The following is a 288,358-nucleotide window of genomic DNA, read 5'->3' as shown; positions in this document are numbered from 1 at the left end:
TAGCCAGTCCGGCCCTGCCTCAGCCCCATGTTTCCTGTGACATCTATGCCTCAGCTCCATGTTTCCTATAACTTCTACACCTCAGCTCCTGCATATCCTGTGAAGGTTATACCCCAGCATCTCTTGTGATGTCTATACCACAGCCCTAGACTCGCCTATTACTTCTATTCCGCACCCCCAGCATCTCCTGTGAAGTCTATGCCGCATCCCCATGTCTCCTGTGAGGTCTACGCCGAAACTCAATATCTACTGTGAAGTCTATGCTGCAGCTTCATGTCTCATGTGAGGTCTGTGCTGCAGCTTCATGTCTCTTATGATGTACAGTGCCTTGCAAAAGTATTCGGCCCCCTGGAACTTTTCAACCTTTTCCCACATATCATGCTTCAATCATAAAGATACCAAATGTAAATTTTTGGTGAAGAATCAACAACAAGTGGGACACAGTTGTGAAGTTGAAAGAAATTTATTGGTTATTTTAAATTTTTGTGGAAATTCAAAAACTGAAAAATGGGACGTGCAATATTATTCGGCCCCTTTTACTTTCTGTGCAGCAAACTCACTCAAGAAGTTCTTTGTGGAACTCTGAATGATCCAATGTTGTCCTAAATGACAAGTGATGATAAATATAATCCACCTGTGTGTAATCAAACCTCCATATAAATGCACCTGCTCTGTGATAGTCTCAGGGTTGTGATTGAAGCACAGAGAGCATCAAGAAGGAACACAACAGGCAGGTCCGTGATACTGTTGTGACGTTTAAAGCCGGATTTGGATGCAAAATAATTTCCAAAACTTTAAACATCCCAAGGAGCACTGTGCAAACGATCATATTGAAATGGAAGGAGTATCAATCCACTGCAAATCTACCAAGACCCGGCCGTCCCTCTAAACTTTCATCTCAAACAAGGAGAAGACTGATCAGAGATGCAGCCAAGAGGCCCATGATCACTCTGGATGAACTGCAGAGATCTACAGCTCAGGTGGGACAGTCTGTCCATAGGACAACAATCAGTCGTACACTGCACAAATCTGGCCTTTTTGGAAGAGTGTCAAGAAGAAAGCCTTTTCTCAAAGATATCCATAAAAAGTGTTGTTTAAAGTTTGCAACAAGCCACCTGGGAGACACAACAAACATGTGGAAGAAGGTGCTCTGGTCAGATGAAACCAAAATCGAACTTTTTGGCAACAATGCCAAACGATATGTATGGCGTAAAGGCAACACAGCTCATCACCCTGAACACACCATCTCCACTGTCAAACATGGTGGTGGCAGCATCTTTGTTTGGGCCTGCTTTTCTTCAGCAGTGACAGGGAAGATGGTTAAAATTGATGGGAAGATGGATAGAGCCAAATACAGGACCATTCTTGAAGAAAACCTGTTGGAGTCTGCAAAAGACCAGAGACTGGTACGGAGATTTGTCTTCCAACAAGACAATGATCCCAAACATAAAGCAAAATCTACAATGGAATGGTTTTACAAATAAACGTATCCAGGTGTTAGAATGGCTAAGTCAAAGTCCAGACCTGAATCCATTCGAGAATCTGTGGAAAGAGCTGAAAATTGCTGTTCACAAACGATCTCCATCAAACCTCACTGAGTTCGAGCTGTTTGCCAAGGAAGAATGGGCAAGAATTTCAGTCTCTCGATGTACAAAGCTGAGAGGCATACCCCAAGTGACTTGCAGCTGTAATCGCAGCAAAAGGTGGCGCAACAAAGTATTAAGTTAAAGGGGCCGAATAATATTGCACGCCCCACTTTTCAGTTTTTGAATTTCCACAAAAATTTAAAATAACTTCACAACTGTGTCCCACTTGTTGATTCTTCACCAAAAAATTACATTTGGTATCTTTATGTTTGAAGCATGATATATGGGAAAAGGTTGAAAAGTTCCAGGGGGCCGAATACTTTCGCAAGGCACTATATATGCCGCATCCCCATGTCTCCGGTGATGTATATGCCGCAGCCACCTGTCTCCTGTGATGTATATGCCGCAGCCAAATGTCTCCTGTCGCGTATATGCCGCAGCCTCATGTTTCCTGTGGTGTATGTGTTGCAGCCTCATGTCTCCTGTGATAAATATGCTGCATCTCCCATGTCTCCTGTGCTGTATGTACTCCTGCCACAGTGTTTTGCTTTATTTCTAATAAAGGCCTTTATTCTTGCTGTGTCTTTATTTACCATGTAACTACAGGATTAATAATGGATAAGTGTCTTATAGACGCCTCTCCATTAGAAATGCGTGGGCTTGATGTGTACCTAACAATACAAAGGTGACATCAACCCCAGAAATATTAACCTCATTTGCCACTGCAACATGGTGTGGGAAGAGCTGGGCAAAGCACCAGAATTGGCACATTTAATAGATGTGCCTTTTCTGGGCAGCTGAGGGTTGCTATTTTTAGGCTGAGGGGCCAATATCCATGGCCCCTTACCAGCCTGAGAATACCAGCCCCCAGCTGTCTGCTTTAGCAAGGCTGGTTGTCAAAAATGGGGGGATCCCACGCCTTTTTTTAGTGATTTATTTAATTAATGAAAAACAGTGTGGGGACCTCTCTATTCTTGATAACCAGCCCTGTTAAAGCTGACAGATGAAGGTTGCAGCCCTCAGCTGTGAGTTTTGTCTGGCTGGTTATCAAAAATACAGGGGAACCCACACCATTTTTTAAACTAATTATTTACTCCACAGGAGCGGCTGATGAATACTCTCATCAGCCACTCCTGTTCAGTGTCCGTGCCCGAACAGTAGGTGTTCAGTATTGACACCAATCTTTACTGTTGGGGTTCGTCCATCTCTACGCCATATACTGTTCTTACACAGGTGCCCCTTTTGGCCTGTGTCTGCCAGTGGGATACACCAAAGGTTCTCAATAAGGTTGAGGTCAGTGGAGGATGGTTGCCTCAACATGAGTTTCTCTCCTTTTAAGCCCAGAGGTATTCTTTGCAACATGAGATTATGCATTGTCATGCATGAAGATGATTTTGCTACAGATGGCACGGTTCTTCTTTTTGTACCATGGAAGAATGTTGTCAGTCAGGAACGCTAAATAGTTTGCAGAGGTCATTTTCACGCCCCCAGGGACCTTAAGGGTATGAGCACACGTTGCGGATTCTGCTGCGGATCCGCAGCGGATTTGGCCCTGCGGGTCCGCAGCAGAATCTCCTGCATTTACAGTTCCATTCATGTCAACCTATTTTCAAAAACGCAGTGCACATGCTGCAGATTTTTCCTCGCGGATTAGCTGCGAGTTCAAATCCGCAGCATGTCAATTCATGGTGTAAAAACGTAGGTGAAAACCGCACAAAATCTGCACAAAATCTGCAGGTAAAACACAGGTCATTTGACCTGCAGATTTACCTGCGGATTTAGCCAAATCTGTGTGGAAAAATCCGCAGAGTAATCCGCAGCGTGTGCCCATACCCTAAAGGGGACAATCAGCTCACACCACATGATTCCGGCTCAAAACATGACTCTTCCACCTACTAGCTGACATCCCAGCCCTGTTGGGACATGGTGGCCATCCTTCAACCATCAACTACTCCATATGGGTCGCTCTCGCACACCCAGGGCAGTGGGGGGTACTCGGTACTGGGCCGGTGTCAAGGCGGGAAAGTGTCACAGCAGCGGTGACCCGGTCCGTGGCCCTGGGCGCCCAATATCAATGGCGGTGATGTTAATAGTGTTAAAGTTTATTAGGTAGTTTGTGACGCCACCCGTGTTGTTTGGCAAGTAAGATGGTAAGCCAACGCTGCATACAGATCCGCTGGGACTGATGGTGTGGTGCAGCAGAGATGGTATAGCTCCCCACAGGTGGAGCTGTAGTCCCAGGGCAGTGTAGGTGCAATGGATGAGGAGAGGCTCAGAATGGTATGGAGGCTGGTGCCCAGGTGTAGTGGTGCTGGAATAACTGGAGGACACCAGAGTATGCGCTTCCAAAGCTTTACTCACTGTTTGCAGTTCACACAACTGCCTGCCTCCGTACTGTGTTCTCCAGGTCAGGGCTCCAGCCAACCTCCATTCAAGATAGGATTCTCCCCTCCACACTCCGCCAACATTGTTGTGAGTTCATTTTCCCCTTCACTACTGAGGCCCGAGGAACTCCCTCTTCTGGTGAAGAAAGGTAGTGAGCCTGATTGTCAAACACCTGGGGCTGATGATGATGACTGGCTGAGTGGAGTTAGTGACTGGATATAAGGCTGCCGACGCCCTTCTGGCCTGCGGGTGATTTCTCTGTGGACTTCTAGGAAACCAGTCTGATTCCTGCTCATCTAAAGCTAAGATTTCTGCTTTGCCTTTTTGCATTGTGTTTTGTTTTCCTTGCTTTTCTGGATTCTGCCATTCCCTGCTGGGGTGAGCTGAATCTCCTTTTGCCTGTTGCTCTGTCTTCAGAATATTCCTGAGTACTGACATAGCCTTTTTTGAAGCCTAGCGTCTTCAGGGCCTTTTTTACTGTCAGTTTGTTGGCTCTTATTTTCATAGGGTTTTTTCACGGATTGCAGACAGCAGCCTTCCTGTCCTTTCCTATCCAAGCTAGCTTGGGCCCCATCTTTGCTCAGTCTATCTTTCTGTCTGTGTTTTGTTCTTTCTTCTTGCTTCACCGTCATTATATGTGGGGGGCTGCCTTTTGCTTTGGGGTCTGCTCTGGGGCAGTTTAGATTTCCATTTCTGTCTTTAGGCTATGTAGTCCTCCGGCTGTGATCGAGGGGCCTAGGGCATCGTAGGAGCCCCCCACGGCTACTGCTAGTTGTGTTGATAGGTTCAGGGGTCTGCAATCCGATAGCTGCCAACTTCTCTGGTTTTCTGGACTTAGCTAGCATTTCTATTTTTGCCTCCTACGGTGACTCAATCATAACATAACTTGTACCTTCCTGAACGACTCCTCCAATGCGCCTTTAGGTGCGAAGCACTCCAGTACTTAGTTACCCTGGAATGCCTCTCTCTAGGTGTTCCTAGTCTTTACTTGTATGACAGACAGCTGTAGCCTGCTGGGGGACTCCTCACTGAGTCCCGGCTCTCTATTCAGTTGCTGTTGTGTCCCAAGTCTATGATGGGAGCAAGGCGTTAGTGGCTCACTACTCCTCCGATGTCTGTTGCCAGACATAAAGTTCCAATCAACCTCGGGGACCGGGCCCCGACCTTTGCGCTCTCTGGACTGGAAGGGTTCTCTCTCTTTCTCAACCTGCTTCCCACCGTCCTTCTATTCTCCTTCGTTCCGCTCTGTTCTATCTCTCTTATGGAATCTGTAGTCTTCAGTCTACGTCTCTTTCTCCTTCTCTTCCTTCCCTGAGGAGTTCGTTCCACTAAGACCAGTCCTAAGCCTCTCCTGACTGACTGCCTTCCTCCGCCTTGAGCTCCTCTCAGGCTGACCTGCTGTCAGCCTGCTCTCTCTCTGGGACTCACCCCAGACTGACCTTCTGTCAGACGGACCAGAAATCCTACACCTTCCCTCTCTTTTATATCTAACTCCACCCGCCTCCCCAGCACCTCTCGTGTTATGAAGCCAGGGACCACAAAAGGCACCCTATGACCTTTCCAGCATAAAGCATGGATGGGTCTCTGCTGAACTATTCTGTGTGTGGGGTGCAGGTGTTGGAATGCGGAAAGGAGTTTCCAGCCTACCTGGATGGTGGGGCACTACACCTTAGGAGAAGGTGCAGTACCTCTGTGGCGACTGAAGCCTCAGGGGCGCCACATACCCCCCCGTTAAACACAGCACGTCCGCGGGCTGTAAGACAACAAAAGGTACAATACAGGAACACACAAAAAATTTTAAATGCTATTCAACAATACTTATCTAATCTTCCTAATGTAGGAGGTACATTTCTTAAGCGTTACAAAGAGGTTAACTTCCTATCTTAATATCAAAAATTTACTTAAGTGCAATTCTTAACTCAAAGTGCTATACTCAACACATTTTCTTTATTACATTTTCTATCAATTATTCTCTTTTTCTTCCTTTCTTCTACTGGACGCAAGACACTGACCATCTACGCTTGGCCAGTCACCTGTCACTTTCAATTCTGTATTCTTTATTCAATTCTCACATTCTATCTCAAAACTTTTCTAATTCTCTGTATCATATATTCTATAAAAGACATTTACTTTTCATAAGACATAACATTATCAAATACGTTATCATTAAACATTCAAAAATTCTTGTAAGGTGCTCAACACATTGCTCCCAGCCGGGATTTCTTGCAGTGTCCCCTGAGGTAGACATCATTCTTTGAAAAGTGTCCATGCAAAAACATTATCTTCGCAAAGAGTCTCTTTATGTAAAACCAAGAAAGGGCACCTAAAGAGGTGCAAACTATTTACAAGAAAGTTTTGGATCACACAGCGTTCATGATCTCCACAGTTCCATTTGTAGAAAAACACTGCCAATCAAAAGCAGGCAACAAAAGTGCTACCAGAAAAACAAAACATGATAGCAAAAACAACAAAGCACAACTGGTGCAAACAAACCCTCCTGGGTAACGAGATTTTAAAAGTGTTTACTTGTGTTCCCCTCCTGGAGTTCTGGAAGCCGAACTGGAACTGTTCTCTGAGGTGGTATCATCGTGATTCTGGCTTCTTGCTAAAGGGTCTTGAAGCTGTGGCAAATGGAACCCATGATGTATCTCAATTCCCGTCAACTGTTCTTCCTCAATAGGGCGTTCCACTGTTCTGGTACGAGGTCTAGCTCCTCGGGCCTCTGCAGCTTGCCGACTCTGACAGGCCACTACCTGGGGACTCGGCAGTGAAGGAATCCCAAAATCAACGTCCCAAAACGATCCAAACCCCCTTGTGGCCTGTAGATGTCGAATTGGGCATGCCGGCTCCAACCGTACCCCCACCAGCATGGTCCTCCTCCAACCTCATCAACCCATTAGGAAGGCCGGTATATATATCACGGAAGTTCCCGGGGGTGCGGCCTCTGCTCCGGTGCAGGCGTGGTTTAGCAGGTGCTGCCCGGTGAGATGTCAGGGATGGTGGTGGAGCAGATGGCAGCTCCGGTCACGCGGGGGTTGCTGGCAGGACCTGCGCAGCCGTGCCAGGTCCGGACAGGGGCCTCTCTTCTTCCACTTCAGCTCCCTGGACTGCGTACCGCTCCTCCTGTATTAGCGGCAAAGAGGGGACAGAGTACGCTGCTGGTGGCATGGCAGCGGCTCCAAGTTCCGCAAGGTCAGCCAGGAAAAGATCCGGTGCAGCGGCGGCGGGTACCGGTGTCGTGGGTACCGCAGGTGTAGGCCCCTCCTGGGCGCATTGCCGGCTCAGTCTCTCTAAGGCCTCCTGGCCCAGCCGCAGCCGGGTGGTCAGCGTGACTATCTCTTCTTCCAAATGCCGGCGGTTCATCTCGTAGATCGGGTTGGAGCCTTTAGCCATGGCGCCAGGGAGATCCATTTCCCCGCACTCCGCAGGCCTCCTTCCCTCACTCCCCAAGATGGCGTTCTGGCATTCTTCTTCTTGCTCCGCCCTTCTGCTCGCCACTGGCTTTCTCTGCCCCTCCTTCCGGGGGCAGCGTCTTCCCGCGCCTCCATACCAAGCCAGTATACGAACCCCTCGGGGGGTGGGCCATGCATCGGTCACATAGTAATTCTGGCAGGGACGGCCCAAGACTCTTCGCGGTCTTTTCTTAGGACCTCCCATCTCTTCACGCCCTTCTTCTCCGCGCCAGCGGCCATTTCTAATGTCCATTTTGCAGTCTATTAAATTTGGTCTTCTGCACATTTTCAAAAGTTGCAAATCCAAGGCACACAGAACCCGATGGCATCGGGTCTCGTCATCCTGTTCGTGATGCCAAAATTGAGTCGCCCTCACACACCCAGGGCAGCGGGGGGTACTTGGTACTGGGCCGGTGTCAAGGCGGGAAAGTGTCACAGCAGCGGTGACCCGGTCTGTGGCCCTGGGCGTTCCAAAATATCAATGGCGGTCATGTTAATGGTGTTAAAGTTTATTAGGTAGTTCGTGACGCCACCCGTGGTGTTTGGCAAGTAAGATGGTAAGCCAACGCTGCATACAGATCCGCTGGGACTGATGGTGTGGTGCAGCAGAGATGGTATAGCTCCCCACAGGTGGAGCTGTAGTCCCAGGGCAGTGTAGGTGCAATGGATGAGGAGAGGCGCAGAATGGTATGGAGGTGTAGTGGTGCTGGAATAACTGGAGGAAACCAGAGTTTGCGGTTCCAAAGCTTTACTCATTGTTTGCAGTTCACATAACTGCCTGCCTCTGTACTGTGTTCTCCAGGTCAGGGCTCCAGCCAACCTCCAAGCAGGATAGGATTCTCCCCTCCACACTCCGCCAACATGTACCTTCCTGAACGACTCCTCCAATGCGCCTTTAGGTGCGAAGCACTCCAGTACTTAGTTACCCTGGAATGCCTCTCTCTAGGTCTTCCTAGTCTTTACTTGCATGACAGACAGCTGTAGCCTGCTCAGGGACTCCTCACTGCGTCTCGGTTCTCTATTCAGTTGCTGTTGTGTCCCAAGTCTATGATGGGAGCAAGGCGTTAGCGGCTCACTACTCCTCCGTTGTCTGTTGCCGGACATAAAGTTCCAATCAACCTCGGGGACCGGGCCCCGGCCTTTGCACTCTCTGGACTGGAAGGGTTCTCTCTCTTTCTCAACCTGCTTCCCACCGTCCTTCTATTCTCCTTTGTTCTGTTCTGTTCTATCTCTGTTATGGAATCTGTAGTCTTCAGTCTACGTCTCTTTCTCCTTCTCTTCCTTCCCTGAGGAGCTCGTTCCACTAAGACCAGTCCTAAGCCTCTCCTGACTGACTGCCTTCCTCCGCCTTGAGCTCCTCTCAGGCTGACCTGCTGTCAGCCTGCTCTCTCTCTGGGACTCACCCTAGACTGACCTTCTGTCAGACGGGCCTGAAATCCTACACCTCCCCTCTCTTTTATATCTAACTCCACCCGCCTCCCCAGCACCTCTCGTGTTACGAAGCCAGGGACCACAAAAGGCACCCTTTGACCTTTCCAGCATAAAGCATGGATGGGTCCCTGCTGATCTATCCTGTGTGTGGGGTGCAGGTGTTGGAATGCGGAAAGGAGTTCCCAGCCTACCTGGATGGTGGGGCACTACACCTTAGGAGAAGGTGCAGTACCTCTGTGGCGACTAGAGTTGAGGGAAACGGGTCGAAAAATTTCAAAAGACCCTAGGATGAGGTCGGCCACGAGGTCGGCGACTTAAGCGCCAAAGTCGCGTTTCAAAAGTTTGTTTTGCGCTCTTTTTCAGCCAATCAGGATCCACGGACACTGTGGGCAACGTGATGACATAGGCAGGGGTCATCACCATCTTTCAGAAGGGCATGCAAGTGATTGGCTTGCTTTGGTGGGTGTCACAGGGGGTATAAAAGGGCGTGCACGCCGACCGCCATGTCACTCATGCTGATCTCAGAATAGGGAGAGCTGCTGCTGCTGATTTTGTAAGGAGAGCGTTAGGCAGGGAAGAAGACACCAAAAACTGCTTCTGCTGCTAGCGATTTTGCCTGTACAACACACCAGTCACTGTGTGTGCAGTGCAAGTGGAGGCTATATTTTGCTGGATCAGCGGTGTTGGTTGTTAGGCTGCCTTCTAAGGCTTCCTGACGGCTGCATTGCTGTTTACCCACTGCTCTGCAAACTGCTTTTTTAAAAGCAATCCCAATTTTCTTTTTGTCCTGGTGAGGTACTGAGCGTGCATTTTTTCACACCATACAGCGGTGCACACTCCTCACACAGTACCGTGTAACGGCTGTTATCACAGCCACAGTGAAGCTATCTGTGTGTCACTTTGTAAGGATAAGTCGAGGACATGTTCCGTTCTTACAGACCTACACCTTCTAGTTTTGTCTAGCTTTCAAACAGTTAAATATATTTGCTGTTTGATCACATTCAAAACTATAGAGAGACAGCGTGTGTCAGTCCGTATACTTAAAAAACACGGAGCTTGACAATTTTACGTACACCGGACAGCTGTGTACGTGCACGCTCCTCTCTCAGTACCGTGTAACGGCTGTTATCACGGCCACAGTGAAGCTATCTGTGTGTCGCTCTGTAAGGATAAGTCGAGGACATGTTCCGTTCTTACAGACCTGCACCTTCTAGTTTTGTCTAGTTTTCAAACAGTTAAATATATTTGCTGTTTGATCACATTCAAAACTATAGAGAGACAGCGTTTGTCAATCCGTATACTTAAAAAACACGGAGCTTGACAATATTACGTACACCGGACAGCCGTGTACGTGCACGCTCCTCTCTCAGTACCGTGTAACGGCTGTTATCACGGCCACAGTGAAGCTCTCTGTGTGTCGCTATGTAAGGATAAGTCGAGGACTTGTTCCGTTCTTACAGACCTACACTCTAGGGAGATTCCTATTCTGCCCAATTCTATATACACCTTGTAGTTTGTCATACACTAGCCAATTTCTGCCTGTGACATAGCGCTGTGATATTCAGTGGGCCTCACACAATCCAAAAGTGTCCAGTGTCCACAAGTGTGTGCAGAAATTCTAAATCTCCGTTATCCTCTAGTGACATTTTTCACACCTGCGACATCGAGCCTGTGACATAGCACTGTGATATTCAGTGGGCCTCACACAATCCAAAAGTGTCCAGTGTCCACAAGTGTGTGCAGAAATTCAAAATCTCCGTTATCCTCTAGTGACATTTTTCACACCTGCGACATCGAGCCTGTGACATAGCGCTGTGATATTCAGTGGGCCTCACACAATCCAAAAGTGTCCAGTGTCCACAAGTGTGTGCAGAAATTTAAAATCTCCCCTGTCCTATAGACACCTTGTACCTTGTTTTACATTACTATCGCCTCCTCTTCTGAAGTAGTAAAAAATAAAAGCACTGAGTCGTCTTTGGAGGCTCATGTTCATGAACCACACCTTTCCTTGTGTCCTTCACCCCAACCAAGATTGAAGGATGATGCAGGCCATAATAATGATTACTCCATGGAGCTGTTTTCACATACCATGCCTGGATTATCAAGTGAAATGGTGAATTACCCAGGCCAAGATGAATCTGACATGGAGTGCACTGATGCACAGCCACTGATAGATGATTCTGCTGGTACATTCACTCAGAGCACTACATTGTCCTCGCAGTGTACAGAGCCAGATTCTGACCCTGATGAGACTCAGGTGCCCCTTCCCGCACACTATACCACCATACACGGTGACACAGAGGAAGGTGCACATGACATTGAAGAGGAGGTGATGGATGACCCAGTTGTTGACTCAGATTGGCATCCATTGGGGGAAGAGGGTGCTGCTTCCAATAGCTCAGATGAGGAGGAGGAGCATCCACAGCAGACATCGACTTCGCAACAGCTGTTATCTGGCAGGCCCGGAGCACTCCAAAGACAGGTTCCAAAAATCAAAAGAGTTGCTGGACAGCTTGTCCAGACGGTCAAAATATCACAGCGTGCTAGGCCGCAAAATGTCTGCCAAAGTAGGAAGACTGCAGTGTGGCACTTTTTTGAACAAAATCCTCATGATCAGGCCAAGGTTATCTGTAAGAAGTGCGCAAAGACCTTTAGCTGAGGGAAAAATCTGAAAAATTTGAATACCAGTTGCATGCTAAGGCCGGGGTCACACTAACCGACGCAAAATACGGTCAGTATTTTACATGCGTAATACGGATGAATGGCCCCTAAACAGTGCTCTGTATGTCATCCGTAATCAAGGTGTGGTCGCGTATTTTGCGCATCTAAGCATCCGTATGCAATCCGTATGGCGTCCGTATGGCGAGATTTTCTCGCCGCCTTGCAAAGTGGGCATATAATGGAGCCCTATGACAGGGTTTCTAACAGAAACCAAAGAATAGATATAGACACATAGAATGCATATATATATATATATATATATATATATATATATATATATATGTATTCTATGTGTCTATATCTATTCTTTCGTTTCTTTATTAAACCTGTCAGTGTGAGTTTACTGTATAGCGCACTGAATTGCCGGCTTTGCTAAAAGACACCGGGTGCGTATTTCTAGCAAGTCACATGTGTGGTCCGTGTGTAATCCGTATTTTTTGTGCACCCATAGACTTGCATTGGCGTACTACGGCCGTAGTACACTGACAATCGCAGCATGCTGCGATTGGCACAGAGCGTAGAATACGGATGAGAAATATACGGCTGGTGCGAGGGACCCCATAGAGAATCATTTGTCCGTGTCTAATGCGTGCTTTTAGCGCCTCTCACTCGGCTGTATTCCTCGCCAGTGTGACCCCAGCCTAAGACATTTAACCAGCATGCACTTGCAAGCGTGGACACAACACCAAACCTCAAGTACCACATGTGCAACTGGTCACAAAGAAGGTAGTCAGCAACGCTACATTGTTTCCCCCACTGTAAGCCCACCGGTTAGCACAGCAGCAAATGTTGAGGTGTCGTTGCAAGGCCACAGCAGTCAGGGAATCCCACTGTTATATCAACGAAAGACTGAATCTAGGCCATCAGAAATAACACCAACTCCATCACCATCATCAACCCTCTCTCAGTCCACCCTGTCCACCGCTACTTCCACCATATGCAGCTCTCAAGTCCAGCTCACCCTCCCAGACACTATGAGTAGGTCAAGAAAGTACTCAGTCTCTCATCCGCGTACACTGGGTTTGAACGCCCACATTGCCAAACTAATCTCGTTAGAGATGATGCCCTATCGGTTGGTGGAAAGCGCAGCTTTCCGTGAACTCATGGCCTATGCAGTACCACGCTATGACCTACCCAGTCGCCACTTCTTCTCTCGCAAAGCCATCCCAGCCCTCCACCATCATGTGAAAGACCGCATTGTCCATGCACTCAAGCAGTCAGTGAGTGGAAAGGTGCACCTCACAACTGATGCATGGTCCAGTCGGCATAGCCAGGGCTGTTACGTGTCCATCACTGCGCACTGGGTTAATGTGGTGGATGCAGGGTCCACAGGGGACAGCGGTGGTGGGACAGTGCTGCCTAGCCCACGGTATAGGAAACAGTTGGCTGTAGGCGTTCGACCCTCCTCCTCCTCCTCCTCCAGAAGCGAAAGCTCGTCCACAGAGCGCAGTCGTACGAGCACTCCATCTGCAGCTGCCACTGTTGCACACGAGGTGTCCCCCTATCGAGCAGCTAGTGGAAAGCGTCAGCAGGCTGTGTTGCAGATGATGTGTTTGGGCGACAGACACACCGCCGAGGTGCTGGCCGAGTACTTTCAGCGACAAACTGAGTCATGGCTGGGCAGTGTACATCTTGAGGCAGGCAAGGTAGTTAGTGATAATGGCCGTAATTTTGTGGCAGCCATAGCCCTTTCAAAACTCAGCCACATACCTTGCTTGGCTCACACCTTGAACCTGGTGGTGCAGTGCTTCCTCAATCATTATCCGGAGTTAGCAGCCCTGCTCCAGAAGGTGCGAAGACTGTGCGCGCACATCCGCCGGTCACCTGTACACTCCATTCGTATGCAGAAGCTGCAGCGATTGCTCCACCTTCCCAACCACCGCCTCATTATCGACATTGCAACAAGGTGGAACTCCACCCTGCACATGGTTGAGCGACTGTGCGAGCAGAGGCAGGCCATAATGCATTTGTGGGAGGATACACGGCCAGGCACTTTGAGAGCAGACATGGAGTTGACAGGTGTGCAGTGGTCGAAGCTGAAAGACCTCTGTAAAGTCCTTCAGTGTTTTGAGGAATGCACACGGCTGGTGAGCGCAGACGACGCCATCCTAAGCATGAGCATCCCACTTATGCTTCTGCTCATGCAAACTTTGACGCACCTTAAGGAGCAGGCGTCTGCAGCCAATGTTGACGAGGAGGAAGAGGTGGAGGGAATCCTTGATGACATTCAGCCATTGTCTGCTCAGGGACCTCTCCTGGACGAGGTGGAGGAAGAAGAGGAGGAGGATGATGATGGGGATGATTACTTAGGGGAGAGGGATGCATCTCGTGGGGCAAGTGAAAATGTTGGCGTGGCAAGGTCTGGTACAGGGTTTGTGCGTGACTGGAGGGATGTGGATTTGCCAGAAAGTGCTCCTCCACCCAGCACTCGCAGTGCATCATTGACACTGGGAACATTGGCCCACATGTCAGATTATGCCTTGCAGATCCTAAAAAGGGACCCACGCATTGCCAAAATGATGAACGATGACGACTACTGGTTGGCCAGCATCCTGGATCCACACTATAAAGGCAAATTACAAAACATCATGCCACTGGAGAACCTTGACCTAATATTGGCTACTATACAAGCAACTCTGGTTAACCGGTTGGTTGAGGCATTCCCAGCACACAGCAGCGGTGATGGTTCTCACACGAGCCGTACGGGCCAGGGGCAGCTTGGCAGAGGTGTTCGTGGTGCACACAGCAGAAGTGGCTTTGGAGACAGGGGTTTCATGACAATGTTGTGGACTGATTTTTCACGGACCGCTCACACAACTGGTAATACTGCATCGATGGAAAGTGACAGGAGACAGCAGTTGTCAACTATGGTTAACAACTACTTTTCCTCCCATATCGATGTTCTCCCGCACAGGTCATTCCCCTTTGACTATTGGGCCGCTAAACTGGACACCTGGCCTGAATTGGCACAATATGCCTTACAGGAGCTCGCTTGCCCAACTGCAAGTGTGCTATCGGAAAGAGTCTTCAGTGCAGCTAGATCAATCCTGACAGAAAAAAGGACCCGTCTGTCAACCCAAAATGTGGATGATCTAACCCTCATTAAAATGAACCATGCATGGCTTTCCACGGATTTTGTCCCACCTTCCCTTGATGACACATAGGTTGCCAGAAAAATGGCTTGCCTTGGTCCTCCTCCTATTCCGCGAACTTGACCTATTTCGCCTTTTGCAGCAGCTGAATGACCCACATCTACATATGCCACTTTGTAAACCTCCCTAAGTGGGCGGCCCCCCCGATGGCCAGGGTCACCACCTAGCGCACAAAACCGCGTGAGTGCCGTTGCCCTGGACAGGTGGGTAGGCCGACTCTTGGGCGCGGGCACTGGCATAGGGTCCCTCATAGTGCAATCAAGTGTCTCTGACAGTGGTGGTGCACACCCGCCGTCAGACACACCGCTGTACTATGAGGGGCCCAGTGCCAGTACCGACGCCCACGAGTGTGTCCCCCTTGCTTGGGCAGGGCCCCAGCATTTGCAATGTTTACCTCTCCCTGCTCCTCCGCTGTGTAGTCTGGGCTGTCAAATCCTTCACTGGGACTGCCACTACAAATTGATTGAACTGAAAGATGATGGTTAAGATGTAGCTATGCCCTGTCCTGCTGGCCTTGCTCTAGCTCTAGATGATCAGTGGCTTCCATTTCTTATGGACGTCGACTCACAATTACATGCAGTGGTGGTTTATCATCAGCTTTCACAGTTTTCCTACTCACAAACGTGTGACATTCCGGCGCACATTTCAAAATGTGCCCTCTCATGCCAATCAAATAGAATCGCCTACGGCCTGTGGCTTCTGTCTTTTGCACTCCAAAGTTACGTGACAGATCATGATAGCCAGTGAGCACCATGTTTACTTCGCTCCCTGTGATAAAAATTGGATTGAGATGAGTAACAGTGATGGAATCAACGGAAGTGCGATACAGCAAGACTTTATTCACAAAAAAATGTTTTCATTGTCTCAACACACAAATTAATTGAGGGTCAGCATCGCCTATGAGAATTGTGACGGAAGTTTTTCCCGTGAATAATAATTCCTAGATTTCTGTAATCAATAGCCTTTATGTCACTAATTGTATGCATCTCATTTCCTATTGCGGAGAGGCTGGACTGTATTACTGAGACAGAAATATATATGAAGATTTAAAAATAACACCAAAAGTATATAGTTGTGTACGCCTCAAATGCATTTCCTTTTTTCCACTTTTTAGATTGCTGTGTAATCCATACTGAGAACACGGAGATTTTACATGTTTAAACTATGCTATATATACCTGCTATCCAGTGATAAAGTACCCTTTCTCAACTTTGTACAATCTGGTCAAATCCATACTGGGCCTGAGAACATCTGAGTCTGCCTCCTGATCTATAGACATATATTTTTAATGTGTAAACTAGGCTACATATATGCGTGTTATCCGGTGAAACTGTACCCTTTATCAACTTTCTACAATGTTGTTGAATCCATACTGGGCCTGAGAACGGCTGCCGAGCTGTTAAGCAAGCTACAGCACCTGTGGTTTGGACACGTAATTTTTTCAGGAATGACTGTTAGGCCTAACTCCGGAATTGCGGTTGACCTGAACTTACTGGGAAATCATCGTTCGCGGGGAATAATCTGAATCCCAGATCCCCATCACTAACGGAGTTCAGCAGGTTATCTGCACCTGTAAGCGACAAAAGCTGGTCCTTTCAGTGTAGCGTGCATGCAGCCCCGGACATGTACTGGAATGCTAGACCAGTTATTGCTCGAGCTCACGTGCCACAGCCTCGCGTATCCCTCTAGTAAGCTTGACGCGTACCGCGGGGCCATGCCGGAGTCTCGGTCGTTAACGGAATAAAGCTGAGAAATCGCTAGCACAACTACAAACAGACATACCACACCACACACAGAATCGACAAAGCTTGCAATCTGTCCATCTTTTCTGTAGCTTGTATGGTAGTGGTTTCCCGGGTGCAGTCCAATTAAGCCACAGGCTCCACTCCTGGTGGTGCCCTTTTGGACATTCCTTTAAGGTTCAGCTTTGCAATCATACTGCCCCGGAAACCAAAAACTTTGCCTTCAGGGACGCTGTTTGGAGGTTCGTGGGAATAACGCCGCCCGATCAGCAGTCAGCATATGGGTCACCCTCCCAGGGCTGTGGGGTACTCGGTACCGGGCCGGTGTCAGTGGGATGTGTCACAGCAGCGTTGACCCGGACGGTGGCCCTGGGCGCCCATGTAAATGGCGTGGTATAATGGTAAAGAGTTTATATAGATAGTTTGACGCCACCTGTGGTGTTCGGCAACATAGATGTTAGGCCGATGCTGCATGCAGATCTTCTGGGACTGATGGTGTTGTGCAGCAAAGATGGTGAAGCTCCCCACAGGTGGAGCTGGAGTCCCAGGGAAGGGTAGATGTAGTGATGGGGGAAAGGCGCAGGCGGTGTAGGTGCTGGTACCCAGATGTAGCGGTGCTGGAATAACTGTAGGACACCAGAGCGTGCAGTTCCAAAGCTTTACTCACAGTCTGCAGGTTACACAGATGCCTGCCTCTGTGCTGTGTCCTCCGGGTCAGGACCTCTGCCAACCTTCGGGAGCAGAATGGAAAGCTCCCTTCCAACACTCCGCCAACATGTACCTTCCTGAACGTCTCCTTTCTAGCACTTGTGGGGGACGCACTCACAGGACCGTGGTTCACTGAAACGCCTCCTGTCTAACAGATGTTCCTCAGACTTTACTTGTATGGCAGACAGCTGTAGCCTTTTACTTCTGCCTCGCACACATCGATGCTGGGGCCTCCGAGCCTTAGTTGGGTACAGAGTGTTTATAGCTGCTACTTCCCCTGGTTTCTGCTGCAGGAACGTCAGTGTCCCTACAAACTCGGAGACCGGAATCGGGACCATGCGCTCCAGCTAGGAGTGAGCCTTAACTCTGCTCATCCTCCAGCTCCCCTTCTCATGTCCACACACTTCCCCTTCCCTGCACAGAGTGCCCTAACTTACCTCCTCCCGACCACAGAGAGCAGCTCCTCAGCAGTCAGGTTCAGAGGTCTCCCTGCTGGCCTGGAGTGGGAAATGTGTTGTGTGTTGGTTTCACTGCTAGAGAGATCCTTCGTTGCTCCCAAGCTTGACAACACACTCCCTAGGAGGAAGGCAATGCCACAGTGGCGACCGTACTCTTGGGGACGCCACAAGTGCACTGAGGCCCAGCCACTGCTGGATGATGCTGCTGGTACATTGACCCAGACCACTACATTCCCCTCGCACTCTACACAGCCAGAATCTGACCCAGAGGAAACTCAGGTTCCCCTTCCCGCATAATATACCACCTTACATGGTGACAGAGAGGAAGGTGCAGATGAAAGTGCAGGTTCCTTGAGCAGGTGGGGGGCATACTCATGGGCGATGGCACTGGCACAGGGCACCGCATAGTACGCAAAAGTGTCTCTGCCGGTGGGAGGGCCTAAACAGCCAAACAGCCAAGTGCAGTGAGATGGAAGATGGGGACGACAAGGAGTTCAGAGTAGTGCAGGGATTCCCTAGCAAGGAGACTTATGTAATTGTTTTCAATGTTGGGACAGCAATTTTTGGGGAGCACTATACTCTGGTGAATGATATATGGGGCCCACCATACACTGCAGCATTCCAAAGGTGGACATCAGACACTGGAGCAGCATTTACAGGGCCCATTATACACTAGAGCAGTAGAAATGGGGCCCATTATATATGGAGCATTATTTGGGCCCATAAGACAGTGGAGCTTCATCCATTGGGACCAACATATACTGTAGCATTATGTGGAGCTCATCATATACGGTTTGAAACATTATATGGGAATAATGATTCCGTATGGAGAAATATATGGGCCTCATTACTCTGTATAGCTCACTAAGCGCTGGCCATAATACTGTATGGAGTTATATACTGTCCGTTTTTGGAGGTATTGGAGAATTTAAAATGGATATCAGTCATGAGATGTAAGAAGTGAAGTATTTTTCATTGTACTATACTGCTATTTCTCTGCCGTATCGGAGCATCATGAGTTGTGGTATGTGTTAAAGGGGCGCTCTTTGGCCCTGGGCCCACGAAAACCTGGAGCCAGCCCTACCCCCCCACAACTGTAGCCAAATAACCCCCATTTTTCAGTGCATAACTAGTATTATGAAGTTAATTAAGGTTGACGAGCTTCAGTAACAAGAATTTATGCTTTTGGCATTCAAATGGGCACTGTTGGTGTGTTTCCTGTCCTCCTCTCACTGCCGACTTTAATTCTCCATTGACTTACATTGGGTTTCGTGTTTCGGGACGACCCCGACTTTTCCCTATAGTCGGCCGATTTTGCTCGACCCGACTTTTGGAAAAGTGGGGTTTCATGAAACGAAACTCGACCCTAAAAAAAGCAAAAGTCGCTCAACACTAGTGGCGACTGAAGCCTCAGGGGCGCCACATATACTCCATCTATCTAAATCATCAAGGTTTGCACAGCACTCAACAGTAAAAAAGACTGTTTTAAAATTATATAAAATTAGTCTTCATGTACTGTATGTCTCGGCCCTCTATAACAATTTCTACTTGTGAGCACTGTTTAATGGTGGCTGAATAGTAGGCATAAGCACAACTGCAAGTCTCTGAATGATCCTTCACAGGTCTCAAGGGGCACCAGCAACTTCAAATACCTGTTTGTTGCTTTGCAATGGTATTTTAGCAGCCCCTTTCTTAATCCAATGAATTTGGCAGAAACCTTCATCATTATCTTTTTCTGTATAAACCCATCTGTGCTCTGTATCAGCCACAAATCTCTTCACAATACGATGATCACTCTTAAATGTTCGTGAAATATCTAATGGTTCCACATCTTGTCCAAGGCATTGCACTATTTGATGCTTTTTGGCAGCAGAGAGATTGTTTTTCTTCGGGCAGAGACACACTGCTGTATTTCTCATGTCAGAATCACATCAAAAAACTCGCACTGGCTGTCAGCTCTCCTGACCTGAGCTTGACAGCTGCATAGTAATCCATCACACTGTCATGCTCAGGTCAGGAGAGGTGTCGACCAGTCTGTGCAGTGCGATGTGATTATTGCACAAGAAATACGGCAGTGTGTCTCTGCCCTTTCCCATATTTCTGGAACCGGCTAAATAATGTGGAACGTCTTTCTTAGGCCTGTTTCGGTACGTTTAGTGACAGTTTTCTCACGTGCTGGAGACACTGACACACGTAGACACATTCAACTGAATGTGTCTCTGCAGATGTCAGTATGCTTTCACGGACTGTGTGTAAAACAAGGAGACATGTCCATTTTAACACGGACACACGGCCCCCAACACGTGCTGCACAAGTGCAAACGGAGAACAGTGTACACTATCCTCTTTGAGCACGGACGGCCGCCAGGGAAGAAGCGACTACTGTAAGCTGCTGTTCCCCCACATGTGGTGCTGAACTCGGCTCTTTCTATTGTAAGTTGACATTAAGCCCGGCTTAGTAATGAACAGACGTCAATAAGACACCTATCCATTACTATTCCTATATTAAGTAAAGGGTTCATTGAACGCACACACATTAAGAATAAAGTCTTTTAATGAAATAATACAACACACATTTTTCCCATCTTTATTACACTGCTAATCCCATCTGGAAGCCATTGATCACATGTAAAGAAAAGATAAAATAAAACCAAACCAACAGTATACAATACCTGTCCGTCGCTCAGTCCAGTCCCATAGCGCAAATCCATCTCTGGGGGTTAATCAGTTTACAACCGGAGCGGTGCTAATGTGACCGTTTGGGCTGTAAACTACTGGGGAATGAATGGAAAGCAGCATGCACAGGCTCAGTGACGAGCAGTGACATCACTGAGTCGGTCCTCGCTGATGGCATGAACTCCTGTGACCTCAGCACCGTGCGACAATGACAGCCTGAGAATAGCAGCCCGCACCTGTATAGCTTACCAGGTTGGTTAAAAATATAAGGGCAACACCACGTTGTTTTGTTTCCCATTCATTCTTCCCTGCTCAAGCTGTTGCCGGCAGAGCAAGGAATAATGACAGCCGAGTTCAGCACCACATGCAGGGGAACAGCGCTTACTGTAGGGCTACTTCCCCTGCGGCCATCCATGTGGTACTGATGCGGCACACGTGTGCCACACGGATGTGCCATGTGTACAGACGGACATCTCCGGTACCATTTTTTCCTGTATGGCTACGGTCACACTATCAGTATTTAATCAGTATTTCACATCAGTATTTGTGAGCCAAAAATGGGAGTGGGTCAAACATGCAGAATTGGTGCACTTGTTTCTATTATATGTTTCCTCTGATTGCTCCTCACCTGGTTTTGGCTTACTAATGCTGAGATAAAATACTGAACAAATACTGATAGTGTGGCCGAAGCCTACCAGAAATATGTGGATGTGTGAAACCGCGTTTGGGTATGTGCACACACTGCAGATTCTGCTGCGGATTCGCTGCAGATTGGCCTCTGCGGATCCGCAGCAGTTCCGCAGACATAGTACAGTACCATGCTAGTCAATGGTATTTCAAATCCGCAGTGCACATGCTGTGGATTTTTCCCTGCAGAAAAGCTGCGGTTTGAAATCTGCAGCATGTCAATTCTTTCTGCGGATTCCGCTGCGGTTTGACACCTGTTCCTTTGTCCAGGTGTCAAACCGCAGGGGAGAACCGCTGGCCAATCCGCAGGAAAACCGCAGGTCACTTTACCTGTGGTTTTGCCTGCGGATCCGCAGGAAAAATCCGCAGCAGAATCCGCAGCGTGTGCACATAGCCTTAAGTAGCTTTTCCTTAAATGGACTCACCCGCCAAACTAATTGTTACAGGTGTTTGAGACTGATTTCATTGATCCAATGAACACAATACCATCCATGAGTTTATTTGAAAAACAAAAAGCTACAGATTTATAATACTTAATACAATTTGCATAATAATTTTGAATGCATCGTAAATATGCAACAGGGTTGCAAAAAAATGTGTTGAGAAAAAAACACATGCCTGATATTTCAAAAGCGAGTTTTGTGTCAATGTCTTATTTTTGTCCCAGTTCTACCTTGATGGAACCCTGCTCTAGCCACTAGGAAAGAGATTCTGATCATCTTATACGTTTTTTGCCTTTATTTGCACACATTTCCTAATTTTCTACCTGTTGCAGCCTGTAAATGTCACTGTTGCTCTTTTCATTAACAGGTTTATCACCAAGTCAAATACTTTAGTCTATTCTGCTTTTTTATTGTCACCAAAATCTAGATAATTGAAGCCATTAACTATTACATTTAAAGTTCATATATAGAAGTGAGAGGGATGCAAGTTAGGAAAAACTAAATTGGGCCTACTGCAACAGTGCTTGTGTCCAGTGATTGGATTTGTGCATATGAACAGTTTGTATGTATGAAATTTGCCATAGAAATAAAAATCAAAAAAACTGTTTCGAGTAAGAGTAACCAGAACGTGATGGGTGTAATTATTTAACCCCTTGGTGCCTCTGCCAAGTTTTATCTGTAACTTTTGTTTCTGCTACTCCATCCACAAACAGGCACAATTTTCAAAGTCAGTTGTATCATCTGATCTTTTATATCTTATCATGTTTTTCAGGTGCCATTGCCGCGAGTTTTTAAATTAATTATTTTACAATATCATTTTTTGTACCATATGCTGTATTTCTAATCCACCACAACATAAAAGGTTTTGTCAGTGGTGGGCCGGTGCCATCATATTCATTATACTGTCGGACAATACTGCTGATTTTGGCATATTCAGCTAACTTTATTCTAATGTGTCTGTAGGCCTTATGTATTGTCACGTCAGGCTCATTGGACTACTGTGCAGCTGAAGTGGGTGTACATGTGGTATGCCGCTCCTGTAGCCTGGTCTCTTCTGACAAGATATTGTAAGTCATTCTTGTAGTTTCGTCTCCTTATTTTGTTTTCTTTCTATGTGAGGCTGGTTTCACATTCGCGCTTTTTAAGCGCACGCACGGCCGGGGGTAGCTCCGCCCCCGAGCCGGCTCTCTGCCCGGCGTGCCCGCCCCTTCCTTGTAGCGCCGCCTCCTAGCGCACAGCGGCGCCTGCGATCGGCGCACCCTATCTTTAGCATAGGGTGCGCAGATCGTGCGCAGGCCGTGCGCTAGTTGCGCTTTGACCTGCGCTGCGCACTTTTGACGGTGCGCCGTGCGCGCCAAAATCCGAAAAGTTTGATTTTGGCGCGCACGGCGCATCGTCAAAAGTGCGCAGCGCAGGTCAAAGCGCAACTAGCGCACGGCCTGCGCACGATCTGCGCACCCTATGCTAAAGATAGGGTGCACCGATCGCAGGCGCCGCTGTGCGCTAGGAGGCGGCGCTACAAGGAAGGGGCGGGCACGCCGGGCAGAGAGCCGGCTCGGGGGCGGAGCTACCCCCGGCCGTGCGTGCGCTTAAAAAGCGCGAATGTGAAACCAGCCTTATACAGGCCTCATCCACAGGCCCAAAAATATTTCTCGTGTTAATAACGTCATACAGTAGGGAACATCTCACTTTCAAATTATTTGTAGCATCTAGACCTTATCCACAGGCCCCCAAAAATATTCTGTTACTAACGTCATACAGTAGGGTACATCTCACTTTCAAATTGTTTGCAGCATTTACTCTATTTTATACAGTCCTCATCAAACAGTAGGGGAGATGTCAATTTAAAATAGTATCTAGTCTATATTACACAGGCCTCATCCCCAGGCCCAAAAATATCTCTTGTGTTACTAACATCATACAGTAAGTGAGATCTAATTTTAAAATTGTTTGGAGCATATCTTCTTTGTCATAAAGGCCTCATTCACACTCAAACAATTCTTTGTTTTGTAACTAACACGATTCAGCACACCATATTTCACTTTGTCATTTACTGCCACTGAAATTCAGCTGTTTGCAGAGCTGGTGAAGAGTTTAAAATCTAATTTTTGTTGCTAATACTGTGCGCTCCTACCACACTATCTGAGCAACATGACTTGGAAAAAGCGAGGTTGTGGTGGAAGGGGGATCAGGCTTGGTGTTCGTGGGGTAGGTGGTAATGTTTGTGAAAGCACTAGTGAACCAAAACCGTCACGTCCTATACAAAGATAACTGACGACTTCTGTTACTGGATGGGCTACTCCACTACCTTTCTTTGGCAGACGCACGGTGGTACGACTTGTTGATGAGGCCCAGAAAGAGCATGTGCTCGAGTGGATGGCAAGCGCAGCTTCAGGTGGCCTCTCCTACTTTTACTCCAACTCAACATCACACCCAGTACTGACAGAGGTGGCACCCAAATTACCCTTGCTTGCCTCGCATCACAACTCTCCAACCATACAACTGACTGTAGGGAACCACAGATTGGTGAATCTGAAGAGCTGTTCACACATTTTCTGCCATGAGCATCAGAAGTGTACTCAAAAGCTTCACAGAGTCAGCAAGACGAGGATGGTTTGAGCCTGATGAGACTCAGACTGTACTGTGCTGCCAGGGCAGGAAGAGGAGGAGGGTGACTGTAAGGTCGAGCAATGTGATAACACAGAGGATGATGATGAGGTGGTAGATCCCAGTTGGCATGAACACAGAGGCACACAGCTGAGTAGGTCTTCTGAGGAGAGAGACGAGGAGGTTACATTGCACCATACATTGCAGACGCGTAATGATGCAGCCACGACGAACAATGCATCCTCAGCCACAACTATGGCTGTGACCAGCAGCGTTCGCGGGTCTGCAGCTTGCAGGGGTGGCAAGGGTTGCTTAGCCTGGGCCTTTTTGACACCGCAAAGGATGAGCCAACTCACGTAATCTTCCAACTTTGCAAAAAAAACTGAGTAGAGAGAAAATGTGCAATAATTTAACTATTGCATGTATGAACCTTCACATGCACAATCAGCATGCATTACTCTGGGAATCCCACTGTGCTAAAATGTGCACCAGCGGACTTCAACAACCATCAATGACATCTGCTGCTTCTTACTCCTCATCTGTTTCCATGCCATATATTGTGACGCGGGTGTCCGACCGCAGAAACTCAGGTTCTTTATCCACTTCAGTCACGCTGACTGAGAGCCCGCTGTCAGCTGTAACGGAAGTGGATACACCTGCTGTTTTTTGACAAATCTCAGAGAATGAGCACAAAACTTTCGCAATCCTCTGTAACATCTCCACCTACACCTCCCTCACGGTCCAGCAGTTTGTCCAGTTCAACATTCTCCCCCCTCTCTCATTACTGGAGCCAGCGCATGGTCCCACAGTTTTGGTCACATAAAAGATTGTTTCCTCCTACACATGACAAAGCTAAGCGCTTGAACTCCACCGTCTCCAATCTGTTGGCCATGGAAATGCTGCCTTCCTGCCTGGTAGATACAGATAGTTTCTGAAAACTGATGGTCATCGCAATAGCCCAGAACCAGTTGCCCAGTCACCATTACTTTTCTAAGAAAGCTGTGCCTGTGCTACACCAGCATGTCGCAGACAACATCACCTGTTGTGAGTTCATTTTCTGGTCTACCAGTTGTGAGTTCTCCTTCCAGGCTCCCTCTGGTGGTAACAGGAGGTAGTGTGGCTGATTTAATCAGTGGAGATCTGCCACCTGATTAGGAGGATGACGATTGGACCTCAGGAATCTCAGACTGTATTTAAGACAGCCGACGCCCTATTCTGGTGCTGGTGATTCCTTCTGGCTTGTCAGGTCTTGGATCTCAGCTCTGTTCCAGTCAGCTCAAGCTAAGTTTTTCTGCTAATGTTCACACTTGATTTTGTTGGTCTATTCAGTTTTTTGTGTGGTCAGCCAGCCCCGGCTGGGGCTGTGCTGAATTTCCACTCTTATTTATCTGTATTTACCAATATGCTTTTTGTCCCTTATTAGATTGGCCTCTTGTTGCTCTGTCTCAGAATATTTCAGAGTGCTGATATAGTGGGAGAAGTCTAGTGACTTCAGGGTTAATTTTGTTATCAGAAGTGTTGGACTTTATTTTTGTAGGGTTTTTGGCAGATTGCAGACAGTGTCTTTCCTTTCCTATCCTTTCTAGTTAGTTTGGGCCCCATTGTTTGCTCAGCCTATTTTCCTGCCTGTGTTTGTGTTTCATCTTGTTTCACCATCAATACATGTGTGGGGGCTGTCTTTCCTTTGGGGTCTGCTCTGGGGCAGTTAGTTTTCCCCTTTTCTTGCTTTAGGCTTATTTAGTCCTCCGGCTGTGACGAAGTGTCTAGGTTCATCGTAGGAACGCTCCACGGCTGCTGCTAGTTGTTGTGGTTAGGATCAGGGATCTGCAATCTGCATAGTTACCAACCTCTCTGGTTTTCTGTGACTTAGCTTGTTTTGTTTTTTCCTCCTCGGTGACCCATTCATAACAATCACCCATTCCTTGACTAAAGCTATGTCTGCCAGGGTGCATTTCACCACAGACACTTGTACGAGTAAGCATGGCCAAGGGTATTACATCTCGCTGACTGAGCACTGGGTGACTCTGGTGGCGCTGCTCCACAAGTCTTGGAATACACAAGGCTTGCAGGACAAACCTCTATATTTCACACTTCCACCACTACTTCTGCCTCTTCCACCACCTCTAGGGCCTCTACCTGCCTCCTCAACCTTTGCCTTAATGAGACATGTGTTCCAACAGAGCAGAGTGAATCCCCACCAACCCCGTACTGCGCAGTCAGGGTTCACTGCAGTCAGGCAGTGTTAAAATTTATATGCCTTGGAGATCGCAGTCATACAGCTGTAAATTTGTGGACAGCTTTCCAGGCCAAGTTTGAACAATGGCTGTCTCCACTGAACCTGCATACAGGGAAGGCCGTGTCCGATAACGATGCAAACCTGGTGGTGGCCCTACGGCGAGGCAAACTCACACATGTGCCTTGCATGACTCACGTTCTCAACCTGGTGGAACAACATTTTTCCCTTCCCCATGACAGCACTGCACATGAGAGATGGCATCTGCCCGAGGAACAGGAAAACTGTAGCAGAGAAAAAAGAAGGGGGCGGCACCTCTCTCTTCCGTTTGGTTTCCTGTTCCTGCAGGTGGATGCCTGTGGCAGGTCTCAATACCTTCGGCGGGATCCCCATCTGATGAAGTCCGGTCTGGAGGCCGAGGTCCGGGTATGGGGGAGAGGCAGCTGGGCGTGGTCGCTGGTGCCTGTAATCCCAGCCGGGGGGCTAAAATTCGCCGCGCTCATCCCCCCCGCTGGACTCCCGGCGGCCGCTCCTGTCGGGAGGCTGGGATGGGAGGGAGCGTGCCCATCATGACACTGGCACCGACTGAATGGGGGACGGCTTCTGGTTGCATCGGAAGTGACGTCACACACCGGGGGAAGACAGTGTGCTGGACACTTCTGGGAGGGTGTTGTTCCAGGAGCGCACACCTAGGGGGTGGTACCTAGGGGGCTGTGGGTGAGTACCTTTGTAAGGCAAAAGATGTGGGTAATGATTGCCTCTATGTCATGTCTTTCTTAGGCAAAAAAGGCCACGTCCAAACAAAAGAATAGAGCATGTGCGTTATGCAGAAAAACCCTCCCTAAAACATACCACAAGCGACTCTGTCACTCATGTATTAGGAAAACAGTGGCTGAAGAATCACCATTCTTACTCAAGAGTATTAAAACTATTATCTGGGACGAAGTAAAGACAACAGTGAAGGAGCAGTTAAAGCAGCATACTGTGCTCAGCTCTTCCAAACCCACTCTAACCCCCCCCACAGAGATTCAAACTGATGGAGACTCAGAGGAAGAGCCGGGAGAATAAGCCCCCTCTGACGACTCAGACCTGGACTCCTCGGACGAGGAAGAAGGTCACCCTTATTTCCTATCCGAAGATATCGGAAAGTTACTCAAACTTGTCAGGTCTACCATGGGTGTTGAAACGCCTAGGGAGCCACGGACAGTTCAGGATTCCATGTTTAGTAATTTAGAGGGGAAGAAATGCAGAGTTTTCCCTTTTCACGATAATCTACTAAATTTAATCAAAAGAGAGTGGAAAAAGCCCAACAAAAAGATGTCCATACCAAATACCTGTTTGATGATAAGGTATGTGAAAAATGGGAAAAAGCTCCCATGCAGCTATCGCCAGTATCTCCAGAGGGATAGCCCTGCCATTTGAGGACATTGATGCCTTAAAAGATCCCCTTGACAAAAAAGCTGATGCTTTTATAAAATCTGCTTGGGAGGCATCAGCAGCGTCGGACTGGCCCACCGGGGAACCGGAGGATTCTCCGGTGGGCCCTGGCATCTGGTGGGCCCTGGCACCTGCAGGCATACAGGGCCAGCAGTTGCCTAGGGCCCCCGCTGCTCCAGGGGCCCCCAGCCAGTGGTGTGTCTCACACCATGCAGCTGCTATGGGGGCCCCTGCCAGCGGAGCAGCAGCGGGTGTCAGGAGGCAGGAGCCCCTGTCCCCGCTGCTAAAGAGAAATGAATATTCACTGCGAAGCAGTGAATATCATTTCAGGTCTCCACACCCCCAGAGGCCCCGCCCCCAGCCCAGTAAGCCGCTCTGCATCAGGGCCGGCGCCGCCCTCAGTCCTCTCTGCTCCTGACTCACAGCCAGTGGGCGATGACGTCACTACATCGCGCACCCGCTGTGTGTCTGGCAGAGGGGGCAGCTCCTGACACTGAAGCCGGGATCAGAGTGGGAGCGAGGAGGAGAGGTGAGTATTGTTTTTTTTTTTTTTTTTATATATCTCTCGCTCTCTCTATCTGTCTCTCTCTATCTATCTATCTCTATTTCTCAATATATCTCTCTCTCTATCTCTCTTATATCTATCTTTCTATCTCTATCTATTATCTATATCTATCTATCTCTATATCTATCTCTATCTATTATCTATATCTATCTCTATCGCTCTATCTTTATATCTATCTTTCTATCTCTACATCTATCTCTATATCTATCTATCTATCTCTATATCTTTCTATATATATATCTCTATATCTATCTATTATGTCTATCTATCTATCTCTATATCTATCTATCTTACTCTATCTCTATATCTATTATCTCTATCTTTATTATCTATCTAGCTACCATCTATATCTATCTATCTTTATCTATATATATCTCTATCTAATATCTATATCTATCTATCTCTATACCTATCTATCTATCTATCCGTTATCTATCTCTATATCTTTTCTCTGTATCTATCTATCTCTATATCTATATCTCTCGCTATATCTCTATATCTATCTTTATATCTATATATCTATCTCTATCTATCTCTATATCTATCTCTATTTCTCTCTATATCTATCTCTATATCTCTATAGCTATCTATCTATATATCTCTATCTATCTCTATATCTATCTCTCTATCTCTATATCTATCTATCTTTATCTATTTATCTCTATATCTTTTCTCTGTATCTATCTCTCTATATCTATATCTATATCTATATATATCTATTATCTCTATATCTATATCTATTTCTCTCTATATCTCTCTCTATATCTATCTATCTATTTATCTCTATCTCTATATCGATCTCTCTGTATATCTATCTATCTTTCTATCTCTATATCTATCTATCTATTTATCTCTATCTATTATCTATATCTATCGCTCTATCTCTATATCTATCTTTTTATCTCTACATCTATCTCTATATCTATCTTTCTATCTATATCTATCTATATCTATCTATTATGTCTATCTAGCTATCTCTATTATCTATATCTACCTATCTCTATATCTTTCTATCTTACTCTATCTCTATATCTATCTGTTATCTCTATATTTATTATCTATCTTTATCTATCTATCTCTATCTATATCTATCTCTCTATTTATCGATCTCTGTATCTATCTCTCTCTCTATATACCGCTCTCTCTATCTCTATCTATCTTTATATCTATATCTATCTATCTCTATATCTATTATCTCTATATCTATCTATCTCTATATCTATCTCTATATATATATCTGTTTCTCTCTATATCTCTCTCTCTATAGCTATCTATATATTATCTCTATATCTATCTATCTATATATTATCTCTATATCTATCTATCTATCTCTATATCTATCTCTATATCTATCTATCTATCTCTATATCTGTTATCTCTATATCCATATCTATCTCTATATCTATCTATCTATCTATCTCTATATCTATCTTTCTATCTAACACTATATCTCTATATCTATCTCTATATCTCATTATCTATCAATCTCTATCTCTCTCTCTTTATCTATCTATCTATTGATCTATCCATCTATCTCTATATCTATCTCTATATCTATCTACTATCTCTATTATCTATATCTATCTATCCATCTATCTAGCTATCTCTATCTATCTCTATATCTCTCTATATCTATCTTTCTAACTCTATATCTATCTATCTCTATACATATCTCTATATCTAGCTATTATCTCTATATCTATCTTTCTATATCTATCTGTCTCTATATCTATCTATCTATCTCTATATCTATTATCTCTATATCTATCTATCTCTATATATCTCTATATCTATTTTTATTTATAGCCATCTATCTATATATATTTATCTCTATATCTATCTATATATGTCTATATTATTATTATTATTATTATTATTATTATATCTGTATATCTCTATCTATTATCTATCTCTATCTATATATCTATCTATCTCTATATCTATCTATCTATCTATCTATCCATTATCTATTTTCTATCTATCTCTATATCTATCTACCTATCGATCTATCTATCTATATTTCTTTCTATATCTATCTTTATATCTATCTCTATGAATCTTTCTATCTATATCTATCCATTATCTACTTTCTATCCATTATCTACTATCTATCTCTATATCTATCTATTTCTACATCTATCTTTCTATCTATTTCTATCTAACTCTATATATATCTATATAGCATTATACCCTATGAGGGGGTGCATTATTCCCTATGAGGGGGCAGCATTATACCCTATGAGGAGGCAGCATTATACCCTATGAGGAGGCAGCATTATACCCTATGAGGAGGCAGCATTATACCCTATGAGGAGGGCAGCATTATTCCCTATGAGGGGATGCATTATTCCCTATGAGGGGGCAGTATTATACCCTATGAGGGGGGGCAGTATTATACCCTATGAGGGGGGCAGCATTATACCCTATGAGGGGGCAGCATTATTCCCTATGAGGGGATGCATTATTCCCTATGAGGGGGGCAGTATTATACCCTATGAGGAGGCAGCATTATACCCTATGAGGGGGTGCATTATTCCCTATGAGGGGGGCAGTATTATACCCTATGAGGGGGGCATTATTATACCCTATGAGGGGGTGCATTATACCCTATGAGGGGATGCATTATTCCCTATGAGGGGGGCAGTATTATACCCTATGAGGAGGCAGTATTATACCCTATGAGGGGGGCAGCATTATTCCCTATGAGGGGGGCAGTATTATACCCTATGAGGGGGCAGCATTATACCCTATGAGGGGGCAGCGTTATACCCTATGAGGGGGGCAGTATTATACCCTATGAGGAGGCAGCATTATACCCTATGAGGGGGTGCATTATTCCCTATGAGGGGGGCAGTATTATACCCTATGAGGGGGCAGCATTATACCCTATGTGGAGGCAGCATTATACCCTATGAGGAGGGCAGCATTATACCCTATGAGGGGGTGCATTATACCCTATGAGGGGGTGCATTATACCCTATGAGGGGGGCAGTATTATACCCTATGAGGGGGCAGCATTATTCCCTATGAGGGGATGCATTATTCCCTATGAGGGGGGCAGTATTATACCCTATGAGGAGGCAGCATTATACCCTATGAGGGGGTGCATTATTCCCTATGAGGGGGGCAGTATTATACCCTATGAGGGGGGCAGTATTATACCCTATGAGGGGGCAGCATTATACCCTATGAGGGGGTGCATTATTCCCTATGAGGGGGTGCATTATTCCCTATGAGGGGGGCAGTATTATACCCTATGAGGGGGTGCATTATACCCTATGAGGGGGTGCATTATACCCTATGAGGGGGTGCATTATTCCCTATGAGGGGGGCAGTATTATACCCTATGAGGGGGGCAGTATTATATTCTATGAGATGGCTGCATTATATTCTATGAGATGGCTGCATTATACTATGTGAAGGGGCTGCTTTATATTCTATGAGGGGGCTACCCCAACTCCTGCTACATAATTAAGACATGTACAACCTTATATTATACCCGGATATTAGCGTGTTTTACCGCATAATTGGTGGTCTGGTATTTAACTCTATGCAGCTACATAGTGGGCCCCAAGAATGATTTTCTCTGGTGGGCCCAAGGTGTTCCAGTCCGACGCTGGGCATCAGCATGGTCATTTAAACCTGGGGTAGCCGCCACTTGCGCAGCGCGTGCTATGGTCAAGTGGTTAGAGGAACTGAGTGAGCAGACAAAAAATAAATGCCTAAGGGAAAGGCTGCTACAAGTGATACTTTCCCTACAGAAATCGGCAGGATTCCTGGCAGATGCCGCATTGGACTCCGTCCGATGTGCCGCCCGTGCATGCGCTCTTTCAAATTCTGGTCGCAAAGCACTATGGGTAAAAAATTGGGCAGCAGATTTTCAATCGAAGGTCAAGCTCTGTGCAGTCCCTTGTGAGGGACAGTACCTCTTCGGAAAGGCATTCGATGAAATTTTGGAGAAAGCGTCAGATAAGAAAAAACAATTTCCACCACCCCCCCTCTCTAGGCGCCATTGGGGTGACGCTCACTCGTCTTTTCGTGGATCAGGGAATAGAGGGAGTTGAGGCCGCTTGGACGGCAGGTCAATGCGGGGCAGACCCTGGAGAGAGATGAAGGAAAAGGGATTCTGTTGTGAACACTTTTGACCTGACTTCTGAGTTTGGGTTCCCTCTGGTGGTTTCTGCGGGTAATGGAGCTGGTCGAGTTGATAGAAGTCAATCACCTGAAGAGGAGGAGTGGAGGTCAGGTGTTACAGACTGTGAAGATTTAAGTGAGCCGGCTTCCTTCAGTTGTTGCTGGTGATTTGGTTTTCTTCCTGTGCATTTTGAAGTCCGTTTGCCCCCTGCTTGGTCCTGCTCCGTTCAGATAAGTTATTTGTTTGCTGGAATCTTTTTGCATTTGATCCAGTTTTGCCTTTCTCTGCTTTCTGCAAGAAAAAAAAAAGTGTTCAGCTCACCCTTTGTGCTTCCATGTTGCTTTCAAGCACGGGCCACAGCTCTCTCAGGCAGTAGACAAAATATGGAAAAGACGGTCCAGCTCAAAAGGGTAAAATCCAAAATATTTTATTTAGATATCCATGAAATAGGTATACAAAATACAAAAAGTGCATTTACCCAATTGGAAAACCGGAAGGAAGGTTGAGGAGACACTGTATGCGTTTCGAACAAAAAGTTCTTAAACTCAGTATAGCTCCAAGGGAAGGGGTGTGAGAATATAACTAGTACACACAGGTGGCACTAATTAACATGTGATGAACATTTAAAACCACCAAATAGACTAAACACAATCAATAATGCAACATGAGTTCTTTCCGTAAATTCAATCCAGTGGGAACACATGCATCTAGAAGAAGAATCCATAAGGCTTCTTTATCCCGTAGTTGTTTTTCTCTATTTCCTCCACGAATGTGTCTCTTTACCTGTTCAATAGCAAAAACATTGAAAAACGACATCTCTATTGTGTGACATAATAAAGTGTCAGCATTAAAGTGGAAGCATTAGATATGCTGCGAACCGTAGGGTTAATAACATCACAGATGTGTTCTCGGACACGTTCCTTTAATTTTCTGATGGTGGAAACTACATATTTTAAATTGCATTGTTTGCATTCTATAATATACACTACATGATCTGTGTTACAATTCAAATAATCATTAATAAAAAAAACTTTATTAGTTAAACAGTTAGAAAAAGACAGCGTTTTAGTCGAGTGTGAACAGGTTTTACATGGAAAAACCCGCATCTGAAAAAACCCTTGGTTGTTAGCCAATTTGTTTTAGTGCGCTTATTGGATCTGAGGAGACTAGGTGGCAGAAAATTACCGAGTGTGGGAGTCCTTCTGGAAACAATTTGAATCCCATTTGCTAAAATTTTGTCCATAGTGTCATCACTTCTGAGTAAATTTAGATTGCGAGATACTATATCTGAAATGGACTTAAAAAAAGTGCTGTAGGTAAGCACTAGAGTGGGGCTATTATTCTTAGACCTAGAGTTAGATCCAGAGTCAGATCTGTTTCCTTCATTAGACAAAGATGCATCATGTGAACTTGGTTCAACAATTAAAAAGAACTCCTGTTGCATTATTGATTGTGTTTGTTTTATTTGGTGGTTTTAAATGTTCATCACATGTTAATTAGTGCCACCTGTGTGTACTAGATATATTCTCACACCCCTTCCCTTGGAGCTATACTGAGTTTAAAAACTTTTTGTTCGAAACACGTACAGTGTTTCCTCAACCTTCCCTCCGGTTTTCCGGTCGGGTATATGCATTTTTTGCATTTTGTATACCTATTTCATGGATATCTAAATAAAATATTTTGGATTTTACCCGTTTGAGCTGGACCGTCTTTTCCATATTTTCTCTGCTTTCTGCTTTGCTGTGTGGGTTCAGCATTGTTCCCTGCTGTGACCTTTGCTGGACCCTGTTCCATGTGCCACAGCGTATGTCAGTCTGTTCAGTATTGCTAGTCCCCTGTTATATCAGTATCTTTTGTTTTGCTTCCAGTTCACACCAGAATGCTGATCTAGTGGGGCAGAGTGTTCTGAATTTTCTTTCTGGGCTCCCTCTGGTGGTTACTGAAGGTAGTGGAGCTGGTCAGATTGACAGAAGTGTTGCGAGTTCTCTTTAAGGGCTCCCTCTGGTGGTTACTGGAGGTAGTGGAGCTGGTCAGATTGACACAGGCTTGCCACCTGATAATGATGATGACGATTGGAGATCTGGGGTTTCTGACTGGAGTATTTAAGACAGCCGACTTCCTTCAATCCCTGCTGGTGTTTTTCTTCCTGTGCCTTCTGAGGTCCGATGTCTCCTGCTCTGCTCCTGCATGGTTCAGCTAAGTGGTTCATTTGCTAATCTTTTTGCATTTGACCTGGTTTTGTCTATCTCTGCTTTGTGCGGGTCAGCTTGCTCCTGCTGGGGCTGGGATCACCGCCCATATGTTACTGCTTGTGTCAGTTTGCTCTGTCCCCTGTTATATTGGTCTCTTTTTGCTTTGCTTTCAGTATATACCAGAGTGCTGATATAGTGGGGGCGAAGTCGTGTGACTTCAGTGTTTTTTGTGCATCAGACGTGTTGGATTTTTCAGGGTTTTTTGCGTGATTGCAGACACTGTCTTTCTTTTCCTGTCCTTTCTAATCAGTTTGGGCCCCTTCATTTGCTCAGTCTATTTTTCTGCTTGCATTTGTGTTTTCATCTTGTCTCACCGACAATATATGTTTGGGGGCTATCTATTTCTTTGGGGTCTGCTCCGGGGCAGTTTAGCTTACCCCTTTCTTGCTTTAGGCTTAATTAATTCTTTGGTTGTGTCAAGGCGTCTAGGGCATCGTAGGTACGTCCCACGGCTAATTCTAGTTGTGTTGTTAGTTTTAGGGGTCGGCAATCCGCTAAGTCACCAACCTTTCTGGTCATCTGGTTGCCTGACTTGTTCCCGGTTATCCTCGGTGGCCTAATCATAACAGGATTCCTCTTTGGCAAGGCCACCCCGAAGTCCGACACCAAGCACCAATGACGCCAAAATACTGGAGGGGGGAAGACTTTGTTTTTTGCTCACCAGTGGGCAGCATTACCCACCTCAAACTGGGTAACCAATCTGTTATCCGAAGGTCTGCGACTAAATTTCCTCAGCTCCCCGCCGCAGCGAATAAAAAGGACTTGTGGCCAAAAAGAACCAGGCCACTCAAGAGAAGGAGGTTCAACTCCTCATACAAAAGGAAGTACTGATAAAAGTACCACACCAACAAATGGGAAAGGGAATCTACAGCACCCTGTTCCTCACGCCAAAACTGGACGGTTCACTGAGGACAATATTAACTTAAAAGCATTGCACTGATATATCCAGGTGGAGAGGTTCAATATGAAAACTTTAAAATCGGCAGTAAAGTTACTCGACCCGGGCTGCTATATGGCAGTAGTAGATCTAACCGATGCTTACTACCATGTGCCAATATGGGGAGAATATCAGCAATACCTAAGGTTGGTAGTGGAGATTGCTCAAGTCCCCATTCAACTTCAATATCATTGCCTTCCCTTCGGGGTGTCAGTAGCCCCCCGCAGGTTCACAAAGATCTCAGAAATAGCATCCTTTGTGAGAAAAGAAAACATACTGCTAGTTCCCTATTTGGACGCTTTCCTCGTTGTGGCGGACAACAAGGAAAACTGTGGAGAGGCAGTCACAAAAGTACTGGAAATATTAACCAGGTTAGGCTGGATAATAAACTTAAAAAAAATCAAGGTTAGTTCCGGTTCAGACACAAGAATTCCTCGGAATTCAATTGAATTCAGTCAAGCAACAATGTGTCCTCCCAGAGAGAAAGATTCGGACCATTCATCAAAGGATACAGCAAATACAACCCGGTCAGGCCATATCGATAAGAGGGGCGATGTCACTGCTAGGTACCTTAACAGTGAGAATCCCAGCGGTCCAGTGGGCACAAAGCCACACAAGAGAATTACAGTGGCAGATCTTGTCCGAGCAGGGGAAGGACCCTTACAACTTGAATCGGAAAATAATCTTGTCGCCACAGGTTCAGGACTCATTAAAATGGTGGCTTAGCACTAAAAACTTAAGCAGGGCAGTACCTTTGTCTGTTCGGAACCCGGTGGTGCTAACCATGGACGCAAGTCCGTTAGGTTGGGGAGCCCACCTAACAGACTGGATTCTACAAGGCCAATGGGAACCCTTAATGAGGACAGCATCCTCCAATTTAAAGGAACTGGCAGCGGTAAGGCAGGCATTTCTTCAGATAAAAGAGGAAATTCAAGGCAAGCATGTTTCAATATTATCCGGCAACAGCACAGCCATAGCTTACATAAACCGGCAAGGGGATACAAGGTCAACGTCCCAGATGGCAGAGGCCAGAGTTATTCATATGGGCAGAAAACAACCTTTTGTCCCTGAGGGGTACACATTTGAAAGGGACAGACAATCTTCTGGCCGATTTCTTAAGCCGTCATGTACTACACCAGGGAGAGTGGTCCCTAAATCAGGACTATTTGTGAAAATCTGTGCTGTCTGGGGCACGCCAGAAGTAGATCTGTTTGCCACAAGAGGGAATCGGAAAGTAAACAGGTTCTACTCTTTAAATCCAAGAGATCACTCGGAGGGAGTGGATGTGATAGCACTGAAAGAAGTGTTGGCAGAAGTGCAGAGGAAAGAGACAGATGGGCTTGGTGGCATGGGCTCCAAAGACCGGATACTCCGGGATCAATTCATTCTGGGACTGCATAGCACATCCTTGAGGAGAGCACTGTCAAAATGGGTCCGTGCAGATCCGGCTCTTTCATTACATCAAATCCTGGCAGAAGCAGTGGCCAGAAGCAAGGAAGACAGTTACGCGTCTGGTGTGATGCGTGTCCAGGGTGCCATTACCAGAGGAGACCCAAATCATCAGGAGGCGCTGGTCCAGGTAGTGCATGACTTGCAGCGGTCTCTTGTCAGTATGCAAGATAAATTAACCCGGATGGGAGAACAACAGTCTGAAACAACGCACTCATATAACCATCCTTCGGCCCGACCTTTAAGGGGTCAGTGGGTGCAAGCTCCCCCACACCAGGCATCAGAGGCATGAAGACAGGCTCGGGGTGCTCCTCGGCGAAAAGGAGGCATCCAATGCTGGGAATGTGGAGGACAAGGGCACCTTGCCAGGGACTGCCGGAAGTATGCTGAAAGCCAGCAACAGCCGCCGTTAAACTACCAACCCCCGCAGTAAAGTGGCACTCTGTAGGGGAAGCAAGAAGAGAGGCCGATCCTTATCATAATGAACACTTGATTACTGGGAGTCCCATCCTGCGTGCTGAATTTGAGGGTGTTTCAGTGGATTGCTTGATAGATACCGGTTCACAAGTGACAGCAGTGCCAGAATCATATTTCAAACAGCATTTTCAGGCCCTGGCTAAGCCAGAGAAGGAGACATTGATCCGCTTGTTTGCTGCCAATCAACAGCCGATCCCGGTCACAGGGGTTGTGTGGATGAATATTCAAATCTGTGGGTAAGAAGTAGGAAAGAAAGGGATCCTGCTAGTCCCTGAGCCCATCAAAGAAGATGTGCCTGTAGTACTGGGAATGAATATCCTACGAGAACTCAATCAGATAACGGGGACCCAGTTATTGGAAGAAGTCTGCCATACACAAGCCTACTCAAGAGGCCCTTCAGAGATTGATCCGCGTCTGTGGGACGCAGAAGAGTGTGCCATCTTATCAGGCGGTAGGGGTCATCAGGGCCCCTGGGAAGGAGTCTGTAATCCTGCCTCCCGAGCGAGAAAGTATATTACACCTTCCAGTGGGGACTCATCGCAACCTTGATGGGCTGGAGGTGATAGTTCAGCCAGTGGTAGGTGGAGGAGCGGACCAAGAAGTCATGATAGCTCGTACGATAGCTGTGGTCCAGCGAGGACACGTCCCCATAAGAGCTTTGAACGTGGGCCCCGGGGAAGTCACCTTGCCACGGGGGACAGATCTGGCCCGGGTGTACCTACACAAGGGCGAGGTGGTGAGTCAGAAAGAGATGTCTTTATTGCCGATCGAAGGTGCGGGGTGGACCCTGGCAGTCACTGTGAGGCCCGAAGAGAAGCCATCCCCGGAGTGGAATGGGCGAATCATTCTTGACTAAATGGAAGTGGATGTGAAGACTCTTGGCCCTGAGCATGTGCGGGCGATAGAAGCTATGCTGTGGGAAAATCAGGCCGCTTTCGCCCGTCACGCCGAAGATTTTGGCTGTACTGAAGCGATCACACACGAGATACCGACCGGGGACGCTCGCCCAATTCGAGAACGATACCGGCACATCCCACCCAACATGTACCAAGAGGTGAAGACATTACTGAGACAGATGCTGGATTCAGGAGTAGTGCAGAGTAGTCAGAGCCCTTGGTCGGCACCGGTGGTGCTGGTCAAGAAGAAGGATGGGACCATCTGGTTCTGTGTAGATTACAGGAAACTCCATGCCTGCACTGTGCGAGACTCATATCCGTTACCCCGCATTGAGGAATCCTTGACAGCATTGGGGAAAGCCAAGTACTTCTTGGACCTAGCAAGTGGATACTGGAAAGTGGCCGTGGCCAAGAAAGACAAGGAAAAAACTGCCTTCATCCTCCCTATGGGATTGTTCGAGTTTAACCGGATGCCCTTCAGGCTCTCCAATGCTCCGGGCACATTTCAATGGCTGATGGAAAAGTGTTTGGGAGACTTAAACTTTGAGGCTACCCTGATCTACCTGGATGACATCATTGTGTTCTCCGCCTCGTTCGCAGACCATCTTGCCCGGCTTGGACAGGTACTCGGAAGATTGCGGGCTCATAAACTGAAGGTGAAGCCAAAGAAGTGCTACCTCTTCAAGAGAGAGATCGAGTACCTGGGCCACATAGTGTCACAAGACGGAGTCCTGCCTTCACCAGAAAAAGTGGCTGCTATCCAGAAGTGGCCAGTTCCTCGAACCATGTGGGAACTCCAGGCCTTCCTTGGACTCGCTGGGTACTACCGACGGTTTGTCAAAGATTTAACAAAGGTGGCGGGTATTCTGAATGAACTGCTGAGGGGGACCGCCGGAGTGCCGAAGACCCAGTGCATCCCCTGGGACCAGAGGCGAGATGAGGCCTTCCAGGCTTTAAAGAATGCTCTTACTTCAGCCCCGATTTTGGCCTACGCAGATTTCGATCATCCATTCCTGTTGTACACAGACGATAGCCTTCATGAACTCGGTGCAGTACTTTCCCAAATACAGGATGGACATGAGAGAGTCATTGGGTATGCCAGTAGGTCCCTGGGAGACAGTGAAAGAAACCCCCATAATTACAGCTCTTTCCGGATAGAGCTCCTGGCCCTCGTGTGGGCCATGACAGAGAAGTTTGCTGGCTTCCTGGCAGGGACCAAGATTCAAGTTCGACCGGACAATAATCCCCTGGCCCACCTTGAGAATGCTAAATTGGGGGCCTTAGAACAACGGTGGGTGGCTCGCCTGGCCAAGTTTGACTTTACCATCCGTTATCGCTCTGCTACTGAAAATGCAAATGCCGATGGCCTGTCACGAGTGACGGTGGAAACTCCAGTGGGGGATCTCAATGAACAACTCGAAGAGGAAGAAACCCCAGACTTCCGTAAGTTCAAGACCACAGTGGTTGCAGTCCAGTCGAGTAGGGAGGCCTGCGCACTACCTTGATCTCTGGGGAGAACCAATGAAGAGTGGGGAAATGTTCCAGATGAAGACGGAGGGCTGAGACAGATGAAATGCTGGGTAGCGCAGAAGCGGAAGCCAGGCAAACAAGAGAGAGATAGTCTGGACGCTGAGCTGAAGAGTGTCTTACACCAGTGGGATAGGCTGGAGGTGCGAGAATCGGTGCTATATCGCAAGAGGCAACAGCCGAAAGATACTGAAGTATGGTGGCATGTGGTCATCACAGGAGGAATAGCCCAAGAAGTGGCTAAAGATGCCCACAAATTCGGAGCCCACTTCAGGTACACAAAGACCTACCAGTGGTTACAGCGGCACGTGTACTGCCCCCGGTTGGAGTCCGTGATAGAAGAGGTTTGCCGTCAATGTCGGGTATGCAACCTCATTAAGAGTACTGAACAAAGGGCACCCATCCAGACCATACATACTAAGGAACCGCTAGAAGTCCTGATGATTGACTATCTCCTCGTGTGACACTCAGCCCGGGGGCCACAGTACTGTTTGGCGATGACCGACCATTTCTCCATGTTCGCATTAGTCACCTCGACTCAGCGATCAGACTGCTGAGTCGGCGGCACGGGCCATCTGTCAAGACTTCATCCGAGTGTATGGGTGTCCAAAGCGCATCCACTATGACCAAGGTGCATGTTTCCAAGGCAAAGTGATGGAAGAACTGTACCGTTTGTATGGCATTGAGCAGTCCCTGACCACCCCTTACCATCCTCAAGGCAACGGAGCATGTGAACGCTTCAACCGGACCTTAATTCAAATGCTGAGGATGTGGAAAGAGGACAAGGCATGCTGGCCAGATTCCCTACCCGAGTTGGTCTGGACCTACAACAATCGAGTCCATTCCACCACAGGTTACACCCCCTATCTGCTGCTGTTTGGAAAAGCTGGACGAGAGATCATTGAATTGAAGTTGAAACAGTCAGAGGAGCTGATGGAGCGAAACGTCACTTCATGGGTGAAAGAACATCGGAAACGACTGCAAACAATACGGCGGTTGGTGGGTAAGCAGCTACAGGAGAAAGAACATACAGGCCGTACACCGATTCAAGAGATACCGCTCCGGCCCGGGGACCGAGTATTAGTCAGAGAGAAATGCCCCAAGGGTAAACTAAGCGAGAGATGGGAAGTACAGCTTTACAAGGTCATCGAGCGAGTGTATGCTGACGGTCCGGTTTACAAGGTGCAGGTTGAGAATGGGGTGTCCGCCCCTAGAGTGCTCCACAGGAATATGCTATGGCCATGCCGGTCTGAGGCCCGTCCTGTACCAGTGCTGCTTGAGGGTGATGCTCCACCTCCTGAACCTGTCTTGCCTGCTGGTGAAATCAATGATGAATGGTGGATCGGCCCTGACACCGTGGGGGGCCCTCAGTTAGACAGAGATGGTAATCTTCTGGAGGTACCACTGCCGCCACGTGACGATGAGTCCAGACAAGAGCCTACTACATCTCCTGCAGCAAGTATTCCTCTGGAGGATAGTCAAGACATCCGGAGATCCCAGAGGTCTACTGCAGGTGTTCCACCGACCCGATACATAGAACAGTGTTCTCTGTCTGTTTCTCCACTTGTGTTTTCTCCCCTATAGGTGCTGTTCTGCATTGCAAGTGTCTCTATTCCACTGCAACCTTGATGCTGTGATGGTCAAGGACGACCATCTTTAAGTAGGGAGGCATGTAAGGGGGTGGCAGTGCCATGGACAGTAGAGACAAGCTGCCCCTTTAAGAGACAGCACCCCCTTGGTTAGAGCAGTGGGACATTCTGCGCTTCCCTGCTGTAAAGGCTGTTTGGTTTCATCTGCCAGACTACAGAGGGGAGGGGCTGCCTTTCTGTGTGTAGGAGAGACCCGAGATTTCTGTAGGAAGCAGGTGTGCCTGCCTGAGCTGTGAGGAAAAGAACGTTTAGTCTGCAACTGTGACTTTGTAAACTATTCCGGGGATTAAAAGGTGGTTTTCCTGTCTTGCCGTGAGAAGCCACGAAGAAAGGACAAGAAAGGAACCCAGAGGAGGAATCCATCGTTCCTAGGAGCATCATTGAACTTGCACACAAGGAAAACAGAGCTTCCAGGAAGAAGTGCACACTATCTTGCAAAGCTTCAGGGGCCCCCAGGAATGGACTGAGATACCAACTACTGTGAGTGTTAACCTCTTCTGTGCACATGCTAGGGCTTAGGAGAGGCTGCAATAGACAGAGCATGGTAGCCGTGCGGCTGAAGTAGCAGCGGCCAGTCAGGCTATAATTAGAGTAGCAGCATACTGTACTTTATTGTATTGTTTTGCCTTTTGCAAAATACACTGATCTGTAATATTCGGTGCACCGTGCCATTTGTTCGGCCCAGCTAGAGAATATCACTTTTGTAAATTGTTTTATGTCATTGAATATCCCTGTTTACATTTTCCAAACACTGCATTCCTTGCCGTAAATAAATTAACCCTTTGTTGCTTGCACCTCATCTAGTGAACTGTAGTCTCCCTGCATTGTGGTGGTCCCCCGGCCATCGCTTCAGATGTACAGTACTGCTACACCGCTGGAAATTTCGCCTAGCCTATGCATTTCCCCTGAAACTGTTGATCCCGGTGGTCCTGAAAAAGATTCGGGAGTACAAAACTCGAGTAATCCTTGTCACGCCCTTCTGGCCAAAGAGGGCATGGTTCACATGGCTCAGACGCATGTCTATCTCGGACCCATGGATCCTCCCGGATATCCCGAATCTCCTACACCAGGGCCCAGTGGAGCATCCTCAGGTTCACAGACTCCATCTCACGGCGTGTAACTTGAGAGGGGACTCCTTTTAGCTAAGGGGTTCTCAGTCCCCTTGGTGACCACTTTTCTGGCTAGCAGGAAAAAGGTAACTTCAGTCAAATATCAAAAAATTTGGGAAAAGTTCCTGGAGTTCTCAGGCCGATGGTTATCCGAAACAAGCCAGGAAGTCCCAATAAAGGACATCCAAGAATTCCTCCAAAAAGGGCTAGAAAGAGGATTGTCCATGAGCACCCTAAAAGTGCAAGTCTCTGCCCTGGGTGCGTTGTTTGACCAAAAACTTGCCAATCACCCTTGGGTCTATAGGTTCATTCGAGCCTCCTTCACAGCCAGACCCTCGAAATTACTGCCTAAGGTAACTCCCTGGGATCTAAATTTAGTGTTAAATGCCCTTACGTCTCCTCCTTTTGAGCCTCTTACCTGTATTTCGGTAAAGGCCTTAACATTGAAGATTGAACTCCTGGTTGCCCTGACGTCAGCTCGGCGTGTCTGCAAGCTGCAAGCTATATCTGTAAATCCTCCATATACAACCTGTCTGGATGACAGAGTAATTATAAAGACTGACCCGGCCTTCCTCCCGAAGGTCAATTCCAAATTTCACAGGGACAAGGAAATAATTTTGCCCTCGTTTTGTGCCAACCCAAAATCCCATGGAGAGCAAACCTTTCATTGCTTGGATGTCAGACATTGCCTACTCCAATATATAGATGTCTCAAAATCATGGCGACAGTCATCAGCCCTTTTTTTCTCCTTCTAGGGGACAAACGGGGGGGAAAAAAAGGCTTCAAAATCCACTTTTGCACAATGGCTTCGTATGGCTATTTCACTGTCTTACTCTTCCTCATGTCAGACTCCCCACTAGGTGTAATGGCTCACTCTACAAGGGCCATAGCCACATCTTGGGCCAAAAGGGCGAAAGCATCTCTAAAACAGACTTGCAAAGCAGCAGTATGGTCTTCACCCTCTATTTTCTTCCGTCACTATACGCTAGATCTAGGGCTCTCCAATCTTGCCTTTGGGAGAAAAGTGTTATCTGCTGTTGTCCCACCCTAGGAGTTTCTTCTATTTCTTCCTCTCATGTGCGGTACTGTCATGGGGAAGGGAAAAAATTATAATTACTTACCGGTAATTTGATTTTCCAGAGCCATGAGAGCACCGCATTGATCCCGGCCCTATCTTGGTGATGGTTGTGTGATGCACAAAATATATGCATATATGTGTTAGGAGTCAGATTTCAGCCATTGCCAGGCAGGAATCTAGACCCTCACATGCTGCAGTCTCCTGCTCTGTGTTTAATGCAAAGGGGATTGCAGAGGAGATTGCTTTACAGCAACTCTCTCCGGAGGCTAAGTCCTTCGTCCCTTCTTCTGAGCATGCTCATGGGATGAGCTCCCATTGGAGTTCAGGAGTCAGGTGCTCAGGTCCTGCTCCTGATTCCATTGGTTCTGCTCAGGGCTCTGGAGATTTCCGGAAGGTCCCGTTCACTATAAGAAATGCGCATGGCTGTTCTGCCATGCGCTAGTATTCTCATACTGCTGCTGTGTGTATGGTGATGGATGCTTGGACTGGTGACTGACTTATTAAGAAACCCCTTCCCTCTGATAATACGTCTGTGTGAGTATTTGGGTATCAGCCAGTAGCAGCGCTAGCGCCAACGCGCTCAAGCTCCATCTGTTCCAGCAGCTAGCGTCCTGCATCGCGCTTGCGATACTGCGGTACCATCTCTTAGGCACAAGTTTACGCCACGCAGCGGTTGCAGTCCAGCCGGGCGTTCGCAGTTGCGACGCCACGCTCCTTATTTTCACGGTAGGTCTAGACGGAGTAGTCCTGTCGTTTAAGGCTACTCCTGTGACCAGTAATACCTTGTCTACATTGCTGGGGTCTGTGACCTTGAACAGACACAGCGTTTTCTGTATGCTTTAAGCCTGCAGCTCTGTGATTCTAACAGAGCTTGCTCCAGTGCACAGTTGGTGCAGTTAAACCCTGTGCACATTACCGCCACAGTGCTCTGCCTCTTCTAGCAGCGGCTTTTCCATCCACCGCACGGTGGACCCCGAGTGGCGAAGGCACTTTATTTAAATTTTTGTTTAGTGCCTTACGCCACTCCTAACAATATGTATATAGAGAAAAAAATAAATAAAATATATATATATATATGAAAAATAATATGTAATATATAAAAAGGAAGGTAAATAAGAGTGACTTAATCAAGTAAATATGCATGTGAACTAATGAGGCGGTTACCTTGCATACTCTGAAACAAACTGAGGAGAGAGGTGCCGCCCCCTTCTTTTATCTCTGCTACAGGTTTCCTGTTCCTGGGGGCAGATGCCATCTCTCATGTGCAGTGCTGTCATGGCTCTGGAAAATTAAATTACCGGTAAGTAATTATCATTTTTCTCCGCCACTATCCTGACCTGAGTGAGCTGCTGCAGAAAGCACGGAAGCTGTGTGCTCACTTCCGCCGTTCGCACCCCTCAGGTTATCGACTTGCATCTATAGAGGTCTTTGTCCATGTCAGTTAACAGGTTGATATGCAATGAGCTGACTGTTATGATTAGGTAACCAAGGAGGATAGCAGGCGAATAGACTAGGCAACCAGATAACCAGAGAGGTTGGTAACATAGCTGATTGCAGACCCCTAAACTGACAACACACCTAGAATTAGCCGTGGGATGTACCTACGATGCCCTAGACGCCTCGGCACAGCCAAAGAATTAACTAAGCCTAAGGAGAGAAAGGGGAAAGCTAAACTGCCCCGGAGTAGAACCCCAAAGGAATAGATAGCCCCAGAACATATATTGCCGGTGAGACAAGGTGAGGCTCAAAACACAGGCAGAAAATAGAATAAGCAAATGATGGGGCCCAAACTGTCTAGATAGAACAGGACAGGAAAGGATACTGTCTGCAATCACGCAAAAAACCCTAAGAAAAATATCCAACACGTCAGATATGCAAAAATATTGAGGCCACACAACCTCTCCCCCACTAAATCAGAACTCTGGTGTGAACTGGAGACAAAACAAAAGATACTGATATAACAGGGGATTAGAAATACTGAAAAGACTGACATGAGCTGTGGCATATGGAACAGAGTCCAGCACAGGTCCCAGCAGGGAACAAGGCTGAACTCACACCAACAAAGCAGAAATCAGAGAAAAGCAAAAAATGGATCAAATGCAAAAAGATTCAAGCAGACAAATAACTTATCTGAAAGATGCAGGACGTCAGGAGGCAAGCAGACTTCCAAAATGCTCAAGAAAAAAACCAAATCACCGGTAACAACTGAGGGAAGGTTGCTCACTTAAATCTCTCCAGTCTGTTACACCTGACCTCCAATCAATCATCCTCCTCAGGTGATTGACTTCTGTCAGCCAGACCAGCTCCATTACCAGCAGCAGCCACCAGAGGGAGCCCAAACTCAGAAGCCAGGTCAAAAGTCTTCACAACACCGACACTGTGGAATTCCACTCTGCACATGTTGCAGTGACTGTGACAGCAGCAATGAGCCCTGAAGCAGTATGTCATGTTGTATAGCCTGGTCCAACGCAGTTCGGATGTGGCACATATCATGTTTATGTTGTGGGCACAGGTTAAGGACCTCTGCAACCTTCTGCACAGTTTTGAAATGGCTAATATGATAGTTAGCACTGTCACCGCCATCATCAGCATCACTATTCTGGTCATTTATATGCTGGAGCAGACTTTGAATAGCCTGCGGGAGGAGGTGGTGGTCCCAGAGGAAGAGGAGGAAGCAGAGGAGGATACGTAAGGTATAACATTGTTTCAAAGTTCCAGATTATCGTCACACAGGTGGATGCCAAATTGAGAGTGGATTACTTCCATTGAGGGGAGCTGGTGTTAACAGACAAACTGTTAGTGAAGGTGCAATACATTATAAGAGGAACAAATTGAGGAAAAAGTACTGGATCAATGATCAAAAAAGGATATATAAGATAAAATATAAAAATAAGACAACCAAAATAATTATGAGATTAAAATACCTTTATTAATAGATGGCTAGAAAATTACACCACATGCACAAGTGACTGCACCAGAATAAAATAATACTATACCAATGTCTAAATATATTAGAATTGACCCAAGAATAACAAGGATTTAAAATACATATTTCCTGTGTACCCATACAATGCACAATAACAATATTTTTCAATATACAAAACTAAATTAAATGAGTCCCAAGCAGAAGGTGTATCAAAAATCATACAAAATCAGTGACAAATAAATAGAGCCAATACACAAAAAAGTGCATATAGTGTACACAAATTGTGATATTAATAGGACAAAATATAAAGTGCGTGGTGCAAAAAAGTTCACAAATAGCACACTACAAAATACCACATTCTTATGTATTAGAACAAGTGGGATAAACAAAGAAGTAATATTGCACTGCTGAAAAATGTGCCCTCAGTGCAAAATAAAGTGCTGTGTGCAATAGGACTCCTAATTAATATTGAGCAAGGAACCAATTACTCTATATACTTCCAGCATAGTAGAATGATATGCTGCTAAAAGAAAATATAATAATGACCTTGATATATGGAAAAAGGTGCTATGTGCAGTTGCACTATTGTAGTTAAATTGGGGACTCCATAATAGGAAAAGCTAAATATTACCTTGTTAGTAGGGCCAGAAAAACAATGGTGCAGCACGCGCCTTGATGCGCGTTTCGGAAGTGCTCCTTCGTCAGAGTCCTAGTTAGGTATTCCTCATGCGTATTGCCTGTAGGTAGGCCTCTGAGACCGTCAGGATTTCATTTCCTTGGAGTCAACTACCCATGTTACTACTATCCTTAGATTTTTCTGACAATACCAGTCTATGAAACTGATGTTTCCAGGTCATTAATCCTGACAGCACCATAGAGGACGTCCTTCTATCCTCACTGGGACAGGAAACAACGCAAGGATAACCCCTTTCTGCCATGTGACATACTATCCCGTCCATGTGCCCTGGGACTTAATTCCCTGGGACGGGATAGTCCCCCCTGGGACAATGTAATAAAGTTAAAAAAAAGTGTAAAAATAATTTTTTAAAAATCGCTAAATAAATTAAAAAAAAAATATTCCCTAATAAATTCATTTTTTGGAAATAAAAAAAAAAACAATAAAAGTACACATATTTGGTATCGCTGCGTCCGTAACAACCTGCCCTATAAAACTGTCTCATTAGTTAACCCCTTTAGCGAACCCCTTAAAAAATAAAAATAAAAGACGAAACAAAAATTTAATGATTTATTATCTTACCACCGAACAAAAAGTGCAATAACGCGCGATCAAAAAGACGCATATAAATATCCATGGTACCGCTGAAAACACCATCTTGTCCCGCAAAAAACGAGCTGCAATACAGCATCATCAGAAAAAAAATAAAAAAGTTATAGCTCGCAGAATAAAGCAATGCAAAAATAATTATTTTTTATATAAAATTGGTTTCATTGCATAAAAGCGCCAAAACATAAAAAACGACATAAATGAGGTATCGCTGTAACCATACTGACCCGAAGAATAAAACCGCTTCATCAATTTTACCGCAGGCGGAACGGTGTAAATGCACCACCCAAAGAAATTCATGAAATGCTGGTTTTTGTTCATTCTGCGTCCAAAAAATCGGAATAAAAAGCGATAAAAAAAGTCACGTGCCCGAAAATGATATTAATAAAAACACCAACTCGTCCCGCAAAGAATAAGACCTCACATGACTCGGTGGATCAAAATCTGGAAAAATTATAGCACTCAATATGTGGTGATGCAAAAACTATTTTTACAATAAAAAGCATCTTTTAGCTTGTGACAGCTGCCAAACATAAAAACCCGCTATAAATAGTATATCAAACCCCCCCGTTATCACCCCATTAGTTAAGAAAAATTTTATTTTATTATTTTTCCCTATTTACTTCCATTTTCCCGTTAGGGTTAGGGCTAGGGCTAGGGTTAAGGCTAGAGTTAGGGCTGAGATTAGGGTTAGGGTTGTGTTGGGGTTAGGGTTGGAGTTATATTTGGGGGATTTCCACTGTTTGGGCACATCAGGTGCTCTCCAAATGCAACATGGCGTCTGATCTCAATTCCAGCCAATTCTGCCATGCGCCGAAACAATGTTTTACCCCCACAAATAGGATATCAGCCTACTCAGGACAAATTGCAAAACAACTTTTCGGGTCCAATTTCTCCTGTTACCCTTAGGAAAATAAAAAATTGGGGGAAAAAATATCATTTTTGTGGAAAAAAATGATTTTTTTTATTTTCACGCTCAGGCGTAATAAACTTCTGTGAAGCACTTGGGGGTTCAAAGTGCTCACCACACATCTAGATAAGTTCCGTGGGGGGTCTAGTTTCCAAAATGGGGTCACTTGTGGGGAGTTTCAATAGTTTAGGTACATCAGGGGCTCTCCAAACGCACATGACACACGCAGACCATTCCATCAAAGTCTGCATTCCAAAATGTCACTACTTCCCTTCCGAGCCCCGACGTGTGCCCATACACTAGTTTTCTCCCACATATGGGGTGTCAGTGTACTCAGGACAAATTGGACAACTTTTGGGGTCAAATTTCTCCTGTTACCCTTGGGAAAATAAAAAAAATGGGGACTAAAAGATCATGTTTGTTGAAAAAATACGATTTTTTTATTTTCACGCCCGGTCATTATAAACTTCTGTGAAGCACTGGGGGGTTCAAAGTGCTCACCACACATCTAGATAAGTTCCTTATGGGGTCTATTTTCAAAAATGGGGTCATGTGTGGGGGGTTTCCACTGTTTAGGTACATTAGGGGCTCTCCAAAGGCAACATGACACCCGCAGACCATTCCATCAGAGTCTGCATTCCAAAACATCACTACTTCCCTTCCAAGCCCCGACGTGTGCCCATACAGTGGTTTTATCCCACATATGGGGTATCAGCGCACTCAGGACAATTTGGACAACAACTTTTGTGGTCCAATTTCTCCTGGTACCCTTGGGAAAATAAAAAAATTGGTGACTAAAAGATCAAGTTTGTGGAAAAAATACGATTTTTTTTATTTTCACGCCCGGGCGTTATAAACTTCTGTGGAGCACTGGGGGGTTCAAAGTGCTCACTACACATCTAGATAAGTTCCTTGGGGGGTCTAGTTTCTAAAATGATGTCATTTGTGGGGGGGTTTCACTGTTTTGGTACATCAGGGGTTTTCCAATCGCGACATGGTGTCCTATCTCAATTCCAGCCAAAAAAGTCAAATGGCGCTGTTTCCCTTCTGAGCTCTGCCATGCGCCCAAATAGTCGTATACACCCACATATGGGGTATCAGCGTACTCAGGACAAATTGCAGAATAACTTTTAGGGTCCTGTTACCCTTGGGAAAATAAAAATTGAGGGTGAAAAGATCATTTTTTTGGAAAAAATATGATTTTTTAATTGTACCGCTGTATGTTATAAACTTCTGTGAAGCCCTTGTGGGTTCAAAGTTCTCACCACATATCTAGATAAGTTCCTTGGGGGGTCTAGTTTCCAAAATGGGGTCACTTGTGGGGGGTTTCCAGTGTTTAGGTACGTCAGGGGCTCTCCAAACGCGACATGGCATCCGATCTGAATTCCAGCCAATTTTGCATTGAAAAAGTCAAACGGCGCTCCTTCCCTTCTGAGCTCTGCCATGCGCCGAAACAGTGGTTCCCCCCCACATATCAGGTATCAGCGTGCTCAGGACATGTTGCACAATAACTTTTTCTGTCCAATTTCTCCTGTTACCCTTGGTAAAATAAAAAAATTGAACCTGAAGTATTTTTTTTGTGAAAAAAAGTAAAATGTTCATTTTTTTTTAAATATTCAAAAAATTCCTGTGAAGCACCTAAAGGGTTAATAAACTTCTTGAATGTGGTTTTGAGCACCTTAAGGGGTGCAGTTTTTAGAATGGTGTCACTTTTGGTTTTTTTTCTATCATATAGACCCCGCAAAGTGGCTTCAAATGTGATGTGGTCCGTAAAAATAAAACGGTGTTGCAAATATGAGAAATCGCTGGTCAATTTTTAACCCTTATAACTTCCTAACAAAAAAAAATTTGGTTCCAAAATTGTGCCGATGTAAAGTAAACATGTGGGAAATGTTACTTATCAAGTTTTTTGTGTGCTGTATCTCTGTGATTTAAGGGCATAAAAATTTAAAGTTGGAAAATTGCGAAATTTTCAAAATTTTCGCCAAATTTCCATTTTTTTCACAAATAAACGCAAGTTATATGAATGAAATTTTACCACTATCATGAAGTACAATATGTCACGAGAAAACAATGTCAGAATCACCAGGATCCATGGAAGCGTTTCAGAGTTATTACCTCATAAAGGGACAGTGGTCAGAATTGTAAAAATTGGCCCGGTCATGAACGTGCAAACCACCTTTGGGGCTTAAGGGGTTAATAAATCTAAATTAAACCATACTCACGTCATTGCCCAGTCCAGAGAAGTCAATGTCTCCTGTAGCAGAATTAAAATAATAAACAATATTCCTTACCTGTATGCCAAGAAGATAATAATCCACTTATCTGGGGAAATTTCTAGTTCTGCTACATCTAGATGGCAGGGTGCATTGCTGCATTATGCGACTATACAGTCTGCCATCCAGCAGTGACACTGAGCAGTGTGTGCTAGCACTGCTCAGTGTCTCGTGGTGAACTCCTATGACCCGACTGACGCCACTGCGAGTGTGAGAAAGTTCTCACACTCTTGGTGCCATCAGAAAGGTCCTGGGAGTTCACAGCCAATGAACTCAGTTCAAGTCATTGATGTCATCAGAGGTGCCGTGGGAAAAGTTGTAATGGCGCTTGCACCGATGTCAATGAGTTGAACTTATTAAATAAATAATGCATGTAGTATGATATAGTCAGCACTTTTCATCTCAGATACATATACTTTTTATTTGCATTAATTAATTTATTATAGCTTCATATTACACATTTATTTATCACACAGATATATTTATTTATTCAATTTAAAACAAACAAATGTATCACCTTTATAATATTGTGTAGATAAAACTAACATTTTTCTTATCTGATGTCATATTATTATATTTTCACATCACTTTTCACTTACCTGGTAACACTCCTTATGTGGTAGATTATAATGCAGGATCAGACAGTTCACTATTTGCACATTGAACATACTATGACTATATATTTTGGATGTAATACATACTCCATCCACTTAACTAACTGTGAACTATTATATTGTTAGGTATAATGCTGTGTTCACACACAGCGTTTTTTTCGCATTTTTCCCACGGATTTACAAAAAAAATCAGCTAAAAAAACGCTTAAAAGAAGCTTCCCATTCATTTTAATGCATTTTGCACTTTTTGTGCATATTGATGCGCTTTTTTCCGCGAAAAAACACTTCGTGGCAAAAAAAACACAGCATGCTCATTAATTTCGCGGGAAATTCCGCATTTCTAGCTATTTTCTGTGTGTCTGGGGACGCGCGGCAAAAACGCAAGTTTTCTGGGAAGGAGTCCGATTTTTATGCAGAAATTTTCTGCATACATGTGCACATAGCCTAAATATTCCAGATATGTTGTACTGATATATTTTCTGTGATAACAACCATTAATTATTTCTATCCCTATGCAAGTTGTCAATAAGGATCTGGGATAATTAAATATAATATGATTTCCTATGCGCAGGCGCAGTACATGTGACAAGTGCAATAGAACTCAAGGTGATTTGTGTATGTGCCCGATAAATGCCGTAGCTTGAGCAGATTTCCTGACACTCTAGTCTGAGTCTATTTCAGCTTTTACTTCCGGCACATTTGATGCGTTCCAACATAACTTAACTTCCGGTGCGGGCATGATTGATGATTTTCCTTGTGTCTGCCCACATTCTCTACTTCTGGCGCATGTCATGCGTTCCACAGTGGCTTTTCTGGTATCAACTTCCGGTGCGCACTAGCTTCCATTAATGATATGGATGACTCAGAGGCAAATCTAGGGTTTTGGTTCACGAGGGGCGAAACTTCTGTGTGGGCCCCTAACCAGGTAACCTTGATTACCACTGAGTTGCTGAAAAAACCCTCTATACAATGACCAACATTGATATTACCGCCATATGGTCAGTGGCAATTAAAATCCCGCCCAGAATATACCCGGGGTTAAAGTGACCTAGGCCAGATAATACCCCAGGTATATTTTGGCCTAGGCCAAACTATACCCTGGGGCATAAATTGGCCTAGGCCAATTTATACCCCTCTGGGCCAGACTATACCCCGGGTATATTGTGGCCTAGGCCAAACCATACCCCTGGGTATAAATTGGCCTAGGCCAGATTATACCCCTCCGTGTCAGAATATACCCCAGCTGCTGTAGATCAGATTTTTCACGCTTTTGAGAACCATCAAAAACGAGGTCCCAGGCAGCAGACGGGGGGGACAGAGATAGTGAACGGGGTCCCAGGCAGCACACAGGGGCCAGAGACAGCACATGGGGGTCCCAGGCAGCTCACGGGTCCCCCCAGGCAGCACACAGGGGGCAGAGACAGCGAACGGGGTCCCAGGCAGCACATGGGGCCTCAAGCAGTACACGGGGGCCGCAGGCAGTGCACAGGGGCCCCAGGCAGCGTATAGGGCCCCAGGCAGCACACGGGGGGGAGAGACAGCAAATGGGGTTCCAGGCAGCACACGGGGGCCCCAGGCAGCGCACAGGGGGGCAGAGACAGCGCGCAAGGGGGGGAAGAGACAGCGCGCAGGGCCCCTGTGTGCTGTCAATGCCCCTCTTTGTGCTGTTCCTGTCCCCCTGTACTCTGTCTGGGACCCCCTGTATGCTCTTTGGGACCCCCTGTATGCTCTTTGGGACCCCCTGTGTGATTTCTGGGACCCCGTTCTTGAGTATATCATTCAATCCTGTGCTATGTCTGGGGCCCCGTGCTATGTCTGGTACCCATGTGCGCTGTCTGGGGCCCCTGTGTGCTACTTGGGGCCCCTGTGTGCTACATGGGGTCCTGTATGCTGCCTGGGGCCCCGTGTGCTGCCTGGAACCCAGTTCGCTGTCTCTGCCCCCGTGTGCTGCCTGGGACCCCGTTCACTGTCTGCCCCCCCGTGTGCTGCCTGGGACCCCGTTCGCTGTCTCTGCCCCGTGTGCTGCCTGGGGCCCTGTGCGCTGCCAGAGGCCACTATATGCTGCCAAGGGCCACTGTGCGCTGCCTGGGGCCCCCCGTGTGAAGCCTGGGACCCCGTTTGCTGTCTCTGCCCCGTGTGCTGCCTGGGGCCCCTGTGTGCTGCCTGGGGCCCCTGTATGCTGCCTAGGACCCCGTTCACTGTCTTCCCCATGTACTGTCTGGGATCTCGTTCGCTGTCTCTGCCCCCATGGCTGCCTGGGGCCCCTGTGTGCTACCAGGGGCCCCTGTGTGCTGTCTGGGGCCCTGTGCACTGCCAGATTCAACTATATGCTGCCAGGGGCCCCGTGTGCTGCCTGGGACCCCGTGTGCTGCCTGAGACCCCATGTGCTGCCTGGGGCCTCTGTATGCTGCCTGGGGCCCTGTATGCTGCCTGGGACCCCGTATGCTGTCTGCCTCCGTGTGCTGACTGGGGCCCTATGTGCTGCCTGGGGCCTTTGTATGCTGCCTGAGACCCCGTTCGCTGTCTCTGCCACCATGCGCTGCCAGGGCACTGCCAGGGGCCCCTGTGCGCTGCCAGGGGCCCTGTGCACTGCCTGGAGCCCTGTGTACTGCCAGGGGCCCCTATATGCTGCCAGGGTCCCCTGTGCACTGCCTGGGGCACTGTGCGCTGCCTGAGACCCTGTTTGCTGTCTCTGCCCCCATGTGCTGCCTGGGGCCCCTGTATGCTGCCTGGGGTCCCGTGTGCTGCCTGGGACCCTGTTCGCTGTCTGCCTCCATGTGCTGCCTGGGGCCCCATGTGCTGTCTGGGACCCCGTTTGCTGTCTCTGCCCCCCCGTGTGCTGCCTGGTACCCCGTTTGCTGTCTGGGGCCCTGTGCGCTGCCTGGGGCCCCTGTATGCTGCCAGGGGCCCCTGTGCACTGTCTTGATGTCACCGTTTTGATGGTTCTTAAAAGCGTGAAAAATCTGATCTACAGCAGTTGGGGGATATTCTGACCCGGAGTGGTATAATCTGGCCTAGGCCAATTCATACCTCGGGGTATAGTTTGACCTAGGCCATAATATACCCGGGGTATAGTCTGGCCCAGAGGGGTATAAACTGGCCTAGGCCAATTTATACCCCAGGGTATAATTTGGCCTAGGCCAGAATATACTCGGGGTATAATCTGGCCTAGGCCACTTTAACCCTGGGTATATTCTGGGAGGGGGGGTTAATCTGCCCTGTTACAACGGTCCTACAAACCATAGAACAGATCACAGCACAGTTATAGATGGTGACTTACAGCTGACGTTTTTTGTGATGGAATTGTGGTGCCCCTGAGGCTTCAGTCGCCACAGAGGTACTGCACCTTCTCCTAAGGTGTAGTGCCCCCCCATCCAGGTAGGCTGGGAACTCCTTTCCGCATTCCAACACCTGCACCCCACACACAGGATAGTTCAGCAGGGACCCATCCATGCTTTATGCTGGAAAGGTCATAGGGTGCCTTTTGTGGTCCCTGGCTTCTTAACACGAAAGGTGCTGGGGAGGCGGGTGGAGTTAGATATAAAAGAGAGAGAAGGTGTAGGATTTCAGGTCAGTCTGACAGGAGGTCAGTCTGGGGTGAGTCCCGGAGAGATAGCAGGCTGACAGCAGGTCAGCCTGAGAGGAGCTCAAGGCAGAGGAAGGCAGTCAGTCAGGAGAGGCTGAGGACTGGTCTTAGTGGAACGAGCTCCCTAGAGAAGGAAGAGAAGGAGAAAGAGAAGTAGACTGAAGTCTACAAATTCCATAAGAGAGATAGAACAGATCGGAACGAAGGAGAATAGAAGGACGGTGGGAAGCAGGTTGAGAAAGAGAGAGAACCCTTCCAGTCCAGAGAGTGCAAAGGCCGGGGCCCGGTCCCCGAGGTTGATTGGATATTTATGTCCGGCAGCAGACACCGGAGGAGTAGTGAGCCGCTAACGCCTTGCTCCCATCGTAGACTTGGGACACAACAGCAGCTGAATAGAGAGCCGGGACGGAGGGAGGAGTCCCCGAGCAGGCTACAGCTGTCTGTCATACAAGTAAAGACTAGGAACACCTAGAGAGAGGCATTCCAGGTTAACTAAGTACTAGAGTGCTTCGCACCTAAAAGCGCTTTGGAGGAGTCGATCAGTAAGGTACATGTTGGCGGAGTGTGGAAGGGAGAATCCTATCCTGCCTGGAGGTTGGCTGGAGCCCTGACCTGGAGAACACAGTACGGAGGCAGGCAGTTGTGTGAACCGCATACTCTGGTGTCCTCCAGTTATTCCAGCACCGCTACACCTGAGTAACAACATCTATACCATTCTGCGCCTCTCCTCATCCATTGCACCTACACTGTCCTGGGACTGCAGCTCCACCTGTGGGGAGCTACACCATCTTAGCTGCACCACACCATCAGTCCCAGCGGATCTGCATGCAGCGTTGGCTCAACATCTTACTTGCCAAACACCACGGGTGGCGTCACGAACTATTCTAATAAACTCTAACACCATTAACATCACCGCCATTAATATTGGGCGCCCAGGGCCACGGACCAGGTCACCGCTGCTGTGACACATTCCCGCCTTGACACCGGCCCGGTACCGTGTGCCCTGGTACTGCCCTGGGTGTGCGAGGGTGACCCAATTTTTGCGTCACGAACAGGATGACGAGACCCGATGCCATCGGGTTCTGTGTGCCTTGGATTTACAACTTTTGAAAATGTGCAGAAGACCAAACTTAATAGACTGTAAAATGGACATTAGAAATGGCCGCTGGCGCGGAGAAGAAGGGCGTGAAGAGATGGGAGGTCCTAAGAAAAGACCGCGAAGAGTCTTGGGCCGTCCCTGCCTGAATTACTATGTGACCGATGCATGGCCCACCTCCCGAGGATTTCGTATACTGGCTTGGTATGGAGGCGCGGGAAGAAGACGCCGCCCCCGGAAGGAGGGGCAGAGAAAGCCAGTGGCGAGCAGAAGGGCGGAGCAGAAAGAAGAACGCCAGAACGCCATGATGAAAGCAGATGAGAAGACAGAAGAACAAGGGGGGGAGAAGCCACTCACCTCTAGGCCGCCCCTGCGGAGGCTGCAACCGCTGATTCATCCTCAGCTGCGTCTGCCACCGCCTCACAACCGATACTGTCATTGGGTGAGCCCAGTCCGGAGGAGATACATGAGGGCTCTGGAACAGAATGGAGGACCGGGACCTCGTCTCCGCCTGGATCGGGCGCGGTGGCACCGGCCTCTGCCAACAACCCCAACTGAGACCGGCCTGGTCCCAGCACGGATCCAACTGCGGCCTACTTCACCAGTCACTCCGGGAGTTGCGGCTGCTGCCATCCACCACCAGGAACCGGAGCCGGAACCGCGGCCGGAAACGCCAGGTATGATTGCTACCCCCGGTCTGACCCTGGTTTTGGGAGCGGAACCCACAGATAGGAATGGGCCCACTGACCTCCGCCGACGACCCCTGGCTGCAATGTCTATGGGGTAGGATGATCAAGTTGTTCCTGGCTGGCGGCCTCGGGCTGCAGCACCGTCTCCTGAACTTTCTATCGAACTGGAGGGACCCATATCCCCGCAGACAGTAGAAATCTCCATGGCCCTTTCCCTGGGCCCCACCAATCCCTATCCCTCTCTATGGGAAGTGGAGTACATGCGTTTGGCAATAGAACTCGCCTTCTCGGTGGCAGAACAACCAACCTCAACCAGTATGTCACCTCTACCCCAAGATGAAGATACCCAAAGTGTTACATTAGGTGATGAGAACAGTTCCAGTTCAGCTTCCAGAACCCCAGGAGGGGACCACAATTGAAAATTTACATTAAATCTTGTTACCCAGGAGGGTTTTTGTTGCACCAGTTGTGCCTTTTTGCTATCATGTTTTTCCGGTAGCACTTTTGTTGCCTGTTTCTACAAATGGAACTGTGGAGATCATAGACGCTGATTGATCCAAAAACTTTTATTGTAAATAGTTGCACCTCTTTAGGTGCCCTTTCTTGGTTTTACATATAAAGAGACTCTTTGCGACGATAATGTTTCTGCATGGACACTTTTCAAAGAATGATGTCTACCTCAAGGGACACTGCAAGAAATCCCGGCTGTGAGCAGTGTTCAGCACCTTACAAGAATTTTGAATGTTTTAAGATAACGTATTTGATAATGTTATGTCTTATGAAAAGTAAATGTCTTTTATAGAATATTTGATACAGAGAATTAGAAAAGTTTTGAGATAGAATGTGAGAATTGAATAAAGAATACAGAATTGAAAGTGACAGGTGACAGGCCAAGCGTAGATGGTCAGTGTCTTGCGTCCAGTAGAAGAGAAAAAGAAAAAGAGAATAATTGATAGAAAATGTAATAAAGAAAATGTGTTGAGTATAGCACTTTGAATTAAGAATTGCACTTAAGTAAATTTTTGATACTAAGATAGGAAGTTAACCTGTTTGTAACGTTTAAGAAATGCACCTCCTACATTAGGAAGATTAGATAAGTATTGTTGAATAGCATTTAAAAATTTTTGCGTGTTCCTGTATTGTACCTTTTGTTGTCTTACAGCCCGTGGATGTGCTGTGTTTAATGGGGGGTATGTGGCGCCCCAGAGGCTTCAGTCGCCACAGAGGTACTGCACCTTCTCCTAAGGTGTAGTGCCCCACCATCCAGGTAGGCTGGGAGCTCCTTTCCGCATTCCAACACCTGCACCCCACACACAGTTCAGCAGGGACCCATCCATGCTTTATGCTGGAAAGGTCATAGGGTGCCTTTTGTGGTCCCTGGCTTCGTAACACGAGAGGTGCTGGGGAGGCGGATGGAGTTAGATATAAAAGAGAGGGAAGGTGTAGGATTTCAGGTCAGTCTGACAGGAGGCCAGTCTGGGGTGAGTCCCAGAGAGAGAGCAGGCTGACAGTATCCAACGAACCTCACTTCCAGTATTTCTTACACTCAGTCACTGAGCACATGGCACTTCTGTCTCTGGCAGCTACTGAGCGCTTGGCACTTCTCTCTGCAGTGGTCCCGCTGGAGGCAGCTGGGACCAACCAACGCAGCCTGTCGCAACACAGGTACTCGGAGGACAGAGCACACTGCTCTCCTGGCTGTGTGCTGCTGTTGGTTCGCACCAAACTGCCCGTGGCTGCGCGCGCTCTGCTTTATAAGCTGCCCCTCCTTCCCGGGTCATGAGGTCGGTCCGGCTGCTCATTCCTTCCCCCCAGGCAACAAGGCAGGCAGCCTCAATGGTTCCAGACCCAGCTCAATACAGGTACCCATGGCAGGTCTTCTTCCTTACACATCCATGGGTTCAGTGATCACTACTGGTAACTTGTGCACATATAACATGGTCTGCACTATACCTATAGTTTGGTGTCAGTCTCTAAAACTACAAACAACGTTATAAATCCTGTCTGCTAGATCATTAATAAATAATTTAAATGATAGAAAAGCCAGGAATGAACCTTGAGATACACAACTCAACTAGATATCAGAGTAGCAGTCATTCACCACAACTTTGTCTGTGGCCTTTGAGATAGTTTTGGATCCAATTACAAATCTTACCTTATGAACACAACAATCAGGAGACAACTTCTGTCCATAATAATGTTATTTTCTACCACATGCTCCTGTATATAATCCCTTACAAGCCCCAAAAACATTTTTCCCTTGGATGTTAAACTTACAAGTCTATTATTACCAGGGTAAGTTTTAGGGGTCCAACTTATTAAAGCTTTTACATGACAAAAGGGAAATTGTGCAAAATTTTTTTGAGTTTAAGGCTGTGTTCACAAGTAGCTTTTTTTGCATTTTCGCGGAGATTTTAAAAGCGTGATTTTGCCGCAAAAACGCAAAAAAAAAATCATCCCATGCAATCCTATGTGATTCTGCACATGCTGTGCTAATGCTGTGGATTTTTCCGCGGTGGAATTGCATTTCGGAAAAATACGCAGCATGTTCATTCTTTGTGTGGAATCACACACATAGGAATGGATTGTTCTGCTTACTTTCCGCATGTGGCTATGCCCACCATGCGAAAAGCAAGCAGAACATTTGCGGATGGTACCCACGGTCTGAAGGAGAGGAGATTCTCCATATCACTGTAAAAAATAGAAGTAAAATAAAAAATGGTGTTATTCTCACCTTCTGACGTCCCTCGCAGGGTTCCCAGGCCTCAGCGATGCTCCCGGCAACTCCCGTTCCCAGGGATGTCTTGCAACAATGACCTTTGATGACGTCCCAGTCTCGCGATACCGTAGCGGTCTCGCAAGACTGCTATGTCATCAAAGGTCATTGTCGCAAGGCATTGCTGGGAACGGGACTTGCCGGGAGCATCGCTGAGGCCTGGGGACGCTGCGCGGGATGTCGGAAGGTGAGAAAAACACGATTTTTAAAAAATTATTTTTAACATTAGATCTTTTTACTACTGATGCCGCATAGGCAGCCTCAGTAGTAAAAAGTTGGTCACACTGGTCAAACTCTATGTTTGACCAGTGTGACCAACCTGTCAATCAGTTTTCCAAGCGATGCTACAGATCGCTTGGAAAACGTTAGCATTCTGCAAGCTAATTACGCCTGCAAATCGCTAGTTTTTCTGTGGGAAATAGGCGGGAATTTAAAATGCAGTTTTCTCACATATTTCCCGCGGAATGGAATTCCACACGTGTGTACATAGGCTTAGAGTTTCACGTCAGTTTGAATTTTTTTGCCGTAATAGGTGAAGCTGGGGAAGAGTTGGGGCTGGATGTTTTGTGGGCCGGAAAATCTACTCCAGTCCCTGGCGCAGTTCAAGGAGGTGCTTGTCAGAGGAGCCACGAAATTCATTAAGTGGTATGTGCATCTGAATTCGGTGCCTTCTACTCCAACAAGAAAGGGCAGAACTATTGTGATTGCAGAAGGTGACTGGGCAAATGAGAGGCTGCCACGCTGACTTCAGCATCAGTTTCACCTGAGTGTGCATCCTCAGATGTACATTTAATTGAAATATTCTGCGACGCAGAGACCCACTCGCTCCCTACACTTCAAAACACGATGCCGGCCAATCAGAGGTCGAAAGCATATGTCTGCTATAGAGGAGGTCGCCACATACTTATTTGGAGCAAAGGAAGGAAAGAATAATCATTTGTTTCTTTTTAAAATGTGGTGGAGAAGATCAGAAAGGGGCCCAGGATGGGGGCATTGTAACTCATGGGGGGACATTATCCAGGACGGGGCCCAGGAAAGGGGGCATTGTTATAGGATGGAGGTGTTATTGCTTGGAAGGGCTCAGGAATGGTGACATTAATTCTAGAAGTTAGTGAGGGGAACGTTATTCAAGAAAGGGGGACATTATTATAAGATGGTGAACATTATAGCAGGAAGCAGCACAGAATAGGGGACATTATACCAGGGAGGAGTCAAAGATGAGAGACATTGTTATAGCATGGAGCCCAAGATGAGGGGCATTATAATTGGAAGGGTCCAGAACAAGGGGGAATTATTATTGGACAGTCTAAGGAAAGGGGGCGTTATTACAGGAAGCTGGCAGGATGGTTGGCATTATTACAGGGACCAGTATGGGGGAGATTATTACCGGAAGGAGCCAGGAAGAGTGAACACGCATGTCTTTATAGGATCTAAAGCACTATAAGAGCCCATGCATCTGACCAACATGCAGGTGTGGGCCCAGGTCCAAATTTTGCATAGGTGCCCATTGGACGTCACTGCCAACAAGAATTGCATTTTGTGATCATGAGCTATGCCAGTTTGAATGAATCAGCCCCTTAGACAATATATGTTTTTTAAATGGGCACATTAGCTTTGTACCAGTTGCTCAGGGGCCCAGTAATAACTGAGCTCACTTGCTGAGTGTTTAAGAACTCTTGGAGGCAGCCCATTTGGGTATGGAGCTTTGTTTACATTTACTTTATTTAGCTTTGCCTGGACCAAATATACATTTAGCTGAGTATATTAGTTAATGTCCTTTCCTTTGCCCACCACATTCGATCACTGGCTCGCTCTTGTCATCTGCACCTCAAAAACATTTCTAGAATTCGACCTTTTCTTACTTTTGACTCTGCAAAAACTCTTACTGTTTCTCTTATTCATTCTCGTCTCAACTATTGTAACTCTCTTCTAATCGGTCTCCCTCTTACCAAACTCTCCCCTCTCCAATCTGTCTTGAATGCTGCAGCCAGGATCATATTCCTCACCAATCGTTACACCGATGCCTCTACCTTGTGCCAGTCATTACACTGGCTACCCATCCACTCCAGAATTCAGTATAAACTTATTACCCTCACCCACAAAGCCCTCCATGGCTCAGCACCACCCTACATCTCCTCCCTTGTTTCAGTATACCACCCTACCCGCGCCCTCCGTTCTGCTGATGACCTGAGGTTAGTATCCTCAATAGTCCGGACCTCCCACTCCCGTCTCCAAGACTTTACACGTGCCGCACCAATTCTTTGGAATGCACTTCCCAGGTCAATACGATTAGTCCCCAATCCCCACAATTTTAAGCGTGCCCTGAAAACACATTTATTCAGACTGGCCTATCGCCTCAACACATTAACCTAATCTATCCCTGTGTAGCACAGCCAAAAGTTTTACCATAACCAGATTTCCCGCATCATGTTCCCACATGCTTTATGCATCCATTAGCCCTCTGTGTCTGTACTGTCACACACAACATTATGGCTGGTCCATACAATCAGGGCAACTGTTACCACCCACCTTTCGTGTCTACCTCTTTCCTCATAGACTGAAAGCTTGCGAGCAGGGCCCTCTTTCCTCTTGGTATTTCTTATAATCTACTGTATGTGATTATTGTTATGCTGTAATGTCTATTGTCTGTACAAATCCCCTCTGAAATGTAAAGTGCTGCGGAATATGTCGGCGCTATAAAAATAAAATTTATTATTATTATTCTAATGTATTAAAACCACTGAAATTCATCATATCTGTTTCCTTCTCTTCTTTGGTATATGCAGAGCAGAAGAAACAACCCATTTAGTAATTCTGCCTTCTTTTAAACCTCAGTGATCAACTTCTCATTATTTTTTATGGAACTCTCCTGTGTGGATATAATTTTTTTGTTATATATTTGAATAATTTATTGAGATTTGTCTTGCTTTACTTTGCTACCTGCTACTCATTTTGTTATGCCGATTTCATTTCTAATTTAACTCATTTCATTACTTTTTTTCAGATTCTATTTAGCTCTTTGTAGTTTTTAAATGTTATAGATTTTTCAGTCACTCCCATTTATCTATTGTATCACCATCCTAGTCAATCTCAACTATCCATTGCTCCCAGTCAATGTCCAAAAGTGCAGCCTTCGACTTGGGGAAATAAGTATTTAAAAAAAAATTAAGTCTCCCATTCATCAAGACTGGCGATGTTCATGCTGGTCTTGGTGAGGAGGTATGCTGAAGTCAGATGTTTTCTGTTCATTAAGAGCCACAAAATTCTTAGGGAGCATCTGACAAGTGGCATGTGTAAGAGGGTCAGGGCTTAGCCCCTTTAAATGCTGATGCTACTGTTTACATGTACATAATTGCCATATTTGTATGAGTCGTGTATATAATTGCTATATATTTCATTATGCCGTATTTACATATTTTTGTACTATATGTAAGGTAGGGACAATGCAGTTAGGGAAAAGAGCCACTAGATGGGGGCACTGAGTACACTGCATAGGAAGGTTTAGTTGTAGGAGTGGTAGCTGGGGAATAAGCTAGACAGATTTCCTGGCTATAGTCAGATGGGGTGTTCAGGTGGCCTTGGGGTCTGAGCTGCTTAGCTATCACACAACGTTTCCAAGTAGAGAAACACAGCCATCCATAGAAAGGAGTGGAAGTATTAAGGAAGAAGAGAAGAGTGCAGTGCATGGTATCCGCAGCAACATAGTGAAGAAGCTACAGAAGATGTGTGAAGAAGTAGCAGTAGAATAGTGGGCCACCAGCGAGTGCATGAGCAGGATAACCAAAAGGGGGTGGACGACCCAGTAGATGATATTTCCGAGTCTGGTCTGAAGTCGGTTCCAGGGAAATATATTGAAGTGCCATTTTCACTGGGCTCCTCGTCCTGTTGTAACTTTGTGGCCTATTCCAGTGAAGTAGAAGAAGTTAGGGAAAGATGAAGAATAATGTATTGCTGGTACTGTGACGAGTGTGCTGGAAGTGTTATGGATGGGCTGTGTGTGAAAAGAATAAATCTGTTATGTTTAACACAGCAGGGAAGAAGCAGCTGACAGCACAGTGAGAATGGTGACATGATTGCAACCCAGCCATATTCTTACAAGTGGCGTAGTCGACAGAATCTCACTGCCCCATATGGCGGTGAGACCGCAGCAGAGGTGAAGAAAGTAAAGTGAAAATGATTACAGTGACCTGTAGTGACCGGGTTGAAAATTGTGATGAGAAAATAATACTGATTGTGACAAAATTACCGGATGTGACTAAAGAAGAAACTGACATTGATTATCTGATTGGCAAGATGGCGGCCAGCAAGATGGAGAGCGTTGGCGCCAAAAATAACTGCAGTTCCCCCCATGGCCACCTTCGTGGGCGTGACAACGGTGAGATGGTGCCATAGAAGATTTGTCAACAATGTCTGATCCACCCCTGGTGGGAGCGCCACGGGGAGATGGAGAGGCGCCCCTGCCTGAAGTCACAGAATACCTGACGGAGGAAAATCTCTTACCGTTATCAAAGGAACCTAGGAGGCCACCGGGATCTGGGCCTCAACGTCAGGGGCCAGAGCATCTTTCCCCCTCGCAGGCGTCGGTGACCTCACTAGCGGAGCCTCGACCAAGAAGACGTGCTGTGCCGGAGTCACAAGAGGAAGAACAGTTCCAGCAACATCAGGAGTCTATGCAGGAGCTTCGACGGGAGGAGGAACCTTTGTCTCCGTAGCCAGTTCCACGACAGCGGGGACCGGAAGCGGTGGCCAACTCCGAGGAGACGAGGCTGGAAGAACAGGCCGCGCTGGAACCAACGTGCCAGGAAGCTGTTCCCGCCGGACAGCAGAAGGTAGAACATCAGTACACCCTGGAAGCAAGTACCAGCGTGACCGCGGGCTGATGGAGCTCACCCAACTGGAGGAGGACACCGCTACCATGCCTGAGAGTGCCGGTGACATCTGTGAAGAGGAGGTAGTAGAACCGGAAGAAACCCTGGCCTCCCGCATGAGGCAGTATCTACAGGAGATGAGAGCCAGCCTGAGCGGGATCGATGGAGGTGAGTGCGTCTCAGCCTCAGCAAGCGACGGGCTACACGGTCCCCTGCACTATCACTCTCCCGGGGCAATGCCGATGCTAGGCCTAAGGCCCGCGTCACCTCGCCCCCGCACTCCTGTCAGGCTTTCATAGAATATACCGGGCCCACGTCATCTGCCTACTCGTCGGTGTGGACCTCTGATATAATTGCCCAGAAGAAGGCCAGAGAGCATAAGATATGGGCCCTCCTCCACCAGAAGGGAGAGGCCACAATGTCTGCATGCTGCACACACGGACAGCTTGTTTACACTAACGTGGAATGCAGCTATGGTTTCATTGAGGAGGTCAGTACCTATGATAAAGTTTACATCAAGGCCGCCTCCGTTAAACCTGGAAGAGCCCTACCAGTCGGGAACTGGATCTCTTTCTACAAGGAGGACTGCCCACGCGGCTACTGTGCCATGGCAGTCATCCTGTGCCCGGAGGAAAGTGAACCCACTGGAGAAGATATAGATCCAGAGGCAACCGATGACACCTCTGCCCCTGACTATGCTCATCACCCAAGAGACTCTGTGGCTGCAAAGTCCCCTTCAGCCCGCGCCAGGGGCCGTGCATCAAGTGGAAAAACCACGCAGGATGCGCGCCACAGAACTTACTTTGCTTTTCCCTTCAAGGGCCAGTTGCACATTTCAGGGACTGTTCTGCATCCCCTCAGGGTAGGGAACCATGCTACGCTCTAGAAAAAGAGCTGAAGATGGTCCACAGGACCCTTTGAATGTTGTGCTCTTTTTGTTTTTTGTTGTGCCTGTTGCGCCCCTTCTGCAGGATAGCAGAACTACGTCTGAAAAGATGGACTGTTTCCAGATGTCGGAATGGTGTGTGTAAATACGTTGTGCTCCCCTCAAAGGAAGGGGGGAGGCACCTTTTTTTAAGAAGTTTTTTTTACATGGAAACGTGCGTTGTCATACTAAAGAAGTGTGGACATTGCTGTTGCAGATTTCTACCTCATATTGAGAAAATGGACATTCTTGCTCTCCATATGTGGAGTATCCTTGTAAAATAAAGTTTGATATGTTAATATATGTGCTAATTTAAACAAAAAGAGAAACAGTATATTTATGTTTTGCAGGAAAATGTTAGTATTGTTTCCGCATTGTCTGGGATGACAATGATTTAAGGAAGGGAGTATGTAAGAGGGTCAGGGCTTAACCCCTGTAAATGTTGATGCTACTGTTTACATCCACATAATTGCCATATTTGTATGAGTCATGTATACAATTGCTATATATTTCATTATGCTGTATTTACGTAGGGACAGTGCAGTTAAGGAAAAGGGCCACTAGATGGGGGCAGTGAGCACACGTATAGGAAGGTTTAGTTGTAGGACACTTAGAGGTTAATTGTAGGAGTGGTAGCTGGGGAATAAGCTAGACAGATTTCCTGGCTATAGTCAGACTGGGTAGACCCCCTGGTGTGCTCAGGTGGCCTTGGGGCCTGAGCTGCTTAGCTATCACACAACGTTCCCAAGTAGAGAAACCCAGCCATCCACAGAAAGGAGTGGAAGTATTAAGGAAGTAGAGAAGAGTGCAGTGCATGGTATCCACAGCAACGTAGTGAAGAAGCTACAGAAGACGTGTGAAGAAGTAGCGGTAGTAGAGTGGGCCACCAACGAGTGTGTGGGCAGGATAACCAAAAGGGGGTGGACAACCTAGTAGATGATATTTCCGAGTCTGGTCTGAAGTCGGTTCTAGGGAGATATATTGAAATGCTGTTTTCACCGGGCTCCTCGTCCTGTTATAACTTTGTGGCCTATTCCAGTGAAGTAGAAGAAGTTAGGGAAAGACGAAGAATAATGCATTGCTGGTACTGTGACAAGTGTGCTGGAAGTGTTATGGATGTGCTGTGTCCTGAAGAGAATAAATCCGTTATGTTTAAAGTTGCTTTGGACTCTGCCTCCTGTCCTTTAAGTGAACGGAAGAACGGGGAACACAGCAGGGAAGAAGCAGCTGACAGCACAGGGAGAGTATGGAATGTGCTGACATGATTGCAACCTGGCCGTATTCTTACACATACACCTCTTTGTACCTCGACACAAATCTTACTCTGACTATAATACAATTTCTGATGTAAGGAGTGCCACAGATTGTCATGAATTAGACAAGCTGGGGAGTCATGCCCCCGTTCTGCCCCAGCTCCACCTTTTTTGGTGGAGTTAATGAAGCTCAATATTGTGTAAAATATTTGTGACTTTTCAAAGTGATTTACGCCAGAATTCTGATAAATGCTTTGGTGACTCAGGGCCTTATTGTTGCTGCCTTCCCAACCCAAATAAGTTTTTATACTTTAAAGCAAAATAAAATTATACTGTTGTCCCTTGTGGTCACTTGTACCTAGGTTTTCATGACGTTGGTATTGTCAAGTTGCTCCCAGCCGGGGGAGACGGGACCCACCCACAACCCCGCACCCCCCACCCTGACACAAATTACCCCATACGCCGCAACATAAAACCAAAGACCAAAGGTTTCTTTTGGAATTTATATGGCCACAGCAGCCTTTTATTAAACAAACAACAATAACAATAAAGTATTATAAATAACATAGATACAGTAAACTTGAACCCGGAGGAGGAGTCCTTGAAGCCACAAGATCTAGGTGAATCGACCCCAAAATGCTGTGGACAGAACCCCACATATTACTCCCAGCCGTTACCCCACAGGCTCGGGAGCACCAACCACCGACACGTCTGTCCACTAGGCAACTAGGGGATCCGCACTCTTTACGGAACTCCCCATCCACCTTTCACCAGATCACCACCACCAACTTGTAAACGGAGGAGACCCTATACAGTGAATCTCCAAAAACCAAATTTCCAAACGACTCCAAGGACTCCCCCCCTTCCAAACCGCCACAACGAAGGACCTTGAACACCTCAAGGGCCCGAGACCCCCCGAACACGCCATGCAATGGCCCGCTCAATGCCTTCCTGAAGACCAAGAGTCCAAATATCGGAGCCGACCCCGTTCAAATGGACCCCATCCGCCAACCAAAAATCACCTTCACCCCTTTCGAGATCAAAGTGACGCACAGCCACACCCCCGTTTCTTACCACAAAGGAAGACACCGCCCTGTTAACTTTAATCCTGGCCTTGTTGACCTTTACCAGGGACCTCATGGAACGCCACCTCCTGCGTGGAACTATTTCGGACCACACAATGGTGACCCCCCGATATAACAACCACAACCGCAAACAATCCTGCTTGATGTCCTTTATAAGTTCCCGAAAAGGCCTAATAGCCAAATCATTGCCCCCCACATGAAGAACAAGAATGTCCGGTGCGCGATCCAACTGGGCACACACATGAATTTCCTGTAAAACCCTCCGCCATTCCATCCCCCAGAAGCCGAGCCACCGCACCACCGCCGTGCTCCTGGGGAAGCCCAGTTGTCTGCTTTCATGTCGGACATCAGCTCTCAAAGCTCCCCAATGAACGAAGGAGTGCCCAAAAATCCAAACCAGCAAAGGTTCGACACCTGCAATAAAAAAGGATGAGTGCTAACAACACAAATGACGACTAAGGCCTAACGTAACTCCGATATCGGTTAGACTTCCAACCACCAATGTGCCGTATAGCAGCCGGATCCAAACCCCCCACTGCCGCTTCCGTCGCCGCCCCTATCCTGAAAGAATGAGGAGCAAAGCGAGAGTCATCCAGGCCCAGCCACCGAACGGACTTCTTAAAAACGGCACCAGACTGATATCTGGACAAACTACCGCCGTCAAGATGACACAACAGAGACCCAGACAAGCTGGGATGCAAGTCCCAAAAATTCCTCAAGCACTGAGCAGGGCACATTGCAGAACCAGGCACCTTGCCCAACACCACCCGGCGACCTCTTCCCGACTGATCCGTCTTGGAACGTCGCAACCAAAATTCGACCCCGGCCGAAGTCGATACAACATCCCTGGCCAATAACCCCCCTGCCACTTTCTTACTGGAAGAAACAAGTTCACCAACACGTAAAGCCCCAAAAAATGCGAACGAAAAAGCCAAACGAAACAACAAGACCTCGTAACGGGTCGAACACACAGACTCCAGTGTGAGACCCAATTGCTCCAATAAATTGAAGGATACCGGCCTCCTCAAATCCCCCTTGCTTCGGCCCCAACGAAAACCCTTCGCCGCCTGTTTGACTAAAAACTTCTTTGTCAAATCTCGACTGCCACGTAAGTGAAAACCAAAAGACAGGCCTGCCAAAATGCGAGAAACTTTTGCACACGACCAACCTTCGACGGAGCCGCGCCCCAACCAGGCCAACAACATCCCTTCCTGATCCTGCCCAAAACCATCGACCAGGCCAGCTGCAACAACTTCCTCCCACATCCGCCACACTGCCCGGTAAGCCTCCCAAGTTTTAGGCGCCAAGGAAGCTTCGATCAGCGACTCTGCGGCCCGTAAGCCAGGTTCCACAATTCCTCTGGACAAGCTAAACCCTCGACCTCCGCTTCTGGTTCCAACGAGCGGAAGCGATCCCACTGCGAACGAGAGAGTCAGCGATGTCATTCTTGGCTCCAGGAACATGAGACGCAGTCACATGTGCATTCAAGGACAAGCATAGCAAAACCAACTGTTGCAACACTCGAATGACTGGAGGGGACGACGCGGTAAGACCGTTAATCGCACTCACAACGCCCATGTTGTCACAATTGAAACGAACGCGCCGATCGCGAAACTCAGACCCCCACAAATGAACGGCCACAAGGATCGGAAAAATCTCCAACAACGTAATGTTACGCACCAAACCGATCGCGAACCACTCATCGGGCCAACGACACACGCACCACTGTCCTCTGAAGTAAGCACCGAAGCCTATACCGCCAGCAGCATCCGTAAACAATTCCAAGACATCATTCCCAACGACGTCTGACATCACCAAAGAGCGGCCATTGTAGCCGACCAAAAAAGGCTCCCATACCGCCAAATCAGCCCTGAGATCCAACGACAATCTGATGAAATGATGGGGGGCCTGAATCCCTGCAGTAGCGCTGGCCAGCCTACGTGAAAAAACTCGCCCCATCGGCATCACCCAACACGCAAAATTCAACTTCCCCAACACTGACTGGAGGTCACGCAACGATATCTTCTTCAAACGCTATGACCCGCATCCACAACCCAATATCCTTCTGATCCCAACGAATGGCTGGCCGAACGGCCTTCCTCTGCTGGAATTGCTCGTCGTACCGAAGCCACGCCTGACCCCCATAAACCCTGTAAGCTTCCCCGATCGCATCCAGGTAGCAAAACAATGCCGAGCAATTGTCAGGGGCCTTTTCTCCAATAACGCTCGCAAAAATGGCAAACGCCTGCTGCCAATTCACGAACGTCTGAGGAATGAGTCGCCACCTACGCTTCTCCTCCTCCTCCTTCTTGCTGTCCTCTTTCTTACTCTTGTCCAAGTTAAATTTTTCGAGGGGCAATAAGGAAAAAATTTCCACGTATTCGTCCTTCCAAATACGCTCCTTTACCTCCTTCTTTAAATGAGCCCCCAGAGGGCCTTCAAAACAAACGTATACCTCCCCATGAGCCCTGTCATCTAAGTGCACCCGACCCTCCGGCTCCTTTTCCGTTTGCACAGACACTGACACCGGGTCTCGTGCACGCCCGGTCGGCTCCAACCCGCTCGGCCACACCTGCCCCCCGGACTGTGACCCCACCCAAGCCGCCAATGGAGATGTCGCAAGAAAACCCCGTTCCAAGCGCGACAACAAATTCCGCACGTCCCCTAACATGTTAACTACGCCCCCTCCAACCCCAGTACCATCCGCCGGAGAACCCACACCCGCCGAAGAGGAAGACAAAACAGTAGACACAGAGGCATACTCACCGGGCTGTGAGGGGGCTGTGGGCCCTCCAGCCGAACGACCAGGATCCATGGATGAATGTCCACCTGTTCTTGTAGCGAAGCTGGCGCCGCTGGACTGGCGCTGACGCTGAGGACTCTCTCCCGGAGGATCCGGGGTGCAGGACCCGAAACCCAGGGTGGATGCCGCTAGCCGATCTCCTGGTGACCACGCTGCCTGGGTTGCCGCGTGGGTCCTGGATCCCCCACCATCTGACCCTGCCGAAACGGCCCCCGGTGATGACACGTGCCCCCGGAGCGCGCCACCTGCCTCCGTCTGAGGGGGTGGAAGACACAGGCCCTGCCGCTCTGCAGGTCGCTGGATCCCTGCTGCAGGACCTCCTGTCATGCCGCCCAGCGTGAGAGGCAGACCACGGTGCGGGCAGCCCCCCGACGCAGTCCCCCGACCCCCCAGAAGTCCCCCTCCCGGTGAGGGGTGAAGTACTGGGCCCTGCCGCCTGGCAGGCCGCCGTCCCGGGGCTGCCCGACCGCGAACCGGAGGAGAAAGCAGGCTGTGACGCTGGAGCGCCGTCACCACAGCCCCCGATGCCTGTGTGGAGCTGCGCCGCCTGGCGCGTGTCCGCCCCGCCCAAGCCGAGGCCCGCTATTACGGGGAGCGCGTGGCGCCCGGCTTGGAGGGTCCCGGGAGGGGCTCCTGCGCCGTCGGGAGGCCCGGGGAGCCGAGTCAGGGGAGAGCCGCTCGGGAGGCCTCACCCTTCTGGTCCGAAGCTCTCTCCTCCCTGGCTGTGTCGCCTGCACGGTGGTCCCAGGCGTGATAGAGGCCAGCTGCGCCGCCAACCAGCCCGGCGGCTGCGACATGGACGCCTGCCGGAGACTCTCCAAGGCCCGATCCACGGCCGACATGATGGCTGGTGACAAGCTGCAGGTAAGAGCGGGAACAGAGAGGGAGGAAGGCCCACTGCACCCCCTTTTAAATGTGCAACGACTCCCATTCCCCAAAGACGCTCCCCTCACCCTCACCTTCCAACCCCCCGTCATGTTGGCCTCCGCCCACGACTCTTCTGTGGGGGAGGGGGAGGCTCAGCTCCGGCCATTGCTTAATCAGCAACATTTCTAAAAATGCAAAGCTTTTTGGAAATGACCAGATCCAACAGAGCACCATCCCTTCTCACGTCTTCCACGAAGATGCCCATAAAATTATTCTGCAACTCGCAGAATTATCCTGCACTCCCATAATCAGTACCAAACAGTGCAACCTGCGCCAGTTGATTATGCAGCCAACCGTTCAACTCGTCAGTGATGTTGGCAAGTTTATAGCTTACGTCAACAAATGTTTAAAAATGTACCACCAGAAACATAAAATTGAAACAAAAACTCAAGACTTTTATTTGTAAAAATGTTAAAACATGCAGCAGTACATAAATAAAACATGGTGAAAAAGGACAAAAAGCCAGCTCACCGAATGGATGTCCATATATAACAGGTGCATAGAACTCCGACCTGATTATACATATACAGCAATTAAAAAATAATGTTTGTCCAGCTTCTTGTAATAAAATCCAAATCTTTATTTAGTACATATTAAAATGTAATAGAACCCCTATGAAAGACCACCACTGAGGAAAGAAAGGCAACGTGTTTTAGTCATAAACCTATGATCTTAATCTGAGCCTGAAGTTCCTCAGTACCCACAATGTTTATATGAGACACAGAACCAATGAAATAGTCAGAAGAAATCACATGATACATAACGTCCTAAATAATCACTTAGAATAAGAGATAAAATAGGGCTCAGAATGAGAATACATAAAGACAAAATGTGAGAAAAAGAACAATAATGAATGCAAATAAAGGAAAAAAGAGAAACAAGGAAAGGAAAACCATAGAAATTAATAGTGAAACATAATTTTGTTACGTCTGTTCAAACCATCTGGGAATCTAGTACCCAAATCATATATCCAGAAAGACTCAAGTGTCAATAAGGAGTCTCCACGTTTTGGTTTCTTAACCTGTTCTGTCCCACATACCTGAAAAGAAGCAATACTACGTTAGTGATATGTGATGGAATGTCTTGCCGCTGACGATACACTGTGATCTGAGTTTGCAGTGATAAAAACATCATAACACCAAGAAAACAAGCAGAATTTCTAAATGTTAAATATCCAATGTTACCATGAATTACCGGATATTCACAAAAAACAGATCTTCCACCCATGAGACCTATTGTCTCACAGATCGGATCTGCTACAGTGCATCCCAGCAAATGGTTGGATTTGTTGCGTTAAATCAGAGAATTATCATTACTATTTTAGTATGGACATAAAAAATGTTGGATTTTATTACAAGAATCTGAGACAAACCTTTTTCATAAATAAAAACATTAAACACATTGGACCCGATTCATCAAGACTGAAGCCGGGAGAAACTGCCGTGAAAATGTCAAAAGTTGCAAGATTTAGATGGAAGTAGAGTTGTCTAAATTTTGAGACTTACTTAAGTTTTTACACCAGAATTCTGGCATGAAACCCTTGATGAAACGGTCCCTCTGTTTCAGATCTATCAACATATTTAAACTGCCCCCCTCATAAGCTTTTAGACCTTTCTACAGGCAATACAGTAGTGTATGTGATATTAAGAATAATTGCACATTTTGTGCAATATAAACTTAGTTAATGTGAATACAAAGAAACCAGGACTAGTTTGATTAGGTGTTTACTCATTAAGTCTAGTCCAAGATCGGTAGTTATAGTCACCCTTGGCATGGTGGACAATCCCTGTACTCCTGCATCTTTTCAGGCTACTGCTGATCCTCACTATTGACCCAGGCATCTGTTTCCCTGTCACAACTCTGCTCATACCTTCCTGATCCAAAAGCAAATGCTCTGGCAAGACCACTGCAGAGCAGAGCTATGAAAGGGGAACAGAGATGCTGGGAGGAGCACAAACTGCCTGGGTCCCTAACGAGCATTGGAAGAGGGCAGACATGACGTGTCACTACATGGACTGTCAAACATGTCCGGAGAGGCCAGACAGCAGATAATGACTCCGGACTAATTTTGGCGAGTAAAACACCTCGCCAAACGAGTTGGGGTTTATTTGAATACGGCAAGTGGCAACACCTAAATTCATTTTGGACAAATATGTGCATTTTTATGCAACTTCCCGTAATTACTGTAATGTTGTAATAAAGGTCTAAAAGTTCATGGGGGCATTTTAAATGCATTGGGGGTCGTAAAGGTTCCCTTTAGCCCATTCACGACGCTGCCAATTTACATTTTTGCATTTTCATTTTTCCTCCCCGTCCCACAGCCATAACTCTTATTTGTCTTTCCACATAGACATATGAGGGGTTGTTTTTTTATGTGGGACCGAGTTGTAGTTTTGGATGACGCCATTCATTATACCACATAAAGTATTGGAAAACTGGAAAAAAAACTCCAAGTGCATTGAAATTGTGAAGAAAAAACACAATTCTGACATTGCTTTTGGGGAATTGTTTTTACGACGTACATTGTGTAGTAAAAATGATCTCGTAATATGATTCTCCTTATCCGTATGATTATGACGATACTAAACATGGTCAGGTTTTTTTAAATTATTTTAGTGTTGAAAAAAAAATCAAAAGTTTAGAAAAGAAAATCTGGAGTTGTGTCGCCATTTTTTTGAGACCAGTAACGTTTTCATTTTTGAGTCAATGGAGCTGTGTGACAGCTTATTTTGTCTGGGGTGAGACAACATTTTTATTGATATCATTTTGATAGATATGACATTTTGGTCACTATTTGCAGTACTTTTTGTGCTATTGCAGCAACCAAAAAATAATTTTGGCATTCTTGATTTTTTTCCGTTTAAGGTGTTTACTGATCAGGTTAATTATTTTTGTATTTTGATATATCTGACTTTTCTGAAGGCGGCAGTACCTCATGTGTATTTCTTTTATGATTTTAGTATCTTTATTTTTAATGAAGAAAAAAGGGGGGAAAGTTAAACGTTTATGTTTACTTTATTTTTTCAAACTTTTTTTACTTTTCATTGTATTCGTTAGTTCATTTAGGGGACTTGAAGCTCAAATCGTCCAGTCGTTTGTGCTATATACAGCAATGCCACAGTCTTGCTGTATATTGTAAAAATCACAGTCTCCTCCTTTGAAGCCGTAACACACAGCCATTACCAGCCGTGTATGGGGTGGGCTCTACACACCTGCTACTAACTTGTGCTGCACGTGTATGGCGGATGTCGGTAATTCAGTTAGCCAGTTTCATATAGAAGTTGTACTACTAAGATGATGTATTAAGCAAGAAAAATGTGTTATTCGATTTTTTTTCTGCCAATGAACTCATTTCCATCTATAGTGTAATACAACCAAAATTAAACTCATTATTTCACACATAACTGGTCTTCGTGTTCAGAATAGCCCTTTCCTCTTATTCGTTTCTGGAAATTTCCTACACATGCTAAGAAAATCGCTAATGTTGTCAATTGTCCTTTGATAAGATGAGCTATGCTAAAGGGATACAGTGGTTCCTAGTTTTGGAAAAGGTCCAAAATTATGTTTCAGTTACCTTCCACTTTTTATCTAATGGCGGCTTTACATGACACATTAGCAGCTGTTAAACAACCAATGATTGCCAACAATCAAGTCAATCAGCAGTTATTTAATACCCTGTTAGATAGTCCGAACATACTTCTATGCGCACAGAATGATTTTTAATACATTTGTTCTGTTCACATAGATTCTCATGCTATTAATGCCATACCTTTTGTTTACATGGAGTAATGTAGCGTGCTACTAAAAATGATCATTTTAAAAAGCAGTTTAAAAATTATCGTACCTAACGAAACAGCTTTTTGCTCTCGTTTGTTGGGTGTTTGCCTGTTTAGATGAAATGATAATTATCTTTTCTATGAACACTTGTTTCCTAGTTATTCTCCCCTCCAAATAGGCCTTTCAGAGACTGTCAGCACAGAATAACATGTAGATGCTCTCAGTGAACCCTTGGCGTGGCAAAACATTTAACTTCACAGACTCTCCTGCTTGTTTTCTCTCTACCGCCTCCCCTTCTTTGATTGACATCTCTGGCTTGATAGAGCCAGAGAAGAGCGGAATAGTAGAAAAAAAACAAGTAGTGAGATGCACTTAAATGTTTGGCCACGCCATGATGCACCAAGCACGTGTACTTAGCTTGAACAGTCATTCTGAGCTGACCATGTCCCTTTAACACTGGCCATATGACAAATCTGCCAACTGAATATTGAGTAAAACATTATTGTAATATATGCACACTTACTAGAATCCATATCCAGTATATGGATACTTCTGAAAGGCAAACTATTTGCTCAAATTAATGTCTTCAATATAAATATACATGACTAGTAAGTAATGGGATCAGGTAATGAAGAATGTTTCTAAGGGCTCATACTCACATGTGAGAAACTCGGACGAGTCTAGCACGTCAATACCCGGTACCACCACCAGCACTCGGATCGGAGCATTCAGCTGCATAGAAATGCATGGAGCCAAACACTCCGCTCCTGAGTGACGGCGGCAGTGCCGGGTATTGACGTGCGAGACTCGTCTGAGTTTCTCGCATGTGAGTATGAACCCCAAGTGTGTGTACAGCAGATCAGAAGCAATAGACAATCTATCTACTTAGTAGGGGAATTCAGTATTAAGATATGTTTCTCATAGCTCTATTTGATTCTAAAACTAATGTTTAACTGCATTCACACTATAATGTACAGACAAATACAAAAGAATAAGTTCTATGGTAAACACAGTAATGTTGCGTCTTCAGCAGTGCTTCACATGATCGAAAGTGACTGGATCAGATGACAAGTAAGAATGTCTTACTGAGCAGTTTCCTCCCTGCAAAAAACAAGACATCATAATGGATATGAAACATAAGTAATGGCATGATATTATAATGATGCAAATTACTGAAAGTTACTAATGTATTCATTTATTGGTAAATAACAACTTAGACAAAACTGAATTTTATACACAAAGGAATTTACTGAAGGGGTCACTTTATAACCAATATCATCATAATGTCACATGGACATCATCAGTCTTTATATTCTATGCTAGTACAGATGTTTGTTTTTTTTTAACAATATGACAAAGCGTGCATTCACTTATCTGAAATGAACAGGCCTCATAACTCTACCACATCTCATCCAATTAATATTAAAAAACTGCATGGGCACCAATTTGTTTAGTTTACAGTAATGACTGAGTTGAGTATGCCATCCGGCCACTTTATCATCACAATTCACAACTAAATGCTTAAACGGGTTGGTCACTTTTTCTTTGCGTTCTCAAATGTGCTGGTATCAGCACATACTGTACGGTCACTTATTGATATAGTATTTGCACCACTACTAATCAGTGACCTCTACTGAATAATGCTGACCATGGCAAGAGAAACTATTACAATGTTATTCAATAAATAAAGACCAGTAATGGCCTTTAGCATCTGCTAGTAGGGAAAAGTGTCATGGTTTTGGACAGGGTTCATGCCCTGTCCTCTCAAGTTAAATGTATGTGGCCTCCATTTGGATCTGGGAGGTAAATATATATACCCACGCTGGACTAGGATTCTCTGTCAGTTATACTTTCGTTCTGTGTGTCTGACCCCTGGTGTGTGTGTGTGCATACTGTGTTGTTTGACTGCTTTCCATGTTTGACCTGGTCTGTTTACTCTTTCTGTTTCTCTGCTTGGCATCCCTAATTGTTTTGCTCCTTCGGTTCTGACCTTCTGACCCATCTGTCTTGACTCCGCTATCTCATGTCTCTTTTGTACCTCATTGCTCGGCTTGGTTTTCTGACCTTTGGCTTCCACCTGACTATTCTTCCGTCTCATCCCCCGGGATCTCTTTGACCTCCCGGTTTTGACCTCAGAATGTTTGGACTCCCCTTTGGCACCTCTTGTCTCCTCTATACTCCGGTGCCTAACCCCGACTTTGGCCACTCCCCCTGGGTCACGTGGATAAGGTCCTGCTCGCAGATCGGTTAGTTCATGGTCGCTCTGCTCCCTTACAGTGGCGTGCAGCCTTCCCTGAAGCAGTTACACCCGGGGTTGTGACAATAAATAGCGCAAATTGCAATATTTTTGCATCTGTGTTTGAATGCCAAAACCAGAAGTGGAACTTACAAAAAAAACTAAACTTTGGGGCATACATAGAAATCATAGAGCCCCATAGCAAAAGTTCTGATTTGTAGCACCTAGATTGCCCCACACAGTCCTCCATACATTATTATGAGCACCACATAGTTGTCCATACATTATTATGCATCCTACATAGTCCTCCATTCAGTATTATGGGCTTCACATTGTCCTCCATACAGTTAAGGGGCCCCATAAGTCCTCCATACAGTATTATGGGCCTCAAATAGCCCTCCATACAGTATTATGTGTTCCACATAGACCTCCATTCATTATTATGGGTCCTATATAGTCCTCCATACATTATTATAGGCCCCAAATAATCCTCCATACAGTAATATGGGCTCCATATAGTCCGCCATACATTATGTGTTCCATATAGTACTCCTTACAATATTATGGGCCACATATAATTCTCCATACAGTATAATGGCCCGCACATAGTCCTCCATACAGTATTATGGGACCCACAATAAAAAATAAATACTCACCTCAACCTGTTCTCCACTGCTCAACACAGAGGGTACACTGTAGCAACATCATCCCATCCTCTGCGCTGAGAAGTCACAGAGCTCAGACACAGAGGGTGAATGATAAGGTAATAAATGGGGAATGATAGGGTACTAAAAAGAGATAGCAGAGGAAATTGTAGGAACACTTGCCAAAATCTTTGAAAATTCCTTGGGAACAGAAGTCCCAGAAGATTGGAGAAGGCTAAATGTTGTCCCTATCTTCAAAAAAGAATGAAGACGAAGCCAGAAAATTAAAGGCCAGTGAATAAAGGCCAAATGAATTACAAAGACCAGCGAATTACAGGCCAAAGAACATAGACAGAGCCAAAAAATTACAGGCCAGTGAACTTTACTTCTACACCAGGAAATATGTTTGAACAAAATATTAAACAGTATGTATGCAAGTATTAGGATAAGAATACAGTAATTAACCACCACCAGCATGGGTTTGTAACAAACAAATCCTGCCAGATTAATCTAATTCCCTTCTATGATGGAATCACTGACTGAGTGGACCAGGAAAATGCGAGAGATATTGTATATCTTGACTTTAGAAATCAGAAAAGCATTTGATATAGTATCTCATACTATCCTTATTGAAAAAATGACCAAGTATGAGATTGACAAGGCTACGGTTAGGTGGATTCATAACTGTCTCAGTGATTGTACTCAAAGAGTGGTAATAAATGATCAGCTAACGTGGTACAAAGACATATCTTTCCTGTAATTAATGATTGCACATCCAATTGTAAGAGTGTTTCAAGTGGGGTACCACAAGACTCTATCTTGGCCCCAGTGTTTTTCAAGATTTTTGTAAATGATCTAGATAAGGGAACTGAAGGTAAACTAATCAATTTTGCAGATGATGCAAAACTAGGAGGGATAGCTAACACTAGAGACAGAGAAAGGATTCTCTAGATAAGCTTTAACAATGAGGAGCAACTAATAGAATGGTAAACAGGGAGAAATGCATGATTCTACATCTTGCAAGAAAAACCAAAATTACATCTACAGAATGGAAGGAATAGAAGTAAGCAACAGCACATGTAAAAAAGACTTGAGTATACTAATAGATCACAGATTATACATGAGTCACCAGAGTAATGCAGCAGCAAAAAAAGCAAACAGTTCTAGGCTGTATTAACAGATGCATAAAGTCTAGATCGTGTGAAGTAATAATCCCCTATATTCCAGATGAGGTATGACCAAAGAGGAGTATTGTGTCCCGGTTAAGGCACCACATGGAAAAACAAAAGACATAAAAAAATTGGAACTAGGTCAAAAGAACAGCTTCCAGGATAGTGAGCAGACTGCAAACTATGTCCAACAATGAATGGTTAAAGGACCTGGGAATGTTTAGCTTGCAAAAAAGAAGGCGAAGAGAAGGCATAATAGTTGTCTACGAATATCTGATGGGATGCCACAGTGTAGAGGGATCGTCCTTATTCTCATTTGCATATGGAAACACGAGAAGAAATGGAAAGAAACTGAAAAATGAAAGGGAGAAGATACAGGTAAGATATTAGAAAAAACTTTTTGACAGTGAGGATGATCAATGAGTGGAGCAGGATGCCACGAGATGGTGGCAAGTTCTTCTTCAAAGGAAGTCTTTAACCCCTTTGTGACATGCGCCGTACTAGTACTGCTCGGCGTGAGGTGCAATTGTGCCCAGATCAGTACTAGCATGGTGGCACAATCGCACGGCTGTGACAGCTAACACCCCGCGGCAATGCCCACGTTCGGTGCCATCACCGATCGTGGGCATTTAACCCTCTGATGCCACTGTCAGTAGTGACAGCTGCATAAAGAAGCATTCCACCAGGATATCGCAATGCAATTGCGTTGTTCTGGTGGTCTCCATTTAGACCCCTGGATCAAAGATGGCCACAGGGTCCTTCCGTGTTCTGCAGGGAAGGTGGCTTGTGAGTGCCTGCTGAGAGCAGGCATCGGCATGCCTCCTTCCCTGCCTGTCAGATCCTGATCTGATATTCTGCAGTGCAGAACATCATATCAGCGATATGATGTATTATAGTAATGTCCCATACTGTGACAATGTAAAAAAGTTAAAATATATTATAATGTGTAAAAATATATTTTTTAAAAATCCCCAAAAAAAGAAAAAAAATGTTTTTTTAAATAAATACATTTATGTAAATAAAAAAATAAAAGTACACATTTGGTATCGCCGCATCCATAATGACCTGCTCTTTAAAACTGCGCCACTAGTTAACACCTTCAGTGAACACCATAAAAAAATAAAAAACGATGCAAAAAACAATGCTTTATCATCATACTGACAAACAAAAAGTGCAATAAAAAGATGGATGTAAAAAAATGGTACCGCTGAAAACTTCATCTTCTCCCGCAAAACACAAGCCATCATACAGCTCCATCAGCGGAAAAATAAAAAAGTTATAGCTCTCAGAATAAAATGATGCAAAAATAATTATTTTTTTCTATAAAATAGTTTTCATTGCTTAAAAGCGCCAAAAAAAAGTATTAATGATGTATAGCTGTAATCGTACTGACCCGAGGAATAAAGCTGTCATACCAATTGTACCACACGCGGAATGATATTAAAAAAAAAAAGCCATCCTGAATTGTTAGTTTTTGTTCATTCTGTCTCCCAAAAATCGGAATAGAAAGCGATCAAAAAATGTCATGTGCACGAAAATGTTACCAATAGAAATGTCAGCTCGTCCTGCAAAAACAAGCCCTCACATGATTCTGTTGGCAAAAATATGGAAAAAATATAGCTCTCAAAATATGGTGATGCAAAACCTAGATTTCGAACTAAAAAGTGTCTTTTAGTGTGTGACAGCAGCCAAACATAAAAACCTGATATAAATCTGGTATTGCTGTAATCGCTGTAATTGCACCAACCCAAAGAATAAAGTCGCCTAATCACTTGTACCGCACAAGGAACGGAATAAAAAATAAATAAAACCAATTCTTCATACTGCTGATTTTTTTACTCTGCCTCCCAAATATCGCAGTAAGGCTTGGCGCACATTTATCCCGTGCAACCGGGGTTTCCGTGTAAATCTCTGAAACACGTGATTCAGATAGAACCTCTGAAAATTCCCTATAATGAGGCAGATGGAGGCACTGTGGACACCATAGCACCTGTGATCTGGGGCTGTCCGTCTTTTTAGGAATGCATAAAAGTGCCTTCGGCCAAAGTTTTGTGCACTTCTAAATAGAAGGAAAACGTGGAACAGAGGCCAGATGGAGTCCAGAGTATCTCTGCTATCTCATTATAGTGAATGGATCCATCGGGAATTTCATCTGAATCACGTCACTCAGAGATTTAGATGGAAACCCCAAAATAAGTGGTCAGCATAGAGCGCTGGATAACTGTGATCCCAAACGTTATGTAAAATGTTCCCAATAAAAGCTTCCACTCAATCCATGAAAAAAGCAAGTCCCCACTCAGATCTGTCATATGTTAATGGAAATATAGGGGGCTTCCACATTACTAGTAGCACAAAGGCTCTGGAAAAGCGAAATGGCTCCTCACCCACCAAAAAAAATTCAGCAAATTCTCCACTCCCAAATCCAAAAGTCCCCCTCCCTTCTAAGCCCCAGTGTGCATAAACCACATATAGCGCTCACATGTTTGGCATTTTTGTAGTGATGAGAGCCCACCTAATTTTCAGGTGCATGTCTCCAGAAGCATGAGCTGGGCATAATGTACTGGTCACTACAACGCCAGTTTGCAATTTTAACTCAACATCCAATGCTACCTGTTTCTGGAAAACACCCATAGAGTCAAAATCGTCACTACAACTGAAGATAAATTCCCAAAGGGTTATAATTTCCAAAATGGGGTCAATTATGGGGGGTTCTGCTGTCCTGGCACCTCAGGGGCTCTGCAAATGTAACATTGCACCCTCAAATAAGTGCAGCAAAATCTGCACTGTAATGTGGCACTACTTCCCTTCTGAGCTTTGCACTGTGCCTCAAAAGTAGTTTTCAACCACATATGGGGTATCGGTGAACTAAGGAAAAATTGCATAACTAACTTTGCAGTTCATTTTCTCCTTTTGCCCTTGTGAAAATACAAAATTTGTAACTAAAAAATATTTTTGTGGGAAAAATTTTATTTTTTTATTTTCACGGATTAATGCTATAAACTTCTGTGAAGCACCTGGGCATTCAAGGTGCTCAATATACAGTGCATCTAGATAGAGTCCCAAAGGGGTCTAGTTTCCAAAATGATGTCAATTGTTGGGGGTTTCCACTGTTTAGACACATCAGGGGCTCTTCAAATGTGACATGGCGTCTGATAATTATTCCATCAAATTTTGCATTCAAAAAGTCAAATGGCGCTCCTTCCCTTCCAAGCCCTGCCGTTCGCCCAAACAGTAGTATTCCTCCACATATGGGGTATTGGCGTACTGAAGAAAAAATTGCACAACAAATTGTATGGCGCAATTTCTTCTTCTACCCTTATGTAAATGCAAAGTTTTGAGTTAAAAAGATTTGGGAAAAATGTAATTTTTATTTCCACGGCTCTACGTTATAAACTTCTGTGAAGCATCTGTGGGTTCAAAGTACTCAATACACATCTAGATATGTTCCCTAAGGGGACTAGTTTCCAAAATGTCACATTTTGGGTGTTTCCACTGTTTAGGCACATCAGGGGCTCTCCAAATGCGACATGGCAACTGCTAATTATTCCAGCATATTTTAGATTCAAAAAGTGAAATGGTGCTCCTTCCCTTCCGAGCCCTGCAGTGTGCCCAAACAGTAGATTTCCCCCACAAATTGGGTATTCGGCATACTCAGGAGAAATTGAACAACAAAATGTATGGTCGATTTTCTCCTGTTACCCTTATGAAAGTAAAAAGAAAGTCTAAATGAAAATTTTCGTGAAAGAAAAGTAAATGTTTATAGTTTCCTTCCACATTCCAAAAATTCCTGTGAAGCACCTGAAGGGTTAATAAACTTCTTGAATGTGGTTTTGAGCGACTTGAGGGATGCAGTTTTTAGAATGGTGCCATTTTTCGGTATTTTCTGTCATATAGGCCCCTCAAAGTTACTTCAAGTGTGAGGTGGTCCCTAAAAAATGGTTTTGCAAATTTTGCTGTAAAAATGAGAAATCACTGGTCAACTTTTAACGAAAAAGTTATGTTTCCAAAATTGTCCTATGTAAAGTAGACATATGGAAAATGTTATTGTGTGATATGATTCTCTGATTTATGGACATAAAAAATAAAAGTTTGAAAATTGCAAAATTTTCAAAATTTTTGCCAAATTTCATTTTTTTTTCACAAATAAACGCAAGTTATATCAAAGAACTTTTACCACTATCATAAAGTACAATATGTCATGAGAAAACAATCTCAGAATCACCAGGATCAGTTGAAGAGGTCCAGAGTTATTATTAAAGGGACAGTGGTCAGAAATTGTAAAAATTGGCCTGGTCATTAAGGGGAAAACAGCCTTTGTCTCAAAGGGGTTAAACAGAGGCTGGACAGACATCTGTCAAAGATGATTTAGTAAATCCTGCATTGAGCAGGAGTTGGACATGATGACCCTGGAGGTCTCTTCCAACTCTAACATTCTAGGATGGGGGAGGGAGCAACAGCTGACGGCTCACTCTCACATCATTGTTTTCAATTGTATCGGCATTCAGGACCAGAATGCAAATACAGTTTAAAGTATTATGCCGGACAGGGGGTGTAATGCCCGCGCTGGCACCTGACTCCCCAACTCACGGGCCTCATAGCGGCTGCGTCGTCTGCTGCCATTGGCGATACAAAGCTGCATGAAAGATTGACACCTGTTCTGTGTTTGGGAGACACTCCTAGTTTTGACATACATATGCCATTGCTAATGAAACAATGATCAAAAATACTGATGTGTGAATAAAACCTAATAGATACTAATAATGAATCATTATGGGTGCATGTTATGATACTTATGCACTCTTTGACTATTGATAGAATGTGTATACAATGCATTATAAAGTATACATACAGGAGGCCATCAAACGTACATGTCTGAAAGCCTGCATAAAGATCATGCTAACCCCCACCTCCAATATGAATACTATGAGCTATGAATCATATCCTTGGTAGTCCAATTATCCTAGAAGTAGAGAGAAGATGAAAAAACAAGGCTTCACCAAATAAGATACCAATGTGTTATTCTTCTGAAGAAAATTAGCTAAAAATGATGTGCTGTATAACACACCAAATGTGCAAAACAGGATTTAAAAGTATCCACAGAGGTTTATGTTTTCCTTTTCCTTGCCTTGAAGTCAGTACGGTGTAATTTTTCGATCCAATAGGAAGTCCGAGAGGAGCTGCAGCCCATACTTCCTCTTCATTTCAATTCGTACGAAGGCGGGGACATTGATGCCAGCACTGATTGGGTGCGGACTCAGGTGTCATAACAACCACATGTGAGCCCGGGAGAGCGAGTGATGACACCCCTGGAACAGCCCCATCACGGGGAGGAGAGTATAAGCTTTTTTTACTTTATCGGGGGTCAAACATTTAGATCAAGCAGAGATTGTCCTAGTAGTGGACAATGCCTTTAAATGAGACTTAAATGAGACATTTTGTGCTCTTCATGGCCTCTGTTTCAGCATTGTCTGCCTTCTTGAGGCGGACACAAAAGCACAGTCGAATAAAGTTTTTCAGTGATCGTGGAAGCAACGGCATGCAGGGCAATTTTAATGAACACTATATAATTAGAACTTGGGAAGAGTTTGTTTAATGACTACAATTTTATGGTGGATGAAAACACATCAATACATTTCTTCCAAGATCATTGCATATAATTTTAAGGTGATAGAACAGCAAAAACATAGCAGTCAATAATTACAGTCTGGCTAAATAGGTATTATTTAACCTGCATGTACATTTATACACCCCAAAAACCTCGAATTTAATTGACAAGCATGTTCTAATTATATAAGCCAAAAAAACTGTACTCATAAAAATAAATTATTGACAATTACTTTACAAAATGTAAAACAAACAGCTTTCACAATATAGAAATATATAAGCCAGCAACTTTAAAAGGTTGGCAACTATTACATTTAAAAAAAAAATGGTACTAATGAGTTAGTGAGTTCTTAAACCACACCAAATGTGTACAGCCCAGAAAAAAGTAATAGTGACGCATAGGAATTGAAGCTGTGTCTGCGCTATTATCCACAACAAGTATTGCCTGTGACTGACAGCTGTTCCAGCACCGAAGCTTTTGAAAAAGGTGCCTAATTTTAAAGAATAACCCAACAAAGATTTCAGGTGTAACAATGCCCCACATTTTCAGAACCTACAGAATATCATCCTATGCTATGAAAAAAATCACCTCCTCCTTGTTCCAGAGTCCCAACAAAAAGTGAAGTTGAGCAGTTGACTAGGATTCTGACAGTTTTTTTCTGGGCTCAAGAGTGACAAGAGGGACAGCAGATTTGCAAATCGTGACAGCGTGCAATATACATACAATCAGGATTGCACTCTATTTCCAGTAAAATAGGTCGATTGCATGACCAAGTATGCAATTTATATTCTTGCAATAAAGTACTTTTCTCCATAGAACATTCAGATAGGTGGATAAGAATTTAGTTGGCAAATTGCATGCTTGTGGTCATACATGCCCACTCATACTGAAAATAAAAATCCTAATAGTGTGCACACTGTAAACTGTCACGAATTGGCAATCTATAGGCAAATGACTGCAGAAATTTAGCTAGAGCTTGGAAAACCCCTTCAATGCTTCCATAAGCATTGTTTGGTCAACAGTTGTACCCCTGATCCCCCATGCACAGGAATGTTTATCTCTTGGAAAAGAAAAGGGTCAGCATTGGAAATCCAACAGGCTGGATCCTTCTCTTCCTCAACACCATCTGTCAAAGGAGTCAAGGGGTCCCAATTAGTATTTTGGCTGATCCTGCTGAAATAAGTGGGTTCTGCCAACTTTAGTCTAATATGTATTAGGGTCTCTTGGTACTGTATGTGTTTAATTATAAGTTACTCTGTAATGTCTTATTTTGTTTGTACATGACCCTCTGATTTTTTAAGTGATGTGGAATATATTGGTGCTATAGAAATAAAATGATTATGTTAATATGTGAAGGAACTGCAAAAGAGAAAACTATGTGCATCAAATCATCATAAAATTAAGGCTCTTTGTACCTATTCTGTGCAGCCATTTTTGATGACAGGCTGCCTGCAACGTTCTACTCTAGGTTGTGCACATCTGTCACCAGGACAGAGCATCTATAATGGCAATTATGTTTATCTTACCTAGACACACATTTTATCAATCAATTTCAGCAGTCATTTTTGCAAATGTGGCATCAGAAATTGCAGTCAAATTTTCATAGTCACTTTTGGATTAGCTCCACAAATATAGTAAAAATTTCACTTTGGTATTTAGGATATGCTGACAAAGTGAAAATTAGTCATCCAATTAGTAATCTAGATAAAACTGAAACAGCTGTATTTCACGAAACTGTAAGGGAATGGAAAATGTTATTGGTCTTTCTTTTATCTCTTTCTCCTATTTTACTGGTTTCTGCTACACGTTCATGTGTATCACCATTATGTGTGTGTCACATAGGTACTGCTACACTTATTCTGTGTATTACCTTAAGGGATAAAAGTGTAATGTATATTTATGTCAATGCTATGTGTAACTACTCTTATAGTTGTAGGGAAAGTGTAGTACCCCAGTTAAGGCAATAGATGGGGTGGAGCATATACTCAGCCTGTAAATAGTTAAATTAGGAGGAGCTAATGGCTGAGGAACAGCTGAGATTTGAATCAGGTGGGTGGGAGCGCCCTGACAGGGCAGTCAGCTCTGTAACGTTAAAGACACGGGCCCAGCCGTCCAGAGCCTAAGTGCCACAGATGACAACACTGCAGAACACAGCAGTGCAGATCACAGCCACACAGTTCACAGCAGTGCAGAACATAGCAATGAAGATGATTACACTGCAGATGGTAGTGAGACAGTTGGTAGCAATACAGCAGCACAGATCGCTCATTATCAGGCAGCTTGCTACGTGGGAAGACGTCTTTTTGTCTGGGGTGAAACAGACAGGGGAACTCCCAAAAATGCTGAAGCTGGACAGAGAGGATGCTGTGATGCCGAACGGGATGGGACGTCCCAGAGATATGCTGAAGGAAGACAGTGAGAGCATAGGGAAAGTGACAGAATTGTGCACTGTGGAATCTGAGGTAACCACTGTTAAGAAAATGGATGTGCTGTGTACAAAAATGAGTAAAGCTGTTATTGTTAAAGTTGAACGGGACTGTGACCCTGTTTGTTCCACATCATCTGAGGAGAACGTGCAGTGCATTACAGAAAGCCCTGAGAAGAATGGAGCTGCAGGTATGCTGACAGGAAGCTGTCATGTCTATGTGAGGAGAGACCAGAACACCATTGCCCCAGAGTCCTCAGCCATGACTACGGTCCTGGCTGACGCTTACACTTGGCATAGCCGGCAGGATGCCAAAGTCGTGCTGCATGGGAGTGCTGTAGAATATGAAGTCGATGTGACAGGAAAAGATGACACTGATGTGACAAGAAAAGATGAAACTGATGTGACAAGAAAAGATGAAACTGATGTGACAAGAAAAGATGAAACTGATGTGACAAGAAAAGATGAAACTGATGTGACAGGAAAAGATGAGACTAGAGATGTGAGAGAAGTGACAAGTAGTGTTGAGCATTCCGATACCGCAAGTATCGGGTATCGGCCGATATTCGCTGTATCGGAATTCCGATACTTAGTTCCGATACTTTTTTCATATCGAATACCGGAATCGGAAGTTCCCATAATGCTAGGAGCCCGTTCGATTTGATTCAGCCAATGGGGATCCTCAGAAGTGTGGGCACATCCTGTTAGGCATGTAGGCAGGTTAACTACTGGCATGGCTGTGATTGGCTGCCGAGATTATGTCATGATGCACTATAAAAACCGCTGCAGCCGCCATTTCTGGTCACTCTGCTGTGAATTCAGTTAGGGACAGGCTGCTGTTGAAGACTGTGAGGGACAGTTAGAAATAGCGATCATCAAAAATATCTATTGCTCTACCCAGGCTACATAATCCACCACTGTAGCATTTTTGTAGCCCAGCAGCGCTGTTTTAATAGCTGTCTGCAAGGGCTGTGTGAGTGCAGACCCACGCTGTGTAGTGTGTCCTGCAGGCACGTCTGCTTGTAGGCCGCCCAGCGTGTGTCTCTGCCTCATACACATTTTTCTTTTATTGCTGCTTTTTTTTTTCTCCTCTATAGTGTGCTTCCATACGTATCCATATACGTTGGTTGCAAACACTAAAGGAGTGGACAGCGGAGCCTTTCAGCGCTATAGCCCATTTCTCTGCACTGTTTTTGGCTGTCTGATAGGTCTCTCTGTGTGTGAGTGCAGCTCACGTTGCAGTGTGTTCTACAGCCACCGCTAGCTGTAGTCCGCTTAGCGTGCGTCACTGCCTCATACATAGTCCTTTTTTTGCAGCTAATTTAGCCAGATTTTTGCTCCTATATTAGTGTGCTTCCATCCGCATCCATTGTCATTGGTTGGTTGCAAACACTATATAGGATTAGATAGAGGAGCCTTTTTGCTGGCTTGTGCCCTTCAGGGCCAGCCAGACTAGTATCACCCTATTTTTTGGAGCCTCATCAATTGCATTGTAGGTTAGCCTCCTGCATTGTAATCGCTCCAAAAAGTTTGTGACACTATAGCTTTCAAACTTTGGTCACATCCTTTTCTCCCCCCCCCCCCCCACAAAAAAAGGAAATAAAGTTCACCAAACACTCCACTTTACAGTTGTGTAGGCCACATTAGATCATATTAAAGTGTAGCACACACACTCTTAGCCAAATTAGTGTTTCTTATACTGGTTAGCAGGTGTTCAGGAATAAGAGCATTAAGCTACCCCTTTTTCACTTTTCTGCTTATCTTTATCAGTCTACCAAGATGAAGAAGGCAGGGAGTAAGGCACGTGGTCGTGGCCGTGGAGTTTCAGCAGGGAGAGGACGGAGGGATTCAGCAAGGAGAGGACGTGGGGATTCGGTGTCTGCTGCGGCCACCAGTGACCCGGCATCCCCCACTTTTACCAGGCAACAGTCCTTCATGCGCAGCTTTGTAGGACATCGCCGTACCCCACTGCTGCGTGACGAACAAATTGAAGCCGTTGTCGGATGGATGGCAGCTAATGCATCCACTTCAATGACTTCCGCATCCTCCCAAGGCCAGAGCACTGAAGAGCAACCATCTGTCTCTTCACCACCTGCCAAATTGCCCAGGCAGTCCGAGAGCCCTGGACAGGAGCCATCTCAATCTTTACTTCTGTTCTCAGAATCTGTTGGCTTGGAAAGAGGCGGCCAGCCAACAGCATTCTAGAGCGTGAAGAAGAGGGAGTATGCAGTGATGCGCAACTGCTTTGTCCCTCTGAATCTGAAGAGGCGGGTGGGCCAGTGCCTATTGTCAGCACACCTCAGTGCTCATCTGATGATGATGAGACTCAGTTGCCAATTTCTGGTGCGTACGGTGCTGGCGAGACAACCCAGGACCAGCCGGTGCTTGAAGAGGGGAGTGGAGATGATGAGGTCCTCGACCCATCATGGCGTCAGCCACAGGAAGGTGGTGGGAGCAGCTCTGAGGAAGAGATTCCCCGAACGGCCAAAAGAGGAGGGAGAGGGCGGGGGCAGACTTGGTTGCCTGTAGCCTCCACTTTGGCACCCGTGAGGAGCAATCCTCTTCCAAAACACAAAACGGGCGCTCCCAGGACTTGCAGTGCGTGGTCTTTTTTTGACACAGTTGCAGATGACATTTGCTTTGTCAAATGCAAGCTGTGTCATCAGAAAGTGAAACGAGGGAAAAATGTGAGCAACCTCAATACCACAAATATGTGGAAACATGTGCGTACCAAGCACGAGGTGGAGTTACACAGACACACTGAAGATGTAGGCCAACCTTCAGCAGCACCTACCACCTCTTCAGCTCGTGTTGGGGCCTCTTCCTCCAGCTCACACACAGCTGGTTCGGCTTCCTCACTGGAACGCCATGGAAGAACCACTGCCACTGTTGTCCAGAGACCCAGTGAAATTCCACCCACTGAAACACGTTCGCAGTCATCAGCACACTCCCAGGCCACTCACCAGCAATCGGTAGCACAGGCATGGGAGAAAAAGCGGCCATACTCGGCAAACCATCCCCGAGCACCGGCTCTGAATGCCGGCATTGCCAAACTACTGGCCCTTGAGATGCTGTCATTCAGGCTGGTGGAGACTGACACCTTCCGGAACTTTATGTCATTGGCAGTTCCACAATACAATGTGCCCAGCCGCTTTTATTTCAGCAGGCAAGCCGTCACTGCCCTGCAAAAGCATGTGGAGGGAAAAATTAAAAATGCGCTACTAAACGCCGTCAGTAGCAAGGTCCCCCTGACCACCGATGCGTGGACCAGCAGCCATGGACAGAGACGATACCTTTCCCTCACTGCCCATTGGGTCAATGTTGTGGAGCCAGGTACAGATCTGGAGAGTGGCTCTGTACGTATTCTGCCAACTCCAAGGATTGCAGGAATGCAGTCTGTACATATTGAGTCCTCCTCCTACTCTAGTTCCTCGGAATCAGCACTGCGTGAGCCTGTTAGGCCAGATATGAGCACAGGTGTGGCCAAACGTCAACAGGTCGTCCTTAAATTAATTTCTTTGGGGAATCGGAGCCACACAGCACAGGAGCTCTGGAATGCCATCAAGCAGGAGAGTGATGTGTGGTTTGTGCCAGCGAATCTCCAGCCAGGTTTGGTAGTGAGTGACAATGGCCGAAATCTAGTGGCAGCTCTGGGCCTAGGCAACCTCACTCACATACCATGTCTGGCACACGTGCTCAATTTGGTCGTGCAGAGCTTTCTGAGGGACTATCCGGATCTTGATGCACTGCTGCACAAGGTTCGCCTAGAGTGTGCTCACTTGCGGCGTTCCAGCATGGCAAGATCGCGCATTGCATCTCTGCAACGCCGATTCCGCCTGCCAGAACATCGCATCATATGTGACCTCCCCACCAGGTGGAATTCAACGTTACATATGTTGGAGCGGTTGTGTGAGCAGCAGGCAGCAGTAATGGAGTACCAGCTGCATCAGGCGCAAACAAGTCGCACTGTGTGCCGGACACACTTCACCACCGAGTGGGCCACTATGAGGGACATCTGCCAAGTTTTGCGTGCCTTCGATGACTCCATGCGGATGGCCAGTGCAGATGATGCACTAATCAGCATGACTGTCCCCCTCATCTGTCTGCTTCAAAAAACCTTACAAGCACTAAGTGAGGAGGTTTTTGAAGAGGTCGAGGATGAGCAGTCAGAAATGCCATCTGCTTCTGGCAAGTCTGCGCAACGTGCTTCCACACAAAGGCCCAGGCAGGGGACACTTAGTGAGGAGGATGACGAGGAGTCAATGGAGGAGGAACACATCTCTCCAGAGGAGGAAGGTACACAAGGCTCTAGTAGTCAGTGTGTACAGCGAGGGTGGGGTGATGCTGAGCAGGCAGAGATGCTGCCGCAAGCTGGGGACAGCGTTTCCGGTCCAGTTGGCAGTCTGCAGCACATGGTTGATTTCATGCTGCAGTGCTTGTTAAATGACCGCCGCATCGCCAACATTCTCCACACGGCTGATTATTGGGTGTACACCCTCCTAGATCCTCGCTACCGGGACAACTTATAAAGCCTCATACCACAGTTGAACCGGGAGCGAAAAATGCGGGAGTACCAAGAAACACTTGTGCAGGCCATCATGTTCTCCAGTCCCCCCGCAAGTGTGTTGCTGGTAGTGCTTTTCAAAGCAGCCATGTGGGTAGAGGCAGTGGAGGAAGCTCTGCACAAAGAGGTAGCAGAGGCAGTGCCGCAGGACAAGGCAAGGCCAGTATGGCCCAAATGTGGAAAAGTTTTGTGGGACCGCCACAAACGGCTACACCATCACAGACGGCTCCAGTCAGCAGGAGGCAATGTTTCCGTCAGATGGTGACAGACTACTTGTCTTGCCCTGTTAGTGTACTCCCAGACGGCTCTTCCCCATTCAAGTATTGGGTCTCTAAGCTGGATACATGGCCAGAGCTTAGCCAGTATGCATTGGAGGTGCTGGCTTGCCCTGCTGCCAGTGTATTATCGGAACGTGTCTTTAGTGCTGCAGGTGGTGTGGTAACAGATCGTCGCACGCGACTATCGGCCGATAATGTTGACCGGCTTACTTTTCTGAAAATGAACAAGGCCTGGATCTCACCTGAATTTGCCAGTCCTCTTCCAGAATAAATAATTGGCTGGCAACAGGATCCAGGTCTCCTGTTGTGTTCATGTTTCTATGACCTGAACTTTATTTCCTGGGCTACAGCAACGCCCGTTGTTGCTCAGAAGTGCTGTCCACACAGACAAAACACTCGCTCATGTGTAAGTGGGGTTCGGTAATGTCAGCTGATCCCCTGCTGTGTGTATGGCAAAGTGTCCTGCTCCCTCCACAGTCAAACAACCTCAGATTTACACCTGGCTCCAATTAGGCCTCGGCCTAGTACCCGATTTTCCCTGGGCTCCGACACCGCCAGTTGTTGCTCAGAAGTGCTGTCCGCACAGACAAAACACTCGCTCATGTGTAAGTGGGGTTCGGTAACGTCAGCTGATCCCCTGCTGTGTGGAGGGCAAAGTGCTGCTGCCTCCAAATTGTAACTACTTCAGATTTAAACATTCTCTGATTTGGCCTCTGTCTCCACTCTGTCTCTAGTATTTCCCCTGACCTCCAGCACCGCCAGTTCCTGCTCACAGTTGCCGTCCGCGCATTCCACACGTGTTCCTGTGTTACTGGGGTTCTGTAACGTCAGCAGATCCCCCAATGTGTGTCCGCCACTGTCTCCTGCGCTGTCCACCTTCCCACTGCAAGCGGTGGGAAGGTGGACAGAGCAGGAGACAGTGGCAGACACACCTCAGGGGATCTGCTGACATTACAGAACCCCAGTAACCCAGGAACACGTGTGGATTGGGCAGACGGCTGCTGTACGCATAAACTGGCGGTGTTGGTGGTCACGTGAAATCCTGGAAACAGAGTGGAGACAGATGCCTAATTGGAGCACGTTGACAGTCTGTTGTAGCCTACAAACAATCTAAAACTGCCACCAAGTAGGCCTCGGCCTGCACCCTGGTTCTCCCTGGGCTCCAACAACGCTAGTTGGTGCTCGGAAGTGCTGTCCACACAGAAAAACACACTCGTTTTTACATCAGACGTGTTGGACTTTTTTGCAGGGTTTTTTGCGTGATTGCAGACTGTCTTTCCTTTCCTATCCTGTCTAGTCAGTGTGGGCCCCATCATTTGCTCAGTCTATTTTCCTGCCTGTGTTTGTGTTTTCATCTTGTCTCACCGACAATATATGTTTGGGGGCTATCTATTCCTTTGGGGTCTGCTCTGGGGCAGTTTAGATTTCCCCTTTCTTGCTTTAGGCTTAGTTAGCTCTCCGGCTGTGCCGAGGCATCTAGGATCATCGTAGGCACGCTCCACGGCTACTGCTAGCTGTGTGGATAGGATTAGGGGTCTGCAATCCGCTTAGTTACCAACCCCTCTGGTTTTCTGTGGCTTAGCTTGGGCTTGCTCTCCTCCTCGGTGACCCAATCATAACAGAATGGGGTCTGACCGGTGAAGTCGGCCACAGCGTTGTTCAAAGTGAACTCCGCCCACAGCAGCAAGGATGCCCAGTCATCCTGCCTGGCCGAGACAAAATGTCGTAGATATGTGACCAGAGTCTGTGTTGTGAGTTCATTTTCCCCTTCATTACTGAGGCCCGAGGAACTCCCTCTTCTGGTAAAGAAAGGTAGTGAGCCTGATTATCAAACACCTGAGGCTGATGATGATGACTGGCTGAGTGGAGTTACTGACTGGATATAAGGCTGCCGACGCCCTTCTGCCCTGCGGGTGATTTCTCTGTGGGATCCTTGGAGACCAGTCTGAATTCCTGCTCCTCTAAAGCTAAGTTTGCTGCTCGGCCTTTTGCATTTGTGCTTTGACTTTTTTGCTTTGTTTTTCTGGATTTCTGCCATTCCCTTCTGGGGTGTGCTGAATTCCTTTAGCTCTGTCTTCTGAAAATACCTGAGTGCTGATTTAGTTTTTGAAGCCTAGCTGCTTCAGGGCCTTTTTCATATCAGCTTGTTGGCTTATGTCTTTGATAGGGTTTTGGCAGATTGCAGACAGCAGCCTTCCTGTCCTTTCCTATCTAGGTAGTTTTGGGCCCCGTCTTTGCTCAGTCTATCTTTCTGTCTGTGTTAGTGTTTTCATGTTGCTTCACCGTCATTATATGTTGGGGGCTGCCTATTGCTTTGGGGTCTGCTCTGGGGCAGTTTAGATTTCCCCTTTCTTTCTTTAGGCCTAGTTAATTCTCCGGCTGTGATCGAGGGGTCTAGGGCATCGTAGGACCCCCCCACGGCTACTGCTAGTTGTGTTGATAGGTTCAGGGGTCTGCAATCTGATAGTTGCCAACTTCTCTGGTTTTCTGGACTTAGCTTGTATTTCTGTTTTTGCCTCCTACGGTGACTCATTCACAACAAGTCTGGTTGGCTCTCTCTACCAACCCGTTCGTCTCGGGATGATAGGCCAAGGAGATTTAGCTCAATGCTGAGCAGGGTACAGAGCTCTCTCCAGAACAGAGACGCAAACTGAGGACCCCGGTCGCTGACAATCTTATCCGGCATGCCGTGCAGGCGGAAAACGTGCTTAATAAACAAAGCTGCCAGGCCCCGTGCAGAAGGTAACTGGGAGAGAGGTACCAAGTACACCATCTTGAAGAATTTGTCGGTGACAACCCAAATGACCATGCTGCCACTGGACTTGGGCAGTCCCACCACAAAGTCCATACCGACCATCTCCCAGGGCCTGTCTGCTACAGGCAGAGGGTAAAGTAGCCCAGCGGGCTGGTGCTGAGAGGACCTATTCTGGGCGCAAGAGACGCAGGCCTGAATATTGTCCCTGACATCACGGGCCATATGCGGCCACCAGTACGTCCTCACCAGCAGCTCAGTGGTCCTTTTTGTCCTGAAATGTCCACCCACCCTGGACGAATAAGCCCAAGAGAGGACCTCCGGTCGCAGACGGGCAGGGACAAATGTCTTGCCTGGAGGTACTGACTCAAGCGCGACCAGGGCCACGGTCCTCAGGCTCTCAGACGGGACGATCAGCCGAGGCTCCGACAACGACGATGACACCACAGGGCGGGAGAGAGCATTGGCTCTCACGTTCTTCTCACTGGATAGGAAATGGAGGGTGAAATGGAACCGGGAGAAGAATAAGGACCATCTGACCTGGCGAGAATTTAGCCGCTGGGCCGTCTGCAAATACACCAGGTTCTTGTGGTCAGTGAACACCTGGAAAGGGTGGCGAGCGCCCTCCAGGAGGTGTCTCCACTCCGAGAAGGCCAACTTCATCGCTAGCAACTCCCTGTCCCCAATGGAATAATTCCTCTCCGCCGGTGTGAAGGTCTTAGAGAAGAAGAAGCATGGGTGCTTCCGACCTTGCGAGTCCTTCTAGAACAGAACCGCTCCAGCACTGACGGAAGAGGCATCCACCTCCAGAATGAAGGGTTTATCTACATCGGGGCGATGTAGAATGGGAGCTCTAGCAAAATGAGTCTTAATGGAGGAGAAGGCCTTGGAGACAGGTTCTGACCACAACTTGGGATTTGCACCCTTCTTGGTGAGGGCCACCAAGGGGGCTACCAACGTCGAGAAGTGGGGAATGAATTGGCGATAATAATTTATGAAGCCCATAAAGCGCTGCACCGCTTTGAGCGAATGGGGCTCCTGCCAATCCATCACCGCCTGTAGTTTGGCAGGATAAATGGCCAACCCCTGGGCAGAGATGATATAGCCCAGGAAAGGCATGGACTCCTGCTCAAACACACACTTCTCCAACTTGGAATAGAGGGAGTTCGCCCGTAGGAGGTTGAAAACTTTGCAAACATCTCTCCAGTGGGAGTCAATATCTGGAGAGTAGATGAGAATATCATCCAGATAGACTACAACTGAGGTGGTGAGCATACCCCAGAAGATGTCGTTCACAAAGTCTTGGAAGACAGCAGGAGCATTACAGAGTCCGAAGGGCATCACCAGGTATTCATAGTGCCCGTCCCTGGTGTTAAAGGCCATCTTCCATTCGTCCCCCTCACAGATGCGAATCAGGTTGTAAGCCCCCATAGATCAAGTTAAGTAAACACTCTCGCTCCCCGTAGTCTATCGAACAGTTCCGATATCAGGAGCAGAGAATACTTGTTCTTAATGGTAATAGCGTTAAGACCCCTGTAATCGATGCAGGGACGCAGTTCTCCATTCTTCTTCTGGCCGAAGAATAATCCCTCCCCCACTGGTGACACTCACTTCCTAATGAATCCTCTTGCCAGATTCTCCCTGATGTATTGAGACATGGCCTCTGTCTCCGGGAGAGATAAGGGGTAGACTCGACCCTGGAGAGGCTCAGCACCTGGAAAGAGGTCAATAAGACAGTCATAGGGGCGATGCGGTGGAAGGGTCTCCGCCGCCTTTTTGAAGAACACGTCCACATACTGTTGATTAATGTTTGGGGAGCGAGGAAAGATCTGCGGGGACCTCGGTGAAGGCAACCTGGACACACTCCCTCAGACATCTACCCTCACATGACTTACTCCAACCAAGAATTCTCCCCGAGGACCACTCTATATGGGAAGAGTGATACCGCAACCAGGGGACCCCATACCCACAGGCATGACGAGGAGGGATATCGTCTCCTGATGAGCTAGAGACACCGAGAGTATCAGTGGAGCGGTTTGGTGGGTAATCTGTGAGGGAAGAGTCGCGCCCTTCACTACTCTGACGGTGATTGGCTTAGATATCATAACCAGTGGTATTGCGTGCTGTTGAGCGAAGGCAGATGACATAAAATTGCCCTCCGCTCTGGAATCCACGCAAACCTCCACCGCCAGAGTGGAAAAACTAAACTCAAGTGTCCCCTTAAAGGACAACTTGGAGGAAAATGCCACAGATTCTAGTGTGCTGCCTCCTACTGCCACTAGACGCAAGCGTTTTCCCAGCCGCTATGGGCACCGGTTGGCAAGGTGACCGGACTGCCGGCAACCATGACAGATCACAGGGGCTCGAGCGGACCGGGGCCTGGATCCCTCACGGAAAGCCCCCTGACTCTCGGACGCCCGATCGGGAGGTTCCAGAGGTTTAGCAAAACTGGGTGCCAACCTAAACCTCTGCCTACACTGGGACCGCTCCAACCTTCGCTCGGCAAAGTGAAGGTCTATACGGGAGGAGACGATGATAAGCTCCTCCAGTGTAGCGGGAATCTCCCTGGTGGCCAGAGTGTCCTTCACATGGTCAGCCAAACCTCTCCAGATTGCCGGAATGAGGACCTTATCTGGCCACTCTAACTCCGAAGCCAGCGTCCGGAACTGGATGGCAAAGTGGCTGACCACGGACGAGCCCTGTGACAATGCCAGCAGCCGGAGCACGGTGTCATGGGTGACTCGCGGTCCAAGGAAGACCTGCTTCAGAGTGCCCAAGAACTGCAAAGCACTCTGCACCACAGGATCACCACGCTCCCACAGCGGTGTGGCCCACTCCAAAGCCCTGCCTGACAAGCGGGAAATAATAAATCCCACCTTAGCCCACTCGGAGGGGAATCGTGCTGCCAGCAGCTCCATCTGTATAGAGCACTGGCTCACGAAACCCCTACAAGAAGCACTATCGCCCGAGAACTTCTCGGGCAGCAGGAGGCAGGACAAAGTCGGGGCATGGATGGCAGTGGTCAAACGGGAGACAGCCTCAGTGGCTGCCTGAACAGTGACTGCAGTAACATCCGCAGATGAGGCTGAACGCTCGAGAACCGCCAACCTGCCCTGCAGCTGCCGGATGTACTGCAGCAGTCACTGTTCGTCTGCCATTACTAGCCAGACCCTGGCGCTAGTATAATGTTAGGGCTGGAAGAACGCACTAAATAATAAAGAGATGGTAAGAGGTGCGTTCGCAGCCCGGGGTCCACCGTGCAGAGATGACAACTGCTGCTCGGTAATGGCGGACAATAACTGGCAGTATAACTAGTACACATGGGTTAACTTCACCCGGTTAATAGAAAGCGGACCCTGTTGCTTCACAGGACCACGATACCGCAGAGTGGTCACAGGAGCCTGCCCCAAGAACACGGGGTTAGAGTCCCTCTAGACCCACTAGCGTTCAGCACCGCTACTGCGGTCCCAAGACATAAACAACTTAAAGATAAAGCACACTAGGTGCAGACAGCGCCGCACTGGCGGACGCCACTAACCAGCCTAAACTTATGGTAGGAAAGCGCAATGTTAGCGCACGGCGCCGCACTGACGGCTGCTGCTTGACGCAGTATAGTAGTGCCTTGTTCTGGGTGGCACAGTTAGGGGCTAAGTGTGGTGCAGAGGACTGGATGCACCGTGGCACATAGGCAATGCCACCTGTAGGCGCTGACTTATCTCCAATACCTTATACCATACCTCACAACTTTTGAAGAAGGGAAAGAGGGACAAAGGCTGTGGCAAATTTTAGGCCATGCTCCAACCACGCCCATTTCACAATTAAATCAAGAAATTTGCCCCAACAAAATGTCATACCTTCATGTATATCATGGAAAAAATATGCCACGTGTCTAGAATACTCACTTTTGTGGAGCCAGTTATCAAAAACCAACAAACACAACAGAATGGCATATAATATTAAAAATATATTTTTATTAGACAACATTAAAAAATTCACAAAGAAAAGCACTGGAAAAAATGAATGAGGGACGAAACATACCTAAGGAAGCAGTGCGAAATGCGCGTCGGGCAGAGGGACGTCTGGGGATTTCCACCTACCTTACCTTAGGTATGCTAATCATGGCTCTGATGATTTACCTAGACTGTGTTTATTCACATTAGTCATGCTGTTATCTCATTAGTAGATTGGGCTGCAAAATATCCTGAACATAATGGGGCACTTTAGCAGTAATTTGTTTACATTCAGGATTGCAGACACTTTGTTTGTCAATCAGCATTAAATTCAGCTTGGCATAATTTAGATTTGATTAGCTGCTAACCATTTTTAGTGGATTCCCATGGTTGTTTCATCCCTCATTCATTTTTTCCAGTGCTTTTCTTTGTGAATTTTTTAATGTTGTCTAATAAAAATATATTTTTAATATTATATGCCATTCTGTGGTGTTTGGTGGTTTTTGATAACTGGCTCCACAAAAGTGAGTAACCATTTCACAACTAGTCACACCCATGTGTATGCCCCAAACACACCCATTTAGCACTGCTGATCACACTGACTGGTACTGAGGGCACAGTGGCTGGTACAGTGGGCATACTGACTGGTACTGTGGAAAAGAAAGAACAGAGAGCGAAAAAAGAAAACAGAGAGAGAAAGAAAGGAGAGAGAGAGGGGAAAGAAATAAAGAACAGAGCGAGAGAAAGAAAGAGAGAAAGAAAGAAAGAGGAAAGAAGGAAACAACAGAGAGAAAGAAAGAGGAAAAAAGGAAAGAACAGAGAGAAAGAAAGAGGGGAAAGAAAGAACAGAGAGAGATGGGAAAGAAAGAAAGATGGTACAGAAAGAACAGGGAAAGAAAGAACAGAGAGAGAAAGGAAGAGGGGAAATAAAGAAGTGATAAAGAGAGGAAAGAAAGTAAGAACAGGGAGAAAGAAAGATTAGAGAGAGAAAGAAAGAGGGGAAAGAAAGAACAGAGAGAGAGAGAGGAAGAGGGGAAAGAAAGAAAGAACAGAGAGAGAGAAAGAAACAAACAGAGAGAGAAAGAAAGATTCTATAAAGATACTATAGCAGCCCGGCTTACATTGTAGTGCCCACCTGAGCCTCCCGGTGCAGGACATATCATGATCCACTCACATGGCCGACATCCCCAAGTCCAAGGCGATCCCGCTGTCCGCGCTGGAGCAGGAGGACACAGTGATGGATCTGAAACATTCCCTGAAGTGCCTCCATGGTTCTGTCACAATCTCCTCCCGAAATTACCTAATTTCCAGTCAGCTTCTAGCACGTCGCTTCCGGTGGAACGTCACGTGTGAATTTTAAAGTGCTCTTTGGGGCTTCGCCGTGTACTCTTGTGTCCATGGGAAAAGTAAGCTCCCGGCCGGGGCAGACTATCAAAATCGGGACTGTCCCGCTGGATCCGGGACACCTCATACACATACGGTTCCGCTTTGTATGCCTCGTACACACATGGTTCCGCTGCGCACACCTCGCACACACATGGCTCCACTCCGTAAACCTCATAAACATGCGGCTCTGCTCCATACACCTTGTACACATGCGGCCACACTCTGTAAACCTTGTACACACATGGCTTCACTCAGTAAACCTTGTACACATGTGGCTTTGCTCCATACACTTCGTACACACGCAGTTCTGCTCCATACACCTCTTATACACGCGGCTCTGCTCCGTAAACACACGGCTCAGCTCCGTAAATTTTGTACACACAGGACTCCGTTCCGTACACCTCGTACAAACACAGCTCCGCTCCGTACACCTCCTACACACGCGGCTCCGCTCCGTACACGTCGAATACACGCGACTCTGCTCCGCACACCTCTTACACGTGCGACTCTGCTCCGTACACCTCGTACACACGCGGCTCCCTCCGTACACACGCGGCTCCGCTCCGTACACCTCGTACACACATGGCTCTGCTCCGTACACCTTGTACACATGGCTCCGCTGCGTACACCTCGTATACGTGCAACTCTGCTCCGTACACCTCATACACGTGGCTCTGCTCCGTACACCTCGTACACGTGCGGCTCTCCTTTGCACACCGCGTACACGTGCGGCTCTGCTCCGTACACCTCGAACAGGTGCGACTCTGCTCCGCACACCTCGTACATGTGCGGCTCCGCTCCGTACACCTCGTACACATGTGGCTCTGCTCCGTACACCTCGTACATGTGCGGCTCTGCACGGTACACCTAGTACACAAACAGTTCTGCTACATCCACACTGAAAACCCCTCTCCACAAACTTCACCTCATCCAGCACCATCCATGACAACCAGCACAGCAGAGTCCTGCAGACACGGAGGAGTCGGGATGTGCACACAGGACCTGTGATGAGGTCACAGGAGGGGAGGAGTCAGGGGTCACATGATCAGGGCATTGGACATCCCTGATCATGTGACCCCTGACTCCTCCCCTCCTGTGATCTCATCACAGGTCCTGTGCGCACTGAATAGCCCAGCTGGCTATTCATCACTGTGGGGCTGCGGTGGCCGGTGGGTCTGTCTGGGAGGGTGTGCGGCTCAGTGAAATGCGGGAAAAATAAATTACCACCCAGGACAGCGGGACATGTAATCAAAAACGGGACAGTCCTGCCAAATCAGGGACGGTTGGGAGCTTTGCCCTATACACATGCACAACCAGAGGGAGGGAGTCTTAATGAGTCAGTCACCAGAACGCATACATCCATCTTCACACACACAACTACAAAATACTGTCTATACTAGAGCATGGCCGAGCGGCCATGCAAACCTTTTATAGCAGCGTCCATCTGGGACCTTCCTGATGGTCCAATCAGAACTTTAGAAGGACCTGAGCATGTGACCTCCGATCTCCAATGAGAGATCGTCCCACAGGCATGCTCAGTGGACTGAAAGGAGGACTTAGTCCCTGGAGTAGCTCACTGCTGACCAGCATGCGTTGCTATAGCTGGACCAGAGATGGCAGCAGCAACCAAACCCACAGAGCTGGTCTGAGCAGAGCTCCAGGATCGACGAGTCTGCTGAGCAGCCTCCTCTGTGGCCAGAGAGGAATGGGAGACTGCCGAATGCAAGGCTCAGGATTCCTGCTGTGCAGCGACAGGAACCCGATGCCTAACAGAAAATACCGAAAGGTGACACCATTCTAAAAACTGCACCCCTCAAGATGTGCAAAATCCACATTCAAGGAGTTTATTAACCCTTATGGTGCTTCACAGGAACTAAGGCAATGCGGAAGGAAAAAATGAACAGTTAAATTTTTTCCCACAAAAATGTTACTTTAGCGCCAAATTTTTCATTTTCACAAGGGTAACAGGAGAAAATGGTGGTGGACAACGTGGGATCCCCCATGATGTGATCAGATGTGGGGCGTCGGAGAGGTGAGTACAGCAGTTGTCTCCCTCTGCTATCTTCTAAATGCCGCATCTAGAAGATAGCAAAGGGTTAAAATCACTGGCACCCGATCCAATCAGGTCCCAATGATGTCACCTGTCAAAGCTACTGCTCTGCACAGGAATCGCAGAGCTTACAGGACCCTGAGCGCTGTGAGGCTGTGTGCACACGATGCAGATTTGCAGCGGATCCACAGTGGATTTTACTGCGCAGAAACGTTGCATATCCGCATTGTGATGTACAGTAGCCTTAAAATCAATGAAAAAAAAACCCGCTGTGCAGACGCTGCGCATTTTTCCGTGCGGTTTTCCTGCGGTACAAAATACGCAGCATGTCACTTCTTTTTTGCGGTTTTCCACCTCCCCAGTCTCCAAATCCGCAGGGGGAATCCGCAGTGGAGAACCACAAGGAAACCGCAGGAAAAATGGAAGAAATCCGCAGGAAAAATGCAGGTCATTTGACCTACGGATTTCTTCCATTCTGCACGGAATAATCCGCAGGGCTAAAAACTCCGTCTGCACTCAGCCTGAGACTACTCATAATGCTGACGATGCACACAGCCAAGAATGTTGAGACAAGGGAAAATGCAGGTTGGGTTGTGTGATAGACTTAGAAGAGTACAGTACAAATTATTGCACATACAGTATGATTGGTATTTAGTCGGCACAACAATAGTGGTGGACTATAATAATGGCTAGGCGAGACAGTCGGTAAAACCAAAGGAGAGAGAGCAACAAGCAATTGTCCGACCAATTAAGTCCCAGCATATACAAAATGGTGAAAAAAAGGTATTATTTAAATCATATGATAAACAAGGATAACAGATCAAATTGTTAAAAACAGTATAAAAACAAGAGGCACATACACATAGATTGGGTAGACAGGTATTTGAGTATCGAATTTTCCTGAATACATTTTTAGATAGATTGCACTGAACAATTTAGTGCAATATACTTAGTGATTTAAATAATAAATACCTTTTTTCACCATTTTGTTTATGATGGGACTTTATTAGTTGGACAATTGCTGGTTGTTCTCTCTCTTTGTAGCCCAGCAAGCGCCGACATTTATATACAGTGGCGGCCTCGAAGCGGTTAAGGATAGATCAATATCATAGTAGAGGGAAAACTTTTTAAATTCGACACCCAAATCTATTTTCAATCCAGAGGGTCCAGCTGTTAACTCAAGAAAAACATATAACAAGTCAATAAATCAGTGCTGTGTTTGGCACCACTGTTCCTTTTCAGCAACTACTCTAACAGCCAAGCAGAACTAATGACTCAATGAAAATTATTAATTAGGTAATAGTAATCTATAAACATTTGAGATGTTTGAGTTGGCAGTTTAGTTGTGTTGGCCTAAAACAATAAGAGGACAATATGAACAGGGCTTTGTAAGGATTTGGTTCGTAGATAAATTTCCACTAATTGGAAATTTAAAACAATATCAACAATTCGTAAAATACAAAATAAGAATTCTATACTATTTTGCATTACATCTACGAAGTAGTAACTCATTTAGCATTGTCCTGCCATAACTTCTTTGACATCCTATTTTGGTTTGGAGAGGAATTTTCACTGGATTTTTTTTTAAACTCCAATTGCTGCTGCTCCTCTGAATATGGAACCATTTCTCTTTTTATTTCTGTGTCCCTTTGTTCCAGAGTTATGCCTCCCCAATAATAAAGAAGCATATTTTCCCCTTCAACCAATTGGGCGCTTACCACAAAACTGCTCTGTCGGCGTGGCTGTGCTTTAATTGGACAATGTCCTATCAGAAAAAAAAAGAAAAAACAATCTGTGGTATTCGCCCAGTTGGTTGAAAGGATAATTTACACTTTTATTTCTGGGAGATATTTCTTTGGAACAGAGAGGCACAGAAATAAGGAAACCTGTTCCAGAATCAGTAGAGCTGCACCAACTGGATAAGGTACTCAGATGAAATCAAAAGATCCAGTGAAAGGTTCTCTTTAAATATTGTTATGCAAAAGAGAATCAAATAAATGACTTACATGGTCTGGTAGTCTCTGTCTGGTCCACGCAGGTGTTTCAGAACTATATATCCAACAGTCTCTAAAAGTATCACCAAGACCCCTCCTCCGATGAAACTGCCTGTGTGGAAAACTGGGGGGGACTTTGCATTAGACTCAGGGGAATCTGAGAAATAGAAATATTGTTTACCACACGTACCATTTCTAAAAATAGTTTAATTATTAAGTCATTCAAATCTCCAATGGCTTCCAATCCAGAGACATAGTTAATATTTATGGCTACATGGCGACAATGTATACGTTAGCCACAACAGTATAACGTGGGAAAGTATGCCCTTTCACTTTTCAGATGCACTTTTGAAAAAGAAAACTGCAACCTAATTAGTTGCCATCTGTACAGCATATGATTAAACTCCACCAATATGTTCACACACAAGTGCATCGGAGGGGGAGGCATCCGCCCCGAACGTAGCTGGCAGGGGTGCTGTCAGGTTGTCTGATGCAGCGCTCCAAGGTGCCGCCCCCTGAATTGGGAGTCAGCAGTTCTCTGAGCTGGCTGTCAAGCTGACAGCCGGCTCAGAGAAGGAATGGCACCCCTGCTCCTAGTGATCGACTTGTGTCTTTCTCCTATTGATCAATTGTTCTTGCGTCTTTGAGACGTGAGTACAATTGAAGCGCTGATCACCGGCACTTCTGGCTCAGGCCAACATTATCCGTGTAATCAGGTCATGTGAACACGCTGCTTATGTCACTCACCGAGTCTGCAGAGGCGCACAAGATGCAATGTTAGTGGTAAGTGCTACAGCTTCTAATGGAGCAGAACACACTGAAGATTTATTGTAACGGGGAGATTTGAGGACACAATTTGAGGGGCTAGTAAGGGATGGGTGCAAACACAATATGGTGAGTGGGAGAAATTTGAGGACACAATATAAGGAGCAAAAGAGAGATGGGGGTATGTACTGTATAAAAAACAGTATCAGTTTGTGATGGGTGCAGACAGAATGGGGAACGAATGGTGAGAAATTTGAGGACAGTATGAGAAGCGATGGTGTGGAATTGGTACGGATTGGTGGGTCAATGACTGCCTTATGGACATCTGTCAAGTCAGCAGTCTTCGCCATGATTATGTAGCCTACTGAAACAGACTAAAGGAAATTTTAAACATTTAGGAAGCCTTTGCAGGTGTTTTTTGTTAATTATTCTAATTTACTGAGATAATGACTTTGGGGTTTTCACTGGCTGTAAGCCATAATCATCAACATTAACAGAGATAAACACTTGAAATAAATCACTCTGTTTGCAATGACTCTATATAGTATGAGTTTCACTTTTTGTATTGAAAAACTGAAATAAATTAACTTTTTGGCGATATTCTAATTTTGTAAGAAGCATCTGTTGTACACATACACTTATTGCGACAGCGTCACAATAAAAAGTATATGAGAGGAGATATGTTTGACGAAGATTGCTTCCTTCCGTGATCTAGAAACTCATAAGTTTCCCTTCAGCATGCTAGATGCTGAAGGAGTTAATTGGCCATGCTATGGGCAGGTTTGTAGGTGACTAGGTAAGAGATAGCCTACTCACCATATCACCACCTCAATGGTGTGGCTGGAATGTTAAATGTCCAGCCAGTGTTTTTTTTTCTGTCTGTGTTGTGTGGAGGAAGGAAGCCTTCAGACTGAATCTCCTGCGAGAGTTGCTACACTTGTTGTTCCTGAGGCACTGGGCAGGACTTTATATGAACTTTTTACTTTCATTTGAGCCAGAAAAGCTTGTTTTCTGTTACCAGTTTGAGTTTTTGGTTTATGACGCAAAAAACCACCCAGAAACTTTAACAAAATGTGGTCCTGTGTCTACCTCGAAGAGCAGCTAAGTGAGCCGACCTTCCAAAATATATACAGTTGTGGCCAAAAGTATTGACACCCCTGCAATTCTGTCAGAGAATACTCAGTTTCTTCCTGAAAATGATTGCAAACACATTCTTTGGTATTATTATCTTCATTTAATTTGTCTTAAATGGAAAAACACAAAAAGAATTGTCCTAAAGCAAAATTGGATATAATTCCACACCAAACATAAAAAAGAGGGTGGTCAAAAGTATTGGCACTGTTCGAAAAATCGTGTGATGCTTCTCTAATTTGTGTAATTAACAGCACCTGTAACTTACCTGTGGCACCTAACAGGTGTTGGCAATAACTAAATCACACTTGCAGCCAGTTAACATGGATTAAAGTTGACTCAACCTCTGTCCTGTGTCCTTGTGTGTACCACATTGAGCATGGAGAAAAGAAAGAAGACCAAAGAACTGTCTGAGGACTTGAGAAACCAAATTGTGAGGAAGCATGAGCAATCTCAAGGCTACAAGTCCATCTCCAAAGACCTGAATGTTCCTGTGTCTACCCTGCGCAGTGTCATCAAGAAGTTTAAAGCCCATGGCATTGTGGCTAACCTCCCTAGATGTGGACAGAAAAGAAAAATTAACAAGAGATTTCAACGCAAGATTGTGCGGATGTTGGATAAAGAACCTCGACTAACATCCAAACAAGTTCCCTGCAGTCCGAGGGTACAACAGTGTCAACCCGTACTATCCGTCGGCGTCTGAATGAAAAGGGACTGTACGGTAGGAGACCCAGGAAGACCCCACTTCTTACCCCGAGACATAAAAAAGCCATGCTGGAGTTTGCCAAAACTTACCTGAAAAAGCCTAAAATGTTTTGGAAGAATGTTCTCTGGTCAGATGAGACAAAAGTACAGCTTTTTGGACAAAGGCATCAACATAGAGTTTACAGGAGAAAAAAAGAGGCATTCAAAGAAAAGAACACGGTCCCTACAGTCAAACATGGCGGAGGTTCCCTGATGTTTTGGGGTTGCTTTGCTGCCTCTGGCACTGGACTGCTTGACCATGTGCATGGCATTATGAAGTCTGAAGACTACCAACAAATTTTGCAGCACAATGTAGGGCCCAGTGTGAGAAAGCTGGGTCTCCCTCAGAGGTCATGAGTCTCCCAGCAGGAAAATGACCCAAAACACACTTCTAAGGTGGCCAGCAATGAGTCCAGACCTGAATCCCATAGAATACCTGTGGAGAGATCTAAAAATGGCAGTTTGGAGAAGGCACCCTTCAAATATCAGGGACCTGGAGCAGTTTGCCAAAGAAGAATGGTCTAAAATTCCAGCAGAGCATTGTAAGAAACTCATCGATGGTTACCGGAAGCGGTTGGTCGCAGTTATTTTGGCTAAAGGTTGTGCAACCAAGTATTAGGCTGAGGGTGCCAATACTTTTGTCTGGCCCATTTTTGGAGTTTTGTGTGAAATGATCAATGTTTTGCTTTTTGCTTCATTCTCTTTTGTGTTTTTTCATTTAAGACAAATTAAATGAAGATAATACCAAAGAATTTGTGTTTGCAATCATTTTCAGGAAGAAACTGAGTATTATCTGACAGAATTGCAGGGGTGTCAATACTTTTGGCCACAACGGTACAGAAGTTTAATCTTTTGATCCACCCTCATGTTTAAGGCTATGTACCCACGTTGCAGAAATGCTGAGGAAATTTCCGCCACATTTCCACAGTCCAGCCGCGGGTAAAACGCAAGCAAATTTGCTTGCGTTTTTCCCGTGGAAAACAAGCGTTTTGCAAGCCTTTTTCGCTTGTGGAATGCTTGCGCATTCCAAGCGATGCTAATATAATAGGCTGCTAAAATTATTAAAAAAATAAAAAATATTATTCTCACCTTCTGACGGCCCCCGATCTGGCTCCGGCGCACCTGGCTCCTTCCGGTCCCAGTAATGCTTTGCGCGAAGGACCTGAGATGACATCACGATCGCGAGAGTGCAACGTCATCAGCGGTCATTCGCGCAAAGCATTACTGGGACCGGAAGATGCCAGGAGCGTGGTGATAGGCGGGAAGGATTCTGGGGGCCGCCAGAGGGTGAGTATATCATTATTTTTTATTTTTATTCTATTTTTTACAGTCTCCTCTCCTCCAGACCCTGGGTACCATCCGCACATGAGACGCTCACTTTACGTATGGTGGGCATAGCCACATGCATAAAGTGAGCGTTTCACTGCAATCCTATGGGTGCAGAGTCACCGCGATTCCGCAAAAAGAATGGGCATGCTGCGGATTTTCCCGCTATGCGATTCCACAGCGGAAAAATCTGCAGCCATAGCACAGCATTGCGGAATCCCGTAGGATTGCATGGGATGCGTTTTTTTTGCGTTTTCGAGGCGACTCCGCAGCGGAAAACTGCTGCAAAAATGCAAAAAAAAAAAACGCAACGTGTGCACACAGCCTAATGGTTGCAAGATCTTTTTTCTCCCCACATCTTTGATTTTTTTAGATGCTCTTTTTGCATACTTCTGATTATGAATTTTAAGGTGCGGACACAGGAGAGGTTTCTGATGACTCTTCCATGAAGGCCATATTTGTAAAGCTGCCTCTGGAGTTGTGGTAGATTGTTCTACTATTCAGAGTCTGCTAAATCTTTCTGAAGGTCTTTTGCAGTCAAGTGGGGGTTCTGACTTGCCTATCCTACGAGCAACTCTCACATAAATTTTGCTTGGTTTTCCAGACCTTATCTTGACCTCAAGGGCAACTTGAAAATACTTTGTTATCGTCTCATAGCCTTCTCCTGCTTTGTGGTCAAAGTTATATGAGCACAAAATATATATTCTTGGCTAATATATATATATACATATATATATATATATATATATATATATATATATACACTGCTCAAAAAAATAAAGGGAACACTAAAATACCACATCATACACATCTCTGAATGAAATATTTCAGTTGCAAATTTTTAATCCTTGCATAGTGGAATGTGTTCAGAACAATAAAGATGCTCAATATTGTGTGTGGCCTCCACGTGCCTGTATGACCTCCCTACTGTACAATGCCTGGGCATGCTCCTGATGAGGCAACGGATGGTCTCCTGAGGGATCTCCGCCAACTCCTTGGACAGTCTGTGGTGCAACGTGACGTTGGTGGTTGGAGCGAGACATGATGTCCCAGACGTGCTCAATCGGATTCAGATCTGGGGAATGGGTGGGCCAGTCCATATCTTCAATGCCTTCATCTTGCAGGAACTGCTGATACACTCCAGCCACATGAGGTCTGGCATTGTCCTGCATTAGGAGGAACCCAGGTCCAACCGCATCAGCATATGGTCTCACAAGGGGTCTGAGGATCTCATCTCAGTATCTAATGGCAGTCAGGCTACCTCTGGCGAGCACATGGAGGGCTGTGCGGTCCTCCAAATAAATGCCACCCGACAGCATTACTAACCCACTGCCAAACTGGTCATGCTGAAGGATGTTGCAGGCAGCAGATCACTCTCCACGGCATCTCCAGACTCTGTCACGTCTGTCACATGTGCTCAGTGTGAACCTGCTTTCATCGGTGAAGAGCGCAGGGCGCCAGTGGCGAATTTGCCAATCTTGGTGTTCTGTAGCTAATGCCAAGCATCCTGCACGGTGTTGGGCTGTGAGCACAACCCCCATTTGTGGACATTGGGCCCTCAGACCATCCTCATGGAGTCAGTTTCTAACCGTTTGTGCAGAAACATGCACATTTGTGGCCTGCTGGATATCATTTTGTAGGGCTCTGGCAGTGCTTCTCCTGTTCATCTTTGCACAAAGGCGGAGGTAGCGGTCCTGTTGCTGTGTTGTTGCCCTCCTACGGCCCGTTCCACGTCTCCCAGTGTACTGGCCTGTCTTCTGGTAGTGCGTCCAGCCTCTGGACACTATGCTGACAGACTCAGCATACCTTCTTGCCACAGCTCGCATTTATGTGCTATCCTGGATGAGCTGCACTACCTGAGCCACTTGTGCGGGTTGTAGAGTCCGTCTTATGCTACCACAAGTGTGAAAGCACAACCAACATTCAAAAGTGACCAAAACATCAGCCAGAAAGTATTGGTACTGAGATGTGGTCTGTGGTCCCCACCTGCAGAACCACTCCTTTATTGAGTGTGTCTTGATAATTGCCAATAATTTCCATCTGTTCTCTATTCCATTTGCACAACAGTATGTGAAATTGATTGTCAATCAGTGTTGCTTCCCAAGTGGACAGTTTGATTTCACAGAAGTTTGATTTACTTGGAGTTATATTCTGTTGTTTAAGTGTTCCCTTTATTTTTTTGTTTTTTTGAGCAGTGTATATACACTCACTGGCCACTTTATTAGGTACACCATGCTAGTAAGGGGTTGGACCCCCTTTTGCCTTCAGAACTGCCTCAAATCTTCGTGGCAGAGATTCAACAAGGTGCTGGAAGCATTCCTCAGAGATTTTGGACCATATTGACATGATGGCATCACACAGTTGGCGCAGATTTGTCGGCTGCACATCCCTGATGCGAATCTCCCGTTCCACCACATCCCAAAGATGCTCTATTGGATTGAGATCTGGTGACTGAGGAGGCCATTTGAGTACAGTAAACTCATTGTCATGTTCAAGAAACCAATCTGAGATGATTCGAGCTTTATGACATGGCGCATTATCCTGCTGAAAGTAGCCATCAGATATTGGGTACATTGTGGTCATAAAGGGATGGACATGGTCAGCAACAATACTCAGGTAGGCTGTGGCGTTGCAACGATGCTCAATTGGTACCAAGGGGCCCAAAGAGTGCCCAGAAAAAATTCCCCACACCATGACACCACCACCACCAGCCTGAACCGTTGATACAAGGCAGGATGGATCCATGCTTTCATGTTGTTTACGCCAAATTCTGACCCTACCATCCGAATGTCGCAGCAGAAATCGAGACTCATCAGACCAGGCAACGTTTTTCCAATCTTCTACTGTCCAATTTCGATGAGCTTGTGCAAATTGTAGCCTCAGTTTCCTGTTCTTAGCTGAGAGGAGTGGTACCCAGTGTGGTCTTCTGCTGCTGTAGCCCATCTGCCTCAAAGTTCGACGCACTGTGCGTTCAGAGATGCTCTTCTGCCTACCTTGGTTGTAACGGGTGGCAATTTGAGTCACTGTTGCCTTTCTATCAGCTCGAACCAGTCTGCCCATTCTCCTCTGACCTCTGGCATCAACATGGCATTTCCGGCCACAGAACTGCCGCTCACTGGATTTTTTTTCTTTTTCGGACCATTCTCTGTAAACCCTAGAGATGGTTGTGCGTGAAAATCCCAGTAGATCAGCAGTTTCTGAAATTCTCAGACCAGCCCTTCTGGCACCAACAATCATGCCACGTTCAAAGGCACTCAAATCACCTTTCTTCCCCATACTGATGCTCGGTTTGAACTGCAGGAGATTGTCTTGACCATGTCTACATGCCTAAATGCACTGAGTTGCCGCCATGTGATTGGCTGATTAGAAATTAAGTCTTAACACACAGTTGGACAGGTGTACCTAATAAAGTGGCCAGTGAGTATATATATATATACATATACACACAGTACAGACCAAAAGTTTGGACACACCTTCTCACTCAGAGAGTTTTCTTTATTTTCATGACTATGAAAATTGTAGATTCACTCTGAAGGCATCAAAACTATGAATTAACACATGTGGAATTATATAATTAACAAAAAAGTGTGAAACAACTGAAAATATGTCTTATATTCTAGGTTCATGCACATGCGCCCGTTCGGCTGTGACGATGTGATCAGCTGACTTGCTCTACTTCCTGCTACACGCTCATAGGCACTTGTGTACAATGACTTCACCTTTCAGCGTCTGCATAAAGCGCTTTTGCGCCTGTCTTATCTTTGCTGTGACGCTGCTCTCAGCTGATATCTTCATCTCCTCCCACACACCGGTAAGCAATTGCACCTGGGGAATCTTTATATTTAAGGATGGACTGCACTCACTTTGACCACTTCCCCTGACGAAGCTGCGGCAGGAGCGATACGCGTGGGGTCTCCCACATGCCTATGGTCCCAGGACCTTGCCTTTCTATCATGACTATTCCTTGACAACCTGACCTGATTGCTCTTGTGGTAACTTCTGATGCCCTCAGACTATATTCATACACATTCTGATAGATCTGGGTGCTACTGCGTATTAGGATATTAGCCAAAAATATATACATTTATTTATGTTTGGCCAGTTGTTATACTCTATTGTTGTATCTTCCCTTTTTTTTCCCCCTCCAGTGGCTACCTTGCTAGTCTTAATACGGTTAACTGGTTATCCCCTGTATTCGCCACTTTTCCAATCTTGGGGACGCCCAATTTTGGCTGTTCATGTATGAGCGCAGGTTCTATTTATTGGAGCATACTTATGGTTTCATGCTTTTTGGTGTATCATATTTTATATACATCAGTGTTTTTCAGGATCGGGTTTAGTTATCATCTGTTATTAGCACGGGACCTTGGGTAATGTGCTATTGATATTGTAGTTTTAATGGTGTTTTATCATGTATGTGTTTTGTTGCGGTCTATCATTTGAATAATAAAATATTGTCATACATTTTTCTATATTAAGGTGTGCGCTATTCTTATGCATTGGTCTTTTTTTTCTTCTCTTTTGTATCTTGTCATTTGTACAATGCATTATGCAGCACCCTACTAGATAATTATATATTTTTCTATTGGTAGTGCACCTATTATATTTATTGTTTAGCTTTTATATTCTAGGTTCTTCAAAGTAGCCACCTTTTGCTTTGATTACTGCTTTGCACACTCTTGGCATTCTCTTGATGAGATTCAAGAGGTAGTCACCGGAAATGGTCTTCCAACAGTCTTGAAGGAGTTCCCAGATTTGCTTAGCACTTGTTGGCCCTTTTGCCTTCACTCTGCGGTCCAGCTCACCCCAAACCAACTTGATTGGGTTCAGGTCTGGTGACTGTGGAGGCCAGGTCATCTAGCGTAGCACCCCATCACTCTCCTTCTTGGTCATATAGCCCTTACACAGACTGGAGGTGTGTTTGGGGTCATTGTCGTGTTGAAAAATAAATGATGGTCCAACTAAACGCAAACCGGATGGAATAGCATGCCGCTGCAAGATGCTGTAATAGCCCTACTGGTTCAGTATGCCTTCAATTTTGAATAAATCCACAACATTGTCACCAGCAAAGCACCCTCACACCCTCACACCTCCTCCTCCAAGCTTCACGGTGGGAACCAGGCATGTAGATTCCATCCGTTCACCTTTTCTGCGTCGCACAAAGACAAGGTGATTGGAACTAAAGATCTCAAATTTGGACTCATCAGACCAAAGCACAGATTTCCACTGGTCTATTGTCCATTCCTTGTGTTCTTTAGCCCAAACAAGTCTCTTCTGCTTGTTGCCTGTCCTTAGCAGTGGTTTCCTAGCAGCTATTTTACTATGAAGGCCTGCTGCACAAAGTCTTCTCTTAGGCTAGTTTCACATTGGCGCTTTTTTGCGCAGCGCATCGTGCGCAAGAAAAACGCATGAAAAACGCATGAAAAACGCAAGCAACGCTGCGTTTTTTTTTACGGCAAGCGAACGCTGATGCGTTAAAAAACCGCAGCGTTGCTTGCGTTTTTCATGCGTTTTTGGCTTGCGCATGCGTTTTTAACGCGCATGCGTTTTTAGGTGTGATATTTCAAAAACTGTTTTTAACAAACAAGAGAGAGTTCCCCAATGGGACAAATGGGACAACAGTGGGAGTGTCTTTATATAGACCTTGTACAGCAGAATTCCTCACATTTTGCTGCTTTGCCAGTGGATATGATGGATATGCGTATGGATAATTTACGTTTCAAGCTTGATCTTGACATCGCGATGTCTCAGGCGTATGCCTTTGCTTGCCAGCGGGAGAGGGAGAGACACCAGAGACGGCAGCGGCGTCGCTTTTGGAGGCATCCGATAATAGAAGTCCAGGAAAGCCGTGGAGCGTATCACACGCTGTACACCGAGCTCCAGGTCAACCCGCAGAAATTTGGAGACTATATCCGGATGTTCCAGGAGAGCTTCATGGACTTGCTGGGTATGGTCGGAGGTATCATCCGGAGACGGGACACTCAGCTTCGGCGTGCCATTCCTCCGGAAGAAAGGCTCCTGGTCACCTTACGGTATGTAATTTTTTGGCTAAAATTATTTATTTATTTTTTTTAATTTTTTTTTTTTTTTTTTTTTATAAAAATTTTTTTTTGGGTAATATTTTTTTGCATCATTTTTAGAGAAACTGTTCGGCACCTTATGGTATGTAATGTTGTGCCTAAATTGTTTGGGTTTTTTATAAATTATTTTTTTTAACATTTTTGGTTTTTGGTTAATAATTTTTTGCATCATTTTTACTGAAACTGCTCGTCACCTTATGGAGTGTAATGTTGTGCCTAAATTAATTTGGATTTTTAAAAAATGTTTTGTTTTTTTTTGGGGTAATATTTTGTTGCTTCATTTTTAGTGAACCTTTTTTTTTCCCTAATTTTTTTTTCTCATTGGATTTTCTCATTTACTAATCAAAATTCTTTGCAAAATGTTTTTCTGCTATATTTTATTTAAAAATCATGCAAAACAGATATGCCATGTACTTTTGATTTCCAGGATTTTTATTTATACCCTAGACAGAAATATAATTTTTTTTTTTTTTTTTATTGACAGGTTCCTGGCAACTGGAGAGAGTCTGTCATCCCTGCATTTCCAGTACCGGCTGGGAATCTCCACTTTATCCGGGATAGTTGCCGACACCTGCAGGGCTCTGTGTGAAGTTCTCTGTCCGGAGTATCTGCCCTTTCCCACCACCGAAAAGTGGCTTCAAATAGCTGAAAAATTTTGGGAACTCTGCAATTTTCCAAACTGCCTAGGAGCCGTGGATGGGAAGCACATCCGAATCACGAAACCAGCAAGAAGTGGCTCCGAGTTCTTCAATTATAAGAAGTACTTTTCCACAGTCCTTATGGCGATAGCGGATGCTGACTGCCGGTTTGTGGCGGTGGACATTGGGGCTTTCGGAAGGAGCAACGACTCGCACACTTTCAAGAACTCCAATATGGGCCGGAGGTTGTACAGCAACCATTTTAATTTTCCACAGGCACAGCCTCTTCCCCAAACTGATGCTCCACCACTGCCATTTGTTTTAGTTGGGGATGAGGCATTTCAGATGTGCCAGAACCTGCTAAAGCCGTACTCCAGCCGTGCCTTGGATCACACCAAGAAAATTTTCAATTACAGGCTGACAAGGGCACGCCGGACTGTAGAGTGCGCCTTTGGCATTTTAGTGGGCAGATGGAGAATTCTTAGCACCGCCATCAACCTGAAAATGGAAACTGTGGACGAGGTTGTGAAGGCATGCGTGGTTCTGCACAACTTTGTAATGGCAAAGGAGCCACCGAACTTTGATATGGACGAACCTGCTGCCAACCCTTTGCCTGATTATAATCAGCACCCTCTTCGGTCTTCAGTGGAAGTTGCCCAAATGAGGGACAAATTTGCGGATTTCTTCGTAACCGATGTGGGTCGTGTAGCATGGCAGGACCAAATGGTATAAATATGTATGTTAATAAATGTTAGCATCCTTCACTCTGGTTGATAACTGACCATGTCATGTTAAATATTTTGGTTGTACTATCTCCACTCTTGCATGCAGACTGGAGAGATGAGAAAGGTTTACAACTTCTACTATTCCCTGGCCTGGTGTCATGAAGTGATGATGCCCCAAAAAAAAAAAGCATCCTGACTTCATAAATAAAATAAAATAATAAAATACCATCCTCAAATCAGTCTTTATGATACCTGCAAGTTGAGAATATATATGCCTTGTACCCTCCACCATCATTCTGACCAATACCAACAGACAGAAGAGACTGGTGGATGAAAATACACGTCATATATTTGTGTTTGTCACATCACATACAGTCATGGCCAAAAGTATTGACACCCCTGCAATTCTGTCAGATAATATTCAGCTTCTTCCTGAAAATGATTGCAAACACAAATTCTTTGGTATTATTATCTTCATTTAATTTGTCTTAAATGAAAAAACACAAAAAGAATTGTCTTAACCTGTGACCTGTGTGACCGCCTGGAGCTGGGGGACCGCATGGTGGTTGGGACCGCCTGCCAGGATCGTGCTGCATGCTGGTGGTGGTGGAGGTTATGGTCGGTGCCGCAAATATCGAGTGCGGGTCCCCCGTCTGCTGATGCTCCGTGGTGGTGGCGGTGGCAGTCCAGGCAGGGGTGGTCCTCGTGCTGGTGGCGCTGAAGACAGGGGTGGTGACGGGCCATCCTGTGGTGGTGGCGGCAGCAGTGGTGGGCCAGGCAGGAGCAGCGCTTGGCATGGAGATGGCGGGTGACAGTCCAGCTGCACTCGGACTTGGGGTGGTATGCAGTGGTCCAGCGAAGCTTGGAACAGTGGTGGCCGTGCAGTGATATGCAGCAGATGTCGGTATTGCAGTATAACGAGTCAACGGTGGCACTGGTGGAAATGCCACCGCTGACTGCTGCATATACCGAGTCTGCTGCATAGCCTGCATATAAGCATTGTTGCAGGCCTGCATGACAGTTAACTGGAGTTCAGGGGTAAGGTGTTCCACCGAGTCCCGAGCTATCTGTGTGTAAAAATGCTGGGCTGGTCTGGCGAGGTCGGCTTCCAGGCGCTCAAGGCGACCCTCGATAGACTTGAAGCGTTGGTCCAAAAGGAGGAACCCGCTATCAAGTCTATCAGAGAGTGCCTTGAGGCTACTCTGAAAGACCGAGCTCAACTGAACGAACTCGGGCATGGCAGGCCTGTCCGAGGCCCTCTGCCGCTGCTGGCGGGAAGTGCCCGCAAAACCAGTGGCAGAGACCTGGGACAGGGGAACACCTGAGCGACCAGCTTCCTGGTCTCCAGATGACTGTGGTCCAGACCTGCAAGGTGCTTCGTCGCTGATGGATGGCTGGGAGGGGTCCGTGGCAGCTGGATGAAGGACCGCTTCGGAGCCAGGTTGCAGGGTGCTGCTCCAGGTGCTGTGAAAATATAAGAAAGAAATTAGTACCATAGCATAAAAATCGCCAAGTCCTGTGGAATTGAAAAGCACAGAATAAAACACAATACAACTAGAATATACTTACGTTCGGGAGGCAAGGACCGGTCTTAAAAAGGCCATGGCACGATGATACCGGTATTTCGTGACGGTCCTTGACGCAGCACCACTGCGAACCTCTCTCTCCTGGCGGATATCCCTGTTGAAGCGGTCCTTCATCGAGCGCCAACGGGTTCTGACTTTGTTCACTGTAGGGAAACAATAAAACACAAAAAAAAAAAAAATTAAAGACAATGCGCTGGAGGCTGTGATCGCCTAACTGTGTGTGATGCTAGAAACTCCATGGGGTTAATAGCATCACACCAAGTTGTGTGATCACGGCCAAGATCACTGCTGCATCACACTGCAGTGAAATACTTACGAAACTCCTTGCGGACCCTGGCAGTCGCGTTGTCCCAGCCATCCATCAGCGATTCGGCCACCTGGTTCCAGAGCCGCCGGATCACCACGCTGTCCGAGTGCAGCTGGTGACGGGTGTCCCACAACGGAACTCGCTCCTGGACTAGACGAATGAGCTCGTCATTGTCCAGGGCGAGCTCCTCCTCCCGCAGTGGAGCCTAGAAAATAAAGAAAAAAAATTTTGATACATTGAAATATAAAAATAAATGCATGAATGAAAATAAAATACAAATAAATTACATATACCCAAAAAATCCAGCAAAGTACGTTGCAGAAAATATAAAAAAAAAAAACAAGCCATGCTATTAAAAAAAACACACCAAAAAAACCCCCACACAAAATACATTAAAATAACCGAAAAAACATTTTCAATGTTTTTTTTGGTGTGTTTTTTTTAATAGCATGGCTTGTTTTGTTTTTTTTGTTTTTTTTAATATTTTCTGCAATGTGTACTTTGCTGGATTTTTTTTTTTTGCTTTTTGAAAGGCATTGAAAACGCTAACATGCGCAAAACACTGCGCACGCCATGTTAAACATAGGGGCGCGGTGCGCTGCGCGCAAAAACGCCAATGTGAAACCAGCCTTAACAGTTGTTGTAGAGATGTGTCTGCTGCTAGAACTGTGTGTGGCTTTGACATGGTCTTTAATCTGAGCTGCTGTTAACCTGCGATTTCTGAGGCTGGTGGCTCGGATGAACTTATCCTCCGCAGCAGGGGTGACTCTTGGTATTCCTTTCCTGGGGCGGTCCTCATGTGAGCCAGTTTCTTTGTAGCGCTTGATGATTTTTGCCACTGCACTTGGGAAAACTTTCAAAGTTTTCCCAATTTTTCGGACTGACTGACCTTCATTTCTTAAAGTAATGATGGCCACTCGTTTTTCTTTACTTAGAATTTGTATTATGGCAAGAAAAAAGCAGCTAACAGTCTATTCAGTAGGACTATCAGCTGTGTATCCACCAGACTTCTGCACAGCACAACTAATGGTCCCAACCCCATTTATAAGGCAAGAAATCCCACTTATTAAACCTGACAGGGCACACCTGTGAAGTGAAAACCATTTTCAGTGACTATCTCTTGAAGCTCATCAAGAGAATGCCAGGTGTGTGCAAACCTAGAATATAAGACATACAGTATTTTCAGTTGTTTCACACTTTTTTGTTAATTATATAATTCCACATGTGTTAATTCATAGTTTTGATGCCTTCAGAATGAATCTACAGTTTTCATAGTTATGAAAATAAAGAAAACTCTTTCAACGCGAAAGTGTGTCCAAACTTTTGGTCTGTACTGTATATATATATATACACACACACACATATATACATATACACACTGTGTATATATATATATATATATATATATATATATATATGTATATACACAGTATATATACAGGGTAGTCCAAAAGTAGGTGGACGGTATGTGTAATAGGGTTATGAAGAGGGAGATTTATCAAACATGGTGTAAAGTGAAACTGAATGCTTAATGAAATTGAAGGAAATCCAGTAATTTTAGATAACATTATGTGGAGTGATGAAGCTTCTTTCAAATTGTCTGGCCATATAAACAGACAGAATTGTATTTACTGGTATAATGAGAAAATGCATTTAACATTAAGGCAACAACTAAATGAGCCTGGTGGCAATGTTTGGGGTGGTATTTCAAGTTTTGGTGTTTTTGGACCTTTTTTTTTTTTTTTTTATGGAACAATTCTAATGAATCAAGTTGTTCCCCGGTTAAAGCAACAGCCTAATTCAAATGACCTTTATTTCCAACAAGATGGGGCCTCTCCACATTATTCAAGAGTAGTCCGCGAGTATCTTGATGAAACATTTCCTAATAAATGGATTGGCCGAAGAGGCCCACTTGATTGGCCGGCACATTCACTAGACTTGACCCCAATGGATTTTTTCTTTTGGGGAGTACTCAAGGACAAAGTTTATAGTCGAAAACCAAAAAGTGTCAGTGATGTGAAAAATTACATAAGAGATGCATTTCATGAAATTAATACCCAAAGAGACTTGTGCAAAAATGTTTGTCGAAGCGTAAGAGGCAGACTTCAAAGCTGTGAAAATTGTGATGGAAAACAGTTTGAGCATCGGCGTTGATAAAATTTAAGGGCTTTTGTATTATTGTTCAGAATAAAATTTAATTGTCAATGTTATGCTTGTGTTAGTAAATATAATTTTATATATAAATCAAAATAAATGTTGTTATTTTCTGTCCACCTACTTTTGGACCACCCTGTATATATATATATACATATATATATATATATATACATATATATATATATATATATATATATATATATATATATATATATATATATATATATATATATATATATACACACACACACATACTAGATGGTGGCCCGATTCTAACGCATCGGGTATTCTAGAATATGGCCAATTCGCATGAATATTACTCCTTCTTATCCAATATGAAGCGAACCATAATTAAAAGCATGTAACTTTATTAAACAAAATAAAGACATTTAAACTTGGCTACTTATCATTGATCTCCCAGGATATGATTTTTTCTGGATAGGAATATTAATGTTTGTTTTGGATGGTGATTAAATAAACTGCTATTCTTAGTGTATTATTAATGATACTTAGGTGCAGGTTTATATGAAATAACACTTTGGATATGCGTATGGATTAGAAGCTCCATTGTTATTGTCTGCTGTTTTTTTTCCCCTTTTGGGGTATGTTATCAGGAAACAATAAATATGTAGCCAATTTTAAATGTCTTTATTTTGTTTAATAAAGTTACATGCTTTTATAATTGTAGCTCGCTTCATTTTGGAGAAGAAGGAGTAATATTCTTTTTAGTCCGCAAGTGTGGATTTTTACTATTGATGCTGCCTATGCAGCATCAATAGTAAAAGATAGAATGTAAAAAAGAATAAAAAAATAAAAAAAGGTTATTCTCAACTTCCGACGTCCCCCGGACTCTTTCCTTCCTCTCCACGCGCCCGGCATCTTCTGTTCCCAGTAATGCTTAGCACAAAGGACCGGAGATGACGTCACTCTCGCGAGAGCGTGACGTCATCCGCGGTCTTTCGTGCAAAGCATTACTGGGACTGGAAGATGCCGGGCACGTGGTGAGAGGAACAAAAGAGTCCGGGGGCCGTCAGAAGGTGAGTATATCACTATTTTTTATTTTAATTCTATTTTTTACAGGTTTATGGTACCCAGGGTTTCCGTTACAGACAGACAGACAGACTTAGAAAATTACCGTTACAGACAGACAGAATTAGACGATTATATAGTAGATATATATACTAATATTATAAGTATACATATATAATATATATATGTATATATATATATATATATATATATATTATATATATTTTTTTATTTGTCTAAACTGCAAAGGAAATGTGTCATCTTTAACGGGAGCCTGTCACCAGGATTGTGCTCAGTAAACTACAGATGCTGTTATGTTGGCGCTGCTGTACTAATTAATATGATACCTTGGTTAATGAAGATAATTTTTTTCTCCACTCAATACTATATGACTAAATCATAAATAGATATATGCATATCAACCAATGTATCATGCTACATTGCTTGCACCGAGGACTACGTGATGAATGTAAAAAAAATTTCTACACAATATTTTATGCTGTATGTAAAATAGGGGGCAAGTCACTGAAGGATCGACCTGTCACAAGCCCACAAGGAGGAATATGTGAACAGAGCACCACATAAAGACCTGTGAGGGATTTAGGCTGGGTTCACACGTGCCGGAACTCTTGCCGAAATTACCGCGAGAATTCCGAATTCCATTCCGCGGGAAAATCGCATTTTAAATTCCCGCAATTTTCCCGCGGAAAAACTAGCATTTTGCAAGCGTAATTAGCTTGCAGAATTGCTAGCATTTTCCAAGCGATCTGTACCGATCCAACCGCAGCATTATCACAGCATTGTGGAATCCCATAGGAATGCATGGGATGCTTATTTTTCGTGTTTTCGCGGCAAAATCGCGCGGTTAAAACCACCGAGAAAAAAACGCCACATGTGAACTCAGCCTTTCTCAGCTGCTTCCAAAGGAAGACACAGGAATGCTTCCTGTGATAAATCACCTGCTGGTTTATTAAAGCACAGAATAAGCCGCAGCAGGATTGAATAAGGTCCAGTAGAGTCTTTTTTCTGCAGGATTCACATGCAGGTAATACACAAAGTCTTCAGCTCCTCCTAGAGGCATCTAATGGGGCAAGATGGCAGCATCCAGCAATGCCAAGGCCTAGAACTCTCACCCCTCCACTAGTGATGAGAGAGAGTGCTCGTTATTTGACATTTCCGAGCATGCTTGGGTGTTCTCCAAGTATTTTGAGCGTGCTCGTAAATTATGTCTGATTCCCCGCAACTGCATGGTTTGCCGCTGCTAGACAGCCTGAATACATGAAGGGATTTCCTAACAAACAGGCAGTCCATGCATAGATTCAGGCTATCTAGCAGCCGCAAATCATGCATTTGGGGGGACTCAGACATAATTTACGAGCACGCCCAAAATACTCGGAGAACACCCGAGCATGCTCGGAAATCTCAAGTAACGGGCACACTCACCACTACTCTCCACCCTGTCTATCTTTATATACCTATCTATCTATATAAACATTGGCATTTCTGCTTTTTCCTTGCATGAAGACTGTCAGGTTGGGGCGCATTATATTACGGATGACCATGTTGAGGCAATTTGCAAGACTCTAACATTTTATCATCTATGTTTAACAATGAAATAAGTTTATATGACCCACAATCTGGGGGATTTTTAACAGGTTCCATTACTTTAATAGTGGCATCATACAATGAGTTTGATAGGGAGTTCTGTTCAAAAACATCTGTAAACATTTGCAGTACAGGGGGACCAAGATGTTTGCTACAGTGATTTGAGAAAGTATTCACTCCTCTTTCCATTTTTGTGTTTTGCTACCTCACAACCTGAAATTTTTCTGTTTTTGACAAATCTCAGCTGACATCAACCCCAACTACCTTTACCCTGATTGCTAGCGCCCCAGGGCAATCAGGAAAAGTAAGGCAAAGCACCAGAATAGGCGCATCCAGTGAGATATGCCACTTCTACGGCAGCCAAGAGCTGGTATTTTTAGGTTTGCAAGGGTCTAATATCCATGGACCTTCCCAGCCTGATGATATCAGCCCGTAGCTGTCTGCTTTACCTTTGCTCGTTATCAAAATAAGGGGGGACCGCACACCATTTTTTAAAATAATTTGTTAGCTTAACACATGTAGACTAAACTGCACATGCAAAGCACTAATCATATCTCTCACTGATATATATCTAGCCATCTATCTACCCCATATCTATTTAATTCAGAAAAATAGAGGCAGCACACCATATAGCAATGAAAAATAAGTGCTATTTAATAGCCCTCAATGGCGACATTTTTATAAAAAATGAGAACCCTTCTCTTGGCTCGAGAAAGGTTCTAATTAGTGATGAGCAAGCACGCTCGTCACTACTCGGTGCTTGCCCGAGTATTTCTGGAGTTGCTCGGTGGGAGTTCGGGTCCCCACCCTGCATGTTTGGAGCTCTTTAGAGCGTCAATCAACATGCAGGGATTGTCTGCCACAAACTGTAATGACGCAGCCATGTTGGTTGTGGCATTACAGTGATTGGCTGGCCGCACAGCATCATCAGGCCTATAGTAGACCGGACACCGCCCTGCTCGTCACAGTCTGCTCCGGGCTTAGGCAGTGTAGGGAGAGTTGATGCTGAGATAAGGAGAGATTTGCAATTTTATTAGTTAGTGTGGGTAAACCATCTGTAATACACAAATCCATCTCAACCAACAGTCCTTCTGAGGACTAATCAAGGTGTATATAGATATTAGTCGTAGGCAGGAAGGCAGTGTATGTTGCAGACATCATAGCATATAGCAAGAGAGTCCATTCCAGTACTGTCTGCCTCTGCTGCTGCCTATTACAGATATTTATATACATATTCCCAGGTATCAGGGGCCAGGAATAATTTTTTGGGGATCTTAATCCTGATTATTTTCTTTAAAAGCAATCCAGAGCACACTGTTTTTATGCTCCATTTGCTTGTTGGTACTGCACACTGCAGAATACATACAGCCAGATCCTTTCTATATTACAGCGTAAAAATCCAGCTATTTTAAACAGGGGTTTGGCTGTCACACGGATCACATCTCAGTGTGTTGAAAATGCTGCCATTTCTGGCCTACTGTTAAATTTTGTTGTAGTTTCCTAAATAAGACACCAGTTTGCTGAAAAAAAATTGTTACCTAGAGGCCAGATATTTTACACTGGGATTTGTCTGCTATACAGATCGCATATCAGTGTGGTCAAAATTGTGCCATTTCAGGCCTCAATTATAATTTTGTTGCAGTATCTTAGCAAGTTATTGACACCAGTTTGCTGAAAAAAAGTTACCTATAGGGCCGATATTTTACAGTGGGCTTTATCCGCCACATGGATTGCATATCAGTGCGCTCAAAATTGCGTTATTTTAGGCCCCATTGAAATTTTTTTGCTGTGTTTTAGCCAAGTTATTGACACCAGTTTGCTGCCAAAAGGAAAAAGGACAGGCCAGATATTTTAAAGTGGGCTATCTCCATCACACGTATCACATATCAGTGTGCTCAATATTATGCAATTTAAGGCCTCCATTGAAATTTTTTGCTGTGTTAGCCTAGTTATTGACACAAGTTTGCTACAAAAAAAAATACATGCCAGATATTTTAAAGTGGGGTATCTCCGTCACACAGATCGCATATCAGTGTGCTCAAAATTGTGCCATTTCTGGCCTCCATTGCGTTTTTTTGCTGTGTCTCAGCCTAATTATTAACACCAGTTTGCTGAAAAAAAAATTGGTACCTACAGGCCATATATTTTAAACTGTAGTTTTCCCGCACACGGATCACATATAAGTTCACTCCAAATTCAGCTATTTGTAGTGAACGTGGAAAATATTGTACTCCATTTAAAATGGGCAAGGCATGTGGCAAGAGACAGGGAAGTGGACATAATAGTGATGGTGTGTAACAAGGTGACACGGGGTGGTAGTCGCGGGCGAGTCTACTCAAAGCAACAGTCCCCAAACACCCCGGCCCCTTGCACATGAAACACAAACCAGCCAGCTGGAACCCCAGGCAATTTACCTCTTCTTCACAGTTGCTGCAGCAAAGGCAATCAGGAGCCAGGATATCCAAATATTTGAGCAGCCACGGTCACATGAAGGCGATGGTGGGAAAGTGTCACAAGAGGTGGACAATGATGAGACACAATTGCCAAAAAGTCAGGAGGAGGACCCGGGTGCCGGATTGGAGGACGAGGTGGTGGATGATATAGTAACTGACTCAAGCTGGCAGGAGGACATGTGGAGCGAGGACAGCAGCACACAGGGGGAGGGAGGCATAGCACCCCAACAGGCAGGAAGAAGCAGTGTGGTGGCCACAGACAGAAGGTGGGCAACAGTTCCCCGTAACACAAACATGACAGAAGTTGCCAGTCCAACTGTTAGGTCTTCCCGAGTCTGGTTGGTTTTTAAAGACTCTGCCGATAACACCAAAAAGGCCATTTGCATCACCTGCCATGTCAGAATCAGCAGGTGTAGCAAAACTACCAGCCAGCAAAACACGCGACTTTGTGGGTCAAACCCCAGGGTACACGAACAGTGTCTGAGGATGACACCACTGCTTCTTCTGCTGTTGTGCATGCAAGCCAGTCCCCTGTCCATGGTGCATGCAAAGATGCCTCCTGCCCTGCACCTGTCGTTGCACATACTCAACTAGCACCATCGTCAAGCACGTTCACGTCCTTGTCCCAGCGCAGCATTCAGTTGTTCATACCCCAGTCCTTTGAAGGCAAGTGCAAATACACAGCCATCGCCCCACAGTCCACACTACTAAATTCCCACATTTCGCGACTGCTTAGGCCTGTTTCACACTTCAGTTTTTCACAATCAGTCAAGATCCACCAATTTGCCAAAAAAACGGATCCGCCATTTTTATTGGCGGATCCGTTTTTCCCCATTGACTTTCACTATCGGCGGATTTTGACTGATGATCGTCCGTTGCGTCCGTATTTGTGCGAATCCGCCAAAATTTTGGCATCCGCTGAGATCACCGAACGGACCATGCAACTTTTTTTGCTGACTGCATTTTCCCCTTTTAACCCTGACTCAAGTCTCGCTGCTGGATGAAAATTCTCTCTCTCTCCTGCTGTACTCCCGCGACTTCAACCATTATCGCGCGATACCTTCACTGCTGTACTCCTGCGACTTCAGCCATTATCGCGCAATACCTTCACTGCTGTACTCCCGCGACTTCAGCCATTATCGCGCGATACCTTCACTGCTGTACTCCCGCAACTTCAGCCATTATCGCGTGATACCTTGACTGCTGTACTCCCGCGACTTCAGCCATTATCGCGCGATACCTTCACTGCTGTACTCCCGTGACTTCATCGCGCGATGCCTTCATATCGCAGCCATGGACCCCCGCTCCAACATGCAGGTACTCTGCTATATCACGCCGATACACTCTCTGCGAGGGTTCCTTTAAATTTTAACCATAGGCGGATCCGTACATCCGCCATTCCCCTGACACCCGTTCCTGTCAGTCCGCCTGCGGATCCGTTTTCCGCTATTTTGGCAGATTTAGACTGACAAGAAAAACTGATGTGTGAAACAGGCCTTACACTCAAAATGTTGCCTTTTAGGCTCGTGGAGATGGAAGCTTTCCGCAACTTGATTGCGGCGGCCATCCCTTGGTACTTGGTCCCCAGCCACCACTATTTCTCCCTGTGTGCCATTCGTGCATTACACAAGCATGTGTCCTACAACATTAGCCGTGCCCGCAACAATGCTGTTACTGGGAAAATCCACCTAACCACGGACATGTGGACAAGTGCTTGTGGGCAGGGATAGTACATCTCACTGATGGCACACTGGGTTAACATAGTGGAAGCCGGGACCCATTCGGACCTTGGGATGGAACACGTCCTCCTGACGATGAGGATTGCGGGCCCTAGGTCAATCAGGGTTTCCCCCACAATCTACAGCTCCTGCACCTCATCCTCCTCCTCCTCCAGCCTCCATCTCCAAAATGAGCACAACAGTTACAAGCTGGAAGCAACAGGCTGTGCTGAAGCTAATATACTTAGGTGACAAACTGCACAATACTGAAGAGTTGTGGACAGCTCTGAAAGAACAGGCAGATCTGTGGCTGACACCGCTGAACTTACAGCCAGGCATGGTAATGTGCAGGGCCGCTTTTAGACAAAATGGGGCCCTGAGCAAAACTCAAAGTGGGGCCCCCAATCCTGAAATATTCCACCAACAACACTGTTAGGCCCCCCCTTTACATGTCCATATAAAACACGCATGTGTTACACTGACATAAGCTGTCCGTGTTTTTCCAGTATGGATAATGGAAATGAAATTACAAAGCCTCTAACACACTTTCCATGTTAAACACGGATGGCACACATACAGCACACGGATGGCTCATGGACGGCACACGGATGGTATGTTTACACGGACCCATACACTTGTATTGGCCCTTGTCATCTGTGTTCCTGGGAAAACATGGACATGAGTGCAGCACCGTAGGTTAAATAGGGGACATGTGGCATCTGTGAAAAAACATGATACCGGGTTGTGTGAAGGGGGCCGTATAGTCACATAATAGAAAACATTAGCAAATTGCCATCTTTTTCTACATTCTACCTCACAAGCAGTAGAATAAAAAGTGATAAAAAAAAACTTACATGTTCCCCAAAGTACTCTGCTAAATCCCCTCTGGCTCCGTGGCCAATGGTTCGGGATCCCTGATGGTCATTATTTCCTTTGCAGCTGTAATATAAGGTGAAGCCACAAGATGACTGCAGCCCACTGCTAAGACTGGTGGAGACCCCCGAAGCCACAAGACCACTGCAGGCCAATACTAAGTCTGGCAGAGACTCCCAGAGCCACAAGACCCCTGCAGCCCAGTGCAAAGACTGGCAGAGACTCACGGAGCATCAGTGCTGGAGCCGCAGGGGATTTATCATTTCATGCAAATTATTTTTACAATATCAGAAAAAACCCATGTAGACACTGTTCACATGCACTATTTTTGCTGCGGCTGGATCTACAGTGTTGGCAATAAATATTCTGCATTTTCACAGCCTTTTCACTTGCATTTTTGTGTCCTGTTCATTTGAATAGGGCAAAAAATGCTGCAGAAATGCTGAAAGACGACAGCAACAGATTTATAAAAAAAAGGGTCTTGTGGCCGGTGTCCGTGTCTGGCTGCTGCACTGGGACAGCGGGGAATAGTATATTTGACTGCACTATTCCACACAATAGTATATTAAGCCCTGTTCACATTGTGCTTCTGTAGTGCGTCCGGGGGCTCTGCCTGAATCCCCTTAAAATAGGATTCACATAAATCCCCGATGGGGTCACATATGGCACTGACAAAAGCAGAGTTCAAATGATTTAGTTTTTGTTTTCTGAAATTGACCGTCTGATTTATTTTCTTAGGCTGGGTGCACACGATCAGGAATTGGCAGCGCTTTGGACGCAGCACATGTCTACTGCATCCAAACCGCTGACGGCTATTTAACACAGGCGACTCCACATGTGATCACTGAATCGTGCGGATTCCAATACATTGTAAGGGTGAGATTTAACTTGCGGTAACTCGTGTCTCTGCAAGATAAATAGACATGCTGCAGTCTGGAAAGATTCGCCGCATGTCTGTCTCTGAAGGTGAGCTGCGGGCGTCTGTGCACGCATAGTGGGCATGGGATTTCTTGAAATCCCATCCACTATGCTGTAACATCTGCAGCGCTGCACAAGTACGCAACATCCAACCCGCAGAGATTACTGATCATGCGCACCTACCCTCTGAGTCTGTGTTTTTCATCTACGAGTGTCCACTTTTCTGTGGCTGTTGGGACAGACGGACGCGTTCAGAAAAAAAAACATCACATGTGGAATTGATTTGAGCTCCAAATCTATGGCTCTATAGGGGATTCAGGCTGAACCTAACGGGCCCAGAAAAGAAAGACATAAAGGCCATAAAGTAACACACAGGCATCTGACATAAACTGCTGATCCCTATTATGGCGACACTACAATTACAGAACTATATATGCTGCACAGATACACAGATATACACTATACATGTACACATGTAAGGGGGTGAAGCACAAGAAGACTCAGAGGGGGGTTACCTTCTCCGCTCCTGATCTGGAATCACTTGGCCAGATAGCAGGCTTGCTAGGGGGAAGACTTTCTGCCCTGGACGTGCTGGGTCATGTGACTGCTGGGAGGAGAGAGGAACAGGAAGGAGGGCAGCCTGAGAGCGCGCGAAGCTCAGAGCAGCGTGTGCAGGGGACAGGGCAGGTTGCAGCTGCACGCAAAGGAGAAGAGAGAACTCACGTTCAGAGGACAAATCCAGGGGGACTGTGCAGAGAGACTGCATCTTGTGAGTACGTGAGACCAGAGCCTGCAGTGACTGGAGAGGTGCGTTCTGACCCCTGTGCAGAGACAGTGACCGCCGTGCATAGCCCCGGGACCTGCGGTGTTGGTGCAGAGCCCCTGACTCCTGTTGAGAGACTTATAGAGACACAGAGCCCTTGATTCCTATGGAGAGACTGTTTAGTTTTGGAGGATAGACTCAAAACAGGGGACAACCCGGAATGCCTTGTGTTCCCCCTGCCTTTCTTCATTAACCCCCAAGACCCCTGTTGTGGGTCCTTAGAGACTGCAGAGCCTACAGCGACTAGAGAGACGACAAGTGCCGCTGCTGACGGCGCCGAAGCAGGAGAAGACAACCCTACAAGCAAGTACTCAGCAGACTGATAAGTTCCAAGAACACCTGTTTCTAACTTTTATTCTTTTTGACTGTTTGATATACTGCTTGAAAACCAGTTTAACCCCCACTGCTTTCTCCCTGTGAGGAGTATCATATCCCTGTAAATAAAACCCTTTAACTTTTGATCTGTCACGGTTCCGAAGTGACATACCAGCACCTGCACATTTATTACATTTGGCGTAATTGGCAGGATGTCACACGGTAGCGTGGACGGGGCAGATCAAGCAGTTGGGGGAGGCCCCAGATCTAGCATTTCCCTAGGAGTCATGTTGAATAATCTGCCAAAGTTTACTGGGAGTAATATGATGTTGTGGAGTTGGACGGAGCGTATCCGGGGACTGATGCGGATGCATTCCATGACACTAGCCCTGGAGGCAGAGATTGCATTAATGGCCCTGGAGGGGGAGGCACGGAATTCTGCTATGCTTAGGTCCCCCCGAGAAAGAGATATCCTGGACAAAGTGCTGCACGTATTTGAGTAGACGCATGGGGATCCCACTGACGTAGAAGAACTGTGCATGCGACTGTTTCACCGGGTGCAAAGAGAGGGGGAGACTGTGACACAATCACAATTTATGAACGCCCTGCAAGAGCTCCATATTGCCATCAAACGGAAGGATGGCGTAGGTGTAGGGTCAGTTGACGTTGTGCTCCGGGACCAGCTGGTGATGGGTTTGCGTGACATATTGATGAAACAGGCCCTGCGAGTGCGCATGCGGGTAAAGCCAGAAATAACTTTCTCTGAAATTGGCAGTGAGGCATGTGGGCGAGAGCAAGAGCAGGGAGTGTCAGGGCCAGTGGGGAAGGTGCAGAGCGGGGAGGTAACCACCCCCACAGACACTATCCCTCAATAGTTAGAAGACCTGAAGATGGAGATGGAGATTAGATAGGTCCGTGAAGAAATGGCGGCCTCAAGAAGAACTCGGGCGATAGAGCCCGTCCCTATGGTAAAGGACAGAGAAGCTGCCCCCCGACGTGAGACTGATACTACCTGGAGGAGAAGCCCTCGTACGTGTTATACCTGTGGAGAGCCCTGCCACATCGCCTGGTGGTGTCCTCAGTGGAGCCGACCATCCCCACACCATCTGTTAAACTAGGTGGATCCGAGCCAGAGGGACGCCGCCCGGAGCGTGAAGATTGGAGGAAGAGTAGCAGAAGTCCCACCAGCCTTGTTTCCACGTGCCCCCTGGTCTGGGCAGAAATCAATGGAAAAGCAGTGCGGTGTCTGGTAGACACTGGCTCCCAAGTGACCACCATGCCTGAAGGATATTTCCGCCGTCACTTCACGGAGGCACTACGGCCAGAATGGGGCCCAGTAATCAAACTTATGGCGGCTAACCACTTACCCATCCCGGTTGCAGGGGTGGTATGGATGAACATAGAAGTCTGCGGTAAAGATGTAGGAAGAAGGGGCATAGTACTGGTGGATGGAGAAGCAGCTAAGGACCATACTGTGACCCTAGGCATGAATGTGCTTAAAGATCTCAGGAGCCTTCTGTTTAATGAGTCCCTGGAGCAGTTCCTGCAGCAATGGAGCGACCAAACCCCTCAGAGGAAGGTCTTTCAGCAATTGATATGGACAGTTCAGGCCCGGGAAGCACATGGTGACGGGAAGGAACTCTGCAAAGTCATCGCACCCACTTCCGTTAATCGTGCGTTGCCCCCTGGACAGACTGTGCTGCCCCTGCCTGTCCGAGCTGGTATTCCCCTGGAGGGGGTGGAGGTTCAAACTGAACCAGCGGAGTCAACCAGTTGCCATCGGGAGTAACGGTTGCGCGGATCCTAGCTACCGTGCGGGATGGCACTGTCCTCGTATGATGTTTAAATTTGGGGGAAACTGATGTAACTTTACCCCCCAAGAGTGAAGTCGCCCACATCCTGTGTCTCCCACACAAGCTGATCCTGACTGATTCAGAAAAAAACACGGCACTCAGTGAGTGAAAGGGGAGGTGCACAAGTAAGGTATCCAACCAACTATCAAATGTAATAAAGAACTTGGCACTCAAAATTGGAAAGCAGTTTAACAGTTCCTTTATTGTAAAAAGCATCCAGTTCAAACGCACTTCTTTTGAACGTTTTCGGTCATACAATCGACCTTCATCAGAAAACGAATTTCATTGTTGATTTAACTAGAACAAGTTTACAAAGAAAAAAAGCTAAAAACATTGCAATTATTTGACTAATCAATGTATAACAAAGACAAAAAGCAGGATGCTACAGACAAATACATGATGTATTATGAATTTAAACGGAAGTCGACAAATGAAACATTACTGAAATCAAGAATCCTGAAATAAGGTTCAAATGAGCTTAGTGAAGCTTCATTATTTCCATGGGCAGTGATTTCAAGTCCGTGCTGTCATGGTCTATAAGGAAAATATCATTACGTGCAAAAAGAGATCCAAGAAGGAATACATATGTAGATGAGTACCAAAGGATACGGTGAGGTTCAAACTAGACTGGAACTAAATGGTGATAGCCAAATGAAGTGAGTGCCAGGACAGGCACCTGAAAGGAGCTGTAATGGAAAAACTCATAAATTACTGAGTCAGCTGTCAAAAGTAGGCACTAATTAGTACTGAAAGAAAAACGTGAAAATAAGAGGTAAAAATTATCAGGGCACGTCATAATATCAAGGTAATGGTGTACAAATAGTGAGGGAAATGGAAGGTGCCTGATACAATCATATAGTACCTGGATATATTGATGAAAGAGATAGTGGAGCAGGCGTCTAACAGGCAGCGGTTTACGATGATATGAGGACACTGGGAACAATACAGCAGGTAAGTATGTTTCTGAGGTAAGTGGTGTAATGTAAAGCATGGACAAAAAAGTACCAAGAAAAGGCGGTAAAAACATATTACCTCTGATTAAATAAGAATGCTGGAGATGCCCGATACACGGGAATTGCGCGTCAAAATTTAAGGATGACGGTACTATTAATACTAGGTGTGTTTGCCAAAGTTAGAGCTGGAAGTGAGAGAAGGTGGTAGGTGTGAGTATAAGAAATTAAGTATAAGGCTAACGCTATCTGAAAGAGGAAACGGTGTCACCTGTAATCTTATTCAGGTAGTGTGTCCTGCCCGGAGTTCTGACCCCAGCAGAAAAACTCTCCCTTGAACAGTTGTCCGCGGACAAATCCCTTGTTATAAAACCTGCAGACAAGGGAGGTGCCACAGTGGTAATGGACAGGGCAGACTATTTGGAAGAGGCCCTTAGACGGCTCAGTGATTCAGATGTCTATAAGGTTATACCCCACAATCCCGTCAACAAATTGGCCACCAAAATCAAGTCTGTCCTAGAGGTCCATTGCCAAACCCGGCACAATAGACAAAAAATTAAGGGATTACCTCATCAAAATCGACCCCATCACACCCGTCTTTTATATCTTACCTAAGATACATAAAAGATTACATAAACCACCAGGTAGACCTATAGTGTCACTCACAGATTCCATCTTGTCACCACTATCCATTGTATTAGAGAAGATCCTCACATCAATAGTGAAAAAAACTAAGTCCTTTGTTCTAGACCGGTGAGTTCATCCAAATGATAAAATCATTGGGCCAAATTTCTCCCTCAACTATCACCTCACATGTGGTGTTAATATACCATTTAGTTCCAGTCTACTTTGAACCTCACCGTATCCTTTAGTACTCATCTGCATATGTATTCCTTCTTGGATCTCTTTTTGCACGTAATGATATTTTCCTTATAGACCATCACAGCACGGACTCGAAATCACTGCCCATGGAAATATTGAAGCTTCACTAAGCTCACTTGAACCTTATTTCAGGATTCTTGATTTCAGTAATGTTTCATTTGTCGACTTCCGTTTAAATTCATAATGCATCATGTATTTGTCTGTAGCATCCTGCTTTTTGTGTTTGTTATACATTGATTAGTCAATTAATTGCAATGTTTTTTTGCTTTTTTTCTTTGTAAACTTGTTCTAGTTAAATCAACAATGAAATTCGTTTTCTGATGAAGGTCGATTGTATGACCGAAAACGTTCAAAAGAAGTGCGTTTGAACTGGATGCTTTTTACAATAAAGGAACTGTTAAACTGCTTTCCAATTTTGAGTGCCAAGTTCTTTATTACATTTGATAGTTGGTTGGATACCTTACTTGTGCACCTCCCCTTTCACTCACTGAGTGCCGTGTTTTTTTCTGAATCAGTCAGGATCAGCTCGTGTGGGAGACACAGGACCTGGGCAATTTCACTCTTGGGGTGTAACGTTACATCAGTTTCCCCCAAATTTAAACATCATACGAGGACAGTGCCATCCCGCACGGTAGCCAGGGTCCGCGTGACCATTACTCCCGACGACAACTGGTAGACTCCGCTGGGTTCAGTTTGAACCTCCACCCCCTCCAGGGGAATACCAGCTCGGACAGGCAGGGGCAGCACAGTCTGTCCAGGGGAAACACACGATTAACGGAGGTGGGTGCGATGACTTTGCCGAGTTCCTTCCCGTCACCATATGCTTTTTACAATAAAGGAACTGTTAAACTGCTTTCCAACTTTGAGTGCCTGATCCTGACTGAGGCAGTACCGCTGACTGCAAGGTCAGAAGATCTGTGGCTAGTGACCGTCAAGGCGGAGGCAGCCTCGGACCCCAGATTGCTGCAAGAGGGGTGACGGATACTGGAACACATGAGGGCAGAGCTCACAGAACTGACCCCTCAGCAGGTGCCCCAGGTGGAGCCTTTTTGGGAAAATACCAGGAAGTGTTCGCAAAGAATGAAGACGACTTCAGGCGCACCACGGCCATCACCCATGAGATACCCACCGGGGATGCGGTACCAATCCGGGAGTGGTACCGCCAGATACCTCCACAGATGTACCAAGAGGTAAAGGGGATGCTGTCACAGATGATGAGGAAGGGGGTGATACGTGAGAGTCAAAGCCCATGGGCTGCCCCCATAGTCTTGGTGAGGAGGAAGGACGGGTCCCTACGTTTCTGTGTGGACTATCGCCGACTCAACGCTTGCACAGTGCGAGACTTGTATCCACTGCCAAGGAAAGAGGAGTCCCTGTCAGGCACTAGGAAATGCCAGGTACTTTTCCACTTTAGATCTGGCCAGCGGTTACTGGCAAGTACCAATGTCCAAATGAGATCAAGCAAAGACAGCTTTCATCCTTTCGATGGGATTGTATGAGTTCGACCGCATGCCCTTCGGCCTAGCCAATGCCTCAGGAACGTTTCAACGCCTCATGGAGAGATGTCTGCGAGACCTAAACTTTGAAGCCACTTTGATCTACTTGGACGATATCATCTTCTTTGCCCCCACCTTTGAAGAACATCTGCAGAGGCTGGAGCAGGTTCTGAGTCGGCTACAGAGGTACGGGTGGAAAGTGAAGCCCCAGAAGTGTCACCTCTTCTGGATAGAGATTGAATACTTGGGGCACGTTGTTTCAGCTGAGGGAGTGAAGCCTTCTCAGGAGAAGATTGCTGCGGTACAAGAGTGGCCGACCCCAAAAACTGTGAAAGATGAGCGTGCGTTCTTGGGACTCACCGGATACTTTCAACGCTTCGTAAAAGACTTTAACCGACTTGCAAATCCTCTTCTGGAGCTGTTGAGGGGAGTACCCTCAGGTGCCAAAAACAGGAACATACAGTGGGGAAAGCGTCAGGAAGAAGCATTCCTAACCCTGAAGAAGGCTTTGACAAAGGCCCCTGTGCTGGGCTTATGCTAACTTCTCGCAGCCGTTCATCTTACATACTGATGGGAGTTTACAGGGGCTTGGAGCAGTGCTCTCCCAGATGCAGAACAGAAAAGAGCATGTCATAGCCTACGCCAGTCAGTCTTTACATGACTCTGAGAAAAATCCAGAAAACTAAAGATCATTCAAGCTGGAGCTGTTGGCGCTCGTGTAGGCAATGACTGAGAAGTTTGTGGAGTATATGGCTGACTCAGAAGTTCATGTACGTACGGATAACAATCCGATGGCTCATCTAAAGACCGCCAAGTTAGGGGCTCTAGAACAACGTTGGGTAGCCCGGATGGCCAAGTTCCGATACAGAATCTCCTACAAGAGAGGATCAAAGAATGTTCATGCTGATGCCCTTTCTCGAGTGAATTATCGCAAACCAGCGCTCAGGCGGGATGAAGAGCTGGAGGCTGTGGAAGTCCCGGATTTTGGAGAGACTGCCAGGACGGTGGCAGCTACGCGGGAAACTGGACAAGAAGAGGCCCATGTGAATTTGCTGGAATAGTCCCGCGATGAGTGGATCCGAATACAGCAGGAGGATCAGGTGATAGCCCAGTTGCTTCTAGACAGGGCCTAGACTTTGCCTTGTTTTGGGTCGAGTCGGGTTTCATGAAACCCGACTTTCTCAACAGTCGGGTCGAACGCAATCGGCTGATTATCGTGAAAAGTCGAAGGCCGACTGAAACACGAAACCCAATGCAAGTCAAGGGGAACCAAAGTCGGCAGTGAGTGGAGGACAGGAAACACACCTACAGTGCCCATTTTAATGCCAAAAACATCAAATCTTATTACTTAAGCTTATCAGCCTTAATTTACTTTATAATAATAGTTAGGCATTGAAAACTGGGGGTTATTTGGCTAAAGTAGTGGGGGGTAGGGCTGGCTCCAGATTTTCGTGGGCCCTGGGCCAAAGAGTGTCACTGGGCTCCTTTAACACATGCCACAATTCATGATCCTCTGATATGGCAGAGAAATAGTGGTATAGTACAATGAAAAATACTTCACTTCTTACATCACATGACTGATATCCAGTCTAAATTCTCCAATAGCTCCAAAAAACGGACAGTATATAACTCCATATAGTATTATGGGCACCGCATAGTGCGCTATACAGAGTAATGAGGATGAGGCCCATATATTTCTCCATACAGAATCATTGGTCCCATAAATGTTCCATAAATGTTCTATGATTCTAGCCAAAGCGAGAGGAGGTCTGCCTCACCTGAGATGCTGAAGATGCTGCGTCAGTGGTAAAGACTACGGTTGCGGGATGGTATCTTGTACAGAAAAATGTTCCTCCAATCAGAACCTCGGCCTTGCCTGGCAGAAGGTTATTCCCTCATCCCTGGTAGACCAAGTGGCTACAGAAGCGCATGAAAAAGGAGCACACTTAGGGCCCGAGAAAACCTTCCTGTAGTTGCAGCACCTGTTTTATCATCCCAATCTGAGGAACGTCGTGGAAAGGGTCTGCCAACAATGCCGGAGTTGTGAACTGGTCAAACCACTGGAACAACAGGCCCCCACAGAGACGGTGAAATCCTCTGGCCCTATGGACCTGCTGGCCATAGATTACCTGACAATTGGACCCACGCACCAAGGCTATGAGCACTGTTTAGTGATTATAGACCATTTTACCAAGTTTGCCGTAGTGACACCTACACAGGACCAGACTGCCGAGTCTGCTTCTCATGCAATCTGCAAACACTTCATTCAGGTGTACGGGTGCCCCAAATGCATCCATTCTGATCAGGGGACCTGCTTCCTCGGAAAGGTGATGGAGGAGCTGCACCAGCTGTACAAGATCAGTAGGTCCCGGACAACTCTTTATCATCCACAGGGAAACGGAGCTTGTGAGAGATTTAACCGCACACTGATCCAAATGCTAAGGACTGGAAGAGGAACAGAAGGCCCTTTGGACTGAGTACATCCCTGAATTGGTGTGGGTATATAACAATCGGAAACACAGCACCACTGGCTTCACACACTACTCTCTGTTCTTTGGGCGGTCCGGGAAGGAATTGGCAGAGTTGGAGTTGGAGCCTGAGGACTACCCATGGACGAGGGTGTACTACTGGGTTTAAGAACACCATCGTCGGCTACGGACTATCCATCAGCTAATGCAGAATCGGCTTTGCGAGTTAGAACATTCTCAAGTCACTCCTCAAAAGGGGACAGCTCTGCGGGCTGGAGATCGAGTCCTGGTGAGGGAAAAGCACCAACACAACAAATTGGAATGCCTGTGGGAGAAACACCCAGAATGCCTTGTGTTCCCCCTGCCTTTCTTCATTAACCCCCGAGACCCTTGTTGTGGGTCGTTAGAGACTGCAGAGCCTACAGCGACTAGAGAGACGACAAGTGCCGCTGCTGACGGTGCTGACGCTGGAGAAGACGACCCTACAAGCAAGTGCTCAGCAGACTAAGTTCCAAGAACACCTGTTTCTAACGGTTATTCTTTTTGACTGCTTGATATACTGCTTCAAAACCCGTTTAACCCCCACTGCTTTCTCCCTGCAAGGAGTATCATATCCCTGTAAATAAAACCCTTTAACTTTTGATCTGTCTTGTTTCCGTGGTGACATACCAGCACCTGCATGTTTATTACACACACATCATATTAGAAATATAGAAACACACACTATATACTGTATATACAGTATGCAGACACAGTGTGTACAAGCACATATATAAGGTATATACACATAGAAACATTCAGTTTATATACAGTATATACAGTATGCTCACATACACATACACTTTATACATATATTTACACAATACAGTGCACACATGCAGTATGCAAATGTAATATACACAGACACACATACTATATACTGTATGTACATGCATATATATATATATATATATATATATATATACACACACACACACAAATGCTCCACAGATATACACAATCATACTATATACTGTGTATATGTAGGAGGAAGAGTCCCCACTGAGTAACCGGGCCAGAACCAAGGGGACTGTCACCAAGCTTCCTAGGGAGACTGTTTCCGGGGGCACATAATTGGAGGATGGACTAGAGACAGTTCTAGAAGGATTGGGGGCGGAGCAGGTATAAAAGGAGCTGAGAACACCAGCAGGGGGCACTCGACAGCGTGGGAGAGAAGGAGCATGGAGCCTAGGTGGCGCCAGAGAGACACAGCCAGAAGAAATGAGCGACGACCAGAGGGACTGATGATAGACTCAACACGGACAAGGAGGAGACAGCCCTGAGCAGCTCAGCAGCGGGGTACCGACCGAACGACTGCGCTCCCGTCACTCCAGCCCGCGGCTGCAGCCTGTCCGCTGCTGCCCGACTCCAGCTCGAAGCCGCGGCCTGTCCGCTGTCGCCCGCGGCCGCCACTGCTCGTCTACAGCCTGCGGTCGCGGCCTGCCTGCTACCTCCCGCGGCTGCCACTGCTCAACTCCAGCCCGCGATTGCGGCCTGCCTGCTGCCTCCCACGGCTGCCGTTGCTCGACTCCAGCCCGCGGTTGCGGCCTGCCCACTGCCACCCGCGACCGCCGCTGTCCGGCCCCAGCCTGCAGCTGCGGCCTACATGCCTCAGGCCCCGGCTGTCCCCATTCCGCCTCTGCCGGGAGGGGCAACGTAGAGGAACTCTTCAGGGGCCTGTTGTGCCCACACTTCGCCTGGGCTTAGGAACGCCCGAAGCTTGCACCAACCCACCACTCTGCCGGATGTCAGAGGAGGATAAGCGACACATTGTAGTTAATCAAACTTAGTTTCTGGACCCGAAGTTGGCCATACCGTGGAATCTTAGTTACCGCTTCTGACCGGGTAGTTATTATCGTATTACCTGTGTATTATTGTTCTGATCCCTGCAAGGATAACTGTTGTTAGCTTGTTGGTTACTCGAGATAGCCTCTATAGATACATATATATACTGTATATATAAAAAGTTTCGCTTTAAGCTCACTCCGGCTCCTGTCTCGTCACTGCATCCCGCGTGCCTTCAATTACTACATTTGGTGTAGTCGGCAGGATGCAGTCTCTGAGCGTGAGCGGAGATGCTGTGGACCAGGGGGGCAATGGTGACCCCCGGTCCAGTTTATCCTTGAGGGCTATGCTGAGTAATCTGCCCAAGTTCTCTGGCAGCAATACTATGCTCTGGAGTAGGACAGAGCGGAAGTGAGGGCTATTTAGGATGCATCCAATGACCCCTGACATAGAGGCAGAAGTGGCCCTAATGGCGTTGGATGGGGAGGCCCGGGATTCCGTAATGTTGAGGCCCCCGGGACAGCGAAACACCTTTATCAGGGTCATACAGATCTTAGAGGAGACGCATGGGGACCCGACGGACGTGGGAGAATTAAGAACCCGGTTATTCAGTCGTATGCAAGGGGAAAGGGAGACGATAACCCAATACATGAACGTCCTTCAAGAGCTATACACAACCATAGAGCGAATGGATGGCGTAGGCGTAGGACCCATTGACATAACTCTATGCGTCCTCTTAGTGACCAGGCTCCGAGACCCCCTGACTAAACTGGTTTTGCGGGAGCGAGTCCGGGTAAACCCACGGATGGCTTTCTCCGAGGTGGGAAAGTCAGGCGCGCGCCCGGGAACAGGAGCAAGGGCTGACAGTCCCCGTGGGAAAGGTCCGGAGCACTGAAGTCTCCATGAACGCCATTGGAGAGCCCCAATGGGTAGAAGAAATGAAGCAAGAGCTGAAGAGCATTTGGGGCGAACTATCCGAGGTGAAGAGAAGGGCCGAGACCATAAGCGGTCGGCCTGGACCGGGCCCGGCACCCTGGGAACCTCGGAATCTGAGGGGCGGCCAGTCCCAGCGGCCTCGGGAATGCTATGAATGTGGGAAACTGGGCCACTTTGCCCAAGAGTGCTCGCGGCGTGGGAGATACCCACCCCAACGTCCATTAAACTAAAGGGCTCTGAGCCGGGGGGACGCCGCTCGGAGCCAGAACCCACAACACGGGGTGGTGAAATTCCCGAAGATTTGATTGCAAAGTGTCCATTAGTATGGGCAGAGTTCGAAGGATGTGCCGTACGCCGTCTGGTGGACACGGGGTTATGACCATGCCGGAGACCTATTGTCATGGTTTATTCAGAATGCTGGGCAGGCGGTGTAGGGGTTAATTGGTAGAGCCTCCTTCTGGGTCTGGGGAGGGTTTTAATAGCTTCAGGTGAGGACCCTCCTCTGTCGTTTATACTCCTAGTTTGAGTGCGCCCGACCCTGCTCCGTTTGTGCTCTCGCCTGTCCTGGTATGATTGTTTGGTGTATGATCTGGTTTGGCCTCGGTTTACGTCTCTTGAATTCTGATTTTGTACTTGTGTGTCCGTCCCGTGTATGACCCCCTGGCTTTGTCCTGACCTCCCTGTGATTGCTCCTCTGGTGCTTCTGCCTCCATCCCGTGTGTGACCCTCTGCTACGCCTGACTATTCTCTGACTCACGATTCTGTACCTCGTTTGCCCGTACTGTGTATGACCTCCGTTTTGCCGACCCTGAGTTTTCTACCATCTCTACAAGCAGGACGCTAAGCCCCGCCCCCTTGCTGTCACATGACCGTAGGTCCTGTGCCTGCTTGCTAAAGTTTCAGCGTTCAGGTCCTGTGCATCTGTACTTTCCGGCTATTCCGGTCCCCGGGGCCCCTACAGTACGGGTGAGTCCCTGCTCAGTGGAGGCTGCACGCCGGTGCTGTCAGGAGCCTGATACCTATTTTCAGCAGCACTTTCCCAAGGCAGTAAGGCCCCAATGGAGGTCTGTGATAAGGCTACTAGCCGCTAACCAGTTACCAGTTCCTGTCATCGGAGTAGCGTGGATGCAAATTTCACTGTGCGGCAAGCAACTCGGCCGCCGAGGTGTGGCACTGACCCAGGGAGACGCAAGCGAAAAACACCCTGTCACTCTGGGTATGAACATATAAAGGGAATTTGGCAGCCTACTTCTGAGCGAGCAGACACAAGAGACCCTGAAACAATGGGGCTCCCGCACTACCCAAGGGCAGGTCTTCCAACAGCTGGTGCGGGGGGCGCGGGTCCTACAGGACTGCCAGGAGGGAGAGGTGCTGGGAAGAGTGATCGCATCGGTGGCCCCTCAGCTTGTGCTGCCGCCATGGCAAACGGTGGTAGCCCTACCAATCCAGGCCCATGTACCCCTGGAGGGAGTAGAGGTGCAGGTGGAGCCGTGCTTCTCGGAGCGCCTACCCCCTGGATTCCTAGTGGCCCGCGCCTTGGCCACCATGAGGAAGGAGACGGTTCTCGTGCATTGTGTCAACTTAGAAGATCAAGATGTCGTCCTAAAACCACACGCCAAAATGGCGAAACTGGTGAAACCCTTAGAGGAAGTTCTACCGACCCCGGCATTGCAACTAAAAGCGAAGGCAGGGGACCCATGGAGGGTGACTATTCGTTCCATCCAAACTGCTGGGTCCTCGCCTGAAGAAAAGGGCTGGGTCCTCGCCTAGAGAAAATGCGAGCAGAACTTTCTGGCCTAACCCCGGCTCAAATACGTCAAGTAGAAGCACTCCTGGGTCAGTTCCGAGAGGTATTCGCCAATCATGAAGACGTCTTCGGGTGTACCACGGCCATTATACATGGCATTCCCACCGAAGGAACGGCCCCCATCAGGGAGAGCGAAAGATGGCACCCTGCGGTTCTGCGTGGATTACCGGAAGTTAAACACCTGTACCATCAAAGACTCATATAGAGGAGTCCCTATCAGCCATGGGAAAGCGACATACTTTTCTACCCTAGATCTGGCCAGCGGGTACTGGCAGGTAACAATTTTGGAGAAAGACCGTGCCAAGTCCGCGTTCATCTTGCCCATGGGACTGTTCGAATTTAATCGCATGCCGTTCGGGCTAGCCAATGCCCCCGGGACCTTCCTTCCAACGGCTAATGGAGCAATGTCTGGGAGACCTCAACTTTTAGGCCACTTTAGATATACCTGGACGATATCATCATCTACGCTCCCACGTTTTGAAATCACTTGCAGCGGTTGGGGCAGGTGCTCGGTCAGCTGCAAAGGTAAAACCCCAGAAATGCCACCTGTTCCGTGCGCAGATTGAATACCTAGGGCATACCGTCTCCACCGACGGCATGAGGCCGTCTACGGAGAAGGTCGCCGCAATACAGGGGTGGCCTACTCCTGAGACGGTAAAAGATGTACGAGTCTTTCTAGGGTTGGCCGGATATTACTGTCGCTTCGTAAAAAACTTCGCTCGCCGGGCCTGAGCCCTGCTAGATTTGTTGAAAGGGGCTCCTGCCGGGGCCAATGGTTGGAGAATCCAGTGGCGAGAACCGCAGGAAGAGGCCTTCTGAGATCTCAAAACCGCGCTCTCGGAAGCCCCAGTGTTGGCCTATGCGGATTTCTCGCAGTCGTTCATACTGCACACCGACGGGAGCTTACACGGGCCGTGAGCTGTATTGTCACAAGTCCAAAACGGCCGGGAAAGGGTGATCGCTTATGGTAGCCAATCACTCCACGACTCCGAATGCAATCCCGACAATTACAGCTCCTTTAAGCTCGAGCTTCTCGCGGTAGTGTGGGCCATGAAGGAGCGGTTCGCAGAGTACCTGGCAGGCTCTGAGGTAGTGGTGCGGACTGACAACAATCCGCTCGCCCACCTCGACAATGCGAAATTGGGGGCCCTAGAACAACGGTGGGTGGCCCAGATGGCCAAATTCAAATATAAAATCATCTACAAACAGGGAGCGGAAAATTTACATGCCGACGCCCTCTCCATAATTTGACGTATGGCCCCCGGGCAAAGCCGGGACGAAGAGCTGGAGAAGAAGAGATGCCGTTTTCTCTGGCCCCGCAGTAATCACAGCCGTAATCCGAGAGCAATCCCATACAGAACCTGCTAGAGGCATGCTAGAACAATCCCGGGATGAATGGATCCAACAGCAACAAGAAGACTGAGAGGTTAGTCCCCTGTGTAAGTGGGTGACCACGAGACAGCTACCCAACGACACCCAAAGAAAGACATTAACTCGAGACACCCTGCTAATGCTACGCCAGTGGGAGAAACTAGTAATCAAAGGAGGACTATTGTACCGAAAGGCAGAGCTGCACACGGCGCCAACGACATTCTGGCAAGTGGTAGTACTGGGAACCCGGCTCACTGAACTTGCTCACGAGGCTCACAAAAAAGGGGCTCATTTCGGGGCAAAAAAGACTTTTCGGTGGTTACAACAAATAGCCTACCATCCCCGTTTACAAGCCGAAGTGGAAGGAGTCTGCCGTGCAAGCCGCCTGTGTGAGCTAATGAAACCACCTGAGCAACAGGCTCCCGTACAAACCATAGTGATGACGGCACCCCTCGAGCTCCTGATGATAGACTATTTAACCGTCAGTCCCGCTCACCTGGGATACGAGCATTGTCTAGTAATGGTGGACCATTTTACCAAATTCGCCGTGGTGACCCCCACTCGGGACCAAACAGCAGAATCAGCCGCCTTCGTGATATGTAAGAACTTTATCCAGGTATACGGCTGCCCCTAGCGGATCCATTCAGACCAAGGTGCATGCTTCTTGGGGAAAGTAATGGAAGAACTACATCGCTTATACGGTATTGATAAGTCCCGAACCACACCCTACCATCGACAAGGAAATGGGGCCTGCGAGCTACTTAACCGGACATTAATCCAAATGCTATGTGCGACGAAAAGCCCGCTGGCCTGAGTACATCCCCGAACTGGTCTGAGTATATAACAACCGGGTACACCGGGCCACCGGCTACACCCCGTATTCACTATTGTTCGGCTGGTAAGGCAAGGGAATCACGGAGGTAGAGTTGAATCCAGAGGAGGAACAACCATGGACCGGGATCTCCTCGTGGGTCTGGAATCACCGTTACCGGCTACAAACCCTGCATCGGATCATCCATACCAAACTTCAGGACCTAGAACATCCAGGGAAAAATCCATCCCATGTCACCGAATTCCAGGCAGGAGACCGTGTGCTCGTATGAGTTCAGCGCCCCCAAAACAAGTTGGGGTACTGCTGGGAAGAAAGTCCCTTATATTTATCAAGGACCCTTAAAACAAATATAGATATAGGATTAAAGCTAAACCTTTAATAGAGCTTAGATGAAAGACAAAACAACCACACAGTAATACAAATAACCGTGTCACCTACTGCACCCTACAATGGGGTCCTGATGTCAAACTGCCTAACAACGGAGGTTGGCACCCTAAACATGATCGAGATTGGCGCCCCCGTTCCACAGCAGCTGCACCCTACAACTCCTAGATAACCCTGAATAGGTGCCACATGCAGTCACTCAATTAATCAGGAAAGGAGTGTATAGGGGTTGCCAAGTAGGTAGTTGGGTAGGCAACAAGAAAAAGTGCAAAAATAGTGCAAAAAGACAAGACAATAAAGTGACATGTGCAAAACAAATGAGTACTCAACTATATGTTCCCTGTGATTAAATACCTTCCTACCAGCGGTGGTTGGCACCCTACTGTTCAGCGGAATGGCGCCCCCGCTCCACGACGGCTTACCCTCAAAAAGCACTGATATGACTATTGATTAAACACCAGGTAATATAATAATGTTTCTGGAAGGCATAATGCATAACATAATCCACAATGCAAAAATATTCAAAAGTTATTGATAACAAATAGAAAAGGGGTACTCATATTTTGATGATGGATAGGCAAAAACCTCAACGCGTTTCTCCTAACAGGAACATCAGGAGGTAGACAGAAGCTGTATGGAAAAATGATCAAAAACCCCTATATATGTATATATATAGACACAGCTGCTGATCAGTAACGCCCACTTCCTCCATGCCATAGAGGTCCCGGTATATTGAACTCACACTTAGGCCAAGCGCAGACCTAATCTTGCAGGATGTATACCAGTTTGTGCTCTACCAACCAAAGCAGATCACTCATGATTGGCCTATAAACCTGTCACTCAACCTAATGATGAATAATAGGGAGTGGTAACCAGGACTGTGGAGTCGGTAAGCCACAGTTGCGACTCCGACTCCGACTCCTGGATTTTATCAGGCTCCGACTCCGACTCCTTCATAAATGGCCAATTCATAACAACAAATTTACTGTTGTAAAATATTAAACATCGTGCTTATTCAGTTTCTCACCATCATATAAGTAATCAGACCACTTAGAGCAAAAACTACATTTATTAGAATACAATTAGAATATAGCAAATAACTTTTATAAACTTTTCTAACCTGTAAGTAAATATGCAATAAACACTTTTATGCAGTTAATAAGAAGAAATCTATAAATTTGTCCTCAGAAAAAGTATTGCCTCTGTCAGATCCTCCTTCATGGATGCCCTCAAATCTGATCTAATTATTTTGAGAGCAGAGAACAACCTCTCTACACTAACTTGTGTTGGTGGCAAAGCAGTAACCACTCGGGCAACATCTCTGACAATGTCAGGATACAGAGGAATCGCTTGTTGCACTGTTATTTTTGATGAACAGACAAATTTCTCAATTTCTTTTAGTGCACATGAAAAATTCTGCTGAAATGTACTGGCTGTGTTCCTTGATGGGGATGACTCTTCTTCTATGCGGGAACGCTTTGCACGGTCCTTGTGATCCAAATATTTTTCGAAATTAAATTCTTCATCAGTTGATGATGAGGGTGAAGATGTGGCAGGACGACCAAATTCTTCTTGTTCCTACTGACTGTTCTGCAACCCTTTCATCCTTACTGCTATTTCAAACAGAGCTTCTTTTCCTTTACTTAGCTGTTGATCATCTAGAAGAATCCGATGCATTGGGTCTACATAAACAGCTGCCAAAAGAATGTTATTTTGTAATAGTAGCTCCTCTCTCCGTTTCATTGATGTAGCAATGCCACTTGCAATTAACCCTCCTCTTTGGGACAGGCGAAACATCAGGTTCTTCCACTCCTTTAAGAAAATACCTGGAGTTAAGTCCTCTGCTTGTAATTTTTTAGTCACTGTAAATGGGTGCTGTAGCAATTTTTCCAGCTCAGTCACCTGATTCCACTGACTTTCATTTAGTGTCAGTTGAGGGTTAGCCATGTCTACAAGAAAGGTTTTCAGTTCAACCAAGCGCTGAATCATTAAGTAAGTACTGCCCCATCGTGTGGCTTGATCAATAATTGCCCCTTTTCCAGCACGTCTCTTCAAAATTGAGTCAACTTTAGGGGTTCTGGCAACAGTAGCCAATTTTCTCACCTTGCCAATCAGTGCAGCAGCATGTCCTTCTTGCAGACTGTCTCTTATAGCCAGCTGTAGCGTTTGCACAACACAGCGCATGTGATGAATGAAAGAACATATTGACACAGTTTCAACAAGATCATCTAAACTATCATGTTGCTGTTCATCTGAAGCAACTTCAGTTTGCTCCTCAGTTACAATACTGTGTTACTCTATTTCAAACATTTCTGTGTCTGTGGACCCAGAATGTTCTTCTAGCTGCTGGTCACCATCATTACTCTCATTCATTAGCTTAATAGTACTTATCACATTTGAAGCATTGTCAGTTACGACAGAAAGAACTTGCTCTTTTTTAAGTTCATAGTCTTGCAGAACCTTTTCCACCAAGACCTGGAGAAACTCACTGGTGTGATGAGCTTTGGTGTTTTTTACTGCCAATGTCTTGGTAACTATTTTATTTTTGTCACAAACAAATCGGACATTGATGGCAAAATAGTTCACTCTGTGACGTGTGCAGGCATCCATTTTAAGAAACAGAAAGCGTCCCTTGAGAGTTTTTTTAAGTTCTTCCTTTTGTTTAAAAGCTTCTTCGATTACTAATTTTCTAATACTCTCTCTCTCCAGAGAAACACCAAGCTTGCGGGCCATTTCCCCATTCATTCACATAAAAGCTGGTCGTGAAAATAATGAAATAGGCACACTATCCTTTACAACAAGCTCTATGATCTGTTTTTTAAATGTATCTACTGTCATTGTCACAGTAACTTTGTCACTGACAAAATATCTTGCAACTGATGGCTGCAAAGTTCTCTGCTCCTTTGTTTGGCTGGAAGAGCTGGGCACTGGTTCATTGGTTTGGATGCAGTCTTTCTCATCCACTGCTTTCAGTACTTCTGGATGAAAGCACTGTAAATGTCTCTTTAGATTAGAAGCTCTGGTAGGAGCATTTTTATCTTTGCCTGAATATGCACTCATCTTGGCTTCACAGCATTTGTTTTCGTCTGGATCATTTGTCATACACTGACAGACATAATGTTTTCTATCTTGAGTGATGGTGAAATGTTCAAATACAGCTGATTTAATGTGATGCTTCTTTGACATTCTCAGGTTTTTAATTCTGCATTCACAATCCAAATGACAATTGTTTTTCCTAAAAACAATTGTACAAAATTATTGCCAGGTCGTACAACTGATATAGTGGTCAGTAATACTGTTATTATTCCTCATGTACTCACAGTTAACTGATGCAAAGTTTGTTGAAAGGATAATACTTCTTACAGTCTTCCTCTTCTGAGTAGCAGGCAGCTGTGAGATGCTTGGAAGACGCACACCTAGTATGATCTAGTCTAGAGGAGGAGCTTTACTACTAAGAATTTGCAACACATTTTCACTTTCAGTTTCATACATTGTAAGTAGGGGGGTTGGGGCAGCATGAGGTTAACCAAACCAAGTATAAGATTAGATAAGGGCAGTGGAGAACAGTGACACACAAGAAGTAAGAAATGTCTCTATCTCCAGCAGAACTGCTTATCACTGATGTTCATAGTTTGATAGAACATATATGAGTAACATTTATAAAATTCATATGAAAGTTCAATTATGAAATATTAATACATTTTTTTTAAAGCTGGATTCGGAGTCGGTACATTTCTACCGACTCCGACTCCAACCAAAACTAACTCCGACTCCGACTCCACGACTCCGACTCCGACTCCACAGCCCTGGTGGTAACGCCGCCATTCCTCTGACCTCGGGCGTGTGTTCCACCTGGAGCGCACTTACCTATCAGCTGATATCAAACGCTACTACAATAGGCCAGCGTGCGTTCCCCAAGTGGCGCCGATACTTCCTGCTTAGGTGGCGCATGCCCAGCGTAGACCCAGGGCAGCACATGACAGGAAGTACACAGTATGATCAGCCATTCAGCGTTGCTTTAGCAACACCAATACATCCTGTCTCTTCAGCATTTAATAGCGCATGCCCAGTGCGATCCATTAGCAGCGCATAATAGACGGTATACCGATATCCAGCGATCCCCCTGATGTAGGAGCTGCGCATGACAGAAGAATCAAGGAAGTGGACCGCGCTCTGTAATAGTGCGCAAACAGCCTATTACCTCCTCCCTAATCATATGATCGAGGCCACATAAGGCCACTTTTCTAAAAAAGACACAGCGATCATATTATATTTTTATAAACAGGTGCTGTGATAATATATGTGTACATTACGTGAGTCTCTATCCTAACACATTAATACATGCAGGAATTGAAATAACAGCAGAAGGTTAATAAAAATATGATAGTAAAACAGCTGTTAGGATAGAGACTGACGTAATCAAAATATGAGTACCCCTTTTCTATTTGTTAAAAATAACTTTTGAATATCTTTGCATTGTGAATTATGTTATGCATTATGCCTTCCAGAAATATTGTTATATTACCCTGGTGTTTAATCAATAGTCATATAAGGGCTTTTTGAGGGTAAGCCATCGTGGAACCGTGATCATATGTGGAACGGTGAGCCGCTGAACGGCTGATCATACTGTGTACTTCCTGTCATGTGCTGCCCTGGGTCTACGCTGGGCATGCGCCACCTAAGCAGGAAGTATCGGCGCCCCTTGGGGAACGCACACTGGCCTATTGCAGTAGCGTTTGATATCAGCTGATAGGTAAGTGCGCTCCAGGTGGAACGCACGCCCGAGGTCAGAGGAATGGCGGCGTTACCACTCCCTATTATTCATCATTAGGTTGAGTGACAGGTCTATAGGCCAATCATGAGTGATCTGCTTTGGTTGGTAGAGCACAAACTGGTATACATCCTGCAAGATTAGGTCTGCGCTTGGCCCAAGTGTGAGTTCAATATACCGGGACCTCTATGGCATGGAGGAAGTGGGCGTTACTGATCAGCAGCTGTGTCTATATATATATAGGGGTTTTTGATCATTTTTCCATACAGCTTCTAACTATCTACCTCCTGATGAAACTGTTAGGCTACTTTCACACATCAGGTTTTCGGCGTCAGGCGCGATCCGGCGTCGTGCCGGAACGCCGGATCCGGCAAATGTTTTGTAAAACCGGATGTGACGGATCCGGTTTTCTGCCGGATCCGTCTTTTTCTTGACAGACAAAACCGGATCCGTCTCATCCGGTTCATCCGTTTTTCTATCCGTTTTTCGACGGATTACGCCGGATCCGGTTTTTAAAATTGACCCTTGTGGCTACTGAGCATGCTCAGACCAAAAAAACCGGATCCGGCGCATTGCGGCGCTCATAGGCTTCCATTGTGTGAAAAAGCCGGACGCGCCGGATCCGGCGTGTCCGGCTTTTTTGCCGGAGACAAAAAACGTTACAGTAGACGTTTTTTCCAGACGCCGGATCCGGACACATTGCCGGATCCGGCGAAAACCGGATGAAACGCATGGCCATCCGGCGCGATCCGGCGCAAATGCAAGTCAATGGGGGGGAAACCGGATCCGGCATTGCATTTCGCCGGATCCGGTTTCTGTCAAAAGCGCCGGATCGCGCCTGAAGGCGAAAACCTGATGTGTGAAAGAGGCCTTAGGAGAAACGCGTTGAGGTTTTTGCCTATCCATCATCAAAATATGAGTACCCCTTTTCTATTTGTTATCAATAACTTTTGAATATCTTTGCATTGTGGATTATGTTATGCATTATGCCTTCCAGAAATATTGTTATATTACCCTGGTGTTTAATCAATAGTCATATCAGGGCTTTTTGAGGATAAGCCGTCATGGAGCGGGGGCGCCATTCCGCTGAACAGTAGGGTGCCAACCACCGCTGGTAGGAAGGTATTTAATTACAGGGAACAGATAGTTGGGTACTCATTTGTTCTGCACATGTCACTTTATCGTCTTGTCTTTTTGCACTATTTTTGCACTTTTTCTTGTTGCCTACCCAACTACCTACTTGGCAACCCCTATACACTCCTTTCCTGATTGAGTGACTGCATGTGGCACCTATTCAGGGTTATCTAGGAGTTGTAGGGTGCAGCCGCCATGGAACGGGGGCGCCAATCTCGATCATGTTTAGGGTGCCAACCTTCATTGTTAGGCAGTTTGACATCAGGACATCATTGTAGGGTGCAGAAGGTGACACTGTTGTTTGTATTACTGTGTGGTTGTTTTGTCTTTCATCTAGGCTCTATTAAAGGTTTAGCTTTTATCCTATATCTATATTTGTTGTAAGGGTCCTTGATAAATATCAGTGAAGTTCTTGACCTTACTGGTGTTTACACTGTTCAGAAACTTTGAATTTTTTGTGGTATTGGCAACGCAACTTTTCTATCAGGCCCTTTGAACACTGATGCTTGGTTGGAGGATGCAAACCAGTCCATCTGTTTGAGTGGTCAAACCGGCAATGTAAATCAATCCCTGAAATCTCGATTTAGTGATGTACAGTATATAACGATTATAAGGAACACATCAAATCGTGGTTGGAAATTAAAGCCTTAGAGAACTACATAAAAAATAGGGTTATCCCAAGAGGGCTTTGTCACGTGCCCCATCCTGAGTGACACGGCCAGCAGGCCGGTAACTGATACAACAGGACGCGGCACGTGTAATTGTCCTATGTGACGCGGCCCACAGGCTGGTAACTAATACAATAAGACGAAGGGAAAAGGGAAAACCTGGGTAACAATAACAATAGTGGCACTGCGATAGGGAAACGGGGAAGTGGAGACCTCCTGCACTCCCCTGAGTCAGTGTCTCTACACTCCTAGCATTCCCTAGGCCGGTTCCGCACCGGACGACGATCAGGAACCTCAAAACCCTGACTTGCCCTGCACCTAAACCCTCACTAGGGAATTGATCGGTGCGGAAACTAATCCCACCACTGCACTAAACACACATAAGAAAAAGTGACAAAACAGGGGAACACCACTTAGCTTTGCTCTGTTGCTTACGCTCCCAGTAACAGAGCCCACCACCTGCGTGCATCTTTTCCTCCACCGTGTCCAACATCTGGGTGCGCTGTCCTGAAACCGACCTTCTCAGCATCATAGTGCAGCCTTGGAGCAAACAAAGTCCACACCTGCGTGCAGCTGTCCAGAAACAGAGTCCCGCAAATAAGTCCAGCTTTTCTGCCAACAAGTCCAGCATGCTTGAGTCCAGCTCTCAGCAACCAAGTCCAGCATTTTGAGTGCAGCTCTACACCACAGCTGCCACTCCACCAATCCATGCACGAACTCCTTGCTGACACCATAACTGCGACTCCACGCCATGCCAGCACTCCTTGCAGACACCATAGCTGACACTCCAGGAATCTCACTGAGCTGCCCGTGACTCTCCTTTAGCTCCATCCTTCATCCAGGCTTGCTTGCAAATGAATACTTTTCACCAACAGTGATTAACACACCTGATACTCTCTTATAGAGCTACCACACCTGTTACATAATTACATGCACAAACTCAGGTAACCAGTGTGCAATGACCCTAATGGCCACCGGGGGGAAAACTACAACTGAAATCACCACAGTGCAATGACCCTAATGGCCACCGGAGCCAAAACCACCTTTGGCACACAGCCAAGGGAAAAAAAAGGGTTTCCTTGTGCATTTACTCTGTCAGATAAAACCCGGATCATGACAGGCTTAGGACAAATTTAAATCCATCTCCCTGAACTGCATCTCCTGAATTACTCAACAAGTGGTTAAAAGAAGCAATAGATTCCTCCATTAGATTTATGCAATTACTTCTAGAGGAGGAAAAAAAGCTTTTTGACTTGTCTATTGCAAACCTTGGTTGAGAAGTATCAATCATTTATTAAGGAGAGAAAACAATCGCAGTTCGCCTTTAGTGACAATCAGGCATACAGTTTTCATCAAAACAACGTATCAGATATTTCCTCTTCTGACATTGAAACATCTGATACTGAGCGAAACAGTATTAGCATCTCCCCAAGAGGGGGCAGAGAGGCAGAGGAAAATACCATTCAAGGGGAGCACAGAGGGGTAGAATGGTGTTTATGAACCCAAGAGGATCAAATGTTGCAAACGGCCCTCTGTCTGTTCCCTCATCCTTTTCTTCCTCTTCTATTTTAGAGAGGAATCTCAAGGCAGGCTACTATCTGAGACCCAAATAGGTCTTAATCAGAGCCAGATTTTAAATCTGTCAGACTATACCCTTACAAAAGAAGACTATAGTGTCCTGAGGAAGGGCTTGAACTATGTTTCTGCAAACAGATTTGATTGTTTCAATTGGACTAAGGATATATTCCCATAGGCAAGTTCTTAAGGTTAAGGAGGAATTGTTTGGACATGGATACTTTAAGATTCCAGTCAATGGATATGAAAAGGAAATTCCTGGATAAGGGATATCCTAGTGCTATTGTTAAACAATCTTATCAACATGCCGTTACCAAAGACAGGAATTCTTTTACAAACTCGAGATACTAGCCCCACGGGGGCCTCAGATGTAACTAGGATCATAGGAACTTTTGATTGTCAGAACAAGAGAGTGAGGGGTATTCTCAATAAATGTTGGGATATTTTAACATCTGACCCAGATCTCAATGGCATTGTTGGTCCATGCCCAATGATCACTTTCAGAAAGGGACGTTCCATTAAAGATAGCCTGGTGCATAGTTTTTTCAGGAGACCCATACCCACTGGGACATGGCTGGACCGTAAGACCTGTGGCTTTTTCAAGTGTGGGAATTGTGGGAATTGTAAGTTTATGAGATCATGCAAATTTTTCATTAGCTCCCATAATGGTAAAAAGTTCCATCATAGAGATTTTTCGAATTGCAAAACCCCTGGTGTAATATATATGGCTACATGTAGTTGCCCACATAATTATGTAAGTAAAACTTTGAGGGAATTCTGATGCAGAGTGGGTGAACACGTTGGTGACATTAGGCATAACGGTGATACCTGTCACAAGGACCCGTCTTGTGTGACACGACCCGCAGGCCGGTAACTAAAACAACAAGACACGGCATGTGTAACTGTCCTGTGTGACACGACCCACAGGCCGGTAACTGAAACAACAAGACACGGGGGAAGGGGACACAGTTACAACGGTGGGCCCTGCGATAGGGAACGGGGACATGGAGACCTCCTGCACTCCCCTGAGTCAGTGTCGCTCCACTTCTAACGATCCCTAGGCCGGTTCCGCACCGGGTGCCGATCAGGATACCTGTCACCCTAGCACACCCTACACCTATCCCTTGCTAGGGAGCTGGGTGGTGCAGGCACTGGCCCCACCGCTGTACTAATACACAGCAGGGAAAAATACAAACAGGTGAAACACCAAAAAGACTTATCTTGCTCTGCTGCAGTACCAGGCAGCAGATTCCATCACCGGATTAACTTCTTGCAGTGGCTCGACACCTCAGAGCCAGCTGCCTTCTTCACCATCTCACTCTGCTGCAGACATCGGGCAGCCAGAGTTCAAAACCAGTTTCAGCAGTGGCTCCAACCTTCAAGCCAGCTGCTCACTTCACCAGGTTTCTGCAGTGGCTTCACACCTCAGCCAGCTGCTCCCTTCACCATAGTTAGAATCCCAAAAAGACGCTATCACCAACACCTGCTCATAGACCATGTGACCCTATATAGGAAAAGGGAATGGTCAAATGATCAGGGGCCAAAAGCTGCTATAATCCCAGTGACCACCGCGGGCAAAAGGCAAAGCAAAGAAAACATCAAGTGCAATGACCCTAAAGGCCACCGGGGGCAAAACTAGAACTGAAACCACACAGTGAGGAAAAAAAGGTTACTAGTGCTTTTATCTGTCATGATCCAGCATGGATCATGACAATACCCCTCTGGCAAAACATATTCATGAGATACACGGGGGCAACATGGAGGAGGTTCTGTTCCGTGTTATTGAGGTGGTGAAAAGGAACCCGAGGGGAGGTAATTTTGACAAATTACTGTTGCAAAGAGAATGCGCCTGGATTCACCGATTGGAGTACATGGTGCCGAATGGCCTTAATGAGAGCTTATCTTATGCTTGATTTTATAGGCGTCAGTGATCCATTGGGTCACATAATGTCATGCTGGACCAGATACAAATTCCCATGGCGATGGGATTCACAAATTATTGTGCGCTTGTGCGGTACATCTCTACATGTATGAACTCATTCTTTATCAACTTGTGCCTTTAATAGTAATAATGATTCCCCCCCTCCCCTTTTTTAAATAGAACAGAAGCTTTAATGATATAAATATTGGGTGTATTTTTTCTTGTAATATGGTATACATCATTTAACGTGGAATTTCATATTTGGATATTTAGAGGCATTGGCGATATATTATAATATAAATTTGATCATGTTATCTTATTATGACTTATATTATTCAACTCCTGTTTTACTAACATATTTTTATTAACCTTCTGCTGTTATATCAATTCCTGCATGTATTAATGTGTTAGGATAGAGACTGACGTAATGTACACATATATTATCACAGCACCTGTTTATAAAAATATAATATGATCGCTGTGTCTTTTTTAGAAATGTGGCCTTATGTGGCCTCGATCATATGATTAGGGAGGAGGTAATAGGCTGTTTGCGCACTATTACAGAGCGCAGTCCACTTCCTTGATTCTTCTGTCATGCGCAGCTCCTATATCAGGGGGATCGCTGTATGTCGGTATACCGTCTATTATGTGCTGCCCTGGGTCTACGCTGGGCATGCGCCACCTAAGCAGGAAGTATCGGCGCCGCTTGGGGAACGCACGCTGGCCTATTTCAGAGTCGCGTTTGATATCAGATGATAGGTAAGTGCGCTCCAGGTGGAACGCACGCCCGAGGTCAGAGGAATGGCGGCGTTACCACTCCCTATTATTCATCATTAGGTTGAGTAACTGGTCTATAGGCCAATCATGAGTGATCTGCTTTGGTTGGTAGAGCACAAACTGGTATACATCCTGCAAGATTAGGTCTGCGCTTGGCCCCATTGTGAGATCAATATACCGGGACCTCTATGGCATGGAGGAAGTGGGCATTACTGATCAGCAGCTGTGTCTATATATATATATATAGGGGGTTTTGATCATTTTTCCATACAGCTTCTAACTATCTATCTCCTGATGATCACGCCCCCCAAGGAAGCAGGGCGAAACGTGCGCGTCGGGGTTGGGTGACGAAGTTCCTGTTCACTGCTCTTTACGCTGCTGGGATCCAGGTAATGTGGCTTGTCATCTCTGATTGATTGTTTAGTGGCTATTTACCGTTGAAGGTGCATGAAACCAGGGCCTCAATCCTTTCAAGTAATATCTCTGGTGGAGAATCTTGATATGATAGGAGTTGGTATTCGATGGTTGGTCAGTGCCATTTCTTTTGTGGTGAATCCCTGTGTTTCTTTGTGTGATTGACTTTTCTTTACAGCAATTTATTAGAGGGATAGCTCCATGCTGTCAGGAGTACGGTGAATAAGCCTTTTCTTCAATCATGAGATTTTTTGCCATGTCACATACCATGCGGCAATATTTACCAATACGTTGGAGCTGTTTTGTCACTATTGCTGTTTCTGTACTTTGTAACTTAATTATGCAAATATTTTTAATGATTGATCAATAAATTTTGATATTTTTGCTTTAAAAGTTGATGCTCTTTTTGTGGGGACAATTTTTTAGTCTCAATGTGGTGATACATTTGGTAATTTAAGAGCTTATATTTACTTGGCAATTGTAAGGTGGATTACTTCCAGAAATATTGTTATATTACCCTGGTGTTTAATCAATAGTCATATCAGGGCTTTTTGAGGGTAAGCAGTCGTGGAGCGGGGGCGCCATTCCGCTGAACAGTAGGGTGCCAACCTCCGCTGGTAGGAAGGTATTTAATTACAGGGAACAGATAGTTGGGTACTTATTTGTTTTGCACATGTCACTTTATTGTCTTGTCTTTTTGCACTATTTTTGCACTTTTTCTTGTTACCTACCCAACTACCTACTTGGCAACCCCTATACACTCCTTTCATGATTAATTGAGTGACTGCATGTGGCACCTATTCAGGGTTATCTAGGAGTTGTAGGGACGCCGATCTTGATCATGTTTAGGGTGCCAACCGCCGTTGTTAGGCAGTTTGACATTAGGACCCCATTGTAAGGTGCAGAAGGTGACACGGTTGTTTGGATTACTGTGTGGTTGTTTTGTCTTTCATGTAGGCTCTATTAAAGGTTTAGCTTTTATCCTATATCTATATTTGTTGTAAGGGTCCTTGATAAATATAAGTGAAGTTCTTGACCTTACTGGTATTTACACTGTTCAGAAACTTTGAAGAAAGTCCCTACCGAGCACTGCGACGAGTAAGCCCAGATGGGCCAGTGTATGAGATACGATCTGAAAAAGAGGCGGATCACCCCGCCCGAACAGTGCATCGCAACATGTTATGACCCTGTACTTCCACAGAGCCTGAACGACCCGAGAACTTTCGTTAGGCCCCAGAGCCTCCGACGACAGTATGGAATGAGGACGATGAGGAAGACCTTCTGGCAGTGCAAACGGACACTTCAAAAACCAATACCCCAATAACCCTAATCAATACACCATCTTCCACCACCCCAGAAGACGCCACCACAGTCGAACCACGACGCTCCGAGTGGTCCACAGCTGGTAAACCCCCCGAACAGGACCAATTCGTGTGGCAGAAAAAAATTTTATCATCAGGAAGCTGAGCCAGACCCCTCCAAGCCCTCGCCTGAGGACTGGCTAGCTTACAAGATGGGGGAGTGTAGGAGGAAGAGTCCCCACTGTGTAACCGGGCCGGAACCAAGGGGAATGTCACCAAGTTTCCTAGGGAGACTGTTTCCGGGGGACATAATTGGAGGATGGACTAGAGACAGTTCTCGAAGGAGTGGGGGCGGAGCAGGTATAAAAGGAGCTGAGAACACCAGCAGGGGGCACTCGACAGCATGGGAGATAGGGAGCAGGGAGCCTAGGTGGCGCTAGAGAGACACAGCTGGAAGGAGTGAGCAACGACCAGAGGGACTGAAGAGAGACTCACCACAGACAAGGAGGAAACAGCCCCGAGCAGCTCAGCAATGGGGCACCGACCGAACGACCGCGCTCCCGTCACTCCAGCTTGCGGCTGCGGCCTGTCTGCTGCTGCCCGCGGCCACCAATGTTCGACTACAGCCCGTAGTAGCGGCCTGTCTGCCGCCTCCCGCGGCTGCCGCTGCTCGACTCCAGCCCGCGGTCGCGGCCTGTCTGCCACCTCCCGTGGCCACCACTGCTCGACTCCAGCCCGCAGTTGCGGCCTGCCGTCTCTCGCGGCCGCCGCTGCTCGACTCCAGCCCGCAGTTGCGGCCTGCCTGCATCCTGCAGCCGCTGCTGTCCAGCCCCAGCCTGCAGCTGCGGCCTACACGCCTCAGGCCCTGGCTGTCCCGATTCTGCCTCTGCTGGGAGGCACAACGCAGAGGAACTCTTCAGGGGCCTGTTGTGTCCACACTCCTCCTGGGCATAGGAACGCCCGAAGCTTGCGCCAACTCCTCGTCGGCTGGGCCCAGCGGCTGACACGCTGAAGACACACCGACCACCACTCTGCAGGACGTCAGTGGAGGATAAGTGACACATTGTAGTTAATCAAACGTAGTTTCTGGACCTGTAGTCGGCCATACCGTGGCCTCTTAGTTACCGGTTCCAACCGGGTAGTTATTATCGTATTACCTGTGTACTACTGTTCTGATCCCTGCGAGGATAACTGTTGTTAGCTTGTTGGTTACTCGAGATAGCCTATATATATATATATATATATAAAAAGTTACGTTCTAAGCTCACTCCGGCTCCCGTCTCGTCACTGCATCCCCCGTGCCTGCGATTACTACATATGTGTACACACATACCATATACACATAACATATATATGTATACTTACCAGGTCCTGCTGCTTCATCTATGCAGATCCAAGTGGTTTAGGAGCAACCATGATGAGGAGGAGGGGACACAGAAACACACAGGGCTGCGGACATCTTCCTAGGACCTCTGCTGTACTGTGAGACGGCCCCTCTCCCTCACTCTCAACTTAACCTGACACTGCAGGGAGACAGAGGGGGGTTGGAATGGTTTTGGGAGACACAATCAAGGACTGCAGAGGATGCACAGCGTTATTCAATGTAAGGAAAGCTGTACACCCTCTGGGCACTTCATAAAGGGGCTGCAGATGCAGGAGGCCCTCTTTCTGGGTGGGGGCCCTAAGCAGCTGCCTTGTCTGCCTGCCTCAAATGCCGGCCCTGGTCGTGTGTGACAATGGCTGGAGCCTGGTGGTGGCTCTGAGGCAAGGTGAGCTCACACACATACCATGCCTGGCCCATGTGGTTAACCTAGTTGTTCGACAGTTTCTCAAAACCTACCCGGAGTTGCTGGATCTGCTTGTCAGAGTACACTGCCTGTATGCCCATTTTAGAAAGTCAGCTACAGCATCTGCCACCCTTGCCCTGCTTCAGAAGCGTTTGCAGCTTCTGGCTCACTGACTGTTGTGTGAGGTCCCCACGTGTTGGAACTCTACACTGCATATGTTGGAAAGGATATGTGAGCAGAAGAGGGCAGTTGTTGACTACCAGCATCAACAAGACCATCGGTATTCAGTTCAGACTCCACACATAAGACCTCAAGAATTGACATGGATGTCAGACATATGTATCATCCTCCAAAACTTTAGCATCACCATCCTGCTTCTCTGTGTTCTGAAATGCTCTCTGTTCATAATCAAAGAGGATGCATTGCAGGTGGAGAACGATGAGATGGAGCAAGGAACCATACATGGTGATTACACACAGACCAGATTCATCTCATCCCAATGTGGATTGGGTGACGATGAGGAAGAGGAGGAGGAGGAAGAACAGGACCTAGTTTCATGCGCTTTAGATGGTACTACCTGCACAACTATCATACCGTCTGTTCAGCATGGATGGCCTGAGGACAGGGAGGAGGAGGAGAAGGAGAGCATGGTCAGTCGTCCTCTTGGTGAGGACACGGAAGTCTTCCCTGTTAGCAGTCTGGCATGCATGGCTGAGTTTATGTTACGCTGCCTTTCCCTTGACCCTCGCGTTCTCAAAATTTTGGGTGACAGTCATTACTGGTTGGTGACACTTCTAGACCTACACTACAAGGAGAACTTTCTATGATTTATTCCAGAGGCAGACAGGTCTATGAAAATAGGGCAGTACCAGAGGGCCTTTGTTGCAGAATTAATAAAAAAATTCTTCCCATCTGAAAATGCTGGCGGCAGAGGTCACAGTTTGTTGGACAACCAAGGAGTATAGGCGAGAGAGACACAACTCCATACCAGCAGAGGCAGGGGAACACTGGCAAAGTTCTGGGAACGTTTTCTCAGACCATCCCATTGCACTGGCCCTGAGGCACAGGGTGCTCTTATAAGGAGTGCAAAGTTTTGGAAAATGCTGAGGGAGTACCTTGCTGACTGTACCAACGTCCTCTGTGCCTTATAATTATTGGGTATCCAAGCTGGACACATGGCATGAACTGGCTCTCTACGCCTTGGAGGTCTTGGCCTGCCCTGTTATTATAACAGATAAGCGCATCTGCCTGGGCCAGACTTCTCTACACCACCGAATGATAGCACCGTAACATAAATTTAAATCCAGTGTCGTTTTTTGGGAGGTCTATTCCCATGCACCTCTTCACACCCACTATTGAGTGTATGCGTCCCGATTTTGGCTATCTGCTGTTGTCCTCCTCCTTCTCCTCATCTTCATCATCCACCACCACTATATCACCAGGGTGACCGTGGTCCATGTGTCAGGAACACCACACTACACTCGCTCACTGAGCCAGTGCGCATGTCCTGAGTACAAAAAAACGTGCTCAAAGATACCTGTGGAGCAGGGTAGCAGCGGTGACAATGCATGCTTCAAACTATCAGGACCTGAAGCATGTGACTGCTGGGGGCATGGCCTAAGCTCCACAGAGCTAGGAGCTGCAGGGAAACTCCTAGAAAGGTAACTACAGGACAAGTTACCAAGGGGAATAGACAGGGGCGGAAACCAGATCAAGCCTGGGTCAATGCACGAGATACCAGGACAGTACCAAAGGGTTAGACAGAGCGGATAGTCAGGACGTAGCAATAGATCAGAAAACCACAACGGGCAATAGACGGTACAATAGGGGCAAATGGTAGCAGAGTAACAATAGCCAAGCCAGGAGGTCAGAACCAGAGAAGACAATAGTACCTAAAACATGAGACGGAGTTCAGAGTGAGGGGACAGGCCGGGTCATACACGGGACTCAAACAAGCAATGCAGTACACGCACACCAGGGGGGTCGGTCAGACACACAGCCAGAATAACAGTATAGCTGACAGAGAATGCTAGTCTGGAGTGAGTATAAAAACCCCTCCCAGATCCAAAGAGAGGCCGGCAAAAGTTAACCCTGTGAGAACAGGACATTAACCATGTCCTAACCATGACAGTACCCCCCTCTTAATAGAGGGCCACTGGACCCCCAGGTTTCTCAGGGTATCTGGCATGAAAAGCCCACACCAGTCGATCAGCGTGCACCGAGCTGGCCGGAACCCACGACCGATCCTCAACAGAATATCCCTTCCAATGGATAAGGTACTGAAGTCTCCGGCACACCCACCGTGAATCAATGATACGCCCTACCTCATACTCCAGTTGACCCTCTACCAACACTGGTGGAGCCACAGATGAGGGATCTTCTCTAACTGTCCCCACAGGTTTTAATAGGGACCTGTGGAAGACGTTAGAGATTTTGAAGGAGTTGGGCAACTGTAATCTGTATGCCACCGGGTTGATCACCTCTACAATCTTGTATGGGCCAATAAATTTGGGGCCCAACTTCATAGAGGGTATTTTAAGCTTAATGTTACGCGTGGACAACCAGACTTTTTCCCCCACTGTCAACGCAGGAACCACTCCCCTCCTCCTGTCTGCAAAATGTTTGAACTTCTTCTGGGCTTTGGAGATGTTCCCCTGCACCTCCTTCCAGAGGGTTTTTAATTGTTGTACCATCCCCTCGGCACCAGGGCAATCCGAATCCATACGGGAAAATTCCCCAAACTGCGGAACAAACCCATAATTGACCTGAAAGGGAGACTTTCTGGTAGACTGATTAATCCGACAGTTGAATGCAAATTCTGCCATGGGTAATACCTCACACCAGTCTTCCTGTCTGGAGGAGGCCAGGCATCTCAGAATCTGCTCCAATGACTGGTTGGTGCGTTCAGTTTGTCCGTTGGATTCCGGGTGATAGGCAGAGGAGAATGACAACGTGACCCCCAACTTCATATAAAACGCTCTCCAAAACCTGGCCACAAATTGCACACCCCTGTCCGGCGCCACGTTCACAGGCACTCCATGCAGTCGAACAATGTGCTGTATAAACAAGCGGGCCAAGGTTTCAGCAGATGGTAATGCAGGTAATGGCACAAAGTGGGCTTGCTTAGAAAATCTATCAACCACTACCCATACCTACCCATACCACAGAGTTGCCCTTGGAAGGTGGAAGATTAGTGATAAAGTCCATGGACAGGTGTGTCCATGGTTTATCCGGAATTAGCAAAGGCACCAATTCCCCGGCCGGCCGGACCAGAGAGCTTTTAGAGCGCGCGCACACCCCACAAGTATTCACAAACCTTTTTATATCAGTACCCATAGAGGGCCACCAAAAACCCCTAGCTACTGCCCCCCGGGTAGCTGCAATACCAGGGTGTGCACTTAACACAGAATCATGAAATTCTTGAAGGAGTGTGGGACACAATTGTTCAGGTACAAACAATTTACCTGGGGGTTTATTCCTGGGAGCTTGTGCTTCCAGAATCTCTCTCTGTAACTCAGAGGAGATTTCAGCTACAACCACTCCAGGTTGAAGAATGGAGGAAGGAGGTTCTGGAGGGGACACAGAATCAAAACTTCAGGATAATGCATCCGCCTTTACATTTTTAGACCCTGGTCGGAATGTGATGGTAAAATGAAATCGAGAAAAAAAAAGTGCCCACCCAGCCTGTCTGGGGGTCTATTTCTTAGCAGACTCGATATAGGCCAGGTTTTTATGATCAGTGATGACCGTAATGGGATGAGCGGCCCCCCAAAAAAATGCCTCCATTCTTTGAAGGCCAATTTAACTGCTAACAATTCCCTGTTACCGACATCATAGTTTCTCTCGGCCGAAGAGAACTTCTTAGAGAAAAAGGCACAGGGTTTGAGGTTAGTCAGGGTAGAGGGGCCCTGTGACAATACTGCCCCCACCCCCCACCTCCGAAGTGTCGACCTCGACGATAAAAGGTCTTGACGAATCGGGTTGTAGCAACACAGGGCCTGTGGTAAAACACTTCTTTAATGCCAGGAAGGAATTTTTTGCGGCCACGGACCAATTTTTTACATCTGCCCCTTTTAAGAGTGAGGTCCGTCAAGGGTTTATGGTGCAAGTGTGACTGACTGTCCTCAGAGTAACTCAAGATGTCATCCAGGTAAATGACTATGTAACGATCAATCAAGTCAGAAAAAACAACATTAATAAAGTTCTGAAAAACCGCAGGAGCGTTAGTGAGGCCGAAGGGCATAACCAGGTTTTCAAACAGCCCCTCAGTTGTCAGGAACGCTGTTTTCCATTCGTCCCACTCCCGGATCCTTATAAGGTTACAAGCCCTTCATAGATCGAGCTTAGAAAACCATTTGGCCCCCATGAGTTGATTGCATAGATCAGGAATCAACGGGAGAGGGTACGTGTTCTTAACAGTAATTTTGTTCAGTTCTCGAAAGTCGAGACACGGTAGCAACCCACCATCTTTTTTCTTTACAAAGAAAAACCCTGCTGCCACGCGTGAGACCGAGGGCCGAATATGCCCCTTGCGAAGGCTTTCTTTAATGTACTCTTTCATAGCTTGGCGCTCAGACCCGGACAAATTAAACAAACGAGCCTTGGGTAATTTGGCTCCAGGTACTAAATTGATAGCACAATCATATGGTCTATGTGGTGGGAGCGCCTCAGCCTCGCTTTCGGAAAACACATCTTTAAAGTCTCTCAGGTACTCCGGAATACCCTCCAGACCGACAGATGACACAGATTTTATCGGATTGACAAAAGGAACCGGGTTACAATACAGACCAATATCATTACATCCCCATCGGGTGATCTCCCCCTTCACCCAATCAATAAGAGGATTGTGGCGTTGCAACCAGGGCATTCCCAATACCAGTCCTGCAGGCAGATTATTCATAATGAAGCAACTTAAATTTTCAACATGAGTGGAACCCACTTTCATAGAAAAAAACTTCAGACATAAAACAAATTCCATCCCGGGTAAGAGGGGATGAATCCACAGCCACAATTTTAACAGGGTCTTTTAACCTGACTGTCCCTATCTTATTAAGAGTCACAACTTGGGCATCAATCAGATTAATGGAGGAACCACAGTCGACAAAGGCGGTGGTCGTAACAGGACCGCCAGCAAGTTCCAATTCAAACTGGAGCACCATTTTTATACGTGAGAAAAAATGTACCTGGGAGTCTGGACAACCTCCTCGATTGTTGCCCAGACTCAGTCGTTTCTCTGAAGAAGGGCAGGAGGGGCAATTCCTTTTCCAATGTCCAGAGGCTCCACAGTAAAAGCATAGTAGGTTGTCTCTACGGTGCCTTCTCTCTTTCTCCTTAACCAAGACTGACCCAACCTCCATGGGCTCAGATATAGGTGCAGTATCACACAATTTGGGGTACAAGGGAGACTCTTGTTGCATCATTCCTCTAGCACGGAGTCTCCGGTCCATATGGACCACCTGCATCATGGCGTCCTCCAGGGTATCAGGAGGTGGATGTAATGCCAGAGCGTCCTGCAGATGGTCAGACAGGCCCCTGCGAAACAACCCTCTCAGGGCGGCATCATTCCAGGATGCTTCGGACGTCCAACGTCTAAACTCTTAGCAGAACCATTCAGCAAAGTGCCTCCCCTGTGTCACACTCATCACCATATCCTCTGCCAGACGCACTCTATCAGGCTCATCATAAATGTGCCCCAGAGCCTCAAAGAACAAATTCACAGACATACGTTCAGGAGCAGAGGAAGAGAGAGAGAAAGCCCATGCCTGTGGAGCCCCCCGAAGTAGGGAAATAATGACCCCCACCCTCTGGAACTCATCCCGGGAGGAGCGGGGCCTTAGAGAAAAAAAAAGCTTGCATCCTTCTCTGAAAGACCTGAACTCCTTTTTATCCCCTGAGAAATGGTCTGGCAATTTGACCAGAGATTCAGGGGCGCTATTGACACATCTCTACCCCCAGAACTAGAAGCCGCTGCATCAACAGCCCCCTGCACAGTAACCACCAACTGTTGCTGGGTATGGGCCATCGTGCGCTGTTCCACATTGGGTTTATGGAACATTTGGGTCAGGTGCTTGACCTGATCAGCCAAAGCTTGTATGGGATCCATGAGGATAACACACTTTTTTTTTTCCTGCAGAGAAAAAAAAAAAGAACTGAAACGGTCAGCTATAATGTCAGGAACACCGCACTACACTTGCTCACTGTGCCAGTGCGCATGTCCTGAGTACAAAAATCCGTGCTCAAAGATACCTGTGGAGCAGGGCAGCAGCGGTGACAATGCATGCTTCAAACTATCAGGACCTGAAGCATGTGACTGCTGGGGGCTTGGCCTAAGTTCCACAGAGCTAGGAGCTGCAGGGAAACTCCTAGAAAGGTAACTACGGGACAAGTTACCAAGGGGCATAGACGGGCGGAAACCAGATCAAGCCAGGGTCAATGCATGAGATAGCAGGACAGTACCAAAGGGTTAGACAGAGCGGATAGTCAGGACGTAGCAATAGATCAGAAAACCAGAACGGGCAATAGACGGTACAATAGGATCAAACGGTAGCGGAGTAACAATAGCCAAGCCAGGAGGTCAGAACCAGAGAAGACAATAGTACCTAAAACGTGAGACGGAGTTCTGAGTGAGGGGACAGGCCGGGTCATACACGGGAATCAAACAAGCAATGCAGTACACGCACACCAGGGGGGTCGGTCAGACACACAGCCAGAATAACAGTATAGCTGACAGAGAATGCTAGTCTGGAGTGAGTGTAAATACCCCTCCCAGAACCAAAGAGAGGCCGGAAAAAGTTAACCCTGTGAGAACAGGACATTAACCATGTCCTAACCATGACACATGATGCAACACCCACAGAATTTTTATAAAGGGTGTTTATGATGCCCATAACAAAAATTTTTATACAGTATATTCATGAATACCCTCCAAGGGTAACTGTCCGTCAGCCCGTACACTTAGTGTATGGGTATTACAAGTATAGGAGACCCGCTCCTTTATAATGGGAACATTATGTATGAGGCCTTCCTACACGTCTCGTCAAAGGGGTTTTGGGGTGCGTACAAATTTTTGGCAACCATTGCATTCACTGCATAGGCAAACAGTATGGGAGACCCACTTCCTAATAATGGGAAAATTGTTTTATGAGGCCCTTCTCCACATCTCTTCCAAGGGGTATTAGTACGCCAAAATTTGTGCCAGCTACGGAATTCACTGCATAGGCAAACAGTATGGTCATCCCACCCCTTTTTGGGCCTCTGCCCCCTGTTGGGACCCCCAGTATAGAGTGGGCTGCTTTCCCACGGAACTTTCCATCCCCTGGCATCTCTCGACCAGTCCAATAAGTTCATCGGCATTACGGGGACCACCCTGGGCAACCCAAGTCTGTACGGGCCTCGGCAATGAGTGCACAAACCGGTCCATCACCACCTGTTCTACCACCTGTGCAGGCATACAGGACTCTGACTGCAGCCATTTGTGAACAAGATGCAACAGGTCAATAATTTGGGAGCTCGGTGGTTTGTCCCGGTGATACGCTGTACCCTGAGAGTCATTGTTATGCCCCAGCGTGCAAGAATCTCCGTTTTTAGCTTGCCATACTCTTTAGCGTCCTGCAAAGCTAAATCATAGTATGCTTTCTGGGGTTCCCCCGTCAAGTATGGCACCAGTACCTCTGCCCACTGCTTTGGCAGGAGTTTCTCTTTCTCAGGGACACTTTCAAACACCATCAGGAAAGCCTCAACATTGCAATTTTCCATTGTAGATTCTTCAGCCTCAACACTGCAATTCGCCACTGCCCGGTCATCAGCCTCAAAACTGCAATTCGCCAATGCAGGGTCTTCAGCCTCAAAACTGCAATCCGTCAATGCAGGGTCTTCAGCCTCAAAACTGCAATTCGCCAATGCCGGGTCTTCAGCCTCAACACTGCAATTCGCCACTGCCGGGTCTTCAGCCTCAACACTGCAATTCGCCACTGCCGGGTCTTCAGCCTCAACACTGCAATTCGCCAGTGCCGGATCTTCAGCCTCAAAACTGCAATTCATTGCATAAGCAAACAGTATTGTAGTACAAACTTCCTAATAATGGGAACATTGCTTTCAGGTGACCATCCTTTATGTCTGTTCAAAGGGTTATTGTGGTGCGTCTAAATTTGGGGCAGGGCAGGCCTTGCATTCACTTCATGGGCAAACAGTATGGGAGTACCAACTTCGTAATAATGGGAAATATGTTGTAAAAACTTAAAAAAGAGAGAGGCTATCCAAATTGGTCTCTGAAAAGAGCTGTTCAAATTGTACAGCAAAAAAAGCGAGGCGATTTTTTTGCATCTAAAAATTATTTTAATAATATTTCTGAACAGAAAATGGTGTTGTCCATTCAATATAGCCCTCAATTGCAGGCCATTAAATCCATTATCCAGAAACATCTTCCTATATTATATGAGGATAAAATTTTATCAACTATAATTTAACTGGATGTCATATTGTTGCAAAAAAAGCACTTAGTACCGGTAATTTAATTTCTCCCAGTTTATTCAATTCACCTAAACCACAAAAGACCTGGCTGAATTATTCTGGTTTTTATAAATGTGGTAGTTTGAGCTGTAGAACTTGCGCACACTCTGCGGTTACTTATGTTTTTTCAAATAGTGACAATTCGAGTCAGTATAAAATATTACAGTATATCAATTGCAACTCTAAAAATGTTGTTTATTTAATTGTACAAGTTGTAATCTTAGCTACGTAGGATGTACTACTCGTAATTTAAAAATCAGAATTTCGGAACATATAACAGATATTGTCTCAGTGGGTAGTTCCAATCGCAATATGTCCTTTGTGTCACGATAATGTGAATATGATCTATGATTTCCGTTAATAACACACTTTCCAGAACTTTCTGCTACAATCATAGCTGCACAGAGACAAGCAACCCCCCTCCGTCCCCCTCAGCACTCTCCACACACACTCATTGTAACGAGAGATTCCATTGAGTGATCTCCCTCCTCCCAAAGGAATGTCTTTGTCTTCAACATGTGCTTGGCTCTTCCATAGCCTAGCGTTAGAGTCTAATCATTTGGACATAATGCAACGTGAGTTTATGTTAGAAATATGAAAATTACATATCTGGGACGTGTGTCGATGGAGCTTCTTAGCCTGTGTTTTTCCCGGTTCCAGTGCCAGCAGAATACGAGAAGTGGGTTTCTCCTGAACCGAGTTGAATAGACAGTCCGTGTTTGGAGTCAATAGGAAACTAATTTCAAGGCCAGATGAGTGATGGTTCTGGCGTTTTTCTGCTAGGTTCCCCAGCTCAGTTACGTAGCCAAGAAGTTTTCAAAACCAAAATTGCAACTCAGAGAAAAGGGGAGGACACCAGTAACTCAGCCCTTCAGTGATGTCATGACCCAGAACTATAAAGTACGGTCACTCAGGCTGGAGCTCAGTCTGCTTGGGGAAACAGATACAGAGCCACTCTGTCATGCAAGGTGACATATGGCTCCTCCCACCAGCCTGGTTTGCCTGAGATGATCTAAGCAATTGTAAGCGTTTTTCTTCTTTAATCCTGTTTTTTTTGTAATTGCTTTGTACATACTTTAATTGTTTCATATTGTAAAATCTTTTTATACCTTCTGTAAACACTGCCTACCTTTTTGGAGTAAAATATAAAATTATTAGTTTCGTCTTCTCCATGCTCTATAACAAATTTACACGTGCCTGAAGTTAATTACGCTACTAGTTTGGGTTGGCTTTGGACCCCCTTTAGTCATTGAAATATTAATAGAGTAATCAGAGCTGGTGGCAGCGAAGTGTGTTCTGGGCTAGGTGGGTAGCGCTGGCAGCGATGGAATGTTTTTTATAAGCTATTGTTTGGCTGCGGAAAGAGCATTTATAATTCCCTCACTGCAGCGTGCCTGATAGCCAGTCCACAGTGACGCGGCCCATCCAGTGACCAAATATCCTAGGTGCAGTTCCCTGACTGACCTGAGGGTAAGGGGGCGCCGGAGAGCTACGAGTTCCAAAGCAGAACTAGAAAGTGGGATATACATAAATCCCAGCAGTTTGTAATATATTGCTAAGAGCAGTGAGATAGCAAAGATAAGCCCCTGCGGTAAATTGATAGGTCAATAGCCTTGATTGCTGTTTTCATCACATTGTTGGCAGTGGTGGGATAACTAAAATAAGCCCCCTTGCACATGTGATAGCCGTGTGCTGGCCAAAGGTACCCCTCTTCCCTGACATTTGGTGGCAGAGCGGTTGGATCATAGAGCATTAGTGATCTGGGTTGAGCAATCATTCCTCTCACTAAAACTTGCATGGTTCCTCTGAGGACCTTGCAGCCATAGTTTGGAGAATGAAACTCAGTATTTATTAGTCCTGAGACAATTGTGTGTACTTGCGATCACTCCCTCCCTTCTCTTTGTTTTTCTATCCTATCTTTTATTTGGCAACCATGGCTACGATGGGAGAAGAGTGGTATAAGCAGCATAAGAAAGATGCTCTTATTGCCCTTTGCGGGTTGTGGCGGATTGACACCACAAACAAAACCAGAGACCAACTGGTCGTGGCTCTGGTGCTATGGGAAAATGCCCAGAGCCCAGCGGGCGCAGAACCCGGCCCAAGCGGAGATGGTGCTGCAGTCGAGGTCCACACACAGAATGCTGGCTCCACATGCAACCAGGGTGGATTGGACCCCTACCTGCAAGAGGCCTTGGGAGAACTCCCTGCCAAAGACCGTGATGGACATCTGAGGCTGATCCAGCAATACTGAGCTGAGTGGGAGACCCAAGCTGAGCGTGAGGCTGAGAGAGCCAAGCGCCAAGCTGAGAAAGCCGAGCGGGAGGCCCAAGCTCAGAGAGCCCATGAACTGGAGATGGTCCGGCAGGGGGGTACACTTTTTTTTTTCCTGCAGAGAAAAAAAAAAAGAACTGAAACGGTCAGCTATAATGTCAGGAACACCGCACTACACTTGCTCACTGTGCCAGTGCGCATGTCCTGAGTACAAAAATCCGTGCTCAAAGATACCTGTGGAGCAGGGCAGCAGCGGTGACAATGCATGCTTCAAACTATCAGGACCTGAAGCATGTGACTGCTGGGGGCTTGGCCTAAGTTCCACAGAGCTAGGAGCTGCAGGGAAACTCCTAGAAAGGTAACTACGGGACAAGTTACCAAGGGGCATAGACGGGCGGAAACCAGATCAAGCCAGGGTCAATGCATGAGATAGCAGGACAGTACCAAAGGGTTAGACAGAGCGGATAGTCAGGACGTAGCAATAGATCAGAAAACCAGAACGGGCAATAGACGGTACAATAGGATCAAACGGTAGCGGAGTAACAATAGCCAAGCCAGGAGGTCAGAACCAGAGAAGACAATAGTACCTAAAACGTGAGACGGAGTTCTGAGTGAGGGGACAGGCCGGGTCATACACGGGAATCAAACAAGCAATGCAGTACACGCACACCAGGGGGGTCGGTCAGACACACAGCCAGAATAACAGTATAGCTGACAGAGAATGCTAGTCTGGAGTGAGTGTAAATACCCCTCCCAGAACCAAAGAGAGGCCGGAAAAAGTTAACCCTGTGAGAACAGGACATTAACCATGTCCTAACCATGACACATGATGCAACACCCACAGAATTTTTATAAAGGGTGTTTATGATGCCCATAACAAAAATTTTTATACAGTATATTCATGAATACCCTCCAAGGGTAACTGTCCGTCAGCCCGTACACTTAGTGTATGGGTATTACAAGTATAGGAGACCCGCTCCTTTATAATGGGAACATTATGTATGAGGCCTTCCTACACGTCTCGTCAAAGGGGTTTTGGGGTGCGTACAAATTTTTGGCAACCATTGCATTCACTGCATAGGCAAACAGTATGGGAGACCCACTTCCTAATAATGGGAAAATTGTTTTATGAGGCCCTTCTCCACATCTCTTCCAAGGGGTATTAGTACGCCAAAATTTGTGCCAGCTACGGAATTCACTGCATAGGCAAACAGTATGGTCATCCCACCCCTTTTTGGGCCTCTGCCCCCTGTTGGGACCCCCAGTATAGAGTGGGCTGCTTTCCCACGGAACTTTCCATCCCCTGGCATCTCTCGACCAGTCCAATAAGTTCATCGGCATTACGGGGACCACCCTGGGCAACCCAAGTCTGTACGGGCCTCGGCAATGAGTGCACAAACCGGTCCATCACCACCTGTTCTACCACCTGTGCAGGCATACAGGACTCTGACTGCAGCCATTTGTGAACAAGATGCAACAGGTCAATAATTTGGGAGCTCGGTGGTTTGTCCCGGTGATACGCTGTACCCTGAGAGTCATTGTTATGCCCCAGCGTGCAAGAATCTCCGTTTTTAGCTTGCCATACTCTTTAGCGTCCTGCAAAGCTAAATCATAGTATGCTTTCTGGGGTTCCCCCGTCAAGTATGGCACCAGTACCTCTGCCCACTGCTTTGGCAGGAGTTTCTCTTTCTCAGGGACACTTTCAAACACCATCAGGAAAGCCTCAACATTGCAATTTTCCATTGTAGATTCTTCAGCCTCAACACTGCAATTCGCCACTGCCCGGTCATCAGCCTCAAAACTGCAATTCGCCAATGCAGGGTCTTCAGCCTCAAAACTGCAATCCGTCAATGCAGGGTCTTCAGCCTCAAAACTGCAATTCGCCAATGCCGGGTCTTCAGCCTCAACACTGCAATTCGCCACTGCCGGGTCTTCAGCCTCAACACTGCAATTCGCCACTGCCGGGTCTTCAGCCTCAACACTGCAATTCGCCAGTGCCGGATCTTCAGCCTCAAAACTGCAATTCATTGCATAAGCAAACAGTATTGTAGTACAAACTTCCTAATAATGGGAACATTGCTTTCAGGTGACCATCCTTTATGTCTGTTCAAAGGGTTATTGTGGTGCGTCTAAATTTGGGGCAGGGCAGGCCTTGCATTCACTTCATGGGCAAACAGTATGGGAGTACCAACTTCGTAATAATGGGAACATTGCTTTCAGGTGGCTATCCTGTACGTCTGTTCAAAAGGTTATTGGGGTGCGTCCAAATTTGGTCGACCCGAGCAATGAGCACCTGAGCATTTTAGTGCTTGCCTATCACTAGTTCTACGGTAATTTTTTAACTGAAACATCACCATTATGAGCTATTAAATAGCACTTATTTTTCATGGCTATATGGTGTGCTGACTATTGTTCTGAATTATATTAAAGAGTTGGTACAGTATATACATCTCATATATCTTTACACATCTAACACCTAAACATCTGTAATTTCTATTCTGCATTCTTTTCTGGTACCTGTCACACGGATGGTGTACGTAGAGGGTGCACACTGTCAGCACACCGATGGCCCACAGGTATACGGATACCACCTGTACTGTACTGGAAATATCAGGATGTGTGAAGGAGGCCTTAATAGTTTTGGAAAGTGATGATGCAAGGAAACTTACTCTCTTGATAGTACTCTAAGACATTGCTTCTTTACTTTGAAAAAAGCTAGCCTGTTCCTGGTCCTTATAAAAAATTTTTAGATGACTTGATAAAACACCTTTGTAATTAATTTTTTGGACGAAAGGAAACGTGATGTTGATCCCAAAAAGGGATTTGTTTTCATTTATAGAAAAGAAACCATTACTTCTTCACTTTTTAAACAGCTAACCTGTTCCTGATCCCTAAATAGAAAGATAGTTTTTCACAAATCCCCCAAAAATTGTTTTTTTCATTTAACAAAGAAAAAAAGTTCTTGACACTGCCCAAAAAGTGACATTTTTTGCTTCCCAGGGTGTGAAAAGGTAACAAATTACTCAATTTGCACAGTCTGTAAATACACACCGGCAAGGCAGGCATTTGACCATTGAAAAGGAAACATTTTGGCCTGTTTTTACAATTTAATTAGGCAAAATAGTCTGTTTTTTTCCCTGGCCAAATAGGTTGAGGTCATGTAGACATTAATAAGGCTCTGTTTGCATTAAAGTAGTTGCCCCCAAAACTTTAACAGATGTGTTGGGGACATGTGTTTGCTACACTTACTATGATAATAAATACAGTGCTCAAAAAAATAAAGTGAACACTTAAACAACACAATATAATTCCAAGTCAATCACACTTCTGTGATATCAACCTGTCCAGTTTTCAAGAAACATGGAATGTGAATCCATTTTGTCTGCTGATGTGCAAATGAAACAGAGCTATATCTGCCATACCAGAATTTGTAGATTTGAATTCTAATCAATTTAATTTACGGTTTACCCACAAACTTGATCTTTCTTCAATTTCCTTCTTGGATTTGTTACTGCAGGGTAATGTTGGTTCATTTATTACCACTTCTACTCATTCAAAGCCTCTGTCTGGCAACAGTATTTTACATGCGAGTAGCAGTCATCCACTCCGTACAATCAAACCTGTTCCAGTGGGAGAATTAACTAGAATTTCTAGAAATTGTAATAATCCTTCCCAATTAAAAAATTAAGTGGAAATATGTTGTAAAAACTTAAAAAAGAGAGAGGCTATCCAAATTGGTCTCTGAAAAGAGCTGTTCAAATTGTACAGCAAAAAAAGCGAGGCGATTTTTTTGCATCTAAAAATTATTTTAATAATATTTCTGAACAGAAAATGGTGTTGTCCATTCAATATAGCCCTCAATTGCAGGCCATTAAATCCATTATCCAGAAACATCTTCCTATATTATATGAGGATAAAATTTTATCAACTATAATTTAACTGGATGTCATATTGTTGCAAAAAAAGCACTTAGTACCGGTAATTTAATTTCTCCCAGTTTATTCAATTCACCTAAACCACAAAAGACCTGGCTGAATTATTCTGGTTTTTATAAATGTGGTAGTTTGAGCTGTAGAACTTGCGCACACTCTGCGGTTACTTATGTTTTTTCAAATAGTGACAATTCGAGTCAGTATAAAATATTACAGTATATCAATTGCAACTCTAAAAATGTTGTTTATTTAATTGTACAAGTTGTAATCTTAGCTACGTAGGATGTACTACTCGTAATTTAAAAATCAGAATTTCGGAACATATAACAGATATTGTCTCAGTGGGTAGTTCCAATCGCAATATGTCCTTTGTGTCACGATAATGTGAATATGATCTATGATTTCCGTTAATAACACACTTTCCAGAACTTTCTGCTACAATCATAGCTGCACAGAGACAAGCAACCCCCCTCCGTCCCCCTCAGCACTCTCCACACACACTCATTGTAACGAGAGATTCCATTGAGTGATCTCCCTCCTCCCAAAGGAATGTCTTTGTCTTCAACATGTGCTTGGCTCTTCCATAGCCTAGCGTTAGAGTCTAATCATTTGGACATAATGCAACGTGAGTTTATGTTAGAAATATGAAAATTACATATCTGGGACGTGTGTCGATGGAGCTTCTTAGCCTGTGTTTTTCCCGGTTCCAGTGCCAGCAGAATACGAGAAGTGGGTTTCTCCTGAACCGAGTTGAATAGACAGTCCGTGTTTGGAGTCAATAGGAAACTAATTTCAAGGCCAGATGAGTGATGGTTCTGGCGTTTTTCTGCTAGGTTCCCCAGCTCAGTTACGTAGCCAAGAAGTTTTCAAAACCAAAATTGCAACTCAGAGAAAAGGGGAGGACACCAGTAACTCAGCCCTTCAGTGATGTCATGACCCAGAACTATAAAGTACGGTCACTCAGGCTGGAGCTCAGTCTGCTTGGGGAAACAGATACAGAGCCACTCTGTCATGCAAGGTGACATATGGCTCCTCCCACCAGCCTGGTTTGCCTGAGATGATCTAAGCAATTGTAAGCGTTTTTCTTCTTTAATCCTGTTTTTTTTGTAATTGCTTTGTACATACTTTAATTGTTTCATATTGTAAAATCTTTTTATACCTTCTGTAAACACTGCCTACCTTTTTGGAGTAAAATATAAAATTATTAGTTTCGTCTTCTCCATGCTCTATAACAAATTTACACGTGCCTGAAGTTAATTACGCTACTAGTTTGGGTTGGCTTTGGACCCCCTTTAGTCATTGAAATATTAATAGAGTAATCAGAGCTGGTGGCAGCGAAGTGTGTTCTGGGCTAGGTGGGTAGCGCTGGCAGCGATGGAATGTTTTTTATAAGCTATTGTTTGGCTGCGGAAAGAGCATTTATAATTCCCTCACTGCAGCGTGCCTGATAGCCAGTCCACAGTGACGCGGCCCATCCAGTGACCAAATATCCTAGGTGCAGTTCCCTGACTGACCTGAGGGTAAGGGGGCGCCGGAGAGCTACGAGTTCCAAAGCAGAACTAGAAAGTGGGATATACATAAATCCCAGCAGTTTGTAATATATTGCTAAGAGCAGTGAGATAGCAAAGATAAGCCCCTGCGGTAAATTGATAGGTCAATAGCCTTGATTGCTGTTTTCATCACATTGTTGGCAGTGGTGGGATAACTAAAATAAGCCCCCTTGCACATGTGATAGCCGTGTGCTGGCCAAAGGTACCCCTCTTCCCTGACATTTGGTGGCAGAGCGGTTGGATCATAGAGCATTAGTGATCTGGGTTGAGCAATCATTCCTCTCACTAAAACTTGCATGGTTCCTCTGAGGACCTTGCAGCCATAGTTTGGAGAATGAAACTCAGTATTTATTAGTCCTGAGACAATTGTGTGTACTTGCGATCACTCCCTCCCTTCTCTTTGTTTTTCTATCCTATCTTTTATTTGGCAACCATGGCTACGATGGGAGAAGAGTGGTATAAGCAGCATAAGAAAGATGCTCTTATTGCCCTTTGCGGGTTGTGGCGGATTGACACCACAAACAAAACCAGAGACCAACTGGTCGTGGCTCTGGTGCTATGGGAAAATGCCCAGAGCCCAGCGGGCGCAGAACCCGGCCCAAGCGGAGATGGTGCTGCAGTCGAGGTCCACACACAGAATGCTGGCTCCACATGCAACCAGGGTGGATTGGACCCCTACCTGCAAGAGGCCTTGGGAGAACTCCCTGCCAAAGACCGTGATGGACATCTGAGGCTGATCCAGCAATACTGAGCTGAGTGGGAGACCCAAGCTGAGCGTGAGGCTGAGAGAGCCAAGCGCCAAGCTGAGAAAGCCGAGCGGGAGGCCCAAGCTCAGAGAGCCCATGAACTGGAGATGGTCCGGCAGGGGGGTACCCTCCACAGTCCAGAGCAGTGAGCCCAGCAGCGCTCAGATACTGAAGCCCCAGCCAGAGCATTTTCCAGTGAAAGAAAAGAATGGTGACTTGGACACTTCTCTGCGGGCCTTTGAGAAAGCTTGCAGACAATACCAGCTGCCTATGGACCAATGGGCCAGGTACTTGACCCCAGGGCTAAAGGGCAAAGCTCTGGAGGCATTTGCTTCTCTCCCGCAAGACCAAGATGATGACTATGACTCCATCAAGCAGGCCTTGATTGCCAAATACCGGCTAACCCCTGAGGTATACCGCAAGAAATTCAGGAACCTCCAACGTGGCCCACATGACAGTTATAGCGATGTGGTGCGAGGACTCAGGACCCACTTTGACTAGTGGATCCACCGACTGTCAGCATCCTCCTTTGAGCTGCTGAGGGACCTGATGATCAAAGACCAGTTCTTACATCTTTGCCCAGCAGAGGTCCAACAGTTCACACAGAACCGAGAGCCAACAAATGCGGACAAAGCAGCGCAGATCACTGACACCTATGAGGCCAGCTGGAAACCGGAGACACAGAAGCCAGTCATCGCCAGCTGTAGCTGTAAGCCTGCAACCAACCCCAGTGCCCCTGCCAGCTGTCACTCCGGAGGCCATGTCTCTTTTGCCAACACCAGGCCTACTTCAGACACTCGCAAGTGTTTTTCTTGCAATCGGACTGGTCATATCAGTGCCACCTGTCTCCGAGCCCAATGCATCCATTCTTTTGGTGTGTGGGGTGTTTGGGAGGGACGATGACAATGTGCAGCATGTCCGTGTGGGGCCCCGTCTCGCTAGAGGCCACAAGGACATCAGGGCCGAACGAACCCTCATCCGACCCGGACTGGTGGCCCCTGAAGAGATGATTGATGGGAAAACCCTAACTGTCACCGAGATTGGGGGCGTTCGCTGCCCCTTGCCGATGGCCCAGGTTTTCATTGATTGGAGTGCCAGGAGTGGGGTGAAGGAAGTGGGAGTGCCTGAAAACCTGTCCACTGATGTTTTGTTGGGGACTGATTTGGGGATGATGGTTGCATACTATGTCCCTGACACCCCTCCCCAACCGGATAATATGGGTAATGCTAACCCTGATGATGTTGATGATGGGAAACTGAATGTGTTACCTGACAATGCTTTATCGAGTAATGATGCATCTGATAACCATTTTTTCCCTAGGAAAGATGCTGATAATGATGTAAATGTGCCGGTTGAACCTGATAACCATTTTTCTGAAAAGGTTGATGTGTCTACAGGTACAGGAGTGCTCAGCCACGTCGCCCTGCAGAGTGAGACAGCTGAGGAACTGCACAGACCAGGGCTCATACCACTGAATGCCCGCTCTCTCTCCCCATGGGCAGACCACTACTCAAACAACACAGGGTGAGGGTAAAACAGTGTGGCAATAATTTATGGAACCATCAACACACAATAGCATACAGAACAGTTCCAGAAAACACCAAAGATGGTGCAAATTACAGAGTCTCACCCTTCCGCTGACTCGCTGAGATTAGAGCTGCTTCCAGTGCAAAATACCCCCACCAGTGGCTCTGCGCTTTTGGCGGACCCCCACCACGAGGAGGTAACTACAAGCTTAGGAACAGAGCAGTGAGGTATGTGGCCAGGTGACCTGTTTGTCCCAACCTGGATTCTTTAAAACATTTTTGGGGTTTCAGTGATGATTAGAGTTGAGCGACTTTGGTCGGATCGGGTTTCATGAAACCCGAATGAAACAAAATTTGAGTCGGATGAAACTGGTCCAACTAGGGCAAAAAAAGTCAGCGTTTCGTCAATGATTTGCATTGGGGTCGGGTTTCGGACGAATCTGCGTCTTTTTTTGCCCTAGTCGGACCAGTTTCATCCGACTCAAATTTTGTTTCATTCGGGTTTCACGAAACCCGATCCGACCAAAGTCGCTCAACTCTAGTGATGATCAATGAAGCAGTCCTGTGTTTGTCCAGCTGGGGCCATAGTCCCCTAAGCTGATAATCTGCATTGTTCAATTTATGTAATCTATTTGCATAGTTTTTCCTCCTCTGTTTGGAATGCAAACCATCTGGCATTCATGGGCAGTGAATCTAATCAACATATCAGCAAACATTGGCCATGCGTCACTGTTTTGCAAAGAGAACAGAAAATAAACTGTAGGAGGTAATATTAGAGGTAAATATTCGTCCTGCAAAAAGTGTCAATTCTTCAGACAACAGTTTATGATTCTGGGCCTGTCTGGCATAATTAAGGGGAAATGCTGTGTTGTCACAATAGGCAATTAACAAAACAACCCCTATAAAAGGAGAGGTTCTGTAGGTACTGACCACAGACCATTTCTCTGTTCTCATCCCTTTGGCTGTTTTGGTCACTTTTGCATTTTGTCTCTCACCCTTATAGGTACAGTAGCAACCCGCAGAAGTTGCTCAGGTAGTACAGCTCATCCAGGATGGCACATCAATATATCTGTGTCAGTATAGTGGCAAGAGCATGGAGCAGATACCAGGAGACAGGCAGGTACACCAGGAGACATGGAGAAGGGTCATAGGAAGGTAAACAACCCATCAGCAGGATGGCTACCTCCTCCTTTTTGCTAGGAGGAACAGGAGGAGCAGTGACAGAGACCTGCAAAATGACTTCCAGCAGGCCACTAACATCCATGTATCTGCTCAAACTGTCAGAAATAGACTCCATAAGGGTGGTATGAGGGTCAGATGTCCACAAGTGGGTGTTGTGATTACACCACAACATCGTTCAGAGCAATTGGCATTTGGCAGAGAACATCAAGATTGGCAGATTAGACATTGGCGCCCTGTGCTCTTCACGGATCAGAGCAAGTTGACACTGGTCATATCTGACATATGTGATAGAATCTGGAGACGCTGTGGAGAGTGTTCTTCTGCCTGCAACATCCTCCAACATGACCGGTTTGGCAGTGGGTTAGTATTGGTGAGGGAAGCATTTCTTTGGAAGGCCGCATAGCCATCTATGTGCTAGCCAGAGGTAACCCAACTGCCATTAGGTACCAGGATGAGATCCTCAGACCCATTGTGAGACCATATGCAGGTGCAGTGGGTCCTGGATTCCTTCTAAAGCATGGCAATGCTAGGCCTCATGTGGCTGAAGTGTCTCAGGAGTTCCTGCATAAAGGCATTGATGCTATGAGTCCAGTCTGCCTATTCCACAGATCTGAATTCAATCAAGCAAATCTGGGACATCATGTCTTGTTTTAGTTTTCCCTTTATTTTTTTTGAGCGGTGTTAGTGCAGCTTTCCCCACAGACAGCAAAGCTCTCCAATCCATAAAATACCTGCTGATGCAGGAGTATGTGACCAGACCTGTCCATCAGTCTCCTCCAATAGAAAAGCAGCTTTCCCATGTAAGGTGTTTAATATGACTAGACTAATGGACTGATCTGGTTAACTGCACCTCCACTATCAGATATTTTATGAACTGAACAGTTGCGATGTCTGTAAGCAAAGCTTCATTAACAAGTAAAGGAGAAGTATATGAGGAGAATAGAAAATGTACACAAAATCATGTCAACACATCTTTTAAAGTAAAGCTAGATACCGTTATACCGTTAACTGATTTTTTTTAGCGATCAATAGAAAGTGAAACAGAGGTTATAGAAAGGAAATGGTGAAACATTTTTAATGAAACCCAATTGCAAAATTGATTTTAGCCCCAATCGCATTTGGATATTTAGTGCAAATCTGCTGTCTCATATAAAACATCAAGGCTGACTGGGGGTATGTTATATAGCCCTCTCTTTCTTATTAACCAAAGCACATAGCTTCAGGTAAGAGCAGATCCCGCAATGAAAGACTAAGGACTCATACTCACTGGAGAGAAAATCGGACGAGTGCAATCCAATTAAAAATCGGATTGCACTCTGACCAATGTTAGTCAATGGGTGACATCTCACTTGCGATTTTTTTCCCAACCGAAATCAGACTGAGAAAAAAATCGCAGCATGCTGCGATTTGCTGCGATTTTCATGTGAAAATTGCCAATGCAAGTCAATGGGTGCAATTAAAAAAACGGACCAAAAACGGACCATCCATTTTCCATCCATTTTAAATGGATATATTATCATTATGTGTCATAGAACACTGTAAATGGTCCTGTAAATGAATGTAGAAAAATAGTTGCTGAGAAAAAAAACGGATTGCATACGGACGGAAAACAGATGGAAAGATTAAAAATCGCATAGAAATTGCATGACACTCGCATAGCACTCCTCCCTTTTTTACAGTCTAGAAATCGGACCATTTTTTTTATCGCAAATGGGGATGAGCCCTAAGGCTGTGTGCCCACGTGTGTTTTTTATCCGTTTCCGCCGCATTTTTGCCACAGCGGAAACGCTTAAAAAACGCTAATAAAATGCATCCCCATGCAACTCTATGGGATTCCGCAGTTGCTGTGCCCATGCTGCAGATTTTTCCGCTGTGGAATCGCATAGCAGTAAAATCCGCAGTATATTCATTTTTTCTGTGGAATCGTGGCAATTCCGCCGCAATAAGATTGCATTGAAACGCTCACTTTAAGCATGTGGCTATGCCCACCATGAGTAAAGTGAGCGCTTCATGTGTGGATGGTACCCAGGGTCTGGAGGAGAGGAGACTCTCCTCCAGGCCCTGGGTACCATATTCCTGTATAAAATAGAATTAAAATTAAAAAAAAAATAAATCGGGAAATACTCACCCTCTGTCGGCCCCCGGAGTCGTCCCGCCTCTTAGCCACGCTGCCGGCATCTTCCGTTCCCAGGGATGCATTGCGCGAATGACCTCTGATGACGTAGCAGGCCTCGCATGATTCTACGTCATCAGAGGTCATTGTCACAATGTATCCCTGGGAACGGAAGTTGCCGGCAGTGTCGCTGAGAGGTGGGCCGACTCCGGGGGCCGACAGAAGGTGAGTATATCTCTTTTATTAATTATTATTTTTAACATTCTATCTTGATGCTGCATAGGCAGCATCAATAGTAAAATGGTGGTCACAGTTGTCAAGCACTATGCTTCACAAGTGTGACCAACCTGTCAATCACTTTTCCAAGCGATGCTTCAAATCGCTTGGAAAAGCACAAGCATTCTGCAACCTAAAAACAAATGCAAAATGCTTGTGTTTTGGGTTAAAAACGCATGCAAATTCCGCATGCGTTTTACCCGCGGTAGGGAGTTGCTGAAATGCTGTGGACATTTCGGCAGCATTTCTGCAACGTTGGCACTTAGACTAAATGCTGCCACGTTCATTCATAACAGCTGGACAGTAGTATTAGAGAAATATTTTCAGCCACACTGTAGAAAGTCACCTTCTGGGGATAAATCTTCTGGCTCTGCTGACCTGTTTTCAGGAACGGACACTGAAGAAGAACAAGAAAAACAATTTAATTTATTTATTTTATTTTACAAGATCAGATACAGATCTGTGGTTATAGCATTAGCCTGAAGAGGTTATATTTTGTTGTTAGGAACTTTTGAAGAATAAGTTAACTTTTTATGCTTTCTATGACCGTATATATCCCGAATATCAAAGAGAATGAACAGCACTTCAGACTTTATTATGCTAATTTAAATAAACCCTGTAGTGAAACGGAGCGCACCAGACCATCGGGTGATCCCTTTATAAAAAGATATATAAGATCCAGGTAATCTGTTCACCCAAGTGAGTTGTGTAGGCACAACTCGTGTGAAAGCTCAATAACAGTTGTTGCTGCCCAATGGCTGAGGATGAAGCCCACCAGGATGATTGAAGGAAGAGACAATTTACAGTTTGGGCTGTGCTAAATGAAAAGATGATCCTTGATCCAACAGAAGCAGTTTTTATTCCACATAGCATTTCCATGCCAGACTGGCATCTTTCTCAAGTGTAAAAACCAATGCAACTGAATCGTGTTTAAATAGAAACTTATAGCATAATTAGAGTTTGTGAGACGCTGATGACAAAATAAATATTACATTTGATGACACAGGAAGGAAAAGCAGTGGAAATTCTAAATATTTCAATTTATACAGTTTCAAACCATAAGTGGAATACACAGAAATACATGCTCTTAACCTCATTGATATCCTGCCAAAGCATGTATCAATGGTTGTCTGAGAAATGCTCTGCCACGCTTAGGGTATGCCCATCTCCAATATCCTACCCAAATATGTAGTAAGTGTAATATTATTAAAGGGAACCTGTCACCAGGATTGGCAAATATGAGATACAGGGCTCATATACAGCAATCTATAATGCTGTATATCTGCCCACAACTCGACCTGTAAGAGAAGAAAAATAACTTAATATACTCACCTGCAGGGCAGTCCAGTCCGAGGGGTGTAGCTATTTTGGTCCGGCACCTCACATCTTTTTGCAATGCCGCCCTCCTGCTTGTTCGTGTGGATGACGCGTCCGTCCATCATCCACACAGTCTCCTCAGCACTGTGCTTGAGGGCAGAGCAAAGTACTGCAGTGCACAGATTCAGGGCTCTTTGTCCTTTCCCGACACCGGTGCACTGCAGTACTTTGCTCTGCCCTCAACAGGACACCTGCGCAGGAGCGCAGTGTGTTTGGATGCTGCAGGGATGCGTCAACCACATGAAGCAAGCAGGAGAACGGCATCGCAAGCAAATGGGAGGCGCCGGACCAAGACCTGCGAACCTCTCAGAATGAACCACCCAGCAAGTGAGTATAATAAAAGTTAGTTTTTTTTCTCTTATAGGTCAGATTGGAGGCTTATATACAGCATTAAAGAATGCTGTATATCAGCCCTGAAAGGTGATGGACGTATCTCATATCGGCCAAACCTGGTGACACGTTCCTAATAATAATAATATTAGCAAACATCTCCAATTAGAAATGTAATATAGTTCTTCTGATTTGCTATATCGCTTACCCCATGTGCAGGGCATTGCAGTATCTTAGTTATCCATATTACATATTGGAATAGGATTTTGGAGATGGGAATAACCCTTTAACCCCCCTCTGACATAAGACGTACTATTCCGTCCATGTGCCCTGGGCCCGTATGACCATGGACGGAATAGTACGTCTCAGCGATCGGCTGCGCACACGGGTGGTGTGCGGCCAAGTGTCAGCTGATTCTCACAGTTGACACCTGACACTAAGTGCCAGGAGCGGTCACAGACGAACACGATCACAGCATTCTGGGAGCAGGCAGAGGGCTGACAGCCTCTCTGTCTTTGGATTGGAGACCATGCTGCGTGACTTTGGGTCCTGATCACTGCTATGGTAACCCAATGTCGTCATAATGACATCTGGATTACCAGAGATGAGAAACTTCCTGTCATGTGCAGTGCATGTCAGGAAGTCTCTCAGGTCAGTGCACACGAATTGCAGCGCTGACAGCTACTATAGCACGCAAATGCTGCGTCATCTGCATGCTATAGAAGCAATCAGCCTGCAAAAAATGAGTGTCCCATAGTGGGACAAAGTATAAAAGATAGAATGAAGTAAAAAAATTAAATAATTGTAAAAATATTAAAAAAATAATAAAAAAAATCTATATTTATTCTATCACTGAATAAATATTTGAATAAAAAAAATCTAAACAATAAAAGTACACATATTTGGTATCCCTGCGGCCGTAATGACCCGACCTATAAAACTGTACCACTAGTTAACCCCTTTAGTGAACACCATAAAAAAACAAGGCTAAAAACAGTGCTTTATCATACCACCAAGCAAAAAGTGGAATAACATGCGATCAAAAAGACGGATATAAATAAACATGGTACCGCTGAAAACGTCATCTTGTCCCGTTAAAAACAAACCCCATACAGCTCCATCAGCGGAAAAATAAAAGTTATAGCTCTCAGAATAAAGCGATGCATAAATAATTATTTTTTATACAAAATAGTTTTTATTTTATAAAAGCGCCAAAACATAAAAAAAGATATAAATGAGGTATCTCTGTAATTGTACTAACCTGAAGAATAAAACTGCCTTATCAATTTTACCACACGCAGAACTCCCCCCTCCAAAAGAAATTCATGAATTGCTGTTTTTTGTTCATTCTGCCTCCCAAAAATCGGAATAAAAAGCGATCAAAAAATTTCACGTGCCCCAAAATGGTACCAATAAAAACATCAACTCGTCCCACAAAAAACAAGACCTCACATGACTCTGTGAGCCAAAATATGGAAAAATTATAGCTCTCAAAATGTGGTACTGCAAAAACTATTTTTTTGCAATAACACCAATTGACAGCAGCGAAACATAAAAACCCGCTATAACGCCTCTTTCACACGTCCTGATAGTTCCGGTACTGGAGATGTCAGTGTTTGTGTGTGTAATACTTGCAGCACACGTGTGGCATGCGTGTGCCGGATCAGTACCACAAGGACTGGCGCCAGGGAAGAAGCGTTACAGTAAGCGCTGTTCCTTGGCACCGGGTGCTGAATACGGCTCTCATCATTCTCCCCTGCTCTGCCGGCGATCGGCACAACCAGGGGAGAATAATGAGAGCCGTGTTCAGCACCGGGGAACAGCGCTTACTGTAACGCTTCTTCTACGGCGCCGATGCGTGTCACATGGATGACATCCATGTGTGTTATGCGTATGCATGTGTGCTGGATATTTTGTGGCCCATGCTGACATTAAAAAAATGGACATGTCAAGTGTTTTGCCCATGTACACATGGTCTGTGGAAATATACTGACATGTGCACAGACCCATTCACTTGAATAGGCAAATAGCGCTCCATTCTTCCTGAATCTCTCCGCATGGCTGCCCAATGGTATAAAATTCTGTGACACACCCATGGCGTCAATATGATCACTGCACCCCTAGATGAATTCACTGTGAGGCATAGTTCGTAAAATGGGTCACTTATGGTGGGTTCTGCTGTTTTGGCACCTCATAGGCTCTCCCAATGGGTCATGGCACCTGCAAACCATAACAGTAAATTCTGGCGCTCCTTCCCATCTGAGCTCCGCCATGTGCCCAAAAAGTGGTTTACCCCCACATATGGGGTATCAGCGTATTCAGGACAAATTGCACAATAACTTTTGAGGTCCAATTTCTTCTGATACCCTTGGGAAATAAAAAATTGGGGCTGAAAAAATAATTTTTGTCAAAAAAAATATGATTTTTTATTTTTACGGCTCTACGTTATAAATTTCTGTGAAGCACCTGGAGGAGCAAAGTGCTCATCACACATCTAGATACGTTCCTTAGGGGGTCTAGTTTCCATAATGGTGTCACTTGTGTGGGATTTCCACTGTTTAGGGACATCAGGGGCTCTCCGAATGCGACATGGCTTCCGATCTGAATTCCAGCCAATTTTGATTTGAAAAAGTGAAATCGCGCTCCTTCCCTTCCGAGCTCTGCCATGCGCCCAAACTGTGGTTTACCCGCACATATATGGGGTATCAGAGCACTCAGGAGAAATTGCTCAACAACTTTTGGGGTCCAGGTTCTACTGTTACCCTTGGTAAAATAAAAACAATTGGATCTGAAGTAAAGTTTTTGTGAACAAAGTTATTAAATGTTCATTTTTTTAAACATTCCAAAAATTCATGTGAAGCACCTGAAGGGTTAATTAGCTTCTTGAATGTGGTTTTGAGCACCTTCAGGGGTGCAATTTTTAGAATGGTGTCACTTTTGGGTATTTCCCATCATATAGACCCCTCAAAGTGATGTAGGTAACAGCAGGTTCACAGGATGCAGTGACGAGACGCGAGACTGGTTGAACTTTGAAAAGCAAACTTTTATCATTTAAAGCCGCTAGGGCTATACTAAGCAACCAAAAAGGGATAACAACAGTTGTCCTCACAGGGACTCAGTACAATCAAACACTATTTGAAAAGAACATGACTAACCCGGCGGAGGCCGGTTACTATGGGGCCACGGTATGGCCGTCTACGGGTCCTTACACTCTATAATGTCACTTATCCGTCCTGACGTCCCTCGGCATCTCTGTGGAAGCTGCGTTGCTGGTGAAGCTGCTTTGGCGTCTTTGAGGAGGCTGCTGTGGCATCTTTGATGAGGCTGCTGTGGCGTCTTTGATGAGGCTGCCTTGGCGTCGCAGCTGCTGGGTCCAGCTGCTGAAGATTTGGAGTAGTCTTCGGGTGTTCCAGCGCCCAGGAGGAGTTGGGGCACAACAGGCCCTGATGGAGTCCTGAGATGAAGTAACCCCCTGTTGTAACAGCGGGGTTGCGCTTGTTAGCGACTTCAATGGGACTCCTGTCCCCAAGCAGGGTTGTGTCGCAGTGCTCAAGAGTGGCGGTTTACTGGCCACGCGCACAGCCTGGGGCTGTGTGCAGAGTGTCTCTGTTGACGAGGAACAGGCCCCAACTGCCGACTGCAGCGGGGTGAAGGTGGCTGTGAGCGGTGATAGACAGGCCGCAACCACGGGGCTGAAGTGAAACGGCAGCGTCGACGGGTGGCAGCGGGCAGGCCGCAACCGCGGGCTGAAGGGGGGTGGCAGGACAGGCTGCGGAGTGCTCGAGCTCAGTGGTAACAGCCGAGGATGACCGGGGACCAGATCGTAACCCGGGATTGGGGTGAAGAGGCAGTCCCCTGTCGGTAAGCTCGGCGCCATCTTCCTGAGGGCCACTGCTTATCTACCCTCTGCTGCTGGTCTCGTCTCTGAACTGTCAGTGTCCTTCCCGTTCTCTCACGCCCCCTCCGTCTCCTGCTCTGTGTCTGACGTATCACCAACTGACTCCTCTGCGCGCTCCCTGTCCCTTTTATACTCGCCCCTCCCCTTGCTGTCCTGTCACTCTCAACAGTCCACTCTCCTCCTCTGTTCCCCGGTACTATTTCCTTAGGAACTCAGATGGCGGTCCCCTTGGTTCCAGCCCAGACACTCTGTGGGGGTCCTCCTCCCTACACTCCCCCATCCTGTAAGCTCGCCAGTCCTCGGGCGAGGGCCTCAGTATACTTGGGCTGGTCTGCGGAGGTGTCAATTTTCGTTGTCATATGAACTGGTCCTGTTCATATCGTTCTGGGGGTTTGCCGGCTGTTGACCGCTTGGAGCGTCTTAGTTTGACGAGGGTGGAGTCTTCTGGGGTGGTGGCCGGTGGTGGGCTAGCTGGTTCGGGTGGGCTAATTGTGTCAGTTGGTTTGTCATTGAGTAGAGAGCCCCTGGTTATTGTGGGGAAGTCTTCTTCGTCGTCCAAGTCCCAGAACACGGGCAATGGTTCAGAGACCTGAGGAGCAGGTTCAAGTTGTTTTGGGTCGGTGGAAATACAGGAGCGTAGCATATTCTGATCCACTATGCGGGTAGGCAGCGTTTCATTTTTCTCAGGTCGTATTTCGTACACAGGTCCTTCAGGGTTTATACGGCGTAGGACCCGATAGGGACCCTCTTCCCAGCGTGACTCTAATTTGTTCTGGGGACGTTGGTCTAGTACGATTACTCGGTCTCCACTTTGGAGGTCGGGAGGTAGAGATGAACTCTTTCCTGGGTGTTCTAAGTCTTGAAGTTTGGTATGTATGATTCGATGAAGAGTTTGCAGCCGGTGCCAGTGATTTCGGACCCATGATGATACCCCAGTCCAGGGCTGAGGTTCCTCTGGGTCCAACTCTACCTCTGTGATCCCGTTGCCCTCGCATCCGAACAACAGGGAGTAAGGGGTATAGCCAGTAACTCGATGTACTCAGTTGTTATAGACCCATACTAGTTCAGGGACATATTCGGGCCAACGGGCTTTCTTGTCACTCTCCAGAGTACGCAACATTTGGATTAATGTCTGATTAAATCGCTTGCAGGCCCCGTTTCCCTGAGGGTGCTATGGCATGGTCCGGGATTTGTCAATACCGTAGAGACGGTGTAGTTCCTCCATTATTTTTCCCAAAAAACATGCTCCTTGATCGGAATGTATCCGTTGAGGGCAGCCGTAAAGTTGTATAAAGTTTCTACAAATTGCGGAGTCGTCCGACTCTGTGGTCTGGTCTCGAGTGGGGGTGACCACAGCGAACTTAGTGAAATGGTCTACCATGACGAGGCAGTGTTCATACCCCTGGAATGCGGGAACCAATGGTCAGGTAATCCACCGTCAGAAGCTCGAAAGGCGCTGAGGTCACGATTGTACTGGGGCTCGCTGTGCGGGCGGTTTAGCTAATTCGCATAGGCGACAGGTTCGGCAAGTCTCATCCACAACAGCATGCAAGCGTGGATGGTAAATTTTCTGTTGTAACCATTGCAAGGTCTTTTGAGCTCCGAAATGAGCCCCTTTTTCGTGGGCTTCTCAAGCCAGTTCGTTAAGTTGGGCTCCGGGCACAACTACCTGCCAAATCATCATAGATTTTGTTTGTGATGTAATTTTACGATACAATAGTCCCTTTCGGATAACCAGTCTCTCCCATTGTCATAACATCAGCGACATGTCCTGAGTGAAAGTCTGTCTTTGGGAGTCAGTGGGCAGTTTGCCAGTGGTTACCCATTCCCGGAGAGGCCCAATTTCTTCATCTTCTTGATGCTGTTGGATCCACTTATCCCAGGATTGTTCCAGCATGCCCCTTAGGGTCTCCATGGGGGGGTACTTCCTGGGTGGCAGCTGTAAGCACAGGAGCGGTGAGGGCGAACGGTATCTCTTCCCCTTCTAATTCGTCGTCTCGACTCTCCCCTGGGGTTGTATGTCGAATCCTGGAGAGAGCATCAGCGTGTACATTCTCGGCCTCTCTTTTATAGATAATTTTATAGTTCAATTTCACCATCCGGGCCACCCATCTTTGTTCCAGAGCTCCCAGTTTGGCGTTTTCCAAATGGGCCAGCGGGTTATTGTCGGTCCGCACCACTACTTCGGAGCCCGCCAGGTACTCTGCGAACCGCTCCGTCATGGCCCACACTACTGCGAGGAGATCGAGCTTAAAAGAGCTGTAGTTGTCAGGGTTGCGCTTGGAATCATGGAGTGAGCGGCTTCCATACGCGATCACTCTCTTCCGGCCATCTTGAACTTGTGACAACACAGCCCCCAGCCTGTGAAGACTCCCGTCAGTGTGCAGGATGAACGGTTGCGATAAATCTGCATAAGCTAACACCGCAGCATCCGAAAGCGCAGCCTTAAGGTCTTGGAAGGCCGCTTCTTGAGGTTGTCGCCACTGGATTTTTTGTCCATTTGCCCCAGCGGGAGCTCCCTTCAACAGGTCGTGCAGGGCTCGAGCCCGGCATGCAAAATTCTTTATGAAATGACAGTAGTATCTGGCCAACCCCAAGAAAGCCCGCATGTCTTTTATCGTCTCGGGGGTAGGCCATCCCTGAATGATAGCAACCTTTTCCCGGGACGGCCTTACGCCCTCCGCTGAGACGACATGACCAAGATATTCGATCTGGGTGCGAAATAGTTGGCATTTTTGGGGTTTTACTTTCCACCCATACTTTTGCAGCCGTCCGAGCACCTGCCCCAACTGCTTCAGGTGGTCCTCAAAAGTGGCAGCATAGATGATGACATCATCCAGGTATATCAAGTGGCCTCAAAATTGAGATCTCCCAGACACCGCTCCATCAACCGCTGAAAGGTCCCCGGGTCATTGGCCAGTCCGAACGGCATTCGATTAAACTCAAATAGCCCCAAAGGGAGTATGAACGCCGTCTTTGCCCTGTCTTCTTCTGACATGGGTACCTGCCAGTACCCACTGGCCAGGTCCAAAGTAGAAAAGTACGTCGCCTTCCCCAAGGCAGACAAGGATTCTTCTATTCGGGGTAGTGGGTACAAGTCTTTGATAGTGCAAGCATTCAGCTTTCGATAGTCCACGCAGAATCGTAAAGTGCCATCCTTTTTGCGGACCAACACAATAAGAGCCGCCCAGGGGCTTTGGATTTCTCGAATCACCCCCTTTCGTAGCATTTGGGCCAGCAAAATTTTCACCTCTTGGTAGAGTTGTGGAGGAATCTGTCGATATCGTTCACGGATGGGGGCTGCTCCTGCCGTGGAAATTCCATGGGTGATGGCGGTGGTACCTCCAAAATCTTCCTCATGACTAGCAAATATCTCGTGGTACTGTCCGAGCAGTGTTTTTATCTGAGAGAGCTGGGCTGCAGTTAGTCCGGAGAGTTCGGCCCGCATTTGTTCTAGGATGATTCGACCCTTTCCTGATTTGAAATTTCGGTAACCTGTAGATAGTTACTGCCCAGGGGTCCTCAGATTGTACTCTCAATTGAACTGCAGGGGCCAGTAGCACTTCATCAAAAGGCCTTACTAGCTTAGCCAATTCTGTCCAGGGCTTCAGAGTGATGTCTTGGTCTTCAAGGTTGACGCAGCGCACCAGGACATTCCCCTTCTGCACTGTGGTCAGGGAGCGAGCCACCAGTATGCCAGGAGGTAAGCGCTCCAAGTAGCATGGCTCCACCTGCATCTCCACACCTTCCAATGGTATCGGGGCTCGGATGGGCATGGCCACCACTGTCTGTCCAGAGGGCAGTACGAGCAGGGGAGCTGCTGGCGCGATGACTTTGCCCAGGGCCTCGCCCTCCTGGCAGTCCTGGAGGACTCGTGCTTCCCGCACCAACTTCTGGAATACCTGTCCTTGGGCCGTGCAGGAACCCCACTGTTTCAAGGTCTCATGCGTGGGATCACTGAGGAGTAGGTTGCCAAACTCCCGCAGTATGTTCATGCCCAGAATGACTGGGTGCTGTTTATCAGTTTCTCTGTAGGTCAGTACCACTCCTCTGCGGCCGAGGAATTTACCGCACAGCGTCACCTGTACCCACACCACCCTGGCAACAGGGACCGGTCGTTGATTGGCAGCTACCAGTCTGATCATGGGCCCCCACTGGGGTCTCGCTGCCTCGGGGAAATTCTGCCGGAAATAAGTTGCAGGCATAGTTGTTACTTATGACCCCGTATCCACCAGGCACCGGATGGCACAGCCCTCGACTTATGCCCATACCACCGGACACCTTGTGACCAAATCTTCGGGACTTCCACCACCTGCAACCCGGGATTGGGGTGAAGAGGCAGTCCCCTGTCGGTAAGCTCGGCGCCTTCTTCCTGAGGGCCACTGCGTATCTACCCTCTGCTGCTGGTCTCTTCTCTGAACTGTCAGTGTCCTTCCTGTTCTCTCACGCCCCCTCCGTCTCCTGCTCCGTGTCTGACGTATCACCAACTGACTCCACTGCGCGCTCCCTGTCCCTTATATACTTGCCCCTCCCCTTGCTGTCCTGTCACTCTCAACAGTCCACTCTCCTCCTCTGTTCCCCGGGTACTGTTTCCTTAGGAACTCAGATGGCGGTCCCCTTGGTTCCGGCCCGGACACTCTGTGGGGGTCCTCCTCCCTACAGGTCCACCAAGGAATGGCGAAAAAGACAGACCGCGACTGGTCATCTTTAGGGTCCTGGACTTTCAAGACAAGCTACGAATACTATCAGCCTTCAGGAAGAAATGGAAGTTATCTGTCATGGTCCAGTTCGGAGTTTATTTTCTGCTGTCTTCACTCCGGACTGGTCATGCGGGAGTTAATCTACTCAGCCTCGTTCTGGAGCTAGGTGGGCTATTTCAGTCTCTCACAGCCTGCTGACCAGTGTTAGTGATAGCTCAAGCTTCCAGTTTAGAGCCTCTGACCCTTGTACCTTGGTGTTCCTCCTGCCTTTGACTGATATTCACGTGTATGACCCGGACTGATTTCTGACCCCGTCTCTTGGTATTCGTCTCTGCTGTTACGTTCCCTCTCTGGCATCTGACTCCCCGGCTTGTACCCCGACCACGTATTTCGTCTCACGTTTTGTACCCAGTGCTCATGTTCTGGCTTTCTGACTCTCGGCTTGGTATTTTGACTACGTGTATTGCTGCTCCTTCTGGTACGTCTGCTCCTGCTAGTTTCTGACTTGGTTCGTCTGACTATTCTCTCTTGTTACCTGTGGCACCTGTGGCCAGACAACATCTAAAAATGAGGAGACAGTGGGCAAGTTCCAGACTTTTTTTAGCTCCTTATACGAGGAGGGTGTAGGGGGACTCGACAGTGGCTCATGCTTTTTCCAGAGCGACGTTACCCCTACACTCACAGAAGAACAAAGAAGAGCTCTTAACACACCCATCAATCCAACAGAGGTGGTGCAAACCATTAACACTCTAAGTATATCTAAAGCTCCTGGACCGGATGGGTTTGGCAATGAGCATTACAAAATATTAGGAACTGCAGTAGGCCTACACCTATGTGAGGTGTTCAATAGAATAGTGAGAGATGGTCAATTACACCACCGGTTTATTGACGCTTATATTATTGTGTTGCCCTAACCGGGTAAAGACCTCCTACAGGTAGATGGGTATAGACCAATCTCATTACTCAACTCCGATTTCAAAATCTTTACAAAAATTTTGGCAGAGTCCACAGATGATTCCTTATCTAATAACGCTGCACCAAACGGGATTTATCCATGGAAAATCTATCACGTATAATATCAGGACAACGATAGGGGCGATATCCTCTACCAAAATGTATGGACACAAGCTATGCATTGTGGTCAGCATTGATGCAGACAAGGCTATACTTGCATAAACTGCTAGAAACTCGCAATTTTGGTCCATGGTTCTGCGAGGCTGTCAAGCTAATAAATAAAACCCCCACATCCTGACTCTACATAAACAATACATTTTCCAAACCCTTTCAAATACAATGAGACAAGAGACAGGGCTGCACGCTATCCCTATTATTATTCAACCTAGCACTGGACCTCCTCCTCAGAACCGTTCAAAATGTACCTGCTAGACCATCTAGAAGGCCCAGTGTCTCTCCCCTTCCAAGACCAACGCTGATGTAGTATGGAGTATATTTTGATTGTTGAAGTATTCTGCAACCTCGAGGTTTTAAGAAAGACCTCCATGTTATTCATCTGAGCTGTGTCTTTGCTACCACTAATATATTTTTGGACTAGATTACGTGCCTGAAGGAAGAGGAATGGTCTGTGTCTAAAAAAAGGAAAGCGCTGCTTTATTGTTTCAAAAGATAGTAGGAAGATATCCTAATCCAACATGTCAGCCACCATGGTGCATCCCTGTTATGCCAAGGTTACATAATGTACAGGTGGAAAATTATTCATAAATTTAGGGTTGCCTAGAAATGGCTGAAAGGGAGACAGATCGCCTGTCCCTCCACAAATTTTTCTCCCTCTCCTCTGTGAAAATACTTTGCCACAAAATCGAATGCTCCCTAATATCATCAGGGAGCTCATCGTTACTCAGATGGATCAAAGTGGTTAGTGATACCCGAGGGCTCCACTGTTGCTCCAAATATACATTGGTAAAATGGGAGACCCCACAAATCCAAATCCACAATGTACCTAAAGATAGCTGCCAGATTGTATTTTCCTATATCTGGAAAATTAATTCCTCCCTCTCTTCTGGTCAATTGTAGCTTAGGCATTCCTATGCTCACCCCTTCTCACCCCATATGAACCTCCTAAACGCTGCATTTAATTGTTTAATATCTGGTTGTGACAATAGCTGCGGAAGAGCTTGGAATAAGTATAGCAACTATGGAAAGGTGACCATTTTATTCAGATAGCATCTACCTGAAACGGATAGTGCAAAATGTCTCCAAGATTTTAAAAGACCAATTATATCAATGCTATATGTGGTCTAAAATTAGTTTTATATAACTTTGAAAGGTCTGCTGGGAGTCGAATACCCAAATACTTAATGGATTCCTCACTCCAGTGTAATGGGAGCGCTGCATCTTTTATCCTGCCCGATCGGAACAGCGCTAGAACCTCTGACTTACTATAGTTGACCTTGAACCCATAATTTCCTCCAAATGAGTCCAGGATCCTCATTATGGCTGGGATGGCTTGAGCCGGGTTGGCAATAAACAGCAATATGTCATCACCAAAGGCTAGTAATTTAACTGATGTGTTTCCCACTGCAATTCCTTGGAAGCAGGTACATTGCACGCCCCACTTTTCAGTTTTTGAATTTCCACAAAAATTTAAAATAACCAATAAAATTTGTTCAACTTCACAATTGTGTCCCACTTGTTGTTGATTCGTCACCAAAAAATTACATTTGGTATCTTTATGTTTGAAGCATGATATGTGGGAAAAGGTTGAAAAGTTCCAGGGGGCCGAATACTTTCGCAAGGCACTGTATAGAGCCCTGTTTTTTATTACATACCATCCTGTCTTGTTAGCTGTATAATGCAATGATGGCTGATGGAGCATGGGAAAGCTGGTCATCTGGTCACAGGCTCCTCCATCAGCAGTCATTTTATATCTAAAAAGAGAGGGGACTATGTGATAAATGAGGTGCTGTGAATAAGTAAATTAACAAGAATACACTATGTAAGAGACAGTACTGTACATAACTATCTGCAGAGAAAGCTATATAATAAGGGACGGCACCATATATAACTAGAGAGGATGGTATGAAATAAGGGACGGTGTTATAAATAACAAAAGAGGAAAATATGTAACTAAGGATGGTGTTATGTAGAATTAGTGAGTACACTATATACTAAGGAACTGTGTTATTCATAATAAGTATGTACACGCTATACTAAGGGACTGTGTTAGACATGATAGGCGATAATAATGTCTTCCTCCACCTCCCCCTGTTCCTAAATCCATTATAAGTCCCCCTTCCTCCCATCTAAATCCCCCATACCCCTCATTGTCCTCCTCCCCCAGGATTCCATTATTGTCCTCCCCCCACCCCTTCATTGCCCTCTTCACCACTGCCATCATTGCCTTCTCCACCACCAATATCATTGCTTTCTCCCCCACCACCCCATATTATTGCCCATTCCACCGCCTCTATGATTTCCTCCTCCCCATCACCCCATCATTGTCTTTTCCCCCACCACTCCCATCATTGCCCATTCCACCACCATCATCATTTCCTCCTCCCCCACCATCCCCATTATTGCCCTTTCCACCACCACCATCATTGTCCTTTCCACCATCATTCCCCTTTCCACCACCACTATCATCACATTCTCCCCACCACCCCATCATTGTTCTTTCCACCACCTTCATCATTGCTTTTTCCCCATCACCCCATCATTGCCCTTTCCACCACATCCATCATTTCCTCCTCCCTCACCATCCCCATTATTGTCCTTTCCACCACATCATTGTCCTTTCCACCACTACCATTCTTGCCCATTCCACCACTTCCCCTCTCCACCCCCATCATTGCCCTTTCCATCACATCCATCATTTCCTCCTCTTCCACCATCTCTATCATTGCCCTTTCCACCACCACCACCAATATCCTTTCCACCACCACCATCCTTGCTCATTCTACCACCTCCATCATTTCCTCCCCCCCTCCACCACCATCATTGTCCTTTCCTCCACCACCACCTTTGCCCATTCCACCACCTCCATCATTTCCTCCCCCCTCCACCCCCATTATTGCCCTTTCCACCACCTCCATCATTGCCTTCTCACCCCACCACCATCATTGCCCATTCCACCATCTCCATCATTTTCTCCTCCCCCACCACCCCATCATTGCCCATTCCACCACCTCCATCATTTTCTCCTCCCCCACCACCCCCATCATTGCCCATTCCACCACCTCCATCATTTCCTCCTCCCCCACCATCCCCATCATTGCCATCTCCATCACCCCATCATTGCCCTCTCCTCCCCTACACACACACACACACAGACACACACAGCACCATTCACCTCTCTGCACATTACCCTGCAGCACTATGCACACACACATACACACACATACAGAGCACCTCTCACCTCTCCACAGCGGCGCAGCTGTCTGTGTGAGAGGAAACATGGGCATAAAGCAGGACAGATCGCTGCAGCTCCGCTCCACTGCTATTTTCTCTTGTAGGCAGCGAAGCTGCAGGGATCGCTCCCTGCCCACCGCACCCTGCCCACCGATTAGCCATCCTGCAGGGGCCCCCTCCACCTCCGTGCCCCGGCGCAGCTGCACAGGCTGCACATACAGTATGATCGCCCATGATCTGTGGCATAGGATACATGTAGAACTACAGACTACCCTTCATATTACATTCTCACTTACACCGCAATGGGCAGTTTTCAATATGCTAGGGGAATCTCAGCAATCTCTGCCCAAGCATATATAAAGCAATTTTGGTAGTATTCGGCAGTTAGGAAGAGCATATTACATCATTGGTTGAAGCCTAATATACCAATCACTAATACAGACAAAAATAATGTTTCCATTCAAAATGCATTGGTTGTAAACATTAACAGACAGAGAGAGACTAACGGGGAAGTTTCTCACAACTTGTTTTTTTCTTATCCGTACATTATCACAAGATATAAATAGGGTATAGCTGTAATCGTATAATCGTACTGACCAGAAGAATAAATCTGCCTTATCAATTTTACCACATGCGAAACGGTATTAAAAAAAAAAAAAAAAAATACTGAATTGCTGGCTTTTGTTCTCTCTACCTCCTAAAAATCGGAATAGAAAGCGATCATAAAATGTTATGAGCCTGAAAATGTACCAGTAAAAACATTAGAAACATCAACTTGTACCCCAAAAAAGAAGTTGTCACATGACTCTGTCGGCTGAAATATTGAAAAATTATGGCTGTCTAAATATGGGGATACAAAAACTAGCGTTTGCAATAAAAAGTGTCTTTTAGTGAGACAGCAGCCAAACATAAAACCCAATATAAATCTGGTATCGCTGTAAGAATAAAGTTGTCTAATCCCATACCGCATGACGAGTGGGGTAAACAATAAATAAAACCAATTCTTCACATGCTGTAGATTTGTTCATGCTGCCTTCAGTAAGGCTCAGCTCACATTTATCCTGCACTCTGCGCTGAGCGCTTACACTTAGGTTTCCTTGTAAATCTTTTAAATATGCAATTCAGACGGAACCCTTGGCTGAAGATTCACTATAATGAGGCAAATGGAGGCACTGTGGTCACCGTCTGACCTGTGATCCGGCAGTGTCCGTCTTTTTAGGTGTGCATAAAAGCGCAGTCGACCACAGTTTTGTGCGCTCCTGCTGCCTCATTATATTGAATGGATCCCTTGGGCGTTTCATCTGTCAAGTCACGCGGAGATTTAGATGGAAACCCCAAAGTAAGTGCTCAGTGTAGAGCACTGGATAAATGTGATCCTAAATGTTATGTAAAATGTTCCCAATAAAAGTTTCAACACAATCTAAAAAAAGCAAAATCTTCACTCAAGTCCGTTATCTGTTGATGGAAATATAGGGGGCTTCCACGTTACTGGTAGTACAAAGGCTCTGAAAAAGCTACTCGCCTCTCAAAAGAAATTCAGCAAATTCTGCGCTCCTAAATCCAAATGCCCCCCTTTCACTTCTGAGCACTAGTGTGTCGAAACCACATTTGCCATTTCTGTAATAATGAGAGCCTGCCTAATTTATGGGTGCATGTCTCTAGAACCATTTCCCAGTATGAAAATGTTAAATTTGGGGCTAACACACAATATTGGTGGTAAAAATGTAAAATATTTTTTCTTTCCTGCCCAATGTTCCGTGACACACCTGATGTGTCAGTATGATCACTGCCACATTTGGGGTATCTGTGCACTCAGGAGAAATTGCACAACAAAATTTGGTGTCTATTTTCTTTTGTTATCCTTGTGAAAACAAAATTTGGAGCTAAAAAACATTTTTGTGGGAAAAATTAGATTTTTTTAAATTTTTTTATTCTCACAGCTAAATGTTATAAACCTCTGTGAAGCACCTGGGGTTTCAAGAAGCTCACTTCACATCTAAAGAAGTTCCCTGAGGGGTCTAGTTTCAAAAATGGTATCACTTATGAGGTGTTTCCACTGTTTAGGCACATCTCTCTACAAATGCGACATGATATTCCAGCAAATTTTGTATTCAAAAAGTCAAGTGGTGCTCCTTTCCTTCCAAACCCTGCCGTGTGCCCAAACAGTAGTATTTCCCCACATATGGGGTATTGGCGTACTCAGGAGAAATTGCACTATAAATTGTATGGTGCAATTTCTCCTTTTACCCTTATGTAAATGCACAATTTGGAGCTAACAAGATTTATTTGGGAAAAATGCGATTTTTCTTTATTTTTTTTTTATTTCCACGGCTCTACGTTATAAACTTTTGTGAAGCACCTGTGGGTTCAAGTTGCTCAATACACATCTAGAAAAAGTTCCCTGAGGGGTCTAATTTCAAGAATGGCATCACTTGTGGGGGGTTTCCACTGTTTAGGCACATCTCTCTCCAAAAGCGACATTGCATCCAATAATTATTCCAGCAAATTTTGTATTCAAAAAATCAAATGGTGCTCCTTTCCTTCCAAGCCCTGCTCTGCACCCAAACAGTAGTTTTCCTCCACAAGTTGGGTATCAACATACTCAGGAGGAACTTCACAAAAAATTGTACGGTTCATTTTCTCCTGATAACCTTGTGAAAGTAAAAAAAAACTTAAGGGTTAACAAACTTCTTCAGTGTGGTTCAGAGCACCTTGAGTGGTGCTGTTTTTAGAATGGTGTCACTTTTAAGTATTTTCTGTCATATACTGTAGGCCCCTCAAAGTCACTTCATATGGGAGGTGGTCCCTAAAAAAAGGTTTTGTAAATTTTGTTGTAAAAATGAGAAATCGCTGGTCAACTTTTAATCCTTATAACTTCCTAACAAAAAAATTATGCTTCAAAAATTGTGCTGATGTAAATAGACATGTGGGAAATGTTAGTTATTAACTATGTTGTGTGATATGACTGATTTAAGGGCATAAAAATGAACCCCTTCCCGACATGCACCGTACATATACTGCTCTCCGGGAGGTGCGTTCCCTCAAAGAGCAGTATATATACGGTGGTACAATTGCACGGCCTCATGCTGAGCGCCGCGGCGATTGCGTGCAGGTGTCAGCCGTATGTGACAGCTGACACTCCTCAGCAATGCCCACGATTGGTGCTATTACCGATTGCGGGCATTTAACCGTTCTGATGCTGCTGTCAGTAGTGACAGTGGCATAGAGAAGCATCGCGCAGGGAAGGGGCTCCCTGCGCACTTCCATCAGGACAACGTGATGCGATCGCGTTGTCCTGATGGTCTCCATGTAGACCCCTGGCACCAAGATGATCACGGAGTCCTTCTAGGTCCTGCAGAGAAGATGGCTTGTGAGCTCCTGATGAGAGCTGGCATGCCGCCTTCCCTGCCTATCAGATCCTGATCTGATACTCTGCAGTGCAGAGTGTCAGATCAGCGATCTGCTGTAAAATAGTAATGTCCCAGGATGGGACAATGTAATAAAGTTAAAAAAATAGAATTAGACTTACCGGTAATTCCATTTCTAGGAACCCTCCACGACAACACCATAGGAGGATACTCCCTGCCCTAATAGGAACAGGAAACACAAAGAGGTTAAATAGCCCCACCTCACTTCCTCTCTCCAGTGTTTTTATAAAGGACCACACCGGTATGAATGCTTCAATATTTATTTACATCCTCAAATGAAACAATCAACAAAAAAGGTGGGATTACGCCTGCTGTCGAGGAGGGTTCCTAGAAATGGAATTAGCAGAAAGTCTAATTTTATTTGCTCTAGTCACCCTCCACGAAAGCACCAGAGGAGGAATGCCAAAAATCACATTTTAGGGTGGGACAATGGCCAGGGGAACGTTCCTTCCAAAGGCCAAATCAGTATTAGACATTACATCAAGTCTATAATGTTTTGAAAAGGTATGGACCGAGGATCAGCTGGTAGCTCTGCAGATCTGCTCGATGGAGGCGCTCGTCCTCTCAGCCCATGAAAGTGACATAGCTCTGGTGGAGTGTGCTGTAAACTTTTCTGGAGCTACCCTTCCTTGGTTTCCGTAAGCTCCTCAAATTACCTTTTTAATCCAATTTGCAACTGTGCTTTTGGAAGCTCTTTTCCCTTTTTTTTCCCTAAGTGCTGTATGAAGACATTCTGGTCCTTCCTCCAGGGTTTTGACCTTTGAAGATATTGAAGGACTGTTCTTCGTACATCCAGAGTATGGAACTCTGCTTCCTTAGCATTGAACGGGTTTTGACAAAAATAAGGCAGTATGATTTCTTGGTACCTATGGAACTCCGAGGAGACCGTAGGTAAAAAAAAGATGGATCTAGGCGGAAAATAATTCTGTCCTCTAAGATTCTTAGGTAGGGTTCTCTGAATGAGAGGGCCTGTAGTTCACATACCCTTCTTGCCGTTGTGCTTGCCACCAGCTTTCCAAGATAATTTATCCAAACTTTTAGTCTCTATAGGCTCAAACGGAGGTATTGTGAGGCCTTTAAGAACACGTTTAAATTCCAGGCCGGGACCAGATTTGGAATTCTAGATTGTAGACGAGATGCTGCAATCATAAACCTTCTCACTCAGTGTCAGTGATGGTCAGCTAGGGTCTGATCAAAGTACGAGCTGAGGGCTGTGACTTGAATTTTTAAAGTCTAGTCTTTAGACCCTTCTCTGGCCCGTTTTGTAAAAAATCGAGGATTTGTGCCACATTTGGACGCAACACATTTGGTGGGTTGGATCCACACCGGGACATGAAGGTTTTCCATACCTTGTTGTAAATGGCACTGGTCACTGGTTTCCTGTTTTTCCGCAGTGTTTTTCCCACCTTATCCAAGTGATCTCTAGCCTTCAGGATGATGGATTCAGAAGTCAGGCTGCAAGTTGTAAGGTTTGAGGATCTGGGTAAGAAATCGGTCCCTGGTGGAGAAGGTTGCTGGTTGGTGGGAGAACCAGTGGGCCATCTATCTTTAAACTGTTCAGGGTGCCGAACCAGCTCCTTTTTGGCGAATGAGGTGCCACCAGTATGGTCTTTGTCTTGTCCCTCCTGATTTTCTGTAACGTCCTTGGTAGGAGAGGAATTGGAGGAAAGGCATATGCCAACTTGGAGTTCTAAGAGTGGGCGAAAGCATCCACCACTATGCATGCGTCATCCGGATCTAAGGAAAAGTATCTGCTTACTTTTGTGTTTAGAAAAGTAACAAACAGGTCTACCTCCAGGAGACCCCATTTTTTTGTTAGCCCCTGAAAGATTCCAGCAGCTAAGCTCCATTCTCCAAGATGTATTGTTTTCCTGCTGAGGAAGTCTGCTTGCACGTTGGCCGATCCTTTTAGATGGAATGCAGACAGGGCTAACACGTGTTGCTCTGCCCAAGCAAAGATCTTGGCTGAAATCGCCTTCAGGCTTTCGTGTGTCGTGCTCCCTTGGTGTCGAAGGTGTGCCACTGTGGTCATATTGTCTAAACAAACTTTTATAGGAGTCCCTTTCACCAAGTCTATCACTGCCTTTAGAGCTTCCTCTACCGCCTTCAGCTCCCTGAAGTTGGAAGAACGAAGGTTGACGTCCTGGGACCATATCCCCTGTAATGCGGCATGGGAGACCGTGGCTCCCCATCCTCTCCCACTGGTGTCTGTTGTGACAGTTGAAAGGGGGTTTTGATCCCAAGCTCCTCCCCTGGCCAAATTCTTGGGTTTGAGCCACTAGCTGAGGGAAGCTTTTACTCATCCTGACAGGCGAATATTATTGTTCAGTGATCCCGGGACACCGTCCCAACAAGATAGATTGTGGGACTGCAGGCATCTTGTATGGACCTGGGCCCAAGCTACCGCTGGAATGAAGAAGGTCATGGATCCTAGTGCTGACATTGCTTACCTGAGAGATACTTCCCTCTGATCCCGTTAGGTCATTATCTTGGACCATATCAGTATTTGCTTCTCTTTTGGCATATGAGAAATATGATCTTGTGAGTCCTACATTATTCCCAGGAACATTCTTCTGGTGGATGGAACCAGGTTGGATTTTTGATAATTTATCAGCCATCCTAATAATGTTAGAAGATTCAGAACTTCCTGAATTTGGCTCTTGAGGACCACTTCTGATTGACCTACAGTTGTGGCCAAAAGTATTGACACCCCTGCAATTTTGTCAGATAATACTCAGTTTCTTCCTGAAAATGATTGCAAACTCAAATTCTTTGGTATTATTATCTTCATTTAATTTGTCTTAAATGAAAAAACACAAAAGAGAATGAAGCAAAAAGCAAAACATTGATCATTTCACACAAAACTCCAAAAATGGGCCAGACAAAAGTATTGGCACCCTCAGCCTAATACTTGGTTGCACAACCTTTAGCCAATATAACTGCGACCAACATCTTCCGGTAACCATCTATGAGTTTCTTACAATGCTCTGCTGGAATTTTAGACCATTCTTCATTGGAAAACTGCTCCAGGTCCCTCATATTAGAAGGGTGCCTTCTCCAAACTGCCATTTTTTGATCTCTCCACAGGTGTTCTATGGGATTCAGGTCTGGACTCATTGCTGGCCACCTCAGAAGTCTCCAGTGCTTTCTCTCAAACCATTTTCTAGTGCTTTTTGAAGTGTGTTTTGGGTCATTGTCCTGCTGGAAGACCCATGACCTCTGAGGGAGACCCAGCTTTCTCACACTGTGCCCTACATTATGCTGCAAAATTTGTTGGTAGTCTTCAGACTTCATAATGCCATGCACACGGTCAAGCAGTCCAGTGCCAAAGGCAGCAAAGTAACCCCAAAACATCAGGGAACCTCCGCCATGTTTGACTGTAGGGACCGTGTTCTTTTCTTTGAATGCCTCCTTTTTTCTCCTGTAAACTCTATGTTGATGCCTTTGCCCAAAAAGCTCTACTTTTGTCTCATCTGACTAGAGAACATTCTTCCAAAACATTTTGGGCTTTTTCAGGTAAGTTTTGGCAAACTCCAGCCTGGCTTTTTTATGTCTCGGGGTAAGAAGTGGGGTCTTCCTGGGTCTCCTACCATACAGTCCCTTTTCATTCAGACGCCGATGGATAGTACGGGTTGACACTGTTGTACCCTCGGACTGCAGGGCAGCTTGAACTTGTTTGGATGTTAGTCGAGGTTCTTTATCCAACATCCGCACAATCTTGCGTTGAAATCTCTTGTTAATTTTTCATTTCCGTCCACATCTAGGGAGGTTAGCCACAGTGCCATGGGCTTTAAACTTCTTGATGACACTGCGCACGGTAGACGCAGGAACATTCAGGTCTTTGGAGATGGACTTGTAGCCTTGAGATTGCTCATGCTTCCTCACAATTTGGTTTCTCAAGTCCTCAGACAGTTCTTTGGTCTTCTTTCTTTTCTCCATGCTCAATGTGGTACACACAAGGACACAGGACAGAGGTTGAGTCAACTTTAATCCATGTCAACTGGCTGCAAGTGTGATTTAGTTATTGCCAACACCTGTTAGGTGCCACAGGTAAGTTACAGGTGCTGTTAATTACACAAATTAGAGAAGCATCACATGATTTTTCGAACAGTGCGAATACTTTTGTCCACCCTCTTTTTTATGCTTGGTGTGGAATTATATCCAATTTGGCTTTAGGACAATTCTTTTTGTGTTTTTTCATTTAAGGCAAATTAAATGAAGATAATAATACCAAAGAATTTGTGTTTGCAATCATTTTTAGGAAGAAACTGAGTATTATCTGACAAAATTGCAGGGGTGTCAATACTTTTGGCCACAACTGTATGAGTAGCAGGTCGTCCAGATAAGGCACGATACAGATGTTTCAGTTTTGAATAGCCGATATTATCTCTGCGATTATTTTGGTGAAGACTCATGGTGCCGAAGAATTGCCAAACGGGAGGACATTGAATTGGTAACGAAGTACCTGCCATCCCTGAGCTACTGCAAATCTCAGATTTCGCCGATGCTGTGGGTGAATGGGGATGTGATAGTAAGCATCCCGAAGGTCTATAGTCGCCATCACAAAGTTTTGGCCTACCAATGGAATCGTGTTTTTAATGATTCCATCTTGAACCTATTGTATTTTGCCTGCATATTCAGAGGTTTTAAATTTATTATCATCCTGTGTGTTCCATTGTTTTTTTTATTAGAAACACATGTGAATAATGTCGTATTTCGCACTCTATTTGTTGACCTGGGGATATCACCCCATCAGAGAGTAATTTTTGTAGACTAGCCGTTAAGGCGCCTTGTAACTCCTGAGATGGTAGGGAAGTCACTCTTAATATTTGTGGAGGTCTGGAAGAGAACTCGACTTTTACCCCAGTCTGGACTGATTGTCTCACTCATTGGTTTGAGGTAAGAAGTTCCCACTGAGGGAGGAATCTAGAGATCCGACCTCCTACCGATTCAACGTCATTTTTTATCTTGAAGTTGTCTCTGTGAGAATAAGATGTCTCTGCCTCTACCTCCCTCGAGATAGCTCCAGCGTCCGGTCTTCCCCTTTCCCCTAAATGAGGATGGTTGATTCTGAGGGGGACAAAAGGACTGTTTTTGATCACTTTGGGTTCTGGCAGTACCTTCTTCTTGTCCGTTGCTTTTTCTAACAATTCATCCAGGGCTTGCCCGAACATTTATCCCCCTTTGAAGGGGATAGAGCAAAGTTTGACCTTTGAGGTGATGTCTTCACTCCATAACTTCAGCCATACTGCTCTTCTAGCTGAATTTGACAAGATCAAAGCTCTGGCTGCCATCTTTACAGATTCTGCGGAGGCGCCGGCCAGGAACCCTGTGGCTTTCTTTAAGAGAGGTATAGATCCCAATAACTCCTCTTTTGGGGTACCTATGCTGAGGTGTTCCTTCAGTTGATTTGGCCACTGGAACATTTGTAAGGGGTCAAAGAAATTGTTTAATTCCCTAAACACATCCTGGTTAACTAAGGTTCTAATCTGTTTATGTATGTACAGTATATTGTAATGTACCTGATGGTGCTATGTATATATATGTTTTTTCGATAGGAAAGTGAAGTTATAGTGTTAGCCTCTAGAGAGTGGCATAGTAGGGTATGAATAAGATCTTAGAATAACAACTAGTTAAATTAGGAGGGGCCAACTGTGGGTAAGACAGGAGCATTTCCTGAATATAGTTAGTAGGGCTAGGGAGCCCAGACCATCCTGTAGAGCTTAGAGCCCGGGACAGCACAGTGACCCCACAACGTTCACAAGATAGGAGCCCAGTTTTCCATGGATTGAGATTTGGCAGCTTACTACATGGGCAGATGCCTTTATGTCTGGGCGAAACAGACAGGGGAACTCCTGAAGGTAATGAAGCTGGACAGTCGAAGGGACACTGCAGTACTGGATGAAACGGTATGACCCAGGAGCATTCTAGAAGAAATAGGGAAAAGCACAGGAGTAGACAAGGATGTATACTGTGATGTGCCCTGTGAAGTTGCTGTAACTGAACTGGATGTACTGCGAAAGGATACAAGTAAAGTTGTCTTTTACAATTTGAAACTGGACCGTGTCTCTCTTTGTGTGAAACCAGTAGGAGTGAACCCACAGCAGATCAGATGGGACCCTGATGGTACAGAAGGTTTTACCAAAGGTACGCAGCTAAGGGGACATTGTATGTACTTGGCAGGAGACCAGGATGCATTTGAGCAATCTATGTCAGCCATGACTACGGCCCTGGCTCCCCTCACACATTGATCTGGCTGCACAGGAAGACCCCACATTCGCATCCAACAAGGCTACGGACGTTTCCCAGGATTTCTTTAACAGGCTGTCTTGCGATCCATAAGATCGCGTAATTGGGAGGAATCCTCAAATGGCAAGGTCATCTTTTTTGCTACCTTTGCCACTTGAATATCCACTTTTGGTACATCCATCCAGTATTTGGATATTTCCTTCTCCAGTGGAAATCTTCCTTTCAGCTCTGTAGGCATCACCAATCGCTTTTCGAGTAGTTACCACTCCTCCAGTATCAACTTTTGGATATTTTCATTCACTAACACTAACATTTCGTCTTGAACTGTTGTCATGGTTTGAACAGGGTTCTTGCCCCGCACTCACAGGGTTAAGTGTTCGTGGCCTCTTTCTGGATCTGGGAGGGGTATTTATACTCACTCTTTACCAGGGTTCTCTGTCAGCTATACTGTTGTTCTGGTGTGTCTGACCCCTGGTGTGCATGTGTTCTGCGTTGCTTGTTTGCTTCCCGTGTATGACCCGGTCCGTTCCCTCACTCTGTACTCCGTCTCTCGTTTTGGTACTACTGTCTTTGCTGGTTCTGACCTCCTGGCTTGGCTATCGTTACTCCGTTACAGTTTGTCCCTATTGTACCGTCTATTGCCCGTTCTGGTTTTCTGATCTATTGCTACGTCCTGACTATCCATTCTGTCTAACCCTTTGGTACTGTATTGCTATCTCGTGCTTTGACCCAGCTTGATCTGGTTTCTGTCTCTGTCTATGCCCCTTGGTAACATTGCCCTGTAGTTACCTTTCTAGGAGTTTCCCTGCAGCTCCTGGCTCTGTGTAGCTGAGGCCATGCCCCCAGCAGTCACATTTTCCAGGTCCTGTGAGCTTGGAGCATGCATCGTCACCACTGAGACCCCACTCCGCAGGTATCTTTGTGCACAGTCTTTGTACCCAGGACACGCGCACTGGCTCAGTGAGCAAGTGCAGTGCGGTGTTCCTGACATTATAGCTGACCATTTCAGGTTTTTTTCCTCTGAGGAGAGAAAAAAAAAAGTGTGTTACCCTCATGGATCCCATACAAGCTTTGGCTGATCAAGTCAAGCACCTGACCCAAATGTTCCACAAACTTAATGTGGAACAGCGCACGATGGCCCATACCCAGCAACAGTTGGTGGATACTGTGCAGGAGACTGTCGCTGCAGGGGCTCCTAGTGCTGGGGATAGAGATGTGTCATTGGCATCCCCTGAATCTCCGGTCAAATTGCCAGACCCGTTCTCAGGGGATAAAAGGGAGTTCAGGTCGTTCAGAGAAGGATGCAAGCTTTTTTTTCTCTGAGGCCTCGCTCCTCCGGGGATGAGTTCCAGAGGGTGAGGGTCGTCATTTCCCTACTTCGAGGGGCTCCACAGGCATGGGCTTTCTCTCTCTCTTCCTCTGCTCCTGAACGTATGTCTGTGAATTTGTTCTTTGAGGCTCTGGGGCACATTTATGATGAGCCTGATAGAGTGCGTCTGGCAGAGGATATGTTGATGAGTGTGACACAGGGGAGGCACTCTGCTGAATGGTTCTGCTCTGAGTTCAGACGCTGGGCAGCGGAGGTCTCCTGGGATGATGCTGCCCTCCGGGGTTTGTTCTGTAGAGGCCTGTCCGAACGCTTGAAAGATGCCCTAGCCCTTCATCCTCCACCGGATTCTTTGGAGGACGATATGATCCAGGTTGTCCGCATCGACCATAGGCTGCGGGCAAGAGGGGTCATGCTGCAGGAGACCCCTTTATTCTCCAATCTGAGAGACTCTGCATCTAGTCCTGAGCCCATGGAGGTTGGTGCCATGTCATTGGAGGAAAAAGAGAGGAGACGCCGTAGAAACAACTAATTGTGCTTTTACTGTGGATCCGCTGGACATTGGAGAAGGAACTGTCCTTCTTGCCCTTCTTCAGTGAAACCATCAGGAAAACGACGGAGTCTGGGTAACAATCGAGGCGGTTGCCCAGACTCCCAGGTACCCTTTTCCTCACTTACTAAAATTCTGCTTCTGGTGGAACTAGAACTTACAGGCGGTCCGGTTGGGACTACCGCCTTTGTTGACTGTGGTTCTTCTATTAATCTGATCGATGCCAAAGTTGTGACTTTTCATAAGATAGGGACAGTCAGGTTAAAAGATCCTGTTAAAATTGTGGCAATTGATTCTTCTCCTATCACCCAGGAGGGAATTTGTTTCATGACTGATACTTTTTTGCTGAAAGTGGGTTCCACTCACGTGGAAAAATTAAGGTGTTTTGTTCTAAATAATCTGCCAGCTGGACTGGTACTGGGTATGACTTGGCTTCAACGTCACAATCCTACTATTGACTGGGTCACGGGGGAGATCATTCAGTGGGGTTGTATGGCTAACGGTCTATGTTGTAACTTGACAACTTTTGTCACCCCAGTAATATCTGTGTCAGTGTCGTCTGTCGATCTGGAAGGTATTCCGGAGTACCTGAAAGATTTTGAAGACGTATTTTCTGAAAGTGAGGCTGAGGCGCTACCACCACATAGACCCTTTGATTGTGCCATTAATCTAGTCCCTGGAGCCAAGTTACCCAAGGCTCGCCTGTTCAATTTGTCCGGGCCCGAACGTCTAGCCATGAAGGAGTACATTACAGAGAGTCTCCGCAAAGGGCATATCAGGCTTTCTGTTTCTCCTGTGGCGGCGGGCTTCTTTTTTGTTAAGAAAAAAGATGGTGGTTTGCGGCCGTGCCTCGACTTTCGAGAATTAAACAAAATTACTGTGAAAAATACATACTCTCTCCCCCTAATTCCTGATCTATGTAACCAACTCACAGGGGCCAAGTGGTTCTCTAAAATGGATTTACGTGGGGCATACAACCTTATAAGAGTCCGGGAAGGGGACGAATGGAAAACAGCATTCCTGACGACTGAAGGGCTGTTCGAAAACTTGGTTATGCCCTTTGGTCTCACCAACGCTCCTCCTGTTTTTCAGAATTTTATTAATGTAATTTTCTCTGATTTAATTGTTCGTTTTGTGGTCATCTATTTGGATGATATTCTCGTGTATTCGGTGGATAGTCAATCTCACTTGCACCATTTGCGGATGGTTCTCCTGAGACTGAGGGAGAATCATTTGTATGCCAAGTTGGAAAAATGCTCATTTTTCATGTAAGAAGTATCCTTTCTGGGGTTGATTGTGTCAGGGGAGGGGTTCCGCATGGGTCCTAAGAAGCTCCATGCTGTTACAGATTGGGTGCAGCCTCATGACTTGAAAGGGTTGCAGCGATTTTTAGGCTTTGCTAACTTTTATAGGAAATTTATTAAGGGCTTCTCGCAGGTGGTAAAGCCTCTAACGGACCTCACTCTCAAGGGAGCTAATGTAAAAAATTGGTCTGTAGCTGCAAAAAATTCTTTCATGACATTAAAAAAGTGCTTTCCTTCAGCCCCTGTATTGGTACAACCCGACCCGTCAAGACCTTTTTCCGTGGAGGTTGACGCCTAGGAAGTAGGGGTGGGGGCAATTTTGTCTCAGGGCCCTCCTACCCTTACTAATCTGAGGCCTTGCGCATTCTTCTCTAAAAAATTTTCCTCTGCCGAGAGAAATTACGAGGTTGGCAATAGAGAGTTGTTGGCAGTAAAGTTGGCTTTTGAAGAATGGAGGCATTTCCTGGAGGGGGCTATTCATCCCATTACAGTCATCACTGATCACAAAAATTTGGCCTATATCGAGTCCGCCAAGAGACTGACCACCAGACAGGCTCGGTGGGCGCTTTTTTTTTCTCGATTTCAGTTAACCATCACATTCCGCCCGGGATCTAAAAACATCAAGGCTGATGCCTTATCCCAAAGCTTTGATTCGGTGTCCCCTCCAGAACCTCCCTCCTCCATTCTTCAGCCAGGAGTAGTGGTCGCCAAAATCTCATTTGAGTTACAGAGAGAGATTTTGGAGGCCCAGGCTGGGGCACCGGGTGGTAAACCCCCCGGGTAAATTGTTTGTACTGGAACGGTTCCGTCTCGGACTTATGCAGGAATTTCACGATTCTATGTTGAGTGCTCAACCTGTGATTGCAGCTACCCGGGGGGCAATTGCAAGGGGTTTCTGGTGGCCCTCTATGGTAACAGATATTAAAAAGTTTGTGACTGCATGTGGGGTGTGCGCTCGTTATAAGAGTTCTCAGGTCCGGCCGGGGAGTTGGTGCCTTTGCCAATTCCGGATAGACCATGGACACATTTGTCCATGGATTTTATCACAAATCTTCCTCCTTCGAGGGGCAACTCGGTGATATGGGTGGTGGTGGATAGGTTTTCAAAACAAGCCCACTTTGTACCTCTCCCCGCCTTACCATCTGCTGAAACCCTGGCCCGCTTATTTATGCAGCATATAATTCGGTTGCATGAAGTGCCTATGAATGTGGTGTCAGACAGAGGGGTACAGTTTGTAGCCAGGTTCTGGAGGGCTTTTTGCAAAAAGCTGGGGATTTCGTTGTCCTTCTCCTCTGCCTACCACCCAGAGTCGAATGGACAGACGGAGCGCACGAACCAATCGTTGGAGCAGATTCTGAGATGCTTGGCCTCTTCCAGGCAGGAGGACTGGTGTGAGGTATTGCCCATGGCAGAGTTTGCATTCAACGGTCGTGTGAGTCAATCTACTGGGAAGTCTCCCTTTCAGATCAACTATGGGTTTAACCCACATTTTGGAGAGTTTTCCCGCATGGATTCAGGTTGTCCTGGAGCTGAGAGTGGGACACAACGTCTTAGAATTCTTTGGAGGGAGGTTCAGAGGAATATTTCCAAGGTCCAGGAAAATTATAAGCGGTTTGCTGACAGCAGGAGGGGGTCAGGTCCAGCATTTGCAGTAGGGGAGAAAGTGTGGCTATCCACCCGCAATATCAAGCATAAGATACCATCTATAAAGCTGGGCCCCAAGTTTATTGGCCCATACAAAGTTGTGGAGGTTGTTAACCCAGTAGCCTACCGACTGCAGCTGCCCACCTCTTTTAAAATTTCTGATGTCTTCCACAGGTCCCTGTTAAAGCCTGTGGGGACGGTGAGAGAGGATCCCTCATCAAATGCTCCACCAGTGCTGGTAGAGGGGCAGCTGGAGTATGAAGTAGGGCGCATTGTCGACTCCCGGTGGGTGCGCCGGTGTCACGTCACCGTCAGACGCGGGGCCTGCTGTTCTGCCCTCAGCCACTAGGAAGCGACAGACTGTCACGCCGCCCTCGGGCTCGGGGCATGCTGTCCAGGCCTTGGCCACCAGGATGCGCCGGATTGACACATCGCCGTCGAACTCGGGGCCTGCTGTTCCTGCCTTGGTCACTGGGAGGAGCCGTGTTTCACGCCCGAGTGATCGCGGCAACAGTGAAAGGGCTTCTGCGCAGACGTCTAGTGGATGCAGACTCCGTTCCTCTGTCAGTCATGAAGGGGTTGGTGCATCATCATCGGGTCTGGTCCTGGGGGCGGTCCTGATGACATCAGCAGGCCGGGTGCCTGTGAGAGATGACCTGATCCCTCAAATACTTTGGGACTGGGCTTGCAAGCCGCCGGATATAGTCTTGGTTTCCCCAGTGTGCTAGTTGTTATGTGCTATCGTTGATTCTGACCTCTGCCTTGATTCTGACTCTGCTACTGCCTAATGATTCTGTACCTTTGCCGTCCTCCTGGTTTATGATTCTAACTTTTGTATTTATTCTGACTCTGCTACTGCCTAACGATTCTGTACCTCTGCCGTCCTCCTGGTTTATGACTCTGACCTTGGCCTGAATTTGACTCTGCTATTGCCTGCCGTTTTTTGTACCTTTGCTGTCCGCCTGGTTAAAACTCGGATTCCCGACTACGCTTTTGGTCCCGTTGTTTAACCCCTCTCTGGCGACCGTCCTGCTCTGGCCGCTGCTCATATTGAGACAGCGCCCCCTGGGCTCTGCTGTAAATCCAGATCCCTGTATAAGGGTAAAGGGTATGGGGGTTGCTCGGGATGCTGTCTTACTGCAGCCCAGACTTGCAGACGGACGTTACAGCTGGAGACTCCAGTATCTGATACACTGGAAGAGGTACTCTCTGGAGGATCGGTCATGGGTTCTGGCCAGTTCAGTGCATGCCGACCATCTGGTGCGGGCTTTCCACGCCATACACCCAGACAAGCCTGGGGGTCCAGTGGCCCCCCGTTAAGAGGGGTGTACTGTCATGGTTTGAACAGGGTTCTTGCCCTGCATTCACAGGGTTAAGTGTTCGTGGCCTCTTTCTGGATCTGGGAGGGGTATTTATACTCACTCTTTACCAGGGTTCTCTGTCAGCTATACTGTTGTTCTGGTGTGTCTGACCCCTGGTGTGCATGTATTCTGCGTTGCTTGTTTGCTTCCCGTGTATAACCCGGTCTGTTCAGTCACTCTGTACTCCGTCTCTCGTTTTGGTACTACTGTCTTTTCTGGTTCTGACCTCCTGGCTTGGCTATAGTTACTCCGTTACAGTTTGTCCCTATTGTACTGTCTATTGCCCGTTCTGGTTTTCTGATCTATTGCTACGTCCTGACTATCCATTCTATCTAACCCTTTGGTACTGTATTGCTATCTCGTGCTTTGACCCAGCTTGATCTGGTTTCTGTCTCTGTCTATGCCCCTTGGTAACATTGCCCTGTAGTTACCTTTCTAGGAGTTTCCCTGCAGCTCCTGGCTCTGTGTAGCTGAGGCCACGCCCCCAGCAGTCACGTGTTCCAGGTCCTGTGAGCTTGGAGCATGCATCGTCACCACTGAGACCCCACACGCAGGTATCTTTGTGCACAGTCTTTGTACTCAGGGCACGCGCACTGGCTCAGTGAGCAAGTGCAGTGCGGTGTTCCTGACAACTGTGTTCTGGACCACTTCTTCCTCCTCCACATTCATAGTGGTTCTCACTGCCATCAGAAGTTCCTCCAAATCTTCTGAAGCAAAAAAATACTTTTTACTGCTCTGGGACAGATCTGCCCCTGACACAGCTTTGCCTTCTTCCCACCATTCCCAAGTGAAGGATCCCGGACCTCTCTGGGAGTCAGAGTCTGAGTGTTCGTTCCTCTATGGACATCTTGCTCTTTTTCTACCTTTGGCGGTACTACTAGCAGGGACTGGGAAAAGGTGGCTAGGGATGATTGGACCTCCTGGTGAACCATACTCCTTAACTCTTCTATTAAAGAAGGTTGTTCCTCTTTGACGATTTTGTCTGTGCAATTCTGATACAGGTGTTTTTTGCATGAAGAAGGCAATGTTTTAAGACACATGGCACATTTTTGGGACAACATGTCTTTTCTTTTTGGAACAGGATCCTAGTCTCCCTGAAAAGAGAGAAGGGACCATGAGTATAAGTCCTAAGGACATTCCTGCTCCAAAGATAAAGACACACCAAGCCAGGCATTTACTGGGTTTGGGACAGTGCTGGGTTCTGCAGATACAGAGCAAGAAGAATGACCACCTTCCGTGACAACAAAGGTCCTACCTCATGGTGTCTTCTATCTGAACTGCTTATATAGGGCTGAGAGCTTAGCCCTTCATCCTGATAGGATGACCCTTTTCCTTTCAGTCTCTCTGGAAGTGTCCCCCAAGGTGCGAGCAATTCCGGGTAATCCCCCAGCTGAGGGAACTCCGTAGCATGCATTTTCCTGCCACCAGCAAGCGCACATGCCCCACGAGTGCATCTCCCAGCGCTGCCTTCCACCGTGGAATGCAATCGGAAGGGATGTCATCAGATTATGCCCGCATCTGGGATCACTTCCGGCAGCCGCTCAACACACGTGACTGAATGGAGAGGAGGAGAGCCGGAGAGCTCTGAGAGGACCCCGGCTCCTGCCACCCTGCTTTAATCACAGGTGCAGGATGGGTGGATAAGGTCCCGAGTCCAGAGGAGACGGGAGCAGCTCCAGGAGGGGAAGGCAGGAGCAATTGCCTCAGCTACCCAGCTTGGTTAAGATATTTTATGCAGTGACAGACAGGAGGCAGAGCAAGGGTTAACAGGTTAAATAACAGGGGAATACTCCACGCAGGGAGACAAAGGGTTAAACGGGATTAAACAGTTCAAAAGGTAAATAATATGGTGAGTGGGAGGACAACGATTCAGATAACGGCAGTTCTGATGAGAGTCAGTGGTTCCCAAATCCACGAAGGGAATAGCGCTGACAACGGCTGGTGCGGTGTCTTTTCCAACACGGTCCTGTCCGCAACAATATCCTGTCTTCTGGCGGCATTGGTTGTATGGTGCCCCTGAGGGTTCAGTCGCCACAGAGGTACTGCACCTCCTCCTGAGGTGTAGTATCCCACTTCCCAGGTAAGATGGCAACACCTGACCACACTCCAGGAGGAATAGAAGTTGTGACCACTTTATTCCCACCTAAGACTCGAAGACACAGCAGCAACGTGGGTGAGCCAGGACAAGATTGTATGCAGTCCCCGAAGCAGGCTACAGCTGCCTGTCATACGAGTGGAGTTATAAGTAACATCAAGAAGGAGGCACTTGAGTGTAATTCAGAACTACAAGTACTTCAGATTAGCGCTAGAAAGGAGACGTTCAGAAAAGGCACACGGAACGGAGTGCTGGAAGGATATACTCCATCTGCCTGGGAGTTGGCTGAGCCCCTGACCTGGAGGCTGCGGCACTGAAGCGGGCACCTGTCTGTGCCAGAAATGTGAGTAAAAGAATTGGAACTGCACTCAGCTGTGTCATTGCCTTCTTCCTGCGCTAACTTTCTCAGCACTGCTACATCTCTGTGCCTAACACTACACCATCTACCTCAACATCTTCTACCCCTGCCCTGGGACTACAGATCTACCTGTGGAGAGCTATTTCATCTTTGCTGCCTTATACCATCTGTCCCAGAGGATCTGCACCGCAGTGTCGGCTTAACACCTTCATTGCCGAGTACCACAGGTGGTGTCACAAATTATCTACCTATAAACTTTATTCATCTCCATTCTATCCATTTTATATGGACACCCAAGGCTACGGACTGGATCACTGCCACTGTGACCTATCCCTTTAAGGCACCGGCCCGGTACCGAGTGATCCCCACGCCTGCCCAGGGGATGCTCCATTTTGGCGTCACGAACAGGATTACAAAGCCCGGTGTCACCGGGTCCTGTGTGCCGAAGATTTGACTGATTTGAGAAATACCAAACCTGAAATGTGGAAAGGAATTGATTTATTGGACTGTGAATTGAATTGTGATTTTGACTGTAAAGATGGCAGCCATGGCGGTGAAGTGAGGTGTGCCTTCGTGGGCGGCACCCAAGAAAGAGCACGAAATGACATGAACCTCCCCTGCCTGTAGTTCTATGCTACTGCATCATGGCCGACCCAGAGAGGGTTCCTGATCTTAGCCTGGTATGGCGGCAAAGGAAAGAGGCGCCGCCCCTCGGGGGGTGGAGAGAAACCCTATGGCAGGAAACAGAGCAGAAGGGAAGACACAGTACCAGGAGGCCATGATGGAGAGCAGCAGGAGGTCTGTGGAGCACAGCGGAGAAATGTCAGCATCTCCCAGCTCCGGGGAATCAGGCTCTGGTCTCTCAGCGCATCTCGACCTGTCGCAGCTGGAGGAAGAAGTAGGGGAGCTGCACAGAAAACTACAGGAGAAGCAGGCTCTGCTGGAACGACAACGCCAGCCACCCAGGAGGAGTCCGCCATCTTGGTACCCTCACCACTGGTACCTACAGTCATCCCTCAGGTACCCTTACCACCGGTACCCACCTGCACTTCCCCAGTACCACCAACACCGGTACCCGCTGCCCCGCCTGTCTCCCCGTCATTGGAGGCTGATGAAGATCATTGCGGCCCTGGAGGAGCAGATATGTCCGCCGCCCCTGGGACATGGAAGGCCCCGCTAGGCCCCGTCCGGATGCCACCAACCTGAAATCCGGTCAAGCTATACTTGATGTAACCTGGGACAGGAGGATGGCGTCCAGGGGGGTTGCACTGGAACCCGCTCCCATCTTGCAGCCCCATACCACCGTGTGCAACAAGCCAGCGGCTCTCAGAAAGGCACTGCAGGGAGCTGAAGCCCGGGCGTTCCCCTTATCCACGTAGGAGTTTTGCCGTCAGCAGATCCTCAAATTCGAGCAGGAGGAGAGAGAGAGCATCAGCAGCAGAAGCAGGCCCTGGTGAAGCGGGACCTCTTCCACAAGAAACAGGTCAGGAGGGAGCAGCTTGAACACCGCAACCCAATGGGATGGGGACTGGTCCTTCAGTTTGAAAATGACTGGGGGTTTGGATTCATTCAGGACTCCAGGAGGGGTCCCGATTTGTTTGTGAACTGGCGGGACGTGGAAGCCCATCTAGTCCATGGACACCTGGAGCGCGACTTGTTTGAGGGGGACTATGTCTCATTTACCCGCCATCTTGGTGATAGGGGATGGTATACCCACAATGTCTGCAGAATCCCCGCCGAGTTAATTGCCCAACAGGGGGCACCAGAAATACAAGAAATAATGCAGGTGGGTCACCCTCGCACACCCAGGGCAGCGGGGTACTCGGTACCGGGCCAGTGTCAAGGAGGGAATATTCAGAAAGTTGTGGGAAGCAGGGTGTGTTGCAGTCCGCGCTGCCGAGATTCACAAATTACCTGGGATACAAGATGTTACAGCAGTGTACTCCTTTATTTCCTCCTACGCGTTTCGGCGCCCTTCCTGGCACCTTCCCCCCACCATTTTTGTATTGATACAAGGAGGGAATGTGTCACAGCAGCGGTGACCCGGTCCGTGGCCCTGGGCGCCCAATATCAATGGCGGTGATGTTACTGGTGTTAAAGTTTATTAGAATAGTTTGTGACGCCACCCGTGGTGTTTGACAAGTAAGATGTTGAGCCAACGCTGCATGCAGATCTGCTGGGACTGATGGTGTGGTGCAGCAAAGATGGTGTAGCTCCCCACAGGTGGAGCTGTAGTCCCAGGGCAGTGTAGGTGCAATGGATGAGGAGAGGCGCAGAATGGTATAGATGTTGTTACTCAGGTGTAGTGTTGCTGGAATAACTGGAGGACACCAGAGTATGCGGTTCCAAAGCTTTACTCACTGTTTGCAGTTCACACAACTGCCTGCCTCCGTACTGTGTTCTCCAGGTCAGGGCTCCAGCCAACCTCCAGGCAGGATAGGATTCTCCCTTCCACACTCCGCCAACATGTACCTTACTGAACGACTCCTCCAATGCGCCTTTAGGTGCAAAGCACTCCAGTACTTAGTAACCCTGGAATGCCTCTCTCTAGGTGTTCCTAGTCTTTACTTCTATGACAGACAGCTGTAGCCTGCTTCGGGGACTCCTCACTGCGTCCCAGCTCTCTAATCAGTTGCTGTTGTGTCCCAAGTCTATGATGGGAGCAAGGCATTAGCAGCTCACTACTCCTCCGGTGTCTGCTGCCGGACATAAAGATCCAATCAACCTCGGGGACCGGGCCCCGACCTTTGCGTTCTCTGGACTGGAAGAGTTCTCTAGCTATCTTCAACCAGCTTCCCACAGTCCTTCTATTCTCCTTCGTTCCGATCTGTTCTCTCTCTCTTATGGAAGGTTAGGTTATCAATCTTATCAGTCTCTTTCTCTGGTCTTTCTCATACGAGCAGCCCAGATCACTGGGACCTGCTGCAGCACGTCCTTCAGACACCCATCTTCTTTCTTGTCTCTCCTCTAACTCTCACTCTTCCCACTCTTAAATCATCTCACTCCACCCGCCTCCCAGCACATCTCGTGTTACGAAGCAGGGTTCCACGAGGGGTGCTCTGCTAACCCCCAGCCTGAAGCTGTTAGGTGGCCCCACTGAACTATCCTGTGTGTGGAATGCAGGTGTGGAGCGTGGTCAGGAGTTCCCACCTTACCTGGATGGTGGGGCAATACACCTTAGGAGAAGGTGCAGTACCTCTGTGGCGACTGAAGCCTCAGGGGCACCACACAGGCAACAACACTGGAATTGCCAAAACCACTAATCTCGTCTGCCCACCAGTGGGCACCAAAACAAAGCCTGGAACACCATGTCTTGCCTAAGCAGCAGGGTGCAACAGCAGCAACCCCAATACAGGCTGCAACCTCACCACCAATTGCTACTGTGGTACAAAGGTCGGCAACCTTCACTGCAGCCCAATTGACGGAAGCATTACAACAGATAATGTCAGACAATATTAGTCTCTTCCATCCCACAAAGAAGACTACACATGTGTTGCCCTGGAAGCGACCAAAACCAGACGCTTCTGATCAGAAGGAGCCATGCTAAACAGGAGAACTTAACTGACTTCTCCAGTAAGTCTTTGTACATAAGTTACCCAGGAGGGTTCTACAAGTTTTCTATAATGTTATTCCCCATTAAAGTGAACAGTACACTTTTGAAAATTTTTGTAAATAGGTGGGTTTTGGCAAATAAGAAAATGAACTGTGGAGATCATGAACGTTGAGTGATCTGGACACTCTATTCATAAATAGTTTGGCACTTTTTAAGGTGCTTCCTCTTGGTTTTACTTGAACCTTTTTAGGAACATTAAGCTATTTTCAATTCTCATCAACTCCTCATTACAGCAGACCTGAAGAAAAACCCATTGGGTGTGGCCGAAGACAGGATCTAAGCGGCAAAACCAGCATGTCCTGCAGCCCACCCAGGTCCACCATTGGAGATTTTGAGCGGGTCCTCCACAAAGAACATGGACATTTGAAGATACCCCGCCTGGGAGAATATCTGTCATTTTTCATTGATTATTGCAGTTTTTGTACAAATAAAAGTGTTATTATTATTGTAATGTATGCTAAGAATAGAATGTTTATTAAGTATAGAATTTTGATAACTTTTTCATAACAAATACCTTTTACTGAAGGATGAAGGAAACATAAGCACTTTTTTGATAGATATATATAAAAATGGTTAATTAGGAATTAAGAATGTTTATAGCAGTGGCGAACCTTAGTTTGGCTGTTGGCACTAAAGAATTTTTGATACTGTAAATGTAGAGTAAATAGGATTTGAAGATAGATGTGACTTTATGTATAGTAGTATAGTAGCAACACGTAGTGGAAAGTGAAAACAGTGTTGCAGGGACAGTGTGTCCAGATCTGGTGGCGAACCTGATAGGCGAAAGCGGTTGCCCCAGTAGCACTTTAAGAATGATGACAATGTGATAAGAATTAGGCAGCACTTAGGACATAATATAAGATAGTATTAGGATATAGGTTGTTGTTACCAATATGTTATGCAACATTCAAGTCATAGTCCTCTCCTTAAGAGAAGATGTTTTATACTGTTAATTTAAAAAGCAGAATTTGTATGTTTCAGTAACATCTTGTCTTTCTCATTGGTTTACAGCCCTTGGACATGCCGCGGTTAACGGGGGGTATGTGGCGCCCCTGAGGGTTCAGTCGCCACAGAGGTACTGCATCTCCTCCTGAGCAATAGTATCCCACTTCCCAGGTAAGATGGTAACACCTGACCAGACTCCAGCACCTACATCCAGCACAGACACCTTAAAACAGCAACGCACCCTTTATGGCAGCTGCTTTGGTTCATGAAGGGTGCTGGGTGGTGGGTGGAGCTTAGAAACACTAGAGGGGAAAGCTGACAGTAAGTTAGGGCAGTTCCCCGCAGGGGGAAGCAGAGAGAGGACCTCTCTGTAGAGATCCCCGAAAGGGGATGGAGAGAGGACGTGTTTGCAGCAGCTCCCTGTGAGCTGGAGCCGTTAGCAAGGAAAGAGAAGAAAAGAAGGATCAGTTGTTCAGAAGGAAGATAGATAAGAACGAAACGTGAGGAGGAGAGAGACTGGGGATTAGGGCTAGTGCAGAGCCCTTTCCTAAGTTTAATGCGCCAAGGTCGGGCGCTGGTATCCGAGGCTGTGTGTGATACTAATGATCCTACAGCAGAAAGTGGAGGAATAGAAGTTGTGACCACATTATTCCCACCTAAGACTCGAAGACACAGCAGCAATGTGTGTGAGCCGGGACACGATTGTATGGAGTCCCAGATGCTTGAGTGTAATTCAGAACTACGTTCTTCAGATTAGCGCTAGAAAGGAGACGTTCAGAAAAGGCACACGGAAGGGAGTGCTGGAAGGGTGTACTCCACATGCCTGGGAGTTGGCTGAGCCCCTGACCTGGAGGCTGCGGCACTGAAGTGGGCACCTGTCTGTGCCAGAAACGTGAGTAAAAGAATTGGAATTGCACTCAGCTGTGTCATTGCCTTCTTCCTGCGCTAACTTACTCAGCACTGCTACATCCCTGTGCCTAACACTACACCATCTACCTCAACATCTTCTACCCCTGCCCTGGGACTACAACTCTACCTGTGGAGAGCTATTCCATCTTTGCTGCCTTATACCATATGTCCCAGAGGATCTGCACCGCAGCGTCGGCGTAACACCTTCATTGCAGAGTACCACAGGTGGCGTCACAAATTATCTACCGATAAACTTTATTCATCTCCATTCCATCCATTTTACATGGACACCTAGGGCCACTGACCGGGTCACTGCCACCGTGACCTATCCCCTAACCCCTTCATGACCTTTGACGCCACATAGGCATCATGAAAAGTCGTGCCAAAACGACCCATGACGCCTATGTGGCGTCATGACTTTAAAGCCCCCCTGCGGGTCGGGTGACCTAGGTCACTGAAAGGTCACCCGACCCGCAGATACAGGGGGCTTTGTTCTTCACCACAGGGTCGTGGCTTCACACCTACGTGGCTACGATCGCTCTGATTGGCTGTTAAAAGTGAAACAGCCAACCAGAGCGATAGTAATATTTCATCAATGAAAATTGATGAAATATTACAATCCAGCCATGGCCGATGCTGCAGTAGCATCGGACATGGCTGGAGACCATGATCTGACCCCCCCATCGACTCACGGGGCTGATCGACCCCCCGATACCGACAGACGGCGGCAATGTGCTGCCATCATCATCAGCTCCCCTCCCCCTTCTCTGGGCTCCCCTCCCCCTTCTCTGGGCTCCCCCCACCTTCCGACCCCCCCACTCATCCCCCAGGTGCCTCCCGGTCTCCCGTGGTCCTGCTTCATGGGCGCCGCCATCTTGGAAAATGGCGGGCGCATGCACAGTGCGTCCGCCGGCTGCAATTTCCCTTCATTCATTTTGATCACTGTGATAAACTCTCACAGTGATCAAAATAGAATGAAAAGTAAATAAATCCCCCTTTTATCACCCCCCCATAGGCAGGGTCAACTAATAAAATAAAGAAATTATTTTTATTTTTCCATTAGGGTTAGGGTTGGAAAGAGGGTTAGGGTTGAATTAGGGTTAGGGTTAGAATTAGGGTTAGGGTTGGAATTAGGGTTAGGGGTGTGTTGGGATTAGGGTTAGGGATGTGTTGGGGTTAGGGTTGTGGATAGGGGTGTGTTTGGGATAGGATTGGAGTTAGAATTGAGGGGTTTCCACTGTTTAGGCACATCAGGGGGTCTCCAAACGCGACTTGGTGCAACCATTGATCCAGCCAATTTTGCGTTCAAAAAGTCAAACGGTGCTCCCTCCTTTCCAAGCCCCGACGTGTGCCCAAACAGTGGTTTACCCCAACATATGGGGTATCAGCATACTCAGGAAAAATTGCACAACAACTTTGGTGGTCTAATTTCTCCTGTTACCCTTGGGAAAATAAAAAATTGGAGGCTAAAAAATTATTTTTTGGGAAAAAAAATGATGTTTTTATTTTCACGTCTCTGCGTTATAAACATCTGTGAAGCACTTGGGGGTTCAAAGTGCTCACCAGACATCTAGATAAGTTCCTTGGAAGGTCTAGTTTCCAAAATGGGGTCACTTGTGGGGGGTTTCTACTGTTTAGGCACATCAGGGGCTCTGCAAACGTAACGACGACCGCAGACCTTTCCATCAAAGTCTGCATTTCAAAACGTCACTACTTCCATTCTCAGCCCTTACGTGTGCCCAAACAATGGTTCCCCCCCACATATGGGGTACCAGCGTACTCAGGACAAACTGGACAACAACTTTTGGGGTCCAATTTATCCTGTTACCCTTGTGAAAATAAAAATTTGTGAGCTAAAATAACCAGTTTTTGAGGAAAAAATTTTTTTATTTTCACAGCTTTGCGTTATAAACTTTTGTGAAGCACTTGGGGGATCAAAGTGCTCACCACACATCTAGATAAGTTCCTTGGGGGGTCTAATTTCCAAAATGGGGTCACTTGTGGGGGGGTTCCACAGTTTAGGCACACCAGGGGCTCTGCAAATGTAACATGACGCCCACAGACCATTCCATCAAAGTCAGCATTTCATAATTTCACTACTTCCCTTCCGAGCCACGACGTGTGCCCAAACAGTGGTCCCCACCCACATATGGGGTATCACCGTACTCAGGACAAACTGGACAACAACTTTTGGGGTCCAATTTATCCTGATACCCTTGTGGAAAAAAAATTGCTGGCTAAAAATCATTTTTTTTGAGGAAAAAAATGATTTTTTGTTTTCACGGCTCTGCGTTATAAACTTCTGTGAAGCACTTGGGGGTTCAAGGTGCTCACCACACATCTAGATAAGTTTCTTGGGGGTCTAGTTTCCAAAATGGGGTCATTTGTGGGGAGTTTCCACAATTTAGGTACATCAGGGGCTCTGAAAATGTAACATGATGCCCGCAGACAATTCCATCAAAGTCAGCATTTCAAAATGTCACTACTTCTCTTCCGAGCCCCGACGTGTGCCCAAACAGTGGTCCCCCCCCACATATGGGATACCAGCGTACTCAGGACAAACTGGACAACAACTTTTGGGGTCCAGTTTCTCCTGGTACCCTTGTGAAAATAAAAAATTTTGCACTAAAAAATAATTTTTTGAGGAAAAAAAAATATTTTTTATTTTCACGGCATTGCGTTATAAACTTTTGTGAAGCACTTGGGGGTTCAAAGTGCTCACTATGCATCTAGATAAGTTCCTTAGGGGGTCTAGTTTCCAAAATGGGGTTATTTGTGGGGGAGCTCTAATGTTTAGGCACACAGGGGCTCTCAAAACACAACATGGTGTCCGCTAACGATTAGAGGTAATTTTCATTTCAAAAAGTCAAATGGTTCTCCTTCCCTTCTGAGCCCTGCCGTGCGCCCAAACAGCGGTTCCCCCCCCCACATATTGGGTATCGGTGTACTCAGATCACATTGCACAACAACTTTTGTGGTCCAATTTCTCCTGTTAGCCTTGTGAAAATGAAAAATAGCGTGCTAAAAAATCATTTTTGAGGAAAAAAAAATATTTTTTCTTTTCACTACTCTGCGTTATAAACTTCTGTGAAGCACCTGGGGGTTCAAAGTGCTCACTACACATCTAGATAAGTTCCATAAGGGGTCTAGTTTCCAAAATGGTGTCACTTGTGGGCGGTTTTCACTGTTTAGGCACACAGGGGCTCTCCAAACGCGACATGGTGTCCGATAACAATTGGAGCTAATTTTCCATTCAAAAAGTCAAATAGCGCTCCTTCACTTACGGACCCTGCCTTGCGCCCAAACAGTGGTTTATGTTATGACCACATATGAGGTATCTTTGCACTCAGGAGAAATTGCCCATCAAATATTAGGATCCATTTTATCCTGTTGCCCATGTGAAAATGAAAAAACTACTAAAGTACTTTTTTTTGTTACCGATCAATTTGTGAAGCACCTGGGGGGTTCACTATGCATGTAGATAAGTTCCTTGGGGGGTCTAGTTTCCAAAATGGGGTCACTTGTGGGGGAGCTCCAAAGTTTAGGCACACAGGGGCTCTCCAAACGCGACATGGCAAGCGCTAAATATTCCAGCATGTTTTTCATTCAAAAAGTCAAATGGCGCTCCTTCCCTTCTGAGCCCTGCCCTGCACCCAAACAGTGGTTTATGACCACATATGAGGTATCGGTGTACTCAGGAGAAATTGCCCAACAAATTTTAGGATCCATTTTATCCTGTTGCCCATGTGAAAATGAAAAAATTGATGCTAAAAGAAAATTTTTGTTGGAAAAATTAAAATGTCCATTTTTTTCTTTCCACGTTGCTTTAGTTCCTGCGAAAAAACCTGAAGGGTTAATAATCTTCTTGAATGTAGTTTTGAGTAGCTTGATGGGTTCAGTTTTTAGAATGGTGTCACTTTTGGGTATTTTCTGCCATATAGACCCCTCAAAGTGACTTCAAATGTGAGGTGGTCCCTAAAAAATGGTTTTGTAAATTTTGCTGTAAAAATGAGAAATCGCTGGTCAACTTTTAACCCTTATAACTTCCTAACAAAAAAAAATTGTTTCCAAAATTGTGCTGATGTAAAGTAGACATGTGGGAAATGTTATTTAGTAACCACTTTGTGTCACATAACTCTCTGGTTTAACAGAATAAGAATTCAAAATTTGAAAATTGCTAAATTTTCTAAATTTTTACCAAATTTCTGATTTTTCACAAATAAACACAAAAATTATCGACCTAAATTTACCACTAACATGAAGCCCACTATGTCACGAAAAAAAATCTCAGAACCGCTAGGACCCGTTGAAGCGTTCCAGAGTTATTACCTCATAAAGGGACACTGGTCATAATTGCAAAAAATGGCCAGGTCATTAAGGTCAAAATAGGCTGGGTCATGAAGGGGTTAAGACACCGGCCTGGTACCGAGTGATCCCCACGCCTGCCCTGGGGGTGCTCCAGTTGGTCTCCTGAACCTTCCACTGGGCCTAGTCCATACACTGTAGTGGCTGACAAGGGTGCGGGCCACAGTCCTGTACTAGCCCAACGTATATATTATATAATATATTCACTGGTGAAGTCAGGTCACAAGTGTCATGGCAAATATTCACTGGACACACTGCACGACTCCTTCTCTTGGGTCCCCACTGTTTGTGGCAGGGCTGCTGCATGTACGCTGACCTGCGTAATGCTGGTGCTCCCAGGACGGAGCACTTCCCTCCCTGGCTGCTGAGCACACCTGGCTCTGCACTCTCTGCAGTGGTCCCTCTCTCCGGATTGCTGCTGGGCACACTGCTCCCCTCAGCGTGATGGCCTTCTTCAGAAATTGGGGCCCTGCCACTGCTCCGGTACTCTGTGGTGAGGGGGGGAAGCGGAGCGCACCACTCGCCTGTCTGTGCATTGCCCTCGGTTCGTGCCAAACTGCTCTGCTTCACGTGCTTTTTCCTTTTATTTCCCAGCTGCCACATGAGCTTTTCCTCCATCTCTATCCACCCCCTTTCATCAGCAGGAAGGTCCGCCTCACAACAGCTTCCCCCAGGCAACAGGGGAAGGTCCGCCTCACTTAAGCTTCCCCTCGGGAACAGGGAAAGCAGCCCTTTCAGTTCTGGACCTGGAATGCAGGTACCCATGGTCCTGTCGTCCCCTTTACACCTCATTATAGTGAATGGATCCATTGGGGTTTCATCTCAGAGATTTATATGAAAACCCCAAAGTAAGTGCTCAGCATAAAGCGCCAGATAAATGTAATCCCAAACGTTATGCAAAATGTTCCCATTAAAAGCTTCAACTCACTCCACAAAAAAACACAAGTCTCCACTCAGGTCTGTCTTCTGTTAACGGAAATATAGGGGGCTTCCACGTTACTGGTAGCACAAAGGCTCTGGAAAAGCTAAATGGCTCCTCACTCCCCGAAAGAAATTCAGCAAATACTCCGCTCCCTTCTGTTCTCCAGTGTGCCTAAACTAAATTTAGCGCCCACACGTTTGGCATTTCTGTAGTGATAATTTACAGTTGCGTGTCTCCAGAAGCATGAGCAGGGCATAATGTACTGGTGACTGCAACGTACTGGTCACTACAGCGTACTGGTCACTACAACAGCAGTTTGCAATTTTCACTCAGCAACACTCACTGCTGCCTGTTTCTGGAAAACACCTATGGAGTCAAAATCGTACATCTGTAGATAAATTCCCAAAGGATTATAATTTCCAAAATGTGGTCACTTGAGGGGGGATTCTGCATTTATAGCACTTAGGGGCTCTTTATTTGGAATCCGCAAACTAGTCTAGGAAAATCTGCACTACAGGAGACAAATAGCGCTTCATCCCTCCCGAGTCTCTCCGTATGGCAAAGTAGTGCTGTAGAGCCACATATGGGGCAATCCTGCATTCAGCATAAATTGTAGGACAAATTCTGTTGCTATTTTTACCCATTTCCCAGTGTGAAAATGTACTGTAAAACTTGGGGCTAACACACAATCTTGGTGGTAAAAATGTAATTTTTTTCTTGATTGCGAATGGTATAAAGTTTGTGACATGCCTGTGGTGTCAATATAATCACTGCAACCCTAGATAAATTCATTGAGAGCTTTAATTGGTAAAATGGGGTCACTTATGGGGGTTCTGCTGTTCTGGCAATGTAACATGCCACCCTCAAACAAGTGCAGCAAAATCTGCACTGTAATATAGCGCTATTTCTCTTATGAGCGTTGCACTGTGCCTCAAAAGTAGTTTTTGACCACATATGGGGTATTGGTGAACTCAGGGGAAATTGCGTAACAAATTGGGGTGCATTTTCTCCTTTTTCTCTTGTGAAAATGCAAATTTATAGCTAAAAAAGATTTTTGTAGGAAAATTTTGATTTTTTTTTTATTTTCAAGGCTTAACAATATGAACTTCTATGAAGCACCTGGGGGGTCAAGATGCTCAGTACACATCTAGATAAGGTCCCAAAGGTGTCTAGTTTCCAAAATGGTGTCATTTGTGGGGGGGTTCACCTGTTTAGGCACATCAGGGGCTCTCCAAACGTGACAAGGCAAACGCTAATTATTCCAGCATATTTTACATTCAAAAAGTCAAATGGTGCTCATTTCCTTCCAAGCCCTGCCATGCACTCAAACAGTTGTTTTCCTCCACATTTTGGGTATCTGCGCACTCAGGAGAAAATGCACAACAAATTGTATTGAGCAATTTCTCTAGTTACCCTTATGAAAATGTAAAATTTAGAACTAAATAAGATTTATCTGGGAAAAAAGTGATTTTTTTTTTTTTGTTTTCACAGCTTAATGTTATAAACTTCTGTGAAGCAACTGTGGGTTTCAAGGTGTTCATTACACATCTAGATAAGTTCCCTAAGGGATCTAGTTTCCAAAATAGTGTCACTTGTTGAGAGTTTGCACTTTTTAGGCATATCAAGGGCTCTCCAAACATGACAAGGTGTCCGCTAATTATGCCAGCAAATTTTACATTCAAAAAGTGAAATGGCGCTTCTTCCATTCCGAGCCCTGTTGTTTGCCCAAACAGTAGATTTTCCCCACATATGGGGTATTGGCATGCTCTGGAGAAATTGCACAACAAAACATAATGTCCATTTTCTCCAGTTACCTTTGCAAAAGTAAAAAATAATAGATCAAAAGGAAAATTTTTGTGAACAAAAAGTACGGTAAATGTTTATTTTTTCCTTCATCCACAATGAGAAACCTTACCCCTTAGACCTCAGTCCAGAGCCTCTCACCTAGCCAAATCAGTTCTCATACTTTGCACTGACGAGAGCCAATAGCTCGAAACACCATGTCTGCAAATTGAGATTCTGATATGGCTTTTATCCTAAGGGCCCCGTCACACATAGCGACTCACCAGCGATCCCGACAACGATATCAACGTGTCAGGATCGCTGGTGTGTCGCTACATGATCGCTGGTAACTAAGGTACACAGAGGGTTTCTAAACACAGCGCAGTGCTTAGAAACCCTGCGTTTACCTTAGTTACCAGCTGATCGCTGGTCTCCCGCCTGTCACACGCAGCGATGCGTGCTGGCCAGCGGGAGACCAGGGACCAAAAAAATGTCCAGGGCTTTCCTACAGCGATCAGCAATACCGGCAGGGGGGGCCGGTGGCTGATCGCTGTCACACACAGCAATCTCGCTGGTAAGATCGCTGTTACGTCACAAAACTTGTGACTCAGCAGCGATCTCGCTAGAGAGATCGCTATGTGTGACGGGGCCCTAAGTCATATTACAAGACTCGATAAAGGGTTGATTGTGACTTGTAGGATTGCTACTACCAACAGGTGGCGCTATAGAGTTCAAGTCCTTTTTTTCTCTGAAGAGGCAATTTGCATATTTTTTCCTTCCACATTCCAAAACTTCCTGTGAAGCACTTGAAGTGTTAATAAACTTCTTGAATGTGGTTTTGAGTACCTTGAGAGGTGCAATTTTTAGAATGGTTACATTTTGGGGTATTTTCTGCCATATAGGCCCTTCAAGGTCACTTCAAATGTGAGGTGCTCCCTAAAAATATGGTTTTGCAAATTTTGCTGTAAAATGAGAAATCACTGGTCAACTTTTAACCCTTATAACTTCCTAACAAAAAAATTCTGTTTCCAAAATTGTGCTGATGTAAAGTAGACATGTGGGAAATGTTATTTATTGACTATTTTGTGCGATATGGTTTCCAAGGTAAACATCGGGTATCTAGGAGCCGCGCGACTCCTGGATACCTGCTGTTTACCTTGGAAACCAGCATGTACGCCGGTTTCCAAGGTAAACAGCGGGTATCCAGGAGCCGTGGCTCCTGGATACCCAACGTTTACATTAGAAACCAGCGTCCAGCGTCGCTGATCGCTGGTCTCTCGCTGCCACACGCAGCGATGCGTGCTGGGCAGCGGGAGCCCAGCGATGGAAAAACGGCCCAGGCCGCTCGAGTACAATCAGCGATAGCAGGAGGGCCGGTCGCTGATCCCCGTCACACACAGCGATCTCGCTGGTGAGATCACTGATGTGTCACAAAATCAGCGATCTCACTAGCGAGATCGCTGTGTGTGACGGGACCCTTAGCGACACCTGGTACTTTCTCAATTTGCAGAATTTTATGGCGTGATCTTCTTGGTGTTACAATTGCAATATTGAGGAGTGTATTTGTATCACAAATTATGAATTGCAGTTTGGTATACCTTTATAGGATGCTGGGGCAGTATGGATCAGAATCTGCACACATCAACTACCTTCTTAACCCTTGAGGATGAGTGTATTCACAGATATCTTAAATCCAGCATTATGGCATGCTGGATTATTGAATATTTTGGATTAAAGATATTTCCAAAATTCATGAGATTTGTGTGTGCAGAAAACTGCTGTAGACGGTCCGTGCTCCATCAGGGGCAAAAATCCAGTTCCCTGACCTAGCCCTGGATCTAAATATTTGGCAAGAGTGGCTTATTGACAGTGCCTGACTAGAATGCTAAGGGCCCACCAGTTTCATTGACTAAGGGCCCACTATTCATCTACATGCAAATATTACATTACCTCATTCACAATTTTACCTATGATTCTATATAATAATAAACAAGGGTTGTTTAATAGTTGAATGATGTTGCGAAGTGAATTGTGTAAGCTACTGTTCATATAGGTGGAGTGGGGGGGCCCACTGTGAGATTCAAGTGTTCCCCTGTGGGCCAGTCTGAGCCTGAAAGTTGGTGTCCGTATTTTGGCTCCCAGCACCCAGTGTATATGTACGAGTTATCCACATAGCTAAACCAGGAACAAAAAATATAATGCTTAGGCCGGGGTCACACTTGCGAGAAACTCGCACGAGTCTCGCATCACAATACCCGGCACTGCCGCCGGCACTCAGGACCGGAGTGTGCGGCTGCATGTATTTCTATGCAGCTGAGCACTCCGGTCCGAGTGCTGGCAGCAGTGCCGGGTATTGAGACGCGAGACTTGTGCGAGTTTCTATCAAGTGTGACCCCGGCTTTACACTTGTATACAGTGCTTCTAAAAATATATTTTTCGTTTATAGTGAGTCTGTATGCACCTTTGCCTTTTTGTGTACTAGAAAAACAAGTCTGCATGTGCTTAGAGCAGAAACACATTGCACTAAAAATCATGTAAGGTCTTGACTAGTGATGGGCAAGCACTTAAATGCTCGGATGCTCCTTGCTCGGGTCGAGCAAATTGGAATGTTCGGGTACTCGGACAGAACAACGAGCCCAATGTAAGTCTATGGGAGACCCGAGCATTTTTACAGCAATCCCCCCCGGGGGTCCTTTTAAGGTCTAAAAATGTCTGAAAATGATAGAAACACTGGTCAAATGACACGGGGACATCATGGGGATCGCCCCTGGAAGCATTTCTGACTCCTAGTTCACAGCTTTTAACAATGTTGACAGAGTTTCATGCCATTTTTACCAGTGCATCAAAAAACATACCAAAACAAAACCAAAACGGATTTTGCTGGGAAATATGTAAAGTTACATCCTTTCCAGGTTAATGACTTGTATATAAGGCAAAATAATTAACCCCAGACCAAAATGTTCCTCCCCCACTTGGGCTATGTTCAGACGCAGTTTTTTCAACTTCAACATTGCTTTCAACCAATACAAATGCATTTACTTGGAAACATCATTGTAACATTTACCAAACCTAGCTGGCCATGTGATGTGTTACACATAAGCAGACACATCTTGTTTCATTTATGAATGAAGGACTCAAAGTCACAAAGGCTACTGTATATTTACCGGGGCATCAGGCGGCATTAATCTTCTTAAAGGGCCATTATTAAACAATGGGTCTCCTAAACTGTTATAGCCTATGCAGTGAGTGGATGAGCTGCCAAGAATTACGACACACCCCAATACCCCTTTCACAAAATGTCCAGGAGGGCTTCCATAAAAAATGTTGCATTGAATGCAAGGCCTGACCTGCTACCAAGTCATATGCACCCCAATATGCCTTTGAACCCAGGTACTTGATGGGCCCAGGAAAATCCACTTCACATTATTCATGTTGTACTCCCTTTCTGTTTTCTTATGCATTGACTGCAAAGCCTGCCCTGCTACCAAGTCATATGCACCCCAATAAGCCTTTGAACCCACATACTGGATGGACACAGGAAAATCCACTTCACATTATTCATTTTGGACTCCCATTCTGTTTTCTTAAGCATTGACTGCAAGGCCTGCCCTGCTACCAAGTCATGTGCACCCCAATAAGCCTTTGAATCCACATACTGGATGGGCACAGGAAAATCCCCTTCACATTATTTATTTTGGACTCCTATTCTGTTTTCTTATACATTGACTGCAAGGCCTGCCCCTAATGCCAAGTCATCTGCACCCCAATATGCCTTTGAACCAAGGTACTAGATGAGCACAGGAAAATCCACTTCACATTACTCATTTGTACTCCCATTCTGTTTTCTTATGCACTAACTGCAAGGCCTGCCCTGCTACCAAGTCATATGCACCCCAATAACCCTAATCCCCCCTTGGAAGAAACATGTAGGAGGGTATCTTAACAAAAAATGTCCCAAGGAGCGGGTTTCCTAGACTTGTAATGGCCATACACTGGGTGTATTGGGCTGACAAACATTTTCCCCTGTGGGGTACATCTCAACCTTTTCCATAACAAGTATTTAACGCCCAGTAAAAACCCCCACCCTTGTTAGGATTTCGACACTGGCTGTAGCAGCACGGAACACGTTAACGCTGGTGATCTAGTGGCAGCGGATGATGAGACGTGGAGGAAAGCCTGATTACAAACTATGGCCAATTTCAAGGAGCGGTTCTCCTAGACTTGGAATGCAAATACACTTAGTGTATGGGCTGTCAAATATTTTCCCCTGTAGGGTACACCTCAACCGTTTTCAGAACAAGTATTTTACTCACAGCATAACCACCCATTCTTGTTAATAATTCGAAACTGGCTGTAGTTGCACGGAACACGTAAACCCCTTTGATCTAGTGGCGGTGGATGATGAGACTTGGAGTAAGGCCTGATTAAAAAATAGGCCCAATTTAAAGGAGCGGGTCTCCTAGACTTGGAATGCCCATACACTTAGTGTATGGGCTGGCAAGCATTTCCCCTGTGGTACACCTCAACCTTTTTCAGAACAAGTATTTTACGCATAGCATAACCACCCACCCTTGTTAGGATTTCGACACTGGCTGTAGCAGCACGAAACACGTTAAGGCTGGTGATCTATTGGAGGCGGATGATGAGATGTGGAGGAAGGCCTGATTTAAAACTATGCCCAATGTAGAGGAGTGGGTCTCCTAGACTTGTAATGCCCATACACTAAGTGTATTGAGCTGGCAAACATTTCCCCTGTGGAGTACACCTCAACCTTTTCCATAACAAGTACAGTGTTGTGAAATTAATTGGGACAAAGCATTTTTTTAAGTAAAATCGTAAGTTGGTTACCAGTCAGTGATTCAAACCAGTTTTAACTGCTTTGAACAGGTGTGAGTGCCTGTTGAAAGTAGTTAAAACTGGTTTGAATCACTGACTGGTAACCAACTTATGATTTTACTTAAAAAAATGCTTTGTCCCAATTAATTTGCACAGCAATGTATTTTAGGCCCATGAAAATCACCCATCCTTGTTCGGAATTCGACACTGGCTCTAGCAGTATGGAACACATTAACGCTGGTGATTTAGTGGCAGCAGATGATGAGACGTGGAAGAAGGCCTGATTTAAAACTATGCCCAATTTAAAGGAGCAGGTCTACTAGACTTGGAATGCCCATACACTTAGTGTATGGGCTGGCAAACATTTTCCCCTGTGGAGTACACCTCAACTTTTTTCAGAACAAGTATTTTATGCACAGCATAAACACCCAACCTTGTTAGGATTTCGTCACTGGCTGTAGCAGCACGGAACACGTTAACACTGGTGATCTAGTGGCGGCGGATGAGGAGACTTGGAGGAAGGCCTCATTAAAAACCCAATTTAAAGGAGCTGGCCTCCTAGACTTGTAATGCCCATACTTAGTGTATGGGCTGGCAAACATTTTCCCCTGTGGGGTACACCTCAACTGTTTTCAGAACAAGTATTTTACACCCAGTATAACTACCCACCCTTGTTAAGCAATCGACACTGGCTGTAGCAGCACGGAACAGATGATGAGATGTGGAGGAAGGCCTGATTTAAAACTATGCCCAATTTAAAGGAGCGGGTCTCCTAGACTTGGAATGCTCATACACTAAGTGTATGGCCTGGCAATCATTTCCCCCAGGGGTAGATATCAACATAGTGTGTATATTTTTTTTCTTGGGGCATTATAAACATCTTGTAAAACTGTAACGTGATTTCCTACACATTTTCTGCATGTTTTTAGTAACAATATGGCGGACGAATTGTTGGATGAAGTGATCTGGAAAAGGGTCATGGTGATGACAGGAATGAGAAAGTACATGACTAATAACAGAAGTGGCTATGAGAGGTATGAGATCCAGGATACAGCCAACAATGATTCGTCATTTAGCCACCATCAATTACCAGAATCAGTTTCATTCCCGTTTGAATATCAGTGTAACAGATGCGCGTGTGAGACTCGGCCTAAGAAATGCCCGCCCAAAATATGTTGCCAAAGATGCACGTGTCTTTATAAAGTGCAAAGTGCAACATGTTCGTGAGATGCTGAATTAGTGAAAGCAGATCTGTTTTGGAGGAAAATCAAAACAAACTAATGGATGCTCGTGAAAAACTAAGTTTAAAGAGGAGTGCAACATCCGTAACTATAAACACACCCGTGGCACAAGCTTCTTCATCTTCACCCATACATATTACCAATAATATCCTAATGGTCCTGTCTAAAATTAATTGTCCTAGTGTAACGAACACTGTTAAAGGAACATATGGACGATGATCGTATTGATGACGATTTAGAAATTCACCACATCCACACCAATAAGATGAAGATCACAGCTGCAAAAAATGTGCAAAAAAGGCAGTGAATGTCTGGAAAATCATTTTCTCTAGAGCTAAGTTTACCTCTTACTAAAGTGGTACCGAATGAGGCATACACAGCTCTCAGGTGTACTCAGTGTGAGATGCTTGAAAGATGATGTATTCTGATTTGTCCATGTCCACTTTTTGAAAGCAAGCAGAAAAGAAGGATGATATAGCAGGAAGATGTGTGATTTTGGTCAGTAAGGAGGTGATGTTAGGTACAGATAGTTAGATCTGCGTGTCATTGGCGTAGCTGTCCCAGGCCAAAGGTATAGATGGTGAAGAGTAGGGGTCCTAGAACAGAGCCTTGGGGAACACCGAAAGACAGGTGTCGAGGTGAGGAGGGAGTGTGGAAGAGGGAGACAATGAATGTCCCCCTACCAGTCTTGTTTTTTAAAGACTCTGCCAATAACCCCAAAATCACGAAACAATCACTGACCTCAGGGAGACCAGTCAAAGAAAACTGCGGCAGCCAGCAAAGGCGCTCAATCAGTGAAATCCTAGGTACATTGCTCCCTGGGAAATACGAATATGCAAATAAAGTCCATGGAGCCTCATTTAAGAGTCTCAAACACGGGACTAGCCAGATCTTCCTCCAGGGAAGGACCCAGCCAAGGAGTGGCTCCTTTCGGAAACCACCATTACCACCATATTAAGTGGCCTTTTAAGTCAATATCCAGCTCTTTAATGAGTTTACAGATATGACAAGGGAAATACCAAGGCCAGGTATCCATCCACAGACAGCTGTTTCGGGGTGTTGCCCCTCATCAGTGTGGAGTATGATTCTGGCTAGGTGGGAGCAATGCCTAGTAGACCAACATCACAAAACAATCACTGACCTCAGGGAGACCAGTCAAAGAAAACACTGTGGCAGCCGGCAAAGGTGCTCAATCAGTGAAATCCTAGGTGCATTGCTCCCTGGTAAATACGAATATGCAAATAAAGCCCATGGAGCCTCATTTAAGAGTCTCAAACACGGGACTAGCCAGATCTTCCTCCAGGGAAGGACCCAGCCAAGGAGGAAGATCTGGCTAGTCCCGTGTTTGAGACTCTTAAATGAGGCTCCATGGACTTTGCTTATTCGTATTTCACAGTGTCACAGTGCCGGCTCCACAATGCTGTTACTTGGAAAGTCCACCTAACCACAAACACGTGGACAAATGCTTGTGGTCACATCTCATTGAGGGCACAATGGGTTAACATAGTGGAAGCCCGAATCCACTCCGACATTGGTATGGTGCACGCACGGGCTCTATGTCAATCTGGGTTGCCCCCACAGTCTACAGCTACTGCTCCTCCTCCTCCTTCGCCTCCTCTTCAGGCAACAGCTACAAAAGGAAGCACATCAGGCACAAGCTGGAAGCACTGCAGCACTGCCAAATGAAAGCGGGAAAAGGCTGTGCTGAAGCTAATGTGCTTCTGTGACAAACCCCAAAATGCTGAAGAGTTGTGGACAGCTCTGAAAGAGCAGGCAGATCTGTGGCTGAGACGGCTGAACCCACAGCCAGGCATGGTTGTGTGTGAAAATAGCTGGAACCTGGTGGCTGCTCTGTGGCGAGGCGAGCTTACACACATGCCATGCCTGGCTCATGCGCTTAACCAAATTGGTCAACGTTTTTTGAAAAGCGACACGGAGCTGGCAGATCTGCTCGGAAAAGTGCAAAGCTCGAAATACCCATTTTGGAAAGTCAGCTACAGCTTCATCCGCCCTTGCCGTAATTCAGCCGCTCTTGCAGCTTCTGGCTCAACGATTGGTGTGTGATGCCCCGAGGCCTCGGAACTCTACACTGCAGATGTTAGAAAGGATTTGTGAGCAGAAGAGAGCAGTTGGTGAATAGTCTAGAGGAAATTGGACAGTACATCCAGAACAGTTTCAATTTGAAAGACTTTGTGGCTCATATCATTCCACAAGATGACACTAGTCTCATACTTAAAATTTTGGATGGAAAATAATTATCCCACTGATAGCTTGTATATGTTTAGAATTATGTTACATCATTTGTGTGATTAATTATTCATACCTATTTGTTTCACAATATATCCATCTTTTTCTTCAAGGCTTTGGAATATAATGTTGTAAGAGTAAAAGCAACTTGTTGAAGTGTGTTTTACCTCAAATGTGAAACTACTTGTCAATTGTCATCTTCACTATTTCTCCATTCTGTGTGCAGCTAACCACCTCATTGATGTTACTGAGTTTCTTTGTCAAGAAAACAACAGCTACACCAATACCACATGCTTTTCCTATTAATTCATCATGCTGTTGAAGTAGAGGTGAGATTAGGGACCTACATAACATCTGGGGACTGTAGTCAACATGACACTGTGCCAACACCCACTGGGGTATAGCTACCAAGCTGACCTAGTTTGTGCACAGCTTAACAGAGTTGTCAGAAAAAAAAATCCTTCAATAACATGTTTAATAGATTGTCTAGTGGAAACACCCATATAGAATTACTATTATTATTTAGCTATTTACCGTATATACTTGAGAATAAGCCGACCCCCCCCTAATTTTGCCACAAAAAACAGGGAAAACTTATTGACTCGAATATAAGCCTAGGGTGGAAAATGCAGCAGCTACTGGTAAATTTCAAAAATAAATATAGATACCAATAAAAGTAAAATTACTTGAGCCATCAGTAGGTTAAATGTTTTTGTATATCCACATTGAATCAGGAGCCAATGCTCCATACAGTTCATGATGGCCCCATAAGGTGCTCCATACAAAATACACCCCATATAATGCTGCACAAAGGTTAATAATGCCTCCATAAGATGCTCCATGGAATAATATGTCCCATATGCTGCTCCATAAAGGTTATGGCCCCATAAGATGTTCCATAGATTATGCCCCATATGCTGCCCCATAGATTATGCCCCATATGCTGTCTCATAGATTATGCCCCATATGCTGCTCCACAAAGGTTATGGCCCCATAAGATGCTCCATAGATTATGCATCGTATCGCGCCCTCTGACCTGAACGTCACAGCCAGAGGACGCAGAGGACAGAGCGGTGCGCAGCGGTGGAACGGGAACAGATGAATATCGCATATACATCCCCCCTGGCGTGTGTAATGTATAATAATTAGATCTGTCTCTTTAAGCAAGCCAGACTTATGGGACTTGGGGGGTGGAGACAAGAGGGATGAGAAGGGAAGTTTCACCTTCACTTCTGTGTAGCATGGGAATGCAACTGTTATGCTGTGTGCTGGAGGACGAAGAATAAAACATATCTAAAGTTTAATACCTTGAATTCGTCATAACGTGTGGATATTACAACTGGCGACGAGGATGGGATATAATCACCTACTGCTGTGAGTACGGACTATATTTTACCGCTTCACACGCCAGCACCACTGAGAGACTCTATCATGGCTGACTACTTGCACACATTCCCACAATTTGATATGACTGATGTCATTAATCTCTCCCATAACTGGAGAAAATGGCTAAACAGATTTGAGAATTTCCTAGAAGCCATGGACATAAAGGAGGAGAAAAGAAAGAGAGCTTTGCTCCTGCATTGTGCAGGCACAGGAGTCTATGACATATACAGTACGTTACCTGCAGCAGAAACAGACACATACAACAACTGCACTAAAGCTCTCACTGGCTACTTCAACCCCAAACAGAACATCAGATATGAAAGATATAAATTCAGGATTGCCAAGCAGCTTCCAGAAGAGTCCATAGACACTTATGTCACACGGCTGATAGAGTTAGCACATGGATGTGCCTTTACAGATGTAGATGATGAAATCCTAACTCAAATAATTGTCACCTGCTCGTCTAATAACCTAAGGCGTAAGGCTCTGCAGCAGGATATCTCTCTACGTGATTTGCTCAAAATGGCCCGTGCTATAGAAATAGCAGATCATCAGGCTACCGTAATGGAGAATGGGGATAAATTACATGTGCATAATCTCAAACAGAAAAATTTACCAGACAAACAAGCCCAGAAACAGAAGAAATGTTATAGATGTGGACAGGATTTCCCTCACCACCAGAACAAATGTCCAGCTATGGGACAAACCTGCAGTAAATGTGGAAAAGGGAATCATTTTGCAGCTGTTTGCAAATCAGCGCACTACAAGCCTCCGCTGCCTATGACAAAATCTGCAGAGGTAAAAGTGATAAATCAGGACACAGAAGAAATGTCTGCGACTGAGAACTATGTGTTCACTACCTCTGTCACTGGTTCAGTACAGTCTCCCTGTGTTACACTCTCAATCTGCAACACTGACATTACCTTTACAATAGATACAGGAGCTTCAGTGGATATCATAGATGGCACTACATATGAACAATTGAAAACAAGGCCAGTCTTACAACAAGTGCAGACTAAAATCTTTCCTTATGGATCTAAAACACCTCTAGCTATAATGGGACAATTTGATGCTGAAATTAGATATAAAGAAAACAGGCAGAAAACCACTTTCCACACATTACAAGGATCGGGAGGCTGTCTTCTCAGCTATCACACTGCCTTGGAGCTAGGGCTCATCCAGGTTATTCATACCATAACTGACCCTGCAGATATGGATGTACAAACTATGGTGAACAGCTTTCCCTCCCTATTTAGTGGTTTGGGAAAACTAAAGGACTCTCAAGTACACCTTCATGTGGATGACAATGTTCGTCCAGTAGCCCAGCCTCACAGGCGTATTCCATTTCACCTGAGACAGAAGGTAGAAAAAGAACTCCAATTGCTCATGGATGAGGACGTTATTGAAACTGTTACTGGTCCCACTCCGTGGGTCTCTCCACTTGTGGTAGTTCCAAAACCAAAGACTCCTGATCAAGTGAGACTGTGTGTTGACATGCGCCTGCCCAACACCGCTATACAGAGGGAAAGACATATCTCACCTACGATTGATGACATTATTCATTTATTAAATGGAGCCACCGTCTTCTCAAAGCTCCACCTCAATAAGGGATATCATCAATTAGAACTGAGTCCAGAGTCCCGATACTTGACCACATTTTCCACCCATGTGGGCCTCAGAAGAAACAAAAGATTGACTTTTGGAGTCTGCTCAGCAGCAGAAATTTTTCAGGATGCAATAAGGAGTGTCATTCAACACATCCCAAATGCCTTTAATTACAGTGATGACATATTGGTTTTTGGTAAAACTCAAGCTGAGCATAATCGTGCTCTATATGCTATCTTCGAATGTCTGCTTTCTGCTGGACTCACTTTAAACAAAGAGAAGTGCGAGTTTGACAAGGGTTCATTAGAATTCTATGGTCACATCTTCTCAGCAAAAGGAGTACAACCTGACCCCAAGAAAGTGGAAGCTATCAGAACAGCCTCAATTCCACAGGATGCCAGTGAAGTGCGTTCTTTCCTTGGAATGGCAAGTTACTGTGCTAGATATATTCCGAATTTTTCAACAATCAGCAATCCACTACGGGAACTTACAAAACAAAGTTGTATTTTTCAATGGTCTCAAGACTGTCAGGCCTCTTTGGAAACAATTAAAAATGAACTCTGCTCGACAACCACTATGGCTTATTTTGATCCAGCTCTTCAAACTGAACTGATTGTGGACGCCAGTCCCGTGGGACTGGGTGCTATTCTAGCGCAGTACAAGGATAACAATCAAAATCCTCACATCATTTCTTATGCAAGTAAGAGCTTAACAAACACTGAAAGAAAATATTCTCAACCTGAAAAAGAAAGCTTGGCAGTTGTCTGGGGATGTGAACACTTTCACTTATTTCTCTATGGAGCTCCCTTCACCATTGTCACAGATCATCAAGCACTTCTTACAATTTTTGGAAATCCCAGAGCTAAAATGCCTGCACGAATTGAACGATGGGGCCTACGTCTACAGGACTACAACTATAAAATTGTTCACAAACCTGGAAAATACAGCAATCCGGCTAATTATCTTTCAAGACATCCTACTAATGATGAGATACCTGTGCATTCCTCCATTGAAGAATACCTACGTTTTGTTACAGATCATGCTGTGCCAAAAGCACTTTCTCTTGATCAATTTATAAATGAAACAACAAAAGACAAGACACTCTGTGCCCTAATACAAATCATCCAAAATCGAAGGTGGCATGAAATTCAAAAGGAAAAATTTCCTGATTCTGAGATTGATCTGAAAGAGTTAAAACTATTCTCAAACGTACGTGAGGAATTATCAGTCACTGAAGAACACCTCATTCTTCGAGGTACCAAACTAGTTGTACCTAAGACTTTGCGTAACTTAGTCATACAGATAGCACATGAAGGTCATTTAGGAATTGTTGGCACAAAGAAGTTACTCAGAGAAAAAGTGTGGTTCCCAAATATGGATCACTTGGTGGAAGAAAAGATTAGACGCTGTTCTACTTGTCAATTAATCACTCCATCATCAAACTTAGAGCCATTACAAATGTCTCCGTTACCCACTGCTGTCTGGGAGGAAGTGGCAGTCGATATATATGGACCATTGCCAAATGGCCAATACATTCTCGTAACGATTGATGAATATTCTCGATACCCTGTCATTTCATTTATCTCTTCAACATCTGCTATTAATGTCATACCAGAGCTGGACATCATTTTCTCGGCATATGGTATTCCAAGAGTGGTCAAAACAGACAATGGACCTCCATTCAATGGACATGTGTTTACACAATTTTCTGAATACTTGGGATTCAATCACAGGAAAATCACACCTTGCTGGCCGCAAGCCAATGGAATTGTGGAACGTTTTATGCGTACTCTGGGGAAACGTATCAAGGCAGCGAGTCTGGAGCACATCCCACTGAAACAGTCATTATACAAATTCATGCGTAATTACCGCAATACGCCACACTCCTCTACTAATGCTGCTCCAGCTCATTTAATGTTCAGCAGAACCCTGCGTATACGTCTCCCTGATGTGACCAGCCATCCCCGACCGAGTGACTCCTCAGTGAGATCCACAGATTTCTCCAACAAACAAGCCATGAAACGTTATGCAGACAGAAGGCGAAGGACACAGTCAAGTGCCATCGAAAGAGGGGATGTCGTGGTGGTACGTCAAAGACCAACCAACAAGACCTCACCTGTATATGGTCCTGCAAAATATTATGTTACTAAAAGGAAAGGCAGCATGATCACAGCTGAACGAGATGGACACTCCATAACGCGAAATTCTTCATATTTTAAAGTCATACCGCAGAATGATGACAATGAACTCTCTTTGGTGGAAGATTTGGTATCCGATGGTGGAGAGGACCAACAAGAGGTAGCTGGTCCATCAATAATGAACCCTCTCAATGAGCCCAGACGTTATCCTACACGAGAGAGAAGAGCTCCATCGAGGCTTATTGAAGAAGTGTAACTACAGTTTTGTTGTTTTATTTTTGTTTTTTTTGTTTGTTTCTCTGGTTTTTGAATTGAACAAATAAGACAAAACGGACATATGATTTCTTTGGACGTTTTCATGTTGTTGCATTTATCAGTAATATGGGTTATTTATGGTAAAAAAAAAAAAAAAAAGGGATGATGTAATGTATAATAATTAGATCTGTCTCTTTAAGCAAGCCAGACTTATGGGACTTGGGGGGTGGAGACAAGAGGGATGAGAAGGGAAGTTTCACCTTCACTTCTGTGTAGCATGGGAATGCAACAGTTATGCTGTGTGCTGGAGGACGAAGAATAAAACATATCTAAAGTTTAATACCTTGAATTCATCATAACGTGTGGATATTACAGCGTGGTCTCTGCAGCACCTTCTCTCAAGGTCTCCGGTAACTCTTCCTTCCTTCAGCGGTCACGTGGTACCGCTCATTAAAGTCATGACTATGCGCATATTCATGATTTTAATAAGAGGTACCACGTGAATGCTGAATACAGATGCCGGAGACCTTAGGAGAAGCAGGGAGGCTGCAGAGACACGCCAGGAGGGGGTAAGTATGATCTGACACTCCCGCTCCCCCGCCGACCCCCTGGCATATATGACTCGAGTATAAGCCGAGAGGGGGACTTTCAACCCCAAAAATGGCTGAAAATCTCGGCTTATACTCGAGTATATACGGTATATAGCCCCATTAATTCCATGGTGCTGTACATGACAAGGGGTTACATACATAGTAATAGATATCGTTTACCCCCAAAAAATTTACAATGACAGACTGTTACAGAGGGTCAAGGACATTGACCTTGCCGACTTTTACTCTGCGGAGAATGGGAAAGAGACAGAAGGTGGTGGGTGCGGCAACTCGGGTGGTGGAGAGGCGGCAGCTCGGGTGGTGGTGTAGAAGTCAGATCTCGGACCACCAATTGACATCTCTGGAAATGCATCCAAAATGTCAAAATCTGTAGCTTCAGTTATAGAAAATGCATGGGCTCCTTTTAAACATCATCGTCATATAGTACTGTGACTCCCAGGACAAAAAAAGAAAACTGCCGTAAACTGGCCAAACTTTGAACACGCTCATATATGAGTTGGCACTGAGATACCACACCAAAAAATGTGTGGCCTGTATTTTTTTTTTGCTAAATACTGCTGTATATAACTACTGTGACACCCAGGATAAAAAAAAAAAAGAAAAATGCCATAAACTGGCCAAACTTTGGCACGCACAGATATGAGCTGGCATGGAGATACCACACCAAAAAATGTGTGGCCTGTAATTTTTTTTGGCTAAATACTGCTGTATATAAGTACAGTGACACCCAGGACAAAAATAGAAAACTGCCGTAAACTGGCCAAACTTTGAGAACGCACAGATATGAGCAGACACGGAGATACCACACCGAAAAATGTGTGACCTGTATTTTTTTCAGCTCTATGAGAGACCTGAAGACGGTCCATGGGACCTGTTGAAAATTGTGTTGTCTTTTCATTTTTGGCGCGCCTGTTGCGCCCCTTCTGCTGGATGGCAGAACTACGTCTGAAAAGATGGACTGTCTCGTAATGATGAAGTGGAGCGTGTAAATACGTTGTGCTCCCCTCAAAGGAAGGGGGAGGGGCACCTTTTTGTAAGAAGTTTTTTATATATATGGACATGTGCGTTGTCATACTAAAGAAGTATGGACATTGCTGTTGCAGATTTCTCCCTCATATTGAGAAAATGGACATTATTGCTCTCCCTGTGTGGAGTATCCTTGTAAAATAAATAGAGTTTGATATTTAATATATAAAGCTCAAGTGTGTGTATGTATGTGTGTATGTATGTGTGTGTATGTGTATGTCCGGGATTGGCATCCGCACCGTCACAGCTACAGCCACAAAATTTGGCACAGTCACACGTCTGGACCCCGAGAGCGTCCTAAGCTATGTCGTGAGGCGAAATTTTAACCCCGCGCGTTCCAATTCACCAAACAATTTTGCCCCTATCTACATAATGGGGGAAAAAGTGTGTGCATGTCAAGCCCCGCCCCTCATTATGATGTCATAATGCCCCTATCTACATAATGGGGAAACAGTGTGCGCGTATAAAGCCCCGCCCCTCATTATGATGTCACAATGGTTGCCATGGCGACACTGATGTCATCATAGGTTGCAAGCCCCGCCGCTCATTATGATGTCATAATGGTTGACTATGGAATGGAGGATGTGTGATGGGTATATGGGCACTGGACTATGGGATGTAGGATATGTATGACGGGTATATGGGCACGGGACTATGGGATGGCGGATATGTATGATGGGTATATGGGCACGGGACTATGGGATGGAGGATATGTATGATGGGTATATGGGCATGGGACTATGAGATGAAGGATGTGTGATGGGTATATGGGCACTCGACTATGGGATGGCGAATATGTATGATGGGTATATTTGCATGGGACTATGTGATGGAGGATGTGTGATGGGTATATGGGCATGGGACTATGGGATGAAGGATGTGTGATGGGTATATGGGCACGGGACTATGGGATGGCGGATATGTATGATGGGTATATGGGCACAGGCCTATGGGATGGAGGATGTGTGATGGGTATATGGGCATGGGCCTATGGGATGGAGGATATGTATGATTGGTATATATGGGCACGGGACTATGGGATGGAGGATGTGTATGATGGGTATATAGGCACTCTACTATGGGATGGAGGATATGTATGATGGGTATATATGGGCATGGGACTATGGGATGGAGGATGTGTGATGGGTATATGGGCATGGGACTATGGGATGGAGGATGTGTGATGGGTATACGGGCACTCGACTATGGGATGGAGGATGTGTATGATGGTTATATGGGCACGGGCCTATGGGATCGTGAATATGTATGATGGGTATATGGGCACGGGACTATGGGATGGAGGATAATTATAATTTGCTATAACTAACCACACACTTGAGCTTTATATATTAGATGTACATTTACCTGTATATAATTGTAATATACTGCATTGTGACTTGTTCTCATATGTTTATTGCTGTTTTGTATTATATGTAAGCTAGGGACAGTGCATTTAGGAAAAGGGCCACCAAATGGGGGCACTGAGTACACTGCATAGGAAGGTTTAGTTGTAGGACACTTAGAGGTTAATTCTAGGAGGGGTGGCTGGGGAATAAGTTAGACAGATTTCCTGTAAGAGGGTGGACGATCCAGTAGATATTTTCATGTCTGGGCTGAAGTCGGTTCCAGGGAGATAAATACAAGTGGCTTTTTCACCGGGCTCCTCATCCCGTTATACCTTTGTGGCCTATTCCTGTGAAGCACAAGAAGTTAGGGAAAGACAAAGAAAATGCATTGCAGGTACTGTGACAAGTGTCCTGGAAGTGTTATGGATGTGCTGTGTCCTGAAGACAATAAATCCGTTATGTTTAAAGTTGCTTTGGACTCTGCCTCCTGTCTTTTGAGTGGAATTAGTGGCTGACAGCACAGTGAGTATGGATTGTGCTGATATGACTGCAACCCTGTCGCAGTTTTACATATATACACACATACAGTGCCTGCAGGCCTTGCACTGATGTGTATAGAGCGACATACACTACCCTGCCGACCTAACACTGCAACCTATATACTCCAGAATTAGTCCTTAGAAGGACTGTTGGTTTAGCTGGATTTGAGTAGTTTACGATGGTAAACCCCACACTGACTAATAAATACCTAATTCTGACCCTATCTCAGTAGCAGCTCTCCCTACACTATCTCAATCCGGAGCTGAATGCGCCGAGCAGGGCGGTGTCCAGTCTCTTATACCCCTGATGATGCTGTGCGGCCAGCCATTCACTGCACGACCACAACAAAGATGGCTGCGGCATTTCATTGCCTGGCAGACAATCCCTGCATTGTGATTGGGTCTGTAAAATCCGCCAAAAACGCTGGGTGGAGACCCGAGTTCCCGCCGAGTAATCCCGGAAATGCTCAGTGCTCGCCGAGTACACCGAGTACCGTGATGCTCGGGCAAGTAACGAGTAGTGGCAAGCACGTTGGCTCATCACTAGTCAAGACTAGTGATGAATGAATTTGTTTGGAAAACGATCGCCAAACATAAATTTGGCACGAATATGTCACATTTGGATTTATGATCAGAAACCTGAGCAAAATTTTATAAAATTAGTAAAAATCGGTAACATTAATAAAATAATAATAATAATAATAATTTTATTTCTATAGTGCCAACATATTCCGCAGCACTTTACATTATAGAGGGGACTTATACAGACAAAAGACATTACAGCACAGCATAGCATAGCAATAAACACATAGATCAAAACAGATACCAAGAGGAATGAGAGCCCTGCTCGCAAGCTTACAATCTACAAGGAAAACGGGGAGACACGAAAGGTGGATGGTAACAATTGTTTTTATTGTTTTTATTGTTTGGACCATCCCTAGCGTAAGAATCGGGTGTTCCTGTTGCGGCATGAACCAGTTAACAGTTTAAATATGTAACAGTACATACACAGAGGGCTATTAAATGCAAAAAGCATGTGAGAACATGATGCGAGGAACCTGGTTATGGTAAATAAAATTTGAAATTTCGGTAAAAGTGCGGGAAAATACTTGCATTGCCACAAAAATATTTTCATCACTTTAGCAACAATAATAGTGGTGTATCATGAGCATTTGGTACGTGTTTGATTAGGGGAGGGGTTTTGCAGAGCTCAGAGGCACGGCATTCTTGTAAGCATAGCATCGCAGTCATTTTTTTCCCTAACTTTATGTGTGACCATTGCGGCTAGCCAATCAGAGCGCAGGAAACACCGACAAAGTCCGGACACAACGGCTTGTGTCATTGGCTGCTGAAATCACATGTCCCTCTCCATATACAGTAAATAGCGGACATCTTGTTTTAGCCCCATTTTAACACTGCAACAGCGCAGAGAGGCTGCTCCTGACGCTGCCACGGTTAACAGCAAGATTTCAGCTAGTTACTTAGGCGGTAGTATATCAGTCAGATAATATAGCTAGATAGTGTTCAGTGTGGCTGTAAAATTTACCTGCCGAAAGTTTTTTTTTTTTGTGGCATTACTAAGGTTCACAGACAAAGCCGGCAGGGCACGTGTCCTGCAAGTGTGTTGTGCACGGCTTCTATTGTGTTCCATGCACAAGAATAGCATTGAAAATAATATTTTTTCAGTAGCTAAATGTGAAAAAGCCTGCTGTATCCTTCATTTTAGCTAGTTAGATGGTGGTTGTATATCAGTCAGATACTGTAGGTAGCTAGTGTCCAATGTGGTTGTTAAATTTACCTTCTAGCACTTTTTTTCTTTTCTGGCCATATGGAGGTGTACAAACAAATCCAGCAGGGCACGTACAGTATTGTGCACTGTTTCTATTGTGATCCATGCATGAGTAAGTGCTGCTGCTCTTTCATTTGGGGGACTAGACTTTTCACATACTCCAAGAGCAGACAATAGAGCAGGTGGAGGCATTGGTCTGCTCCTATCACCAATATGTACCTTTCAGGTTATCCCTCAAGTATCCTCACTTGTCTTCCCTTCCTTTGAGGTCCATGCCGACAGACTCTACTCCCCCTTCTCCATGCGAGTGGCGGTGGTGTATCGTTCTCCCGGTCCCTTCCATCAGTTACTGGATCACTTTGCCACCTGACTTCCACATTTTCTCTCCTGTGACAACCCACCCTCATCATGGGTGATTTCAACATCCCAAACGCTCTTCCCCTCTCCCCATCTGCTACTAACCTTTTATCTCTAACCTTCTCTTTCGGCCTTTCACAGCTTACGAACTCTCCAAAGCATGAAGATGGAAACTCCCTCGACTTGGTCATCTCTCAGCTTTGCTCAGTGGATGATTTCACAAACTCCCCTCTCCCACGCTCTGATCACAACCTTCTCTCATTCTCTATCAGGAACTGCCACCCCGCTCAGGTGACCCCCACTTTCCATACTTATAGAAACATACAGGCCATTAACAGTCAGAAACTCATGAAGAACGTGCAGTCATCATTGGCCCCTATCTCCTATCTCTCATGTCCTGACTCTGCACTGAAGCATTACAAAGAAACACTTCAAAGTGCCCTTGATGAAATTTCACCTCCTATACATAGAACAACATGACCCAGACGGCGACAACCCTGGCACACCCAGCAAACACGTTACCTGCAGCGGTGCTCCAGGTGCTTCGAACGTCTGTGGAGAAAATCCAACCTACACGAAGATTTCATCCATTATAAGTGTTAGGGTCGGCGGAACGCACCAGATATAAATAATAGAAGGTGCGTTCGCCGCCCGGGGTCCACCGTGCGGTAGATGGTAAGACCGCTGCTGGACAATGGCAGATGCACCAAAAGGTGAAGTACTGCGCTCGGGTTAACGTCACCCGAACACTAAGAGCGGATCTGTTAAGACACAGAGTCGCCTTACAAAACAGAACGCTGGCCCTGTTAGCCTCACAGGATGACCAGCGGGTGGCGTTGCAGCCGAAACCGCCAATGGACGCTACCGCAGCACGGCAATAACTATAGCTGCTGGACGGTGGCGCCAGAAGGCCAGACACCGATGGACGCTAGTGTGCAGTGCAGGAGGCACCGTGGTGTTTAGCTTGCCACAATCTGACGCTGACTAACGAACGCTCTGTCACCATTCGTATTATCAGAGGGAAGGGGTTTCTTAATAAGTCAGTCACCAGTCCATGCATCCATCACCATACACACACAGCATAATATGCTACACTAGCGCATGGCCGTGCCGCCATGCGGGCTTTTTATAGCCATGCGCTTCCGGGACCTTCCAGTAGCCTGAAAAGGACCAATCAGATCTGACGCAGGACCTGAACATGTGACCCCTGCTCTCCAGTGAGAGGTCACCTTGCGGGCATGCCCAGTAGCATGGCACGAGGACTTAGCCTCTGGAGCGGTTCCCTGCAAAGCAGGTTGCGCTACCCTTGCTGCACCAGAGGTGACAGCAACATCCAGACTGTCAGAGCGAGTCTGAGCAGCATGCCTGGCTCGCCGTGATTGCTGAGCAACACCCGGAGTGGTTGGAGAATGGGAGACCGCTGGATGTCTGGCTTTGGATTCCTGCTGTGCAGTGTCAGGAATCTGATGCCTAACATTACCCCCCCTCCTAAGGCCCCCTCCCCACTGCGCTCAGGAGCGTTGCGTGGATGTTTTCCACCGGCTCCCAGGTCCAAGCCTCGGGGCCGTGACCATTCCAATCCACCAAATAGAATTTTTTGCCACGCACAAACCTGCGCCCCACGATGGCATTAACCTCAAACTCGTCAGATGACAAATCTGACGACCTGGCCGATGACTCAGAAAACCGGGCCATGTGAACTGGTTTGAGGAGAGACACATGGAATACATCCGAAATGGCTAAATGCGGAGGAAGAGCCAGACGGTAGACCACCGAGCTAATTCGCTCAAGGACCTTGAAAGGTCCAATATATATCGCGGCGCGAACTTAGGGGACTCGACCCGTAGTTTGATATTTCGGGTGGAGAGCCACACCATGTCGCCAGGAGAGAAGCTTGGAGCGGGTCGCCGATGCGTGTCAGCGGATGCCCTCATCCTTTCTTTAGAAGCACAGATAGCATCCTGAGTGCGATCCCAAATGTCCCGGGCCTCCACTGCCCAGTCCGCCACCCTGGAGTCAGTGGAGGATACTGGCATCGGGACAGGAACGTGTGGATGTTGGTCGTAGTTTAGGAGGAAAGGTGTCTCACCCATGGAATCAACCACGGCATTGTTAAGGGCAACCTCTGCCCTAGGTAGAAAGGATGCCAAGTCATCCTGCCTGGCAGAGACAAAATGCCATAGGTAGGTGACGAAGGTCTGATTGGCTCTCTTGACCAAGCCATTCGTCTCGGGATGGTAAGTGGACAGATTTAGCTCGATGCTGAGTAAGCCGCAGAGCTCCCTCCAAAACCGAGATGCGAATTGGGGACCTCGGTCACTCATGATTTTGTCCGGCATGCCATGCAAACGGAATACGTGCTTAATGAACAAAGTGGCAAGACCACGAGCGGAAGGCAAGCGTGCGAGTGGCACCAGATGCACCATTTTGGAAAAATGGTCGGTGACCACCCAGATGACCGTACTGCCACCAGACTTGGGCAGGCCAACTATAAAATCCATGCCAACCATCTCCCACGGTCTATCCGCCACTGGCAAGGGATATAACAGCCCCACCGGCCTCTGTCTAGAAGGTCTATTCCGGGCACACAAGATGCATGCTTGCACGTATTCCTTGACATCTCGAGCCATATGCGGCCACCAATATGACCTTGCCAGGAGTTCGGTGGTCCGTTTATTACCAAAATGACCACCCACCATGGAGGTGTGTGCCCAGGCGAGGACCTCCGGCCGTAGCTGAGGAGGCACCAAGGTCTTGCCTGGTGGCACTGACTCGAGTGCAACTGGAGCCACGGTCGCAAAACTCTCCGGCGGGAGAATTAGCCGAGGCTCAGTCTCTCCTTCTTCCGCAGAAACCACCGAGCGTGAAAGAGCATCCGCACGGACGTTCTTCTCTCCGGAGAGGTAATGAAGGGTGAAGCGGAAGCGAGAAAAGAAGAGCGACCACCTAGCCTGACGGGAGTTCAGGCCGTGGACCGTCTGCAAACAGACCAGATTTTTATGGTCCGTGTATACCTGGAAGGGAAAGCGAGCCCCCTCCAGGAGATGTCACCACTCTGAAAAGGCCAACTTCATGGCCAGCAGCTCCCTGTCACCGATGGAGTAATTCTTCTCCGCCGGTGAGAAGGTCTGAGAGAAAAAGAAGCATGGATGCTTCCGACCTTGAGTATCCTTCTGGAAGAGGACTGCTCCTGCACCGACGGAAGAGGCATCTACCTCCAATATAAATGGCTTGTTCACATCGGGACGATGTAGGATGGGAGTGCCAGCAAAGTGGAATTTAATAGACAAGAAGGCCTTGGAGACTTGTTGAGACCAAGCATTAGGATAGCTCCTTTCTTGGTGAGAGCAACCAACGGAGCCACCAATGTGGAGAAGTGCGGTATAAACTGGCGATAATAATTTACGAACCCTAAGAAGCGCTGCACCGCTTTAAGTGAATGGGGTTCCTGCCAGCCCATCACCGCATGTAGTTTGGCCGGATCCATAGCCAGTCCCTGGGCCGAGATGATGTAGCCCAGGAACGGCAAGGACTCTTGCTCAAACTGACACTTCTCCAGCTTGGCGTATAGAGAGTTCGCCCGTAGACGGTTGAAGACCCTGCATACGTCTCTCCGGTGAGTGGTCAAATCTGGCGAGAAAATGAATATGTCATCCAGATAAACCACCACCGAAGTAGAGAGCATGTGGCGGAAGATGTCGTTGACAAAATCTTGGAAGACAGCTGGCGCATTACACAGGCGGAAGGGCATTACCAGGTATTCATAATGGCCATCCCGGGTATTAAAAGCTGTCTTCCATTCATCTCCTTCGCGAATGCGGTACAGGTTGTATGCCCCTCGCAGATCCAACTTAGTAAAGATCCGGGCCCCTCGCAACCTGTCGAACAACTCAGAGATCAACGGTAGAGGGTATTTGTTTTTAACCGTGATGGCATTGAGACCTCTGTAGTCAATGCAGGGACGTAACTCTCCACTCTTCTTCTGAACGAAGAAGAAGCCTGCACCAGCCGGCGACACCGACTTTCTGATAAAGCCCCTAGCCAGGTTCTCCCGGATGTATTGTGACATAGCTTCTGTCTCAGGGAGAGATAGTGGATACACACAGCCTCTAGGAAGTTCTGTGCCTGGCATGAGGTCTATCGGGCAGTCGTATGGACGGTGCGGCGGGAGCGTCTCCGCAGACTTTTTGGAGAAGACGTCCGCGTATTGGTGGTAGGGTTTAGGTAGCGCAGAGAGATCCGCAGGCACTTCAGTGGAGGCCACCTGAAGACTGCCCCTCAGACATCTCCCCTCACAGTCCTTGCTCCAGGCCAGTATCTTCCCTGTTGCCCACTCGATATGAGGAGAGTGACAACGAAGCCAGGGAACCCCGAGCAGCACCTGATCAGTGCCATCTGGCAGAATTAGCAGGGACGGAGTCTCATGATGGGAGGGTGAGATGGTGAGCCCAAGTGGAGCTGTCTGATGAGTCACCTGAGAGGGTAACGGTGCTCCGTTAACCACCCTGATGGTCAGAGGCTGAGGTAATAGTACCAGGGGAATAGCGTGCTTCTGGGCGAAGGTAGAGGACATAAAGTTCCCCTCGGCCCCGGAATCCACGGTAACCTCTGCCTCCCAGGTGGAGGACCCACTGTCTAAGATGCCCCGGAATACCGGTTAGGGTGAGAAGGGTATCATATTGGACTGCCCACCACCTACGGCCACTGGGCGTGGACGATTTTTCGCCCGCAGAGGACACATGCTAGCTGGGTGCCCAAACTGTCAGCACTGGTAGCAACGTACCGAGCTCCGCATTGGCCGTGACTTTGAGCCAGTGCGAGACACCTCCATAGGTTCGGAGGGAGGAAGCTCCTGTACGGGGTATGTTAGTGGCTCGGTGAACGTGGGAGCCAAGTTAACCATACATCTGGATTGTGCTCGTTCCAACCCGCGCTCCGTAAACCGGAGATCAATGCGGGTGGAGACGGCAATAAATTCCTCCAGGCTTGCGGGAACCTCTCTAGTAGCTAGAGCGTCTTTTACGTGCTCAGCCAACCCTTTCCAAAACACCGGGACTAAAGCTTTGTCCGGCCACTCTCGGAAGCCAGTGTCCGGAACCGGACGGCATAATGGCTGACCGAGAGTGACCCCTGTGTTAGGGATAATAACTGGAGAGAGTAGTCATGCGTGATCCTTGGTCCCAAAAAGACCTGCTTCAGGGCTGCGAGGAACTGAGCAGCACCCTGAACCACAGGATCATCACGTTCCCACAGAGGTGTAGCCCACTGTAATGCCCGGCCAGATAAGAGTGACACTATGAATCCCACCTTAGCCCGCTCTGTAGGGAACCGTGCAGCCAGTAACTCAAGCTGAGTAGAGCACTGGCTCACGAATCCACTACAGGTGGCGCTGTCACCCAAAAACTTATCGGGAAGCGGGAGGCGAGAAAGTGTCGGCATGGGCAAAAGTGTGGGCACACGTGAGACAGCCTCAGCTACTGTCTGGACAGCAGCTAACGCGGTATTCGCAACTGAGTTGGCGCTCTCAATAGCCGCCAACCTGCTCTCCAGCTGCCAAATATAGCGCTGCAACTGCTGAACTTCTGCCATTGCCAGCCAGACCCTGGCGCTAGTGTAATGTTAGGGTCGGTGGAACGCACCAGATATAAATAATAGAAGGTGCATTCGCCGCCCGGGGTCCACCGTGCGGTAAATGGTAAGACCGCTGCTGGACAATGGCAGATGCACCAAAAGGTGAAGTACTGCGCTCGGGTTAACGTCACCCGAACGCTAAGAGCGGCTCTGTTAAGACACAGAGTCGCCTTACAAAACAGAACGCTGGCCCTGTTAGCCTCACAGGATGACCAGCGGGTGGCGTTGTAGCCGAAACCGCCAATGGACGCTGCTACCGCAGCACGGCAATAACTATAGCCGCTGGACGGCGGCGCCGGAAGGCCGGACACCGTCGGACGCTAGTGTGCAGTGCAGGAGGCACCGTGGCATGTAGCTTGCCACAATCTGATGCTGACTAACCAGCACTCTGTCACCATTCGTATTATCAGAGGGAAGGGGTTTCTTAATAAGTCAGTCACCAGTCCATGCATCATCACCATACACACACAGCATAATATGCTACACTAGCGCATGGCCGAGCCGCCATGCGGGCTTTTTATAGCCATGCGCTTCCGGGACCTTCCAGTAGCCTGAAAAGGACCAATCAGATCCGACGCAGGACCTGAACATGTGACCCCTGCTCTCCAGTGAGAGGTCACCTTGTGGGCATGCCCAGTAGAACGGCACGAGGACTTAGCCTCTGGAGCGGTTCTGTCATGATCTCAGTGAGGGTTTGACTCGCACACGTGGGGTTAATGTCTGGAACCAGTGCTGATGACTGGCATTTCTGGGGTTAAAGGTTGTGATCCCGGTGCAGGCTTACCTGCACACCTGGGGCTATGATTGTGGCCTCTCCCTGGTTCTGGGGGAGGCTTCTTATAGCCTCAGGATGCTCCCATCCCTGTCAGTTATACTTTCGCCTTTGGCATTGTGTGTTGACCCCTGAGTGTGTTAGTGCTGTGTTCTGGTTACTTGATTCTCTGTGTATGACTCGGTCTGTTCCCTGGATATCGCTTTGGATTCTGCCTGGTACCTCCTATGTCTGTTTGGTTTTGATCTCTGCTTGGCCCTGATTATCCGCTCTGTCTCCTCCCTGGTACTGTACTGATATCTTGTGTATGACCTTTTGCTTTGTCTGACCTCCCGTCTGTTTATCCCTCCTGTACCTCGCTGGTCTGTACTGTGCATGACTTCTGCTTTGCCATAATCAGAGTTCTCTGGCTTCTCTGACGCTAAGCCCTGCCCCCTTGCAGTCACATGACCATAGGTCCTGTGCAAGCTTGCTCATTTTCAGTGTCCGCAGGTCCCGTGCCTCTTTACTTTCCGGCGCTGACTGGACCCTGACACTATTAGCTTGTAGCACGCTTTGTCACCTCTGCTGCCCTGCGCCCCAGGTAACTCTTAGCACTGCTTCTGTACTCAGGACACGTGCACTGGCTCTATGAGCAAGTGTAGTGCGGTGTCTGACAGGTTCCCTGCAAAGCAGGTTGCGCTACCGTTGCTGCACCAGAGGTGGCAGCAACATCCATACTGTCAGAGCGAGTCTGAGCAACACCCGAAGCGGTCGGAGGAGAATGGGAGACCGCTGGATGTCTGGCTCTGGATTCCTGCTGTGCAGTGTCAGGAATCCGACGTCTTAGGCTGGTTTCACACTTGCGTTTTTTAGCGCTAAAATACAGCGCAAAAAAACGCATGAGCTTTTCTTTCCTATATTTTGCATGGGATGCGCTTATGTGCGCATACACATGCGTTTGTATGCGTTTTTACACGCATGCTTTTTTTGTGGTGTGCGCTCGGGCGCACAAAATGCATCCTGTTGCATTTTTTGGGCGTCCGACTTGACTCAAAAAAACGCATGCGCACGCAATGCGTTTTTTTACAGCAAGACACCCATTATAAGTCTATGGGTGTGTATATGTGCGCATTGGCATGCTCATGTATGCGTTTTTTTGCACATGCGTTTTTTTGTTGACCATTGGTTAGACAATGGAAATTAGGGGTTTGGGTTAGAGTTAAGGTTAGTTAAGGGGGTTTAGGGTTAGGGTTAGTATGGTTTGGTTAAGGGTTAGGGTTTAGGGTTAGTTAGGGTTTAGGGATAGGGTTTGGGTTAGGGTTAGTAGGGTTTGGTTAAGGATTAGGGTTAGGGATAGTATGGTTTGGTTAAGGGTTAGGGTTAGGGTATGGTTTGGTTAAGGGTTAGGGTATGGTTTGGTTAAGGGTTAGGGTTAGTAAAGTCTGGGTTAGTGTGAGGGGCCAACTAATGTTGGAAAAAACGCAAACGCGGTAAAAACGCAATAAAAATGCATACAAACGCATAAAAACGCTGCGTTTTTTTCATGCATGCTCATAAAAATGCTTGAAAAAAACGCAGCATTTGTATGCGTTTTTTCCATGTGTTTTTTTGCGGGAAAAACGCGCTGCAAAACAAAGCAAGTGTGAAAGTAGCCTAACAATAAGTTTATGCTTAGAACATACAACACTGCTCTTCACCTCTCCAAACAAAACTATTTCAACACCCTCATTACCTCACTGTCCAAGAACCCTAAACATCTCTTTGACACTTTTCATTCCCTACTCTACCCAATAGTGCAGGCCCCAACCACGGATCTTCGAGCCGACGATCTGGCCAATTACTTCAAAGAAAAAATTGACCATATCCGACAGGAAATTATCTCCCAATCTCCTCATACCATGCATCTTCCTTCCTCCCCCATTGCAGCTAGCTCACTCTCTGATTTTGAACCAGTCACAGAAGAGGAAGTAAGCAGGCTCCTTGCATCTTCTCGTCCAACCACTTGCACCAGTGACCCAATTCCGTCACATCTCCTCCAGTCCCTTTCCCCTGCTGTCACCGCCCACCTAACAAAAATATTTAACCTCTCTCTCTTCTGGTATATTTCCCTCCTCATTTAAGCATGCCATCATACATCCATTACTTAAAAAAACCATCCCTCGACCAAAACTGTGTCGCTAACTATAGACCTGTCTCTAATCTTCCCTACATCTCTAAACTCCTGGAACGCCTGGTCCACTCCCGTCTTATCCGCTATCTCTCTGATAACTCTTTTCTCAACCCTCTACAATCCGGTTTCCGCTCTTTACACTCTTCTGAAACTGCCCTCACTAAAGTCTCTATTGATCTACTAAAAACCAAATCTAATTGTCACTACTCCTTGCAAATTCTCTTGCATCTCTCCGCAACATTCGACACTATGGATCATCAGCTCCTCCTCACTATGCTCCGCTCCATCAGCCTCAAGGACACCATTCTCTCCTGGTTCTCCTCCTATCTCACTGACCGCTCCTTCACTATATCTTTTGCTGGCTCCTCCTCTCATCTTCCACTTACTGTTGGGGTTCCCCAAGGATCGGTTCTAGGCCCCTTTCTATTCTCTTTGTATACTGCCCCTATTGGTCAAACAATCAGTAGATTTGGTTTCCAGTACCATCGCTATGCTGATGACACCCAATTATACACTTCTTCTCCTGACATCAAGCCTGCCTTTTTAGAAAACACCAGTGATTGTCTAAAACGCTGTCTCTAGCATCATGTCCTCCCTCTACTTGAAACTGAACCTGTCATAGACTGTACTCCTTGTGTTTCCTCCCTCTACTAATGTGCCTATGCCCAACATTACCATTTCGGTGGGTGGTTATTTCATTTGGTATTATTGCACCTGTGCAGTTGCCATTTTACTTGGGTCCGCTGCATCCTGGTGAGTGCAGATGTATTTAGGCCTGTATGGTTTTATTTAAAAATAGTTTGTAGTATCTAGTGTGTTATAGAGGCTTGATCCACACTCAAAAAAATATTTTTTCTGTGACTAACACGATTTAGCACGTCATATTTCTATGATTCTAAATTTTGAATTTACTATCGCTGAAATTTAACTGTTTGCAGAGGTGGTGCAGAGTTTAAAATCTAGTTTTTGGTTGTTAATACTGTGCTTCTACCACATTATCTGAGCAACATGACTGGGATAAAGCAAGGCCCTGGTGGAAGGTGAATTAGGCTTGATGTTCAAGGTGTACAGTACGTGGGGTAGGTGGTAATATTTGTGAAAGCACTAGTGAAGCAACGTTACATCCAATGCAAAGACAACTGACAACTTACAGTATGTTACTGGACAGGTTACACCACTACCTTTCTTTGGCAGCCACACTGTATGACTTGTCGATGATGCCCAGAAAGATTATGTAGTATGTAATTCGAGTGGATTGCAATCAGGGTCGGACTGGGATGCCTAGGGCCCACCAGGGGAATTAACTCTAGGGGCCCACTCTACAGATTCCATAAATTTTTTTTTTATATAATATAAGGACAGGAATGTTAAATATATTTGCAATATATCTCATTAGGAAAATAAGTTTCTGGCAGCAGCAAATGATGAGTCCGGATGTTTGTGAGCGCCCAGTTTTCTCTACACCCGGCCCCTGATTTACAGCTTTTTTTTTCTTAAACTGAATTAGCAGCGGGCGGGGCGGAGAAAGTCAGGAACTCATGAATATTCAGGACTCGTCATTATGTGCTGGAGCTTCCAATATAAGATATTGGTACAACTGAGTGACCCAGATTTCTGCTATGGGGATCTGTCACTAGTTTGTTACCCTTAATTAGGAAACCATGAAATCAGTGACAGATTCCCTGTAACAGAATCCCTGGATACCACCTTTAGAGTAGCTCCACACTAGCAAGTCCACTGCAGGATGCCCGCTGCTTATATCCCACAGTGGACCCGTCCAGGAGGAGCTCAGATTATCATGGTGGCCAATCATTTACATACACTTTCCCTCCTACTTGTCTTCCATCCATCTCCATCCTTCTCTGCCTCGATGAAGACAGAGCTGTCAATCACATTAGACATTAGAGAGGGGTGGAGAATTATGGAATACAAGCAGGTGGGAAGGTGAATGTACATGATTGACCCCACTGTGAAGCACCGAGCGGCAGGACTTAGTTTGAACAGTCATTCTGCATTGACAGACTCCCTGTAAGGGTGACTTGTCACCTTGAGAAACACTATTTATCTGCAGATATAGCGTTAATCTGCAGGTAAATGGGGTTTAAAGCCTGGTTAGCCGGCTTAATGGGAAAGCGTTGGCTGCAGGGAGATTAAGCTTTATTCTCCCTTCCGCCAGTCGCTTCCTGTGATAGGGTTGGTGCAAGGAGGGAGGCATTACAGTCACTGCTAACTACAAAGTAAGCGTGCTGTAATAACGTCCCAGCAATGTGATCGGAACATCGTCCAGGGAGCCCAACCTTAGCCTGGGCTTCATTGAATGACTAACATGGCAGCAATATATGACAACCCATCAGCAACCTGCAACTGCATCACAGGAGGCTAATGGGAGCTGGTGAGTGCAGACACCGGCCATTGTGCCATCTAAATGCCACTGTCTGTGATTGACAAGGGCATTTAAATACTTAAAACAGCAGCAATCAAGATGAGCTCTGATCACTGCTGTTACAGGCAGATGCCAGATATATAGCACAGCCAACATCTGCCTGGTATGGAGCAGGCTCAGCTCCTGAACCCACTCCATACAATCATTTCCCTAAGGTGACAGCTGTGAGAAGGTTAGCAAATTTCACATGTCTGTTCCTAATCATGGAAAGACAAATGGAATTCCCTAACACATGCGAAAGAGCCCTAATAGATTTAGTAAATGTGTCTAAAACATACAAATGTTTTCACACACCACAATGCATTGTTACACATCTTACAAAAATACATATAATTCCAGATACACAAACACGCACAAACACACAAACAGTACATGAATACATCATCTGAGCCACCAACAGTACATGGTACATCAATTGTGACGTCAGATAAGCCCCATATACCTTTGCATCACATGAACTGTCATCCCGCCTGGATCACTGCAACGCTCTATTAATTGGCCTCCCCGTTACTCAACTATCCCCTCTCCAGTCCATACTTAATGCAGCAGCCAGGGTCATCTATCTGGCTAATCGGTACTCGGACGCGTCCACTCTTCACCAGTCCTTACACTGGCTGCCCATTCATTATAGGATCCAATCCAAAGTATTTGTTCTCACCCACAAAGCTCTCCACAGTGCAGCACCCCCTACATCTCCTCCCTCATTTCTGTCTATCGGCCTAACCGACCGCTGTGCTCTGCAAACGACTTCCGACTAACCTCTGCACTAATCCGTACCTCCCACTCCCGACTCCAAGACTTCTCCCATGCTGCGCCAATCCTCTGGAATGCTCTACCCCAAGAAATTAGGACTATCCACAATTTGCATAGTTTTAGGCGCGCCCTCAAAACACATTTGTTCAGAGCGACCTATCACGTTCACTAATCAAAATCATTCTATGTGTAAGGCTGAGTTCACACGTGGCGTTTTTTTCGCGTTTCCGCGGCGGTTTTAACCGCGCGATTTTGCCGCGAAAACGCGAAAAATAAGCATTCCATGCATTCCTATGGGATTCCGCAATGCTGTGCTAATGCTGCGGTTTTTACCGCGGCGGAATCGCTTCGCGGTAAAAACCGCAGCATGCTCATTAATTTGCGGAATCGCGGCGATCCCGCACCCATAGGATTGAATTGTTCCGCTTATTTCCCGCATGTGGCTGTGCACACCATGCGGAAAGTAAGCAGAACAATTGCGGATGGTACCCATGGTCCGGAGGAGAGAAGACTGTCCTCCGGGCTTTGGGTACCATATCCCTGTAAAAAATAGAATTTAAAATAAAAAATATTGTTATTCTCACCCTCCGACGTCCCGTGCAGCCTTCCCGCTTCTCTTCACGCTCTCGTTCCCAGTAGTCCTTTGCGAAAATGCTCGCGATGACGTCCCTTCTCGCGGGATCGCGAAGTCTCGCGGTCATTCGCGCGACGTCATCGCGAATGACCACGAGACGTCGCGATCCCGCGAGAACTGACGTCATCGCGGGCATTTTCGCAAAGGATTACTGGGAACAGATGCGCGGGACGTCGGAGGGTGAGAATAACACCGTTTTTTATTTTTTTTTTTACATTCTATCTTTTACTACTGACGCCGCATAGGCGGCCTCAGTAGTAAAAAGTTGGTCACACTCGTCAAACACTATGTTTGACGAGTGTGACCAACCTGTCAATCAGTTCTCCAAGCGATGCTACAGATCGCTTGGAGAACATTTTGCAAGCTAATTACGCTTGCAAAATGCTAGTTTTTCCACGGGAAAATCGCGGGAATTTAAAATGCGATTTTCCCGCGGACTGGAATTCCGGAATTCTCGCGGTAATTTCCGCGAGAGTTCCGGTACGTGTGCACTTAGCCTAAGTGTGCATGAGTAGCCCATTCCACTATCTCCACCCATCCCTCACTCCCTCAAGATGGCTGGACCATTATTGTAAATACACCATTGTAAATACACACCTGTACTTTGTATCTCCCCCACCTCATTGTAGATTGTAAGCTCTCACGAGCAGGGTCGTCTTATTTTGCTTTAATTATTGTATTGTTAAAGTTGTTACTTATGACTTGTGTTTTGAAACTGTTAAACTGTAGAGCGCTGCGGAATATGTTGGCACTATATAAATAAAGATTATTATTATAACTGACAACTCCCAGTATGTCCTTAACAATGGAGATACTGGGAGTTATCAGTCATCATCAGACTACGGACCATACAAGAACCACAGTACTGATGAGACGCAGGCAGGATCACAAATAAGCATTTACATCCAGGTATCTTACCTGTGACATCTTCTCTGCTTAGAGTCTCTCTCTTTCTTTTTTGTCCAGATTCCATGATGACTCTTCTCATACACAGCTGTTTTCCGCAGACCTCCATCTTCTCCGGTCTTCTGCAGCACATCACCACACAACACCCCTAAAAATAGCAGTATCATTATAATGCTCCTAAATAAAAATATCTGCCCTACACCGAACCTTTGTAGAGACTACTAACTCTCACAATGCTCCCTGCACAAAATATGACCCATACTAACCAGCTTATGGTACATGCCCTACACACTGTCCTCTCTTTTCTATACTGGGCTCACCTCTCACACGGTGTCCCCCCGATACTGCCCAGTCTCTATACTGTGCCCCCACATCACACTACCTCTCTTCAGCATACTATTTCCTCCTTGCTGTGTCCTCACACTGTCCCCCCCCATACTGCCGCATGTAAATACCTCTCCCCACACTACCTAGTCTCTGTTCTGTGTCCCCTCACTCTTTTCTCCCCCATGCTGTCTCCTCTCACTCTCCATATTGTCTACTCATACATCCCCCTTCTGTTCCCCCACCCATTCCAGCCTCCCCTCATTCACCATACTGTTTCTTCACACATTCTCCCCATACTGTCTCTCAAAATTTCTCCCCCCATCTCTCCCCAATTATAATATTTGGAAGAACACAGGCATGCAGAAACACACAAAAAAAAACACACAGACATGCATTAGCAGACACACACACACACACACACACACACACACACTTGCAGATTGCACACACAGAAATGGGGACACACACATATACATACAGGCAAGCGCACTTACACACTCAAAAGTGCACACGATAACACGCAGACAGTTATTCTCTTACACACATATACGCACACAGAAATCCATGCTCAGACAAGTACACACACATGCAGGGAAGCATGCACATCCACGTGTGAAGACACATACACAGGAATGCACACATAGACACATACAAGCACACCCAGGAAGACACACACACACACACACACACAAAGATATACGCACACAGAAATGCATATGTAAAGACGCGTGCATGCAGACACTCACATGTAGACATACGAGTGCACACACATATACAGGCATATATATATATACACACACACACATATACCATGTATACATATACATGCAGGGGCATAACTACAGCGGTCGCAGCTGCTACGGGGCCCGAAGCACTTAAGTGCTCGCTCGCGAGTTTGCACTTCGAAGGTGAGCTGTATAGTGGGCATGTCAGGGGAGTAACAGCCTCTGGGAGCTGCAGCCGCTCATTGGCTGCAATTGGCCTGATGCTAATTGGTTCAATAGGGCAGCGAAGGTGCGCATTCAGGAGCGCGCTCAGTCCCTGAGGCAGGCTTAGAAGGTGGAAGGCGCGCATTCAGGAGTGCGCTCAGTCCCTGAGGCAGGCTTAGAAGGTGGAAGCCAAGGCGCGCATTCAGGAGCATGCGATGGCTGTTCTGTGCGCACAGGACCTGTGATGAGGTTACAGGAGGGGGGGGAGTCAGGGGTCACATGATCAGGGGCCTTGGTGTATGCAGGATTCTGCTGTGCTGGTTGTCATGGTGCTGGATGAGGGGAAGTTTATGTTTGGGGTCAGGAGGGGTTTACAGGGTGGATGTAGCAGAGTCGTAAGTGTACAAGGTGTATGGAGTGCAGCCGTGTGTACTGTACACAACGTGTGTGCGGAGCGGAGCCGTGTGTGTACAAGGTGTACGGAGCAGAGCCACATGTGTATGGGGTGCGCGGAGAGGAGCAGTGTGTGTACGAGGTGTATAGAGAGGAGCAGTGTGTGTGCGAAGTGGATGGAGAGGAGCCGTGTGTGTACAGAGCGGAGCCGTGTGTGTACAGAGCGGAGCCGTGTGTGTACAGAGCGGAGCCGTGTGTGTACAGAGCGGAGCCGTGTGTGTACGAAGTGGACGAAGCAGAGCCGTGTGTGTACGAGGTGGATGGAGAGGAATCTCTCATATAATAATAGAAAGGGTCAAATGTAATCTCATGTATATATATCCCTTAAAAATGATACTTTATTCATTAAAAACCACAAATGTGGTAAACACCAACGAAGTGACAAAAATAAACAAAGAAAAAAGAAAAGTGTTCAAGCAGAAACCACTCTAAGGTGACACCTAGGAGTCCCTGATGTGATCCTGAGCTAAAGTCTACCTGTCCGCGGAGGTTGGCACCCTAGGGGGGAACGTTGTGGCGCCCCCGCTCAACGATGACTGTCCCTAGGGGCCCTAATGTACCCTACAGCCACTAGTGGTCACCTCTACCCGATGATAAAAGGGGACCTCTACTGCTAGACAGAGACCAATCTGCTCTAAAGAGGGCCCTGTGTCCCAAAGAAAGAAGTTAAAAATAGAGAACACACATGGCATCAGGTGGTGTAATCAAATACTCAATTGAAGAGACCGTATAGCTGTGAGATTGTGGCAATAAGGAGTGTATTTAAAGTGTCCGGTTTATGACTCCCATTAGTGTATATATGATGCCTCACTGTTAATGTTGGTAGCATCATTATGCCAACCTCCGCGGACAGGTAGACTTTAGCTCAGGATCACATCAGGGACTCCTAGGTGTCACCTTAGAGTGGTTTCTGCTTGAACACTTTTCTTTTTTCTTTGTTTATTTTTGTCACTTCGTTGGTGTTTACCACATTTGTGGTTTTTAATGAATAAAGTATCATTTTTAAGGGATATATATACATGTGGATGGAGAGGAGCCACGTGTGTATGAAGTGTACGGAGCGGTGTGTGTACGAGGTGGACTGAGAGGAGCCATGTGTGTACAAAGCGGAGCCGCGTGTGTAGAAGGTGGATGGAGAGGAGCCGTGTGTGTACGGAGCGGAGCCGCGTGTGTTCGGAGTGGAGCCGCTTGTGTGCGAGGTGTACGAAGCGGAGTCGCGTGTGTATGAGGTGTATGGAGCGCAGCCGCGTGTGTACGAAGTGTAAGGAGCGGAGCCGCGTGTGTACGAGTTGTACGGAGTGGAGCCACGCATGTACGAGGTTTACGGAGCGGATCCGCGCGTGTACGAGGTGTGCGGAGCAGAGCCGTGAGTGTACGAGGTGTATGGAGCACGCATACACACATATATATACACCATGCATATATACAGGCATACACATACATGTACGGATATATATATATATACACTCACACACACATATATAGCATGCGTATATACAGGCATACACATTCACATGCAATTAATTTATAACCATACACACACATTAGGGCTATTAGTATCCAACCTTGCATTGTCTTTAGTCCGGCACAGCCTTTGTTGAAGCACCGCACTTCTAAACCAGGAAGCAGCAGTGCAGGGCGCAGGGAGTGATGTCACTTTTAGCAGAGCCGGGTCTGCTTGCTGTGACGCCGCTGGACGTGCGACCCTTGCTGCTTCCTGCTCCCTGGCCCAGCATTCCTCTGCTCTGTGCAAGCATTTAAAGGGCCCATGACCTCTATTTTTTTTTCCTTCCTCCCCTCTCCTGCTCCTCTCCAAGGGCCCACCGGGGATTTCCCTGGCACCCCGCCAGGCCAGACCGAGCCTGATTGCAATTGTATCTTCAAGTGGCCTCTCCTCCTCTTGCTGCACCTCAACATCACACGCAGTACAGTCCACAGATGTGGCACCCGAATTCCCCCCGCATCCTAACTATCCAAACGTTCAACTGACTGTACGGAACCACAGATGAGTGAGTCTGAAGAGCTGTTCACACATTCTATTCCATGTTCATCAGAAGTGTACGCAAAAGCTTTGCAAGAGGAGGAAATCTGCACTGATGCCCAAATTTTTTTTACCTTGGATCAGGGGCTGGAAGAAGTATGGTCCAAGCAGCATCCTGACCCTCATCATCCGACGTTAAACCCCCGGGAGGGAGGTGACCCTGATGAGACTCATATCTGAGGCTCACGCGGACTGTACTGTGCTTTCAGGGCAAGAAGAGGAGGGGTGACTCCAATGATGAGGAATGTGATAACACAGAGGATGATGATGAGGTGTTAGATCTCAGTTGGTGTGAACATAGAGGCACACAGCTGAATAGGTCATCTGAGGAGGTTATGTTGCTCCGTCCGTCGCAGACACGTAGTGATGCAGCCACGATGAGCGATGCATCCTCAGCCACAACTGTGCCTCTGAGCAGCAGCGTCCGTGGGTCTGCAGCTCACAGGGGTGGCAAGGGTTGCCTAGCCTGGGCCTTTTTAGACACTGCAAAAAATGCTTTCAAAACACCCATTTTTCAGGGTATGTGCAGACGATCCGGAAATGGCAGCACTTTGGACGCAGCAGACATGTGCTCCATCTAAAGTGCGGCCATCTTTTGAACGCAGGAGATTCCGCATGTTTTCATTGAACCGTGCGGAATCATCGCATCCTATATATTGTATGGGTGAGATTTCTCTTGCAGAAACTTGAATCTACACAAGATAAATTGACATGCTGCGGTCTGGAGAGTCGTGCTGCATGTCCGTTTCTGCGAGTGAGGTGCGGGCGTATGTGCACGCATAGTGGACATGGAATTTCTAGAAATCCCATCCACTATGCTGTAACATCTGGCCACTGTGGGTTGGATGCTGCGGATGTACGCAGCATCCAGAGTTTACTGACCATGGACACACATACCTTTAGAGCTTTTGCTGTTTTTTTTTTACAGTATGCATTTTGTCTACAGTACATGTTTAATAAAGTTTGTTTTATTCACCAAAAACACAGCGAAAAACAAAGTTGCGACATTTACATGTTTTCTAAAACTTTTTCATTGCTTTCTACGGGTGAAAAAAATTGCTGAAAGAAGTGACACACTGCAGAATTAAAAACGCTGCAGTTGTGAAATTCAGTCAGGAGAAAATAAAAGGGTGTGAGGAGATCTCTGAAAATCTCAGTTTTTGCTTGTGCTATAAAATGCTGTAAACTTCTTATTTTAAGAAGAAAAAGCTGCAAAAATTCTGCATATGAACATGGCCAAAAGCTGCTTTTTAAAGTACCAGCAAAACATATGAGATTTCCGAAATCTCCAGCATGCGCTTGTTTTTTTCTGACTGAATTTCTTAACTGTAGCGCTTTTTAAATCTGCAGCGTGTCACTTCTTTCAGTGTGTTTTCACCCGTAGAAAGCAATGAAAGAATATAAGAAAGAAAGCTGCAGAATTTGCAAAGGCATTTTTCGCTGCAATTTTTTAAGTGGTTTTGGTGAATTAAACTATTAAGTGTCGCTTACATGTTTAGTATTTGGTCAGTATTTCACATCAGTATTTGTAATGCAGAAACAGCAGTGGAACAATCAGAGGAAAAGTATAGTAGAGACACGTCACCACTTCTGGATTTATCACCCTCCTGGTTTTGACTTGCACATACTGATGTGAAATACTGACCGAATATTCAACTTGTGAACGTGGCCTTTAACAAACTGTAGACAAAGCAAACATCCTCACTTTAAAAAAAGCTGGAAAAAAGTGTAAACAACACCAGAAAACAAGCTGAAAAACAGGGTCTTTTGAACGCAACATTTTTACTGCCAAAAGAACAGGTTTTGGCTGCTGAAAAAAATGCATGTGAACATAGTCTTACTCTGAAACGCTATGGCTATCTGTGGTGTTACATAGGACTGCAGGTGACATCTACTACATTATCTTCTCAGAGAGTTATTACTGCTCTCTGGTGTTACGTAGGATGAGGTCACAGTCATGTGACTGGTCACGTGAGCCGTGGAGGGCTTCTGTTCTGCAGTGTGCTGTGCATAGAGGGAATTGTATGGCGATCGGTACACAGTCCCTTCTGAAATGCAGGTGGGTGTGGCGGCTGATTTGCAGCGCGGGGAAAACTACAATCCCGCAGGTGGGGGTGTCAAAATCGGGACTGTCTCGCTGGATCCAGGACAGTTGGGAGCTCTCGTGTGTTATCTGCAGTGTTAAAAAAAATTAAGAGGGGGTTGGGGGACAACTCTGTCTTGGGGCTTGGGCCCCCCAATCTTTTCTGACCCTAGAAACGCTCCTGTGTAATGCTAATAGTGGCAGACCCGTTGGCTGATATAAGGCCCCTGAATATGTGGGCCACAGTGCCAGCACAGGCCCCTCTGCCACCTGTATCCGCATCCTGCTCATGTAATGTAACCTAAATGTGTCATTTTACAATGGGGCCCCACTTTAAACTTTTGCCTAGGGCCCCACTTTGTCTAAAACCGGTCCTGCCTACAGGAGGAGGTGGTGGTCCCAGAAGAAGAGGAGGAAGCAGAGGAGGCTGCGGAAGGGACATTGTCTTGAAGTTCAAGACTGTTGTCACACAGGTGGGTGCCAAGGGAAGGTGACTTACTGCGATCGAGGGGTGCTGCTGATAACAGGCAAACTTATCGAAGGTGCAAGATCTGAGGAACAAATGGAGGAGGAAGAGGAGATGGGCGAGCAACTGTCGGACAAAGAGGATAATCCTCTCTCTGTTGTTCATGGTTGGCGGGAAGGGACAGAGGAAACGACTGGGTTGCCACTTTATTAGATCCACGTTCTAAAACCAAATTTTGCCAGATGATTCCCTGCGAATGCTGGAGTATCGAAACATGTTTTTATATAACCTTAAGAGAGCTTTTCACCAAGACAGCAGCGAAGCCTACAGTTCGCATCGCAGCTGTAGACTTCCAATCTCTGACCCGTCAATTCATCAATGCCAAAACATTAAAACATTAGCCGCAGCAGGAGCGGTGGAAGTGGAAGAAGCAATTTCTGTGAGTCCTTTGACACTTTTTTTTTTAGACTAACTCGTGCACCAGCAGAGTACAAGTCTTACATGTGGTGAACGAATGGAGAGGATGGGGCAGGAGTATCTCAAACTAAATATCAATACCATCAGGGAGGGTTTGGACCCATCCATATTTTGTTCTTCCAAAATGGAGCAGTGACTTGAGCTCGACTCTCTTGCCTTCGAGGTTTTATCATGCCTAGCAGCCAGCGCTCTCTCAGAACGTGTCTTCAGCATTGCTGGTGGTGTACTGATGGATAAGCGCATACGGCTGTCCCCTGAAAGTGTTGACCGCCTAACTTTCATTAAGATGGACTTTTGCACCCTAATCGCAGACTATACAGACTAGGTGATATTGCACTTTTTAGTGTGATGCATTAATGTCACGTAAATGCATTCTGTGATATCTTTAATGTCGCTTCTGTGTCTGCTGCGGATAATGTTAACGCAAATTTGTGGTAATGTGAACAGTCATGGTTGGTCTACATACAGTATGCTGTGTTAGCTGTAGTGGAAGACGTGTAGGTCCCAATTTTACTAGTTCTATTCTCGTGACAGTTATTCCACTTCGGTGGTGTCAGGCTCTCATTTTTTAAAATGTGAACACTCCTTGTTGGGTGTCCATCTGCTGGATTGGGTGTAGTGAAAGACCTGTCGGTCCCTCTTGCACTATTTCTACTGTGGTGAAATTGATGCTACTTTGGTGGTGTCTGCCAATAATTTTTGGAAAGGTGAGCACTCCTGGTTATGTCTCCTTCATGCGTGTTGCCTGTAGCAGCAGGCCTCCAAGACTGTCAGGCCTCTACTTCCTTGTACACAACTACCCATACTATCCTTAAATTTTTCTGTCAATGGTAGTCTACAAAACTGATATTTGTGCCACCAGAGTGTGGCTTAGCATGAAAACAGGTAGAGGTATTGCATGTGGTATCAGGGCCCCCAACAAAAGGGCCCTAATCCAATCCCTCACCCGTCTTACTGTGACGTTCATTGTAAAGCTGTAAAGGCTATCCCAGACCCCTATCGCATGTCTGGCTCGTTGCTGCAGTTCCATGCTGCAGTTTGTACTGTGGGTAAATTAAGGCCACTTTCCTGGTGTCTGTCCCTCATTTAATGTGTTTTGATGGCATTTGGGGCCATTATAAGGTGTTGTGCATGCGTTTGTTTTTGTCTCCCGTTGAGGTGAATGGCGTTTGGTTAAGTTCGGCGAATATTCAACTAATTAATTGGTGAATATTGCAAATTCGGCGAACGTAGTCCGAACCGAGCATTGAAATAGTCGCTCATCTCTAGTCTTGACGTAAATTATATTAAATCTGTCAGATAGCAGATGCCCCATCCCTTGCCACTAAGCTTTTTCTTGCTGTTTTGAAAAGTGACAGTAGTGGTTTAAAAATATGTTAAATCACAATTAGTGTTTTTCAGAAAACAGATGCCAAAATTTACTTAAGATTTCTGGAATAAATTATCTAAAATCTTCCGCTGTGACCACAGTTTTACACACGTACATATGAAATACATATGATTTAAAGGGAATCTGTCACCCCATTTTTCGAGTATCAGCTGCCGGCACCGCTATCAGTGGCTTATCTACAGCATTCTGTAATGCTATAGATAAGCCCCCGATGCAACCTGAAGGAGAAGAAAAACGAGTTACATTATACTCACCGGGGGGGGGCGGTCCGGTCTTGGTCCGATGGGTGTTGCAGTGACGTCCTCTTCTTTGCTGCCTGTCGTGGAACCTGCGCCTGCGCAGGCGCACTGCTCTGCCCTGTTGAAGGCAGAGCAGAATACTGCAGTGCGCAGGCGCCGGACCTCTCCCGGCGCCCGCGCACTGCATACTCTGCTCTGCCCTCAACAGGGCAGAGCAGTGCACCTGCGCAGGAGCCACGACAGACATCAAAGAAGAGGACGTCACCGTTAGAAGATGGGAGGTACCGGACCGGGCCGCGACACACTTTGGACCTAAACCAGACCCGGACCGTCCCTGGGTGAGTATAATATAATTCATTTTTCTTATCTTTCAAGTTACATCGGGGGCTTATTTACAGCATTACAGAATGCTGTAGATAAGCCCCTGATGGCGGTGCTGGCAGCTGATACTCGAAAAATGGGGTGACAGATTCCCTTTAACTAATAGTTCAATGCAAATGATTTATACTATATACCTGAACTGTTTTTCCCGTCATTGCTACCTTCACCTTCACGTTGTTTAGACGTACACATGCTGCTAATGTTTGATACGGTGCAGGATTCATGTAAATATTCTTTTTTGGTAACACAGCTGCTGTTTTCTACAAAGAAATAAAAAAAAAATCAAAAGTACGGGTAAATAAAAATAATGAAAAGCATATAATAACATTTATGCTTAGTTAGTCCAGATCCAAACAATCATGGGTTGTTGTTGAAATATGGGTCAAGATGCACACACTTGTAGGTTTCCTGATCCGAACTTGACAGCCTCATAGGTCGGCTGATGAGTTCAGGTTAGGAGACCAGTGTCGCCATTCTGAAACAGACCCTGGCAATGTGCGTGCAAGAGACAGCCAAAGTGCTGAAACCAGTAGCCCATGGGCTACACCAGGCGACCGCCATCGCCGTTCTGGCATCTTGATGTCACCGCTATCTGCATCCTCAGGATGCAGACAGTAGGAAATATAATGATGGAGGAGAGGGCCACAAGCCCTTTCTTCCACCACTCTCACATGCAACAGATAGCAGACATAACGGCTTCACTAAATTGTGTCTGCTGTGCAGAGCATCAGACCAGAGCAGAGCGCTGGGGGAATGGGAGTGAGGAGAGTATGTCCTTTTTTTTCTTTTATATGTGTGAATGTGTGTCTGTATATAGAGAGGCTATGTGGGGGCTCACACTGTAAAATGTGAGACTTTGTGGACTCATTCTGTATATAATGGAGCTATGTGGGAGGAAGTGTGAAGCAACTCGTAGCCCTGCCTGATGTCAGCAATACGTTGGGGATCACATGGTACGGTCTCCCCACTTTCACTGTGACGTTGTACATTGTCTGGGGATACGTAATGTTAGCTTGGCACAGTTTTACACAGACACCCTCTGCCCACAGAGGTACAGGGAGTGAGAGAGAGTGGCCCACACGAACAATGATGTGGCACAACACTCGCTCACGAACCTTACAGGCTCAGAGACCCCTTTCACTAGCATCAGTGAAACAGAGCTTTGCAAGCCTTGTAGGACTGCCATCAGTTCCTCGTTAGATATAAGCTCAGTCCGTTAATGGGAACATATTTTGTCAGAAACCAGCCTCAATAGCATATGACATTAAACCGAAAACACAGAGTTGTGGATTCGTGGAGCAAGATTTAAGACCAGCCCAAGGTTAACTTGGATATTTCATCGCATTAAGGGCACAATACTAGACAAAACACTATATACACAATGGATATACACACATGATGGTCAGATACACAAACACAGGTGGTAGTAAAATAATTATAAGCAGATGATACGAAAGTTTGTTACCAGTTGGATGTTAGGTCTTGAAGCTGCACAGTCACAATCTCACACGAGAAATTAGCCCCTTGTTTGGTCACTCCCTTTCCGAACCCAGGGATGGTCAGAGTTTCCTTTCTCTTGGGTGTGGTAACTGAAACTCAAGAACCTATAGTGGATCATAACTTCTCAATGGAAGGTCATAGGGAAGTGGTTTTGGCTCTATCAGATCTGGCCAGGCCCCAGTTACGTTTGGCGACCAAACACTTCTTCACTACCTGGCTTCTACTAGCCATTCTATGCATCTCCCCACCATGGGGTGCTAGAACAGGTCAAGACCCTGGCGGGCATTTGTCCCATTCCTGAGATCTGAAAAATGTAACCGGTAGAAGTCTAGGACATAAGATAACTCCATAATTCCTCATGAAATTACCTCTTCCGCCTGTCTGGGGGGATTCATTGATGCAGTTATGCTGCTTGGGGTCCCAGGATTGGTTCATCCTGCCATAAAAGTCTTGTTCTTAGCTATACTGTTGGGGTGTAAGCTTTTCTACTTGGAGTAGTTGAAGCTGGACTACCTGCTAAGCCAGGCGTCATGTCTCAGCTTCACATTTTGAAGCAGGGCTAGAATCTCGGACATGATAGGATACATTTGATTGGCATGCAGTTATATTCTCAATATTTTTCCCAAAGAGACTGTGTGGGGGCTCATATGGTATATAGGAGGATGTCAGCATACTTAATTCTGCTATTAAGTTATATCATTCTTTTATACTAATACTAATTATGATTAGTATTAATATTTAGAAGAATTAATTTGTTATTAGTTCAGTCCTCCATAACAGTCACCCTCTCTCGTGTTGCCTTACAGGAAGATTAAGTGCCCACCTCCTTAGGAAAGTGCAAGCATTGACTTTAAATCTTCCAAAATGCAGTCCCTCGCAGTGCTTTTACTGCCACAGATATGGTGGCTTCATTCTACATTATTATTGAAGAATAGTGAAGCATTTTCCTGCTTTAACAAGGCCTTGACCCTTTACTATAGATTTTATTTAGTATTCCCAAATTTTTTTCCAGGTATAAAAATGATAATTACTTACCGTTAGTTTGATTTTCTTGAAACCCATGACAACACTTTAGAGAGAGCGGAATCTGCCCTATCACTAGACAGGAAACCAAGAGAAAATAAAATAAAAAGGCATCTCCTACTTTCCAAGAAGTCAAGTTGAAGTCATCCAAAGGTATTCTTATTATTTTCATTATGATTTATACATTCACTCAAGCTCATTCTTCAATATCAGAAGAAAAAGACCAAGCCCTCAATCACCTCAAGCCAGAGGGAGGGAATAAATAGGCAGGGCTGTGGAATCGGAGTCGTGGCGTTGGAGCCCATTCTGGTGGAGTCGGAGTCAGTATAAAATGGACCGACTCTAAAATATAAATAAATATAATAAATTGTGTACAGTATTTCAATGCAGCTTGTGGGGAATATTTTTTTCATTAGAATTTTTTGAAAGTTATGAAATGTCCTATAAATGTCTGTCCTATTCCTGATCTAAGGTGTAGCCTTTTAGCTTAGATAAATCTGTGCTGCAGTTTATGTTTGTGATAGATAGTGAAGCTCCTCCTCTACAGATAAGGGGAAAAATAAACACACAGGGGAGGAAAGCCTACATTCCTCTAAGAATTTCTGGCGTGAACAGGAAAGCAGAATTAAGGAAGGTAAGTACTTTTTAAAGCATATCTAAACTTTCAATAAACTGTGCATAAATCAATACTCCAGTATATGTTGTCTCTGTATGCTTGATGTTTTAGCTTGTTTTTCCTCTTAGCTCGTGTTTGGAGAAATTAGCTACTCTGATAACTTATATACACTATACATACAGTAGAATATAAGGGGAAAACTTTTCTAACATCTCAAATTCGGAAATACAGTAACAGGATCGATGAGGACATATATATTTGTGTGTGTGTTCTGGAATATGATTCAGCACAAACATGCTCCATCCCTCCTTCCCTCTTCATAGACTGTGAAGAAATACGATGTGAAGCATTTAGTGAGCTGTACCCTGAGACAAGCTTGACATTGAAAGTTCAGTGTAAAGCTATCTAACAACATATTTTACAAAGTTTATACTTATTATCTGTCCTATTGATTTATGCAAAGATTGTGGTATTTCTATCCCAAATTATAGAGTGCATGATTGCCTATTCTTGCAAGAATTACAATATACCTTATTTTTTTACAGGACCAAATTATTTTGAGAGCGAATTTACATAATTACAAAATGTCTAAGAAGCATCTTATGAAGTCAGCTGCATTTGAGCATTTCACGGTGACTAAAAATAAAACACATTGTGTGTGTCAGTGTATAAGTGACCCAGATGAAAACAAATGCTGTGATGCCAAAATCAGTGCATACTCAGGCAGCGATAAAAATACTCCTTCAAGAGCTTCCAATCTAAAAAGACATTTACAGTGCTGCCACCCAGAAGTTTATAAAGCTGTGATTGAAAAAGATCACAGCAGCACCAAGAAACCAGAAACCAGCTGTGACGCTAGTCACTTCTCACGGCCAAGCCGTGAGTCGGAGTAGTCAAGGAGTCGAAGGTCAGAAGCCAGGAGGGTACATCATAAACAGAAGGAAAAGACAAAAGCGTAGCCAGGTAACGTTCTGAGGTCAGAGTACCAGGAGGTTAATGGATCAGAGCTGAAGGGGTTCAACAGGCAGATGATCAGAACAAAGTCAGGCAACAGATCAAGCAAACAGAACACAAGGCACATGAGAGCACAGAGAACAAACCTCATACGATGAATGTATGCCTGGCAGTGGTCTGGGAGAAGCTGCTTAGTTAAGTAGGCATTACAATTACCCGGGACAGTGAACACCTGAGACAGCCGACACCTCCCAATCACAGATACGCTAGTCGAGCTGTCAATGAACACACTGACAGCTCAGCACGCCCCTGTACCAGATTGCATGGCCATGCTGTCCATCAAAGTACTGACAGCTTCAGCGCACCCCTATACCAGACTGGACAACCGAGCTGTCAGTAACTGCATCCCAGACACCCTGAGGGGTGGAACTGTGACAGTACCCCTTCTTTTAGGGGGGCCGCCGGACCCCCAGGCTTTCCAGGAAATTTTAGATGGAAGGTCCTGACTAACTGATCGGCCTTCATATCTCAAGCAGGACCCAGGATCTCTTCTCTGGTCCATATTCCCTCCAGTGGATGAGGAACTGGAGGGAATTACAGACCCTCCAAGAATCCACAACCCTCGGAACCTCACACTCCAGGCCACCGTCTACTGAAAGCAGAGGAGGCGGGGATGAAGGAGACAATGCAGAAGGGACATACTCCTTTAATAGGGATTTATGGAATACGTTAGGGACGCGGAGGGATGGAGGAAGCTTTAAACTAAATGCCACAGGATTGACCACCACTAGGATCTCATATGGACCAATAAACTTTGGACCCAACTTCACTGGTGGCACTTTAGGTTTAATGTTCCTAGACGACAACCAAACCTTATCCCCAATTTTAAAAACAGGACCCACCGAACGTCTTCTATCAGCCTTTCGTTTTTGGCTAATCTGAGCAGCCCCAATATTCTTCTGAACCTCCCTCCAGACATCCCCAAGTCTCTGTACGGCGACCTCCACCCCAGGGCATTCGGAACTGATCCTAGAAAATTCACCAAAAATGGGGACGAAAGCCATAATTACAGATGAATGGTGAGGTTCCCATAGATTTATTTACTCGACCGTTAAAAGCAAACTCAGCTAGAGGTAAAAACGAAGACCAGTCCTCCTGTCACGCTGCCACAAAGCACGTTAAAATTTGTTCCAAAGCTTGATTTGTCCTCTCAGTCTGACCATTGGTTTCAGGGTGATAAGCAGATGAAAATGACAAGTCAATCCCTAGTTTACTGCAAAAAGCTCTCCAAAATTTAGAGACAAATTGTACTCCCCTACCAGACACAATGTTCAGAGGGATCCCATGTAGCCTTACAATATGAGAAATAACCAGGAGAGTGTCTCTGCATTAGATAATACTGACAAAGGAACAAAATAAGCTTGTTTGCTGAATCAATCAACTACCACTCAAATAGCAGTTTTCCCATCAGACAGAGGCAAATCTGTAATGAAATCCATGGACACATGAATCCATAGCTTTTCAGGAATAGGCAATGGAGCCAATTCCCCCAGCCGGCCGGCTACAACTGACTTTGGCATGTGCGCAGACTTTACAAGGAGATACAAAATCTTTAATATCATTATGCATGGATGGCCACTAAAAAGTTTAGCAACGGCTTTACTTGTAGCAGTAACCCCATGATGACCACTTAAAACGGAATCATGAAATTCCTGTAACATCCGCAATCTTAGGTACACAGGCACAAATAATTTGGACTCTGGGGAAGTGAAAAGAGCGAATGACAAGACTTTATAAATCTCCTCTGCCAATTCTGAGGTTACCATAGACACCACAATACCCTGAGGAATAATGGAGGATGGAGGTTCTGGAGGAGAAATGGAATTTAGACTACGAGATAAAGTATCAGCTTTTACATTCTTAGACCCAGTCCTGATTGTAATAGAAAAATTAAATCGAGAGAAAAACAAGGACCATACGATTTGTCTAGGAGTTACCTTTTAGCCGATTCAATGTAAGCTAAATTCTTGTGATCCAAGATCACCGTAACTGTATGAACCGCCCCCTCCAAAAAATGCCTCCATTCCTCAAAGGCCAATTTCACAGCAAGTAACTCTCAATTACCCACATCAAAATTTCTCTCTGCCGGTGAAAATTTTTTAGAAAGAAAAGCACATGGACGCAGGTTAGTCAGAGTTTTGGCCCCCTGCGATAAGACTGCCCCCACCCCGATCTCCGAAGCATCCACCTCTACAATGAACAGTTCTTGAAGATCAGGCTGGATCAGGATGGGTGCTGACATAAAACACTCTTTTAATCTTTCAAAAGCCCTGATAGCACCAGGTGACCAAACCTTGAGATTCGCTCCCTTATGTGTAAAGGCCCCTTTACATTTAGCGATGCACCAGAGATCCGACCCGGTCAGGATCGCTGGTGCATCGCTAAATGTTCGCTAGTGAGCTTTCACACCTGAAGATCTCACAGCGATGCAGCAGCGACGCAGCGCACGATACTCACCTTTCACACACAGCGATCCTGATGTCCTCCCGCCCGCCTCCACGCGTCGCTCGTCGGCGCCAGCAGGAAGTCCAGCAGGAAGCGGACAACGAGAAATGGAGCCAGACATTCTCGCGCGATCAGCGATAATCAGCGGGGGAGCCGGTCGGAGGTAAGTATCACACATAGCGATATCGCTATAACGTCACAAAATCGATGACGGTATAGCGATGTCGCTAGCGATATCGCTATGTGTAAAACCCCCTTAAGATCAGTAAGTGTTTTAGCAATCTGTGAAAACCCCTTGATAAATTTTCTGTAATAGTTGGCGAATCCCAGAAAACGCTGCAAAGCCTTAAGATCACAAGGTTGAACCCAATTAATTATGGCCTGCACCTTCCCAGGGTCCATCTTAAACCCTTCTGCAGACAAGATAAACCCCAAGAAAGAGATTTCTGGCACAGAAAAAAAACCTTTCTCTAATTTAGCAAACAGAGAGTTCTCCCTTAGCCTCTGTAACACAACATTGACATGTACCTGTTGAGTGTCAAAGTCTGGCGAGAACATGAAAATGTCATCGAGGTAAATTACAACAAATCTTCCAAAGCAATCAGAGAAAATATCATTCAGAAAATTTTGAAACACAGGAGGTGTATTAGATAATCCAAAAGGTATGACAAGGTTTTCAAAAAGACCCTCACACGTTAAAAATGCCGTTTTCCACTCATCACCCTTCCGGATGCGTATCAAATTGTAAGCCCCTCTAAGATCAAGTTTAAAAAACACCCTGGCCCCCAGAAGCTGATTGTATAGGTTGGGGATGAGTGGAAGTGGGTAAGTATTTTTAACGGTGATCTTGTTTAGCTCTCGGAAATCAAGGCAATGACGGAGGCCCCCATCTTTCTTCTTAACAAAGAAAAATCCAGCAGCTATAGGGGTGGAGGAAGGATGGATATAGCCCTTCTGTAAACTTTCGTTAACATATTCTTTCATGGTGGCTCGTTCAGGCCCCGACAAATTGTAAAGACGAGCTTTTGGCAACTTGGCGCTATGAATAAGATCAATAGCACAATCTAGGGACGATGGGGAGGTAGTATCTCTGCCTCTTTTTCCGAGAACACATCTCTGAAGTTCTTCAGGTACCCCGGAAGACCTTCCAGACTAGCGGAGCATCTTTGGACTTTTCTTGGACATTTTTTGTAACACTTGGGGCTCCATTTCACAATCTCCTTCTGACACCAATCAATAACTGGATTGTGAATCTGCAGCCATGCAAACCCCAGTACCAATCCAGCAGGTATATTATCCAACACAAAACAGGAGATGTTTTCAGAGTGGAGAGCTCCCACTTGGAGAGTGAAATCCACCGTTGCTTTTGCGACCACATTGCGAGCTAACGGTGTCTTGTCAAGGGTGATGATTTGAATGGGTCTTTTCAATCTATCTGTCCCTAAGCCTAACTTCAGAACCAGTCCCGAATCAATAAAGTTAGCAGCAGACCCACAGTCAATGAACGCCAATGTTCATAATACCTGGTTCTCAAAGGAAATCATTGAATTTATCAATAATTTATCAGAGAAAAAAAAAGATACCTAGGAGTCAGGGTGACCTCTTCGGCCATCACCCAGACTCAGATGTTCTCCCGATGGTTTGATAGCTTGAGGACGATTTGGGCAATTCTTAAGAAAATGTCCAGAGAGACCACAGTATAGACAAAATCCAAGATCTTGTCTCCATCTTCTCTCCGCAACTCGAAAACAACCTGCTGTTCACCATGTCTCTCATGGATTCTGCGGTCCATTCGTATGGCCTGAGTCATGGCCTCCATTAGAGAACAAGGGGCGTCATGGAGGACCAGAGCATCCTTGAGTGTCTTGGAAAGGCCTGTTTGGAACTGGCACCTGAGAGCAGCATCGTTCCATAGAACTTCTGTAGACCACTGCCGGAGATCAGTACACTAGTCCTCAGCTGTGCGACCCCCCTGTGCCAGGTTCCTGAGCTTAGCCTCCGCGACCTGGATTCTGTTGGGATCATCATATATCAGACCTAAACTGTCAAAAAAGGCATCAATGGAAAATAGTTCTGGGGTTTATGGAGATAAAGAAAATGCCCAGGTCTGATGACCCCCTCGCAGTATAGACATTATTATTCCCACCCGCTGGAACTCCTACTCTGATGACCGGGGCGCAGGGTAAAAAACAACTTACAGCTCTCCCTGAATACCCTAAATTGGTCTTTCTCTCCTGAAAATTTATCAGGGAGAGATATAATAGGTTCAGGAGAGACCAACTGTGCATCACATTGCACTGACATCACAGCCACTGCTGGCAGTGGGGGCTATGGGAGGTCTTCATCAAGTTATTTATCTGACCCTGCACCTGATATTGTGAAGACTCCAGACTCTGGCAATCCTTCACCAGATCCTGAGTCATCTGCATCAAATTTGCCACCTGATTACAAAGCGTGTGAACAGGATCCATACTGGCGAAAAAGAAAAACATAACAGTCAGACGTAATGTGACGCTAGTCACGTCTCAAGCTGTGAGTCGGAGTGGTCAATAAGGCTAAGGTCAGAAGCCGGGAGTGTACATCATAAACAGAAGGAAGAGACAAAAGCATAGTCAGGTAACATTCTGAGGTTAAAGTACCGGGAGGTTAACGGATCAGAGCTGAAGGCATTGAACAGGCAGATGATCAGAATGAAGTCCAAAGTCAGGCAACAGATTAAGCAAACAGAACACAAGGCACAGGAGAGCACAGAGCACAAACCTCACAAGATGAATGTACGTCTGGCAGTGGTCTGGGAGGAGCTGCTCAGTTAAGTAGGCACTGCAATTACCCGGGATAGCGAACACCTGAGACAGCTGACGCCTCCCAGTCACAGATAGGCTAATTGAGCTGTCAATCAACACACTGACAGCTTAGTATGCCCCTGTACCAGATTGCATGGCCATGATGTCCACCAAAGTAATGACAGCTTCAGCACACCCCTATACCAGATTGGATGACCAAGCTGTCAGTAACTGCATCACAGACACCCTGAGGGGTGGAACTGTGACACCAGCACTTCCCGTCATTCAAAGGAGGAGGAAAGAGCATCTCAAACATCAGTTACAAGATATTTTGTAAGTGACAAAGTTACTCTAACAATGACAGCAGATGTGTTTAAAAGACAGCTCATCAAGCTTGTTGTGAAGGACAGTATATCATTATCATTATTAGCACAGACAGCTTTTACAGCTCTTAATGGAGAAATGGCCCACAGACTTGGTGTTTCTCTGGAAAGATAAAGTATTAGAAAATTAATGATTGAAGAAGCCCTTAACCAAAAGGAAGATCTTAAAAAGACTCTCAAAAGACGCATAGTGTTTCTTAAAATAGATGCCTGCACACGTCACAGAGTGAACTATTTTGCAATCGACGGTTGATATGTTTGTGACAACAAAAAAATTGTTACTTAGACACTGGCAGTAAAAGATATTAAAGCTCATCATAGAAGCCAGTTTCTCCAGACCTTAGTGGAAAAAGTTCTGCAATAATGTGAACTCAAAAAAGAACAGGTTTTTGCTATTGTAACTGATAATGTTTCAAACATGATAAGTATAATTAAACTGATGAATGAGAATAATGAAGGTGAACAGCAGCTAGAAGAACATTTCACATTCAGTATGTTGGAGATGGAAGGCCACAGTCCTGTTCCCATAATGGAGGAACAAACAGCTATTACTACAGAAGAACAGCAAAATGATTCTTTACAATTAGATGATCTTGTTGAAGCTGCTTCACACCTCTTTCCTATTCATCACATGCGCTGTGTTGTGCACACACTGCAGATGGCAATAAGATATAGTCTGCAAGAGGGACATGCTGGAACTCTGATTAGCAAAGTAAGGAAATTGACTATTGCTTCCAGAACCCCTGAAATTGATTCCATCCTGAAAAGACAAGCAGGAAAAGGGGCAATTGTGGATCAAGCCACTTGGTGGGACAGCACCTATTTAATGATTGAGCAATTGCATGAGCTGAAACCCTTCCTTGTAGATATGGCCAACCCTCAGGTAACACTACATGATGGTCAACAGACACAGGTGGCTGAATTGAAGTAATTGCTTCATCACCCATTTACAGTGACTAAAAAGTTACAAGCTGAGCATTTAACTCCTGGCATTTTTATAAAGGAGTGGAATAACTTGCTGTTTTGCCTGTCCCAAAGAGGAGGTTTAATCGCAAATTGTATTGCTGCTTCAATGAAACAGAGAGAGGCACTGCAATTAGAAAATAAAGTTCTTCTGGTAGCTATTTATGTGGACCTGTCATCGTATTGTAAGGGGGTGAAGTACAGGAAGAGCCGAGAGAGAGTTGCCTCCTCTGCTCCATGCCTGGAACCATTGAGCAGGGCAGCAGGTTTTCCTCAGAGCAGCTCAGACAGCAGACAGGTGAGGACGCTGACACAGACCAGGACAGAGATCTTCGGGACAACAGCCAGAGTCAGAGAGACCACGTACAAAGACTGCAAACTGTGAGTACGTGAAGATGAGTACTGCAGTGACAGGAAGGTTGCGCGCTCACCCCTGTGATAAGACCAGGCTCGGACTGGCCCACCGAGGTATCGTTGGATCCCTCGGTGGGCCCCGCCCCCGAATGTCACAGTCACTCACAGGTCACAGTCACTGGTCGCTTGAGTCGTACCTGTGTTGTGACTGAGTCACTGATGAATCAGATCATCCAGCGCCGGCGCCACCCCGATCACGTCTGCCCGGCCCCTGGCCCGCCCGTACAGTGCGGCACCCGCCTCCGCCATTCGACTCAGCCACACACAGCACAGCACACAGGGCAGGAAAGCAGCGCCGACTCCACCCCTGGTGTCCCTCCTCACGTGACCGCGTTGTCTGTGTGCAGCCCGGGAACGCGCGCTGCCTCTGCAGAACCACCTCGGCTGCCTGACTGAGTCTGCATGATCTGATCCAGCGCTGCGCTGCTGCTGCATTAATGTAAGTAAAAGTGCAGTGCCACCCACACTGCCACCAATGTACAGGAGGACTCTGGAGGAATGCTGCGCTGGGCCTTGCAATGGGCCCCCCTCTGCCTGGTCTGTGTAGTGGGCCGGGCCCCCTCTGCCAGGGCCTTGTAGTGTGCCCCCCCTACTTGGGCTGTGTAGCGGCCCCCCTCTGCCTGGGCTGTGTAGTGTGCCCCCCTCTGCTTGGGTCATGTATTGGCTCCCCTCTACCGGGCCATGTAGTGGGCCCCCTCTGCCAGGGCCTTGTAGTGTGTGCCCCCCCTACTTGGGCTGTGTAGCGGCCCCCCTCTGCCTGGGCTGTGTAGTGTGCCCCCCTCTGCTTGGGTCATGTATTGGCCCCCCTCTACCGGGCCATGTAGTGGGCCCCCCTCTGCCAGGGCCTTGTAGTGGGTCCCTCTCTGCCTGGGCTGTGTAGTGGCCCCCTATGGTATCATGTCGATGTAGTAAGCTCCGTTCTGGTATCATGTCTATGTTGTAAGCTCCGTTCTGGTATCATGTCTATGTTGTAAGCTCCGTTCTGGTATCGTGTCGATGTAGTAACCTCCGTTCTGGTATCGTGTCGATGTAGTAAGCTCCGTTCTGGTATTATGTCGATGTAGTAAGCTCCGTTCTGGTATCGTGTCGATGTAGTAAGCTCCGTTCTGGTATCATGTCTATGTAGTAAGCTCCGTTCTGGTATCGTGTCGATGTAGTAACCTCCGTTCTGGTATCATGTCTATGTAGTAAGCTCCGTTCTGGTATCATGTCTATGTTGTAAGCTCCCTTCTGGTATCATGTCGATGTAGTAAGCTCCGTTCTGGTATCATGTCTATGTAGTAAGCTCCGTTCTGGTATCATGTCGATGTAGTAACCTCCGTTCTGGTATCATGTCTATGTAGTAAGCTCCGTTCTGGTATCATGTCTATGTTGTAAACTCCCTTCTGGTATCATGTCTATGTAGTAAACTCCGTTCTGGTATCATGTCGATGTAGTAACCTCCGTTCTGGTATCGTGTAGATGTAGTAAGCTCCGTTCTGGTATCATGTTGATGTGGTAAGCTCCGTTCTGGTAACGTGTCGATGTAGTAAGCTCCGTTCTGGTATCATGTCTATGTAGTAAGCTCCGTTCTGGTATCATTTCGATGTAGTAACCTCCGTTCTGGTATCATGTCTATGTAGTAAGCTCCGTTCTGGTATCATGTCTATGTTGTAAGCTCCCTTCTGGTATCATGTCGATGTAGTAAGCTCCGTTCTGGTATCATGTCTATGTTGTAAGCTCCTTTCTCGTATCATGTCTATGTTGTAAGCTCCGTTCTCGTATCATGTCTATATTGTAAGCTCCGTTCTCGTATCATGTCTATCTTGTAAGCTCCGTTCTCGTATCATGTCGATGTAGTAACCTCCGTTCAAAATATATATAAAATATAATGATTATTAGACAATGTAACCAGCGGTGTAGATTCCAAAATGGGGTCACTTTTTATCTTCAAAGTAACACAGGTCAGATTTGCAAAAAATGGCCTGGGCATTAAGGTGAAAACAGGCCTGCGGCCCTAATGGATTAAATGAATCGTAGTGCGGAAAGATCTGCAGCATATGAACAACGGTGCAGCTTTTAGTAGAATTAGGATGCTGAAATGATGCAGATTTGGCGTGGGATATACGGCAAAAGAACCCATGGTGTAATTCCGCGGTCTCAAAGCCTAAATGTTGAGTTGTACATTACTGTAGGTGGGCCCCTAAAATTAATTCCCTTGGTGGGCCCTAGACACCCCAGTCCGACCCTGGATAAGACGTTTCCCTGCAAAGAGACTGTGTGCTGTGCTAAGAGGTTTCCCTGCAAAGAGACTGTGTGCTGCGCTAAGACTTATCCCTGCAAAGAGACTGCGCCCAGTGACAGGACTGTGACCCGCTTAGAGAGACTGTATCACATACGAAGTTCCAGTGATCCTTGTGTTAATGCAGAGCCCCTGATTCCGGTGGGAAAGCAACGTTGCGGAGTTGGAAAGAAGGGCCTGGAGCATAGGGGATATCGGTTGTCTCATGTACCTCTGGCTCCCGCAGTAACCCCTCATATCTCGGCTGGACATTGTTAATGGCAGAGGATACAGAGTACTTCAGACGACAAGCGCTGCTGGTAATTCGGCGCCAACATTGGAGAAGAGTGACCCTTCAATCAAAACCCCTGCAGACTGATAAGTTCCTCCATAGAAAAATTACCCTTATTACTGTTCAATACTGTTCATGCTTTTTCTCTGCTTGCTTAACTCGTTTTCATCATATTCATATCTACACTGTTAATTTTGCCAGTGTTATCCCCTGTAAATAAACCTCCCTTTAACTGTTGGTCCTTCTGTTCCATGGTGACATACTCATCTCCTGCACTCTATTACATTTGGCGTAGTCGGCAGGATGTCACACGAAGGCGCAGAAGGGGCGGACCAAGCAGTCAGGGAAGATCCCAGGACTAGCATTTCCCTGGGAGCCATGTTGAATAATCTGCCGAGGTTTACGAGGAACAATGTGATGTTGTGGAACTGGACAGAGAGAATTCAGGGGCTGCTGCGGATGCACCCCTTGGCACCAGCATTAGAGGCAGAGATAGCATTGATGGCCCTAGAGGGGGAGGCACGGGACTCTGTCATGCATAGGCCCCCCTGGGAAAGAAACACTCTGGACAAGGTGCTGCGTATACTGGAGGAGACACATGGGGACCCCACCGACGTAGGGGAACTCCGTATGCGACTGTTCCAACGGGTATAAAGAGAGGGGGAGACCGTGACTCAGTTTATGAACGCCCTACAAGAGCTCCATACTGCTATTAAATGGAAGGACGGGGTAGGCGTACGGTCAGTAGACATGGTTGCTCAGAGACCAAATAGTGATGGGGCTGTGTGATGGAATGATGAAGCAGGCTATGCGAGAGCGCCTGCGGGTAAAGCCAGACATGACCTTCTCTGAAGTTGGTAGTGAGGCGCGCACGCGCAAGCAGGAACAGGACGTGACAGGGCCAGTGGGAAAGGTGCGGAGCGGGGAGACAACCACCACCGCAGATAAAGTCCCCCAATGGGTAGAAGACCTGAGAATGGAGACCAGTTAGTTCCGCGAAGAAATGGCGGCTTCAAGGAGGACCCAGGCAGAGAGGCCCGGTCCACTGGTGCGAAATAGAGGAGCTGTTCCCCGAAGAGAAGTTGCAGCTACCCAGAGGAGACATCTCCTCACATGCTATACTTGTAGAGAGCCCGGCCATATTGCCCGGTGGTTTCCCCAGGGGAGCCGACCATCCCCACAGCCTCTGTTAAACTAGGTGGCCCCCGAGCACGAGGGACACCGCCCAGAGCGTGAAGAGAAGAGGAGGAGTGATAAGAGTCCCACTAGCCTTGTTTCCACGTGCCCCCTGGTCTGGGCTGAAATCGATGGAAGAGCTATGTGGTGCCTGATAGACACTGGTTCGCAAGTGACCACCATGCCCGAAAATTTTTTTTGCAGACACTTCACGGAGGCGCTGCAGCCTGAATGGGGCACAGTCATCAAGCTTATGGCGGCCAACCATTTACCCATCCCGGTCGCAGGGGTTGTATGGCTGAACATAGAAGTCTGTAGAAAAAATTTGGGGAGAAAAGGAGTAGTGCTGGTAGATGGAGAAGCCGATAGGGATCATACCGTAACCCTGGGCATGAATGTGCTTAAAGACCTCGGGAGCATTCTTCTTAGTGAGTCCCCAGACCAATTCCTACAACAATGGAGCGACCAGACCCCACAAAAGAGGGTCTTTCAGCAGCTGATACAGACAGCCCAGGTCCGGGAAATATGCAGCACCAGGAAAGAACTAGGCAAGATCATCACCCCCGCTTCTTTGAATTGAGTGTTGCCCCCTGAACAGACCATGCTTCCCCTGCCTGTCCAAGCAGGTATCCCTCTAGAGGGAGTGGAAGTACAAGTGGATCCCAGCAAAGCTGATCAATTACCATCAGGGATATTGGTTGCACGGACCTTGGCCACTGTGCGGAATGGCACCGTTCTCGTGCTCTTTGTGAATTTGGTAGAGACTGACGTGACTCTGCCCCCCCAGGGGTGAAGTGGCCCACATCCTAGGCGTGCCAGATGAACTGGTACCCTCTGAAACAGTACAACTGACTTCAAAGCCAGAAGACCCGTGGCTGGTGAGTGTAAAGGCAGAGGCCACCCCAGATCCCAGGTTGCTGCAAGGCCGATGGATTCTAGAGCACATGCGGGCAAAACTCTCAGAACTGCCCTCTCAACAAGTTCCTCGGGTGGAAGCCTTGTTAGGAAAATACCAGGAGGTGTTCGCAAAAGATGAAGATGATTTTGGGCACACGATGGCTATCACCCACGAGATACCCACTGGGGTTGTGGCACCATTACGGGAGCGGTATCACCAGATACCCCCCCACAAATGTATCAGGAGGTAAAGGGAATGCTGTTGCAGATGTTGAAGACGGGAGTGATCTGTGAGAGCCAGAGCCCGTGGGCTGCCCCCATCATCTTAGTGCGAAAGAAGGATGGAACCTTACACATCTGTGTCGATTACCGCCGGCTCAATGCCTGTACGGTGAGAGACTCGTATCCACTGCCAAGGATAGAGTCAATGTCGGCAATGGGAAATGCCCGGTATTTTTTCACGCTAGACCTGGCCAGTGGATCTTCCGATGGGATTATATAAGTTCGACCGCATGCCCTTCGGGCTAGCCAACGCCCCGGGAACATTTCAGTGCATCATGGAGAGATGTCTGGGAGACTTGAACTTTGAAGCCACTCTGATTTATCTAGACGATATCATCATCTTTGCTCCTACCATTGATGAACATCTACAAAGACTGGAGCAAGTTCTGAGTCGGCTACAAAAATACGGGCTAAAGGTGAAACCCCAGATGTGCCACCTCTTCTGGATTCAGATTGACTATCTGGAGCATGTGTGGTGCCCCTGAGGGTCTGGTCGCCACAGAGGTACTGCACCTCATCCAGAGGTGTGGTATCCCACCCTCAGGTAAGGAGGGATTACCACCCAGGACTCCTAACACTGCACTCAACACACACACTAGCTAGTCAGGGCACCTGGGCGTACCCTTCGGGGGGATGGCCTCATCCCTGACTGGCTAGGAAAGGGTGTGGGGGGTTAGTGTAGAAGGTAGGTAGAGTGGGAAGAGCTTAGGTAGTGGAGTGATAGTTAGGCATCCAATCACAGTGAGAAAGGTGACAGTTGGTGGGAGGAGCTAGTTCTGAGGTAAAGAGATCCTTCCAGAAACTAGTCAGTCGGTGACAGGACAGCAGGAGAGCACGACTGCTGTAGAGGACTGTGGGTGGAAAAGAGTGAAACATCTTTACCACGCTCCTAGACTGGGAAGAAGGGGTCCTAGGGGCACGGGTAGTTCGACTGGCCACCCATGGGGCCCGCTTCCTGGAAGGGAAGGACCAGGCCAGAGCGAGGGAGCTGGCCCCTGAAACTAGTGGAGGATTATAGGACTCAGCTAGGAAGCCGGAGGCTGAGGTAACTTTAAGAGCCTCAGTGTCACGTCGCCGTCAGACTTGGGGCCCGCTGTTCCGCCCTCAGCCACTAGGAGGCGATGGACTGTCACGCCGCCCTCGGGCTCGGGGCCTGCTGTCCAGGCCTCGGCCACCAGGAGACGCCGGACTGACATGTCGTCGTCGATCTCGGGGCCTGCTGTTCCGCCCTCAACCACTAGGAGGCGCCGTGGCTCGCGCCCGAGTGAGGGCGGCAACAATGAAAGGGCTTCTGCGCAGGCGTCTACTGGACGCAGACTCCGCTCCTCTGTCAGTCATGAAGGGGCTGGTGCATCATCATCAGGTCTGGTCCTGGGGGCGGTCCTGATGACATCACCAGCCCGGGAGCCTGTGAGGGACGACCTGATCCCTCAAATACCTTGGGACTGGGCTTGCAAGCCGCCGGATATATTCTTGGTTCCCCTACGTGTTACTTGTGATTGCCTATCGTTAACTCCGACCTCAGCCTGAACTTCTGACTACTCTGTTGCCTGCCGTTTTTGTACCTTGCATTTCTCCTGATTACTGACGCTGACCTTGGCCTGGATTCCTGACCCCCTCTACTGCCTGACGATTTTGTACCTCCGCTACTCTCCCGGTTTTTGACCTCTGCCTGGACTCTCGACTCTGCCTCTGCCTGCCGTTTCTGTACCTCCACTGCTCGCCTGGTTTCCGACTCCATTTTTGGCTCCCTTCCTGCTTTTCTATTGCGACCGTTCTGCTCTGGCACTCTGCCCCTGTTCAGACAGCGCTTCCTGGGCTCTGCAGTAAATCCAGATCCCTGTATAGGGGTAAAGGGTGTCGGTGCTACTCGGGGCGCTGTCTGTCTGCAGCCCAGACTTGCAGACGGACGCGACATTATATCCGGCCCAAATAAAACTGTCTCTTGTGTGTATATATATATATATCACACCTATATAAAGACAGTTTCTCTGAATTTTTTTTTCCTTTCCTCTCTTGCCTGAGCTGATTGTTGGCCTAAAACACCTGTTACTAAGCCTCAGTATACAGCCTGGAGGATCAGTCTCACCTTCCTGCTCGAGCATGCTGCAGTTAGGAGACTCCAGGGACAAAGCTGAACGTCAGAGATCCGTACCCCGGGAACATCAGCCTCTGAGCAGCTCTGGCTATGGTTGCGCAGAGGCTCAGGTATTGCCCGCAGATGCGGCCAAAGTTTTACTACCTATTTCGTTGTATTTTGGTCAGGATTCTCTGTGTTTAAAAGTCTATGTCGATAGCGGGTCTGAAGGGAATTTTATGGACTCTTTTGCTGCTAAAAAACTTGGTGTCCCACTACTGAAACTTAATATTCCAATTAAAACCACGGCTATTAATGGCACATCCATTATTCAGGAGGGGGTTAAATTTGTTACTGCTAAGATAACTATGTCAGTAGGAGCACTACATACTGAGCTTATTTCCTTTTTTGTGTTGGACAATCTATCTTCGGCAGTCATTTTGGGAATGCCGTGGCTACGTCAACATAACCCTGTCATTGACTGGCACCTGGGTGATGTGGTGCGCTGGAGTTCGCAATGCCAGGATAATTGCATGTCTGTAGCAGTAAATCAAACCAAGCTAAAAAAAACACCCCTTCATACCGTTTGCTCTCAGGGATTATGGAGATGTCTTTTCCGTTATAGAGTCTGAGAAACTACCGCCCCACAGAGAGTATGATTGTCCTATAAACCTAATTCCAGATGCCCGTCTTCCAAAAGGGAGAATATTTAATCTCTCTGGTCCAGAGCGTCAGGCCATGAATGAGTACATAGCGGATAGCTTAAGAAAGGGGTTCATTAGACCATCTATTTCACCAGTTGGAGCTGGGTTCTTCTTTGTAGAGAAGAAAGATGGTGGTCTCAGACCCTGCATTGACTACCGGGAATTAAACGCAATCACTATAAAGAACCAGTACCCGCTTCCACTCATCCCTGATCTTTTTAATCAGCTAATTGGAGCCCGGTGGTTTACTAAACTTGACCTCCGGGGGGCATACAATCTAATCCGCATAAGAGACGGCGATGAGTGGAAGACAGCGTTTAATACACCTCTTGGTCACTTTGAGTACCTAGTAATGCCTTTCGGACTCAGCAATGCTCCTGCAGTGTTTCAGCACTTTGTTAACGATATTTTCAGGGACATCTGTGGTGTGTATGTCGTTGTGTACTTGGATGACATTTTGATTTACTCCACTGACCCTGTGACACATGCTCAACACGTCCGTTCAGTACTGCAGAGACTGCGGGAGAACTCCTTGTTTGCTAAGTTGGAGAAATGTGTCTTTTTCGCTGAGGAGGTACAATTTTTGGGGTACATGGTCTCAGGCAGGGGTTTCCGCATGGATCCTGCCAAGATCCAACCTATTAAGGCGTGGGTGCAACCCAAATCGCTGAAAGCACTGCAGCGATTTTTGGGATTTGCCAATTACTACCGTAAGTTTATCAGGAGTTTTTCTGAGATTGCCAAGCCACTCACGGATCTAACCCGGAAGGGGGCGGACGTGGCCAACTGGAATCCCGAGGCTATTCAAGCATTTTCTACGTTAAAGGAATGCTTTGTGGCCAACCCGGTTTTAGTACAACCTGACTTAGACCGCCCATTTATTGTGGAGGTGGATGCCTCCGAAGTCGGAGTGGGAGCAGTGCTATCGCAAGGCACTGCAGCCCTCACTCAGCTGCACCCATGTGCTTTTTTTTCCTGAAAGTTCTCTGCCACAGAGAAGAACTATGATATTGGGAATCGGGAATTACTAGCAATCAAATGGGCCATCGAGGAATGGCGTCACTTTCTCGAAGGCGCCAAACACAAGGTCACCGTCATTACAGACCACAAAAACCTGACCTACCTGGAGTCAGCTAAAAGACTGAATTCCAGGCAGGCCAGGTGGGCCTTGTTCTTTTCAAGGTTCGATTTTTTAATCACCTTTCGCCCTGGCACGAAAAATGTGAGGGCCGATGCCCTCTCTCGCAGTTTTTGCCCCACACAAGCCGAAGACTGTGAACCCGTTCCGATATTAGCCAATGGGATCGTCGTGTCGGCAGTTTCCTTGGACCTTCTGGAGGAGATCCGTAGGTCTCCGGAACGAGCTCCTGACACTACACCCCACCAAAAATTGTTTGTTCCGAATTCCTTTCGCCTTCAAGTTCTTAAAGAGTCACATGACTCTGTTCTGGCAGGTCATCCTGGGC

General features: G+C 46.3%; 1 protein-coding gene across 1 annotated transcript; it reads right to left on the bottom strand.

Annotated features, from left to right (window-relative positions):
* Nucleotides 1–76,399: 76,399 nt before the first annotated feature.
* Nucleotides 76,400–270,657, bottom strand: CD164L2 (CD164 molecule like 2). The gene is made up of 5 exons (XM_073563990.1): nucleotides 270,599–270,657; nucleotides 268,198–268,323; nucleotides 181,435–181,485; nucleotides 104,653–104,797; nucleotides 76,400–76,688 (listed from the first exon to the last, which is right to left on the bottom strand). Exons 2-5 carry the CDS (start codon nucleotides 268,253–268,255, stop codon nucleotides 76,670–76,672), a joined length of 273 nt encoding a protein of 90 aa, XP_073420091.1. The 5' UTR covers nucleotides 268,256–268,323; nucleotides 270,599–270,657; the 3' UTR covers nucleotides 76,400–76,669.
* Between the last annotated feature and the right edge of the window lie 17,701 nt (nucleotides 270,658–288,358).

This window comes from Dendrobates tinctorius, unplaced genomic scaffold (assembly GCF_039654945.1).
Source record: "Dendrobates tinctorius isolate UK_male_01 unplaced genomic scaffold, ASM3965494v1 ptg000015l, whole genome shotgun sequence".
NCBI lineage: Eukaryota > Metazoa > Chordata > Amphibia > Anura > Dendrobatidae > Dendrobates > Dendrobates tinctorius.
The sequence above is the reverse complement of the archived record's forward strand: the minus strand, read 5'-3'. Positions and strand labels throughout refer to the sequence as shown.

Bases quoted from the DNA above. Each gene is read 5' to 3' on its own strand.
- CD164L2 (XM_073563990.1), bottom strand. From the start codon at position 268,255: ATGTGTACGTCTAAACAACGTGAAGGTGAAGGTAGCAATGACGGGAAA. The intron at 181,486-268,197 runs GTATATAGTATA...GTTCTTCTTCAG, and splicing joins TGACGGGAAAAACAGTTCAG to TGTCCGTTCCTGAAAACAGG. The intron at 104,798-181,434 runs GTGACTTTCTAC...TCTATTTCTCAG, and splicing joins AGAAGATTTATCCCCAGAAG to ATTCCCCTGAGTCTAATGCA.